We start from the raw sequence: 288,358 nt of genomic DNA on the forward strand, positions 1-288,358 counted from the left end.
CCCAAGTAGCTGGGACCACTGGAGTGTGCCACCACGCTCCACTAATTTTTTCATTTTTTGTAGAAACAAGGTCCCACTATATTGCCCAGTCTGGTCTCGAACTCCTGGGCTCAAGGGATCCCCCTGCCTCAGCCTCCTAAAGTGCAAGGATTACAGGCATGGGCCACTGCACCTGGCCTGAAACTGCTTTTTATTCCTCAGTGCCCACTTCCATGGGAAATAAGCCCGCCAGGTCAGCCTGTCCCCATGGGAGTGACTGCCTGCTACCCCCACAGGCTTGTCTGGCCCTCACGAGCCTCTCCCAGAGACACCACCCACAGTTCTCTTCTTAAATGATACAAGATTTCCATCCAAGGATTTCAGAGCATTTCACACATCAATAATTAGAAGTATTTTCATAGAGGACCATACACTTTTAAAATGGATTTCAAAGAACAAAAACCAATCAACTATCACCCAGGTAATAGAAAATGGGAAATGGTTTCTACCTGACTTCCAAAATGCTCTGCATTTTTAAGCTGGGTGCAGAGGCTTACACCTATAATCCCAACACTTCGGGAGGCTGAGACAAGAGGATCACTTGAGCCCAGGAGTTCAAAACCAGTCTGGGCAATATAGGGAGACATTGTTTCTACAAAAAATAAAAATGTTAGCCAGGCAGGCGTGGTGACATGCGCCTGTAGTCTCAGCTACTCAGGAGGCTGAGGTGGGAAGATTGTTTGAACCTGGGAGGTCCATGCTGCAGTGAGCTATGATTGTGCCACTGCACTCCAGCCTAGGCGACAACAAGATCTGTCTCAAACAACAACAGCATCAAAAAACACAGAACTTTTAAAACAAGTACATTCACTTCTACAAGCTATGTAGATTATTACTCTCAAGCTATTAAAAAACTGAGCCAAAATAATTATGGGCTACTCTCGACCACTTGTAGGAATGGATAGAGAGGTCTGGTCACATGCCTGGATATTAGAGCTTGAGCTCTGAAGATGATAATCCAGACTATATCTCAAAGCATCAGTCTGCACTTTGTATGGAGCAAGAAAAAGCCTTGTGGAAGCGGCCTCCCACCCAGCCGAGCCCTCGGCGTGGACAAGCTCTGCTTTTTATGAGCAGTGGGTGCAGCCTCCCGGCTCCCTCCTCCTGTCAAAAGACAGTCACAGCTGGGGTAAGCAGGTCGGGCCCACTTGGGAGGCCCCAAGGAATATGCTGCAGGGGTCGGGCCTGAGCCACCCCCTCGGGTTGGTCTCTGACAACTAGAGAGCAGCTGAGAGGTGGGTAAAAGCTCACTCACTTACCCTGACCTCAGTGTCCTCATCTTAAAATGGGCTTCCTGAATCTTTCCCAAGCTTAGTGGCAATGAAATAAGATAATGTATGCAAACGTTCTCCACATAGTAAAGCACTAAGTAACATATGACTGTCATCTGTTTTCCACTAGACAGATCCCAACCTGGAAGAGTGACGGATGGTATTTCAGATACAAGTGACTCAAGCAAAACTTGATAAACTAGGGGCTGGAAAAAAATGCACATTTACACAAAGCCTGGAGTAACTGCAGCACAGGCAGGTGAGTCTAGCCACATATGCCGGGAGAGGAATGGCTGGGGGCAAATATAGCAGCACAAAAGGATAAGGTGGTGACAGCTATGCGACTCTGCAATTAAAGGTCAACAGAGTAACAAAGAAGGCCATTGACTCATCTGGTCAGGGTCTCTACACTTCCCATACATCTCACCAAATGCTTTTCCCATATTACCTCATTTGCACCTCACAGCAGTGCTCTGAAGTCCTAGGCTGTCAGAGAGTGTTATTCCTGCTGAGGGCAACAGGAAGGCGCTGCTCAGAAGGGTAACAGATCCTGCTCAGAGGCCAACAGCAGCTGGTCCTACCACACGGAGGATGTGGACTGCACTTCTAGAATTCTCTAGTGCATTTGATTCCTGAAGCCAATAACAAGCACAGTAGGAACACCCCAACTGCCCCAGTGTTCACAGGGTCCGGGGCAACCCCAACTTGGTGAGACACTGTTCCATTTCTGCACATGGCTAATGATTCATTTTCCCAGGCAATATTTACTGACTGCTACCAACTGTTAGGGGCTGGGGCCGTAGCTGTGAACAAAACAAAACATCAGGCTTCACATTGAAGGAGGCCTACTCTCAACAGATCCCTGTAGGTGGTACCTGCTGCAGGTAATTTAAATGGAGGAAAATAAGACGTCATGAGGGAAACGGGAAATTGCAATGTAACTAACGTAGGGTGGTCAGGGAGGGCCTCTGCTAAGAGATCTGGAAGATACAGGGCAGCAAACCACACAAGTCTCTATGGGAAGCATCCCAGTGAGAGGGAAAGGCCAGGATGCCAAAGAGTCAGGGCGAGAAAGGGGGAGAGGGGGCCAAGGAGGATGTGGCTGGGACAGATGGCGCAGGCCACGCGGGCCGCTCTGAGGAGTCATGGTTTTAAGATGGAATTCTAGCATCTGCCCTCCAGCATTTGTTCTGCCCTCTGGTGGACCCAAAGTCAGTCTATTTTCCACTTGAGAAAGCTTCGAATAGCTAAGAACAACAGGTCCAGGTTCAGACTTTATCCTCCTGCTCCACAGCCCCACATTCCTTCACACATTCAGCATTAAGCAACTACTGCATACCGCCCTATTAGATATAGGCTGCCTTCAACTTCCCTAAGAAAACGCACGCTCTAACAGTCAAGCAGCAATAACTGTGCTGGGAGACTCCTCCTCAAGGCAGGAACAATATTCCAGTCCACAGTGTCCTCCTAGAAGTCAGATGGCCCCCTGTCCTCAGTGCAGCCCCTGACATGGCTGAGCCATGGAACCACTGTTCTGGACACCACGTTATTGCTCAAGTGACTTAGCTTTTTAACAGCCCTATCACTTTTGCTCATTTCAAAATGAAAAGGCAACCAATGTGATTTTTGTAATTATAGAATATATAAATACATTTTCACTTAAATAATACAGGAGTATACGAAGTCAAAAGTGAAAGTCTCATTTCACTCCCCTGCTTGGAAGTTTCAGTATTAACATCTGGATTACATCCTTCCAATCTTCCCCTGTGCAATTGAATATACTAATACTTATAGACACACAACACATACATGACCATGTTGGTTTGCATTTCTTACATCATTTTTTCTATGATTGTTTCCCATTTAGTAATATGTCTTAGAAATCCTTCTAGGTCTGGCCGGGTGTGGTGGCTCATGCCTGTAATCCCAGCATTTTGAGAGGCCGAGGCAGGTGGATCACTTGAGGTTAGGGGTTCGAGACCAGCCTGGCCAACATGGTGAAACCCCATCTCTACTAAAAAAAAATACAAAAGTTAGCTGGGCATGGTGGCGCATGCCTGTGGTCCCAGCTACTTGGGAGACTGAGGCAGGAGAATCTCTTGAATCCAGGAGGTGGAGGTTGCAGTGAGCCAAGACTGCACCATTGCACTCCAGCCTGAGCAACAGAGGGAGACTCCATCTCAAAAAAACAAAACAAACAAGAAAACCCACAAACAAAAACAAAAAGGAAATCCTTTCATGTCAGCATGTATAGGAATTTGTTCTTTTAACAATGTACAATGTCCCATCGAATGTTACTGAACCATCTCCCTGTTAAGAGACAGTAGCATTGTCTCCCATTTTTCACAAAGCCTACCCTTCCCCCCATTTTTCTTTCTATTTTTTTTTTGAGACGGAGTCTCACTCTGTGGCCCAGGTGCCGCCCCCCTCCATTCTTCTAACCTAAATTCAGGGCTTTGCATTTTCCCTGTTACATTTCATCTTGCTGGTTTGGGCTCATCCTTCTGGTCCATCCAGATCTTTTTGAACCCTGTCTTCAGTTTATTAGCAATTCGTTCCAACTTTATGTCATCTGTCAGTTTAATGAGCGTGCTTGCTCTATGGTCACTTAAGCCAATAAAAATATTGAATAAGGAATGCCACCAACAATTTCCTGCTAGCTTAACATCAGTTCACTTACCAACATGATTCAAGTTTGGAGTTTTATTGATAAATGTACTTAGCCACATCTCATTCACAAGTTTCCATCTCACAGTAGGGATATTATGGAAGGTTGTCAAGTGTTTTTGCAAAAATACCTAAGGGTATCCATTATTTGATTAGCCATTTCAAAAACACATTTACAGAGATCTTCATTTGGGCAGAGCATGATTCCAGGCCTCTGAAGAACCAAAGATGATTTTGAAAGGAGGTCACAGTGCAGACAGCAGGTGTGTATATAAGGTGGTTACTTTACAAAACAGGGCATGGCAAGCTGGACATGACAGACACAGCAAAGTCTCTGAACAGAGTTCGGGCCATGACATTGTTTCTTTTGGGGGTCTTCAGGAACAATTTCATGAAAGCTAAATCATGAAAGATAACAGGCTTTTGCAAGGAAAAAAAAAAACGAGACTAGTGATTACTTTGGCGTTTTCAGTTTCTTTGAGAAGCGAAATAATTTATCAAGGACTCTTTTTGCCACTTGATGTTCTAATTGGTTGATAGGTCTCTCAGAAGCCCTTTGTGCAAACTAGAACCTGCAGGGATGTGCAAAGCCTCTCTCTGCTGCCATCTGCTGTCTTACAAGCGGTAACTGCAAGAGGTTGAATCCTCCAATGCCCTGGGGATTCCCATTGCAGGGCAGGGGCACCAGCCTGTGTTAATAACCACCCGAGCAGCCACATGTACCCTTCCACAAAAGTGTCACTGTTTCCATTGCTCTGAGTTTGTATTCCCAATTTGTGGTCTTTGTTAGGGCACTCATAAAAAATTAAAAACAAAAATTCACACAAACGTACACTACTTTCATTCATAAACAACATAATAACCAAACTGAGAACAATATGAGCAAACATCTATAATCTCGTGGTTGTAGTTAGTAGCTTTTTACAGGTCTTTATTTAGGTTTTTCTCAGGTTTCTCTAACTATTCTGTCCCTTGGATTTTGAATTTTACTCTCCAGGACTCTAAATGCTATGACGTCGGATTATTTCTTGACACTCATCCACGAGGAGAAAATCTCTTACTTAGAAAAATGTTTAAATCAACATCTAATATAAACATGGAAGCTCTCTAAAGATTCAGCATCATTTTATTTTACTTCTTTTATATTCTTACGAAGGGAAATCACCTAACATATTTCACTCAAAATTTTCAGGATTTTTACTAATTGTGACATCTACTTTTCAAAAATAAGAAGTAGGTTTGGGAAATTTTGAATCACAATAAATCAGGAAAGCATGATTTTTTTTCGCATTTGCCCTGCCTTTTCCAAAGGAGAGAGATCTCAATGTGAACAGATATTTGTACATCCATGTTCATTGCAGCTCTATTCACAACAGCCAAGAGGTGGAAGGAGCCCAAGTGCCCACCAGTGAATGGATAGAGAAGCAAAATGTAGTCTATCCATGCAATGGAATGTTATTCAGCCTTAAAAAGGAAGGAATTTCTGACACATGCTACAACATGGATGAAACTTGAGGACATCATGCTAAGTTAAATAAGCCAGACACAAAAGGACAAATATGTGTAATTCCACTTACTCACAGCAGTCCAATTCATAGAGGCAGAGAATGCAGTGGTTGCCAGGGGCTGGGAGGAGAGGAGACTGGGAGTTGTTTAACGAGTACAGCGCTTCTATTTGGGAAGTTGGCAACGTTCTGGAGACGCGTGGTGGTAATGGTCGCACAGCAGTGTGAATGTACTTAATGCCACTGAACTTACACCTAAAAATAGTTAAGATGGTAAATTTTATGTTATATATGTGTGCAAATGTGCATTTACTACAATTTTTAATGAAAAAAAGTGAAAAAAGATCTTCTTTTAACACAAGAGACAATGGGTGGGCTGTATTGAAAGACACTGATTGCGATCAAGCATGTTAAGATGTGTTCTGAACTCAGACACACATCAAACCCTGTTAATGTCTCTATCCTATTTTATTAGCACTATAATGCACTGAAATAAACTCCTAAGCCCATGCACATTAACCATAAACATTAAACTAAGAGGACAGGTCTGAGCACACAGCTGGGCCTTGCCCTTCCTTGTGAAAAACAATCACATTCAAGTCTGGTCAAGTTATTTAGGGAAGAAGGACCAGAAAATTATTCTGCCTCAAATTCAAATGGCGTGCTAGAACTGCCCTTTCCTAATCTCAAAAAAATTTATAGTACTCTCTGTAGCTCATACTAGGTAGAATATTATGCATTAAAATTATTCTCCAGAAAAATTAGCTGGGTGTGGTGGAACCCACCTGTAGTCCTAGCTACTCAGGAGGCTGAGATGGGAGGATCACCTGAGCCGGGGGAGGTTAAGGCTGCAGTGACTGGACTCCAGTGTGGGAGACAGAGTGAGACTCTGTCTCAAGAAAAGAAAAGTATTCTCAGGAATGGTGATAAAAGGAAGAGGCACCCATGTCAAGCTTTGAAAACCTCATATTTCTCTAAATCTAAATCTCTGTGTGGTTAAGCACCTTGGCAACTTACTTCCCAAAGCTGATATGAATTATAATTCATTTAGTAATCTAGTCTAGCAGTTTTCAAATACGGATTCCAAACAGAAGCAGAAGTTTTAATAATACTCATCATCTATATCCAGAAGCACATAAGAACTTGGAAGAATTTGTTCTCCCCAGCCAGCAAACTTCTAGTTGTATAAATGGTAGGAAAAATTCAAAGTCACAAAGAGAGAATATTTTCATAGGATTTTCATCCTCCAGAGCCTTTGACAACCTTTGGGTTCCCAAAAACATACTCCAATGCTCTAGGAAGCAGCAAGCAAAATCAGTCCTTATGGGAAACAGGAAATCAGTCCTTATGGGAAACACTTTGTTGCTATTATTGTTTTAATGATTTCTTCTTGGCTTACTCTGTTCATTCTGAATGGGAAAATAGCTATGTTTATGGGCCTGGGAGAGTGAAGATGTGGTCACAAAGGAGAAAGAAAGGCTAGAAATTACAAATGTACAGCACTTTGACTCTATGTGTTAGTTATGTGTGTTCAGAATTTTGTAAAATGACTTAATTTTGTTCATCCAGAGAATAGCACAGGAAAGGCCAGAGGTTTATGAGAAAACTCAGGTGAATTCAAGGATGGCCTAACTGAAAGAGCACCACATAATTCCAGACTCACAAACTCAGTCCAGCGAGGCTCCAGGGGAGTTATAAAGTCCTCTGGAACTCGGTTCTTGGCTCTCAGACCTTGCAGGAGAGGACAGCAAAGGAAGGTAAGATAGCTCACATTGACGAGAGTGAGCGAAGGGCGCACTCTTGAAGGGGAGAGAAGTCTCACTTAGTGAGGGTGGAGCAAGGAAGGCCCCTAAGCAGAAAGAGAGAGGACAGAGTTTGCTTGCTGGACAATGGGAAGCCCTGGAGTGTTTCGCAGCTGGAAATCCACACAGTCAGAGCTGCGCTCCAGGAACATAACCCTGAGGCAGTACAGTAGCATGTGGCCAAATAAATTTGGTGGCAGAAATGGAAAAATACATATTAAATATCTTAACAATAATCATGGGCTTTGTAGCTGCCAATGTCCCCAGGATCCCCTGCCACCAGCCATGGTCAATTCTGCCATGTTTTATGACATTGCTGAGCCCTTAAGCCACATCTCTTTTGAGCTAGTTGCAGACAAAGTTCCAAAGATAGCAGGAAGCATTCATGCTGTGAGGTCTGGAGAGAACGGATTTGGCTATAAGGGCTCCTGCTTTCACAGAATTATTCCAGGGCTTATGGGCCAGGGTGGTGACTTCACACGCCATCATGACACTGGTGGCAAGTCCATCTATGGGCAGAAATTTGATGATGAGAACTTCATCCTGAAGCATTCAGGTCCTGGCATCTTGTGCATGGCAAATGCTGGACCCGACACAAATGGTTCCCAGGTTTTCATCTGCACTGCCAAAACTGAGTGGTGGGCCAGCAGTCTTTGCAAGGTGCAAGGAGGCATGAATATCATGGAAGCCATGGAGCGCTTTGGGTCCAGGAAGAGCAAGACCAGCAAGATCTCCATTGCCAAATGTGGACAACTCCAATAAATTTGACTTGTGTTTCTCTTAATCACCAGAGCATTCCTTCTGTAGCTCAGGAGAGCACACTTCCACCCATTTGTTCATAATATCCTATAATTTTCATGCTCTTGCTGAAGTTTTTGGAGCTTCATTTTTTTATTCTCCTTCACTTCTAGCCAGATTGAAGAGTTAAGTTTATGATTATGAAATAAAAACTAAATAACAAAAAAATCATGACTTGTCAATAGATAAGTTATAAAGGGTGAGAGAGAGAGAGGAAAGACTCCTAGGTGACTACATTTTTATATCTGTGCAGTGGGAAATAAAAACAAGTAAGTCCCCAGACCGGGCACCATGGCTCATGCCTGTAATCTCAGTACTTTGGGAGGCTGAGGTGGGAGAATCACTCGAGCCTAGGAATTTGAGACCAGCCTGGGCAATATAGCGAAACTCCAGCTCTACAAAAATGGGTCCAGAAATCAGTCAGACATGATGTCTCATGCCTGTAGTCCCAGCTACTCAGGAGGCTGAGGTGGGAGGATCACCTGAGCCCAGGGAGATTGAGATTGAGGATGCAGTGAGCCATGATTGCGCCACTGCACTCCAGCCTGGGTGGCAGAGTGAAACCCTCTAAAAAAAAAAAAAAAAAAAGCCCCAGGGCAACGCATCTGTGTCATGAGGGGAGAGGATAGGCTGATTTAAAACTTGTTGAGTAGGAGGCAAGAAGCGCTTGCAAGGTGGGAAAATGAAGCAGGCTAGAAAGGCTTGTCTAAAACTCATGCCAAACACAGGCTAGAAATATTCGTGTGGGCTATGTCCTTGCATCCCTGATGGCTGAGGTCACCAGAGGAGGCAAAGTACTCCAGGGAAGGAGCAGGGGGACAGCCGGCATGGAAGACCTTCCAGGGTGCCAGGGCCGAGGAGTAGGGAGGGCCTCGAAGGCGCAGAGGAGGATTCGCCCATGAGGTGTCAGGGGATGGTCACAGATGTAGACCTGGGCAGAACTGCATGCCTGCGTGCCAGTGGAAGATGCAGCGAGCACTGGCAGGGAGCAGGGACGATCCAGGCGAGGGAGGTCTCGGATAAGGGGGCCTCATTAAGCCAGCTACAGTGGACGACAGCGGCTCCATCCTGCAGGGAAGCTCGCAGGGAGGCCTTATGTGCTAGGGTGCTCACTCATGTGCCCATCCTAGCTGAGGCGCAGGGCGCGGCCGTGTCGTCAGGCCCGGCCTGGCAGGGCCGACCAGGCTCAAAGGCGCAGCCCCACGGAAGGGCAGGCGCTGCTGGGCAGCGTGGCCTGGGCACGGTCACGGGGCCTTGGGGTGTTTCGGACAGAGCTCAGCAGCTGCTGCCGCACAAGGGATGAAATCAAAAGTTCTGCTGAGGAGGAGGCACAGCCGCCCTGTTAGGACCTGGGACCACCAGGGAGGTGCCGTAGAATCCGGGCGCGAGTGAGGGAGGCGGCGCGGTGGCCGCGGGGCGAAAAGAAACGGGGCGCACCAGAAGAGAGGGAGGACTGGGGAGGCGCGGCGCGCGGGCGGCAGGCGGCGGTCCGTCCTCACCGCCCGGCTGTGCTCGGGGCCAGGGTCCCGTCTGCGCCCCTGCGGGAGGCGGCGCGGCGCCCACTGTTCTCTGGGCCCAGCCAGGGCTCTCGCTCTCCCACGGCTCTTCCCGCCAGGGACTTTGCCGCCGGCACCGCCCTTCACGGCTCCACGATGTGTCCCTGCTTCCGGCACGTGCCCGCGCGAGGGGGCCACATTGGGGCGTGTCTCCAAAGAGGGGGTCTCCGAGGGGAGGGCGGCAACCAGGTGGCAAGAAAGACGGAGGCTCCCCAGACCTCCCGTCTCAGCCAGGCTTCCCCATGGGGCGCGTGCCCGCCCGCTCAGCGTCTTTCCTGAGCCCTGAGCAGCAGTTTCTCAAAGGACTGGAAACATGACAAGACCTTCCCAGATCCCTCTCAGGTGCTTGAACCAGACAAAAGCCAGGTAACTGAACAATGGTCCGGCCTTGTGGCCTGAAAACAGCTGCTCTGAGAGCAGTAGCTGTCTACCCCAGAGCGCATGCAGCGTGGAGTGATTGTTTTGGGCCAGGGTCTCTCGCTCAGTCTCCGTCAGAGTTCAGATCGCTTGACGACATCTTCAGTTTTTACTTTGCCACCAAAAGAATGGTGGTTGTTGTACCTACACACAGCTCTGTGTGGCCAAACACCATATTATTCACTGTCACATTAGGCCTGGACCTACTTCGTGCAACCTCAGCTTATCCAGTAGACAGGGCCAGCGGAGAGGGACCTGGGGGCCAGGATGAAGGCAGGCCTTTGCAACAACACACGATGCTTCTCGGGGTCCTTCCTGAAGACAGTGATGACCCCAGCAGCTGGAAAACGGGAAGCTCCTCTTCTCAGCTTCATTTGTTCCGTGAGTGAGGCCCTCGGACTGGGGCGGATGGGGCTGGCTTTTCCTGAACATCCAAGGAGCAAACTAGGTGAGGCAGTTTCGAACCAGCATTCCCTTTCCAGAATGTCACCTGTGTGGGCCCTCTCTCCTCCTCCTCCTCCAGACACTCTCCTCTTCCGTGGCTAGGAAGCCTCCCTGTGTACCAGGTCTCAGGTAGGCTGAAGCAATTCACAGTCTCTTGAGCTGACTTCACGTGGGAGAAACTATTCACAGCAGAATGAGAGTCACTTGAACAGTAGCTTACTTCAGTTTCTTTCACAACGATTAGGATTCTTAAGATAAAAGATCCCAAAACACGTTTTGTCTTTAAAACAAACAAACACCATAGAAAACCCTTGTGCCTATTTCTGCAGACGAGAGCCCCACCTCCAGAGGATGGGAGGCAGCCCCAGAGAACTCGCTAACAAGTGTTGATTTTGGCTCTGAGCCCTTTTTCAAATTGATAGTGTGATGTAATCAGAGGGTGTGTTTAAAGTCTGGAGCGGATAAAAGGAGACATAGATATCCTGGCACATTATCATTAACTGTTGCTGCCCAGATTGGAAAGTGGAAAGATAGACCCCTTCAGGAAGACTGTACAGCTCATTGGCAAGCAGTGATTCAAGAAACGTATCATAGCCATCCATCATAATATCTAAGATCTGTAAGCTGTTTTATAGCTTTCACCTGATACCTGCACCTCTATAGTTAATTCTGACAGCCACCCTTGGAGTTTGAAGGTGTTCTTTCAGGTTCACAGATAAAGAAACTGAGTTCAAAGAGATTAACTGACTTCCCCCAAGGTAATAAACCTAGATTAATAACCAACATTTGCATAAGTTTTTAAGTATTCAGATGAATTTTAGAAGATCCCAAGAAGAGAAAGCATTTGGTGGAGTCACTGGCATATGGTAGGCTTCTGTAGATTTCGTTGTCCTTTGGCTTTGCAAATGTTTTCATCTGCCGAACACCATTAAAACAGAGGGCCCCTACCCAGGGCGAACAAAGTACACTTCAGAGGACCAGACAGCTTGTTCACAGTCAGAGAGCTAACAGAGAGCCAATCGGGTCAGGATTTGAAAGACCTTAGCTTTGTGTGACCTTCAATTTTATCATTCAGTTTGAATATGTGCCCCAGAAAACCTTTATGTAATTCCCTAATATTTCAATAACTAGCATGCAACATACGAGAAGCACATTTTCTGTTTTTAGAATGGTGTCTGGCTGATGACTTTCACAACAGCTCACATGAGAGGGAAGTGTTTTAGCACTCAGACTGAAGAAGAATCCAAAAATCCCACCATTGCAGGGTCAACAGTGCAGGTGTTTGAATTCTGAAAGATGTAAGCCAAGGCAAATAGAAGGAAATGATCTTCCACTAATCCCTGCATTTACTTCCTCCTCTCTGGAGGGGACGGCCACGCACACAGAGCCCTGTGCTCTGAGTTCTCATGAAAGGGACACAGCTGGGCTCACTCAGCGTCACCTCGCCCCTGGGGTGTGTCCTGGTTTCAGATCTCGGGCTGGAGTGATTCACGTGTGGCAGGGAGGCCGTCATTAATGAAAATGCGAGGGTGTCGCAGGAGTGTTGATGACTCAGCAGGCCTTTCTACTTCTCTGAGTCAGTGCCCATTGCACCCAAGCCTGGGGCAGAACAGGTTTTCTTAAAAGAGCATGGGGGCCTCATCTTCAACAACCAATTAGGAAGCAGAAAAGCCGTCAGTGAGGAACGAATAATGACATGTTGGAGCTAAGATGATGGTGCTCAAGCCCGAGAGGCCCAGCCACCTTCCAGATGCCAGGCCCGCATAGACAAGGTGCGTCTCTCCAGCTGAGGCCAGGGGGCAGCGGGGGCACCAAGTACAGGGGTGGACCAGACTGCCGGGGCCAGGCCACATGGAGCTTGAAGCCAGAAACAGCCCAGGCCATGAGGCCACGAGGAATTCCCTGGAGTAGGAGGAAAGCATGCCACCGTGCAGGTGCGAGGGTGGGGGATGGCGCTCCATTCCACCTTCGCCCAAGCAGTCAGAGAGTGAAATCCAGGAGTCATCAAACCTAAGTTTTGGAAAGAGGTGTCCTGTTCCCTTCCCATTCCACTTAAGCAAACAACACCTCCCAAGAACTTTCCAAGCCCCTCTTAATAGCTGGAGCACAAAAGCAAATATGGCAATTTTTACTGCTGGCAAAAGTGTACATTCAGATAAAAAAGAGACAGAAAAACAACCATCGTGCAATGTAAGGTGTGCCCCGGGGTGGGGCGGGGGGAGGTGTCCCACCCCTGCTTTCATATTTCTATGAGGATGCCCTGGCCGAATTCCACCTCAGTGTGCCCTCTCTTTCTCTCTCTCTCTCACTCCATCATTTCCTCCTCTCTAGAGGAGGAGAGACATAACTCTTCCATGAGTCTGGGGGATGGAATTGGCCCTTTGAGGCCCGATGCCCTCGGCCCTCCTCTCCAGTGTGGCACTGCCTGAAGGCCTGGGGGTGGTGGGGTGTCCTGGTTCACCCTTGGCTGCAGCCGAAGCTGCAGGTTATGCAGCTTGGGGCAGGTTATGCCACCAAGAAAGAGGCTAACAGCTGTGAGCAGGTAGTTCATTCTATCTAGTTTAGAAAGGGGTATCAAGTCACTTTATCCTGGCTTTTGAAGCTGACATTTTTATTTTTATCTGTCTGTCCTATTTCTTGTTTCATTCTGAACTGTGGAGGGGAGCTCAGGGGGTGCCCCCAACCAAACCCCAACATAAACTCCATGAACACACAGGACATCTCGGTGCCCATCAGTGCCAGGTGTCTGTTGAATCTGCATCTGCAGAATCAAGAAAGGAGTGGTTTCCTCTGCCTCAGGTGGCGGGGGAAAGCTCCTTGGTGGAGAGGACGTTTGAAGGAAGCCTTGAGGGACACTGGGTGAGGACGAGTAGAATTCGCTGAGCAAGCAGCAGGGCAGGCCGAGGGTGCCAGCCGGGAGCAAGGGTGCAAGTGAGTGCTGAGACTCCCAGCAGCCATGGGGGAGGAAGCCCAGAAGCAACGGAAGTTTCCCAGCCCACAACCCATGCACGTGTGCCCTGAAACGAAGAGAGAATTAACTCATCTTCCCAGAAAGCGCTAGGACCATACAGTACTCCACAGCAACTATACCATTTTACATTTCCACTAACAGTACACAAAGGCTCCAGTTTCTCCACAACCTCATCAGCACTTGTTATTTTTGGTTTATTTGATAGTAGCCATCTTGATGGGTGTGAGGTGGGCTGTCATAGCGGTTTTGATTTGCATTTCCCTAAGGATTAGTGATATTGGGCATCTCTTCATGTGCCTATGAGTCATTTGTCTGTCTTTGGAGAAATGTCTACTGAAGTCTTTTGCCCACTTTTGAATCAGCTTGTTTTCTGTTGATACTGTTATTGTTCAGTTTTAGGAGTTCTCTATATATTCCAGATATTAATTCCTTATCAGATATGTGATTTGCAAATATTTTCTCCCATTCCGTGGATTGCTTTCTCACTCTCTTTAGTGTCCTTTGAAGCATAAAAGTTTTTGATTTTCATAAAATCCATTTGTCTATTTTTTCTTTTATTGCCTGTGGCTTTGGTGCCATAACCAAGAAATCATTGCCAAATCCAATGTTGTGAAGTTTTGCCCTTTGTTTTCTTCTACAAGTTGAATTACTTTGGGTCTAACATTGAGGTTTTTTACTCATTTTGAGTTTATTTTTGTATATGGAGGAAGATTAGGGTCCAACTTGATTGTTTTGCATGTGGATATCCAGCTTTCCCCACTATTTGCTGAAAAACTGTCCTTTCCTCATTGAATGGTCTTGGCACCCTTGTGGAAGATGACCATATATGTAACTGTTTATTTCTGGCCTCTGTGTTGTATTCCATTGGTCTATATGTCTGTCTCTATGCCAGTACTAAACTGTGTTGATTACTATCACTTTGTAGTATGTTTCGAAATCAGGAAGAGTGAGTCTTTAATTTCGTTCCTCCTTTTCAACGGTGTTTTGGCTATTTGGAGTCTCTTGAGATTCCACTTGAATTATAAAATGGATTTTTCACCCATTATCTTTTGCTCTTGGCCTTAGCTAGTGTTATGTCCCTTGTTTGGGCCTTCCTTTTCCACCTCAAGTCATTCAAAATGCAGCTCAATTCCCACCTCCAATGTTTCCCTGACTATCCCCACCATGTTGATCTCCCTCCCCTGCGCCCCTGTTCACCTATCTCCTGCACCACCCATTGGAGACAGCATCCCACCAACTCTTCTCCCCTGTCCTTCACTTCGAGCCTCAGCTGAAATGTCACTCATCCTAAAGCAAGGCTTTCTGTTGGGCTTTCTTGTAACACCTTTTCTTTAAAGAACTCACCATGATTAGTAATTAACTTACTTATAAGTTAATTCTTACACACACAGATTCTAAGACACACAATTCTTTCTCATTCTAACACCTCTGAAATAGAGAGCCGTGCTTTACAATTGGCGATATCCGACAACCACAGTCAGGCTTTTACTTCAGTGGTACATACATGGTGATATGTCTTATGATCAACAGTACTTTAGATTCAGTGAAACACAGTACATGTTTTCTTGTGCATTTACCCGTTTAATGCTCATCTTGTTGATTGTAAGTTGAGAGAGGATAGACCCCCACCTCAGCTCACCATCACACCCCAGCGCCTTTGGCATTGTTGATGTGCTCATCGGCCATTTGATGGGTTGATGAATTATAAGTTCATCAATCATATTAATGAACTTATCAACATCAACTCATATTGATGGATTATAAGCTACTAAACACATCACGCTTTCCCAGGAGCCCTGTAATTCCTAGAACAGTGCTACCTGCACTTAGGTGCTTACCCAGTGCATATTTAAGCTAGATAACATCTAGCACTCGGCTGCTCTGTGCTCTCTGGTAGAAATAAAAGGATTAATGATGCCTCATTCTTTTAGAGGAAGAAAGCAAAGTAAGTACTGTCAGGAGAACCCAGTGGTTCCTGCTTTCTTTTCCTTGGCAAACAATAGGCCTGGCCTTTGTAAACTGAAATCTACACACTTCAAATATTTTATTTTGCCTTTGTGGCATCACACAGTGCCTTGGGGACATCACACAGGGGCCATACTAGAAAGTGATGTCAACTTTTTTTCAAGAGGGTTGGTGATCTTATCTGTTAAGAAAATGACACATTTCTACATTCTTAATAGCTGCTAACCACTTATAAACACACTGTCCCTACATATCAAATAAAACAAATCTTGGATAAGCAGGAAATTAAATTTGTCCTCTTGTGAGGGGACATTGAGTTCCTGGTCTGGGCTTGGCAAGGATGAAAACATGGAGGAGGCTCTTGGGCCAGATGAGCACAAGTTCTTCAGCACCTGCCCTGTGCTGACAAAGGGGCCCGCAGGGAGGCAAAAAGAAGCAAGAAGAGGCTTCATAGGAACCAGGCTATTTCATTTCTGTTTGTTTATTCTCTCCCAAACTCAAAAGAGGAGGCCTGTTTTGCAGTTGATTCTTGCACCATTTGAGAAATTCACTCGTTATGTAAATAAATGTTTCTATTCGTAGTAAGTAGCTTTTGCAAAGAAGAGGAAATAATGACATTAGTAGTGAAAGATTTTTTCCCTAATCTCTTGAGGATCAATACCTGTGTAAATTACAATGTAAATGTCACAGCAGTGGCAAATTGATATACAAGTTTCTAAGTAATAATAATGGATGCCATTTTTGAGCACCAACTATGCACCAGCACTGGTTTAGGCTACTTCATACACTGGGTCATGTTGATTCATCTTCGTAACAATCCTACGTAATCTCCATGTTGTAGCTCATGAAACGGGGGTCAGTGTGGGCAAGCCACTTGCCCCAAGGCAGAGAGCTAATAAGGGCAGACCAGTGATGGAAACTCAGACTTTCTCTCAATTGTCCTGAAGAAATAGGTGTATTCTACTTATCTGGCAAGGTTGCTGGTGGCAGGGAGTCTGCCGGCAGGAACTGGCTGGTCCTCCACCATCTCTGCTTATTCCTCCCATCACAAGGGGTAAGGTTGGGGAGGAAGGAAGAGTGAAAAGGACCCTGTGGTGGTGGGGGCTGGTTACTGATGGAGAAGAATCATCAGCGATGGGGACTGAGGGGAGGGAAAGAATAAATGATACCCAGTTACTTGATAAATGACAGAGGTACGTTCTGAGAATTGTGTCATTAGCCAATTTTGTCATTGTGGGAATATCATAGAGTGTACCCACACAAACCAATGGAATAGCCTACTGCACACCTAACCTGTGTGGGCTAGCCTATTGCTCTGAGGCCACAAACCTGTACAGCATGTGACTGTACTGATTACTGAAGGCAACTGTAACATAATGGTAAGAATTTGCATATTTAAACATACCAAAGGTATGGTAAAAATATGGCATTATAATCTTATGGTACCACCGTTGGATATGCAGTTCATCATTGACAGAAATGTCTTTATGAATGTATTAGGCAAAAGTGAAATTAAAAGGAAAGGATAGGAAAGACAAGTAAGAAGAAAATGTAGCCAGTAGAAGCCAAGAAAGAAAACAGCAAAGGAGGAATCAAAAAGGTAATCCATGGCTGGGCATGGTGCCTCATGCCTGTAATCCCAGCACTTTGGGAGGCCGAGGCAGGAAAAGGTAATCCATGGCTGGGCATGGTGCCTCACGCCTGTAATTCCAGCACTTTGGGAGGCCAAGGCAGGAGGATCACTTGAGGCCAGGAATTCAAGACCAGCCTGGCCAACATGCCCATTTCTACGAAAAATTTAAAAATTAGCCAGGTGTGGTGATGCACGCCTGTGGTCACAGCTACTTGAGAGGCTGGGGCAGGAGGATCACTTGAGCCTGGGAGGTTGAGACTGCAATGAGCTGTGTTGGCACCATTGCACTCCAGCCTGCGTGGAAAAAAAAAAAAAGTAATCCATGAACAAATCCTGTTCAACCAACACCAAAAGCAGCAGAGCCTCCCAGGCTCAGTTCCTGGGTTCTGTGGCACCATCTCTCAGTCCGTCCTCCCTGTAGGACACAGGTATTTTAAGGAGCTGGAGAAGGGAGCCCAGGGCACATCTAGTCCTCCTCAGTCTTCCTCAGTCCCAGCCTCCCAAGAGTTCGCAGGGCTAGTCGCCTCACAGTGTCTCCCACCAGCTGACTCCAAGACGCACCCTTCCCTGCTGCACTTTACATGGATGGCTCGCTTAACAAATTTCCAGCATCCACCAGGTCCTCCAATAGGTTTTATCTAACACTTCTAACATCCAGCCTTAATTTAATCTGAACTCTTCTTCCCTTCCAGGAAGTTACTTCCCATCACCTCATAGATGCACTTCCTGGCCACCTTCTCAGAGACACACTCCACAGACATCCCACCCACCACCTTTGGAAACCACCAAATCCTGAAGCCACTTCTTGACAACTCTAGTTGGGTATACGTAATGGGTTTAAGCAAAAGCTGTTCTCCAGGAACCTTTGCCCATAGGTCATAGTTGTCCTTTTGGTGGACATACAAAGCCAGCCTAAACTTTTTGACACACACAAATACATATACATACATACATACACATATGACTGTGTTTACACACACACACACACACACACACACACACACACAGCTGGTTAAAAGCAAGGGCTTGGGGCCGCAGATTCTTATTAACATCCTGACCCTGCCCCATTCTAGCTGTGTGGCCTTGGGCAAGTTAATTAACCTTCCTGAGCCTCCGTTTCTTCATATGACCCTCACTGGGCTGCTGTGAGGATTAAGTGAGCTAATATATGTAAGTGTCTTGGCCCAGTACCGGGCATGTAACCAGTACTCATTAAATGGACAGGGGTCTTCTCTGGTCCTTTCTCTTAGGGAAATATTCCCACTCCCCTCAACCCCTCTTTATAGTTTGTGGTTTTTCAGTCCTCTCTGTATCCTTTTAAATGGGTGATGTTCCATTGTTTAAATAGGTTGGATTTTTCGCTGGACTCTGTCCAAAACTAAACATACTCCTGGAAACGTGGCTGGCACAGCGACAGTGGAGAGCCGCCTCCTCACTGTGGACACAACCGCCAGCAGTCGATCCGCTTCCCTCAACACAGTCATGTCCACATGGGGACCTGGGCTGCTGGATTCCTAATCAGTGACACTGAGCTTTTATATAACATCAAAGAGGGATTTGTGCTTATACTTTTTTTTTCCTAGTTAATCTTTTTTTTAATTATTATTATACTTTAGGTTTTAGGGTACGTGTGCACAATGTGCAGGTTTGTTACATATGTATCCATGTGCCATGTTGATTTCCTGCACCCATTAACTCGTCATTTAGCATTAGGTATATCTCCTAATGCTGTCCCTCCCCCCCTCCCCCCACCCCACAACAGTCCCCGGAGTGTGATGTTCCCCTTCCTGTGTCCATGAGTTCTCATTGTTCAATTCCCACCTATGAGTGAGAACATGCGGTGTTTGGTTTTTTGTCCTTGCGATAGTTTACTGAGAATGATGTTTTCCAGTTTCATCCATGTCCCTACAAAGGACACGAACTCATCATTTTTTATGGCTGCATAGTATTCCATGGTGTATATGTGCCACATTTTCTTAATCCAGTCTATTGTTGTTGGACATTTGGGTTGGTTCTTTGCTATTGTGAATAGTGCCGCAATAAACATACGTGTGCATGTGTCTTTATAGCAGCATGATTTATAGTCCTTTGGGTATATACCCAGTAATAGGATGGCTGGGTCAAATGGTATTTCTAGTTCTAGATCCCTGAGGAATCGCCACACTGACTTCCACAATGGTTGAACTAGTTTACAGTCCCACCAACATGATTATCTCCATAGATGCAGAAAAGGCCTTTGACAAAATTCAACAACCCTTCATGCTAAAAACTCTCAATAAATTAGGTATTGTTGGGACGTATCTCAAAATAATAAGAGCTATCTACGACAAACCCACAGCCAATATCATACTGAATGGGCAAAAACTGGAAGCATTCCCTCTGAAAACTGGCACAAGACAGGGATGCCCTCTCTCACCGCTCCTATTCAACATAGTGCTGGAAGTTCTGGCCAGAGCAATCAGGCAGGAGAAGGAAATAAAGGGTATTCAATTAGGAAAAGAGGAAGTCAAATTGTCCCTGTTTGCAGATGACATGATTGTATATCTAGAAAACCCCATTGTCTCAGCCCAAAATCTCCTTAAGCTGATTAGCAACTTCAGCAAAGTCTCAGGATACAAAATCAATGTACAAAAATCACAAGCATTCTTGTACACCAATCACAGACAAACAGAGAGCCAAATCATGAGTGAACTCCCATTCACAATTGCTTCAAAGAGAATAAAATACCTAGGAATCCAACTTACGAGGGATGTGAAGGACCTCTTCAAGGAGAACTACAAACCACTGCTCAATGAAATAAAAGAGGATACAAACAAATGGAAGAACATTCCATGCTCATGGGTTGGAAGAATCAATATCGTGAAAATGGCCATACTGCCCAAGGTAATTTATAGATTCAATGCCATCCCCATCAAGCTACCAATGACTTTCTTCACAGAATTGGAAAAAACTACTTTAAAGTTCATATGGAACCAAAAAAGAGCCCGCATCGCCAAGTCAATCCTAAGCCAAAAGAACAAAGCTGGAGGCATCACGCTACCTGACTTCAAACTATACTACAAGGCTACAGTAACCAAAACAGCATGGTACTGGTACCACAACAGAGACATAGATCAATGGAACAGAACAGAGCCCTCAGAAATGATGCTGCATATCTACAACTATCTGATCTTTGACAAACCTGACAAAAACAAGCAATGGGGAAAGGATTCCCTATTTAATAAATGGTGCTGGGAAAACTGGCTAGCCATATGTAGAAAGCTGAAACTGGATCCCTTCCTTACACCTTATACAAAAATTAATTCAAGATGGATTAAAGGCTTATACTTCTTAAAAGGCATGTTTCTGTGGTTTGACTGTCCTCCTAGCCTGACAGAGTCTGAGCCTCCTCAGGCAGCCTCAGGGGTTGGGATAGAGTGGAGGATTCAGGCAAGAATGCCAACCCTGGCTCCAGGCCTGGGACCCACTGGCCTGGGGAAAGGAGTGGCTGCCCCGTCTTGAGACAGCCGAAAACTGTGTCCCCAGGACCGTTGGTTTCATAAAAGCAAGTATCTAGGGAGGCCAAATTTACAGGGGATCACAGAACACTTGGGTACGGGCTTGCTGTGGGTGTCACCAGGGAAGTGGGGGACGGCAGGAGGGATGTAGCCCAGTACGCAGATGAAGACAGGTGATCATCCGCTGGGCCACACATGGCAGGGATATGGGCAGAGTGGGCTTGGCTGGCCCCAGGCTCCAAAGCTGCCCAGCCCCCGCTGAAGGTGAGGGCTCAGCTGGTGGGAATGTCACCTTCCAGGTGATTGGCTGGCTCCAAAGGCCTTTGCCTGATCTCCAGGAGTTTGGAAGGGAGAGGCCACATTCCAAATCCAGCTTGAAAAGTGCTCTGTGTCACCCTCAGCACTGAGGGAGCCACAAGAGGCACAGGGTCGGGGGCAGCCCTGACCTGGTGGCCACACCCGCCAGGTCCCAAGAGACAGCCCATCTCACACACATTCGAAAACACATGCCAGGGAGCACACGGCTAAACAAATCGCACTGAATGCCAGGAAGGACAGAGGGGCTGGAATGCAAAACACCTCCTGAAAAATAAATCTCTGCTGGGGGACATTTCGAAGTTTTGCCTTAATCGTGCAGGTCGCCCTCCTGTTCTTCTCACTTTACGACTTCAGCCTGAGACACATTGACCACCTTCCACCAAAGCAGACCATGCTCTTGAATAAGTCATATATCCTTTCTCTACTTGGTTTCTTTAATTTTTTTTCTTTTCTTTTTGTAAGACAGGGTCTCACTCTGCCACCTAGGCTAGAGTGCAGTGGCAGGATCATAGCTCACTGCAGCCTCAAAATCCTAGGCTCAAAGCAATCCTCCCACCTTAGCCTCCCCAGCAGCTGGGGCTATGGAGCATGTTACTGCATTCAGCTAACTTTTTTTATGTTTTGTAGAGACAGGGTCTTGCTTTGTTGCCCAGGCTTGTCTCAAACTCCTGGCCTCAAGCAATCCTCCTGCCTCCACCTCTCAAAGCGCTGGGATTACAGGCATGCACCACCACACTCTACCTGTTTTCTTAATTTTTAAAATGACAGTAATGATATTAACACCACCCTGGAAGATTACTGCCCCAGAAGAAATGATAAAGCACCACCTTTTCCCTCCCAATTTTCATGAAAATAAACTCCTTCAGCTTCTGAATACCATCAAATTTAAATTCCATCGTTTGAGATCCTCAGGCAAGGCAAATTCTCAGACCCTGTGAGGCTCACCAGGGGGCAAGCAGCTCTTCTTGTACCTAGGGGTGGTGACGAGTGGGTCATCTTGCCCAGTCAGGCTGGGCACAGGCATGGTGGTCCTCCAGGACTGTGGCCCATTCCCTCAGAACCACAGGCTGATGACTTCACATCACTGATGTTAGCCCTTTCTAGATGTTACCACGACTTTTACTGATTTATGGATGACTAAGTTTTTTTCCTAGTCAACCTCAGAAGTCTCACAGTGCTACACAGAAAGAACTAGGTTGATACCTGCAAGGTCAGAGCCCAAACTCCCATAAGCTATTTAACAGCTGTGACAGATGTCTGCAAACCATTTCACCTCCCCATCTCTCAATGTATTCCTCTGTGAAATGGGAAATGATCCCTGCCCTTCCTTCCTCACACGTTTGTTTCGAGGCTCAAATAAGATCAAGCACTTTGAAAATGTTAAAACACCAAGCAGTGGTGAAGGGTTATATTATTATTATCAGAAACAAGTCTGTTCTCAGCCAAGGCTGTCTTTATTTCTGAAGTACATGAAATATCAGGACGAGGCTTGTTCTACCTGATGATAACTGTCAATAACTGGGCAGACAAGGACTCTGACACTCTTGCTTGTCTATGGTTTATCAGTGGTTCTCCTACCTGCTTTAGGAATCACACTGACCCTCTTCCACACAAGGAGATCTAATTTTCTAATTCAGCTCCTGCCTAAGTGCTTTTTTTTTTTTTTCTGAGAAGGTCTCGCTCTGGCTGGAGTACAGTGGCACGATCTCGGCTCACCGCAACCTCCACCTCCCAGGCTTAAGTGATCGTCTCACCTCAGCCTCCTGAGTAGCTGGGACTACAGGCATGCACCGCCATGCCTGGCTAATTTTTGTATTTTTTGTAGACACGGGGTTTTTCCATGTTGCCCAGGCTGGTCTTGAACTCCTGAGCTCAAGCAGTCTCCCAAATTGCTGGGATTACAGGCGTGAGCCACCACGCCCAGTCCCAAGTGCTCTTTCTCGCCCTCCACCCTGCTGTCCTCAATCGCGTCGATGCACACTTCCTGAGCCCCGACCCCATGGCTACTCTTTCTCCATAGCACCCTGCTCCTCCTGCCTTCTCTGGGCAGTTTTTCCAGTTTGGTTTTCCCAGCCCTTCTGACTAGCCAAGCAAGGATTTATGGATACTTGGAAAACATACATCAAAAGAAAGGAAGAACAGCATCAAAGGGACTTTCCAGCAGATTAATCTGAAATGTCTGGATACAACACACAACTTTCACCAAAGAGGATTTAGTTAATATGCTCTAAATGCTCCTGTCAGTTGGATATAATCATTTGTGCAAGAATAATGCAATTCTTAAAGTATTCATGAAATTGTATGCTGCCATAACAAGATTAATCAAGTCTGATTTATTTACCTTACAGTCATTATGTTTTCAAAGCAAACTCCCACGGGAGATGGAATCTCAAATTATTGGATTTAACTCTCTGCAAGAAAGAGAAAAGATTCTTTACAATGCATACCACATTGCTAAATAAATGTTCTCATCCTAGCATTCTGGTTTGAAATTTTTTGCAACTTAAAATTTCTATGAAAATCCTATCTCAGTGTAATCCTCTCTTCAGCCTAGTAGTTCTAGAAAGTCTGTACTTCTGACTACTTGCACTGATATCTCTGCCACCCTCCATTCTGACTACCCAATTTTCTGGAATTAAATAAATTATCCGACGAGAGTTGGATACAGGTTGTATTAACTGCACAGCCCAGAAAATTTCCACAGGGGACATTTCCAAGACCTGCAGAGCCCATATGAGACATGAAAATCTCATTTTTCCACATGCGAGATAAGAAATAAACAGTGCTTGTTTATATTTTTCTCCCAACTGCAATCACTTCATAGAAATTATCCCATGGATTTTATTTTATTTTATTTATTTATTTTTATTCTATTTTATTTTATTTTTGAGACAGGGCCTTGCTCGGTCACTCAGGCTGGAGTGCAGTGGCATGGCTCACTGCAGCCTCGACCTCCCAGGCTCAAGCAATCCTTCTACTTCAGCCTCCTGAGTAGCTGGGACTACAGGCACGAGCCACCTTGCCAAGTTAATTTTTTAATATTTTTGTGGAGACTGGATGGGGGGTTGGGGTACGGGAGCATCTCACTGTATTGCCTAGGCTGGTCTCGAACTCCTGGGCTCAAGCAATCCTCTTGCCTTGGCCTCTAAAAGTGCTGGAATTACAGGCATGATCCACCACACCTGCTGTTTATTTGTTAATTAATACTTTGTAATTCAGAAACAACAGATTGTAAAATCCTCCTGTGGACAAAAATTGGCACAGAGCTGGGCGCAATGAATTCTCTGAGTAGAGAAAGTGGAACTTTCCCATCCTTCAACACCCAGCCCAAGGCCTTGTATGAGGAGAAGTTCAATAAATAAAAGTTGGATTGTTGGAATTCTTTTTTTTTTTTTTTCGAGATAGAGTTTTGCTCTTGTTGCCCAGGCTGGAGTGCAGTAGCACGATCTCAGCTCACCGCAACCTCCACCTCCCAGGTTCAAGCAATTCTCCTGCCTCTGCCTCCAGAATAGCTGGGATTACAGGTGCGCACCACCACGCCCGGCTAATTTTTTGTATTTTTAGTAGAAACAGGGTTTCATCATGTTGGCCAAGCTGGTCTCGAACTCCTGACCTCGGGTGATCCACCTGCCTCGGCCTCCTAAAGTGCTGGGATTACAGGCATAAGCCACCACACCCAGCTGGATTCATTTTTTTAAGTGCTATTAGAGCTATTTATAGCCCACAGAGTAACTGAAATACTATACATTGTCAATCAGCATAGTAAGTAAGGAATAGTACGGTCTATACAAGTAATTTTGTTTTGTTTTGTTTTTGTTTTTGTTTTTGTTTTGAGATGGAGTCTTGCTTTGTCACCCAGGCTGGAGTACAGTGGTGCAGTCTCAGCTCACTGCAACCTCCGCTTCCCCAGTTCAAGTGATTCTCCTGCCTCAGCCTCCTGAGTAGCTGGGATTACAGGCAGGTGCTGCCACACACGGCTAATTTTTGTAGTTTTAGTAGCAACGGGGTTTCACCACGTTGGCTAGGCTGGTTTCAAGCTCCCGACCTCGAGTGATCTGCCCGCCTCGGCCTCCCAAAATGCTGGGATTACAGATGTGAGCCACCGTGCCTGGCTTATACGAGTAATTGTAAACGAAAAGGAAAAAATGGAGCTACAGTTTTTTCATGCATCTTAAACTTTGGTGCCTAAAAGCACCATTAAATTCTGCTTTCACATGAACACACACAAGATGACCACGTTTGCTCTGGGCTGCTGCGTATAGGAAGGACATACACATTCAACAAATATTTGTTGAACTTCCATTCTGTACACAAAGCACAAAGAAAGATTCGTTCACAGTCCGTGTGGGTACTGGAAAGCAGTTCCAGCCCTGCCTGCCAGGGGGCACCCCAGGCAAGCACATCTCAGTGGCTGCTAGAAAGTCAGTGAATTGAGGCTGAGTCTCTCCACACCCAAGTGTTAGGCGTTCTAGGCTCAGAGAGAGACAATGACAATGCGGGCAATTCTCTCTTCACTGTGTCCCTTTCTTTGCTAGAAATGTTATTAGAATATGGAAATGTGACATTCAGCACTAATCAGTTTGACATATGAATATATCTATACACATATTTCTCCCTGAAATTGGCCTAAATACTCTTTCTTGGAACCAAATGAGAAGCAAACAACCTTTCCAACTAAACATCAAACCATAAGATGAACATCTTAGTTGTCTACCTAGAAATTGTACAGTATGACAAGTGTAAAGAAACTGCTAGCTTCTTAGTTTTGCTGGTCTTTACACAATACCATTTTTAAAATTGTTTTATGGTAGTAAAATATACATAACCTTTAATTTACCATTTAACCTTTCTTAATGTGTACAGTTCTGTGGCATTAGGTACATTCACATTGTTATGCAACCATTACCATCATCTGCTTCCAAAACTATTTCTATTTTCCCAAACTAAAACTCCGTAACTATGAAACTCTATCTTCCCATTTCCCACTGCCCCAGCTGCTGGTAACCACACTTCTACTTTGTTTCTATGATTTTGACTGCTGTAGGTACCTCATGTAAATGGAATCATGCAGTATTTGTGACTTTTGTGACTGGCTTATTTCATTTAGCATAATGTACTCAAGGTTCATCCACGTTGTAGCATGTGATGGAGCTCTCCTCCCTTTTTAAGGCTGAATAATATTCCACTGTAGGTATGCAAAACATTTTGCTTATCCATTCTGCCATTGATGGACACCTTTTGGCTATAGTAAATAATGCTTGTATGAACACAGGTGTAAAATATTTGTTTGAATTACATAATATAATTTAAAATCTATATTTTAATAAAAATTTTAAAATTATTACAATATTATATTTCCATTTTTATCCTCAGAATACCAATAATAGCATTTGGCAAACAGACTACAAATATTAACAATTTCTAGTGCTTTTGTGATCAACAACAACAAAAAAAACAGAAACTATTCTTGTGCTTCTCAGAGAAAATGTTTTAAATGAGAAAAATATTCAAGTATTTTAAGACCTTCAAAGGTAGCATTTTTCAATTAAAAATTAAAAACTAAGTCTCCGTAACTACTACCTACTCCATACATACACCGCAAAGTTCCCAAAGGGAGAAGATATTTTAGATGCGCCTTTAGGAGCTTAGTTTTTCCTCCTTGGGATAACTTCAAATTCAGATCTCAGCAGAACAAATGCATTTTTCAGGGCAAGCCGACTGCTAATCCGAGTAGATCTAAACGCTAATGAAGGCAACCGACGGAAGCTGCTCCATGAAGACATGAAAACTATCAGACTTCATTTTGCCACATTCCTGGAATAAACTTATTACTCATAAAGGTGATTTTGAAGCCATTTCAGCTTGTAGAATGATCACCGAAATGCAGTCCACCGATATTTGTTAATATCCCAGGCTGGTCAAGCCCCAGTCCAGACCTTGGGGGACGGGGAGGGGACCCGCGGCCTTTCTAGACTGTGCCCAGACAACAGACAAGGACGCGATGCCGCCCTCGCTCCGCGGCCTTCCGCGGTAGGTGTCCCTCTCAAGCGTGGTAAAACCACCCCGAAGGGAACAGAAAACGTTAAAATCTTCGCTGGGCGCCAGCAGGCAGGTTAGGCCTCGACCTGGCATCTCGTCTCCAGGACCAGACGGAGCGAGTGACCCGCGGGGACACCTTCTCGGTCACCTCGAGTGCAATAAAACAAGTTCTTTTTAAAAAATAAGCATCCGTTTGCCTGCCGGCTAAATTAAGTGTGTCTGACAAGAAGCAGGATGGCGGCCGCTATTTATAACCTCCCGCCCCGCCCGGGCGCCGCTCCTCGACAGCACCCCACGCTGTGCCCGGCGGCGCTTCCGCGGGGACTCCCTGCTCGGTGGTCCCCGCCCCGCCCCGCGTCAGCCGTCCGGAACCCGCGTCCCCAGGCGGCTGCAGGCGGGCGAGACCTAGGTGCCCGACGCCCACGCGCCTCCGGCTGTGGGAGCGCCCGGAGAGCAGCTACCTCGCTGGGCCTGCGAAGCCCAGGACAGGCGCGAGCGGGGCGCGGGCTGGCGCATCTGCATGCGGTGGGCGCCCCCCAAGCGGGTCGGGCCCGCCCCAAGAGCCTTCGGCTTTCCTCTCACGTCCCGCGCGGGCGTGCCCCGGAGTGTGTGGGCGACAGGGAAGAGCCCCCGCGTCCACATCCCGAGGGCCCGCGCAGGTGCGGGATGCGGATGCAGGCGCTAGGCATGGGTGTGCGCGCGTGCTAGGATGTGGAATGCGGACGCGGGGGAGTGCTGTGGCTGCGCGGACAGGGTAGGGATGCGGGGGCGGTAGGTGTGCGCGCTGGGAAGCGCGCGGGGCGGGGCTGTTCGGAGGCGGCGGGGGCGTGGCGCGGCGTCCTGGGCTGCAGCGTGGGGGCGCCGGGCGCAGCGGACACTGGGGCTGCAGGGATGGCGTCCAGGGCGGGGAGGTCGGGCCCTGGCGCGGGGCGCACGCGTGAAGCGGCACCGCACGTGTGAAAGGAATTCTTTTCAGAGCGGCCGGGAGCCCTGCTCGGGAGGAACGCACCCGGGTCGCCGCCGCGGCAGAGCGGGGTAAGGCGGGCCGGGCGCCCCGGAGGCCAGGCGCAGGGGCCGAGGGCAGCGCGGGGCGGGGACGGGCGGGTTGGCGGTGCAGCGGAGCTCCCGGGCGAGCCCAGCGGGCTGGGAAGCCGAGCCCCGGCACTTGTGCGGCTCCCAGCCCCCTAGGATTCTTTCAAGATTCTTCAAAAAGTTTTGGGGAGCTCGGGAAATTTGTGAGAAACTTTTGGAATAATTGATCCTCCTCCTTTGTTCCTGGAGGTCTGGAGAGCAGCGCCTGGTTTGGCTTCCCTTGATGGACAGTCCAAGGCCGAGTTTAAGTTGTTTTCCTGGGGTTGTTTTCCCCCTCGGGTGGAGGAAGCCGGGTTGTCCCGGACCGTCAGGCTGTAGGGCTCCTAGCGATACTGAAATGCTTGAAAACTCTAAGCAGCTGTCACCGCGCCAGCTAACGGCGCGCACCCAGCCGTCCGCGGGCATTCAGCATCGCCGTGCTCCCAAAGTCCTGTTGGGATTGTTTAGAAACAAGGTTAGCTCGCCTACATTCTTTTCAGAAACTTTTTAAAACTTTTTATTTTTAAGAAACACTGTAGCTATTAATGCCACGACCAAATTTCTCGACCTGTATGTTTGTTATGATGTGTTCAAGTATAAAGAATTTGCAGAGGAGTGGAAAAGCACCGTCCGAGCCCCTTCCCGTAGGAGACTTGAGAAAACCAACGGCAGTGACGCGGCTGCATTTGCTTTGTTGCCGACTCCTCACTAGTGAGCAAAATTCATCCTATCATGTAGAGTTCTTGGTTCGTGAATATGTGACTGCAACTTTAGAACTCCAGTTTTTATTTTATCAAGATGTGTCCAAAACATGCCATTTAAAAACGATTCTATACAAACAGCTGACAAGCGAATTATGGCTCTCATCACCCAGGAATTCAAAACCATGGTGATTTATGATGTGTGCATCACTTCACTGGCGGTCCATCCATGTGCAAGACAAACATTAAAAGATTAAAGAGGAAAAAAGAGGGATTTATTTTCCAAATATCAGTGTGTTCAAGGTAAACATCAGCTAGTTTGGCACAGATTCCACCTGCTCAGCAGTTTGGTTCATACTGAGATAAGCATCTCATAAGGGCAATGCATGTGTTGCTGTAGTGGAAAGTAATTCACGAAACGGTACTATAACAAATCAGACAATACTGTTTCTTAACCAGGAACCGTTAACTGGCTGAAAGCCGTCTTAAAAAAATGGCGGGTAACGAAATTTTTTGCCAATAAGGAAAATATTTTTGACCCAGTTTTCTTGAATGTTGCTTACATTTTAACTTATTATATTCATTTCTCTTGGCTAAAATAACGTGTACACACTACATTTGAATGAAAAGTTATATACGTTTATCGCAGCCTTTTTTTTTTTTTTTTTTTTTTTTGAGATGGAGTCTCGCTCTGTCACCCAGGCTGGAGTGCAGTGGTGCGATCTGGGCTCACTGCAACTTCCCGAGTAGCTGGGACTGCAGGCGCCTACCACCATGCCTTCTTCCTCCCTCCGCTGGATGGTAGCTATTCCCAGTACTATGTAGTACTTATATTTTGATCTGTTTTTTGCCACTCTGCCTCTCTCATAGATTGCAAATGAATCTCCTGAGATTGAGGACAGAATCTTAATTGTTTTGCTGTCTTCAGTGTGTGGCACAGTGCCACACACAATAGGTAATAATGTTTTATAATAATGTTTACTGAATTGAGGAGGGAAAAAATCCAATACATGTGACAACAGCATATATGTCTCTAAAAAACAGTATGTTTTTGCAATTTCTGTATAATGCTTAAAGGTAATAAAAGAATAATAAAGTTTCATCTTAATTTTCATTCCTACAGTGGTGGAAAATTCGTCATGATAACTAGGTTGGTACTCTACTGCTTGCTTTTTTTCTTTTTCTTTTTCTTTCTTTTTTTTTTTTTTTTTTTTGAGATAGAGTTTCGCCGTTGTCCAGGCTGGAGTGCAATGGCACAATGGCACAGTCTTGGCTCATTGCAACTTCCGCCTTCCAGTTGAAGCGATTCTCCTTCCTCAGCCTCACTTGTAGCTGGGATTACAGGCATGTGCCACTACGCCTGGCTAATTTTTGTATTTTTAGTAGAGACACAGTTTCACCATGTTGGACAGGCTGGTCTCAAACTCCTGACCTCAGGTGATCCACCCGCCTCGGCCTCCCAAAGTGCTGGAATTACAGGCGTGAGCCACTGAGCCCGGCCTACTGCTTGCTTTTTTAAAACTCCTTTACATCTCCAAAAGTAATGGTTGATGTGAATAGTTTCCTCACTCTTATGTGTTTTATTTAATTTGAAGAATTGGTTTGCTTTAAATTTACTGTTAACAAACTAATGATACTAGATATAAAAATTATTTAGCTTTTTACATTTAGACCACCTGATTATCTCCATGGATTATTGCTTATTTATTCCTGAAACTCCATTTCCTGTTGATTTTAAAATGAATCTTTTATTCTAGAACATAGAAGCAGTTTCTGGTTATATATCAGTAGAAGTAGATTTGAGTAAGAAAAGTGAAATCATACTAATACTATAGAAATTATTTCTCCAAAAAAATAGAAAATATATTGACAGATGTAATTTTTATCAGTAATATCAGTGGAATAATAAAATACCATAATTATCAGGTTGTGGGATTTTGTTCACTAAGCAAGAGTAAAAGTATCTGAATTTACTTTAAAAAGATAATTCTGGCTGGGTGTGGTGGCTCATGCCTATAATCCCAGCACTTTTTGGGAGGCTGAGGCAGGAGGATCTCTTGAGCCCAGGAGTTTGAGACCAGCCCAGGCAATATAGTGAGATACAGTCACTCCAAAATATTTTTTATAAAATTAGCCGAGTGTGGTGGTACAAACCTATAGTCCCAGCTACTCAGGAGGCTGAGGCAGGAGGATCATTTGAGCCCAAGAGATTGAGGCTGCAGTAAGCCATAAGTGTGACAGAAAAAAAAAAAGATAATTCAAATTTGTGATGAAGTAATTGGGCTGTCCTTAGCATATCAGTAATATTTAACCATTTTTATAAAAGATAAAAATGCCCCCCTTGAGACAGTCTGGAGTGGAAGAAAAAAGTGAAAGCTTAAAATGTACTTCAGCCCACGTTTCTAAACATATGTATTCCAGTATGTTAGAATATAATAAAATGCAAAAGGCATGTAATGCATAGTGTCATAAGCTGAACAGTCTGCCCGCTGCATCGCCCATGAAGTGGTGTGGGAGGGGAAGGGAAGTTGGGCCAGGAGTTGGAGGTTGGGCACTTCTGTGCTGGTGTCAGCACTGTGGGCTGTGCAACTTTAGGCAAGTCTCAGGACCCTCTCTGAGCCGCCATTTCCCAGTTTGTAAAATAAGGAGCATAAACTAGACCGCTTCTAAGGTTAATCCCATGCCAAAATGCTAAGATTCCGTATTTCTTCTGTGGATAATGAGTAAGGTTCCTGAAGGATGTCATTTGGATTTATACGAGGAAATTGCCTTTTAACTGACCGCACTGTGTTTATGAGGTCAGTGTTTGGTCTTCTGTTCAGATGTCATGACTTGTGTTTTAGACATGACAAAAGCCTGTTCCGATCGCTGCTATGCTGAAGCACCCCTGTAACTTTCTCAATTACTTACCCTTGCCCCAAGCCACCCCTCAGAAAGTGGGGTACTGGGGAGTTCAATTTAACCTTAAGGAAGTCACTTTTTTTCATTATTCAATTTTTAAAACTTTGAGGACTAAAACATTGAAGGAAATACATTAACACATCACTAAAATGTCTAAATAAATGTTTGGATAAGTAAATAATTTCAGTGGGATTCTTAAATGGTTCACAGAAGTTATTAAAACTTACAATGCCCTGGCCGGGCGCAGTGGCTCACGCCTGTAATCCCAGCACTTTGGGAGGCCGAGACGGGCGGATCATGAGGTCAGGAGATCGAGACCATCTTGGCTAACACGGTGAAACCCCGTTTCTACTAAAAATACAAAAAATTAGCCGGGCGTGTTGGCGGGTGCCTGTAGTCCCAGCTACTCGGGAGGCTGAGGCAGGAGAATGGCGTGAACCCGGGAGGCGGAGCTTGCAGTGAGCTGAGATCGCACCACGGCACTCCAACCTGGGGGACACAGCGAGACTCCGTCTCAAAAAAAAAAAAAAACTTACAATGCCCTTTAATAATTGGCAGAAGAAACCAGAGGGCTCCACTGGGAGATGGAGCTGGGAGGTCTCTGGAGGGTTGAAAGGAGCACCAGTGGGGCGTGAACAGTCTTGGCAGGCAGTTGTTTCTAATTACGCTGCAACTCTCTGCATTTTCCTGTCAATTGAATTGAAACTAAACCAGCTGTTAATTTTCTAGCTTAATGTTAGAACTCCTTGTGGAAATGGTGCTTTGGTGCTGATTTCTAGAGGGAATATTTATTTTATTCAAGTATTTCAAGAAGAAAGACTGTAGATAGTATATTTTAAATTTTGCCATTCTCGAGTATAAAATATTGAAGACAATTTTTTTAATTAACACAGCTGTTTTAATTACTTCCAGTTTAAAATTAGCTCTCACTATGGCCAGGTTTGGTGGCTTATGCCTATGATCTCAACACTTTGGGAGGCCAGGGTGCACAGATCACCTGAGGTCAGGAGTTCAAGACCAGCCTGGCCAACATGGTGAAACCAGAAATATTTTTGTATTTTCTACCAAAAATACAAAAACTGGGTAGGTGTGGTGACACACTCCTGTAATCCCAGCTACTTGGGAGGATGAGGCCCGAGAATTGCTTGAACCTAGGAGGCAGAGGTTGTAGTGAGCCAAGGTCATGCCACTGCACTCCAGCCAGGGAGTGCAGTGAGACTCTGTCATAAAATAAAATAAAATGCCCTCACTAAGATTTTAAGTTATAATAGGTAAAAAAAGATTAGTTCCTCCCTTTGACTAGAGATGAAAACTGTTCACCATATTTACTTTAGCCAAATAAAGATTTAAGAGCATATGACTTTTCAGGTATGCATAAAAGATTGAAATCCCCACATGAAAGATAAAATAAGAGAAATAATAATACATAGATGGCAGACACTGTTGTACATGCTTTCCATACACTCTTATTTCATAAGTACATTTAAAATATAAAAATGTATAATCCTAGCAATGACTTAGAACTATTAAAGAAGTTGAAAAATTAAATTTATAATATTCCTAAATCAGTTGGCTCTGGATGAGAGTAATGTTTCCTGCTACAGCATTAGATTATTGAAACATTAAGAATAGAACCCATGTATCTCTGCATGTAAATTAGAGATGGAAACCCCTGGAACTATACAATAACCACATAACTTTGAGATAAAGGATACTCTTAAATTGTGAATGTATTTTATAGTAATGCCAACAAATACTAAAATCTTTATTATCTATTGAAAAGATCTATAGGACTCCTATAGATTTATTCTATATATTATGAATATGGCATACAAAATAGGACAAGGGAGAAAATAAAATAACCTGTCATTTTTAAAAGCATATCAAAGTTGGTTCATTAACAAAAGATAAACTAGCAAGACTAATATTTTTAAATCCCCAAATAAACAATATTTGGAACCAAACAAAGGAATTTGACTACAAACACCATAGAGTTTCAAAATCATAAGAAAATGCCATGAATAATTTTATGCCAACAAATTTGAAACATAAAGTGGAAAATTTTCTAAAAAATGTAAGTGACCAAATTTGACTTAGTAAACAGTAAACCTACATATGTTAGTAACAGTTAATGAAATTAAATTTGTAATTAAGTCTTCCCTTCTACCCCCCTAAAAAAAAAGACATTAGTCCCAAACTCTTCTATAGGAGATTCTTATATGAGCTTATTCAGATTATTTTAAAATTTTCAGGTTAAAATAACTTTCATACCAAAATCTGATGATAGGACAGAAAAGCTGAAACCAGTCTTAAATATGAACATATAAGAATCCAAAATAAAGTAGTAGCAAATTGAATGTGCTAGGATATTAAAAATAAAATCATTGATAGGCATGGTGGCTCACACTTGTAATCCCAGCACTTTGGGAGTCTGAGGCAGGAGGATGGCTTGAGGCCAGGAGTTTGAGACCAGCCCTGGCAATATAATGAGACCCCATCTTCACAAAATAAAAATGAAAATAAAAATTAGTCGGTCATGGTGGTGCTTGCCGGTAGTCTCAGCTACCTGGGAAACTGAGGCAGGAGGATTGCTTGAGCCCAGTAGTTCAAAGTTACAGTGAGCTGTAATCATGCCACTGTATTCCATCCTGAGTAGACAGAGCAAGGCCTTGTCTCAAAAAAGTAAGGTAATTAAATCATAACAAAGAGGACTTACCCTCTTTAGTGATTAACATCTAAAAACTCACAATAGATGGAGGAAAAAAGTGTTGCATTACATCCAGTAGTCATTCATAGTTTAAAAAATAAAAACAGAACAAACCTTTTAGCAAAGAAAGACTGGAAGGAAATGTCTTTAGTCTGATAAAAATTAAAACATCGTGCTCAATGATAAAACTTTAAAAGCATTTGTATTAAAGTCAGAAACAAGAAAAGATGTTACCACACCATATTATGCTAGAAGTCCTGGCCAGCAAAGGGAAAACAAGAAAAAGAAACAACAGGAATTAGAATTAGGAAAGGAAGAGACAAATTTATCTTTAAGAGTAGATTATTCCTATGTCCACACAGAAAATCCAAAATAATCTATTAGAACTAGAAAAGCCTTTGTAGAAGGTTGCTGGATACAATATCAATATACAAAAAGAATGTTCCTAAGTACTAATAACAATCAACCAGAAAATTTTAAAAACTCTTCAGAACAACTGTAAAGAAGTATTGAGGGATAAATCTAACAGATGTGTAAGACCTTCAGGGACAGCATCCTAAGGCTCAGGGCATTAAAGAAGTGTCACAGCAGTGGAGCCATTGCACTTGCTAGTGGGAAACGAGTGTACAGAAGGAAATCTGATTCATCTCTAAACTTAATGCATTTCCAATCCAAACCCTATCTTGGATTTTTGTCGGTCTTGGAAAACTATACCTAAGTTTCCTGTGTTAGAAGTAAAAAGCCAAAAATTGTCGAAAGACACATTTGGAGAACAAGGTTGGGGGACTTGTCCTACCAGATACCAAGTGCTGTATATCTAGAACTGTTGCCATTGGGTGTCCTGCTGGTGTGGTTAACAGGGGTAGCCTTCTGTCATTTTCTTCCGGAGATGAAAACTAATATCATGTTCTCTCAGTGTGAAACTTCAGAGATTCAGGATTTCCCTCTTTCATGCTGGTCTGTGTGATTGAACTGTGGCACTAAATTATAAGTGACACTAAACCAGCTTTTAAAGGCCTGCTTTTCTTTTTTATTTATTTATTTATTTATTATTATTATACTTTAAGTTCTAGGGTACATGTGCACAATGTGCAGGTTTGTTACATATATATACATGTGCCACGTTGGTGTGCTGCACCTGTTAACTTGTCATAGGTATATCTCCTAATGCTATCCCTTCCCCCTCCCGCCACCCCACAACAGGCCCCAGTGTGTGATGTTCCCCACCCTGTGTCCAAGTGTTCTCATTGTTCCATTCTCACCTATGAGTGAGAACATGCGGTGTTTGGTTTTCTGTCCTTGCAATAGTTTGCTCAGAATGATGGTTTCTAGCTTCATCCATGTCCCTACAAGGGACATGAACTCATCCCTTTTTATGGCTGCATAGTATTCCATGGTGTATATGTGCCACATTTTCTTAATCCAGTCTATCATTGATAGACATTTGGGTTGGTTCCAAGTCTTTGCTATTGTGAATAGTGCCGCAATAAACATACGTGTGCTTGTGTCTTTATAGCAGCATGATTTATAATCTAAAGACCTGCTTTTCATCTTGCTTGAACAGTGCTAAATGTTGAAGTCAGCCATATAGAGTACAAGAAAAGGCCTTTTGTTCCTTTTGTTATTTTGACAAGTTTGTTTTGAATTCTATCTTTTTTAAAAAGTCAGATCAGAGCTATGAAAAGGGTGGGACAATGTACCAAACACCATAGGCGAGGTCTTGTGGCATCTGGAAATTATAGTCTTTAGGTGCAAAAGTTTGAAATAGGCAAGGAATGAAAGAGGCTAATGGAAGACAGTCTTTCCAGCGGCTGAAAAGATGACTAGCTAGATAAGCCCATTTTCATCGTATAATATTTGTAACTAGTTCAGCCCACCATGCCCTCTTAGAAATGTGCTTAAACCAGGGATGCAAAAATGAGCATCTGAACCACCATTGCCCTGTACCAAACCCTCACAGACATTACTAGTTAAACATAGAACTCTTTCTGGGTAAGCCTACTTGTGACCCTCAAAATCCTACTCATCAGTGTTCCAGGCAATCACAAACACTTAATACAAAATTAGTTTAGCTAGCTTTACTCCATATTATATTACCTCTAATTTGTAAACCAAGTAACAGTGTTGTAAATTGTCAGTATAGACTAGGCATGGTAGCTCTCATCTGTACCAGCACTTTGGGAGACCAAGGCAGGCAGATCACCTGAGGTCAGGAGTTCCAGCCCAGCTTGGTCAACAGACAAAACCCTGTCTCTACTAAAAATACAAAAATTAGCCGGGTGTGATGGTGGGTGCCTGTAGTCCCAGCTACTCATGAGGCTGAGGCACAAGAATCGCCTGAACCCACAAGACAGGTTGCAGTGAGCCAAGATTGTACCACTGCACTCCAGCCTGGGCAACAGAGCGAGACCCTGGCACAAAAAAAAAAAAAAATTTTTTTAATTGTCAGTATGATGTTATGAGAGGGAATCAAGTATGGTACAAATTATACCTTTTGACTGTGACTGTATTCCAGAGTCTTAACTAAAACTTGCGCTTGGTGGTGATCAGCTCCTCTGCAGGTGCCCCTCCCGTCTGTGCTCACCCTCTGGATGCTGTTAGACTCCTGGGCTTTATTGTCACCCCCGTTTCCTCCTCCCTGGCCCTTCAGTGATCTAAATCCAGGGCCACTTGGTGACACCTCCCAGATGTGCACCTCCAGCCTCCACACTCACACATCTCAGGCATTTTAAACTTAACATGTCCGAGACAATTCATGATCGCCATGTTCTTCCCCAAACCTGGACCTCCTCTGGTCTCCCCATCTTGGTAAAAGGCAGTTCCATTCCTCCAGTTCCGAGCACCAGCGGTGCCCTCCCCACACCAGCCCAGGGGCATGCGGGCCTTTTCTCACACCTCGACTGCTCACATCATTTTTCTGGATTGTGTCCAGCCTCCTTCTTGGATGCCGTGTATTTGCCCCTGCCCCCATAGACTGTCCTAGGGTGGCCCTGTGAGCATGGCTACTCTTCTGTTCCATCCCTCCAGTACTTTCCCAGCGCACTGAAGGGAGAGCCCGGGTTCTCTTCCCATCTGCTGTGGCCTGTCTGCCTCCCCTGCCTCAGCTTGCCGAGCTCAAGTAATCCCATCCTCTCTGTCCCTTGAGCCCATGAGGGATGCCCCTAACTGAGAGCCCCTTCTGGCCTGGATCACTCTGCCCTCATACCTGAGGCCCCCATGTCCTGGAGCCCCAGTCTGCTCTGGCCTGTGCACCCCCACTGATGCTCCTCCGCAGCTTTCCGCTTCTCCAGGGCATCAGGGGGTCTGACACATGGAACTTCTCTCATGTTGCGTGACTTCCCACCAGCATGGGGGCTGCACTGGGACAGGAGCCCCTGTGTTTTGTTCCATGCCATCCTGGGGCTGGAGATGTCCCTTTGGGGAGCAGGCCTCAGCAGCCCTTGTTGACCGCCTGCATCTCCTGTACCTGCAGAGGAATGGGTTGTGGGGTTGGGGGGCAGGAGCTGATCTCTTCCACATCCTCTCCAGTCCTTGCTATCAAGCTTCCTTATCTCCTGGAGGGCTGAGTCCTGCTCTTGCCTGAGGAGGTGACCTCCTCATTGACCCCACTGACAAGAGTCTTGTCAGCACTCTGGAGACCTTCTGCCCACGCCTGCCCTCACTGACTGCCTCCTGGCCTGAAGGAGCCACCTTGCTCCCGCCCCACCCTCCCTCCAACACCCTCCTCCCTCTCTGATGTCCACCACCCACACCGCCCCATCTGGGGTACCTCTGCTGGGCCCTGGGCCCCACTTTTGTTGCCCATGCTCTCTCCTTCCCTGATGTTCTTGATGTACTGAGAACAGATGGAAGCCGATGGCACCCCCCATCTGCACTGCATTGACCCCTCCCCCAGGACAGGACACTTGAGGACCACAGTGGTCTCCTGCCTTCCTGTGAGGTGGACAGGCCTTTCCCCACTCCATCCTTTGGGCCCTCTGAAGGGCACTGACGCAGAGTCACCCCTGCCTCAGAGGCCCCAGCTGAGCACCGCGGGCCCTGGCTCTCCAGCCTCACCCATCGGAGGCAAGTGGCTGTCACAGCTGTGCCAGGCTCTGCGGGGCCTCAGGGGGCCTTTGCGCTCCAGCCCTGCCTGGGATCGCATCGAGGGTCCCACATTGTCTTGAGAGGTGGGAGGTCACTGCCTGTATTCCCGAGGTCAGAATTTTCTAAATGAACTTTCTCAGAAGACTAAGGGAAAACAGAACAGAGTTAAAAGGATAAAACAACTTCAAAGCACACCTTCCAAAAACCTAACACAATCTAAGCCTGTGGCCTTCTCTGGGGATGCTCGTCAGGCACAGACCGAGGGCGCCTTCCCCCACACTGTCCGGGATGTGGTCCTCCCGGCCCAGTCTTAGTCCCCACGCTGCCAGACCACCTTCACATACACACACACACACACACACACACACACCCCCAGGAGCAGTGGTCTCCTGCCTGCCTCTTATCTCTGTTCTTTGCTCCGTGGTCCTGCCTGAGAGGGAAAGCTGCAGTGCAGACCCTCTTCCTGACCCCTCCAGCCCCATGCCGCCAGCTGCCTCCTGATTGTCTTCGTTCCTGTCTCCACCACTGCTTTCACAGCCACCCCCTCGCCTTTCTTCCAGCTCAGGTCAGCACTTGCCCCAACTTCCTCCTCTTTAAACGGTGCCATCATTTTCCCAGTCACCAGGCTTAGCCTCTGGTTCATAGCTTTTTTATTCCCTGACTCTAGTCAGACGCTGCGTTCTGCTTTATTTTTGTCTTCAGAATGTGTCTCTTTGCTGTCCCTTCTTTTTTCCATTCGCCTGCCTGTCACCCAGCCCAGACCTTGGACACTCACTCCGAGATTACCACGCTCTTCCTGAGGCCCTGCCTCATTCGTGAAGAGCACTTCCAGCCTGTCGCTCCCTCTCAACATTGTTGAGGGGCTCTCACTCTTTCATCCATCTGTCCCGCAAGTGTGTATCGAATGTCTGCTATGTGCAGAGTATGGCCACAGCCTGGCTCTGCTGTGCAGAAGCCGCCTTTTAAAATCACTGCTTCCAACCCACAATCCCTGTTCCCACCTTCATGGAAACATTGCTCTCTTCTGGAAATGCATTCCCTTCTCCCACCTCTTATCCAAAACTGCAGCTCCTAATCCGAGCTGAGATCCCACTTTTCCGGGACTGCCCATTTTATTATGATACGAATATTCCTTTTCTCTGAAATCCCCTTGCATGTATATATTATGTAGCTCCCTAATGTGCTGAATTTTTCCATCTCCACAAATAGATTTTTAACATAGAAACTATTCCTTAAACTATTTCTTTCTCTTTTTTTTAAGAGACAAGGTCTTGCTCTGTTACTCAGACTGGAACGCAGTGGCACAATCACGGCTCACTACAGCCTCAACTTCCCTGGCTCAATTGATCCTCGCACCACAGCCCCCCACATAGCTGGGACTATAGACATGCACCACCACACTCAGCTAATTTTTTGTACAGAGGAAGTATCACTATGTTGCCCAGGCTGCCCCTGAACTCCTGGGCTCAAGAGATCCTCCTGCTTGGCCTCCCAAAGTGCAGAGATTACAGGTGTGAGCTACTGCACCGAGATCATTCCTTAAACTTCTTGTGTGGCCAACAAAACCTGTGGCCCAGAATTGAGAGCAAGACTGTCACTGAGGAAATAGCCATTGATTTATCTGAGGGAAAACGCAATGGATCTTGAAGGCCAAGGGGAAAACAATTTACCGTTGAAAGGAAAATGTGGCCGGGCGCGGTGGCTCACGCTTGTAATCCCAGCACTTTGGGAGGCCGAGGCGGGAGGATCACGAGGTCAGGAGATCGAGACCACGGTGAAACCCCGTCTCTACTAAAAATACAAAAATTTAGCCGGGCGTGGTGGCGGGCGCCTGTAGTCCCAGCTACTCGGAGAGGCTGAGGCAGGAGAATGGCGTGAACCCAGGAGGCGGAGCTTGCAGTGAGCCAAGATTGCGCCACTGCACTCCAGCCTGGGCGACAGAGCGAGACTCCGTCTCAAAAAAAAAAAAAAAAGGAAGGAAAATGTAACTTTTCAAAGACTATGGAAGCAGCGTCATAAATTTTGAAACATAAGACCTGTTTGTTATTCAGATGGTTAAGAATCAAGGTTTTCACTGAGACAGAACCAAAAAGATTAAGGGCCATCTCATGAGAGATCATAAACACCCTGCCACCCAGTGCTGTGTAACCCACCCCCACAGTTTTCAGGTCAGTTCTCTAAAAAGGGCTCAACAACGTGGGCTGTGGTATTCTGTCATTAGGTCGCATGCACCTTGCAAGGTTAAGCGATCACACCGGGGGGGCCTCCCCGTGGGTGTTGAGCGAAAGCCCGTCTTTTCCTCTGCCCAGCCGTGCTCAGGACACATGGTTCAGCAGCGCCTTGCCTGACCTCAGCCTCCTTCAATCCTGGCATACCTTCTCTCATCCTCTGTCTGTACTTAGCACAGAAGAGTCTTTCTGTGACACATGTGCAAGTCTCTGCTGATTTCACTATCTAGTGATATTAGGAATATGATTACAAAGTGATACCAGGCTGGGTGCGGTGGCTCACACCTGTAATCCCAGCACTGTGGGAGGCCAAGGTGGGCGGATCACTTGAGGCCAGGAGTTCCAGACCAGCCTGGGCAACATCGCAAGACCTCGTCTCTACAAAAAAATTAAAATTAGCCCCGCATGGTGGTGCACGCCTGTAGTCCCAGCTACTTGGTAGGCTGAGGTGGGAGAATCACCTGAGCTCTGGGAATTTGAGGCTGCAGTGAGCTATGATCCGTGCCACTGCACCTTAGCCTGGGTGACAGAGTGAGACTCTGTCTCAAAAAAAGAAAAAAAACATAGTATTGGTAAAATGCCTCCAGAGCATCTGCATGTCATCCAGAGCCAACTAAAGTCTGACGGTGAAGGGAGGTGGATACTACATCTGCTGGGGAGGCTTCCACGCAGGTCTGATTAGGATCCAGTTGTCAGTCTCCCAGAAAGATTGTCTGTCTTCTGGTTAAATTTTCATTTATTCATGCATGTGTTTTACAAAACAAAACCCAAACTGTGAAGTGTAGTCGTGAGGCTCAGGTGAGTGATGGGGACACAGACAGCCTTGCCCTTGCTCACTTAGAGTCTGTTGGAGAAACTGCTTTCTCCAAACACTGCGCTTGATATGGGAGATTGCCAGGCAGGAAGATGGAATCCACTCTAAACTCTCGGTGATCCCATAGTCATTATCCTCTGACATTGGGCTAAGCGTGCAAAGTGTATTGTATCTGTTTGTGTGCTTACTACAGACACGATTAAAGCAATGAACGGAGTAGAAACCACAATGAAACAACAATGAAAAAGGAGTCAGCTGATTTTTTCAAAAGCTACAACTGCGAAAAATGAAAGCTATGGTCATTTATCTTTTATGATGAGCAATGTGATATGTTGTCATAGAAAATGCAGAGAACTGTGAAAAGAAAAATCACCCCATTCTCAGAAGCACCACTGTTAACATTTCAGTATCATTCTTCCTTTTCCTGTGTCCATGTAAGAGAGTGTATAAAATAGCTGGTATCAGACTGTTGTGTTGTCCTAAGTTCTTGTCATTTATCATAGCATCAGTAATTTTTCATGTCATTAATGTTCTCAAAAATTACATTTAATGGCTACTTTATATTTTAGTAGTTATAAATGAACCATAGCTTTTCATTTTTACCAGGCTTTATTTCATAAAGCATTTAAGATAGTGTATCAGTTAGGGATTCTTTTTCACCCGCAAGCAACAGGAAACCTAATTGGAACAAATAAGATTCTCCCCTCACATAAGAAATCTGGAGGTGGCTGATGGGGCTGATTCGGCAGTTCCACAGTTCACAGCAGGTGCCCTACGACTCTTAACCAATCCTCCATGCTTATTGATTCATGCTTGCCAGGGGGCTGCCCAGCTCCAGCATCACATCTGTACTGTACGTGGAAAAGAAAGGGAAAGGACAGCACAAGTACCACCTGCCCTTTTCTTAGAAAACCAGAGCTTTCCCAGACATTCCCCAGCAGACATCTGACACCTCACTGGACAGAACTGCCTTTTTTATTCACCTCCAGCCACAAGGGAGGATGAAGAAGCAAACATTTCCCTTCCCAGTAACATTAGAGTCAGGCAAGAGAGAGAAGGATAGGAGTAGGAGCTGGGTTGGCCAGAGCACGGTGTCAGCCATGGCCAGCCAGCACTGCTCAGGGAACTGTTCATCCTCTATCAGACATTTGTTTCCAGTCATTCCTTATGGGTAACATCACAATATGCCATGCACACACATTTATCCAAGTCTCTGATTATTTCCTTAGTAGGATGTCCTGGAAGTAGAATTAGAGGTCAAAGGTATTGTTAGGTTCATGTCTCTCATTCTTTTCCAGAAAGATCCACACAGATCCCTGGTGTGCTACCACACGCAGTGCCTGAATGCAGGATGCTCCTGTTCGGGACACACTGTGTCATCCTGTCTCTGGGACACAGCCTTGGCCCCTGATGAGGCACAAGCAAGGGTCTGGCTAGTGGCTGGTCATCATTCTTGTAGGTTGCACTCAGAGGTCACAAGGCCCTTCCAAGGGCATATATTCCAGTGTTTTGCAGCCCCTGGGCCTAAAGGATCTGGAGCAGGCTGAGCCGCTGTGGTCAGCTTCCCCATCCTATCGTCTGGTTTACCATTTGAATAAGTAGTTACTTGTCCCCGTGTTTCTCAACAGGTGCACGATAGGCATTTGGGGTGGGACAGTTCTTTCCCATGAGGTCACCCCAAACACGGCAGAACATTTTGCCTCCACTGGCCCCACAGGGAAACGCCAGCAGCATTGTCCAGTCTGTGACGGGCAGCAGACCCCTCCCTCATGGTGCTCTGTGCCATCAGCCCTGTGTGGGGAGCCAGCCAGGCCCCTGTCCCAGCACCTTGTGTAGACTGCTTTTTAGCAAGAACTGCTGGAGCAAGTATGAGGCTGCTGGAAGGGGTATGAGCTACCCACAGCGGCCTCTCCTCGGCAGCCTCTGGAAAGCACATTACCCCGCTACTCTGCCTGTAGACAGGGAACAGGAAAGGATGCCCGTGCCAGCCTCGCCCTCAGAGCCAGGCCTAGGGGAAGGGCACAGGGGGCAGGTGTTCTCTAGAGCCCAGAGGCTGCTCTTGCCCAGGAAAGCTTGGCAGGTGGGGCTGTGGGAGGATGGAGGGAGCCTGCTGGAGCGGGGTGGGGAGGGGGATGTTGGGAAGAGGTGACAGCCATTAAACTAGGGCATGGCAAAGGGGAGAGAGAACCCAGGGCACCGGTGTAGGCCTGAGGTGGCCACCCCTGAGGGGACTGTGTAGGCAAGGGGCAGGTCAGCAGGCAGTGGCTGGACGGGGCGGGGCTTTAGGTTGGAGAAACAGCATGTACAGAGGCCTAAAGGTGGAGTTTCAGGCTTCAGCGTGTCTGGGCGCAGGTGCTGATGGGTCTTGCATGCTGTCTTGGTTTTGTCCTGTGCAGTGTCTGCCCAGACGCCTGGGCAGGTAGGGGCATAGATGCCATTGGGGGTCTGGTCCCAGCCCAGAGGGACACTTGGAGGAGAAGCAGGAAGTGACCTCAAACGGTTCCCAGACATCCTTCCTGGGGGTGACTGGGTGGTTTCAAGTGCGGTAATTAAGTTTATAAAGTAAAACATCCTACCTCCTTAGAACCCAAGAAAAGATGCCAGCCACAATGGGAGATGAGAGGCTGGGAGGATGCGTGAGTAGTCAGCTTTCTCTAAGAGCTCCAGGGGCCCAAGCAAAACGTTGAGAGTTTGTTCTAAGGGAGAGTTAACATTCGTCTGTTTTTTTAGATTGTTAATGAGTAGAGTTTTCTTTTGTTGATTTGCCTTTGAACCAATTCATAAAAATTAATATTTTAAAAAAAAATTTTTTTGAGATGGACTGTTGCTCTGTCATCCAGGCTGGAGTACAGTGGCATGATCTCAGCCCACTGCAGCCTCTGCCTTCCAGGTTCAAGCGATTCTCTGCCCTCAGCCTCCCAAGTAGCTGGGACTACAGGCACGCTCCACCATGCCTGGCTAATTTATGTATTATTAGTAGAGATGAGGTTTCACCATGTGGGCCAGGCTATTCTCAAACTCCTGACCTCAAGTGATCCTTCTGCCTTAGCCTCCCAAAGTGTTTGGATTACAGGCGTGAGCCACCGCGCCCAGCCTGAAATATTTTAAAATTGAAAATGACAAGTGTTTTCTTTGGTTCCACTGGAGACTGTGTCCTCACAGCTGAGACTGCTTTCCTCACTGCAAAGCATGGAGCTGTCTTTCTGTTTCCGTTCCCAGCATCCAGCCTGTTGGGGCAGCAGCGACACGGGATGCCATCTCATCTTCATCCTGTGTCTGTGGGCACTGCTGCTTTCTTGGCAGGCTGGCCGTCTCACCTCCCTCCATCCCTGTGTATGACCGTGGTCCCTGTTGTACACAGACTGAGAGAGGAAGCTACCTGCCTGGGGATGTTTACCTAACACTTGCTGAGTTGGGCCTGGGGGTGGGCCTGCAGCTGGTACCACCCCCTCCTTGGGCTGCCTTCTTTGGAGTCACACTTCTGGGGCAGGTGGGGCTGGTGAGCCCTGCCCAACACCCATGGGCACTCTGACCCAGAGGATCCATGCCATCTCCCACACTGGTTGGGCTCCACTCACTTGCACCCTGACTGAGTCTGGGCGTGCTGTTTCTACCCCCAGACATCTGGGTGTGCTGTTTCTACCCACAGACATCTGGGTACCCACGGGTGCTGTTGGGTGACGGCCACTGAAGGCCCAGCTCTGCTGAGCTGGCCCCTGGTTCTGACAGGATCCTCAAGCTTGGTTCATCCCAAGTGCTTCCTCTGCCCCCATCCAGCACCCCTCCAGCTCTGCCTAGAATCCAGTGTGGGCACTCGGTCAGGTGAGGTGATTTCAGGTGGTCGTCAGTGGATGCTGAATCATGTGTGAGAAGATCATTCCCTTATCAATTCTGTTTCTACCCTAATAGTGGCCTTGGAGAAGGGCTTGGTTTGATACTAGTCTGTTTAACACCTCTCCAATACTCCTCATCTTCCTCTTTGCAACAAAGAGAGTTTACACCCAGAGCTTTTGGCAAGCAATATCCCATAGAATGTATCAGCTTCATTGTCATCAAGGAATTTATTCCTTTTTAAAAAAGGGGAGTAAAGCTTTATTTCCTTACTTCCAAAATAAAGCTGACTGAGTTGGAATATATTTACTCTTAAAGCTACCATCCATTGAAGGTGTTAGTGCCAATTTTCCATTGACAGTAGTAATGTAAACTTTCCTAGTTTAGATAAATTTAAGCATAAAGAGTTGATGTGAAGACAGAAAAAGCAAATAGTAGAAGAGGTATCAGATTAACGTGGCAGAAGTTCTGAAGGTGGCATGGGCATGGGGATGGCAGCAATTTGGGAAGAGGTTGTTCCAATCCCACCTGAACAGAAAGGTCATGATTCAGAATTGGCCGAAGTGGCCGCAAAGTCCCAGAGATCCTGTAGGGTCAGCCTCAGGGAGAGGACTTGGGCAGTCTGGAGGCCAGCGGAGGCCATTTTCTCTTCTGGCTCTGGCTTCCTCCTCTCTGAAATGAAGAGTTTAACCCGTGGTTCCTCATGGACGCTTGCACTTGTGTAGTGCCTGCTCGCCCAGGTCCTGGGGAGCTGCGATGCCTGCCCTGTGGAGAAGCTGCCCATCAGCCCCATCCCAGTACCATCCAGGCCGCTGCCGCTGCCCATGGGTGCGGACCCGGCACTCAGCCGTTGCAGCCCGGTGTTCATGAGCATTTTCCTCTTACAGGTTAGGAATCTGAAGCAATGGGCGACTGGAGCTTTCTGGGAAGACTCTTAGAAAATGCACAGGAGCACTCCACGGTCATCGGCAAGGTTTGGCTGACCGTGCTGTTCATCTTCCGCATCTTGGTGCTGGGGGCCGCGGCGGAGGACGTGTGGGGCGATGAGCAGTCAGACTTCACCTGCAACACCCAGCAGCCGGGCTGCGAGAACGTCTGCTACGACAGGGCCTTCCCCATCTCCCACATCCGCTTCTGGGCGCTGCAGATCATCTTCGTGTCCACGCCCACCCTCATCTACCTGGGCCACGTGCTGCACATCGTGCGCATGGAAGAGAAGAAGAAAGAGAGGGAGGAGGAGGAGGAGCAGCTGAAGAGAGACAGCCCCAGCCCCAGGGAGCCGCCGCAGGACAATCCCTCGTCGCGGGAGGACCGCGGCAGGGTGCGCATGGCCGGGGCGCTGCTGCGGACCTACGTCTTCAACATCATCTTCAAGACGTTGTTCGAGGTGGGCTTCATCGCCGGCCAGTACTTTCTGTACGGCTTCGAGCTGAAGCCGCTCTACCGCTGCGACCGCTGGCCCTGCCCCAACACGGTGGACTGCTTCATCTCCAGGCCCACGGAGAAGACCATCTTCATCATCTTCATGCTGGCGGTGGCCTGCGCGTCCCTGCTGCTCAACGTGCTGGAGATCTACCACCTGGGCTGGAAGAAGCTCAAGCAGGGCGTGACCAGCCGCCTCGGCCCGGACGCCTCCGAGGCCCCGGTGGGGACGGCCGATCCCCCCTCTCTGTCCCCCAGCTCCCGGCCCCCCGCCGTTGCCATCGGGTTCCCGCCCTACTATACGCACGCCGCTGCGACCCTGGGACAGGCCCGTGCCGTGGGCTACCCCGGGGCGCCGCCGCCAGCGGCGGACTTCAAAATGCTAGCCCTGACCGAGGCGCGCGGAAAGGGCCAGTCCGCCAAGCTCTACAACGGCCACCACCACCTGCTGATGACTGAGCAGAACTGGGTCAACCAGGCGGCGGAGCAGCAGCCCCCGGCGCTCAAGGCCTACCCGGCAGCGTCCACGCCCGCAGCCCCCAGCCCCGTCGGCAGCAGCTCCCCGCCACTCGCGCACGAGGCCGAGGCAGGCGCGGCGCCCCTGCTGCTGGATGGGAGCGGCAGCAGTCTGGAGGGGAGCGCCCTGGCAGGGACCCCCGAGGAGGAGGAGCAGGCCGTGACCACCGCGGCCCAGATGCACCAGCCGCCCTTGCTCCTCGGAGACCCAGGTCGGGCCAGCAGGGCCAGCAGCGGGCGGGCCAGACCGGAGGACTTGGCCATCTAGTGCCCGGGTGCTTGCCTCCAGACAGCTGCGTAGTGATCTTCTTCTTAGAAACCAAAACCAAAGTGCACTTCCCACCAGCAGATAGAACCTGAAAGTGTGCGACTGGAGTCCCAGGAGGTGGACGATGGAGGAGAGATCAGGTTTCCGTGTTCAATGCTTGCTATTCTTAGCACTGTGAGTTACAGCGGGGATAACTCCCACTTTCTGAGTTTGGGGGTGGCGGGGACAAGGGTTGTGGGCCTCTAAGATCTTCACAGCAGCCCAGAAGTCTGGTCGCTGAGGGCTGTCTCTGGGGGTAACTGTTCTGTAGTGGTAAAGCAACAGGTATCCTGCAGTCCCTTCAGCTCCGGGGCAATTGGATTTGCTATTCTTAAGCTCTCCAGAGCCTCTGGGCAGCCCAGAGGGTCATAGAGGCACTTAGCTCTATCTCTGTTTGATACTTTTAACTTAGAGTTGGATTTCATTTGGGATATTTGCCAAACTGCACTAAAAAAAGATTTACAGCAAGTCTATGTAGTGTCATTTGAGTTTCCAAAATTGCATGTGAAGCACAGGATATCAAGCTTTAGGCTTCATGACAAGTGACAAAGAGCAGTTACCCTCCAGAGGCAGGCTCAGTGGGCAAGGGCCCCAGAGGTTGCTGGCAGAAGGCAGGTGGAGTTGCAGCCACACCTGAGGCCATTTTTAAACAGTTGAGGAAATTGACATAAAAGTGTGTCGGGTATGCCGTAGGTATTTATTTTCTAAATGATTATTTTGTGCTTTGAATGGTACAGCTATGCCTATTTTCTCCCACTTTCTTTCAGGAAAAATGAAAGAAAAATAGTGTTTTTCTTTCTTTAAATACTGTTAGAATGATTACTGACCAAGACAGTGCTAATTTGTCCTAATGCATGCTAGTAAAGATTTTAAACTTTCTTTTAAAAGAAATTCTTTAATTTCATGAGTCACCTAATTATAATGAGAATGTATTATATAAAACAAAAGCAGGGGAAAGTTTTAAGTACATTCAAATGGAAGTTCTGAAGATTTTGAATGGGAAGTGAAAAGTGAACTACTATTGCCCGGAAAATTATTTATACAGATGAATCTGTGACAATCTACACTTTAAAAAAGTACAGAATAAAACACTTCAAGCTTCCTAATCATTCTTTGTGGGCAGCCTGTTTGCTTTCTCCAGTGTAAATAATATGTGTCTGGGGATCCCTGCCTGGGGGCGGGCGCATGCTCATGCAGGCTGTATGCCCCATTCTCCCTCCACACCAGAGCTGTGCTGACAGGGAAGGCTATTTATGTGTGTGGGCATGGCTGGAAGATGGCAGAATTTTCTGTCCTGCACACACAGCTGTGGTATCTTGGTCACCATTTGTTTATAAAATGAATGATGGTCATGTTGAGCCTGTTTCTACTCACACTTTTCACCTCCAACTTCTACTGAGTATCATTAGCCCTTGTTCAGCAAGACCAATGTAATACATTTCTTTTTATAAATTAACTTCTCGATGATGCATTTGGGACCACACTCCAAACATACTTTCTGTTTTCTATCATAAAGGGTGCTCCACTAACAATCTGATGAAAGGAATGCAATTTCCAACTCTCAGATTCTTGCATGCAACTAGTTTTTCATGTCAGTCAAACACAAAGAATTTGTTAGTACATTCTGCTTGCTGTAGGATGCACTGGACAGGCTCCTAGGCTTGAAAAATGCTAACTTTTCCATACAGCTCCTCAGAGACTTTCTCAACCAGATTGAGAAAGACAGCAATTAGCCCTTTGGAAAACTGTGAGTGACTTTCTCACTTCTGTCCAGGCTGGTGCATAACTACAGCCATTCTAGATGCATAACTTCTCTCCAAAGTTAACTCATTACATGCAGTGTATGCCATAGGCCTAGGGCAGCAGGACTTAGTTCTCGTGAGTGATAAGGGCTGCTAGAAGATCCTAGTGTGAGAAGCATTCTGATAAAAAGCTTTGGCCATTTTAGAAAATGCAATAGCAATCATCCAAGAGCACAAGTACAGCTCAAGTACAAGTGGATGTGAATACTTGGTTCTTTAAGTTCTACCATAATAAATGTTCATAACGGTAACAAGCTTCTTGTTTACCCACAATTTGATTTTGAGTGGGGTTGGAGATGAGTATGAGAACTCAAATTGTATTTAGTTTTTACATTTTAAAATTGAATTTAGTCACAATCTGTTTATGGAAATGCCAGTATTGTACCACTGACCATGGTCTAGTGGACCCATTTAGAGTGGACAGGAGTGTAGAATTAGATTCACCTACTTGAAAATCACTAATCTATAAAGAAGTGAGGTTTTGCAGTAGAACAGTGCCTGTGGTGTTTTTTCAGGTTAGCATACTGATTTCAGTTCATGTAAGAAATGAAAGCATGTCTTACATCCTTTTGCTCTTTGAGATATCCGTGATTCTAAAGGCTGGGTCCTTCTCTCTCGGGCAGTGTGGAATTGTTCTCTACTCAACTAGTCCTTTAAGACATGGAAACATGCAATAAAAATAGAAATTGCCTCTCTCTGTGGGCAAGATTCCAGACCTTTTTTTTTCTAGCCTGGAGATTTCACTGAAACTATTTTACTCTTGATTTATTAGAAAGTTTTAAAAAAATCTCTAAGCCTATTTTAAAACTTAAATGCTACACCTATAGCATTTGAGTGTTATATTTACATACATGGTTTTTAAGCTGCTGTATACAATTACTTCTTATATCCCTGTTTTTATAAAATGTTAAACATCACTATAGTTACAGTACCAAAAAACATTTTTTAAATTCTAAAACTATTTCTTATATTATCACTCACTTTGTCCTTTTTAAACTTTTAATGGCTATTCTTGTATTTTTTAAATAAAATCGACACCAATAAATCCTTAAATTTACAAAAGAAAAATAGCAAGCCAGCATCTCTCTCATTTATCCTGGATTTCTTTGGCTCTGGACAAGTAAGTGGATAGATCATAGAATTCCTACACAAGAATACCTAGAATAATAACTATGAATATAATTTAAACATCACTTTACAGAAAATTAACCCAATAGGGTTTAGGTCTCCTTTCACCTTAGGCTTTTTAAAAAGTATTATTAACACTGTCTTTAATTATTTTGTATTACTGAATAAACTCCTTTTTTCTGAATTTTTTGAACTTCTGATATTTGTAACACTAATTCGTGAATCTCCACCAAAGTAAATACTTATAGAGAGTATTGCGTGATTTAAGAGAGTAAATGTGTTTTCCAAAGATGAATAGAGTCCTGCCACCATCACCACCCACCCCTACAAATTGAGGATATCCTAAATAACCTTTAATATAACATATGGACATTGGACATTTAAGGTCAGGGAAGGCACTTTTCTTCCTAATTTTATATTACAGTGCAAATCTTGGGTTGACTCACTCTAAGGTTTCTGACTGCCCAAAAGATTTTTTCCCCTTTACATTACAGAACATCAAAACAAGGCAAACAAGTTAGGGATTTGAATAACAGAGCAACAAACTGTTTCCAGAAAGTACCATATTTGAAGCTGTTTGGTGTGTAAATGTTCATTTAGCTCATATATTTACAAAACTCTTACTAAAACTTAATTTTTATGCCATAACAGTGTCTTTCCTGGATTACATTGTAACTGGAAGTAAACATTTTCTAAAATAATAAAAGTGGCCTTAAGTTTAAACCACTAGTTCTGCAGTTGGTTGTTTTCATTGGCAGAGTCCCTAAGCAGGTATTCAAAATCACACTTTTTGTTATCTTAGATATAATAAGGAGGAAGACCTTTTTTCCTAACAGAAGCAATTTGAGAAGTCACTGCAGGGGCCGTCCCCTCTCTCACAGGCTTTCCCCAGAGTAAAAACACACATTCTCGCCGGGCGCGGTGGCTCAAGCCTGTAATCCCAGCACTTTGGGAGGCCGAGGCGGGCGGATCACGAGGTCAGGAGATCGAGACCATCCTGGCTAACACAGTGAAACCCCGTCTCTACTAAAAATACAAAAAATTAGCCGGGTGTGTTGGCGGGCGCCTGTAGTCCCAGCTACTCGGGAGGCTGAGGCAGGAGAATGGCGTGAACCCGGGAGGCGGAGCTTGCAGTGAGCCGAGATCGCGCCACTGCACTCCAGCCTGGGGCACAGAGCAAGACTCCGTCTCAAAAAAAAAAAAAAAAAAACACACATTCTCCCAGGTTCAAGCATTGCTGATGCCTGCAGTGAGTTCTTCTGAAGAAATAATGTAAAAGTTCACCTTCTTCCTGTCTCATTAAGTCCCGCCTTGAGCAGCGTTCTCTTAAGCTTCATGGGGCTTCAGGAGACAGAGAGATCTTTGCTTTAGGAGGTTGGAGTTTGTGGTTCTTGGGAAGCTCTCCCGCATGGAATTCTATGTAAGGGGCCCGCTGTATCTACCTCTGTGACACTGCTGGCAACACTGGAATGCGTCTGATTTTCAGTGCGTGATAAGGAACGCATTTCCCAACTGCAGCGTTCCTGCTTTATGAACCCAGGTGTGAGATGATTTCCAGGGACACAGTATAACACAAAGCAGCCGACCTGGGGCCTTGGAAAGCTCTCAAAGCTCCACACCCAAAAATCAAAACTCAGCTCCTCCAAACACAAATTGGTGGGAGTTTCCCATATTGCAAACAAGTGCAAACACCTGTGGTGATGGACAGTTTGGGGAAGACAGTCGCGGCCTGTGGAGGGAAATGTTAAACAGTCCCAGGCCGCAGCCTGTGGGTCCCTTGCTCACTGCGGGCCAAGGCGGCCCGGACCCTGGGGACAGTGCGCGGGTGGCACTGACGAGAGGAGAGGGGCCGTGGTAAGAAGGCACGAGTGCAGCCTGGGCAACACAAGGAGATCTCGTCTCTTAAAAAAAAAAAAAAAAAAAAAAAAAAAAAAAAAAAAAAAAAAAACCAGGCCGGGCGCGGTGGCCCTCGCCTTTAATCCCAGCTACTTGGGAGGCTGAGTGGGAGGGTCGCTTGAGCCTGGGAGTTCCAGGCTGCAGTGAGCCACGATGGCGCCACTGCACTCCAGCCTGGACGACAGAGCAAGACCCTGTCTTAAAAAAAAAAAAAAAAAAAAAAAAAAAAAAAAAAAAAAAAAAGCGTGGACACACGGATCAGGACCGTTTCCCTCGGGCGAGGGTGGCGAGGAAACGGCGCAGACCTGAGCCTGAGCCTGGGTTGGCTGGGCCGCTGCGCAGGGCGCTGGCACACCTGGGAACAAGTGCGCTCCGCAAAGCGCAGCGGGAGGCCCCGGAGGGACGCCAGGGAACCACAGCGCCTGCTGCTGGCGCCACAAAACCCAGGCTGGCTGAGCGTAGAAAGAGATGCTTTCTGTGGGCTTTATCGTCTGCACGGTCCTATCCATCAGAAGGGAGTCTCCTCACCAGGAACCCGTAACGATCCTGTACGGTGGACAGTTCCACGCCCGAGTCCAGGTGAGCTGCTTTGGTAATGGACAAGGGGCTGAATCCTGCACCTCTCTTCTCCCACAGCGTGACTTTGGGAAAGTTATCTAACGTCTTTGACTTTATAGATGAATTTTCTTGTCTGAAAAATTGAAATAAAGTTGCAAGGAGTAAATAAGAATGAACTTAAAATGCTTTGCCTAGTCCTTAACCCATAGTGATGCTTAATAAACGCAAGCCTCAGGGTAAATAAAAATAATCCGCTGGCTGACCAAAATTTTCATCTGCCTACCCATTTTTATGGTTTACCTTTATTTCAAAACAAAACAGTTTTAGGCCAATTGGCTCACGCCTATAATCTCAACACTTTGGGAGGCTGAGGAAGGAGCGTTGCTTGAGGCCTGGCGTTTGAGGCCAGTCTGGACGATATAGTGAGACACCCCTCTCTACAAATAATAATAATAATAAAAAAATTAAAATTAGACGGGCAGGCCAGGCGCAGTGGCTTATGCCTGTAATCCCAGCACTTTGGGATGCCGAGGCAGGTGGGTCACCTGAGGTCAAGAGTTCAAGACCAGCCTGGCCAACATGGTGAAACCCCGTTTCTACTAAAAATACAAAAATTAGCTGGGTGTGGTGGCGCACGCCTGTAATCCCAGCTACTCTGGAGGCTGAGGCGGGAGAATTGCTTGAACCCGGGAGGCAGAGGTTGCAGTGAGCCAAGATCACACCACTGCACTCAGCCTGGGCGACAAGAGTGAAACTCTGTCTCAAAAAAAATAAGTAAGGGCCGGGCGCAGTGGCTCATGCCTGTAATCCCAGCAATTTGGGAGGCTGAGGTGGGTGGATCACCTGAGGTCAAGAGTTCCAGACCAGCCTGACCAACATGATGAAATCCCGTCTTTACTAAAAATACAAAAAATTAGCCAGACGTGGTGGTAGGCGCCTGTAATCCCAGCTACTTGAGAGACTGAAGCAGGAGAATTGCTTGAACCAAGGAGGCAGAGGTTGCAGTGAGCCAAGATCATGCCACTGCACTCCAGCCTGGGCAACAAGAACGAAACTCTGTCTCAAAAAGATAAAAAATTTAAAAATAAATAAATAAATAAAAATTAGTTGGGCATAATGGCACTCACATGTGGTCCCAGCTGCTTGGAAAGCTGAGGCAGGAGCACTGCTTGAGCCCAGGAATTCAAGGCTGTAGTGAGCTGTGATTGTGCCACTGCACTCCAGCCTGGGCAACAGAAAAAAAAAAAAAATTATATATACAATAGAATATTATACAGCTTTAAAAAGGAAGGAAATTCTGACACATGCTACAACATGGATGAAATTTGAGGACTTTATGCTGAGTGAAATAAGCCAGACACCAAAGAGCAAACACAATACAATTCCACCTGTACGAGATACCTAGAGTGGTCACACTCATAAAGAAAGAAACTAGAATGGAGGCCACTAGGGGCTGTGGGGAGGGGAAGGGAGAGTTGCTTCCTGGGGACAGTTTCAGTTTGGGAAGATGGAAAACTTCTGGAAAAGGATGGTGGTGATGGTTGCACAACAGTGTGAATGTGTTCAATGACCCAGAACTGTACACCTAAAAATGGTTAAAATGGCAAATTTCGTGTTATGTGTACTTTACCACAATTACAATTTTAAAATATATAGATTCAAGAGGCCCATAAGAATCCCATTTCAAATTGAACTAAAATATATACGGAAAATGGCGCAATGCCTGTGCATACAGCTTGGCGGATCTGAATGTACCTAGAGCAAGAGACAGAAAATGGCTTCCTCTCCAAAGCTGCCCTCTTTGTCCCATTTATGTCACAACCGCCCACCCTTTCTCTTGTCATTATTCATGCTAAAATTCCTCAGGGAAAAGAAGCAGGCCTTTGGGATGGGAGTTATGGGGGTGGAGGGGTTCGAAGGGCCGGTGTGGGAGGGGAGGCGCAGAAGAAAGCAAGTGGCCTGGGTACAGTGACCCTCGGCTGTCCTCATCCTGGCGCTTGGTCCTGTGTCAGTTCGACAAGCCCTGAACTCACCACAGAACACTGTTATTGGCCCTGATGTGAATCTTTCTTTGAACCATTTTATGAGTTTCCATTATATTTCTAGTGAGAAAAACAAAAGGTTTATAGTTTTTTTAAAAAAAAAAAATCTAGGCCGGGTGCAGTGGCTCATGCCTATAATTCCAGCACTTTGGGAGGCTGAGGTAGGCAGATCGCTTGAGCTCAGGAGTTCAAGACCAGCCTGGGCAACATGGCGAAACCCCATCTCTACAAAAAATACAAAAATTAGCTGGGTGTGATGGGGCATGCCTGTAGTCCCAGCTGCTTGGTGGCTGAGCGGGAGGATTGACTTGAGCCTGGAGGTCGAGACTGCAGGGAGCCATCTTCATGTCATTGCACTCCAGCCTGGGTGACAGAGTGATACCTTGTCTCAAAATTTAAAAGAAGGCCAGGCACAGTGGCTCACACCTGTAATCCCAACAGTTTGGGAGGCCGAGGCGGGTGGATCACAAGCTCAGAGATCAAAACCATCCTGGCCAAAATGGTGAAACCCTGTCTCTACTAAAAATACAAAATTTAGCTGGGCGTGGTGGCACGTGCCTGTAGTCCCAGCTACTCTGGAGGCTGAGGCAGGAGAATTGCTTGAACCTGGGAGAGGGAGGCTGCAGTGAGCTGAGATCATGCCATTGCACTCCAGCCTGTGTGACAGAGCCAAACTCCATCTCAAAAATAAATAAATAAATAAATACATACATACATACATACATACAAAAATCTCTCCCAAAGGCAGTTTCTATGGATTTTTCAAAATAAATTGCTTTCGTCTTGGGAAGCAGTTTCATCACAAAAAGCCATGCAGGTCCCTGGGCTTGGAGGGCTGGCTGCCCCACTGGGGTCCACCCTAGAAGGCCCCACACTCAGCTGGGTGTCCACTTCCGGAAGTTAATGTGTTTGCTAGGAAAAAGAAAAAACAATAATGCTTTCTTTCATTTCCCCAAAGAAAGTGTGTGCCCACTTTTCCTAGTTTCTAGGCCAACAGACAACACATCTGTGGGTGCTAGAGGTGGCACCAGGGCAGAACCTAGGGCACCTGTTTGTCACTCTCAGTCACTGCCACCTAATGGAACTAAAAGTCATGTCACAGTGTTGCCTGAAGGGAGGATGGTAATGAATGTGTTCACTGCATTCTCAGGTGTTAAGACCTATCCAATCATAAAAATCACCATTAAACACCATAAAATTACAAAAAAAGCATAGTGTCATGAATATTAAGGGAGTCCCACACTTTGGAACCAGTAAGGTGTTGACCCAGGTCTGTCACATACTAGTTGAGTGACTTCTAGACAGTTTCCCTCTTTGGGCCTCAGTTTCCCCTTGGTGAAATGGAGATGACACCCCAGTCACTCTAAGGAGTAAGAATCCTTAATGATGTCAGAATCAAATTGATACTATTCCAAGATCAGGCCAAGGGGGAGGGGGCCCCAGACTCCCCTCAGCTCCCTTCACGTTGGGGATGTCAGTGACTAATAGTTTGTCCCCACACACTCCCAGTGGACCAGGCTCATGAAGGGGACCAGATCTGTGAAAGAAAACCAGCAGCATCACCCATAGTTACTGAAGGGCTATTCACAACAGCAAAAAGGTGGAAGCGACCCAATGTCCATCCACAGATGGGTGGAGAAACGACATGTGATCTGTCCATACAATAAATAGAGTCAGCCTTAAAAAGGAAGGAAATTCTGACACATATATACCTAATGCTAAATGATGAGTCAATGGGTGCAGCACACCAACATGGCACATGGATAATATGTAACAAACGTGCACATTGTGCACATATACCCTAAAACTTAAAGTATAATAATAATAAAATAAATTTAAAAAAAAGAAATTCTGACACGTGCCACATCAATGAGCCTTGAAGACATGTTACAAGTGAAATAAGCCAGGCACAAAAGGACAGAGACTATATGATTCCCATTCATGAAGTATCTGGAGGGGTCAAATTCATAGAACAGAAAGCAGAATGGTAGTTGCCAGGGGCTGGGTGGAGGGGCAAGGTGGGGGAGTGTTTAATGGGGCAGAGTTTCAGGCTGGGGAGATGGAAGAGTTCTGAAGATGGATGGTGATGATGGCTGCTCAACAGTGTGAATGCACTTAATGTTGGCAAATTTTATGTTATATGTTTTGATTCTGTTTACCACAATCAAAAATTTTTTAAATAAAAATAGAAATTGTTAAAAAAAAAAAAAAAAGGAAATGAGCTATAGTTTCTTTGCACCTCAGAGCCAGTGGGAATGAGGCTGCCATGCTACTATGTTTGTGCTACCTTGGAGGCACTTAGGACATAATAACTCTTATTTTTCTGTCAGCTTGGCTGGTTATTTTGCTGTATGTACTAATTTTCCAATTCAGGGAGAAATTGTTTCTCTGTTGTGTGGACTGAAGACGCTCGTTTTTCAGGCTGGCTACACATTGGGTCCACTCACTATTGTCTCATCACTGCAGCTCACCTCCATGGCAGCCCTGCCAGGATTCCCTCTCTGTGGATTCTGTAGAACACCGCATGGGGGCAGCAAGAAATTGTACCCAATGCTTGGAATGAGCTCTGGATTAGAGGCTTGCTGAGGGCAGCTTTTGTAGCCACATGAGGTACGCTGCAGGAGGTGGCTAGTCAGGCTTGAGCATAGCAGGAGAGGGCTCCCCCCACCCCACCAGGAATGTCAGGCGACCATCAGGTGATGGTCAGACAGTTGTCACACTCTCTCTAAAATAATAACTGGTCACAGCCAGTGCCAGGGAAAGGCAGTCTCCCAATAAACAGAAACACCGGAAACTGGTGATCACAGCTTCCCAGTAAGCTCTCAGGAGTTGGGTGAGTAGCAACTTCTGTAAGGTTTTACATCAGAGAAGGAATTTTTCCAAGCCTTGTCAGCAAGGCCGTCCCCAACACACTCCCCACCCCCTTCCTCTAGAGAAAGTACGGATCACTTTCTCACAACCTGTTCTGTTGATCGTCTGCTTCCGCCCTCTAGCTTTGTGGCTTTTGTGTTTGCCTGGGTCGAACTCTAGGCTCAATGCCTGGCACGCAGTAGGTTCTCGATAAATATGTGCTGAATGAATGAATGAATGCCTACCTCGTTAAACACTGTGGGAGTCAGACAGTCACATCCAGGCCACCAAATCACACACTTGCAACCTCTACTAGGTTCTAATAGGGCTGATAATTCACTCAATAGACACAGGTGCCAATGAGCTGAACTTTCTCCAGAAAAGTTGGTACTTGTTCATCTACCTTTGTGCAGCATTCATGGGTGCGATGCATACAGAAGTGGACCTGACACTTCCTGCTTCCCACAGAACTGCAGATTATGTTGTCCAGTAATGGGCTGGGGGAGAGGACCTGCAGCCTCAAAGGGCTTCACTGGGCTTTAAATACCAAATAAGGAAATAGAGACTTTTACAGAATATAGGAGGTGCCCTTCCTTATTATTTTCCTTGAAAGTTCAAAGCAAATTAAACAGGGGAGGGGAGAATAATCCTCAAAAGTTAGTCATTCTCAAGCATGAGCTCAGCAAGCCATGAAAAAGCTCTTAATCCTGGCTACAGCCTGAGTAGACAGGTGCATTCCTGGTGCCTGGAGGAGGCTGGCAGAGGGGTGAGAGTGGAGAGGGAGCTGAGGAGCAGCCCCCAGGTCCCCCAGCCCCAGCCTCAATGGGCCTGGCCTCCCCCACTTCCCCAATGGCGCCTGTGGACTGAGGGTGCTGAGGAACTATATACATGCACAGCAGGTCACTTGTGGCAGAATTGAACAGAGTAGTCTTAAAAGCAGCCCTGAGCTACAAATTTTCACTTTCAGCATCTTCGAAAACCATACAGAAAGTGCAATAATCAGAAAGCACATCCCACCTGCATTTTAGCATTTACCTCGTGTGTGTGAGTGCCTGTATGTATATGTAAGTGTGTGTATCTGTGTATGTGTCCGTATGTGTGTTTGTGTGTGTATGAGTGTAAGCATGTGTCTCTGTGTATGTATATGTGTATGAGTGTGTTGGAATGTTTTTGTATGTGTCGATGTGTGTGTGTCTATGTATCTCTATGAGTGTATGTCAGTGTATCTGAGTGTGTCTGTATGTGTATGTGAGTGGGTGTATCTGTGTTAGTGTATGTCAGTGTGTATGACTGTTAATGTGTGTATGAGTGTAAATGTGTGTGTGAGTGTGTCTATGTGTGTATCTGTGTGTGTTTGTATCTGTGTGTGTCTATATGTGTATGTGAGTGGGTATGTGATATGGTTTGGCTGTGTCCCCACCCAAATCTCGTCTTTAATTGTAGCTCTCATAATTCCCACGTGTTGTGGGAGGGACCTGGTGAGAGATAATTGAATCTTGGGGGTGGTTTGCCCCACACTGTTCTCCTGGTAGTGAATAAGTCTCACGAGATCTGATGGTTTTATCAGGGGTTTCCCCTTTCGCTTGGCTCTCATTTTCCCTCTTTGCCTGCTGCCATGTAAGATGTGCCTTTTGCCTTCTGCCATGTAAGATGTGCCTTTTGCCTTCTGCCATGATTGTGAGGCCTCCCCAGCCACGTGGAACTGTGAGTCCATTAAACCTTTTTCTTTATAAGTTACCCAGTCTCAGGTATGTATCAGCAGCATGAAAATAGACTAATACAGTGTCTCTGGGTGTATGTTAGTGTATCTGTATGACTATGAGTATACATGTGTCTGTATGTGGGTGTGGGTGTATGAGTGTAAATCTGTGTCTGAGTGTGTGTGAATGGGTTTGTCTGTGAGTGTGTTAGTATATCTGAGTATGAGGGTGAATGTATTTGAGTGTGTCTGTGTGTGTCTATGTGTCTGTGAATGTGTATGTGTGTGTATCTCTATGTCTGTACATGTGAATGTATGTCTGTGTATGTTGATTGTGTCTGTATCTGAGTGTATGTGTGTGTGAGTGTATCTGTGAATGTATGTGAGCATGTGTAGTGAGTGGGTGTCTGTGAGGATGTTAGTGTATCTGTGTGTGTGTGAGTGTAGCTGCGTGTAAGTGTATGAGTGTATGTGAGAGGTATGAGTGTTAGTATGTGATATAGGTGTTTAAATGTGTGAGTGTGGGGGGGTGTCTTGAGTGTGTGTGTGTGTACATATATGTGTGTATGTGTGTGAGTGTGTGTGTGAGTGTATGTGTGTACACACTGTTCCTTCTCATTGTACTCTCAGATTTGCTCTTTAAATATTTGGGGCTCAAGCCAGACAAAACATGAGGAAGATACAAAACCACAGAATGGCAGTGTGGTCTGGAAATGAAGAACGTTTGTTTGTTTGTTTGTTTGTTTGTTTGTTTGTTGAGACGGAGTCTCGCTCTTGTCGCCCAGACTGGAGTGCAATGGCGCCATCTCGGCTCACTGCAAGCTCCTCCTCCCAGGTTCAAGCGATTCTCCTGCCTCAGCCTCCGGAGTAGCTGGGATTACAGGCGCCCGCCACCACGCCTGGCTAATTTTTGTATTTTTAGTAGAGACGGAGTTTCACCATGTTGGTCAGTCTGGTCTCGAACTCCTGACCTCGTGACCCGCCAGCCTCGGCCTCCCAAAGTGCTGGGATTACAGGTGTGAGCCACCGCCCCCGGCCGGAAGAACATTTTTCTTAAGAAAAATGAAAACTTAGTATCACCCATGGGAGCCCGAGTCTCAAGGCTTCTCTAACCACACGCACTGCAGGGGTAGGTCCCAGAGCCGCCTCCGTCCTCACCACCGCGATGGTGGCGGCTGCACAGGTATGGAGGTTTTTCAAAATTCACTAAAGTGCATCATTAAAATAAATTTATATTGTTATATGTAAATTTTGTGCCAATAAAGTTGAGTTCAAAGGAAACATATATATTTGCGTGTGCATATATGTAAATATATATCGATGAATACAAACCCTAAACTTTACACAAAATCGTCGACTCTTCCGTTCCATATATTTCTCTCTCTTTGATTCTCAGCAAGGTTTTTATGGCCGAGCCGGTCTGCGGGCGGGAGGAACCCCGCAGGATGGGGAACCAGGCTGCTGCCAGGTGGCCGCCGCCGGGTAAAGGACCACAGCTGGAGGGGGTGGGGTGGTCCCTTGGCTGCTTTAACAAAATCCTACAGATGCGGTGGTTTGTTTACACGCCGCACAGTACAGCTGCATTCCCACACAGTTCTGGGCGTCCGGAATCGGCGCCACCTGGCTGCACTCAGGTGCGGGCAGGTCCCGGGCGCTGCGGTCCTCCAGCCTCTGCCCCCACGGTCACTTTCCTTCGCCTCCTCTCCCTCTCCTACAAGGACGCTTTGATGACATTTAGGGTCCGCCCGGATCATCCAGGATAATCTCCCTAACTCTGGACCCTTAGCCTGGCCACATCTGCAGAGCCCCGTGGGCGACAGAAAGTGATGTTTGCAAGGGCAGGGATCAGGGCCCGGGCACAGCAGCCCGCCACTGGGGGGTGGGTATTCTGGGCTGGATGGCACCGTCACCCCCCGCCTTGAAAGTCTCGTCCTCCCCCACGCTTGGACCCGTGGCGCTGAGCAGACACGCGGGCACTCCTGGAATCGACGGGAAGCGCCCCACGGACGGGCCTGCGGCGGGAGATCCCCGGCGCCACCTCAGGACGGAGTCCCACCCACCCTGTCTACACAGAGATTCAGGTAAGAGCCTGCACTCGAGTCCGAAGTCAGGCCGCGTGAGAAGCCACGGAGGCCTCAGGGGCCCATTGCGGTGAGGTCAGCGCCGGCCCCACAACCCGACCGTGGAACCCGGGCGCCCCCTCCGCCTGGGCCCTGGCCGGCCCCGCTGGCCCGCGGGGAGGAGACGGCCTCCTTGTGCCTGAGCGATTCGAATGCCGGAGCTACTCTATACAAGGCCTGGCCACCCCGGACACGCCAAGGGAGCTGGCGGCGGTCAGGCTGAAGGAGAGGGGCCGTCACCGCCCCGCGGGAGGCCGCGGTCGCACACTGGCGGGCAGGGGACATGGGACACCCAGCTGCCGGGCAGCAAAGAGGGGCGAACTCGAGAGTGGGAAAGTAGGCGACGCTGACTTAGCGGCTGCCGAGGAGAACGGCCCAGCGGAGGGCGCCACGCCACGGCCGGCCGGGAAGCTCCTGTTCCGGGGCTGCTCCGTCGCCTGCCGGATGCGGACGCGCACGCTGGGCACCTCCCCTCGCCCACCAGACCTCACCTCACAGCTGACCTCACCCTCAGGGCCCCAGCATTGACCCTGAGGGACGCGCGGGCTGGGCCAGCTGCCCACTCGGGGAACGCCCCCGAGGGACACGCCCGCCTTCGCTCTCGCAGGGCAAGGTTGCTCAGCAACTTCCCCAGCCCCATGGACACCCGGGGCGGCATCCTGATGTTTCAGTTGGGAGGATCCAGAGAGAATCAAGACCTGGTCCAGGTCCTGCACGTGGCTCACGCCTATAATCCCAGCACTTTGGGAGGCCGAAGTGTTAGGATCACTTGAGTGCAAAAGTTCAAGATCAGCCTGGGAAACATAGTGAGACCCCGCCTTTAAAACAAGTTTAAAAAAAAATTAGCCGAGCATGGTGATGCAACGCCTGTGGGTAGTCCCAACTACTAGTGAGGGTGAGGAGGGTGGGGGGTGTGGAGGCTGCAGTGAGCCGTGATGGCGCCACTGCACTCCAGTCTGTGCAACAACAGAAGGAGACCCTGTCCAAAAAAAAAAAAAAAAAAAAAAGCTTTGTCTTAAAGGAAAACACTTAGCCTAAAGACTTGCTTGAGGTCACACCAGGATGCAGAAAGCATAAGCAGTGGCTCCGGGAAGGACTGTGGGTTAATAAGCACAGTTGGTAAGTGGCAGACCCCCAGCTGAAGCCCAGGTCCTCCAATGCAAGCCCACAGCTCCTCCACTAAGCTGTGACTAACACCAGAGCCAAGGGGGCTGCAGGGGTACAGAAGCAATGCTTGCCATCAAGAAAGGAGGTTTGGGGGTGGTGAGAGGTAGAGGAGGGAGGTGAGAGGAGAGGAGGGAGGGAGTGGGGTCAGAAAGGCCAGTCGGCACCCCTTCCTCCTCACAGAGCAGGCAGAGCTCTCAGCCTGGGCATGGTGGGGCCCACTGTGGTGAGATCCTGCTGAAAATACCCTGCGCTTTGAAAACAGCCGCATCCAGAAATCCAGGATCACTGGGTGGGGATTGCAGTCCAAAGAGATGATGCTGAGCAAGGATGCTACCCACGTTTGTGTGAGCTGAGCACTTCCTAAAGCTAGAGGCTCCGTTTCATAGTAGCCTACTGGTTCTCTAACTTTAGCTTACCCAAGAGTCACTTGGAGGCCTTGTTAAAAATAGATTCCTGGGGCCAGGCACAGTGGCTCACGCCTGTAACCCCAGCACTTTGGGAGGCCGAGGCGGATGGATCATGTGAGGTCAGGGGTTTGAGACCAGACTGGCCAACATTGTGAAACCCCATCTCTACTAAAAATACAAAAAAAAAAAAAAATAGCTGGGTGTGGTGGTGGGCGCCTGTAGTCCCAACTACTTGGGAGGCTGAGGCAGGAGAATCACTTGAACCTGGGAGGCAGAGGTTGCAGTGAGCCGAGACTGTGCCACTGCATTCCACGCTGGGTGACAGAGCGAGACTCCATCTCAAAAAAAAAAAAAAAAAAAAATGATTTCTGGGCCCCAGAGCTTCTGCTTCAGCAGGTTAAGGTTAGAGCTCAGGAATTTGCTTTTCTAGCAAGCTCCCAGGTGATACCAATGCTGCTGGTCCAAGGACCACAATCCACAAGAACCACTGTCACTCCAGAGATGCAGAGTCAACAACCTGCATAACTATACACAGTGGCACTAAACATCACAAAAGCACCTTTAATAAAAATGGCTTGCAGGCCTGCTTGTGGGAGAATAAACCAGACTGAATAAATTACAGCCAGGCCTGGCGCGGCGGTTCACACCTGTAATCCCAGCACTTTGGGAGGCCAAGGCAGGCGAATCACGAGGTCAGGAGTTCAAGACCAGCCTGGCTAACATGGTGAAACCCCATCTCTACTAAAAATACAAAAAAAAAAAAAAAAAATAGCTGGGCATAGTGGTGGAGGCCTGTAATCCTAGCTACATGGGAGGCTGAGGCAGGAGAATCACTTGAACCTGGGAGGCGGAGGTTGCAGTGAGCCGAGCTCGTGCCACTGCACTCCAGCCTGGGCAGCAGAGGGAGACTCCATCTCAAACAAACAAACAAACAAACAAAAATGACAGCCAATAATGTCCATTATTTACAAGGCAAAGACAGGCACGAATATACCTGCAACCTAGATAATTCCCAAAGTTACTTAACTGCTTCCTTTTTAAGTGGTTGGTCACCTGACATTTTTGGCAAGATGACCACAGAAATGAAGTGTGCCCTTCTTAGTGCATCACACCAAGGGGTGCGTGATACCATAGTGACTTAGTTAAGCACATCTTGGCTGTTTGGTTACGGGGCATCTTCCCAGTTTCTCTACTATAAAGCTAACAACTTGGGGAGATACTCTGAGACTATGCAAAGCCTGTCTCCTCACAATTTCCCCCTAGACTTTAGCATCCATCAGTTGCTCTTGCCCACAGCATTTTTCCTGGGGGCTTTGCCCACGGCTGCTTTTCTGTTGTTCTCTTTCATTCTGTGTCTGCTCACTGGACCACTCCTTCTCAGCTGCCTTTGTCTCCATGTGGGCTCACCATGGGCTTGTAGACAACAAAATCCCAGGACTTTTACTGATAAAATATCTAACATTTGTAAATGCACAGTTTACAAAGTGCTCTCACTTACACTATCTCTTTTGATTTCCTCACATGAACAGCTGCCCAGAAAAGCATCTGCATTCTGGGACCCCTGCAATGGGCTTTTTTCATCCAGCCTCAGTGGAACATCCAACACTGTCCTCGCTATATTATCTTGTTGATTGGATGCCAGCCCAATTAGTTGAGTCATTTACTGTATTAACTTATTGTCACTGGAAAATGAAGTAAATGGACTTTCTCCATCATTATTCAAGTCATTGGTAAAAATATTGAACAGGACAGAGCTAAAAACCTGTAAATTTTTATTTTCAATAACACTTTACTATTAATTGGACTACCCAAAGAGATAAAGAAAACGAGTAGTAAGGAGTTAATGAATTATCTTACATGTATTGTTTCTTAGAAATTCTGAAGTCTATATTTAGCCAGATCACATGGTCTGTGACTGATAATAAATTCCTAACAACGGCAGAATTGTTTGTCTTCAGTTACTTTCTCTGGCAACTGTACTAGCTACCATGTGATAAATGAAACAAAAATCTCCTTGAAAATATGCATTTATCACTATCCTTCATATAGAAAATAAGTTACAGGCATGAGCCACCTCACCTGACCAATGACCTTTTCTTTTAATACCGAGTCCCATTCTGTTGCCCAGGCTGGAGTGCAGTGGCATAATCTTGGGTCATTGCAACCTCCACCTCCTGGGTTCAGGCGATTCTTGTGCCTCAGCTTCCCGAGCAGCTGGGACTACAGGTGTGCACCACCATGTCCGGCTCATTTTTGTATTTTTAGTAGAGATAGGGTTTCACCATGTTGGCCAGGCTGGTCTCGACCTCCTGACCTCAGGTGATCCGCCCGAGTTTGACAGCAAAAGCTGTTCTGGAACAGACCAGAGGCACTAGAACTGCTTCCTTCCCTGTAACCTACAATGAAGTGAGAACAGGCTGCCCCCGATTTCTCCCTGCACGGGTAAACCTCTGTTTGTCAAATGGAATGCTGGCACAAATGTGAACATTTTAGTTAGATAATAAAGTAGGTACCCAAGTTCTTATAATCTATGGAAAAATAGCAAAACATAATTATCTTTCTACTTAATCACGTATTTGTCATGTGATATCTTGGCATCCGTCTCTGCTGGCAGAACAGGCAATCACTTCAATCATTTTAAGTTGGTGAGGTCAAAAGGGCCTTGAAAGAAGCTCTGAATGTAAATCTGAACTTATTTCATACATTAAACTTAATCCTCTATGCTCTTAAAACTAAAAAAAAAAAGAAGAAAATAAGTGCATTATCTTACAACATCAGAGCAATTGTAGCCTACTGTGTGCGTGGTGAACAGTAGGTGTTCAATAAATGTGTGTTGAAGTAACAAATGAATGGATGAATGACCAAATGAGTGAATGACTGTAAAACATAGAAGGTAAGAGGTTTAAAAGCACAGGTTTGTTTTTATTTTTATTTTTATTTTATTTATTTATTTTTTTTGAGACGGAGTCCCACACTGTTGCCCAGGCTGGAGTGCAGTGGCGCAATCTCAGCTCACTGCAATCTCTGCCTCCCAGGTTCAAGCAATTCTCCTGCCTCAGCCTCCCGAGTAGCTCGGATTACAGGTGCTCACCACCACACCTGGCTAATTTTTTGTATTTTAGTGGAGACAGGGTTTCACCATTTTGGCCAGGCTGGTCTCAAACTCTTGACCTCGGGTGATCCACCTGCCTCAGCCTCCCAAAGTGCTATGATTACAGGCATGAGCCACTGCCCCCAGCCGACCCCACAGTTTTAAGCTGCAGCTCCTCCCCACCTTGTCCTCCTCTTCCCAGCGCCCTTTCCCCTACAGCACGTGGCATCATCTAGCACACTACAGATCTGGTTCATTTTGATTCCTGTCTTTAAATAGACCTTATGTATAAGACAAGGGCAGGAATCTTGAGCTGTTTTGTTCACTGTTCTCTCCCTGACACCATGGAGTGGCACATGCCCAGCACATAATAGTCACTCAATAAGCATGCATTGAATAAATGAATGAATGAATCATACATTTTCACATGTATAAAATATTTTTGAGATCCTTAGATTGGAAACACTAAAAATTATCATGTCTAGTCCTGGGGCTAGCCAACATACATTAAATGTCTGTTTGGAAATAAGGGCTTTGCCTACACAAGACTTTACATTCCATTTAGTTTTTCTATTTTCTTCCTCTTGAACATCATTATTTCTTCTGACGAAACATCTCAGACTGTACCAAATGGCTTTTCCTTGAAGTAAAGTTAAATGGGTAAATAAATAACAAAATCAACACAACAGCAATCACAGAGAAAAGAATAAGTACAGGCTGGGTGCAGTGGCTCGTAATCCCAGCACTTTGGGAGGCTGAGGCAGGTGGATCACTTAAGGTCAGGAGTTCGAGACCAGCCTGGCCAACATGGTAAATCCCTGTCTCTACAAAAAAATACAAAAAAAAACCAAAAAAAATTAGCCGGGCATGGTGGCGGGTGCCTGTAACCCCAGGTACTCAGGAGGCTGAGGCTGAGGCAGGGGAATTGCTTGAACCCAGGAGGCAGAAGTTGCAGTGAGCCAAGATCATGCCACTGCTCTCCAGCCTGGGCAACGGAGTAAGTATCTGTCTCAAAAAAAAAAAAAGGCTTAAACTTATAACTATGAGCCTCCTTTTGATTTTCCAGTGTGGCCCTATGTAAAACCCCTGAAAATACAAAGATTAAATTGTGTGCCTTCCTAATGTTCTCTTTAAAAACCCTCCTTTCTGGGGATGCCCTGGATACACAGTTTCAGGTTGTGAGAACTTCCCGTGAATCTGGGCTGAATAACACTACTGAGAATAGGATAAGAGGGAAAATGTCCTACAATGTCCCTCTTCCAACACAGAATGTATTGAAAATAAATTTGGGTGTCTCCATTCTCCTCCACCCCAAGTGTGTTCGGCAAATGCTCCCTTCCAGTCTGGAAAGCATTTCATGAGTTAAGAGTCACAGAGGAGCTGGAAGGAGCCTTGGAGATGGCCTCATCTAGTGATCTTATTTTGTGGAACAGGGACAGCAGAGGCCTGGAAAGAGCACATCTCATTTTATCTATTCGTAACTCAACAAACACTTACTAAGACTCTATGTGCTAGGCACTCTTCTGGCACTGCAGATACAGGAGTGAACAAAGCAAAGTCCCTGGGGAAAGGACAGTCTTTTCAACAAATAGTGTTAGGAAACTGGATATCCACACACAAAAGAATGTGGATGCCTCACACTATATGCAAAAATTAACTCAAAATGGATCAGGCCAGGTGCGGTGGCTCCCGCCTGTAATTCCAGCACTTTGGAAGGCCGTGGGTGGATCATTTGAAGTCAAGAGTTCAAGACCAGCCTGGCCAACATGGTGAAACCCTGGCTCTACTAAAAATACAAAAATTAGCTGGGCGTGGTGGCAGGTTCCTGGGAGGCTGAGGCAGAGGAATCTGTTGAACCTGGGAGGCAGAGATTGCAGTGAGCCGAGATGGCACCACTGCACTCTAACCTGGGCAACAGCGGGAGACTCTGTCTCAAAAAAAAAAAAAAAAAAAGATTAAAGACCTAAAGGTAGAAGCTAAAACTATAAAACTCTTAGAATAAAACAAGGGGAAAGCTTCATGACACTGGATTTAGCACCAGTGGTTTCCTGGCTACAACACCAAAAGCACAAACAACAACAAAAATAGACAAATTCATCAAAAGTAAAAACTGTTGTGTATCGAAGGACATTATCAACAGAGGGCAGCCCACAGAATGAGAGAAAATATTTATAAATCATATATCTGATAAGGGTTTAATATTCAGACTATATACGCAACTCAACAACAACAACAAACCCTCAACTACAAAAAACAAAAAACTCCTAAACTCAACGACAAAAAAAGACCCAATTTTTGTTTTTTGGGTTTTTTTTTGAGACTGAGTTTCACTCTTGTCATTGGCGCTGGAGTGCAGTGGCATAGTCTCGGCTCACTGCAACCTCTGCCTCCCAGGTTCAAGCAATTCTTGAGCCTCAGCCTCCAGAGTAGCTGGGATTACAGGCACGCGCCACCATGCCCAGCTAATTTTTGTATTTTTAGTAGAGACGGAGTTTCACCATGTTGGTCAGGATGGTTTTGATCTCTTGACCTTGTGATTCGCCCACCCCAGCCTCCCAAAGTGCTGGGATTACAGGCGTCTGCCACCACGCCCTGCTAATTTTTGTAATTTTAGTAGAGACAGGGTTTCACCATGTTGGCCAGGCTGGACTTGAACTCCTGATCTCAGGTGATCTGCCCACCTCGGCCTCCTAAGGTGCTGGGATTACAGGCAGGAGCCACCACACACAACCCAAACAACCCAATTTTAAAATGGGCAAAGGACGTGAATAAACAGTTCTCCAAAGAGTACATACAAATGGGTAATAAGCACAAAAGATGCTGAATGTCAGTAATCACTGGGGAAAGGGCAAATCAAAACCACAATAAGATACCACCTTGAGCCCATTAGGATGATAGGGTACAGTTAGAGAAATATATTTGGTCTTTGTCCCTGGTTCCTAGCACAGAGCCCCTAAAGCCCTTAGAATTTCCTGAGTGATAGTAGTGTCTTCTGTTATTCATAATGAAGCCGCTATTGATCACATCTGAGTTTATGCTACTGAGGTGACTTAGGGTGAACCCTTAGATAGCTTCAGGATGGGGTTGGTCACCGGAAAGACCAGGTAAGTAGAAGGTTGGATCCTTCAGCCTCACCCCTAGACCTGTGAGAAGGGGAGGGGACTAGAAATCAAGCTCTAAAAAAGCTCTTGAACAAGCAGGTTGGAAGAGTTTCCAAGTTGTGGGAATGTGGTGCACCTGCAGCCCCCACCTCATACCTTGCCCTGCGTGTCTCTTCCCTCCGGCTGTTCTATGTACTTGAGCTCAGTTAATGAACACAAATTCCCTACAGTACTGGTCTCTGACACCAAAGAACGACATTTCGACAAATTGAGTTTTAAAGATTTAATTGACTCTTATTAGCAATGTATGAAACAGGCAGCCTCCAGACCACAAAACAGAAGGCACTCGGCTGGGTGTTGCAGAACAATCGGCTTTGGTAAGGCAGCTCAAGCAGGAATGAGGAAACCGTGTGGTGACAAAAGTGCATTGGTTATCATTGGATGACTTTCTGAGGCGGAGAATAGGGTCTGGAGGCAGGGAACCTAAGGCTGATTCACGCTGACTTCCTAGAACTAAATCAAAAGGAAAACCCCAACTTTTCACACCTAAGTAACAAAAAAAACGAAGGCAGCCGGGCATGGTGGCTCACGCCTGTAATCCCAGCACTTTGGGAGGTAGAGGTGGGCGGATCACCTGAGGTCAGGAGTTCCAGCCCAGCCTGGCCAAGGTGGTGAAACCCCGTCTCCACTAAAAATACAAAAATTAGTCTGGCGTGTTGGCGGGCGCCTGTAACCCCAGCTACTCGGGAGACTGAGGCAGGAGAATCGCTTGAACCCGGGAGGCGGAGGTTGCAGTGAGCCGAGATCGTGCCATTGCACTGTAGCCTGAGCGACAAGAATGAAACTCCGTCTCAAAAAAGAAAAAACAAACAAAAAAACCGGAGGCTACTCCCTTTGCCAGCCCCCACCCTTTTCTGCCTGGCAGATGGAAAATTGAAAGTGTCTCTGAGGGCAGCCAATCAGACGTTTACATAGGATTGTAACTTTGTAACTTCACTTCAGCCTCTGATTGGTCACTTCCCACAACCAATCAGCTTGATTGTGGGCCAAGTCTTCCTTTGCACAGAAGTGTAACTTTGTAACTTCACTTTGCAATCAGAGGCTTGCATCGGGTGTAACCTTTGTAACTTCACCTCAGCCTCTGGTTGCAGGTCACTACTTCATTTACATAAGAGTGTACACCAGGTAACCAATGGGAAACCTCTAGAGGGTATTTAAACCCCAGAAAATTCTTTAACAAGAGCCCCTATGCTCCAGCTGCTCCCACTCTGTGGAGCGTACTTTCATTTTCGATAAATCCCTCCTTTTGTTGCTTCCTTCTTCCCTTGCTTTGTTTGTGCGTTTTGTTCAATTCTTTTCTCAAAACGCCAACAACCTGGACCCCTCCACATTTCCTTGTATGAGTTTAAGCGGAGGAAACCTCTCTATTATGCAGGCTCAAGTGGACTGGCCCCCTTTTGACTGGTTGCTGGTAGTCTCCTATTTTTTCAGGAAAACTGGCCCTGTTGGGGGATTTTCCTGTTTTGTTTAAGTTTCAGTTTGATTACGTGGCACTTAACACAAGTGATTCCATTTTGGTCTGCCCTATTGGGGCCTATTTCAGGAGCTCAGCCCAATTCAATGGCCTCCCACAAATCTTATTTAACACTTACCACCACTGTGCATATGTGGAAGGTAAAACTCAGAGACGTTAAGTAAGTGTGTGTGTCACAGAGCTAGTAAAAGGCAGAGCTGGGATCAGACACATTGATTCATTCACTCAAAAACCTTTTTTTATCGAGCGCATACTATGTATCAGCCTCTGGGTACTGAGCATGGGAGCAGAATCAGACACCCCGAACTGACAGGGCTCACAGACAAGAGGGGGAGACAGTTCTCAATCATAGAAATCACTTGTTCTCACAAACGGTGACACGTGCTATGAAGAAAAAGGCCTGAGAACTAGGAGGGCATCTAGAGGCGCCCTTTCTGGTCTGGGCGTCCTACAGGCAGCTGGAGGAAGACGTCTGAGCTGACATCAGATGCATGGGTAGCAGTCTACCAGGCCAGGGGGGTGAGTGCCTTCCAGTGGACAGAACAGCTGTCCGGTTCCCGAAAGTTTCTTTTTCTTTTTCTTTCTGTGTGTGTGTGTGTGTGTGTGTGTGTGTGTGTGTGTGTGTGTGTGTGTTTGGGGGCCGGGGCAGGGTCTCGCTCTGTTGCCCAGGCTGGAGTGCAGTGAAACAATCGACTTCACTGCGGCCTCGACCTTCTGGCACAAGCAATCCTCCTGTTTCGGCCTCCAGAGTAGCTGGGGCCACAGGAGCGCCACCGCGCCCCGCCTGAAGGTTTCTTCTCTCCACACTGGTAAAATCCTGAGCTGTGTTTGAGCCTCTCACAGGAGGAAGGTAACGTGACCTCCTCCAGCTCACTCACGTGACCCTCGGTCCTCCTTGCGAAGTAAGAAGCCGAGGGAGTGACGCGCAGCCCCATTCCTCCACCCTTCTTCTTTTTTTTTTTTTTTTTTTTTTTTTTTTTTTTGAGACGGAGTCTCGCTCTCTCACCCAGGCTGGAGTGCAGTGGCGCGATCTCGGCTCACTGCAAGCTCCGCCTCCCGGGTTCACGCCATTCTCCTGCCTCAGCCTCTCCGAGTAGCTGGGACTACAGGCGCCCGCCACCACGCCCGGCTAATTTTTTGTATTTTTAATAGAGACGGGGTTTCACCGTGGTCTCGATCTCCTGACCTCGTGATCCACCCGCCTCGGCCTCCCAAAGTGCTGGGATTACAAGCGTGAGCCACCGCGTCCTCCACCCTTCTTGCGCCGGGTGTCCCCCACAGAAAAAAATGCGCCGGCCCCAGAGCTGCCGCCGACTGTTAAGGAAGGCCCTTTGCACCCAAGAATGGAAGCGGTGTGGGTGGGGTGAGGGCCCCAAAAAGGGTGGTGAAGACCCTGGCAGGGAGAACACTCCACGTTCTCTGCCAGCTCCTTCCCTGCTGGTCCCGGGAGCCCCAGCCTCCCTTCCACAGGGGCGGAGGAGGACACGGGGCGGGGGCTACAACGTGGGGGTGGGGCGGACGTGGGAGGAGACACATGGGGGAGGGGCAGCACGTGAAAGGAGGCGACACCGGGAGGAGGGGCACCCCGCGGGGAAGGGGTGGGGAGGAGAGGGAAGGGAAGGGGCACCCCGCAGAGGAGGGGAGGGAAGGGGGCATCCCGCAGGGGAGGGGTGGGGGAGGGGCACCCCCCGAGCAGATCTGCCCTGGCTGGCGCATCCCGGGGTCCTCAGACTGCAGGAGCTGGGAGACCGAGACCAGCTCAGCTGCTCTTCCTCATTTCTGTGCCAAAAGGGAAAAGAAGTGCCGCGTTGGTTTGGCTGAGAAACGCCTCCTGGAAGAAGGGGCCTGACCCTGGAGCTGCCATGTTGGCACTTTTCTTCCAACCGCAGCCCGCCAAGCACAAACGCGAAGTCCTGGAAGCGCAGCTTGAAAAGAGAGGCGGCCCTCCAGGCTCCCTCCCTGGCGCTCCGGGCTCCACGCAGCCCTCGGCGGACTCGGAGCAGAAGGATGGGGACCCCGCCGAGGATCCAGGCCACCTGGGCAGGCCGCGTGCTCAGGACACAGCCTGGGCTGTCCCATCGAAGGTGACAGCTCGCCCACCTCCCTGTGGCCTCGGGCGGGCCACGCTGTCATCCGTTGGAGGCTCCCCGCCAGGGGCCTGGCCTGAGTGCTAGGATGATAGGTGTGGTGAGGCTGCCACCTCTGAGTTAGGTGAGATAGCCCAGAATATCTGCTTTAGAACGGAAAGGCCGCCCCATTTATGTCACTGATGCTCGGCTGGTCAATAAAGCAGGACATAGAAGTTGTAGGAAAATTGATACTCCTCACCCCCGATTCAATAGAGCTATTTTCACTGGTAGTTCAAAAGAAAATGTGGCCAGGCACGGTGGCTCACGCCTGTAATCCCAGCACTTTGGGAGGCCGAGGCGGGTGGATCTCTTGAGGTCAGGAGTTCGAGACCAGCCTCGCCAACAAGGTGAAACCCCATCTCTAATAAAAATACAAAAAGTAGCCGGGCGTGATGGCGGGCGCCTGTAATCCCAGCTACTCAGGAGGCTGAGGCAGGAGAATCGCTTGAACCCGGGAAGAGGAGGTTGCAGTGAGGCGAGATGGTGCCACTGCACTCCAGCCTGGGTGACAGAGTGCAAGTCTGTCTCAAAAAAAAAAAAAAAGAAAAAGAAGAAGAAGAAGACGACTATGTGGGCATATTTTAAAACCACCACAGCTAGTAATAGTCATAACAAAGAATTATATCATTTATTCATTTATCTACAAGACTATCATATTTTAAATGCTGCTTCTCCTGATGTTAGAAAGTGTCTTTTTTTTTTTTTTTTTACCATATTTGCCAATAACATAAGTCTATTGGAGAAATTTTTACTGTAGTGTATTTATTTTTTTGAGAAGGTCTTGCTCTGTTACCCAGGCTGGAGTGAGTGAAGCAGTCACAGCTCACTGCAGCCTCAGCCTCCCAGGCTCAAACCATTCTCCCATCTCAGCCTCCCCCACATCAGCCTCCCTACTAACTGGGACTACAGGCAAGCACCACTGTGCTTGACAATTTGTTTTATTATTTTATTTTATTTTATTTTATAATTTTTTGTAGAGACAAGGTCTCACTGTGTTGCCCAGGCTGGTCTTGAACTCCTGGGCTTAAGCAATCCTCTGCTTCAGCCTCCCAAAGTGCTGAGATTACAGATGTGAGCATACATCATATTTATTAAAATTAAATACAGTCTATTTAATAATTTCTTTTTATGAAGTTAAAAACAATAGTCCTCAAAAGAGTTTCTCAAAAACTCATTTAATTAAAGCCTTAATTAAGCTTTATGCAAAACAGATTATATCCACCGATGGTTACAAACATCAAAATTATTCAAAAGTCCCCCCAAACACTTCATCCTGGAATTTTAACTAATGCCTGAAATTAACTAATGCAGGAAACTTTAACTTAAGAACTTTCCTGATTCCTTAAACCAAATGTAGAGTTACTCTATGGGGCTTCAAGCCCCTACCTTCTTTATCTGGTCCTTTACAGTCTAAACCCTTTGGACATCACTAACTTAAAGGTTACTTTGATTTCAACTATCTTCTTTATACTCATCTCTATTTTCTGATTTTTCTAAAGTGAGTTTATGTTGTTTTCATAATTTTTATAACAGTTATTTTCATTTTTAAAATTCAACGCTAAGAAATTTTTCAGGTCACATTTAAAAAATAGAAAAATGGGAGTTTTTAATGGTTTTATTAGACTTGTGTGTATGGATTACATGTCAATAAAAAGTGTACTCAAAAAACAAACCAGTTGTCATTGCGTACACCTGTAGTTCCAGCTACTTGGGGAGGCTGAGGAGGGAGGATCACTACAGCCCAGGAGGTTGAGGCTGCAATGAGCTATGATCATGCCAGTGCACTTCAGCCTGTGTAACAGAGCGAGATCCTGTCTCTAAAAAGGAAGAAGAAAAAGTACCCCACAAAAGTCTCAAACTGAAGGCTCATGGGCCAAATCCAGCCTCAGGGGACTTTCTCGGGCCTTGTTGACTTAGTTACCAAAATACAGGACAGTCCTCTGACACCACCAGGGGCTCCACTCTCCGCCTGAACTTTGGTGGCCCTACCCACCCCAGGAGCCCTGGCAGGGAGCAAAAAGAGGTGCCCGCTCTGTCCCCTCTTCTGACAGTCCCTGCACTGTCCCTGTGGTCTCTAGATGACTGGTGAGTAATCGCTTCATTGAGCTCTGCTTCAGTTATTCAAAGGAGGAGTGTTGTCCTTGCTGCTAGGTCCCCAAGAAACACAGATTTCACAGGGTTGATGTGAAAAGCCAGACAGGTAGGGACAACATGGTTATAGATCCTAAAGAAAGACTAGAATGAAGTGACAATGATTATTTCTGGAATTACAGATGAATCTTATTTATTTTACCTTCCTTTTTTTTTTTGAGAGACAAGGTCTCTCTCTGTCATCCAGGCTGGAGTGCAGTGGCCTCATCATAGTTCACTACAGCATTGACTTCCTCCCACCTCAGCCTCCAGAGTAGCTGGGACTATTTTTTTTTGGTAGAGATGGGATCTCACTATGTTGCCCAGGCTGCCGTTGACCTCCTGACCTCAAGCTGTCCTCCTGCCTTGGCCTCCCAAAGTGCTGGGATTACAGACATGAGCCACAATTCTTAGTCCTTTATTTTACTTTCTATGGTCTCTATAATGCACTATTTTTTATAACCATACTTGATATAAAGGGGCAGATGCTATTAATAGTATACATATTTATAATTAAAAATGAGGCCGGGCACAGTGGTTCATGCCTGTAATCCCAGCACTTTGGGAGGCCAAGGCAGGCAGATCACCTGAGATCAAGAGTTCAAGACCAGCCTGGCCAACATGGCAAAATCCCTTCTCTACTAAAAATACAAAAATTAGCCAGGTGTGGTGGTGAGCACCTGTAATCCCAGCTACCCAGGAGGCTGAGGCAGGAGAATCGCTGGAACCCGGGAGGCAGAGGCTGCAGTGAGCCAAGATCATGCCACTGCACTCCAGCCTGGGCAATAGAGCAAGATTCTGTCTCAAAAAAAGATAAAAAAATTAAAAAATAAGGCCAGGAGTAGCCCCAGAGGGAGTGTCTTGTGAGACAAGGATGCAATGCTAGTGTAGGGACATTGTCACAGTAACCTAAATAGGACTGTAACCCCAGCACCATCCAGTAATGATTTTTCTGTTTTCAGAAGTAGGTAGTTAACAGACCATCAATGCTGCCTGTTAAGCAAGTCAGCTACAGTGCTGTGGGCCCATTGGAGAAAAGATGCTTTGCATATCCGTAAACTTCTAACACTGCAATTCTCCTGCTTACAATTTGCTTTCTTTAGGAAGCCTGTTTTCCTGAATGTATATATATGTATGTGTGTGTATATGTATGTGTGTATATGTATATATTCATATACATATATATATATGAGATAATTTTCTTCTCTGTTTTTTTTTTTTTTTTGGAGATGGAGTCTTGCTGTGTTGCCCAGGCTGGAGTGCAGTGGCACCATCTCAGCCCACTACAACCTCCGCCTCCCGGGTTCAAGTTGTTCTCCTACCCCAGCCTCCCGAGTAGCTGGGACTACAGGCTCCTGCCACCACCACACCCAGCTAATTTTGTTTTTTGTATTTTTGGTATAGATGTGGTTTTGCCATGTTGGGCAGGCTGGTCTTGAACTCCTGACCTCAGGTGATCTACCCACCTTGGCCTCCCAAAGGGCTGGGATTACAGGCATGAGTCACAGTGCCTGATCCTGTTTTCTTCTCTATCTGTTGTCATGGGCAGTCTTCATGGGACCACTGTCTCCCTCCCACCCACTCCCTTCCACCTCCCACAGAAGGGTTGAATTTGAACCTGTGAAGCATGTGCATCAGGCCTCTCACTTGCCTGGGCTCCTTCCAAGGCCTTCCAAGGGGTTGGTTGGGTGTTTCTGGAAAATTTGCAAGAGCGAGATACCTCACAGCCCTTGGCCCAACTTGAGTCCCCCCAGCTCAGGCCCAGTGCATCCCCCTTTCTGTAGATGGAGGACCAGAGGGAAGTCTCTGCATTCATTTCTGAATCAATATTTACATTCGTACCTAACTTGATATTTGTACTTGTGTATTTTTTCCCTTCAAGAGCTTCAGGCCTCACAAAAGCAGGCTCTACCCCACGCCCCCAACCGGTGCCACTGCCGCCTCTGTAGGTTGCTCTGATCTGGCCTTGGGTCTGGGCAGAGCAGAGCTCCTCTGGGTCTGCTGCGTGGCAGAGGAGCCTCCGCACCAGGACTCAGTCTAGAGCTGCTTGGACTCTGAGAACACACAGTTGGCAGAGGTGGAAAGCAGTGAGTGGAACCCAGTGGTTGCTTGGCGATGCTCCTGACAGGGAGTAAGGGAAAATGAAAGGCAGAGGTCCTGAAAACTGTCCCTCCCTTTGCCATCTCTGTGAGTTGTCTGTGCTGTTGTAACAAGTCACTGCCAAAGCAGTGGCGTCAAACAACACGGGCCAATTCTCCTACAGTTCTAGAGGTTAGACGTCCAAAATGAGTATCGCTGGGCTAATGGCAGAGTCAGTGGGGCTGGCTCCCTCCCAAGGCTCTAGGTGAGGCTCATTTCCTTCCCAGTGAGGGCTGGTTGAGTCTTTCTCATTTGGCATCATGCGACCTGCATTCCTGCCTCCCTCGTCCGCTTTTAAGAACACTTACGATCACGCTGGGCCCACATGGATAATCTTCCCATCTTAAAGTCAGCTGGTCGGAGAACTTAATTCCATATGCAATTTAATCCCCAGTTTGCCAAGTAACCTAACATAGCCACAGGTTCTGGGGGTTAGGTTGTAGACATTTTTGGGGGGACATTATTCTGCCTACCCCAGCATCCAAAGAACCAAAGCAAAGGCCCAGAAAAGCACAAGGGAGACCGCCTTAATTTCTACGGCCCCCAAACTACACCGGCTCTTCCCAGAAAGCTGGCTCCCTGCTTCGCTTTGCTCCACTGCTGTTTGGCCCTCCTCTCTGTTCTGGATCCCTGGGCGGCAGATGTAGGAAGCCCTATTATGAGTAATACAGATGTTGGACCCTTTCTCGTGCTCTGATCTGCTTTCTAGGCTGATTTAGAATATAGATGTACATCCCATCGTCCCCCTCACCAGCCGCGCAGGTCTTCCCAGAACAGTGGAACAGCGTTGTCTCCAGGGTGGGCCCAGGGGCTGTGCAGGTGGAGGCCTGGCTGCCCCTGTGTCCTCTCTCCCTGCCTCTGTCTCTCCCTCTTCCTTCCCTTCTCCTGTTCCTAGCTTTCTGTCAACTCTTCTGCTCTCATCATCAGAGTTGAGATGCAGTGCGGTAGAGTCCAGGAACATGGGCTTCGGACCTGAAAGCCCCACATTTGAATTTGAGCTCTTGGACGTGATCTAACGTCTCCAGGTTTTGTTTTGTCCTCATAAAAGGCACAGGGATAACAACCCCACCTGCTGGGGTGTCACGGGAACCAAATGCCCCAACACCTGCGAAGGTGGGGACAGAGCCGCCTCATATTTAAGGGCCCCTTCCATCCTGGCTCTCCGCTTCCTCAGTGTGTGGCCTCGGACGTGACATTGAAAAGTTCTGTGTTTTCCTTCCTTCAGCTGTCAACTAGAGGTTCATACTTCATGATGGTGTGGTGAGATCGGTACTCAGAAAACATGCAAAATGGTGATACAAATTATATAAAATACAAATACAAATTATAAAAAATACAAATGATACAAATCAAAAATGCACAGACAAGATATAGTTTCAGGTTTAGCCAGACACGGTGGCTCACACCTGTAATCCCAGCACTTTGGGAGGCTAAGGCAGACGGATCACTTGAGGTCAGGAGTTCGAGACCAGCCTGGCCAACATGGTGAAACCCTCTCTATACTAAAAATACAAAAATTAGTCAGGAGTAGTGGCAGGTGCCTGTAATCCCGGCTACTCGGGAGGCTGAGGCAGGAGAATTGCTTGAACCTGGGAGGCAGAGGCTGCAGTGAGCTGAGATCGAGCCACTGCACTCCAGTCTGGATGACAGAGTGAGACTCCATCTCAAAAAAAAAAAAAAAAAAAAAAAAAAAAAAAAGTTTCAGGTTTAAAAGGATCATCCAAAGTTAATTTTTTTTTTTTTTTTTTTTTTTTTTTTTGAGACTGAATTTTGCTCTTGTTGCCCAGGCTGGAGTACAATGGCGTGATCTCAGCTCACCACAACCTCCGCCTCCCTGGTTCAAGCAATTCTCCTGCCTCAGCCTCCCAAGTAACTGGGATTACAGGCATGCGCCATCACACCCAGCTGGTTTCTCCATGTTGGTCAGGCTGGTCTCAAACTCCTGACCTCAGGTGATCTGCCTGTCTCAGCTTCCCAAAGTCCTGGGATGACAGGCGTGAGCCACCGCGCCCGGCCCAAAGTCAATTATTTTTATAACTATATACTTAGCTATAAACTTCCAAAATAAATAACTTTTATTTACTGAAATATATCAGGCACTTTACATGAATCATCTCATTTAATCCTCACAGCTACCATACCAAATAAATACTATCATTGTCATTTAACAAAAGAAGCTGCAAATCTAACCAAATGTAAAAATATTCATCATAGCACAAACACTTACATGGGAGCTTGCTGTGTTGAGTCCTTACAACAGCCCTATGAGGTAGGTTCTATTGTTATTTCCACTTTATAGATAGAAACAGTGGCACAGAGAAGTTAAGTCACTTGCCCAAGGTCATAGAGCCAGGGCCCCAGAGAGGCCATCTGGCTTCAGAGTTGGTTCTCTGAACACTCATAGGGTCTGTCTGAGCCACAGGGTCCCTCAGAGCTCTTCAGGAAAGTGCACCATCATTAGGTGCGGGTCCTGCACTTCAGCAGGGCACTGCCTCTGTTGTCCATAAGGCTGCAACATAAAATCCTCAACAAGAAAACACATTTCTATTTCAGATGAATTTTAAGTACAGCCTATTTGACACAATTTAAATTATTGATTCTGTGGATCAACCATTTATCTGGTAATGAGTTCTTAAATCTGGGAAGTGATTTTAATGTTACTGAAAGCATAGTTAAGAAACTATTCCACGACTGCAAAAGTAAGATCACTATTGAACGTTGGCCGCCAAGACTGTATCTTTCATGACTGCCTTTATTAGATGGAAATGAGGCTGGTTTGGGTAAGACACAAAACAGCTAATAAGAATACTAAGATTTTGGAATGTATCCAATTGGCAAATCCAGCTAAGGTTGAAAACAGTTCTTCCTTATTCGTTTGTATTAAAGACCTCGTGAAATTGAAGTTTGTTTCTAAGCACCCTCTGTCTTGAGACAGAGCATTCCCTACCAGAGCACTGCTTGGAGGCTTCAGCTGCTTTTCTTGGTGTGCACTTGTACAAACCTGGATGGTGGCCTCCGGAGTTTTTGTTAAATGTGCAAACCAAGCTCGACTCAGACATCCAAGTAATTGCACATGAGTAGATATGATGTCCACCGGTAGAAGACCAAGAGCCAAGAATTTCCCAAATTCTTGGCTAGGTGCGGTGGCTCGTGCCTGTAATCCCAGCACTTTGGGAGGCTGAGGCGGGCAGATCACCTGAGGCTGGAAGTTCGAGACCAGCCCGACCAACACGGAGAAACCCTGTGTCTACTAAAAATACAAAATTAGCCGGGTGTCGTGGCGCATGCCTGTAATCCCAGCTACTCGGGAGGCTGAGGAAGGAGAATCGCTTGAACCTGGCAGGCAGAGGTTGTGGTAAGCGGAGATCACGCCATCGCACTCCAGCCTGGGTAACAAAGAGCGAAACTCTGTCTCAAAAAACAAATCAACAACAACAACAACAACAAACAACAAAAACCAAGAATTTCCCAAATTCTAACACCAGTGCCTCTTCTGACTTGCCATGTTATTTTCAGAGTCAGCCACTTCACATGGCAGGATCTCATTTCCATAAATGGTGGGGATTGGGAGGACGGGGAATGTTGGCTTTACTGCCTACAGGTGTAAAGGGGACCCAGCGAAGACCTCCATGCCCATCTGTGCTCCAGGTAGGCTGGGACTGAATCTGCCTGGACCATGGCTTACCATGCAGTAGGCACTTAATGGTGATCAAATGCATGCACGAATGAATGAATGAAACATTGGATTCTGGCTGAAACTTCATCTGACACAGATCGGAGCATCAAAGAAAAGTTTAGTCCTTTGCCAGGGCTGGAGAATTCTGGTTTTTTTTAAATTATTTTTTATTTATTTGTTTATTTATGAGCCAGGGTCTCACTCTGTCATCCAGGCTGGAGTGCAGTGGTGCTACCATGGCTCACTGCAACCTTCCAGGCTGAACAGATCCTCCCACCTCAGCCTCCCGAGTAGCTGAGACCACAGGTGCGTGCCACCATGCCCGGCTAATTTTTCATATTTTTGGTAGAGATGAGGTTTGCCATGTTGCCCCAGCTTGTCTCAAACTCCTGAGCTCGAGCAATCCACCCACCTTGGCCTCCCAAAGTGCTGGGATTACAGGTGTGAGCCACCGTACCCGGCCTTTTTTTTTTTTTTTAAGAGACAAGGTCTCTCTCTGTCACCCAGGCTGGATTGCAGCAGCATGATCACTGAAGCCTTGACCTCCTGGGCAAAAACAATCCTCCTGCCTGGACCTCTCAAGTAGTTGGGACTACAGGCGTGTGTCCTGAATTCCTGGTTTTAAGTGATCCTCCCACCTTGGCCTCCCAAGTTTTGGGATTACTTGGTGTGAGCCACTGTGCTTGGCTTCATTTTTTTCTTTTTCTTTTCTTCTCTTTCTTTTTTTTTTCTTTTCCCACATTTGTATGCCAAATGTGTATGTAGTCATTACCACAATCAAATCAAGAACATTTCTGTCACCCCTGAAGTTTCCCTGTGCTCCTTGTCAATTCTCCTTCACTGTCAGGCCCAGGCAATCACTGACCTGCTTTTGGGCACTATCACCTTTTGGGAACCTCATGTAAGTGGGACTATACTGTATGGACTCCTCTGTGGCTGCCTTTTTCACTCAACTCATGTTTCCAAGATTTATCTCTGCCGCTGCAGGCTGCAGTCCTGTGTCTCTTTTCATTGCTGGGAGTCCCATTGTGTGCACATTCACCTGCTCAAGAGCTTTTGGGTAGTACATTACTCAGGGCTCTCCAGAGAACAGGATCAATAGGATGCAGCTGGGTAGGTGGATAGATGGAGATTTATTCTAAGGAACTGGCTCATGTGATTACGGAGGCTGGAGACCCAGGAGAGCCAATGTTGTCATTCTAGTCCGAAGGCTGGTAGGCTTCAGACCCAGGAAGACCTGATATTTCAGCTGGAATCTGAAATCAGGAATGAAACCATTGTCCCTGCTTGAAGGCAGTCAGGCTGGAGGAATTTCCTATTGCTGGCAGGAAGGCCAGGCCAGCCTTGGATCTCTTCAGGCCTTCAGCTGACTGGCGGGGTGGGGTCACGTCAGGGAGGCAGTCTGTTTCACGCACCTGATCTCAGATCCAAATGTTCATCTCATCCAGAGACACCCTCACACACACCCAGGATCAGGTTCCAACAAATGTCTGGGCACCCCTTGGCCCAGTTGAGTTGACACATAACATTGGTCATCACAATTTGGACCAGCGTGAGCATTTTTACAAGACTCCGTGGAGACGCGTGTTGTCAGGTCTAAGAGTGCAGTGATTGAGCTGTATGGTGAGTGCATATGTAACTTTTTAAGTAAACTGTAAACTGTTTGCCAGACGGGGTTGTACCGTTTTACACTCCCATCAGCAGAATAGGAGAGTTTCAGGTAGAACTGCCTAATTCTTGGCCAACAAATAAATGTGGAAGATAAATATTTTTATTGAAAATAAAATCCGAGCTTCACACAGTGGCTCTCACCTGTAATCCCAACATTTTGGGAGGCTGAAGTAGACAGATGCCTTGAGCCCAGGAGTTCCAGACCAGCCTGGGAAACATAGCAAGACCCCGTCTATACAAAAAATAAAAAATTAGCCGAGTGTGTGGTACACATCTGTGGTCCCAGCTACTCAGGAGGCTGAGGCAGGAGGATCACTTGAGTCCAGGAGTCCAAGGCTGCAGTGAGCCATGATCACACTATGGCACTCCAGACTGGGTGACAAAACAAGACCCTGCTTCTTTAAAAAAAAAAAAAAGGCTGGGCACGGTGGCTCACGCCTGTAATCCCAGCACTTTGGGAGGCTGAGGTGGGTGGATCACGAGGTCAGGAGTTCAAGACCAGCCTGGCCAAGATGGTGAAACCCTGTCTCTACTAAAAATACAAAAATTAGCTGGGTGTGGTGGTGGGTGCTTGTAATCCCAGCCACTTGGGAGGCTGAGGCAGAGAACTGCTTGTACTCGGGAGGCGGAGGTTGCAGTGAGCCGAGATTGCGCCACTGCAGATCTGTCCAGCCTGGACAACAGAGCGACACTCCATCTCAAAAAAAAAAAAGGGAAGAAAAGAAGACCCCTGGCCGGGCGCGGTGGCTCACGCTTGTAATCCCAGCACTTTGGGAGGCCGAGGCAGGCAGATCACGAGGTCAGGAGATCGAGACCACGGTGAAACCCCGTCTCTACTAAAAATACAAAAAAAATTAGCTGGGCGTGGTGGCAGGCGCCTGTAGTCTCAGCTACTCGGAGAGGCTGAGGCAGGAGAATGGTGTGAACCCGGGAGGTGGAGCTTGCAGTGAGCCGAGATTGCGCCACTGCACTCCAGCCTGGGCAACAGAGCGAGACTCCATCTCAAAAAAAAAAAAGAAAAGAAGACCCCAGCTGGGTAGGCCTCACTGTGAAAGCAACATTGGAGGAAAGGCTTGAAGGAGGTGAGGTATATGTGAGGGAAGAGTGAGGCCTGCATGGCCCAGGAGACATCAGGAGGTGACCCAGCATGCACACGTGAGCGAGGGACAGTGGGGGCTACCAAGGCTGGAGAGGGGAGGTGGTGGGGCGGCCCTGCTCACAGGTCACTCTGTAAAACTTTGTGTTTGCTTTAAGTGAAATGAAGAAGCTCCCAGGGATTTGGGCAGAGAAGTGGTATCATCTGATTTATGAAAGGGCCACTCTTGCTGCTGTGCTGAGGGCAGACTATGAGAGGGCAGGGAAGGAGCATGGAGGCTGCTTAGGAGGCTGGCACAGCAATCTAGGCTGGGCATGGTGGTGGCCCAGCATGGAGGTGGCAGTTGAGGTGGTGTGAAGGGGTCAAAAGCTGGATATAAATGGAAGATGGGCCTGTAGGATATCCTGTCATGGTCACTGTGCAACATGGAGAAAAAGAAAGGAGTTGAGGATGAATTTGAGCTTCAGTTTTCAGGGCCCTGTGAGGCACAGTGGTCAAGGGTAAAGTCCAGGGTTTACCCAAAGAGTCTACTAGGCAAAAGCTGACATCCCAGAAGACCGTGTACTCAGCTTAAAAATTAGAGAAAAAAGAAAAGAATTAGTAATCACTCCCTTCTAAGACTGCAGGAAACTTTGCCTGTTTAATCTATGGTATTCAGTGGAAAGGGGTCATCCTGCCCCAGATAACTTATAACCATAAGCTAGTTCCCATGCATATTTTTAGCCTGAGCTCACACAACTAGTTGGACAAAATCCCTTCAAGGTGACAGCTGGGTTTAAGGTGTCTCCAACCTGGGAGAAGCACCTGCCAATCCTCCTGGGAGGAATCATCTTTGTCCTGTGTCTCAAAGAAGCCCCACAAGATCTTCCAGTGAGCAGCTATTGAAGGAGTAATGGTCTTTTTCCCTTTCTGCAGCAAGAAAAAAGTCATTTTAAAAATGTTCCCTTACACAGCTTACAGGTAAAAACTCATTACATGCACAAAGCAATGAGGCCCTATGAGAGAGAATAAACAGAAACAAGAGTCAGTAGAAATAGACCTACAAAGACTTAAGATTTTAGAATTATCAGACACAGAATGTAAACATTTAAAGAACAAAAAAAAACAAGATTAGAAATATGTGAGGTAAATAAGAAATAATGACCAAATAGAAGTTCTAGAAATTAAAAAATAGTAATAATAATTGAAATTTAAAACTCGATGGATGGATTTAACACATAGCTGAAGAAAGAATTGGTGAACTAAAAAATATAGCTAAAGAGGCCGGGTGTGGTGGCTCATGGCTGTAATCCCAGCACTTTGGGAGGCTGAGGCAGATGGATCACCTGAGGTCAGGAGTTCAAGAACCAACCTGGCCAACCTGGTGAAACCCTGTTTCTACTAAAAATACAAAAATTAGCCAGGCATGGTGTCAGGTACCTGTAATCCCAGCTACTGGGGAGGCTGGGGCAGGAGAATCACTTGAACCCAGGAGGCAAATGTTGCAGTGAGCCGAGATTGCACCACTACATACCAGCCTGAGTGATAGAGAGAGACTCCATCTCAAAAAATAAATAAATAAATAATATAATACACACACACACACACACACACACACACGAAGAAATTATCCAGAATGCAGCATGGAGAGTCAAAGAAATGGCAGGTATGAAAAAGAGATTCAGAGACATGAAGAATGGCGAGAGAAGGTCTCACATGTGTCTAATCAACATATTAGAAGTAAAGGAGACAGAGAGGGAGCAAAGGCAATATCTGAAAAGATAATAGCTGAGAATTTGGCAGAATTGACAAAAGATCCTATCCATAGATTCAGAAGTCCAAGAAATCTGAAGTCAGGGAAAAAAAAAAACACTACCAAGTCAAGACACATAGTAAAAGTACAAACACTGAAACATGAAGATGAGTTCTACGGATTTGCATCTGACTGCACACACCTCTGCTAGCATTGTGATTTCTTTTATTTGAGGTATTTTCTAAGTGTATGCTTATATGAAATTTGGATCATGCTGTGTATTTATACTGATTTTTAAAACTTAATATATTAGGAAAATTATCCACATTATGTTTTCTTGAAAATCATAGTTTTAAAGGCTTCATGACGTTCCACCTTATATACGTATGACATTTTGTTTAAGCAGAACTCAGTTGTTGAACACCGTTGGACATTTAAGTGATTTCCACTTTGGGGCTATGTTAAATAATGCTTGTTGTACATAACTGTTCTCCACATCTCTGGTTATTTCTTTAGGGTGGACTCCTAGGAGCGGGATGGCTGAGTGAAGGATATAAACTCTCTTAAGGGTTTTGATGCATATTGCCAAACCACTTTCCAAAAAGCCCGTGATGATTCCTCCCCAATCAGCAGCTCACAGGTGCACTTTCCCCACGCAGGAGGACTTCTCACCTAACTTTACTCAGGTAAATTCATGATAGATTGGTGGACTCACGCCCCAAATGTTAATTGACTTTCATTTGTGCATCTCTCCAAAATCAAATGGCCTTGATATTCATATGCTAATAAAAAGGAAACCACTTCACATCTCACTTCGGAACAAAAGTAATGAAAATCCCTTAGGAACATACACGTGAAAACTTGAAAACTCTTTCAGCTATTTTTAAGCTTTGCTTCCTTGTTTTCCAAAATGACTATGCTTCATTTACTTGAACACATTTTAAAATGCAGTTGTCATCCATTCCATGTCTCCCAAAGCTGGACAGTTTGTTTTATGATAAATGGTGGCCTTAGCTCATATCACGTGATTAGAGGGAACTCAGCACATGTCCCAGCCTCTAATCACAGCTCTAATCTCGTTTTCACATTTTGCTCTGGTTATCCTACTTGACCCTGCTGACTGAGGCACTTTCATTGTGCTGGTTAAAAGGACAGGGATTGAGCAGAAACAAGAGTGAGGTCTGAGAATTGTTTTTATACCATGTGCCCATCCAGCTCTACAGCCAAATGAATAAAAAAGATCTGGAGTATAGCCAAAGCCACTTGACAGAAAACTCTGACTTCCAAAAAGTATTCTTGGTGCTTTTTAAAAACACTGTCAGGTTGAGAGAAAAAGGCCTGTTTGTTCATAGTAAAGGCACAGCTAGCTAGCGAGCCAGCGTATGATCCAGGGCTCTGCAAACCCTTTCTGTAAAGGGCTGGATAGTCAATATTTTGGATATTGTGAGACAAATAGTCTCTGATGCTACTGCTAAATTCGACACAAAAGCAGCCACAGTTATTAAGTGGACCCGTGGGTGTGGCTGTGTACCAGTACTTTTTTTTTTTTTGAGACAGAGTCTCGCTCTGTGGCCCAGGCTGGAGTGCAGTGGCGTGATCTCAGCTCACTGAAACCTCTGCCTCCTGGGTTCAAGCGATTCTCGTGCCTCAGCCTCCTGAGTAGCTGGGATTACAGGTGTTCACCACCACACCCAGCTAATTTTTGTATTTTTAGTAGAGACACGGTTTCACCATGTTAACCAGGCTGGGCTGGAACTCCTGACCTCAGGTGATCTGCCCACCTCAGCCTCCCAAAGTGCTGGGATTACAGGTGTGAGCCACCACACCCGGTCACCAGTACTTCTTTACCCAAAAAGGGCAGTGGCGGGATGGCCTGCAGGCATTAGTTTTGGCAATCCCTGTTAAATAATCTAAGTTACCTCTAAGTCTCCTTCCAACTCTGGGATTCTTTCAATCTGTTACCTTTGGGGTGTGTGGCATTTTTGATTTCAGTTGCTCGATGTTGGCTGATGCTAGGGATGGCAGTGGATAGGGAAGGAGATTCTGCTAACACCCAGAGGCAAACAGGGCGAGTGCAGTGGCCAGCCCCAGCTGGAGGAGGCGGGACTCAGGGTTCTGTCCTTTTCTCTTTTGGCTTAGGCGTTAACATCTGAGCTTTTTCTTACTCAATTCCTGTTAACCGCGGGAGAGTCTTCCAGTTCTATAGACGCATGGAATCTGCGTTGTGTGGTGAGGAGCCGCAGCTGATGGACCCACCCTGCCTGGAAGAACAGCACCGTGGGGGAAGAGCAAAGGGCTGGGTGCCAGTGACCCCTCCACAGACTATTTTGGAAGAAATATGGGTCCAAATGAACTGCCCTGTGACAACTGAAGTGCCAGCTTCTAGGACAGCCTCAAAAGGGAAATCGAGGTCTCACCGCTCTTCTCCCTTTCACCAGCAAAGTTCTCAAAAGGGGGCACCGTTTCTTCCTCGAGCTCCTGGTCTGTGTTTTGAACTCAGTGTCAAGGTTGGCCCCAATGCATCTGACACAGACACCCCCTCATTGCCCCCCGACCTCACGGCACTGCATTTACTGACCTCCAGGCCATGGCAGTGCCTTCTTTGTCTCTTCCTCTTTTGCTTCTCCTTCAGTGTGGGCACTCCCAGAAGTTCTGTCCTTTGTAGTTTCCCCTTTAGGCATCGTCCTTCAGAGATCCTGTCCACCTCTGGATCTGCGTCTCTTTGTGATCAACTCCAGCCTCTTCCCTCCTTCCCATGAGCTCTGCACTGCACCTGGGTCCACCTGGACCCCAGACACGGTGAGCAGCTGGACTGAAGACAGGCCACACCCTGGGCCTGCTCCTGACCATGCTCCTTCCATTTGTGGGATATTTCATCACCCCAAACTCAAAACCCCAGAATAACCGGGGCACTTCTCCCTTGTCTGCCATCCCAGATCCCTTTGTTCTTCCATCCTAGCACCTCCCCCGGTGGCCCTTCCTTTCAGTTTCTGCCACCGGCTCCCTAAGCTGTCCCCTGCACTCTCTGGGCAGGCTGGGCCCCATTCAGCCCATCTTGAACACAACTGCTCAGACTCATGCTTTAAAGCCCCCTCTTAAAGTCACTCACCTAATTGAAAGCCACCTGTGAGTTCCTGTTTAAGCAAATTTGCGAGGCCCTCCGTGAAGGGCTTTGAGCAGCAGGCCTGCCCCATTGCCCAGCCACCCCTTACTCTGCAGCTAGCCTGTGGGGGGCTGCTCACCGTTCTTCCCACATGCCCAGCGGTTCCCTTCCTTGGTGACTTCACTTCTTTCATCCCTGACAATAAAATGACTTCTCTTTCTCTATCTGTTCCCCAACTCCAATTTAAAGTCCCTCCACAATATTTTCCCAGGTCAACGTGGCTGAACTCGGTTCTTTGTCCTCTGTACCCTGTGGAACTTAGTCTGTGTCCCTCCTGCCACGTCGCCTGATGCTGTATGTGGGAGCCGTCTTCCTGGGGGACAGTGAGCTCCCTGGGCAGGCACTGAGTGTCCCTATGCACACCTCACCCGCTGTAGGTATCCAAGTAACATTTGATCCAGTGAATAAGTATGAATGAACGAAGGATATTGTTAAGTATGAATGAACGAAGGATATTGTTGTTAAGTATGAATGAACGAAGGATATTTTTTTCCCCGTTTCTGGAGAAAAAAATCCACAAAAGCCTGTTTGTCTTGGTGTTGGTTTTTTGTACCTTTTAACCCATTCCACAGATTAGCAACAACATGTATTTCATTGGTGGTTCTTAATAAACATTAAATTAGGCCAGGTGCAGTGGCTCACGCCTGTATTCCCAGCATTTTGGGAGGCAGAGGAGAGAGGATCACTTGAGCCCAGGAGTTCAAGACCAGCATGGGCAACATAGTGAGACCCCTGTCTCTAAAAAATATTTTTAAAAATTTGCTGGGCATGGTGGCACATGCTTGTAGTCCCAGTTACTCAGGACATTGGGGCCTGAAGATCGCTTAAGCCCAGGAGTTGGAGGCCACAGCAGTGAGTTATGATCAAGCCACTGTACTCCAGCCTGTATGAGTAAGACCGTCTCAGTCAACCAATATCAAATTAATCTTGGTGACTTTAACAAAAGGAGGGAAATAGAATGGCAGTCCCTTCCTTTAGGCTTTAAAAATGTTTTAAAGCGCATGATAGTAAAGTGTAGAAATATTTCATATAATATTTCATATAATCAAAACTCCTCAGAGGAAGTATGTAAAACACTTCCGATATACCAGAGGAAAGGTGGAAGATAAAAATGCTTTTGTTTACATACAAATAATATGGATATATAGAGGACTAGATGGGGGAAATACTGATATGCTTATGGGGTCAAATTTCAGATATATTTGCTGTATTAAAATGTTTCCTCTTTATGGTTACCATTTTCTATTCTTTACTGGTTTTACAAAATAATATGACTCCAGGCCAGGCACAGTGGCTCACGTCTGTAATCCCAGCACTTTAGGAGGCCGAAGTGGGCAGATCATTTGAGGTCAGGAGTTTGAGACCAGCCTGGCCAACATGGTGAAACGCTGTTTGTACTAAAAATACAAAAATTAGCCAGGTGTGGTGGCGAGTGCCTGTAATCCCAGCTACTTGGGAGGCTGAGGCACAAGAATCACTTTAACCCAGGGGCGGAGGCCGCTGTGAGCCGAGATTGCACCACTGCACTCCAACCTGTGCAATAAAGTGCAAATAATGATAATAAGACTCCAAACATTAAATAACCTAAAGCAGGATCTTTTACTGATAAGAATCTGAATTTTCCAGAAAGCCGTGATTTAGAAATCCAAACTCCAAAAAGTAATTAAGCAGTTTCTGCTATCTCTGACACAAAACTCTTTAACATCTTTTTTGCCTCGTGTCTCTAACTTCCTGCATTTCACTAGAATGTGTTCCCATCTGCCTTTCCTGATGCAGCGCCAGTCTGTGGCTGCAGCTCTTTTTGGGTGTTAACTGAACGCTTGCCCACGTGATGTTCTCATTAGATTCAACAGGACGGAGAAGCTTCTGGTGCGCACCATCAGACTTGGGGAGAGAAGGGGAAAGCAGAATGAGAATTTAAACAACAATCTCTCATTTCAGAAGGTTTCCCTTTTCCCAGAAAAGTCTTTGAGTAAAACTCACCTAGATGTTGAGTGCTTCTAGAATGTACCACAGAGCTGGGCTTTCAGTGATAAAATCAACCCCTTCTCTCTTGGTGAGTGCTCCTCCATGTCACTAGCCAGCAACGTTCCTCAAACAGGAGAATCTGTCAGACACTGCCAAAGAGAAAAATCCTCTCCCTCCTTCACACGCTGAGGATTAAAGGAGTTGTAACTGATGCTGACAAGTATACACAGGCATTCCGTGTGGGGACCTGAGGCTGCTAGACTTCCGCACCCACTTAAGCCAAAACGCTGCCTTCTTACCAAAAGGAGCAAGTTCAGGTAGATCCAGATGGGCTCAGGAGACAACAAATACTACTTCTGGTATAGAATTTTTTCCCTTCAAGTACAGGATCAATACCATGATCGCAGAGTACATTTGGTGTAAAGGGAGTGCAGCCCCCTTGCTCTCTGGCTCTCTGGAGGCGCTCCCGTGCCCTTCTGCCTCCCGTTGCCGGATGACCCATCTCCAGATGCCGACCCCTTGATATTGGATTTCCCACCCTCCAGAAGTGTGAGCAATACATTTATTTTCTTTATAAGCTAGCCAGTCTGTGGTATTCCATTAGAGCAGCAAAAAACAGAGTGAAACACTGCCCAACCCCCAGTACATTCCCACAAGCACCCATTTGGACACTTTGTCCTCTTGGGTTAAAAGTCTTTGCTGATAAGATCTGTCACCCCAGTGAGACTGAGTGCCTTGAAAATGTCCCGAGACACTGAGTGCTTCCTCCAGCCTCCAGTTTGGGAAAGATCCTCATAGAAAGCATTTAATGCAGTCCCTATTAATCCGAATCACACAGCACAGCATAGAAATGCAATTTGGAGAGCAACTAATCTGCAGTAACGACAGATATGGAAGCAGGAATATGGGGCAGGTGTTCAAAAGACGGTGGGCAGGCTCAGCTTCACCCTGGTTCCTGTGGCTGTACGACAAACTGTCACTCACCTTTGAAGACCTCATCTCCGCGCTCTGTAGTGCTGGCCCCAAGCTCCTCTCTACCAAGCTGAGAGGTGCTCTCCTTGTCCTGTTGTGTCCTCTGCCCACTGTGTGCTCACCTTGGATGCCATGAGATCGCAGGCCCTTTCTTTCTTCCTGTCTGTCTCTCCCATTAAATTGTGGCAGATACTTTAAGGAAATATTATTTGTCTCTGTTTACCCTGTGCCTCACAGGGCTGACGTGTAGTAGGTCCTCAAATCCTCCCTGAATGAAATCTGACACCTCCTTTCAGCAAGTCAATGAATGTCATATTGAAAACTGCTCTTTGATGCTCAAGTATTTTTCTCTGGTATAGATAATGCTTGAAATAACGGAGGCAAGGTAGTGGCCATTTACTACATAAGACAAAGTTAGAGAGGAATAAATTAAATTAAATAATAAATAAAATGAAATTCCCAAAATACCTTTTTCAAGCTAATGCTTAGTTTACAGATGATAATACTGCAAGTATCAGGCATGAATTAATGCTCTTTGTAGCAGAACCTGTTCTTTGTAGCAGACCTGTATTTTAATGTTCTTTGTAGCAGACCTGTATTTCAAATGTACCGATTTTATTAAATTCAACTTTTCTTATTGTGGTAAAACAAACATAAAATTCAACATTTTAACCATTTTTAAGTGTACAGCTTAGTGATATTAAGTATATTCACATTATTGTGCAACTATCACCACTATCCATCTGCAGATTTTCTGCAGAAATTCTACACCCATTCAACAGTCATTCCGCATCTTCCCCTCTCCAGCCCCAGCAACCACCACTGTGGTTTCTGCCTCTGTGAATTTACCTACCCTAGTACCTCTTTTTTTTTTTCTTTTTTTGAGACAGAGTCTCGCTCCGTCACCCAGGCTGGAGTGCAGTGGCAGGATCTCAGCTCACTGCAACCTCTGCCTCCCGGGTTTGAGCAATTCTCCTGCCTTAGCCTTCTGAGTTGCTAGGACTACACGCGCCCACCACCATGCCTGCCTAATTTTTGTATTTTTAGTAGAGATGAGGTTTCACCCTGTTGGTCAGGCTGGTCTCGAACTCCTGACCTCAAGTGCTCCTCCCGCCTCAGCCTCCCAAAGTGCTGGGCTTACAGGTGTAAGCCACCATGCCCCACCCCTAGTACCTCTTATAAGTGAAATCATACAATATTTATCCTTTTGTGACTGGCTCATTTCACTTAGCATAATGTTTTCAAGGTTCATCCATGTTATAGCATGTGACAGGATTTCCCTCCTTTTTAAGGTTGAAAAATATTCCATTGTATGGATAGGCCACATTTTGCTCATCCATTCATCTCTTGATGGACATTTGAGCTGTTTCCATATTTTAGCTCTTATGAATAAACTAAATTAAAAGATGAAGTAATACATTAAACAATTTAAAAGTAAAGAAGTCATCCCCCCATTGGCTGTTTTGCTTTCTGCAGCCTCAAAATATTAAATGGAAAATTCCGGAGATAAACAATTATCTAAGGTAAGAGTGCACAGCCGCCTTTTTAGTGGCGTGATGAAGTCCTGTGCCGTCCCGAGCCATCCCACCCTTTGATGCAAGTCATCCCTTTGACCAGTGTCTCCACACTGTACTTGCTGCCCACCTGTCAGTCACTTAGTAGCCATCTAGATTATCAGACCAAAACATAGTATATATAGGGTTTGGTGCTATCCGTGGTTTCTGACGTCCACTGGGGGTCTTGAACCATATCCTCCGAGGAGAAGGGGGGCTGCTACAGCACTGAGAGACATATAATAACAACCAGCAGTGCCTTGCCCTCTCCAGATTCCTCTCCTGCTGCTCTCCAAAGGCAGCACCTTTCCTATCACTGAGCTCTTTCTCCTGGTCACTACAGCCATATTTCTAAACATACTTCAGTGCATTTTTTTGTTTTAGTTTTTAAATTTTCATGTAATCTACTGACTTATCACTAAGAAGAGCTGGCTCTTCTACATACATACCCCCTCACATATCCATCCATACCTATGTCCCCTTTCCCATCATCCCAAGGCCACCACAGCATACATCTTGATAGAATAATGTTTCAGTGTTTATAGTACTATGTATATCAGTCGGGATTGTCTGGAGACAGAATCCACACCAGTAATACTAACAGGGAAAATTTAACATAAAGAATTATTAACTAGTAAGCAAGGAATGAACTTCTGAGAGGCATAAAGTGAACACTAGAGAATGCAGGAATAGCAGGTGTAGATCTGCAGGATCTACACCTGCTATTGCATCCTATGCAGGAATAGCATCCTGCTGCCGCTAGGATGGAGGGAGGGCACCAAGGCAGGACCAAGGCTGAGGCTGCAGCCTATGGGGTGGTGGTAGAGTCAATGAGGTGCTGAGGCTGGGCCGATGGGCAGAAGTCACCACTGATCTGCCAATGAAACTCACAGGAAAACTGCCCCTTGGGGTTCTGCTGGCAGCCTCTCCACAAAAACAAGAAAAACATGGCCTGAACCCCAAGAAAACCCTTCCCTCTTGCAATGTCTTCCCGTGCCCTTTACTAACAAGGCTTGCCACTGTGACGGCTGGCAAAGGGGAAATGCTTACCGGGTCCAGCTCCAGTAGCACAAAGAATGGCAGAAGGATGGATTTAGAGCCAAGAGGCAATAAAGTGACAACTGGGGCACGATGATATGTCACACAGTTGCCTGAAAGCTTGTCACCATCCTTCAGCGCCTCTCATCTGGGCTGCAGCTCCTGTTTCCTGGATCCCCTCTCCTCATTCATAATCTCATTTCGGCGGAACACAGCCACTTCTTGACAACGACATCTAAAGAGGTAAACTTTCTAAGAACTTGCTTATCTGAAAATGCCCTTCCTCCACCTGATAGCTTGGCTAGACATAGAATTCCAGGTTGGAAATAATTTTTCTTCAGAATTTTAAAGGCTTTACAGCACTGTTTTTTTTAACTTCCAGCGCTGCTGTTAAAAAGTCAAATCATTTTCTGATTCCAGATATTTTGTATGTAATCTGCTTTTCGGATTTTTTTCTCCCTCTGTGGAACCTTTTAGAATCTTTGCTTCACATCCCATTTTTTGAAATTTCACGATGATGTGTCTTGGTCTGAGACTTTTTAAATTAATTACCCTGGGCACCCTGTGCCCTTTCATCGTTTTCCCATTCTAGAAACTTTTCCCATATTATCTCCTTGCCATTTTCTTCCCCTGCACTTTCTCCATTCTCTCTCTCTCTCTCTGGAACTTGTAGTTGTTTGATGGTGGACCTTCTGGGTTAAATCTATAGGATTTTTAAAAAATCTTTTCCCTTTCATACTTTGCCCTTCTTTATCTTTTTGCTCCACTTTATGTGAGATTTTCTTAAATTTGTTATCCAATCTTTTGACTGAATATTTTATTTCTGCTATCATATTTTGAATTTTCCCAAGTCTTTCTTAATATTCCTTTTTCATAGCCTCTGATTCTTACTTCCTGGATATGTTTATCTTTCTTTTTTAATCGAATTAAAGTTTTCCTTTGCTTCCTACGTCGTAGCACTTTTTTCCCATTTCCTTCTTGTTTTGATTCTTTTTCATGTTGAAAGCTTTCTTCAAATGTCTAGTCCATGCTTATTTAAAGTGCAAACCCCTGAAAGGGAGCTCTGTGGACCTGAGGAGGGTTTTCTGACAGCTGGCATTCACTGTAAGGTCATTGTGCAGAATCGTGATGTCAGCAGCTGTGGGTATCACTGTCATTTGTCCTGGGCTGGTTTATCCCCCCAGAGAGGAATCGTCAGATCTTCTGCAAGCCTGGCCTCAAGCATCCTGGGTGCCAAGCAGTAGGGCTCTCACTTTCAGCTGTAGACTGGCATGCAACCCGCCGGCCTCAGTCTTGCCTGGCCTCTCTGAGTCCCAGGTTTCTCCACCGCACTTTTTCCAGAGACTAAACCTCAACTCCTAGGTGTGGGGAATGGCTGCTAAGGCTGGGGGGAGGATCTCGGAAAGGACTACATGGTTTTTCTGGCAGACTTTTAAATAATCGCCTATATCTGATTTTCAGAGTGTCTGATGCTTCCAATTCCTAAGACTTTTTGGCGTTCTGGGACATAAATTGCTAGCTTTTGGTTAGCTTTCCTTTTTACCGACACATATTTTAACTTTCTAGGCAGTGTAGCGATTAGGCACACAGACTTGGAGCCCAGACTGCCTGTTGGAACCCTCGTTTCATTTACTAGCTGATGAGTGTGGGCAAGTTATTTGAACTCTTTGTGCCTCAGTATCTCCATATGTAAAACGGGGATAATAATACACTATTCTGTAATAGCTTATGGCAGGGGTCAGCACACCACAGCCATCAGTGCAAATCTGGCCCATGGCCTGTTTATGTATGGCCTATGAGCTAAGAATGGTTTTCACATTTTAAACGGTTGTAAAGAATCCAAAAAAACTCATAAAAGAACATGCAACAAAATGTTAGTAAGAGGTGAAGTCAGCTGGGCTTCTGGGTCGGGTGGGGACTTGGAGAACTTTCGCGTCTAGCTAAAGGATTGTAAATGTACCAATCAGTGATCTGTGTCTAGCTAAAGGATTGTAAATGCACCAATCAGCACTCTGTAAAATGGCCCAATCAGCACTCTGTAAAATGGACCAATCAGCAGGACATGGGCAGGGCCAAATAAGGGACTAAAAGCTGGCCACTCCCCCTCCCCTCCCCACCCCACACCGCCCCTGCCACCACCAGCAGCCGCAACCCCTCGGGTCCATTTCCATGGTGTGGAATCTTAGTTTTTTTCCTCTTCACAATAAATCTTACTGCTGCTTACCCTTTGGGTCCGCACTACCTTTATGAGCTGTAACACGCCCCACCAGGGTCTGGGGCCTCACTCCTGAAGTCAGTGAGACTGCAAACTCAGCGGAAAGAAGAAACTCCGGACACATCTGAACATTTGAAGGAATAAACTCTGGATGTGCCACCTTTAAGAGCTGTAACACTAACCGCGAGGTCTGCGGCTTCATTCTTGAAGTCAGCGAGACCAAGAACCCACCAGAAGGAATTCGGGACACATTAGGAGTTTCACAAAGCCTCAAATAGTTACTCTCTGGCCCTTAATAGAAAGGTGTTCTGCCCTTTGGCTTACAGGGTAGTTGTATTAACTGAGTTAATATAGCTAAAGCACTAGAACAAAATAAGGTCATTATTCATCTATTCCCCAAGTTGGAGATATATAGTCAATACATGTAGTAGAGTTTTCAGTGTATTGGTGGCTTTTAAAGCCGCTGAGACTACATAAGAACCCCAAAGATTTAAGTTAGATAAGAGGCTCAAGAACTTAGCTCTGGACATCCTGACTTTAAAAGGTTAGGGGCTAAGGTGCTAAGGATGGTGTTAGCAAAGAATACTGAGAAGAGCCATATGAGGTAGGAGAAAAACCAGGAGACCATGGAATACAGGAAACTAAGTTTAAAAGTATGTTTCAAAAAGGAAGTCATGTGCTGCAGTTTAAATATGATGATTAAGAATTACCTATGGGGCGGGGCATGGTGGTTCACTCCTGTAATCCCAGCACTTTGGGAGGCTGAGGTGGGAGGATTGCTGGAGTCCGGGAGTTCAAGACCAGCCTGGGAAACATGGTGAAACCCCATTTCTACAAAAAATACAGAAATTAGCCAGGCATGGTGGAGTGCACCTGTTAGCCCTAGCTACTCAGAAGGCTGAGGCAGGAGGATCGCTTGAATCTCGGAGGTCCAGGCTGCAGTGAGCTATGATCACACTACTGCACTCCAGCCTCGGTAAGTGACACAGCAAAACACTGCCTCAAAAAACAAAAAAAAAGAATTACCCACTGGATTTAACATAGAGGTCATGAGTGGCATTGGTAAGAGTAGTCAGTGGGATTTGGGACAAAAACCTTCTTGATATCTGAGAGAAAACAGAGAGGAATTACCATAAGGCTAGACAACTTTTGAGGAATTCTGCTCTAAAGGAAAGCAAAGAAATGAAGTGGAGGGAAGTAGAGTTTAAAAAGGGTTGTTTTAAAGATGAGATCAACAGCAGCTTTTGTGCTAAAGCGAACAATCAGTATGCTTGCAGGTGGGTAGAAGTGATGGTGGGATCAATGGAAGTCTCTTTTGATTGCTTTAAAATTGTACTTAGGCTGGGCACGGTGGCTCACGCCTGTAATCCCAGCACTTTGGGAAGCCGAGGAAGGCAGATCAGTTGAGGTCAAGAGGTCAAGACCAGCCTGGCCAACATGGTGAAACCCTGTCTCTACTAAAAATACAAAAATTAGCCAGGCGTGGTGGCACGTGCCTGTCATCCCAGCTACTCAGGACACTGAGGCATGAGAATTGCTTGAACCCAGGAGGCGGAGGTTGCAGTGAGCTGAGATTGCGCCACTGCACCCCAACCGGGGCGACAGAGCAAGACTCAGTCTCAAAAATAAATAAATAAAATTGCATTTAAAAGAAATTGTAGTAGAAAGCAAGGTTAGCAACTTAAGAAAGAATTGGCAGGCCGGGCGCGGTGGCTCACGCTTGTAATCCCAGCACTTTGGGAGGCCGAGGCGGGTGGATCACGAGGTCAGGAGATCGAGACCACAGTGAAACCCCGTCTCTACTAAAAATAGAAAAAAAAAAATTAGCCGGGCATGGTGGTGGGCGCCTGTAGTCCCAGCTACTCGGAGAGGCTGAGGCAGGAGAATGGCGTGAACCCGGGAGGCGGAGCTTGCAGTGAGCCGAGATTGCGCCACTGCACTGCAGCCTGGGCGACAGAGCGAGACTCCGTCTCAAAAAAAAAGAATTGGCAAGCTTCAGGCTGCAGACCAAGTCTTACGTACGATCCATTTCTGCAAGGCACACTAGCTAAGGATGGTTTATGCATTTTTTAATGGAGACATCTTAAAAAATATTTTGTGGCATGTAACATTCAAATATTTCCATGAATAAGGCTGTATTAAAACACAGACACACTTTTCACTTATGTATGGCCTTTGGTGGCTATTTTGCTACAAGGGCAAGGCTGAGGAGCTGTGACAGAGCAGCCTGTGGCACTCTCAGCTCTGTGCTGCTGCTTAGCACACTGCAGTGAGGGCTTCACATCAGTGTTTCCAGTGCCATGCACATTGCCACACCAACATCTTATTTTCACAGTGCAAACTCACCATGTCAAAGCAATTAAAGTGTTCTCTGGGTGTCCCACTGTTAATGCACAGTGGAGCTGGATTCTGCTGTTGAATTAGCTGGCTGTGTGTTTCTTATGACACGATAGCGATGCTAAAGAACAGTGGCCATCAACATGACCAGACTCAGCCCTCCTCACAGTATGTCCAACTCACAGGAGAGCAGCGGTCAGAAAAATTAGAAAATTTAAAAAAGAACCTCTCATTCCAGCACAATTTCCTCAAAAAATAAAAAATTCAAATGAGGCTGCGACCAAAGTAAGTTTCCAGCGGCTCATTTGTTAGCTAAACAAGGAAAGCAGCTTCCCAATGGTAATTAAATTGCATTTGATTGCGGCAGCCAAAGAAATGTATCCAGAGAAAATAAGCTTGTTTAAGAGTACTGGCCTTTTGGCAAAAAGACTTGCTTGAAGACTTGAAGAGTCATTTAAGATTTTGAAAACAAGGTAGATGTTTTCAAGTGTGTTTCTTTGCTCTTGATGATTTTTTTACCGACACTGCTTAGGTGTCTTTTCAATGTGTCTCATTCCAAGTTTAACGTGACTGAAGAATTGTTAGCATCTATGAGTAGATCTGTAGGTAAAGTGGAGAAAACCTGAAAATAGAATTGGCTGAGTGCAACTAATGGTGGCAAAATTATGAAGCAGAAAGTCTTAGTTGAAATGTAAATGTTTAAAGCCTAAGGTTGTTCATGGTATTATTTATCAGCAGTGCTTTGCAGTAAATACGTGAATTGATCACGTGTTACTGAACCAGTAGTGTCAAGGACGAACTTCATTCACTTTCATGGATTTAACCGTCGTCAATTCCGTGAACATCTGTCAGACAGCACAGCTGAATATCCTGACTTGCCCTACCACACAGGAGGTCAACGGATTAGCAGCAATCAAGTTTTATTGTGATGTTTTGAGCTCAGGGCAAAGACTGCAATTGTTCTGAATGAGATAAACCACACTCAACCACTACTATTCAACACTGAATAGCTTTGGAAGTTATTTTGTTGCAAGCTTGATAACGTTTCTTGATGAATTCACCCTAAAATTACAAGGCAAAACAGTGCTTAAATGCAAAACATACTGCAGTAAGGTTATTTCAGTTAATAATGACAACTAATGTTGCTTGAATCACAAGTTAACATCAAGCTGCTTATGCAGTTCTCATGCTGTCAAAAGTTACAAGCAATGGCATTCCCATCCCCACACATTGAGAGCAGACACATTGCCAGTCTCAAACTAGAGTTCCAGCAGTGTTTTTCAGAGCTCAATACAAGTGTGAAGGAAATTTCTGTACTACAAAATCCATTTAATTGTGAAACTGAGGAGATCACATCTAACCTTTAACTGAAAGTGATTAATCTGCAACACAGTAATATGCCGAAAGGTAAATATCAAGAGAACAATCTAGTAGAATTGTACAAATGCTTTCCAAGTGATGAATATGTTTGACTAAAATCATACGCACATGGACTGATATCGGTATTTGGCAGTATCTACCTGCTTGAAAAGACTTTTTTTTTTTTTTTTTTTTTTTTGATACGGAGTCTCGCTCTGACCTCGTGATCCGCCCGCCTCGGCCTCCCAAAATGCAGGGATTACAGGCGTGAGCCACCGCGCCTGGCCTGAAAAGACATTTTCAAAGATGAAATACATTAAAACCTAACAGATGAACATTTGCAATCAATTTTGATCACAGCCAACTACTTTCTTTGAACTCCAATTAAGTGAAACTGTCCCCTAAAAAGCATTCTATCCCTCTCATTAGTAGACTCCATTAAGAAAAATTGCACTCAATTATTTCAAATTTTGTCAGTTAAAAAATAATATGGACATGCCTCTCTTTTAAGTACTTACAGAATATCCTCAATGCTGCCTCTTGGTGTGCAAGGCCTAAAATACTGACTCTCTGGGCCTTTACAGAAGAAGCTGACCAACCCGAGTGTAAAGAATGGAAAAGTGTTCATGTGTGGCCGGAAAGGCATGGGATAGCAATCCAGCTGCCAAGTGGATTCCTCTCAGCACTCAGCTGCCGACGTGCAGTTGGGGCAAGCAGGGCAAGTGTACAGAGCACGGCTGGGACTGGCTCTGCTAAGTTCCTTTCCATGTATCCATCTGCTATCTTCCACAATTTTGCTGCAGGCTCACCTATTATTTTTGTCTCGGCATATGCTTACTAAACATTTGCTCTACCAGTTGAGAAGAGGTTCGTGGATGATTGGGGTAGCCTGGAAGGACTACCTATTTCAGTCTGTCACAGAAATGAATGGCCAAGTAGTTTAGGAGCACACGTGGGCTTTTAGACACAAAGACCTAACGTGGATCACAGCTCTGCCACTTCCTAGTTGTGTGACCTTAGGCATTCGCTCATCTTTAAACTGGGGATAATAATGCCAACAATACATCATGGGTTGGCACACAGAAATGCACTCCAAGAACTATTGCTTTTATTCTCACAGCAACTCTAAGAAAAAAAAAATCTTGCCTCAAACTTAGGGCAAACAAGTAGAGAAACAGATGTTTGAAATACTACACCACACCACCTTTGACTAGCCACTTACCTATTACAGCAAAATGAAAAGCAAATGTCCCCACAGTTCACAACTTTCTGGAGTTCAGTGTAGATAAACGTTGACATCTGAAAACAAAATGGGAGGTGCAGACTAACACCAAATCCTCCTGTATGTAGTGTGGAGTTGCTCTTAGTTAAGTCTCCTAGGGGAAGGCTTTCACACTTTGAAAACCATGAAAGTGTTTTACATTTGCCACCCAATGCACACAAGTATAAAGTGCATGAAGAAAATGCCTTTATTATGTTCTATTCCATGCAATTCTATTTAATTTTTAAAAATATAGGTGGGCCACTTTTTAGACTGTAGGTCTTTGGGTTTTCAGCCAAGGTGTTTAAAATGCAACTCTCTGGGAGACTTGCACCCAGACTTACTAAACCCATCTCCAGTGGGCAGACCAGAAACCTCCAGTTTAACAAAATTCACAAGTGATTTTTAAGTGTTACTATTTTGAGCAGTACTACAAACCAAGTCCTACATCTTCATCGCCTTGGCTCTCACAAATGGAAGGTTACAGGAACTCAAGCGATAAGACACACGCCCACACACAAACGCAAGGGAAGTGCTCAAAGGCACACCAAAAAACAGGTATTTCTTCCTTGATCGCAGGTCCTTATTTCCAATGGTTCCTTTATTTTCAAAATTCTTAAAAGTACTTGTAATCATTGATTCATTCAACAAACATTTATTAACACCTAATAGGTGCTAGGAACATCTCTAGGTGCTTGGGATCCAACAGGGAAAAATTCCCTACATTACATTCCAGCCAATTACGTTCTGCTCTTACAGCAAGGTGACTGGTTAAAAATGGAATGAACAAACACTGATTGATAACCTCTAAAGATCGGGAGCCTTCCGTCAGGTTCACTGCTATTTTTCAATTTGCTAATCTCTGCACCCTAAAAGCTGGTACCTCTCCTTTTCCAGAATGGGAATAGACTGGTGTAATGGTGAAGTCTGGAACCGCAGTCAGGAGACGGAGCTGTGTCACAAAAAGTAGCTTCTTGGTAAATTACTTGATCCGGGTATTTTACTTCAAAATACAAGTGTGATCATGCTCAATAAGGCCTAAGTGCCCATCTTATTCTGACATTCCAGCCCATTCCCATTTCTCCCAAACTACGCGAAGTCCTTGAGAGGAAGGGCTGGGTCTTAATTCTGTGTTCCCAGCACCTGGAATAATTAGTGTGTGGAAGAATAATCTGAGTATTTGTTGAATGAATAAATGACTGGCTCCATGACATGACTGCAGCACTTCGTAAACGTTTATTTACGTAGAATACTTGTAATGCTACAAGTATTGAGGCAAGATGAAAAGTAAAAGAAAGCAATTGTTAAGTGTTTCAAAATTCTGTAATGGCTCTACAATTGCCATTTGTATTTATGCCTGTTCTAACAATTTCATGCATTTTTCTTAATACACGAATTCTAAAGAAGAAAGCCTTCAGTTACCTCTACCAAAGCTAAGCAATTTAAAAAGGGGGAAAAATGACTACGTATTTCATTAGAAGGAAAATTCTAGACCTGACACCAGTTTCCTTATAGAGGTCAGCAATCCCTCATCACCAATTCTGGGATCCAAAAAATTTCTAAAAACCTAGTTTTTCCATAAGTTTGTGAGAAAACTTGACCTAAACTATGTAAGGCAGACAGCTTACTGCCTTACATAGTTAATTCCAGTTACTATGAACGTCTCATTCATAACCACAGAAATACTAACGTTTGATTATGGGGTGTTGCCCCAGGCCCCATTGAGGGTGTTATGTAATCTACATTATATATGTTATCTCTGAAAAGGAGAAAATTCTGAATTCTAAAACCCTAAGGGTTTCAGATAAAGGATTATAGTATTTTTATAAACAAAGAAATAAAAGCAATGGAAGCCTCATGCTGTATACTATTTGTATACTATTGCCATCTGCTGATGTCGATATAGAACTACAAATATGTAATCACAATGGGAAGATTTCATCTTGCTTATAAGGTTAAGAGCAGCACACTCATAACTTGGAAAATAGTTGAGATTTTATTTTCAAAAGTAATTATTATTAAAAAAAAAACCCTTAGTGAAGTTTAAAAAAACCTCTACAATGTTTGCAAGACATTTGTGTGCTCCATCCATCCTACATAACCTAGAAGTTGGATTACTCATCTTGATTCAATGTATTTGAACACCTTTTAGATTTATCTTTAGTGCATGGTGAGGGTGCTCTAGCTACCCCTTTTGGGTGCTATTTTTAACTCCTCTTGTATTAAGTTGGGCTGAAAGCCACAGATAAGGACTGATGCCATCAACACCGTACCATCAAAATATTCAGAAATTGCTCTACTGACCATTTCCAACAGAGCTAAAAGCAACGTCCAGGTTACAGAATCTCATGTTTTATATACCATATAATCACAGGTGGTAGTAATCCTCTGTATGAAACCTATTCTAGACCATAATGGCCTTTTGGGGTACTTCTGTGTGTCCACAATCATCTCTTTCTATCCTACCATAAATATTCTAAGTTCCCTAGGAGTTGAATGTACTATATGTCTTGTTTACCCCCCACAGATGTAAGTTTTTGAACACTAATGTCTTGTTTTACTTTCTCTTCCTCCCTACCATGGTTAGCAGCAGCCTTTTAGCACAGAGGAAACATATAACAAATATTAAGTGTTGTGATAATGAATTTTACTGTGCTGCATTTACTTCTGAGGAGTTATCTGAATTGGGCTTTTAAAATTAGGCCTAGCATGTTCTCAGTGTTAAGGCTATTTTAGAGATCTTTCTCCTCTCCAGGAAAAATGTGTCTTTAAATAAATCACAAGGATTCAGTGTAAGCCATCCAGAAAGAATAAAAGACCTAAGATCCCCAAAAGAGCTACAATTGTTCTTTTCATTGCACAACAGAAAATATGCTGTTAAGATTGATACCTCTTAACAACTAATGGTCTGTGGCCCTCTCTTTGGTTCTATTCTTAGTATTTACTGGTTAAATCTTACATTCTCTTTCTTTACCAAAAGGCCTAAATTCATGAACTTGTTTTAACTCAGTAATTAATTAGGACATCACTTGCCCAGATTTTAGGGACCCTCTCTTTTCCACTTCATTACAAGGCAGGGGATCACAGTCACTTATTTGAGGTGTCCCTCTGACATCTAACTTCCGAGTAAAGAAAAAAAGTACAAATTGGGACAGCACTTTAGGTTGTTTCTATTCTGAGATCCAAACTGATACAGATAACCTGTTCTGGACATCAACTTCTAAATTGATATAATCCTCAGGACACAGTAGAATGGAAGAAATGAAATTCAAAATATTCTATAAAAATGAGTAAGGGGCTTATTAAGGGGGAAATCCAAAAGTATGTAATTTAAAGAAATTTATTCTTTAAAAATATTTTCATGTACACTTTCATGACTATTTTGAGGGGAACAATGAGATTATCCTACAGTCAATATTAGCTTAAAAACATAAGTGACATGTATAACAATACATTTTGGAAATAACTGGCATAATAAAAATGCAAATGTTTGTAGTGATTTAAGGCTGCAAGATATTTAAGATCTCAGATTAAATGAACCCACATTAGAGTAATGCAAACCAAAACTTGCAATTTTATGATTTCTTCATACTATAACCCTTAATACTATGCATAAAGAAGTTACCCCATTCCCAAGTCATAACTAGAAAGGACAAAGGGAAAGTCTGTCAGAAAAAACAGTGATAAATTTGAATGCATAGTACAATATGCATCCTCCTCCTACTTTAATGTTTAACATACTGACAACAACCCCATTTAATAAAAGAAAACCATGAGTTACTATTTAAGCAAAAATTATTTTTATGGAAAAAAAAAGTTGAGCTTCTTGCCTAGAAAAATCCTTTAATATCTATGTTACCTAATACAGTAAAGCCTTTTAAAATGTGTTAATGAAGATTCAATTTGCATGGGAAATCCACTTTCTTCAATGTGGATAAATATTTTTCACTGGATCATTTTAAATGGCAAAAGCTTCAGAAAACAGAACAGAAAAATATAGCATCTTCAATAAACATTTCAAGACAATAAAGTTGTATTTACAGGATGCTATCTATAGTCAGAGATCACCTAGAAGCAAAAGGAAATTGCTATCATTTCATTGTCCTTTTCTCAGCAGTCAACTATGACCACATAAACTAAGATCCAAGAATCAATGAAATGTGTTCTAGGTGAAGTGAGTTTCACAGAACAAACAATTCTCATAAAATAAGTTTTTCTTTTTCTTTTCCCCCTGAGAATCAAGTTAATCTATCGTTGGATTGCAATCAAGACAAAGACAAGAGCTCTAAATCCTCAATCATGTCAAGATCAAAATTATGTAGACATTTCCACTTAGAAAAGCTAAAAATGTACAAATGAAGAAACTGTAAATAGCAAGACAAGGTGCTTGATAGTAGTACTATGGCAGAAATTTATGGTATTTGGTAACATATACAATAAGTGACACCTGGGAAAAACTTTATTGCTCTTGATGGAATATAGCACCACTTTGAAGACTAAAAGATGGTTAGAATTAACCACCTTTTAATCAACAACAGGCATTAATAGGAAAAGTGCTTAAAGAAGTAGTTCTGGAAAAAGGTAAGTTAGAGGAAATTTTTGTATTATATATTTTAAATGTTACCCACTTGTCTTTGTTAAACAGACAATCAGCAATCTATTTTAGTAATGTAATATCAGATTTGCTACTATCAGTCTGATTATCACTCAACAATATAAAATCAAGGGACTGAAAAGTCATTCAAACTTACAAAACAAGTTAGAACATTATAAAGTAATTTTTATGCCAAAACATTCAGATAATTATTGCTTAGATATACAATAATGACACCTGTGAAATTTTCCAAATCAGAATTGAGAAAATTTCTTTTGTGTGCTGTAACATTTATCCTATGGGAGAGAGGAGTGTCTAAGGATGTGTAGCAATTGCTAGTCACTAAGAAAAATAGCTCAATTTTCCCCTGAACAATTTCTAAACACTAATGCTACCATGGTCATTCAGGAATCAGAAGAAAACATGATCACACACATGCTAGAAAACAGCCAAATGATTTCAAGATAATTTGCAGCTAGCACTTTGTTCAGTCTTTAGAAAGTAGATTTTGTTTCCTTATTCTAAAAGAAAAGGTCTGAATGGATAAATTGCTATGCAGAAGCACAAAGTTTTTTTTTAATGCAATCTTCTATAAGAAGTAATTTAAAAAGCCAAACAATCTAACATCAAATGGGATTTCCTCTGAGATTGACTTTCTCTATTAGTTTCTTTCTTTGTTCCTCAATCATTTGCAATATCAGAATTACTACACTGGTAATCTTCATAATAAAATGTGATCCTATCTTAATTAACATAGCTTGACTTTCTGTAACTATTTCAGGAGTGGAATTTCTAAAAACAATTTTATCCAATGTAAACAGGCACAAGAATTCTGATAAAATTGCTAAGTTTTAGAGTACTACACAGGTAACATTGCAGCATGATCTGTATCCTTAAGAGGGAAAAAAAGAAATAAAAATCAAACCTCTATAAATGAAGAGGATTTCAGATACTTATGGCTGGCATAAAAGAAAACAGAATTTTATACTTTCACCAGACATTTTTACAAAGGAAATGTCTTGATGATCTTGTTTTCAACTTACAATCATTTTTATATATATATATATATATATACACACACACACATACATACATATATATACATATATATATTTGTTTTTTTATTGATTGGGTGATGCAGAAAGCCACAAATGAGAAAAGGACACTAAGGTTTTAATAAGGGGAACAAAAAACTGTTTTCACCAGTATAGATTCACATTACAGTACACCAATATTGACAGCATTCTCTTGTCTATTTTTGGTACAGAAGATGGTATCCCTCTACATAACCTTGTAAGGCTTCAGTAACTAAAATGTGAAACAAAACAAAAACCCCAAAACAAAACAAAAACCCCAGCCTATTAGTTTACAGTTTATTTTAAAAATTCCAAAAGACACTGCAAGTTCTAAACTTTTAGTAGTGCTACCCATACACAACCATCTGGTTAAGAACCCAGTAAAAGAGCCCCCTTCCAGGGAAGCTTTGCAACAGTAGAGTTGTGCAATATGGATGTTTCTTACTACAAGAAAAAAATTATACATGGCACATTCTCATTCATATTCTGTAATGTAAAAAGTTACAAACATACCTAATCAAATAAATAATAATAAAAAAAGAATTTGAATGTATTTGTTAAGTATCCTAAAACCACTACATAGAATAATGGCAACTTTCACTCACAGATTATTTACATGGTAATACCCAGCGTGGGTACACTGCTACAAAACTCAAAACAGAAGGAGTAAACTTGAAATGTTTTCCATAATAAAGATCTAGCAGCATGACTATCTAATGCTGTTTTATCCCGATTGCTTCTGCAACGTTCCTTTTTAGTCTGTGTCTTCATCCAGTTCATAATTGTCTTTATCATAAATATCTTTTACTAGAAGAACCCGTACAAGCATATTTTCCAAGGTGTTTCGGTCCAGTGAAGTAGACGTATACCAGACAGGGCTATCTGTAGAACTAGAGCATTCTGGTTGCAAATAAAAAACATCCATCCTCTGATTAAGATTCTGTGGACTTTGGAGGCGGGAAGAAAGAGAGAAAAAGTCAATTTCACAAAATACACACAAAATTTCCACAACTTTCTTTTCTTTTTTTCAAGAATAATTCAGACCCCATTAATCACGTTATATGACCAGACCCTATGCCCCACTGTCTCCATTATTCTGTCATTAAAATATTCTCAAAGTTATTTTCTGCGACAGAGATTATTTCCCACAATTTTAACTCTACTTCACTAAATCCAAGACACTATCAATAGACACATCACTCATTATTTTATTGCTACCATTAAGCAAGTAAAACACTGCCAATTATTATTTCAAGATGCAACAATTTAAACTGTGCATCCCAGTTTCAGAAATAGTGAAATGTGAAAATGTCTTAGAATTGATGAAATATGTATGGCAGCACATAAAATTAAAAAATTCTTACAGCATTACATAATAGAAACTTAATTTTTAAAATACCAACAAGATAATAGTGAGATAGGAATTTCCACCTAACAAATAGTTACTAACAACTGAAGACCCTGACACTATTGCAGCCAAATAGGACTACCCTAAACCATGGTGAGAAATACAGGCTGAGCATCCCTAATTCAAAAATCCAAAATCTGAAACTCTTTGCCAAAACGACACCAAAAGTGGAAAGTTCCACACCTGACCTCATGTGAGGAGTTCGCAGCCAAAACACAGGCACACAACACACAGGTTATTCAGCATCCCCAAGGGGAAAATAAAATCACCTTCAGGCTATGCATAAATAAAATTATCTTCAGGCTACATGTATAAGGTGTATATGAAATATAAATGAATTTCATGTTTAGAGTTGGGTCCCAGCCCTAAGACATCTTATAATGTATATGCAAATATTCCAAAATCCGAAAAAATCTGAAATCTAAAACACTTCTGGTCAGAAGCATTTTGGATAAGGGGTATTCAACTTGTACTACTATCATCCTAAATATGATACTATTGTTTTTAAAAGTTCTTGAGGGCCATCCTGGGGACCTGTGATTTATAAATTTGTTTAAACAGGGAAGTACATTTTGAATTCATGCTGACCTTCTGAGAATTAGAGAGTGCTTACTTAAAACAACAGTTTTAAAACAAATAATCTATGGTCTCTAAACGTTTTATTGGCTTAAACTTTTTTAAATGCCTGTTGGTCTGAGATTGGGGGAAAAAAAATTCCAGAACATGATTCCATTTTTCATACCTGCTTGACTGTTTTCTCTTTTTTTTTTTTTTTTTGAGACGGAGTCTCGCTCTGTCGCCCAGGCTGGAGTGCAGTGGCGCAGTCTCGACTCACTGCAAGCTCCGCCTCCCAGGTTCACGCCATTCTCCTGCCTCAGCCTCTCCGAGTAGCTGGGACTACAGGCGCCCGCCACCACGCCCGGCTAATTTTTTGTATTTTTAGTAGAGACGGGGTTTCACCATGGTCTCGATCTCCTGACCTCGTGATCCGCCCGCCTCGGCCTCCCAAAGTGCTGGGATTACAAGCGTGAGCCACCACGCCCGGCCGACTGTTTTCTCTTAAATGTAAATACTTCACTTACATTTCCACCTATCTATACTACCTTTGAGCATACCTTTACACCGGGCATTGGCAAACTACAGCCAGCCACCTGCTTATGTGAAGTTTTATTATAACACAGCCACATGCCATGAGTTTATACATAGTATATGGCTGCTTTCTACTTAGAAGAGAACTGACTAGTTACAATAGTGATTCTATAGCCCAAAAAGCCTAAAATATTTACCATCTGACCGTTTAAGAAAAAGTTTGTGTTCCTTGCTTTGCTGTCATTGGAATTGCTGTAATTTAAAAGACAGTGACAGGCGCAATGGCTCATGCCTGTAATACCAGCACTTTGGGAGGCTGAGGCACGAGGATCGCTTGAAGTCAGGCGTTTAAGACCAGCCTGGGCAACACAGTGAGACCCTGTCTCTACAAAAAATACAAAAATTAGCCAGCTATGGAGGCACACGCCTGCAGTCCCAGATACTCAGGAGGCAGAGGTGGGAGGATCACTTAAGCCCAGGAGTCTGAGGTTGCAGTGAGCCACGATCATGTGCCACTGTACTCCAGCCTGGGTGAGAGAGCAAGACCCCATCTCCAAAAGAAAATGACAGCAGTAGAAATTTCATTAGTAGAGAGTGATTTCTTAACATATGCTTAAACTCTAAGTATGATGTATAAGCTGGGTATTTCAAAATAAAACACTATAACTGAATGAACTTGGGTATAACTGAAGAGAGAAGAAATCTGAGAAAGAATCCATTTAAAAAAGTCACTTCTTAGTAATGTTAAATTTAAACCAGCCAACTTCTACCACCATTTTTAAAAGTTAAGTATCATTAACACTCACCTTTTAGACAAGTAGCATTCAAACATTTTCACAGGACATCTGGAAGGATTGGCTGTGTTTTCAATTTGTTCAAATACTGGCTCATCATCTTCATGTTTTCTTTTTCCAGTAGTAATTTTATCTTAAAAAATAAAAGTGAAATAAACCTCCTAAACTAATCTTGAAGAAAGATATAAACATCACTCCTAGTGTCTGTTATACCAAAGAATAGGACCAGGTGCCCCTTGGAGTTTTAAGTTATGGCTCCTGGTAATGTACAATTTTTCAAACAAAAGGAACTGAGACATCTTAAGAAGACATAGGTTGTCTTATTTTATAAAACTGACAGTCCTTAGGTTCTTAACAAGTGACCCAGGCGGTCTTTTGTTTGGATATCCCTACCATAGACAATCTCAAAATAGAAATCTGGGCCAGGTGTGGTGGCTCGCGCCTGTAATCCCAGCACTTTGGGAGGCCGAGGTGGGCAGATCACCTGAGATCGAGAGTTCAAGACCAGCCTCACCAACATGGAGAAACCCTGTCTCTACTAAAAATACAAAGTTAGCCAGGCGCGGTGGCACCTGCCTGTAATCCCAGCCACTCAGGAGGCTGAAGGAGGAAAATTGCTTGAACCCAGGAGGTGGAGGTTGTGGTGAGCTGAGACTGCACCACTGCACTCCAGCCTGGGCAACAAGAACGAAACTCTGTCGTCTCAAAAAAAATTTAAAAATAAAAATAAAATTAGAAATCTGTTACACTACCTTCATTATCTGTTCCACATAAGGAAGACACTTGGTATCGAAGACACGCTTTGTTTTCCATCGTTAAAGGATTTTTTTTCCAATGCCTAAACACAGTGCCAAAGGAAAGTCTTAAGTGTTGTTCCACTGTTTTCAGGCCAAAATACTTAGTGTTAAAGTAGAACAGTGTATTCAGAAGAGCTACTGGAGAGTGTGATCCTAGTTGTTTTATCCTCCAGAGATAGTCTTCTTCAACTCGAGAGAATATTGACCCTTAAATAGAGAGAACTATTTTAAAAGAATTATAATAAATAAAAGTTTTCATTTACCATCTAGAAGTAGACACAGTTAATTTAAGGACAAATCTATACCAATTCTCCTTTCATATTAGATCAACTAGAATAATTTTAGAATTACCTATGCAGCTCTTTAACAATACAGAGGCTACTATGGAACTATTGTCTATGGAATAAGGGACTGGATGTTTGCTTCTGTTCTTCAGTAGGACAAGCAAACAGTGGTCAGAAAACAATGTAAATCCTTTTAAAACTAAAATTCAGGAATTTAAATTCCTGAAAAAAACTGGTGACTCCACATACATACACATTTTCTTCACATATTGAAAACAGTGGTTTAAGAGAAATTTACATCAGAAGCTCCACTGGAAGGCTTAAGACATGAACATCCAGTCTCATACTCCAGAGAAAGTAGATTAAATTTCTTACAAAGTTCTTCATAAACACTAGTTATTGACCACATTTGTTTCTAATTCAACAAGAGATGAAAGGCAGATGAGCTCAAGAGTAAGTGCTCACGAAATGTTATCTAATTTAAGTGACTTAATTATAATATTTTCAAACATCCTCTGTAAAAATAACAATCCTAATATCAAGGGAGCAACACCTTTATTTAAAATAGCATTACCATCTGGAAGTATGCTTGGTTGCCAGCTTCGCAGTATTTTATTCAATTCTTGCTCAAATGTTTGGTATCCAGGATCAATAAATATGTTGTCTTTTCGATTACTTCCACACAAGTACTAAAAAAAAAAAAAAAAGCCCCACAAACTTTCTTGAAAGAAAATCAGCTAATTACAGTAAACATATTACACTCCGTATTTCTTAAGAAAAAAAAAAGCTTTATGTCTTTGAAATGCATACTAAAACATGACTGATTTTATGTATGCACCTAGAAATTATAAAGAATCATAAATTATCAACAAATCTGTTGCTTGAAACACTCAAAGCTGAAATACACAACACAGAATCAAGAATGTAAAAACTGGATGACAATCTTCAGTCTGTCTTACAAAAAAAAAAAAAAACCAGAATATTTGACTCTAGTGTTTATTACATAGCGCAAGAAAAATGTAAATCTTAAAAGTTTTTTTCTTTTTAGTTTTTTTTTTCTTATAAAGTAAGAGTAATTAAGGTAATGACTAAAGAAAAACACTGAGTGGTAAGGATGCGATAAAATGTTATCTGTAGCTATTGAAAGCTCTCTTCTAGCACTCTGACTTTGTCAGGCTAATGCTTTTTTCTTATTGTCTCTATATTCCTAATTCTCCACCTGTAAAACAGTGCAAATTTATGAATCTTGTAACTTACTGTCACAAACCTAGAAAAATCTTAACAGTGCGGGTAATTACAGAATCATTTAAAGTATAAACATTAGTGGGACTTAAAGAGAAAATAACATAAAATTATATGATAACAGCACAAGAATGGAAGGCAAGAATTGGGAGTACACTGTTCTAAGGCTCTTAAACTACATGTGAAGTAATATTATTTGAATGTAGACATGTTAATTAAAGATGCGGATTGTAAACCTAAGGTAACAAGTAAAACTTGTTACCTTAAGGTTACAAATAATAAACCAATAGTGGAAATAAAGTAGAATCACAAAACATATTAATTAAAAGGAAGGCAGAAAAAGATGAAAAAACAAAGAACAGAAAGAATACAAAACAACCAGAAGGATAATAGATTTTAATTCAATGACAGCAGTGATCATGTTACATGTAAAAGGTCTAAGCCAAGGTTAGCAAACTAGAGTCCTGGAGCCATATCTGGCCCATGCCTATTTTCATAAAGTGTTCTTGGAATACAGACATACTGGTTCATTTGCATACTGTACAGCAGCTTTCATGTTGTGACGGCATAGTTGAATGTCTGCACGACAGACAAGCATGACCTGTAACCATGTACCATTTGGTCCTTTATTTAAATGAAAAGTCTGTTGGTCCCTGGTCTAAACAGCAATTAAAAGACAGATACTGGGGTGGAAGCGGTGGCTCACGCCTGTCATCTCAGCACTTTGGGAGGCCAAGGCAAGCAGACAGCTTGAGCTCAGGAGTTCAAGACCAGCCTGGGCAAGATGGTGAAACCCCATCTCTACAAAAAATACAAAAATTAGACAGGCGTGGTGGCATGTGCCTGTAGCTCCAGCTACTTCACGGGCTGAGGCAGGAGAATCACTTGAGCCTGGGAGGTCAAAGCTGCAGTGAGACATGAGATCACACCACTGCACTCTAGCCTGGGACAGAGCGAGACCCAGTCTCAAGGAAAAAAAAAAAAAGAGAGAGACAGATATTGTTGGATTCAATTTTTTTAAAGGCAAGGTTCAACAATATGCTGTCTACAAAAAGCCTATTTTAAATAAAAGAACAGATAAGTGAAAAGTAAAAGAAAGAAAAAATGTACACCATGTATACACTAATCAAAACAAGAATGCCGGCTGGGCGCGGTGGCTCACGCTTGTAATCCCAGCACTTAGGGAGGCCGAGGCGGGCGGATCACGAGGTCAGGAGATCGAGACCATGGTGAAACCCCGTCTCTACTAAAAAAAAATACAAAAAAATTAGCCGGGCGTGGTGGCGGGCGCCTGTAGTCCCAGCTACTCGGAGAGGCTGAGGCAGGAGAATGGCATGAACCCGGGAGGCGGAGCTTGCAGTGAGCCGAGACTGCGCCACTGCACTCCAGCCTGGGTGACAGAGCAAGACTCCGTCCCAAAAAAAAAAAAAAAAAAAACAAGAATGCCGTCATCTGAGTTGATCCAATGTTATTCAAACTAGTCAAAGGAATATTAGTCAGCAAAATTCTAAAATAGTAGCACAAAAACTCCTAATTAATGTCTTTCAAATACAATGATAGACCAACTGATAAAAGCCTGGAAAGTCAAGAAAGTGACAATGCTAGGTTTCTCCCCTGCTTTTGGGTTAGTCAAAGAGTCGATGTTCTAAAAATAGCATTTCCTAAACTACCTGGAGATCCTCATTGTTATGAATGAGAACAGCAGTGATTGCTTAAAATATAACATCATGATTCCAGCTATTTAACGGGACTATAAACTTTTGTATCGTTCCTGGATTTCTAAATATATAAACTTAGTTGGGTATTACATAAAACAATCACTAAAGTAAAATCCCTAAGTTTAGAATAGCAATTTATATTTTTTGCTTTTATCATAAAGCAACATGTGTAATAAAAAATGAGGGAAATGATTCTGAAATAATTATTTTCATCTGTAAATCTAGTACAAAGAGAAAATTTCTATGTAACATTCAGAACCTTAGCAATAATAAACCAAAAACTAAGTTCCCAACTCAGCTTTACTAAAAGCAGTTCCTAAATGAAGTGCCAACACTTAATCCTCCTGAAAAGGTTTCTCCAGGCAATCCAGGATAAATGATCTGCTGCTCTTGTTACAGAATTAATTACAATATGTTTTATTACTCATTGTGGTAGTATGGGAAGCAATGCCACATTATTGTTGCTGTTATTTTCCATCATAGGCAGTCACAACTTACAAACATCTAATCTATACATATATGGTTGCCTTAGCACCAAAGCCCTTGCAACCAGTGAGAATCTACAGAAGAAATTCTGTGTGTGGTTTCAGGAACAGAGGCAAAGGAGAAGCTGCAAAGAAGAGCAGCAACTTCAGTAACTAATCCTAGAGAAAACTCCGTGATAGAATAGGCCTGTCTGAAGAGTAGATTTCTTAATTTAAAAAAATCATCACAGAAAGTCTTCAATTATGGGATTTGAATTCATAAGTTTTTTTTTTTTTTTTTTTTTTTTTTTGAGACAGAGTCTTGCTCTGTCGCCAGGCTGGAATGCAGTGGCGCAATCCCGGCTCATGCAACCTCCGCCTCCAGGGTTCAAGCAATTCTCCTGCCTCAGCCTCCCAAGTAGCTGAGATTACAGGCACGTGCCACCATGCCCGGCTAATTTTTGTATTTTTAGTAGAGACGGGGTTTCACTATGTTGGCCAGGATGGTCTCCATCTCTTGACCTTGTGATTTGCCCACCTCAGCCTCCCAAAGTGCTGGGATTACAGGCGTGAGACACTGCGCCCGGCCAATAAAAGTATCTTTCTTTTTTTAAAATATAAATTCCTTTTTTAAGAGTTACTGGTCTCTCATTTTACTTAGATTTCTTTGGGACTATACATGACAGAACTAGAGTTCCCTAAATAATTTTGGAACATCTGTAAAGAGCAATATTGAATGATAAAAATGTAACATGTTATACATTTAACTTTATTCTAGTAGCCATATTTTAAAAGTTAAAAAGAAACAAGTATAATATTTTACTTAACCCAATATATCCAAAACATGTAATCCCAACATATAATATAAAAATATTTAACATTTTAAAAATACCAATTCTTTGAAATCTTGTATATATTTTACACTCAGAACACTTCTCATTTCAGACTAGCCACATTTCAAAGGCCCTGTTTCTCATGGATAAAAAATGCCTTGTAGGGCAAAGCAGCACTTGATAGATATCTATTTAAACAGAAATTATGGTACTAGTACCTGAGAAGCAAAATGAAAATCTCATAAAACACAGCTAACAGAGAGTTGAAAAGCATGTATTTTAGATATGTTCAGACTATTGGCATGTTTGTTCAGACATGTATTGTCACTAATATGACAAACATATGGTCAAATGTTTCGGAGAGCTAGCTAAAGCAAGAAACACTATGTGCAACAATATACCTAACAATTTATAAAATTAAATAAATATTGGGAATAAAAGACATTCATAATTTGAGGGCTACTAGATTCTACTTCTAAGTCTCTCAAATCAGTTGTTTTGTTAAATGTTATATGAATAAAGCTTCATTAATAATAATATAAAATAACCCACCATTAATTTAAGCTATCAATCAGTAGTTCTGCACAATAATTTGTGTTTCAATGAAAATATTCCAGCTTTCAGATGCCTATGCCCAAGAAAAAAAAATTTCAAGTATCATCTTTAAAAATACTTAAAACTGGCCAGGCATGGTGGCTCACGTCTGTAATCCCAGCACTTTGGGAGGCTGAGGCGGGCGGATCACAAGGTCAGGAGATCGAGACAATCCTGGCTAAAATGGTGAAACCCCGTCTCTACTAAAAATACAAAAAATTAGCCGGGCACAGTGGCGGGTGCCTGTAGACCCAGCTACTTGGGAGGCTGAGGCAGGAGAATGGCGTGAACCCGGGAGGCGGAGCTTGCAGTGAGCTGAGATTGCGCCACTGCACTCCACCTGGGCGACAGAGCGAGACTCCATCTCAAAAAAAAAAACAAAAAAACTTAAAACCTTTTCATGTTTCTCCCTGGATAAAGATGAAATCTAAACATTTTATCAAGGAATAGGGGCCTTTGTGGTATGACTCTTACTTACCGCAGCCCCCAACCTCAATACCCCAAAGCTTTCTCCACTTCACATTATACATTCCAGCCAGGCTAAATAGTTCCTGGTAAACTGTGCCCTTGTACTGCCATTGTCCTTCTCTCACCCTTTTGCTGAATAAATTTCTATATGTACTTCAAAACTCAATTTAAAATTTAAAACTCAATGTCATCTAAATTCCTATACTTTTTCATTGTATATACTTAGGTAGAATTAATTAGTCCCAATTCTGTGTTACCAAGTCTGTATACACCATCAGCATAACATTATTTAAATATTATTTGTCTGTGTATTTCAACTCTTTGAGTGGAACATATTGTAATGGCTTTTAATTCAAACTGCTCACCAGATTCAAAATTTATGAGCTGTGTAACTTGGGCAAGTAACTCTAATTCCTCATAAAAAAAATGCTGATAATTACAGTAAAGTTGTTGAGAGGACTGAATGACACATCAAGCATGTAGTATAGTGCGTGGAAAGCAGTAAACAGTCAGTAAATGTAAGTTGTCAACATGCTTATCTCAATCTCCAAAGCCTACTCCAATGTCCAGCGTCCAGCATCCAGCATACAACAGCACTTAATGTTTGCTAAATTAACCAATGAAAGAAGGATTCAAATAGCCTGATCAACCTCATCACTGCTATTAAAAAATAAAGAGGCCAGGCGTGGTGGCTCACGCCTGTAAGCCTTGCAATTTGGGAGGCCAAGGCGGATGGATCACGAGGTCAAGAGAACGAGACCAACCTGGCCAACATGGTGAAACCCCGTCTCTACTAAAAGTACAAAAATTAGCTGGGCATGGTGGCCTGTAGTCCCAGGTACTCGGAGGCTGAGGCAGGAAAATCACTTGAATCTGGGAGGCAGAGGTGCGATGTGCCAAGATCGCACCACTGCACTCCAGCTTGGGCGACAGAGCGAAACTCCATCTCAAAAAAAAAAAATAAAATAAAAAATAAATCTTAAGGTCCTCTGAATAAAGATTAAATAAGCTTAGAAATCCTCTATGTATTTTAATAGAATTTAATTATTTGAAAACTACCCATTTACACAGAAATTAAATTAACAAGCCACACTGTGAGTTTACTATATTTAATTTAGTAATTAAAGTTCTTTCTTCTTAAAAAACACATCCCTCCATATAGAAGACTTAACATGTAGAAAATAAAAAATAAAAATTCTGGAGAAAAATTTGGAAAAATGATGAAGATTTACTGTCTGTAATAAACAAGAAACTCACAAACTAAAAAAGATAAACAATGAGGCAATTCACAGAAAAGCAAATGGTCAACAAACACAAAAAGATCCTCAAACTTCTTGGGAAAGAAATCTGTTAGTATCTTTAAAAATAAAAAATATACTTTTTCTTAAGATCCAATAATACCCTTTCTGGAATCATATCTCAGAAACAAATGCATCAGCTCTTTAGGATAATTGTAGAAGATTTGTGTGGGGCAGGAGGGGAGCAGAGGAGGAAGGAAAGTGTACACTGTCTGTAACAGCAAAATTTCATAAAACGGAGAATGCTCATCATTGTGGAAATTACTAAATTAATTGTGATATAGCACACAACGAGATATATACATAGTTAGGCCTGCTCCTGCTTAGAGGGACTGCCACAATTTACTGGAAAGTAGACGAAGAGAAAGTAAGATGTAGAAGTATATAATATGGTCTAGTGTTCCTAGCTGACAAAACTCTCTTTCATCACATTCATAAAAAACAGAAATATATACATCTAGCTAACAGTGATAAGGTGGGGAGATTAAAGAAAAAAAAGTGGCTGGCATGGTGGCTCATGCCTGTAATCCCAGAACTTTGGGAGGCCGAGGTGGGTGGATCACCTGATATCAGGCGTTTGAGACCAGCCTGGCCAACATGGCGAAACCTCGTCTCTACAGGGGGGGAACAGAAAAAAACAACTAGCCAGGAATGGTGGCTCATTCTTGTTATCCCAGCTATTTGGGAGGAGGCTGAGGCAGAATTGCTTAAACCCAGGAAGCGGAGATTGCATTAAGCCGAGATGGTGCCACTGCACTCCAGCCTGGGCAATAGAGACTCTGTCAAAAAAAAAAAAAAAAAAAAAAAGGTGTCTATAGTTCTAGTCATAATAAATTTAGTATGACGGATATGTGTTCACATATGTAAAACAGTGCATGAAAGAATGATCATGAAATGTTAATGATGGTTATCGTAGGATTTCCTATCATTTTCCTTCTTCCTCAAACATTTTCATATTATGTGAACATTTAACAATAACCACCGCTCCTTATACAACATCAGTGGAGGAAAGTCAGTTACTTTGAGAAAGAGTAAGAAAAACAAACAAACAAAACAAGATAAGGCCGTACTCCCCTTTCATACAGTACCAGTTATTTATAATTATGTTTAATTTTTCAATGTACAAAACAGAAGTGACTATTTACTTCAGTATACATTCGTAAGACTTAGTCCTTACAACAAAAGATACTGTTTCTTCTATAGACATACGGAAGAAAATTATACTTCCTGTCAACTGTATCTTTGTCAGATGTGAGCAAAACTAATGAATCCAACAGACAGAAAAATATGCACACTCTTCCAAAAATAGCTTCTATTTCTGCACACATCTTGAACTAACATTAAACAGCACTGATTTCTGGAAAGTTTACTTTAGTTATCTTATCTTTATACTGAGTTTCAGGATTACTTTTAAAGCTGCTTATAAATACCAGTCTTTGAAAACAAGTCTGTGAAAATGTATCTAATAATAAAAATAGATATTCCACAATTTTTAAAAATTGTGGTAAACTGTAGAACAAAAAAATTACCATCTTTAAATGTTAACATTTTTAAATGTGCAGTTTAGTAGTAAAACAACTTTTTGAGAAAACATTCATCAATACATAAGGAACCTATTTTAAAAAGGAAGGAAGGCCAGGCGCAGTGGCTCACGCCTGTAATTCCAGCACTTTGGGAGGCCGAGGCAGGCGGATCACGAGGTCAGGAGATCGAGACTGTCCCGGCTAACACGGTGAAACCCCGTCTCTACTAAGAATACAAAAAATTAGCCAGGTGCGGTTGCAGGCGCCTGTAGTCCCAGCTACTCGGGAGGCTGAGGCAGGAGAATGGCCTGAACCCGTGAGGCACAGCTTACAGTGAGCTGAGATCGCGCCACTGCACTCCAGCCTGGGCGACAGAGCGAGACTCTGTCTCAAAAAAAAAGGAAGGAGGGAAGCTGGGCACAGTGGCTCATGCCTGTTAATTCCAGCACTTTGGGAGGCTGAGGAAGGTGGATTGCGTGGGCCCAGGAGTTCGAGACCAGACTGGGCAACATGGCGAAACCCCATCTCTACAAAAAATAGTGAAGTTAGTTAGCCAGGTATGGTGGTACATGCCCACATTCCCAGCCACTTAAAGGGCTGAGGCAGGAGGATCACTTGAACCTGGGAGGTTGAGGGTATACTAAGCGAAGTTCATGCCACTGGACTCCAGCCTGGGCGACAGAGTGAGACCCTGTCTCTCTCTCTGTCTCTCTCTCTTACACACAACACACACACACACACACACACACACACACACACACACACACAGAGGAAATTCTAACATATGCTACACAACACAGATGAACCTTGAGTATATTATGCTAAATGAAATAAGCCAGACTAAAAAGGACACATACTGTATAATTCCACTTATGAGGTGCCTATGGTAGTCAAAATCATAGAGACAGAAAGTAGAATAGTGGCTCACAGGGCTCAGTAAAGAAGGAAATGGAGAGTTATTATTTAATGAGTACAGAGTTTCAGTTCTGCAAGATGAAAAGAGTTCTAGAGATAGATGGTGATGCTGGTTGCACAACAATGTGAATGTACTTAATGCCACTGGACCGCACCCTTAAAAATGCTTAAAACCGTAAATTTTATGTTATGTATATTTTACTACAACAAAAACTGAGAGAAAAAAACCTATTTAAGACATAATCACTTCATAATCATTTATTATATAATCCACTTAGCTCTCAAAACTTCTAATAGTATTGAAGTCCTAATTATTTAAATAACCCATTCAATAAAAGGCAATCCAGAGACTCAACTTCCTGTGATACCCCTTTCTTTAAGTCAAGGAAAATTAAAACACAACATATAAAAATTTGTGATGTAAGTAAACTAGTTTTAGAGAAAATTTTAGTTTTAAATGCTTTCCTGAAAAAGAAGAAATGCTAAAATCAATTATCTAAGCTTACATCTTAAGAAGCTGGATAAAAAGAGAGCAAATTAAGAAAGGAAATAATACAACTCAGACTCAATACAAGAGAAAAATTAAAATGATACACCTTTAGCTACATGAGTGTCTAGGCCAACTACAGAGACCTAGCTAGCTCCATGGGCCCAATCCCACAAACCTATAAGCTAAGAATTGTTTTTTATTCTTTTATAAATGGTTACAATTTAAAGCAGTTATATATAAGTAGCTATATTACAGTCTAAATTTTTACCTCTTGGTCTGCAAAGCCTAAATTATTTACTATCTTGCCCTTTATGAAAAAGTTGGCTGATTCCTGAGCTGGACTGTTCAAGATACAAAAAGAGGCTGGGCATGGTGGCTCACACCTGTAATCCCAGCACTTTGGAAAACTAGGGCAGGCGGATCACTTGAGGTCTGGAATTCAAGACCAGCCTGGCCAACGTGGTGAAGTCCTGTCTCTACTAAAAATACAAAAATTAGCCAGATGTGGTGGCAGGCACCTGTAATCCCAGCTACTTGGGAGGCTGAGGCAGGGATTCACTCGAATCTGGGAGGCAGAGGTTGCAGTGAGCCAAAATCGCACCACTGCACACTGGCCTGTGTGACAAAGTGAGACTTTGTCTCAAAAAAAAAAAAAAAAAAAAAAAAACAACAACAACAACTAAGAAACAAAAAGAAGGCACAAATTACCAGTACTAGGAATGAAAGGATAATAAGAAAATATTACCAAACTTAGGCTAACAAATTTGATGACTTTGATGAAATGCATCGTTTCTTGAAAGACAAAATTGCTAAAAGTGGTGCAAGAATAGGAAATCTGAACAGTTGATATCAACTAAAAGAACTGATTAAGTGATTAAAAACCACACCCATCCACACCCTGCCACCCCCACCACAAAAAGTAATCCTAAGCCTATATGGCTTCACTGGTGAATTCTATTGCATATTTAAGAATACCAATTCTCACAAATTCTTTCAGAAAATAGGAGGGAGGAATATTTCCCAACTCTTTTTTTTAAATTATTATTTTTTATTTATTTTTAAGATGGAGTTTTGTTCTTGTTGCCCAGGCTGGAGTGCAATGGCGTGATTTCGGCTCACTCCAACCTCCGCCTCCCAGGTTCAAGCGATTCTCCAGCCTCAACCTCCCAAGTAGCTGGGATTACAGGCGCTCACCACTACACCCAGCTAATTTTTGTATTTTTAGTAGAGACAGCATTTCACCATGTCGGCCAGGCTGGTCTAGAACTCCTGAACCTCAGGTGATCCACCTGCCTTGGCCTCCCAAAGCGTTGGGATTACAGGCGTGAACCCCCGTGCCCAGCCCCAACTCATTTTATGAAGTCACTACTACCCTCAAAGCAAAGCCAGGTAAAGACAAGAGAACTTTCAAGTTTATTTCCAGCTCCACCAGAAGCAATTTGAAAATGGTGTCTTCCTCTCTGAACCGGCCAGAAAAGGGGCTGGAAACAGTGAATTTCATAACCAGAAGCGGAAGCTGGAGAGACCAAGATGCATCGGAATTCCTAACTGTTCCTGATGGTTGGAAGGAAACAGCTCTTTCCAAAGAGGGCAATCCCAGAGGACTCTTGAAGGAAAGCAATTATGTAACTTTGTTCCCAAAATATAGAGAGGCTTACTAGAAAGAGTGCTGGCCATTGGTGCAGAAAGCCTTGAACGAACATCAATGTTAACGCAACCCTGCATTGGATCCAGGGCAGCATGACTGTTTGAACTGAGGCAGAAGAATGGGGTCTGCAGGCAGAGAAATTAAAGTCATTCATGGTGAATCAAGGGAAAACACCTGAGGACAGGAACCTAAGGCCAATTAACGCCAACTTCCTAAAGCTGAACCAGAAAGGAAAACCCCATCTCCCCATGCCCATATAGCAAAGGCTACTCTCCCTACAATCCTCTCCCTTCCGCCAGGTCTCAGGTGGAAAGAGAGAGTGTCCTGGACTGGCCATGGGCCAAGCAGGGACCATCCCTTCATCTGCACAGGGGGCCAATTCACCTCAGCCTTTTATTAGTATTAGACCAAATCCTTCATCCAGATAAGGGGTAACCAATAAGGACCTCAAAAGGAGTACTTAAAACCCAGAAGACTTTGTAACTCAGCCCTAGAGCCACTTGCTCAGGCCCATTCCCACCCTGTTCAGTGCTTTCTTACTTTAATAAATTCCTGCTTTCGCTGCTTCGTTCCTTTGTTGTTTGTGCATTTTGTCCAATCCTTTGTTCAAAATGCCAAGAACCTGGACAATTAACACTCAAGGCTTTCCTTCCGTTAACAGTAGTACAAAGAAGACTTGTACTAAAAAATACAAAAAATTAGCTGGACGTGATGGTGGGCACCTGTAATGCCAGCCTCCTCAGGAGAATCGCTTGAACCCGGAGGCAGAGGTTGCAGTGAGCCAAGATAGTGCCACTGCACTCCAGCCTGGATGCCAGAGCAAGACTCTCAAAAAAAAAACAGAAGACTTTTGATTCATATATCATCATTGGGACCAGAGATCTAAAACTGTTAGCAAGGAGTGTTTCATTTGAACAGGCAGTGCGAATTCTTCTGGATGATGTTGCATGTAACATCATTAAAATAGGTTATTTAGTAAGAAATAAAGAGATTTGTAAAAAGACAATGGCTTATTGGTCTCAAAGGATCTACACTGAAGAACTCTTATTGAACTTGCTCCATTATGATGCAGGGAAACAGTTTCAGCCACTGGACCTTTTAGTGGCTTAAAAAAGAGGTTTGAGACTGGCTGGGCGCGGTGGCTCATGCCTGTAATCCCAGCACTTAGGAAGGCTGAGATGGGTGGATCATGAGGTCGGGAGATCGAGACCATCCTGGCCAACATGGTGAAACCTCGTCTCTACTAAAATACAAAAAATTAGCCAGGCGTGGTGGCGTGCACCTGTAGTCCCAGCTACTTGGGACTGAGGCAGAGGAATTGCTTGAACCCAGGAGGCGGAGGCTGCGGTGAGCCAAGATCGCGCCACTGGACTCCAGCCTGGTGACAGAGCGAGACTCCATCTCAAAAAAATAAGAAAAAGGTTTGAAAAGTAGTCCTATATACTATGAAGAATATGCATCCTATTTATAATATTAAAACCTTAATGATTAGAAGAGTTGGCAAATGATTCCGAATTTCAATCACAAAGATGGGAGAGATCTTTGCCACAATTCAAACATACAAATATGAATAAATGCAAGGAACCAAAGAAAAAAAAATGTTAAGAAAGAATATACACCATTCCCACCACCACAGCCAGAAAGTCAGATTGATAACGAACTGGCTAGTGGTGAATACTTTTCGAAGACAAATCAGAAGCAGTAGCAGCAAATGGACGCAATAAAGGCTAAACAATCAGAAGCCCTCTGTAAGAGACGAGCAAAGCAGCAAAACTTTAATTCCATCTAAAGAAAAACCAGATGTGAAACCTAAGGAAGCTTCTGCTGAAACTAAAATTCATGTGGCTAGCATCAAACAAAAAGTTAAGTAAGCAAAGAATAAGCAAGTGGGAGCTCTTACAGCTGAAGAAATTATGCTTAAGATGGAAGCAGATGAAAAGAAAAACAAAGTAACATAGAAGAAAAAAAAAGTAACATACCAAAAACCCCTTGACTAGATCTTATGAAGCTATCTCCTTTTGTAAAGGATTTTGACATACCAGTGCATTAGTTGCCTGATTTGTGAGAAATAATACTCTGATCACTCTTTTTCTGAGTTTTTGTTGTTGTTCATAGAACAATGTTCTTTATAAATATAAATTATTGTTAAAAAAAGAAAACTTTGAACTACTTATCCTCATGAACATCTGCAAAAATCATCAACAATATATCTGCACATCTAATCTGGCAATATATGAAAAGGATAACATTATCAATTGGAGTCTATCCCAAGAATGCTAGGCTGGTTTAATGCCTGAAAATTAATTTATATTCATACCATTATTAATAGAAGAAAAATCCGTATCTTAATAGATGCAGAAAAAGGAGTTAACAAAATTCAATAAGCATTTATAATTAAAAAAAAAAAACTCTCAGCAACAAAATAAAAAGTTAAAAAAATCCTTGGTCAACTAAGAATGGAAGAAAAGTTCCTCAACTTGGTAACATGAAGCTATCAAAAAAAAAAAAAAAACCCTAAAGGGTGCATCATACTTAATGGTCAAAGACAAAATACTTTCCTCTAAGATCAGGAACTAGGCAAGAGTTTCTGCTATCACTAATTCCACTCAACACTGTACTAGGACTAGGGTTTGGGTAGCAGGAGAGAAAAATGGGGGAAGGTTTCAAGCAATGTAGTAAAGCAAAGCAAAGAAAGATCAGAAAGAGGTACAACTGTCCTCATTCATGGGTGACATGATTGTGTATATAGAAAATTCTAAGATATATTTAAAAAATAACAAAACAAGACTAGAACTAATAGTGAACTGATGAATATATAAAAATCAATTATATTTTGCAAGTAATGCCAAGGGAAATAGCTAAAAGAGCAAAAAGCATGTCCTTAGGGAGAGGAACTAGGTAGACTAGAGATCAGTGGGGCAGAGAACCCCTTATTTTGTTGTTTTTATTGATTTTAAAAGTTTTATTATATAAATACGTTTTTAAGCCTTGTTTCTACCAGAAATGAAATTTCTAAATGAAATTCCATACATAACCCCAAAACACAGCCCCAAAAAGTAGGAATGAATTAAAACAAGAGGAGCCTAGAACTCAAACTCTCTCTTCCTGCTGAGTTGATATGGCACAACGCTAGTGCTCTCTACAGCACTTTAAAAAATAGCTGATCTAGATTAACAGAATTATTTCTAAAATATAAATGTTCTCCTTAAATAAATTGTTCTGAAACTAGAGGACTAAGACAATTTCATCTACACCTGGTACCGTATAAATGCTACTCCTACTCTCCCCCTCCCTCCTAGGTATAATAAAAGAAGAGGAGGGAAAATACACACATGGGTCTTCAACCCCTCAGCCAGAACCACTGGAGTCACATGTTTTGGAATTCATAATTGTTTGGATTTTACAGGGGAAACGGGGCATGTACATAATTATAATACATTAATATGCCTAGAGTGGTGTGGGTAAACACTCTGTACTTGTTTAGAAACATTAACAATTCTATAGTAAATTCTACGGTTATGAGAACTCATGGACACAGGGAGGGGAACATCACACTCCGGGGACTGTTGTGGGGTGGGGGGAGGGGGGAGGGACAGCATTAGGAGATACACCTAATGCTAAATGACGAGTTAATAGGTACAGAAAAACAACATGGCACATGGATACATATGTAATAAACCTGCACATTGTGCACATGTACCCTAAAAAAAAAAAAAAAAATTCTACGGTTAATGTTCTATGGATGAATATTAACACCAAGAGTAATAAAGACAACAATAGCTTCACAATCCTTTAACTTAGGTTTTACTGTTGACTGTGTTTTCATGAAAAAAAATTCTGGTTTTCAGAGGTTTGTGGAATGGTGGACCTATATTATCATCTAAGCATGAGACTCAAAGTACATGTAAACCTATAAAACGAGAATAAGAAAAAAGTAAACCTATTCACATATCTTTTAGGTTGCTACTGCAAGGTATATGATGGTCCTTGAATATAGTGATTTACAGCCATACACTATATACTCGCACCACCACTTACAGAATCTTAAGCAAATTTCTATCCTAAAGTAAATAAAACACAAATTAAGACAATTGTAGTTTTCTTCAGTGATTTATTTCATTATCTAACACCTGTTAGCAGAATAAAATGAACTTTTAGGCCTACAAACAAAACTCTGAAGAGATCTCCCCTGTCATCTACCATATTTCAAAATACATAGGATGTGAAGTTGGAGATTCTTTCTGACTTCTGGGCACAAATCTGTGGAATCTGTTCAGAACTAGAGGTCATTATTTAAAGTTGATCTCCATGTTTACTGTAGAAAACAAATTCATAGACATGTGGATGGAGTTTATCTTTACCCCTAAAGAATGATCTCTTTTTATGAAATAGCCAAAGAATTAATGAGTAGTTATACCATTTAACAAGTTAGAAACACATCAGAAGCATACAGTGAAACAGACCTATTTACAGAGTTATGACATTTTTGTTTACATGTAGATCAGCATGGATCTATAGCCAGATGTGGCTACATATCATGCCTTATAATGTGAATTCATTTATCTGCAATGGGTAAGGAAAGAATGTCATCCTGATTATCATTTATATATAAATGGTGGCAAATATACAACTTTGTAAATGTGTTTCTTGGTAAGTCAATAAAGGTTCCATAATGCTACAGGAACAAGAACTACCACAACTTTTCTTATTAATGTTATACTTGAAAGCAGCCATCAAATTACTAACCTCCTGTATTCCAAGGCAAAGGTAATAGATGCTGTCAGGTGCATAATTCTCTCCATTTGGCCGTCGGATCTCATTGACAAAATGAGCTAACCCATAGTTAAGCTCGGCTGTGGTGTGAGAGAGTAGATCCTCTTTTAACTTTACTGATTTAGCTAAAAATACATAAAATAAAAAATAATTGTTATTATTTAATCTCTTATTAAGGTTAGGAAACTTTCTGATGTTATTCTTTGTAAGAGCTCTGAAGTAAAATAAAATGCATTCTTACAGGTATTTTAAGTTACATTTATGTTTTTTAAATTTAAAGGTATTCAATAACAGAAATCGTGATTTTAAATAGGACTTAGGAGAAACAAAATTAAAACACTTACAAGATTTTAACTCATCTAATACCAGAAGATCTTCATCAAGTTGCCTAGTTTTGACCCAGTGTTTCCATGCATTTACGCCATAGGTATATTTGAAAGGAAAGCTGCATTCTGAATTGTCAGAACTATCATCATGAGACTGGTATCCTGATACAGCCTTTCTCTTGGCTCCCTATTAGTAAAAAACACCATAATATCATCTTTTTTAAAGCCTACATTATTTCATTACTTTATACAAGCCATCTCTCAACAAAGGCAAATTACAATTGACCCTTGAGCAACATGGGTTTGAACTGCAGGGGTCCACTTGGACACGTTTTCCTGTGTGCCTGCCTCTCCTACCTCCTTCTACCTCTTCCAATCGTGCCACCTGAGACATCATGACCAACCTCTCCTCTTCCTCCTCAGCCTACTCCACTTGAAGACAACGAGGATGATCTATTTCCACCTAATGAATCGTAAATATATTTTCTCTCCCATATGATTCTCTTGATAACATTTCCTCTAACTTTATTATAAAAATACAGTATGTAGCATATAAGATACATGTTAATCAACTTGTCAGCAAGGCCTCCAGTCAACAGTAGGCTACTAGTAGTTAGCTTTTTAGGAAGTCAAAAGTAATACATGAATTTTTGACTGTGCAGGGGGGCTCAGTGAAGAGTAGGCTACTAGTACTTAACTTTTTAGGGAGTCAAAAGATATACACAAATTTGTGACTATGCAGGGGGGATCAGAGCCCAACCACTGCATTGTACAAGGGTCATCTGTAATTACAAATATAGTTATTTGTTTAATCTGTCATAAAAATATAGTTATTTGTTTAATCTGTCATGAAATTAGAAAAGAAAAAATGAAATACAGGTATTTGCTTTGAACTGACTGGTATTCCTGAATCTGAAAACAGTCAGTTAATATTTCAGGTAATGTGATGTTTCTACATAAATCACTTTGTGCAACAAAATCATATTAAATTCTGTGGTGAGAGTCACCAATGGTGAGAAAATAAATATAAGATAATTAATAAACTAATAATCTAAATATTACTGTAACAGAGAAACTGAAGAACTTTTCAACAACTCCATCTTATAAAAGAATGACACTTAACTACTTTTCATTTTTTATTTTACTTTATTGTTTTATTTTTGTTTTTTTAAGACAGGGCCTTGCTCTGTCACCCATGCTAGAGTTTTGTAATCACGGTATCTCCCCTGCCAGGTAAGTAATTATCCATGCTGGAGTTCTGTTTTGAGGAGAGGTCTTGCTCTGTTGCCCGAGCTGGAGTGCAGTGGCACGATCATAGCTCACTGCAGCCTCGAGCCTCCTCCCGGGTAGCTGGGACTGCAGGCATGTGCCACCATGCCTGGCTAGTTTTTATTTTTTAGTTTTTGTAGAGGTCTCACTATGTTGCCCAGGCTGGTCTCAAACTCTTGGGCTCCACCAATCTTCCCGCCTCAGCCTTCCAAAGTGCTGGGATTACAGGTGCCACTGTGCCTGGCCCCCTTTTCACTTTCCTGATGGCATTGTTTGCAATGCAAAAGTTTTTAGTTTTGATGTAGTCCAGTTTATTTATTTATTTTTCCTCTTCTTCCCTGTGCTTTTGGTATCTTACCTAAGAAACTGCCTAACATAAGGCCATTAAGATTTAGGCCTATGTTTTTTTTCTAAGAGTTTTATATTTTTAGCTGTTACATTTAGGTCTATGGCTCATTTTGAGTTAACTGTTGTGTTTGGTGTCAAGCAGAAGTCCACCTTCATTCTACTGCAAGTATTCTCTCCCTTTTCAGGTTTTTTTTCCTTTCTTTTGGGGACAATTTGTGAAAGCTATCTTTCTTACGGTATTTTTAAAACCTGCTTTATGTTGGAAGTCAGAAACACAGAAAGTTGACAGAATATTATAACAATTACACTTGTTAATGCATGTAGATTTGGTCTACCTGAATGATCAAACTGTCCAGCATGTCTTTCTATGTATGTTGGTATGCCTAAAAGAGACCAGAAATAATAAACTGTGTACTTCAACCCCGGTGATAATCTCATCAGAAATAATGGTGGAAAAAACAGCTCCCTAGAAAACAGTCTAAATTTTTGTCAAAGAATTGAACTTACTACTTTAGCAACTGTTTTCTATTTTGACCTTGTATCAAGACAGTTTAGTTGAGGTATCAACTAAATCTGAGATATTTTTATTACTTAGAAATAGGTTAGCTCTTAAATTATTTTCCAACCTAGAAAACAAAATATGTTCCCATATCCTCAGGCACACTAAAAGAACACTGTATCTTTGTTTGCCTATAGAGAAATATTGTTATATAGGCTATTAAGTGAATGTACCTTTTTTTTAGATCGAGGTCTGGGCTGTTCCTCATATTCTTCGCCAAAAACAGGTGGTAATAAAAATTCATTTTCCATATCAAGCTCCTCAGCAGCTGACAACCAAATCAGAACTTTTATTTTAAATGAAATAGCACAGGGTTATGTTACATAAACACAGCCAACAAAGAACAAACCACAGGATGTAAACCAGCATTCGTACATGGGGACAATCTGGGCTGGGCTGGGGAGTAAATGATTCATTGTACCTATCAAGGTTTGTGAATTCTGACAAACCCTGTTCAAACTCCTAAAAACATATATAAAATGAATATCAACACAGAATTTTCATGAAAATGTATGATACCAGAAAAATTATTATAGTCTGAAATCCAATTACAAGATCTAAATGGTCTTGGTACAAATCTGATTCAATCTATTAAATGTTTTTTCCAAAAACTAATTTTTACATTCTACTCAGTGTGCTCATTAGCCATCCATGGATTAAGAAAATAATGAAAAATGGACACACTTATTTTACAAAAGACCTGAAAATAATTTTTCCTTTGAAGGTGAACTTAATTTTCAAAGGATCTTAAAAAAAAGCTAACTATATATACATATATATAAAATACATAAAAACTATATATAATATATAAACATATATATTATATAAAATTATATATACAATTATGTTTATATATATATTTTATATATATATATATATATATTTTTTTTTTTTTTGAGACAGAGTTTTGCTCTTGTTGCCTAGGTTGAAGTGCAATGGTGCAGTCTTGGCTCACTGCAACCTCCACCTCCCGGGTTCAAGCAATTCTGCCTCAGCCTCCCAAGTAGCTGGGATTACAGGCGCCCGCCACCACGCCCAGCTAATTTTTGTATTTTCAGTAGAGACGGGGTTTCACCACGTTCGCCAGGCTGGTCTCAAACTCCTGACCTCAGGTGATCCACCCACCTCGGCCTCCCAAAGTGCTAGGATTACAGGCATAAGCCACCGCACCCAGACGCTAACAATATTTTTAAATTAAAAAGGACACAAACACTTCTTTAAACTTTCTATAATGAATTATTTCTAGAGGGTTTTTTTTTTTTTTTTTTTTTTTTTAAGACAGGGTCTCGCTCTGCCGCCCAAGCTGGCGTGCAGTAGCACAATCTCGGCTCACTGCAACCTCTACCTCCTGGGCTCAAGCAATCCTCCTGCCTCAGCCACCTGAGTAGCTGGGATTACAGGCATGCACCACCACACCTGGCTAATTTTTATATTTTTAGTAGAGACGGCATGTTTCACTACATTGCCCAGGCTGGTCTTCAACTCCTGGGCTCAAGTGATCTCATTCCAGAAATAACTGTTAAGGTGGGTTTTTAAAAAAAACAACAACAACAAAATATGAAGTTAACTGTTAAGGTGAGTTTAAAAAATAACAACAAGAACAAAAAATATAAACACTGCTAACAGGCAATGACACAAACATCAAATGGTAAATGATCATAACCACAGTTGACTCCATAACTAAATTCCATAGTCATAAAGGTTTTGAGTACCTCTGGGAAAATCTATTTCAATATCCAAATCTGGTTCATATGGTACATCAGGCATGCTGGACTGTGTCTCTGGGTCAGAGTTCTTCAAAAGATCTGAGCCAATTATATCTGTTTCAATAATTACACCTGAAATCAATCCATATTATCATTAGGAATCAAAACAGAAAACCCCAGTGGTATCTGCATTTAATCTGGCAAAAGCAAGTCTTTTAATTTTAAATGCAATATAAAAAAATATGTATAATGTCACAAAAGAAAAGGGCATATTATAACTATCTCAAAATGTAAACCACTATAAACCTCATAATTATAATTAGTCACAAGCACATGAAAACTTTTAATCCTATAAATTTTACAGGAAGACTCCCTTCAAAAGCTAATAGGTATGCTTTGATAGTAAAACAACTTCAACAAGTAAAGTATTTCTAAAAGCAACTTTTTGTCAAAAATAAACTAATGAGGGTAGAAGACTGTAGTTTCCAATACTCTTTGAATTTTGACCTAGGTTTCTCAAATCGTTCAATATATGCTTATTAACAACTGCCTTTTAATAGTTCGATCAGTTGTTTTCAAGTGTTTTCGTGTTGTAATCATGGTAAGAAATGCCTTTTATCCAGCACATACTGCAAGGTGATGGTGGGGAACAGAAAGACATCTGTATACACACTGGTTTCACAAAATAGTACTTACCCTTTTCTATGAGGGATTCACATTGTCATTTTTTTTACCCTGTTCCACTTAGTTTTTTCTTTTCTTAAACAAAAACACTGGTTGCAACCCACTAAATTAATTTCACAACTCCTTATCACAGTGCTTCAAAAACACTGTTTCATTATTAAATCCAGAGAAAATTATAGTATTTTGATTGTCCTCTAGGGTAAGGGTAAGAATTAGCTCAAGGTTGAAATAGGACTCTGGGTATCAAGAGAGGGTTAAGGGTGGAAAATAAATATTCTAAGTGACTTAGAACCATCCACAACACACTCATCATGTTATACCATGCAGCACAAGCACTGCCCTAACAGAGGTTAAGAGAAACTCTGGTTTAGATAACGCAAATTATTTTATTAGTATAAGCAATAAAAGAAAACTAGGGGCTGGGTGTGGTAGCTCACACCTGTAATACCAGCACTTTGGGAGGCAGGCGGATCACCTGAGGTCAGGAGTTCGAGATCAGCCTGGCCAACATGGTGAAGCCCTGTCTCTACTAAAAACACAAAAATTGGCTGGGGTGGTGGCACGTGCCTGTAATTCCAGCTACTCAGGGGGCTGAGGCAGAAGCATAGCTTGAACCCAGGAGGCAGAGATCTCAGTGAGCCGGGATCATGCTACTGCACTCCACTCCACCCTGGGCAACAGAGCAAGAGTCCATCTCAAAACAAACTAGGGATAACTATTACAAAATAAGAGTTTTGATCATTATTAGAGTCTACTACAAGTTATTATAGTTTTGCATCTGCGCTACTCCATTAACAAGAATAATTTTGAGTTGATTTTACAAGTCAAATCCTGCTTAAAACAGAGACCAAAGACCAAACTCCTGCTTCGGATACCTGTCTGAGGGCACCTGGCTAAATATAGTGTAGATCTCTTAATATAAAATAATTTTTGTTACAATACTTTCCTCACCCCCACATAAGTTGAAACAAAATGATATGCCCTGGAAAGTACTGTAACAATACTTATAAATAACCAATGGTAACACTTATTTGCAAGGTATAATTTAGTGTAGCTCACTGTTGATGTTGGTAGTCTCTGTTTTCCCCTCGTCTTCACTCATCATATCCGTCATTGTAAGCAACTCTGTATCAAGGGGATCTGAAGAAACCTTGCTTTTTAGCTCCTCAATTGCTGCAGGAATCTTCTCACTGCTGTCCAATGGAGCAGGCAGAAAAACAGGAACTGGCACCTAATTAACCAAATCATTTCGAGTTAGGTTTACTAAACATTAAAAGGTATTTTTCCAAATTAAAAACTACTCTGACACATGATCTACTTTGTAATATCACACTGGATAAAAGCTTTGAAAAGAACACATACAAAACTAAGATGTTAACTGTGACAAGAAAGCCTAGAATACAAGCATCTACTTTTTGGAATTCAAATTAAAGAAAAAGAATTTTTGAAGTATTTCTGTCCCCCAGGGGACTATAATAGCCAAGCCCAGACACAGTGTTCTTCTAAGTACTGCAAGTGATTTGGGATAAAATAATATTTTATATGAAATTCTATGTTTCAGTTCTAAACCTTATGGTTTCACAAATATTTCTTTTTCTTTTTCTTTTTTTTTTTTTTTTGAGATGGAATTTCGCTCTTGTTGCCCAGGCTGGAGTGCAATGGTGCTATCTCAGTTCACTGCAATCTCCGCCTCCCGGGTTCAAGCGATTCTCCTGCCTCAGCCTCCTCAGTAGCTGGGATTACAGGCATGTGCCACCACGCCTGACTAATTTTGTATTTTTAGTAGAGACGGGGTTTCACCATGTTGGCCAGGCTGGTCTTGAACTCCTGACCTCAGGTGATCTGCCCATGTCGGCCTCCCACAGTGCTGGGATTACAGGCGTGAGCCACCGCACACGGCCCACAAACATTCCTTTTGAAAATGAACCCAAATATAAAACAATATGCATAGAGCAGGTGCACACATCTGTGAAATGTCACTCTTGAGGATGAACATATACATACTATACACAAAGTGATCAATCGTGACAACAGAGATTCAACCAAGTTCACTGTTGAATACAGGTAAAGATGGTTTTATTAGCCTCATTAAACTAATAACTGTAACTAGAGTTATCCTCAGTATTCTAGGGGATTGGTTCCAGGACCACCTGTGGATGGACACCAAAGTCTATGCATACTCAAGTCCCACGCCCCTACAGTCAGCCTTCTACACAGATTTCACATCCTCAAATAATTTTTTTTTAATTTTTTTTGAGACAAGGACTTGCTCTGTAGCCCAGGCTGCAGTGCAGTGGTGCAATCATGGCTCATTGCAGCCTCCATCTCCCAAGCTCAAGCAATCTTCCTACCTCAGCCTCCCAAGTAGCTGGGACTACAGGTATATGCCGCTGTGCCTGGCTAATTTTTATATTTTTAGTAGAGACAGGGTGTCACCATGTTGCCCAGGCTGGTCTTGAACTCCTGGGCTGAAGATACGCCTACCTTAGCCTCCCAAAGTGCTGAGATTACAGGCAGAATACTGTATTTTCAGTTTGTGTTTGGTCACGGTTGTGGAACCTGCCAATATAGAGGGCCGCCCATATTTATTGAAAAAAAAAAAAAAAAAATCCATGTATGTGGATGCATGGAGTTCAAACTCTTGTTGTTCAAGGGTCAACTGTACACTGTTTTCCCAACTGTGCCTGCTAAATCTCAAAATGAGAAGGAACTTAAAATGTGACTTACAGGAACAGGAACTGTAGTAGGAACAGGAATATTCTGACTGTACATGTGCATAGGAACTGGGATATACACAGGCACAGGGATAGGCACTGGAACATATTCTGTCTTCCAAGTATCATCTAAAAACACAAAACATATTTAAGGAGCAATGTTAACTAACACTTATATACAGGTGCTCAATGTTAAAATAATTTGATAAAGAAAAATTTAACCACCTCAGTACCTTTTTTTTTTTTTTTTTTTAAATTCCCAGTTTTTACAAGTTAGGTAACTTAAAAAGAACAGGACAAAAAAGAAAGCAGCAGCTGTTCTAACTTACAGAAAATACAAATAGAATTTAGGGATTTTTTTTTTTTTTTTAAGAAAGAAAACATCCTTTAAAAACACTATGTAGTTCCAGATACCCTACCATACTCTCCTCAACAACCTCCCCAAAGGCTTATTTAACCAAATAATTAGAATACACAGATAACACTGTAAATTTGATAAAAAATACATATTTGAGTAATTTCATCTCATTCTGACAGGAAGGAAACAGAACTGTTACCATTACAAACCACATGCAAAGAGATGATTTTCTCAGAGGAAGCATTTTAATTTTAGTAGTCCTATCCCCAAGGAAATTTTCGAGATAGTATTTTTTCACTTTTGACATAATTTGTATTCTATGCCTTTATCAGAGATTGATCATAATGATTTAAAAAGAGATGCTGTATTCTCCAGGTAATATCTAAAATTAGGTAAGCAAAATCAACAGAAAATGACAAATTGACCAAATGAATCTATCCTGGAGGTGTTGTTCAAGAAAAGCATGTATTTCATTAGGTGAGATGAAGGTATGGGGAAGTATGTAAGTCACATTGTCCTAAGTTACCTGTCTGACAAGATTTGGTCTGCATGTGAGGTTTACAGTAAGTAGCTTTTGTCATTGTTAAAGGTTTGCAAAGAACTGCTTTGTTCTTCATCTCTTTGTTAGGTGTTGGAGAAGGGGGTGGTGCTGAACCCTATGGAGAAGCAAAGAGAAACATTTTTATTTTTACGTCTAATTTTCAATACTTCCTGGTGTCAATGAAGGATTTTCAGTCCTAAGAAGGGAACACACAAAAGCAGAAGAGGATAACCAAATTATGCTATTATCACTACGTTCACCATACTCTTAACCCATAAGGATCAATATGAATCTATCCTAACTACTAGCGAAGTGGTAACAATTATTCATTCTATAGATTTATATCACCTTCAAAGGATACCATCAGAATGATTTTAGAAAAATATAAAAAGACAATGCAACTTTTAAGTACAAAATCAAGGTTGCAAACCTGAACTACGAAAATACTTGGGCACTTTTAAATTTATTTCAGAAAAAGAAGATCTAACAGTTATTATGGCTCTCTGATACTCTAGCTCCCTCTGCTGGATAAATGGCTTTAAATATGATTATAAATTTGAAAAGAAAAATGAAAACAATTACCAAAGATATCCTCAAACTTTAAGTTGTATATTTCCTGTGGCCCAGCAATGGCAATTTCTGAAACCTATTCTACAGATGCAGTCTCTCAGATATTTCACACTAAGTTCACTGTAGCATTATTTGCATTGCAAACAAAACTCCACATAAATAAAATCTGAAATAAGTGGAAGATAGGAGCATAACGGAGTAAAAATAAGGTACTCTCCACATTATCTATTGATACGGAGAAAATGTAGGTACATAATTCGGAATAGTTGTGTTCTACACAGTTGCCCCAAACAATGACTACTGAACCGCTGCTGCAATGGGACATACAAGATGAGGTTCCTGTGAGCCTCTGGTTGCAATGTTTTCAGCAACTGATCAATACATAATTTTGTTAAAGATACTTCATACAGTATTTTTTTATGACAATATTTCATTAGAGAATATTTGTGTAATACACTACTGTACTGAGATCAACTCAAACGCAGTAGATATAATACAGCATACGCATACTGTACAGCACTCACACAGCACATGCACACTGTACAGTACTCCACACATATTGTACAGTAATCACATAAACAACACTGTAAGCACATACTGTTTACTGTACCTTTATGCAAATAAAATCCTAAAAAATATTAAACAAAAATTAAGCAAAGTTTTACAAAAGCTGGCCGGGTGCATTGGCTCACATGTGTAATCCCAGAACTTTGGGAGGCCGGGACAGGCGGATCACCTAAGGTCAGGAGTTTGAGACCAGCCTGGCCAACATGGTGAAACTCCATCTCTACTAAAAATGCAAAAAATAAATAAATAAGTAAATAAAAATAAAAATAAATAAATAAATAAATAATTAGCCGGACAATGTGGCGCCCACCTCTAGTCCCAGCTACTCTAGAGGCTGAGGCAGGAGAATCACTTGACCCTGGGAGGCAGAGGTTGCAATGAGCCAAGATCATGCCACTGCACTCTAGCCTGGATGACAGAGTTAGACTCTGTCTCACGCACAAAGCAAAAACAAAACAAACATTAATAAAATTTCACTGTGGATGGAGCTGCAGAATGTGTGATGAGGCACTGCACTGTGTGGTCTGACCTCTCAACCTTGATGTGCCCCACGAAAACCGAGGTTGTAGAACTGGCTCTTGTGCCTTGTTGACAGTGTCAGTGATTTTCTTACCCAAACTGGCTCCAAAAATTGTGTCAGCCTTGGCAGCTTAGCTTTTAACCTCAGATCCTTTAAGCATCTCAAGGCATGTTCTCAGTAGCGCTTAAAATTGAGACTGTGCTCAAGCATAGGGCCACATTTTTCTGTTTTATTGACAATTTTTCCCAAGACAAAATTCCATTCTGATACCACCTTCCTTCATGTTGCCAAAGCCTTGTATGCTCATTTGCTGTGTGATGCACATTATGTTTTTAACATTGTTCTTTATAATTTCTTTAACACCTTTTCAGTCTGATCAAACATCTTCCCAACAGTTATCAATGGCCTGCTTTATACTGTCCCCAGGTTGTGTCGCCATAATCAAGAAGATGCATATTGTGACTGCTTCCAGGAGTCTATCCATGGTGGTTTCCTTGTCGGCATCGAGAGCCTCACAAGCCTTGTTACAAAGCTCCCTCATGTGATGCACCGTGAAAGCCTTTAAAATGCCCTGTCTGGGGGGCTGGAGAAGAAACATAGTATTTGGGGGCACGAAAAGAACTCCCACATTGGGATGGGCACTTCCAAGTTCTTCATAGCAATGAACTGGGGCATTATCCAGTAATAAAACTTTGAAGGCTAAGTTTTCACCCTGAAGATAGTGTTCAACTTCTAGGATGAAGCAATGAAACCAATCCCAGAATATTTTGGGCATCATCCATGCTTTTTTGTCCTACCTCCAATGGAAATGATACACGCTTCAGGTTTTTCCCTGCAAGTGCTCAAGAATTTTGAGCTCTGTGTATCATTAAGAGTTTGCATTTAAAGGTGCCCTTGGCATTGGTATACAATAACAAGCTTGCACACTCTTTGGATGAATTAAGGCCAAGGGCATTTCAAAGGTTCATATGCCAATGACTTTGTAAAAATAAGCCGGTCCCATTAGTGTTGAAAACTAGCTCTTCCATATAACCTTTTCCCTGTATAACACTTCGTAGGTATTCTTCCATAGTATCTTGATCTGCAAAACTCACCTCAACTTCAAGTTTAACATTTTTCATACCACATTGCCTTAAAATGTGTAAGCCAGCTAGCTCTCACATAGCCAAGAAGGGTTTAACATTTCCCTAACCCCGATTAACCTGTTGTGAGCTGAAAGCTGTTCAGTATGCTTTAAAAACAAAAAACAAAAAACTGGTCATAATCTCATGAATCCGTAAGTTTAGTCATTATTCTATCTTTTCCTTAGCTGTATCACAAACTAGAGATGTTACTATAGCACTCGGGTAGACTGGCAAATTTCCTCTTCCTTTTTCTAAATGTATGATAATGTTGATTCATTAATACTGAACTTGTAACTTCATGCCTAAATGAAACTTTTCTAACAGTATTTTCTCCATAAGGTACATCAGAGCTTTCTTGCTCTTAGTGACACTAGACAGCACTTCAACACCACACTTGCTGGCCCTTCTAAACAACAAAAATCATCAACAAAAAACACAAAAATGCAAACAACAAAAACAAAACACCCTGACACTAATTTTAGACTAAGAAAAGGACACTTGTTTACAGTATGAGAGCTGAAACAAAAAGGCACAGCATTGCTTTGTTCTACTTCAACTGGGAACATGCACATTGGGTAACTCAAATTTTTCACCACTCTGCACATCTGCAAAAGCCTGTGAAAGCATCTTAAGTATTTATTAATGGGTTACAAATAAATTTTGGTGGGTAGGCAAATTTGAAATTCATGAATGAGGACTGACTGCACAATTATCTCTCAGTATATGTGGAGGATTGGTTCTAGGACCACCACCATCCACCAATGCCCCTACCCCTAACTCCTCATACCAGAATCTGCATACACAACTCCCACAGTCAGCCTTTATAGAACTCACCCATATGAAAAGTATGCCCTCAAACTCACATCCTGCAAATCCTTTATTTTCCATCCAAGTTTGGTTGGAAAAAAAAAAAAAAAAAAAAACCCATGTGGAAGTAGACAAATGCAGTTCAAATCCAGGTTGTTCAAGGGTCAACTATACTTAAAGCTACTGCTGTGTGACGTCAGGCAAGTCACTCAATCTCTTATGCCTCAATTTCCACCACTGTATAATGGAAACAATAATTTAGCAAACAGTATCTGTTACATACCAGGCATTAGGAAAGTTTGGTCTTAACTGGAATCCCAGAAGAGAGGATCTAAAGTCATAGATGTCCTGGGATTGCTCAGTGTTGCACTTCTTGCCATTCTACAAATACTAATTTGTCAATTAACTATGCCACTTGGTGAAAATCTACACTTCAACCAAACTTGTTTTTTAGAACGTTTTTTACTTTTTTAGTCAATAGGCAGGATCCACAGTTATTTGTGTATGCTGAAGTAGGACCCAAAAGAATAAAAATTATAATGACAAAAGCCACCATCTGTTGAGTATTTGCTAGATGCCAGGGACTATGAAAAGCACCAAATCTTATTGCATACTCCTAACACCACAAAAGGTAGGACTTTTTATCACTCCCATTTTACATAGGAGGAAACTGAGGCTCAGAAGTGATATAACCTGGCAAGAGGCACTGAGCTAGAAGTTCTGAAATCAGGATTCAAGTAAGACTCATCTTATGTCAAAGTTTATGTTCTTTACTATACATATTGCCTCTATGAAGTCTGGAACAAAACAGCTACACCACGTTTAGTATTCATCATGAGGTAGGTACTATATTCCTCTTGATTTTACAAATAAAGAAACTCACACAAAGAACAGTGAAGTAACTTGCCCAAAATTATACAGCTAAGCTCCTATCCTTTGAAGTTTACGGGTGGAGAATTAGAAGATTCCAAAAGCTCACGAAGAAAAGATGGGAGAGGACTTTATATGACAAAAGGCAACAGCTGCAATGGCAGCCTTACTTATCCTTCCCTATTAATAATGCTCCCTCTATCCCTCTGTCATATAGTTTGGTTCAAGTGCTGTAGGAGGAGAAAAATATTTAATATCGTGCTAATAGAAAGGGTTTCTGGTCAAAAGCACACACCTTTGAAACAAGGTTGATGAGTTGCCTTATAAATATAAAATAGGGAGTAGTCATCTTTCATACCCTCAGCATGGATAAAAGTGTCTGGTATTAAAATCAGATAATTCAAGTGAATACTTTACGTACTTCCAAATTATCTGATTTTAAAATGTTATTTCCATAAGGGGGGGTATGGAAAAAGTATTCTTTTCTAGGATTCTGTCCAACTATTAAAATCAAAAACAAACACTGAATAGAATAAATGTAAAAATACCTATATTCATCTATATCAGTGATTCTCATGTCTGGTTACATATTAGAATCCTGAAGAACTTTTTTTTTTTTTTTTTTTAATGGAGATGGAGTTTCACTCTTATTACCCAGGCTAGAGTGCAGTGGCGCAATCTTGGCTCACTGCAACCTCTGCCTCCTGGGTTCAAGTGATTCTCCTGCCTCAGCCTCCTGAGTAGCTGGGATTACAGGTGCCCACCACCACGCCCGGCTAATTTTTTGTATTTTTAGTAGAGATGGAGATTCATCATGTTGGCCAGGCTGGTCTCGAACTTCTGACCTCAGGTGATCCACCCGCCTTGTTGCAGGGATTACAGGTGTGAGCCATCGTGCCCAGCCAGAACTTTTTTAAAATACAGAATTTTTGGGTTGGAGCCCAGGTACTGGAAGGTTTTGAAAATTTGCCAGGTGATTCTAATGAGTAGTCAGAGCTAGGAACCACTAATCTGTTCTTTTGTAACACAACAAGAACTAGACCAGAGACTTTATTGCCAATAAATGACTCCTAAAGAGCTTCCCTCGGATAAGGATGCCAGAAATACCAGGATCCACCACTGGTGACTGCTGTAAGATGCAGCATGCCAAGGCCAGGCAGTGGCAAAAGCACTGCCTCTTATCTTTGGTAGTCATTAGTAACATCAATGGCCACTTTCAACCTATAAAACTCTTAAAATGTTAACAAAAGTAGAAGTTGATGTATTACACCAAAACAAAAATAAATTGGAGGAAAAAAAATCCAGGACACATTGTGTATTTCCCAAATTTTTTAACTCAAAAAATTCTAGCCACCAACATATATCTTCAGATCTCTACTTGAAAAATAAATGCATAAAGCCATTAATAATCTGCCTCAGCCTATTCCTTCAGCCTCATTTTCCATTATTCCACCAAAGATCCCCTTCAAGCTTGGCTCTAGTAAGTAGTTCTGCCAAATACACATGTGCTTAGCACTTTATTATTCTCCTACTTCTCATGCCTATCTGGCAATCTTCTACTCAACTGTTTACAGTCAGCTTGTTTGTATCTTTCAGAACAAATACAGACATTTCAAACATACTATTGCCATTGTCTTAATTTCAAACATACTATTGCCATTGTCTTAAAGATGCATGTATTATGGAAACATCTGTCAACTCAAATATCACTTATGTCTATCACCCCATTGTGAGTAGCAGCTATAATTAATTCTCCTTTATATTCTTTAGCATGCATGACAGTCTCTGGTATTAATACAATTCAGCTGAATACTCCACCGTCTCAGTAAAGCAAAAAAAAAAACAAAAAAAATTACTATTATGATCACATTAAATTGGCCTAATTATTTTTTATCCCATATTATAAAAATCACAATTTAGCACTCCATTTCACCAATACTTACTGTCATTTTGGTTCGAGACGTCTGACAACTCTGATCTAAAAAACACAAAAAATTTAAAATAAGAAAGACAAATACTCTTCACAATTTTCTAAATCCCTATTTCTCATTAAATTTCACAAACTTAAAATGTGACTAAAGAAAATATTTTAGACTATTTTAAGGAAAGAATTTCAAATTTGTGTTAAGTATAGAAATATACAGGTAAATAAATGAAATTAATCCTTTTCTCCTTTTGTCCCCTCTGAAAGTATACACTGCTTTCGGGGAAATACTATTATATATTCTTAAATTTATATCTTAAATGATATATATTTTTTAAAAAAATTACAGCTTCTAAAGGGTTTTTGTTCTTCCTCCCAACCGACTCCCTAGCAATATGATTTGCTAAAAATAATTTTCATTTAAAATTGCAGATGACACATGATAGGGAGATGTCTATTCTTTTTAAAATTTGTGTTATAGCGCTGTTTAGCTTCTCCTCACTATCAACTACGCCTTGTTTTCTCAATTAGCATTAAATTTCAAAAAGACAATAAAACAAAAAGCAATACGTTTATAAAAACAACACACAAGGGTACTTCGACCCAGAGAATCTACGGAATTTAAGTTGCTGTTAAAGCTATCTCCAAAATCAACTATTCATTATCAGTGCTTTGGATTCAAAACTACATAAAGACTGATCTACAGGGATTTCAAGTTATCACCTAAATTATTACATACCATAATGTAAGTTTTCAGGTCCTTTCTGAGTTGTCATGTTGGGCTCATTTTGTTGACAGTAGAAACGCAGTAAGCAATGTTGATCACAGAAATGTTTCATTTCCCCACGCCACTGAACTCGCTCTTTAAGAGTTCCTTGAGATTTACAACAATCACACCTTGCAGCCTTAATTTAAAAAGGAAGGTTTCAGACATTGCAAATTATTTTTGAAGATTTCCAGAAGTTTATCAGTGATTATTGCCAAATGTGATAAAACCGTGACTGATAAAGAAAAAATAGAACTATAATATAAATCATTTGTAAACAGTAAAATCTACAATAAGTAAAAGTGGAAAAAAAAAGAAGCAATTTCTCAATTGACAAAGTCCCATCCTATACTTACCAGAAGTCAAAGACCAGCATCACAAAGGTAGGATAACTAAATATATATTTAGTTATATATATATATTTAGATAGTAGACCAAATCAATGTATTTTAATGTTTTAAAATAATTTTGAGGGCCATATAATATACTGATAGAATCGTCTCCTACAATCATTACACTGAACATTTACGAGTAATGAACGGATTTCCCAGGTTAGTTGTACAAGACAAAGGTAATTTTGAAGCAAGCTCTTACGATGGGAAATTTATGGATGTTAACTTGAAATATTTCAGTTTCTCAACAGTTTAATATAAATTTGAAAAACTTTAATAAATACATTCATTTAATTTTAACAAGAACTTTGAGTTATGTTTTAAAACACTCAATGTTTATAAATGTTCTGAAAACCAGTAATATCTATAAGACAAGCAATTTGACCTACATCTAGGAAAACAATCGGCCCAATGGGTCCACAACTTAACTTGCAATACCAAAAAAACTATACAAGAAAAACAAATTAAAATTCATGGAATGTACTTTATTTTGGTGAATCAATAATCTTGAGACAGATTTTAGTTTTTTAGAGATCCTAATTTCCCTAGATTTTGCCCATTTTCACTATTTCTTAACGTCTTGACCAATGAGTGTAATGAAAATGTAAATGATATATCTTCAAATACAGAAAAACGATATAATTTCAAATACAGCTCTTTTCATAATTTTTAAGTTTCTGTTCTAGAAATGAACTACTATTATTTTTTTCAATTACCCTTTGGCTTAACAGCTTAGAAATTCTGATAAAGTAATAACTGTTAAGTATTTTGCAGTTCATAGTAATTGTGGCTATGGCTTTTCCTTTATTACTCTAATCTAGAGTTTTACGCTGTGGATTTTGAAATTTCTCACATTATATTTCAAGAGGAATTCTACAAATGCCATGTCAAAATTCCTGGTCAGGAATATTAACAAATGACTGTGTTGACAAACAGGTCTTACATAACAAACATACCCCAAGGTTAGAACACAGGCTCTTTTTTTTTCTCCAGGTCAGGTATTTCTCCTGCTGAATAAATGTTAAATGAAGATTTATAGTATAAATTATGACTACTAAGTGATGCAATATCACAACTCTTGTCCAAAAACTTGTGAATCCAAATTTTATACTGCTGATGGTATTATGTGATTATCTCAGTAACAATAGCACTTAATATCAACCAAGATCACATTTTCACTCAAGAATAAAAAAGTCCCTTTGTTAAATTCTCACCAGCGAGACTGTTCTTCGAAATAACCATAGAATTGTTCCAGGGTTTCTTTTCTTTCTTTCAGTTTCTTTTTCCCTTTTTATAATTTATGCTCAAAGAAAAGACAAAGCATAAAGGAAGGAAATGGAAGCTTAATACTTTATTCACTGATTCTGAACAGTGCAGGAACCAAAAGTAGAGTTACAGCCTGACTACCTTGTTCACTGAGAACCTGAAATAAAAGCCAAACCCATTGTATCTACTCTCTATAAATCTTCACAACAGCCCTGCAAAATGGGTACTGCAAACTAAGGTCTAAAAAGATTAAATGACTTGACTAAGGTCAAATACTAAAAATGCAGAGATAGGATTCAAAAGGCAGACAACCAAGTCAAAACCTAGGCTTTATCCTGTACAGTAAGCAATAAAGACAAAATGAGTTACTATAAATGAGTAGAGAATAAATATCCTAACACAATACAAATAAAATCCTACAAGAAGATTCTCAATTTAACATTTAAAACAGAAATCTGTATTAATTCAAATCATTATATGTACTATGCTGACTCTTAGTAGTAGTATTTCCATTTATACAATAATTTGGAAGGTAAAGGGCATAAAATCAAACACATTCCACTTCGAGAATTTGAACAATGGAATCACTTCATCGTTCTACAATTAGACACTTGGTTTTTATAGAATCAATATTTGAAGCTCCCTTCTTTTTCTAAAGGTTAAAAACAAATTTAGATAATTTCCCTCTACCCAAAGAAAAAAGGGGCAAGATTAATACCAATTTACAAATGTAAACAAAATAGGCATGTATTTTTTCAGCCTGAAAAAAACAGTAAGTGAGAACTCAATACTAGTAATTCCAAGTTTAATGCCATAATCAAAATTTTGGAGGTTGTGAACGTTTATTTCTTTTACATCCACTCATGCAAACTCCTAGTAAAATGTTTGGAATTCAGCTAAAATAAATATGATGGTCAATTTAAAAAGATCATTAATGACCATCATTCCTTACCAACACCAACACAACTCCACTCTAAGCTGTACTCCCTAGCCATTTGCAAAAAAGAACTATTAAGACATCATAAAAAATGAAATAAATGGGACATAAGTCTCTGGTTTTAAAAATACTGCATCATCTATTTTGTGGTTTTCTTGTCATTGTGAAATCAAGGATAGCAAACTAAGGGGGAGGGAAAAAAAAAAGTCACAGGTTCAAACAAATCTAAGTAACAGCCAGGTACTAAACTCTGATTCAAAAACCTTAATCCAACCTATCAGCTAAACAGAAATTTCGTTTGCAATAACTGGCAAAAGGTCATTCAGCCTATCCTGACCCAGTCCCTTTCATGTCTTGGATAGTTTCAACTTTTCATTTTTGGTTGATATCTTTTTAAACTTTCCTATCCATTTGTTCCCTATTTCACCAAACAAACCTAATTTTCCAGGGGAGAACCATGAATATGAAAAAGATAGGGGTATTTTACAGACATTTTAAACAGAAATCCTTTATGACTTCTCAATACAGCTTTCTGAGCTCAATGGAGTGAATTGCTACAAATTTTTTTTTAAAAAAGAATGCAGTGATAAAAGGTGATTGGGTACTATGCAAAGCATAGGAATTCTCCGGTGACCAAAAATATATATTTAAGGCAATATTCGAATATTAAATATTCTTTTCCTAAAAATAATTTCAAAAAAAATTTTAAAAAATGGATATAGCTGTTTATAAAGAAAAATTATACAAGTCTAATATTATTAATTTAAAGCCCATAAATCATACTGTTAAGACTATTAGAGGGCATTTGTATTAAGAATTTAATATTGCCACCATTCGCTACTTGTTTGGAAAACAAATCAAAGCCTGTGTTAAAAAACTGTGCAATCGCAAGTAATACAGTTTAAGAAAAGCTTAGGTCTTAATAGACATACTCTTGGGAAACAGTGGACCTTTTGAAATATTATCTTTACCAATTTATCAAACACCTTCTAGCTATTATTGCATTACAATACTAAATTCTTTTTCTTAAAAACTTTTAAACTTACACAGATCAAAAGAACTATCTGGTTTTTCATTATGCCTGGAAACATTTACTTGAGGAAAAGTAAAATCTACTTCTTTCTAAAAAGGTATCTGGGAGAAGAAAAATACGTTAGTTTTATTTTCAGCATTTTTTGGTTGCATGATGTCACAGATTTCTTATTCCAATTTAGAAGAGACAGAATTTAATAAATCTCTATTTTAAATCTAGAAGCAAACCATGATATAGACCAGAAAACACAGCTCATTCAGTGTCTTGTCAAGTAAAACAATTTTTAAAGCATAAAACTAAATTTAAATAAATAAAAATGTAGAAGTTATTTATACTATAGGTAGTTGTCTCTCAATCTAAAGCGCAAAGATAAGAGAAGGTAAAAATACAATGTGTGTGTACTACCATTTAAGAAATGTTCATGGCTAAACACGAAATAATAGCCAGATTGGCTAGCTGTTGATTTTTAAGTTTCTGTGATGAAGCACTTTTTTTTCCTTTGCCTTGAAGCTTATTTTTCTGATAAGCCAGAATGATTTGTAAGGGTCATAGGTTTTAATGTACTAATATATAAACTTGTGAGTATTTAAATTAAAAAAGATAAACCATAAAAGGGGGGGTCCCATAATTAGTTTATCACATTTTCAAGACGATATCATGGCAACAGTGAATAGAAGGGATGCATGGGGGTTATAAGAAAATACAGTCTGACTCAAGTAGAAGGCACAGAGAATAAAGTTACTATTTGATTACAATAATGGCTGCAGGCAGAAAAACCAAAGTTGAATGAAGAGAGACAACTCTTCACACTTCAAAGATTGTGTTGCATATTGATTGTATAGAAAAATCAGCATTGTTACTTGCTTTATAAATTTCTACCATGTAACAAAAATATTCTTACCTTTACTCCTCAGATTAGTATAATATATAATAAGCTATTATGTATATTATACAAAGATCTGTTTAAAATAAGGCAGGAATATATAATGTATTTAAGGTACAGAATACTGACATTAAACATAACTAGATGATTGTAACCTGGTATTTGACTAAAGTATTTCTTGTATATTCTGAAATGCACTGCTTCATTAAATCCTCATCACTAAATTCTGCATAAATGAAAACAGAAATAACTATCTATTAAAATAAGTAGCAACGTGGAACACATGACAACATCTACAATAACATGATCTTTTGCCAAAGAACATACCTTTGCTTCCCAAAAAAAGGGGAAACAAATCCCAAACTTCTCTCTCTCTCTCTCTCTCTCTCTCTCTCTCTCTCTATATATATATATATATATATTTTTTTTTTTTTTTTTTTTAATTTAGAGACAAAGTCTTACTGTGTCTCCCAGGCCAGAGTGCAGTGGTGTGATCAGAGCTCACTGTCACCTCAAAAACCTGAACTCAAGTGATCCTTCCACTTCAGCCTCCCAAGGAGCCAGGACTATGGGCATGCACCACCATGCCTGGTTAATTTTTTTTATTTTTACTTTTTGTAGAGATGGGGTCTCGCTATATTGCCCAGGTTGGACTAGAACTCCCAACTTCAAACAACCCTCTCACCTCAGCCTCCCAAAGGGCTGAGATTAAAGATGTGAGCCACCGCTCTCAGTAATTTTTTTTTTTCTTTTTGAGACAGAGTCTTGGTCTGTCACCCAGGCTTAAGTGCAGTGGTATAATCATAGCTCACCACAGCCTCGAACTCCTGGGCTCAAGCAATTCTCTTGCCTCAGCCTGCTGAGTATCTGGGACTATAGGGGCATGAAATCACACCTGGCTAATTTTTAATTTTTTTTTTGCAGAGATGGGCTCTATGTTCCCCAGGCTGGTCTTGAACTTCTTGCCTCAAGTGATTCTCCCACCTCATACTCCCAAAGTGCTGGGATTACAAGAATAAGCCACTGCGCCCAGCCCCAGTAATATTTTTTAAAGCTAGGAGATCATTCATTCAAAGAAATAAGCCGAACAAAGAAATACATTCAGTATGTGCTGTGAACAACAACAACAAAATCCTCCAAGAAAGATTATTATACAATATTAAAATTTTATATTCATAATTTTACAATTAGGCAGATATTTGTACAGTAAAATGACAGGGAAGTCATCATCACATGGTAACAATTTCTGTCTCAAACAATAAGATAAACAATGAAAATAGATATAAAAATAAAATGGGATTTCCAAATTTGTACTTACTAAATGCCTTTATTGTTTTGAGATTATCCAAAAGAAAATTTTAAAAATAAAACCTCCTAAACAATGAGTATAAAAGTGCACTTGTATGTGCTAAACTAACATCAAGCATTGCAAGGCAATGAAGTAACATTTTCTGAGTGATTTCTCAAAAACACTAATATCTATAAACAAAATATTTGTTTAGACTAAAAGAAACACGTTTTAGAGTGTACGTTTGTCCTCTGTGTATTTCTAAAATTTGAGCCTTAATTTTTAAAGTTTACATCATATAGAAGCAACAGTAAAGTAATGAAGTAACTTTTTTTAGTACATCAAAACTCTTAGTCTCAATTACTTCACAGCTCTTAACAACTTGGGAATTACTTTACAGCTCTTAACTTGGAAAGCATCTTCCTTTTTTTATTTACAATATGCTAGTTAACATGGTGAATTGCAGATATTAAAGAACTGCACCAGAACTCCTGCAATTCTCCTAGTAGTATCATTTTAATACCAATACCTTGATAAAGTAAACTAAATACTGTTCTCCATATTCAACTATTTCATTTGTTTCTTTAGAGGCCTTAACAAATTTGAAGTCATGATAATGTCTGTCTTCACATGCTTTTTTTTTTTTGACACAGAGTCTTGCTCCGTCTCCCGGGCTGGAGTGGTGGCGCCATCTCACCTCACTGCAACCTCTGCCTCCCGGGTTCAAGTGATTTTCCTGCCTCAGCCTCCCGAGTAGCTGAGATTACAGGCATGCACCACCATGCATGGCTAATTTTTGTATTTTTAGTAGAGACGGAGTTTTACCATGCTGGCCAGGCTGGTCTTGAACTCCTGACCTCAAGTGATCTGCCCGCCTTGGTCTCCCAAAGTGCTGGGATTACAGGAGTGCGCCACCGCGCCTGGCCTGTCTTCACATGCTTTACAACTGTACCCACAATGAAGTTTCAGCATTGAGATGGTTTTCCATATTATCAACATAGGAATTAATGCTCTTTTCTTATAATCTTTCTGACTACCCACAAGTCCAAATTTACACTCATTTTCTTATCGAGGAAGAAATTAATGCAATATGTGAAAACAGACTAACTTTATAAAAGTAGATGTTGGGGCAAGATGGCTACTAGACGCAGCCAGGTAGAAGAGGTGCCCCGGAGGGACTGAGAGTACTGGTGCACTCCTAAGAGATCTTCAGAGGGAAAGCACCAAGAGTAGCGGAGGGAAGACAGAGAGAAGCTTGGCTGAAGGAGAAGGAATCTGGGAACCCTGCATGAGGCTACCACACACTGGGACTTGTTCTTGACCCCCAATATGCTGAGGGCACAAGTTAGCTGAACTGGCAGTGAGCAACCTGCTCTGGGCACAGGCCTCTGGAATCTCAGCAGGAGGAAACCCTTCAACCAGCAGGGACACTTGAGTTGGCAGGGAAAGCTGCTTAAAGAAGTTGTAGGGGCAGCAAGCCAGCTGATGTGGAACCCAAAGGGTTTGGTGCAGGGACCTCTGTAGTGGAGCACAGCCAAGGATGACCATCCACCTAGAATCAACTTGCTCCCATAGGAGACTTTAACCCTAGGGCAACCGTCAGATCTGAACTCTGCAGGGAGGTCTTGCCCATAAGAGGCCAGTCTGACCTGAGCAGCCCTTGATCTGTTGGCCTCTTGCAGGGTCCCAGTGTGAAAGTACCTGCTTTCAGGTCAGCCTCGAGAGTCCTAGGAGTCCCCATCATAGCTTCTACCCTGGCAGACGGAACCTGACCACTGGAGACCCCCAGTGGGGTGGCCCCCACAGACATGCAGCAGTGCCATCCATTCCCTCCCCACACTGCAGCTTCCCCTGGGGCCCACGGATACTTCCCACATCCCTTTGCCATGTGCAGGCAGGTTTTGCTTGCCTCACCCAGCCAGCACCCAAAGTGTATATGTGCACCCTGCCCTGCCACTCATGCAGCAGGAGTGCACTTCACCCCAACCTTGCCCCCACCAACAACACTGCAGTTGGAGCCTTAGCAGTCAGCCCCACCCCCACCACAACCTGGCCCTTTCACCAACACTGCCCAGAGCAGAACTAGGCACACAGAACAGCGGACACTCCACCTCCCTGAGGGACCAAGAGCCCTCTGAGAATGCACAAAGACCTGCACCTGCCAGCGCCCTGCCACCACCACCACCACCACCACCAGTGCAACCACAGGCACAGTAGCTGACAGGGGCTCCCCATTCCACCCCCTAGCCACATTGCATCCACCACTGTGGCAAGTGCAGGCTGGGAGGCAGGCACCCCAGCACCAACTAGCATCCTACCACAGCCAACTAGTCTGCACCCCCATCACGCTGCACTGCTGCTGGCACATGCCAATGAGGATGGATCCTGCTGTCACCGCACTACCAAATGCTTTGACTGACACCATCCATCGAGTGTAGTGATCGGCGGCCCCAAACACGTCAGTCTCCCCAGTGCAGTGGATACTTACGCTCCAGGAGACAGAATAAAGTTGAGACTGATATAAGTACCCCAGAGTTAAAGCACACAGTCCAGGAGTTAGGAACTCAGCACCGGTCCCTTAAAATCTTCCAGAACACAGTCACTTGGCTGAATCCACCTTATTCCACAATTAAACCCTCAAGGTCATCAAATATAGGATAAAAGAAAAAAAAATTGGCTGGGCACAGTGGCTCACGTCTATAATTCCAGCACTTTGGGAGGCAGAGGCAGAGGCAGGCGGATCACTTAAGGTCAGGAGTTCGAGACCAGCTTGGCCAACATGGTGAAACCCCATCTCTACCAGAAATACAAAAATGAGCTGGGGGTTGTGGCATGTGCCTGTAATCCCAACTACTCGGGAAGCTGAGGCAGGACAATCACTTGAACCTGGGAGGCGGAGGCTGCAGTAAGCCAAGATCATGCCACGGCACTCCAGCCTGGGCAACATAGCAAGACCCTATCTCAAAAAAAAAAAAAAAAAAAAAAAAAGCAAAGGTCAGCAACTTCAAAGATTGAAGGAATATAAGCCCACAAAGATGAAAAAGAACTAGCACAAGAACCCTGACAACTCAAAAAGCCAGAGTGCCTTCTTTCCTCCAAATGACTGTACTACCTCTCCAGTAAGGGTTCTGAATCAGGCAGAGACGGCTGAAATAACAGAAATAGAATTCAGAATATGTTTAGGAATGAAGATCACTGAGAAGCAGGAGCACACTGAAACCCAATCCAAGGAACAATGTAAGCAGGAGCTTACAGACAAAATACCCAGGATAGAAAAGAATGTAACTGACCTGATAGAGCTGAAAAACACACTACCAAAATTTCATAAGGCAATCACGAGTATTAATAGCAAAATAGACCAAGCGGAAAAAAGACTCTCAGAGCTTGTAGACTGGCCTTGTGAAATAAGACAGACAAGAATACAGAGAAAAAGAATAAAAAGGAATGAGCAAAACCTCCAGGAAATATGGGATTACGTAAAGAGACCAAATCTACAACTAAGTTGGTGTCCCTGAACGAGATGGGGAGAGTATAAGCAACTTGGAAAACATATTTCTGGATATCATCCATGAGAACTTCCCAACCTAGCTAGACAGGCCAACATTCAAATTCAGGAAATGTAGAGAACCCCAGTATGAAACTTCATAAAAAGATCATTCTCAAGGCACATAATCATCAGATACTCCAAGGCTGAAACGAAAGAAAAAATGTTAAAAGGCAGCTAGAGAGAAAGGTCAGGTCACCTACAAAGGGAAACTCATCGGACTAAAAGCAGACCTCTCAGCAGAAACCCTACAAGCCAGAAGAGATTGGGGGCCAATATTCAACATTTTTTTTTTTTTAATTTAACACCAGTGCCACCTGCCAATCAGCATTCCATATCCCACCAAACTAAGCTTCATAAGCAAAGGAGAAATAAGATCCTTTTCAGACAAGCAAAATCTGAAGGTATTTGTTACCACCAGACCTGCCTTATAAGAGCTCTTGAAGGAAGCACTAAATGTGGAAAGGAAGGACCATTAACAACCACTACAGAAACACACTCAAGTATACAGACAAGTGACACTATAAAGCAACTACACAAACAAGTCTGCAAAATAACCAGCTAACATCATGATGACAGGATCAAACCCACACATATCAATACTAACCTTAAATGTAAACAGGCTAAATGCCCCAATTAAAAGGTACACAGTGGCTTGGATAAGGAAACAAGACCCAGTGTCTCACATGCAATGACACACATAGGCTCAAAATAAAGGGATGGAGAAAAATCTACCAAGCAAATGGAAAACAGAGAAAAGCAGGGGCAAGTTGCCTCAGACTAAACAGACTTTAAACCAACAAAGATCAAAAAAGACAAAGGTCATTACATAATGGTAAAGGGTTCAATTCAACCATCAGACCTAACTATCCTAAATATAAATGCACCCAACACAGGAGCACCCAGATTCATAAAGGTAGTTCTTAGAGATGTACAAAGAGACTTAGACTCCCAGACAATGCTCCAATGACAGTATCAGACAGATCATCGAGGCAGAAAATTAATGAAGATATTCAGGACCTGAACTCAGCATAGAATTAAATGGACACCCCAAAACAACAGAATATACATTCTTCTCACTGTCACACGGCACATACTCTTAAAATTGATCACATAATCACATATAAAACATTCCTCAGTAAATGCAAAAGGACTGAAATCATAACCAAAAGTCTCTTGGATCACAGTACAATCAAATTAGAAGTCAAGACTAAGAAATCCATTCAAAACCATACAATTACATGGAAATTGAATAACCTGTTCCTGAACAACTTTTGGGTAAATAATGAGATTAAGGCAGAAACCAGTTAATTCTTTGAAACCAATAAGAACAAAGATACAACGTACCAGAATTTCTGGTACACAGCTAAGGCAGTGTTGAGAGGGAAATTTATAGCACTAAATGCCCACATCAAAAAGTTACAAAGATCTCAATTTAACAACCTAACATCACAACCAGAACAACTAGAGAACCAAGAGAAAACCAATCCCAAAGCTAGCAGAAGACAAGAAATAACCAAAATTAGAGCTGAACTGAAGGAGATTGAGACATGAAAAACCATTCAATAGATCAATAAATCCAGGAGTGTTTTTTTTGGGGGGGCGAGGGAGGGATTAATAGACAGACTGCTAGCTAGACTAATAAAGAAAAGAGAGAAGACCCAAATAAACACAATTAGAAACAATAAAGGGGATATTACCACTACCCCCACAGAAATACAAATAACCACCAGAGATTATAATGAACATCTCTGTGCACATAAACTAGAAAATCTAGAAGAAACGGACAAATTCCTGGACACATACACCCTCCCAAGACTGAGCCAGGAAAAAACTGAAGCCCTGAACAAACCAACAATGAGCTCCGAAATTGAATCAGTAATAAATACCCTACCAACCAAAAAAAGTCCAGGACCAGATGGATTCACAACACAATTCTACCAGATGTACAAAGAAGAGCTGGTATCATTCCTACTGAAACTATACCAAAAAACTGAGGAGGGGGGACTTCTCCCTAACTCATTCTATGAGGCCAGCATCATCCTGATACCAAAACCTGGCAGAGACACAACAAGAAAACTTCAAGCCAATATCCTTGATGAACATCAATGCCAAAATCCTCAACAAAATACTGCCAAACCAAATCCAGCAGCACATCAAAAAGGCTTATTCACCATGATCAAGTAGACTCTATCACTGGGATGCAAGTTTGGTTCAACATACGCAAATCAATAAATGTGATTCATCACATAAACAGAACTAAAGACAAAAACCACATGATTATCTCAATAGATGCAGTAAAGGCTTTCAATAAAATTCAACATCCCTTCATGTTAAAAACTCAGTAGGCTGGGGACGGTGGCTCATGCCTGTAATCCCAACACTTTGGGAGGCTGAGACAGGCAGATTACAAGGTCAGGGGATCGAGACCATCCTGGCTAACATGGTGAAATCCCATCTCTACTAAAAACACACAAAAAAATTAGCCAGGAGTGGTGGTACTCAGGAGGCTGAGGCAGGAGAATGACGTGAACCTGGGAGGCGGAGCTTGCAGTGGGCTGAGATGCTGCACTCCAGCATGGGCGACAGAGCGAGACGCCATGTCAAAAAAAAAAAAAACTCTCAATAAACCAGGTATTGAAGAAATATACCTCAAAATAATAAGAGTCATCTATGATAAACCCACAGCCAACATCATACTGCATGGGCAAAAGCTGGAAGAATGCATTCCCCTCGAAAACTGGCATAAGACAAGGATGCCCTCTCTCACCACTCCGGTTCAACACAGCATTGGAAGTCCTGGCCAGAGCAATCAGGAAAGAGAAAGAAATAAAGGGCATCCAAATAGGAAGAGAGGATGTCAAACTTTCCCTGTTCACAAATGACATGATCCTATAACTAGAAAACTCCATAGACTCAGCCCAAAAGTTCCTTCAGCTGATAAACAACTTCAGCAAAGGATACAAAATCAATGTACAAAAATGACTAGCTTTTCTATATGCCAACATCAGTCAAGCTGAGGACCAAATTAGAAACACAATCTCTTTGAAAATTGCCACAAAAAGAATAAAATACCTAGGAATACAGCCAATCAGGGAGGTGAAAAATCTCTACAAGAACTACAAAATACTGCTCAAAGAAATCAGAGATGACACAAACAAATGGAAAAACATTGCATGTTCATGGATAAAAAGAATCAGTATCATTAACATAGCCATACTGCCCAAAGCCATTTATAGATTCAATGCTATTCCCATTAAACTACCAATAACATTCTTCACAGAACAGAAAAAAAAATTTTTTTTTAATTCTATGGAACCAAAAAAGAGCCCAAATAGCCAAGGCCATCCTAAGCAAAATGCAAAAACAACAAAGCTGGAGGAATCATGCTACCTGACTTCAAACTATACTACAGGGATACAGTAACCAAAACAGCATGGTACCGGTACAAAAGCAGACACACAGACCAATGAAACAGAATAAAGAGCCCAGAAATGAGGCCGCACACCTACAACTATCTGATCTTCAACGAACCTGACAAAAACAAGCAATGAGAAAAGGATTCCCTATTCCATAAACGGTGCTGAGATAACTGGCTAACCATATGGAGAAGATTGAAACTGGACCCCTTCCTTACACCATATACAAAAATTAACTCAGGATGGATCAATAAATGTAAAACCCAAAACTATAAAAACCCCTGAAGCCAGCCTAGGCAATACCATTCTGGACATAGGAACCAGCAAAGATTAAGATGCCAAAAGCGACTGCAACAAAAGCAAAAACTGACAAATGGGGTTTAATTAAAGAGCTTCTGCACAGAAAAAGCATGCACACATATGTTCATTGCAGCACTATTCACAATAGCAAACACTTAAGAGTCATCCTAAATGCCTACCAATAGTAGAGTGGATAAAGAAAATGTGGTTCATATATACCATGGAATACTATGCAGCAATAAAAAAGAGATTATATACCCTGCAGGAAGATGGATAGGACTGGAGGCCATTATCCTTAGCAAACTATCACAGGAAAAGAAAAGCAAATACTGCATGTTTTCACTTATATGTGGGAGCTAAATGATGAGAACACAAACACATACAGGGGAACAACAGACACTGGGGCCTATGAAAGACTGGAGGGTAGGAGGAGGGAAAGAATCAAGAAAAATAACTAATGGGTACTAGGCTTAATACCTGGGTGATAAAATAATCAGTACAATATGACCCAAATTTACTTTTGGTAAATTTGGGTCCTGTTGGGTCATTTACCCATCATTTACCGTGACCCAAATTTACCTACATAAAAAAACTGCATATGTACCCCTGAACTTAAAAAAGTTGAATTTTTAAAGTGGATTTAGTATGACACATACACATACACACATTTATAGTTTCAAATTAAATGTTTCTGGTCTCTATTTAGTGTTCTTTTCAAAGTCCCCCAAAACTCACAATTAAAAAGGCAAAAAGCCAAAAAAGAGCAAGATGTTTTTAAAATATATCCCAAGTATCCAAAACAATTACCTGCTAACATTCAACACTGATAACATAGTCGAAAGTATTTCTATTTAGCTGGGCACGGTGGCTCACGCCTGTAATCTCAGCACTTTGGGGTTGAGGCGGGCAGATCACCTGAGATCAGGAGTTCGAGACCAACCTGGCCAACACGGTGAAACCCTGTCTCTACTAAAAGTATAAAAATTAGCTGGGCGTGGTGGCATGTGCCTGTAATCCCAGCTACTTGGGAGGCTGAGGCACAACAATCGCCTGAACCTGGGAGGTGGAGGCTGCAGTGAGCCAAGATGGTGCCACTGCACTCTAGCCTGGGCGACAGAGATTTCATCTCAAAAAAAAAAAAAAATTCTACTTAGTGAAATAAAGACACAACAAATTCTAGAAAAACAATCCATTTTGTTAAACTACAATGCTGAAAATATAGGTATATCCTAATCTTTTGGTAATGCTTAAGTTATTTAAAAAAAGAGATAAAAATGCTACTTCAAACAAGCAGAAATGACAATTTTAATGAATAGTATTATCAGGGCTAGGCCTTAAGTGTGTACATTTTTAAAATAAACGAGTTGCCAGATTTGTAATGGTAACAGCTACAACGTTTTTTAAGACTGGTTAAAGTAGCTGCTGTAATAAAGGAGTTACTCGCCTTGTAGTACCAATCCTGAAATTTTTTACAGCAGTCTTCACTGCAGAAATCTCTCACAACACCATCGAGTTCTTTAGTTGCTCCCTTCTTACAAAGCTGAGAACAATAGTTGCAAGTAACACATCTCAATCCTAAACGTCTTGCAAAATCCTGTTTGTATAATAATTTGCAGCCTGAAAAATATAAGGTTTATATATTAAAACAAAAAACACATGAAAACTAATTATTGAGCAGAGACAGATCTTAATTGGTCAAGGTTTTTCCTCTCCTGATCAAAACTATAAAATCTACTATAATCAATATCAACCTACAAAAATTAGAACAGAATATGAGATATTTTATTAGATAACATATTATCTAACATGTGGGTTAAAATAATGTTTCAAGACATTAAAATCTAGTAATGTCTCAGAATTATTTTATTTGTTCTATTTAAACAGAATCTTGCTTGGGCCTGGGAAATAGATAGAATTTTAAGTATCAAAGTAAGCATACCACAAATAGGCATTTTAGAAAAAAGAACAATGTAGACTACTGAGAGGCTCTGAGTAAACTTATAGAGATATTCAACTTAAGCAGGCATTTTAGCTAATTTTTCAAGCTTACCTCTCTTACATGGACCTTCAGGGAAATAAAACAGATTTATTGACTTGCCCAGAGAAAATACTTTTGTTATCTAGTCCTTTAATGAAATATTTTTTTCTACTACATAAACGCATTAAGTATTTTTACATATCTTATTTATTCCCTATAACACCTCTACGAGGATCAAGTAATACTCTATACTTATACTGTGCTATGTAAGTAGAATGACTTACATGTTATCTACTAAAATCCTATTCATCCTTTCATAAGGACCTCAAATTATACCCCTACCACAAATGCTGCCCACCATACCTAGTTTAAAATGACATTTCCTATCTGCAAACATGAAGTGCGATTGTTTTCTATATAATTTATCTAGCAATTATTTATGTACTATCCTATGACTTCTGTTACCTTGAACTATATTTTAAAATATTCTTTAAAATTTACCTTTATTAGCTTTATCTAACTAGAGTTTGATGGTAGTACTAGGTATTATGTGTTTTGTTATTTCTGACAGGTTCTAGCAGAGAACTGGGTGCAGTAAGAGAAAGCAAAAAAATATGTCATTTAACAGGAAAAAAAACACATTCTTTTTTAACATGGTATTACCCATCTGAATGTATAAATCCCTCCAACTGAAAATTATCTTCTTGAATGTCAATTACCTATTTGCTAATTGTCTATTTTAGTAAAGTCCATATAATCCAAATGGTAGACAATTAATGACATATATGAGCAATCAACATGTATGTTCAGATTTATGAATCAGTAAGAATGTCACTGCACAACTCAAATGTAAAAAGACTAATTCAGAATCAATCTTCTCAATGAAACATTATAAGATTTGTCATCTTTCATTATAGCTTTACTCTTAAATAACAGAGAAATATGGTTACTTTCCATTCCAGGTGAAATGTAAAAAATTAAATAGGAATGCCTTGTTTTATAAGCAAGCAGCACTCTCTTAGGGACATGACTTTACATTACATGTTAAGACTGTAAATGAACACACTAGTTGAATGAACTGATAAATCTTTTTATTTTGCTGTCATTCTCTACTGCTGACATTTAGGATTTTCCCACCTTTCTCTTACTCCAAACTAGCAGTCAGGAATCCATATAAAAAGTAGATCCAGAAAAAAATATTCCTCATTAAAAAATTATAGGTGAAGATAGCAGACAGGAAAGCTGGGAGTTCAGTGCCATGGACCAATAGAAATAGAATAGAAAGTGAAAGCCAGCTTAGAGCAAGAATGTCACATTTGAGAACAGGAATAACAAAACCCCAAAACCCACCGCTACAATCCTAGTTCCTATCTCTGGATAAGTAGATTTAGAATTTGAATTCATCTGTATAATCTGCTGCCTGGCACCAGAACAGCAAAAGTGTAGGTAAGAGGAAAGGGAATTCTTGAACATACTAAAACAGAACCCAGTGTTTCCCTGGTACCCCAAATTGAATACCTGAAAGTATTTTCCCATTTTAGTACTGCCATATGTGATTTTCTTTCTGGTATACATATTGAAAACCTTTGCAGGTTAGGTAGTAAGCCGGGCAGGGAAAATGGAGCTAATGGAAAACAATTTTAAACCACTTGGAAAACCAACTTTCAGACCACAACGTGTAGGTTTAGAAATAACACGGCATGAAAATGCTTTTATTTTATTCTAAAACTTTAATGAAATAAGAGGTTACCAAATTTTTAGGGATAAAACCATCTTGAAGCCCAGGTCTACAAACACATATAAAATAACAAAACAAGTCAGTAGAAACGTAAACTCAATTTTTTTTTTTGTTCAGTTACATTAAAATTGTGCAGCCACTCTGGATATATTATTTTGGCAAAAAACATTAAATATCAACAAATGTTATGAACAACACTGTATATACACTTGCCTTCACTACAGAAAGGTCTCTTAACGCCAGAGAAATTTACTGTTTCATGAAGAGTCTTCTCCTCTTGACAGTATTCGCAATATGTAACTATGCAATGCAATTTCTTATAGTCATCTGAACAAGTTTTGCTGCAGAACTGATGCACTTTGTTCTAAATGCACAATGGGAATCTTGGTAAGTATATGACAACCACCTCAAGAACAAGCTTAAGAAATAAACAAGCCACTTTTACAGAAGCAAAGTTCAATCATTTACCTATTTAATGTTAAGATCCTTGGGGATAAATTTCCTACAGGCCATGGATACCTAGTTTAACCAATTCACTGCCAAATTTAAACACAGCTCCACAAAATTCAGTGCCATTAGCTACCCTAAAATTACTCAATGAAAGTAAAAGTATCACTAAATAAGATGACAGACTGGTGTTGCTAACATAATTGGAGAAATGGGAAGAAAATGATGGAAAATACAGCGTACGTAAACTAAAGAAAGATAAAAATTATGGCACTAATAATATTTTCAGTCAAAAAGAAAAATTCTTTGTTGAGTATAAACAAGTAGGCTCCATCACATTCCTACCACACACCTTAATAGTAACAGATGTATCATGGATAAAGTATTCAATTTGGTGCCATCACACAGTGTGCTGCTGAACTTGAGACTGAGTTGTTTCCCTTGAATGGAATATGATTAGTAATAATTTGTTTCTCTTGGGCCCAAACCCACAATAGCCAGAGCTACTTTTCAAATATCCACCCAAGCAGGTATGAACAAGTTAAAACTTCCAGGGAGGCAGCTTTTCTCTCATTATTGAGCAGGCTACAGACTAAGTCTAAACCATTTACTTTACACTTAGCAAAGACATGTGAAAACCAGAATAAGGAAGGTGAGGGAGTCTGGGAATCAACTCAAGTAGTAAGGCAATCATTAGTGGAAAGTTGCCCCATTATGACTATGTAATTTATAGAAGGAGGAAGGCAACAAAGAAGCCACATGGAGTGAGGGGCAAGAGACCACTGAATTCTCAATCTCCCGGGGGGACACGCTCAACTCTCATTCAGTGTGGCAGTGTCTCTTAACTGTTTCTAACACTTAACCTCCATGTAAATAAAAGCAATACACCAAAACAACTGTCAAAGTGGAGTAGCATTGACATAAATGCAGTGAAAAGGACCTCATTTTGATCTAGTATCAAAATTCAGTGTATGCAGGATCTTCATTTTCTATATGACACTATTATTCTGTGTGCTTGCTAATGGATTTCTTTCTTCATTTCCTCATCACTCCTTTATTATCTCGTACTGGGCCTTCATTCTTACTGCTGTTACTTAAACGTTATCAGTTACTAAAAATCATCACTGGATGCCAACAACAGTCTCAAATAGGGATTGGTTTAAATGATCTGGAGACAGCACCAAAGCAAATAATAAACTAAAAAACGTTCCAGTCATTAAACTGTTAAAATGAAATTTCAGGTTTCCAAAGTATTTTAGAAATCATGTAACCCAGGCTGGGTGCGGTGGCTCACGCCTGTGATCCCAGCACTTTGGGAGGCCAAGGCAGGTGGATCGCCTGAGGCCGGGAGTCTGAGACCAGCCTGGCCAACATGGTGAAACCCCCTCTCTACTAAAAATACAAAAATTAGCCAGGCGTGGTGGCAGGCGCCTGTAATCCCAGCTACTTGGGAAACTGAGGCAGGAGACTCGCTTGAACCTGGGAGGTGGAGGTTGCAGTGAGCCAAGATCACGCCATTGTACTCCAGCCTGGGCAACAGAGCAAGACTCCATCTCAAAAAAAAAAAAAAAAAAAGAAAAAGAAAGGAATCATGTAATCCAGTTCTGGGTACCACCTTTCACTTAAGACTTAGATACTGAATGACTCACCAACAGCTGCTAATAAATGTTGGCTCAAGAACAGTGTTAATACTACATCTTCTAAATCTTGTATACCATTTTATCATATACCCCATGCACTACCTCCCACCCTGCCCCATCCCTAAAGGAGTGAAAAGAAACAACGGCCAAAGGCAAGCATTGCTCAAGAAAGCAATGGGCAGCCTGGGCAGTCTTGTCCATGTATCCATCTATTACTGCCCCCTTATGAAATAAAAGTCAATCATCAGAGTTATTGCTAATGGAGACATGTCAAAGCAAATTAGTAAACTAGTGAAAAAAGGGAAAAGAAAATAAACTTATAGTGGGATTCATAGGCCACTGTTCTTTTATTAAAACACAATTATGGCTGGGCATGGTGGCTCATGCCTGTAATCCCAGCACTTTGGGAGGCCCTAGCCAACATGGTGAAACCCCATCTCTACTAAAAAATACAAAAATTAGCTGGGCATGGTGGTGCCCACCTGTATTCCCAGCTACTTGGGACGCTGAGGCAGGAGAATCACCTCAACTGAGGAGACAGAGATTGCAGTGAGCCGAGATTGTGCCACTGCACTCCAGCCTGGGCAACAGAGCAAGACTCTGAGGAAAAAAAAAAAAAAAGAAAAAAAAATTGCAGAATTGTATCATTTTATAAATGACAATGTGGTATATGACTAATACATTCTAATATGTACAGGTACTGAGTGATAGAAAATATAGTTCTCAGATAATACAGGACAGGGAGAAACATGGGACAAAAAAAGGAAAGACAATTGCTCTAGGTACGTAGCTAAACAAAATGACATTCTGTACACTATTATGAACTTATACAATATATCAGGAATATGACTTCAGTAATTTTTCTTGGACCTAAAAAGAAATAGATCCTTTGTTGGTTTTCCACTCCCACATGAGAATAATCCAATCACAAAAAAAATCTGAAAAGCATATTCTTATCTACCAAGATATAGGTTTCCAGATGGAAATACAACACTTATTTTACTAGATTTTCTTTTTAGCACTAGATAACACACAATACAAAATACAACTTGCCTCCCATTCCAGGATTTCTGGTTTTGAACAAAAGGAATTTTTGCAGTAGTTGCATTTCAACTGAATATCACTTGGCGCTACAAACTGGCCATTTGGAGATGACTGCATACTTAGAGCCTAAAACAAAGAACAAAAGATACTAAGTCTGACATGTATGTTTGAATTTCTATTTCTGATTACTGTCATATATCTACGATGTCCAGAAAGTAATATGCATCTTGCTTAGATATCTTTTCAGCACATAAAACTCACTTCCAAATTTTGTCCTTAAAAATTATAGTATATGTTAGTTTTATAAAACTGAAATTAAATTTTTTACCCACAGAATTATTATTTACCTAAAATAAGAAAAGAAAAAAGAAAAAATCATACATTCAATCATCATCTGTTCACTTAAAGAAAATGTAAGGAAGTAACAGTAAGCAAATAATAGTGAGGTTAAGTTGCCCATGTTCTGAACTAACAGAAGTTTAAAAAAACAAAAACAAGAACAAAAACCTAGTTCTTATTGCTATCTCCAATAATCATCAAATATCTAATTTACTAATGTTTTGTGCCACTGCATCCCTACTATAATTTTCATTCCAAGTCTACCAGTGAAATAGGCCTATGTTGGTTGGCCAGGCGCAGTGGCTCACATCTGTAATTCTAGCACTTTGAGAGGTCAAGGCGGGCAGATCACCTGAGGTCAGTAGTTCGAGACCAGCCTGGTCAACATGGCAAAACCCCATCTCTACTAAAAATACAAAAATTAGGCTGGGCGTGGTGGCTCATGCCTGTAATCCCGGCACTTTGGGAGGCCAAGGTGGGAGGATCACAAGGTCAGGAGATCGAGACCATCCTGGCTAACATGGTAAAACCCCCGTCTCTACTAAAAATACAAAAAATTAGCTGGGGGTGGTGGCAGGTGCCTGTAGTCCCAGCTACTCAGGAGGTTGAGGCAGGAGAATGGCGTGAACCCAGGAGGCGGAGCTTGCAGTGAGCCGAGATCACGCCACTGCACTCCAGCCTGGGCGACAGAGCAAGACTCCGTCTCAGAAAAAAAAAAAAAAAAAAAAAAAATTAGCTGAGCATGGTGGCACATGCCTGTAATCCCAGCTACTCGGGAGGCTGAGGCAGGGGAAATCCCTTGAACCCAGGAGGCGGAGGTTGCAGTGAGCCGAGATCACACCACTGCACTCCAGCCTGGGTGACAGAGCAAGACTCCATCTCAAAAAAAAAAAAAAAAAAAAAAGGAAAAGAAATCAGCCTATGTTACATTTAAAAATTGATGACTTCTTCAAAGTTAGGAGAAAAAAGATTTACACACTGGTATTCATACCAGGAATTTTACTATTCCTTTTTTTAAAGTTAAAACAATTTACAGACTGGATGTCGTAGCTCACACCTGTAATCCCAGTACTCTGGGAGGCAGAGGCAGGAGGATTGCTGGAAGTCAGGAGTTCGAGATTAGCCTGGCCAATATGGCGAAAGTCCGTCTCTACTAAAAATACAAAAATTAGCTAGGCATGGTGGCAGGTGCCTATAATCCCAGCTACTTGGGAGGCTGAGGTAGAATCACTTGAACCCAGGAGGCAGAGGTTGCAGCGAGCCAAGATCATGCCACTGCACCCTAGCCTGGGCGACAGAGTGAGATTCTGTCTCCAAAAAACAAAAAAAAATTTACGGAATAAGACACAATATAAGCATACATGGACATTGACAGATTTTTTTCTAATTCCTAATCTGAATGGTGAGGACACTGGTTTTAATTATCATTCTTTTTAACCATATTACTCATACACTACATATAATCTTAATGCATGAAATGGTTAATAAAAATTAGCTATTCAATGTACAGTGGAAGGAGGAAAAAAACTACCATTTTTTAAACTTCTGCATACACTGTACAACACTAAGTTTGTGAAAAATAAAATATACAGATTTGAGACTATCAGATGAATAAATTTAAAAAATAAAAGCCAACATTACCCTTAGCGTTTCCAAAAAATTTGAGCCCCATTAAAGTTAACCAGTCTTTCAAAACAAATGGAATATGCTACAGTCTGAATGTTGGTGTTCCCCCACAAATTCATAGGGTGAAATCCTAAACCCCAAGGTGACAGTATTAGAAGAGGTAGAGGCTTTGAAAAGGTGATCAGACCATTAGAGCTCCACCCTCGTGATCTAATCAGTCAGTACTATTGTAACAGAAGCCTGAGGGAGCTCGTTTGCTACTTTCACCATGTGAGGACACAGCAAGAAGGTACTATCTATGAGGAACAGACCTTCAATGGACAACAAATTGCCAGTCTTACTAACCTCCAGACTATGTGAAACAAGCTTCTATTTATAAGCTACCAGTCTAAGGTATTCTGTAACAGTAGTCTCAATGGACTAAGAGGGAATACTATCCTATTATCTTACTTTTAAAAGGAAAAACATCTAATGAAGATATAAAGTTCAAAATATATGGTTTGCTTTATGATAAAAGGAAAAATGTTGCTTTTCCGTCAATTTTGTATTATTTATATGCAGAGTGATGAGGCTGCCTGTAGGCCTATCTGGATGTATTCCTCAAAATAAGAGCCTAAATTGAGTACAGTCGGTCCTACATATCCATGGATTTAACCAACAGAGGATCAAAAATTTAAAAAAAAAAAAAAAAAGATGATTGCATCTGTATGGACATGTACAGTCATTTTCTTCTTGTCATTATTCCCTAAACAATACAGTATAACAACTCTTTACATAGCATTTACATGGCATTAGATATTAAGGGTAATCTAGAGGTGATTTAAAGTACACGGGAAGACTTGCATTGTAGGTTGTATGCAAATACTATGCCATATTATATAAGGGATTTGGGCATCCCTGGAATTTTATATCTGCAGGAGGTCCTGGTACCACTTGCCCATGGATATCGAGGGGTAACTGTATTATCTTAAAATATACAATGTACATATACAGAGGATCTTATCAAATCATGGGTGATACAAGTTTCAATTAAATGCAAAGGGTAGTTACAACATTTTCAATTATCAGTTTAGTTTATCCAACAATATCAAAAAACAAAGTTCAAGATCTGACAAGTAGCATGCTATAGACACTGTCTTCCTCTCTTCTAATTAATAATTATTCCTTATTTCTAGTTTAAGAAAAGCCAACAAGTCAAAAGCAGTATCTACCACTGTAAAGATGTATCAATGGCCATGATCCCAACTTCTAAAATAACAAGTTAAGTCTTAAATGTGGTTTATCACCTAAGCTTAGTGAGAATATTACTATTAACAAAAACTGACATTCACTTGAATTCAAAAACACCTCAATTTAAATACTAATAAGTGATATAGTAACTATTATACTTAAGAAACTATATTTTCAGTTTAAATAAATTAACATAGAGCACAGTACCTGGAACAAAGCAGAACTGTTGGATGAATTAACTCATGAAGCATGGCTTTATGCACGGGTTTGAACCTTTGGGTAATACCCTGAAATTTTCACACACAACAGGTAAACCTAATCGTATCACCTAACTAATGCTTGAATTCCCTCTAAACTATTCCTTCCTAGTGGTCAACCAGTTTAAGTTTGAACGCTTCCCAGAATCTATCTTCTGAGACTATCCATACTCCAAATTTGAAGAACTATGTCAGAAAGTCTTTCTTTACATTTACCAAGATGAAAAATGTCTCCCTAAAACTGATCTTGTATTAAATTAAGGCCTAGTGCAAAAAATCTAATTCCCTCTTTACATGGTCCATTTCTAACATATGAAGAAAGCATGTATTCTTATCACTTCCAGGCTAAATACATCTAGGTCCTCCATTCATTTGTCACATAAGAGTTCCCCTTACGGTTCACATTTTATTCAAACCATCTAATAAGAAAAAACTACACATCAGCACTGAACTAAACTATATTAAAATTTCTTTTCCTTCAAAATCTGTATCAGAGTAATAATTATAATTTCAATTAGACTATCCAGGCTAAAATAGAAAACTGGTACAGCCATATACTCTGTGACTAGGATATCCACCTTCCAATTTGACCCTCAACAAGCTACATAAAAATTAAGATAAAATAAAGCATATTATATTACACTGATTATTTTCTATGTGTATTTTATTGGGGGCATGGGTTATGCAAAATAAACAACAAACCTGAAATTTAGCCACACAACTGGAATTGCAAAAGTTATACAGTTTTCCATCAGGCATTGTGGCTTGGTACTGAGGTAAGGAGTTTCGCTTACAAAAATGGCAAATAATTCCCAAACCTAGGAAAGAAAAGGTACATATCTGATTTGTTAATAAAGTAATAAAAAAGCTTTTTTTATCTTAACTGCTAAGATTATAGAAGTTTCTGTTAAAAAATAAACTATTATTATTTGCACCTTCAATACTGAAGATTATGTGCACCTTTAAAATATTGTCATAACGGACTCTCATATTATGCCACTAAAACATACATAGATACAGAGAAAAAACTCAGTTTTGGGTAATTTTTTAGATGGAGTAACAATTTTAGTTAAGAACATAGATATGAAGAGAACTAAAAAAGTAGTACAAAATAATCAAAATAATTAGAAGTTTTCAAAAAGATTAATATAAAATAAAAAGCTGTTAAAAACAAGCATAAAAACATTAAATAAGAGTATTTATGCAAAAAGTAATTACATTGTAAAGTTTTTTTAACTGTCCAAATATGTGAAACTTACTTTGTGATTTTGCATATTTTGTCTTGTGACTGTTCATACAAGCAGTTGAACAATATGGCTCCATATATCCATTAGGACCTATACACTGAGTCATATCAAAAAACCTGCACTGTGTTCGGCAACCAGTACAAGTTGTCAGTTTTCCGTATTTCTAAAATTTGAAACGTAAAAAGATAATTTTTAAGACTACAACTTAACTAGAAAAGAATTACCAATTTTTCATTACACTTTTTGTCTCTGCAAAACAATCCTGTTAATCTCTAAACAGGTTTAGAGCCATGAGTATTCATCTACATACAAACTATTAACTATGCAACAACTGTTAAGGTCCAAACAAAGCAATGATCATCAGCTAAGTCGCCTTCAAAAATAGAATGTTTTTCTCTCTATTATATTTAGTTTAACAAAATCCCTACATAGAGTTAAGTAAAACCTGAAAAATTCAGGAAAGGCACAGTGCTTTTTGTTTACAATGAGGACATACTTCTTTGTCATTTGACAAAATAAATTAAATGGAGCTATGAAATATAAGCCTTAATAATAAAAAGTATGGTGAAGAATGAATTTGAAGATTTTAAATCCTTTTCCCACTGAGCTGCTATTGTTCCAAGCACTTTTGGAACTTCTCTTAAAAATGATTTATCACCTATCTACTACATTTGAAATCTCATCAAACCACAATAAAATATAAAAAATTTTTTGAATTAAAAAAATTTAAACCACACTCAAAATGACTTCTGGCTATAAAATGAAGTAAATAATTCATCAATAGATACTAATAAAGTTAATCCTCCTGCCAAAAGTGAATACAGTAATGTGCCAAATAACGATGTTTCACTCAATGATTGTAATGCCATATTTCTACTGTACCTTTTCTATGTTTAGATATATGTAGATACACAAATACTTACCATTGTGTTACAACTGCCTGCAGTATTCATTACAGTAACATGTTGTGCAGGCTTGTAGCCTAGCAGCAATAGGCTATATGCCATTTAGGTTTGTTTGAGTACACTCTGTGATGTTCACAAAACAAACTTGTCTAACGATGCATTTTTCAGAATGTATTCTTGTCATTAAGCAATGCATGACTGTATGTGCCGCCAACAACAACAAAAGGAGATAAAGAATATGAGGGCAGGGTGTGGCTCACACCTGTAATCCCAGCACACTGGGAAGCCTAGGGAGGTGGATTGCTTGAGTCCAGGAGTTTGAGACCAGCCTAGGTTCAAGCAATCGCCTGGCTATTTTTTTCTGGTGGGGGTGTATTTTTTTTGTAGAGAACTGATTGAGCCCAGGAGTTCAAGAACAGCCTGGGCAACACAGCAAGACCCCATCTTCCACAAAAAGAAAAAAAAGGTAGAAATAAAAACGAAAGGCTAGCCTTCAAGTGCAACTTGTTTTGATCCTCTTTCTGAGTGGGTGCAGAACTCTGTCATAATCAAGTTAAATCAAATATCACAAATCATGTTGCAAAATAATTGCATCCTTTTTCCACCTGATGTTGCAATTAAATCCGTCTTCATACCCACGAGCATCTATACAATATGAAAATATAAGAAGGCTTCGAAATGTTCCACGGATAGCATAAATAATAGGTGTTCTAGATAACAATCAGGCCAAAAATAACAACTGAAATGAATACACTGCATGGAAAAATGTCACAAATACCACAGGGTTTCAGAAAATGAAAGTAATAAATGGAAGGTAAAAATAAACAAAAAAAATACAATCAACATCAAGAAAAAGGTCTTCCAGCTTGAAACGAATAGAAAAAGTATAAGAACACACAGCTGTTTATGTGCCAGGAATGCATATTCATTATCATCTTATTAAAACCACTTATGCTGCCTACTTCCTCATTTACTGAAATATCAACTAAAGGAAGCCCGAAATTTTGCTTTTCAAAGTGGAAATCAACTCATTCTATAATGATAGGTCCTCCTTCAAAAATATTTGTCAACTGCAAAAGAATGGTGACAAGGAAAAAATAAAAATGGCTGCAATCATATTATATCTTATTATGATGTGTAAGTATAATAGAGGAGAATGCTCTGTTTTTTTTTTTGTTTCCTCAGGTCTATTTGATGACTTAAATTTCTATACTGGAAAAGGGGCAAAAACAAAGCAAATCAATGAAACAGAATATAAAATGCTCAAAACTTGAAACTACAGTACAAATTAGTAATGCTATAAAATATTCGGGACAACTGCCACTATGTTGCAAGTTTGCAAGACAGAAAAACCAGCTCCCACTACGTGTCTGTAGAAGGCCTCCATGTATCAGCACCTATAAGAAATTCTTTTACTAATATAAATTAAGTTCCACCATCTAATCAAATCATGGATTTGATTTCTATTTGAAACATTCTTCAAACTGACCGAGTGAGTCTATCCCTTGGATTTGTGATCCCAACACTGATTTTATTGGCAGAATGATTAAATAATTGGTAACAGTTTTAAGATATCAAGTAAACATGGAGTTAGGCAACTGTTTCACACAGACAAATAATTTTATCTAAAGAGAATGAAGGCCGGGTGCAGTGGCTCACACCTGTAATCCCAGCACTTTGGGAGGCTGAGGTGGGCAGATCACGAGGTTGGGAGTTTGAGACTAGCCTGGCCAACATGGCAAAACCCCATCTCTCCTAAAAATACAAAAGTTAGCCAGGCATGATGGTGCATGCCTGTAGTCCCAGCTATTCGAGAGGCTGAGACAGAAGAATCACTTGAACCCGGGAGGCAGAGGCTGCAGTGAACCAAGATCGCGCCACTACACTCCAGCCTGGGCAACAGAGTGAGACTGTCTCCAAAAAAAATAAAATAAAATAAAATAAAAAGAAAAGAAAAAGAATATGAGAAAGTACTATCAGAATGACAGAATCACTGAGAATATTTCAATACTGCCACTTTCACAGCTAACGCTGCCTCAAAGAACCAATTAATGAAAGAACATTAGCCAAAAGAGAAATACAATTTTATGCCATGTTTACTCAGCTTCATATGAAAGCAATCAAAATAACCATATTTAAATTTCATACAAATTTATCTGCATCCTATAAACACACATTTAGTGATGTAAAGGAACAAAGCTTTGTGGAATAAATTCAGAATTAAAATATTCCCTTTTTGGGCATGGGGAAAAATAAGCCTACATATAACTTCAGTAAAAAAGAATGAGATAGAACCAAGTGAAACAAGATATGGATAAGGTAAAAGGTAGATATGGGTAAGTTTATGACAAATTAGCTCATTTTCAGTCTACTCATTTAAAAGATGTACCTTATATTTTAATTTTAACCAATTTCACATGAATATCAAAACTGTCACGATTTTACAACTTCTCCCAAATTTTCCTTCTACATGTAGGAAATATATTTCATTTGGTACATTTGGACCAATCAAGTAGACCACATGGGAAGGTAATCAAGAAAGAATGGCTTGAGGTACCTGTTGCTGCAAATCTAATTTAGGAAATGGGGCCCCAAGATACAGGCTGCATATTATCTACTTTCCTAGCCACATTCAAATACAATATGAACTTTAGTCCGTGACATCATACAGTAAAAAATTTACCTTTATATTTACTAACCTCTAACTGAAATTTAACATTCTCTTTCACTCTGATTGGAGGCAACAAACTTACTTCATTAGTTTAATAGGGCCTATGACTGTCAAAAATAAAAATTCCCAATTTTTATATCACTCTTAGTATCCCTTAATATATCAATTACATTCAACTTTACTTCAAAATTGTAGTTATTAACCACTGTATTTTATTCCCAAATACATTAAAATAAAGCAGCACATTTCAAAAATTTAAAAAATATTTTGTTAACTATATTTTGATATAATTGGTTGTCTTTGTAATCATAGGTATTTTATGCATTTAATAACATTCTGAGAATGAATCTGTCCTTATTACCAAAGGAGTCCAAAGCACTGAAATAGTGAAGAACCTTGATTAGAAGAAGTGGCAATAAAACTCAAACAATGACATAATATTGTAATATTTATTATACTAAATAAGATAATTTCAAGTAAAAATTACAATTCATTTATTCCATAAAACCTGGAAATCATCTCTTCATATTACAAGATTTGTCTGTGCAGAGAAAAAAGGGTTTAAAAATTTATATACCATCATGTTTTACTTTTCTCTATTACTGTATAATTTACAATTTTTCTTTTAACAGACATATTCTAACTTTGTGATTTAAGGATTTTTTTCTAATTGACAACAAATGCTAAAAATAGTGGGTGAAAAGTTTGCTTAACTTAAACAGATACAGAGGGAAAAATAGCAACTTTACCCTGGAGAAACCTGACAGACATCCCCTTAAACAAGTTAACACACAATAATGGAACACACAGACATCATGTGCTTCCTGATGTGCATGAAGACGGACACAACATCGCTTATGAGGTATTCATGCCAAAAATGCATTACCTCAATCTAATCTTGAGGAACTATTAAACAAACACAAATTGAGGGATGCTCTCCAAAGTGGTATTCAAAATGTCAAGTCATTAAAGACAAACAAAAACTAGGGAATTACTTAGATTAAAGCAGAGGTAACTTCCACTCCCAACTAACAGAAACTAGATTTAAACCTCCCACTCACCTTTAACAACTAGAAAATTAGACACACACAACAAAAAAACAATGGTTTTCAAACTCTACTCCAAAGGTAGCACAGAACTGTATACCTAACAAAAGGGAAACAAATCAAGTGAGTCCTGTGGCTACCAAAACTTGAGGCCTAGAAGTAGCTGGGGGAACGGGAGGTTAACAGAGCCTACTTACTAGTTTCACTGAGTTGAGGAAACACAAGACTTTCAAGGCAGCTAGAATTTGGGAAACAGAGTACTGAAGATGATGGAGCTGCACAAAAAAGCTCTGATCTTAAAAATACATCTATAGACATATTTTGGCGGAAAACTGATCTGTGCATTTGTGAGAAGAAAGCACCTGTGGCCAGAGAAAGAAACCCAGAACCACAAGAAAGCATTAGGCCAACAATTCCCAAAGAACACACACAGCCAGGAGTACTCTGTATTGCTACCTGTTCAAGAGTGGGATGACCTTGTAATATGGGGGAAGATTCAGATCTCTCCAGGTATCACCACGGTAGTATGAATAAATAGCCCCAGACTAAAGTTTGCTCTACCAAAGTCTTTTCAAAAACTTAAAAGCAAGCCTCAAAAGGATCCAAATAATTCGAGGTTAATTTGACAGCATGCCAGAACAAAGTCCAACAAAACATTTAAAATAATACAACAAAATCCAGCAACCAAAAATGTAAAATTCACAATATTCTGAATCAAATTTAAAAATGACAGGCATTTTGTTAAAAAAAAAAAAAAGCAGGAAAACATGACTCATTACCCAGAAGAAGAAGAAAAAAAAAATCAAACTATAGAAACAGATCTAGAAATGGCAGATATGAAAACAGTAAGGCTGGGCATGGTGGCTCACACGTCTAATCCCAGCACTTTGGGAGGCCAAGGCAGGCAGATCACGAGGTCAGGAGATTGAGACCATCCTGGCTAACACGGTGAAACCCTATCTCTACTAAAAATACAAAAAATTAGCCAGGCATGGTGGCAGGCACCTGTAGTCCCAGCTACTAGGGAGGCTGAGGCAGGAGAATGGCATAAACCCGGGAGGCAGAGCTTGCAGTGAGCAGAGAGAGCGGCACTGCACTCCAGCCTGGGCGACAGAGCAAGGATCCATCTCAAAAAAAAAAAAGAAAAGAAAAAAAAAAAAGAAAGTAGGCAAAGATGTTAAAAGAACTATTATAAATACACTAATATATTAAAATATTAGTGGAGGAAAACATGAACATAATTAGGCAGGAAATCGAAGATACAAAAGAGACCCAAATGGAACTTTTAGAGATGAAAAACATAGCATCTGAAAAAATATGCTGCATGGTATTCACAGGTGATTTTAAAAGATCAGCAACTTTGGAAAGATAGAAACTTTCCAAAATGGAGTACAGAAGGAAAAAAAGACTAGGGAAAAACAATACAAATACAAACAACATGCAAAACAAATACAAAACAATACAAAAACAATACAAAACAATACCAAAAAAAGAAAAAAAAACAAAAAGCCTCAGTGACTGTGAGAAAGTGGCAGGAATTATCTGGAATTGGGGTCTCAGAAGAAGAGAGTTGGGAAAAGGCCTAAAAAATATATTTAAAGAAATAATGGGCCAGGCGCGGTGGCTCACGCCTGTAATGCCAGGGCTTGGGAGGCCGAGGCAGGCGGATCACCTGAGGTCAGGAGTTCGGGACTAGCCTGACCGACATGGAGAAACCCTGTCTCTACTAAAAAAAATACAAAATTAGCCGGATGTGGTGGTGCATGACTGTAATCCCAGCTACTTGGGAGGCTGAGGCAGGAGAATCGCTTGAACCCAGGGGGCGGAGGATGTGGTGAGCTGAGATCGTGCCATTGCACTCCAGCCTGGGCAACAAGAGCGAAACCCTGTCTCAAAAAAAGAAAAGAAAAGAAAAGAAATAATGGCCTGTGATCCTGTATTGGATTCTAGACAAGAAATAATTGTTTTTCATTTGTTGTAAGGGACATTAATGGACAAAATTTGAATACGCTCTATTGACTAACCTGATAATAATAGCTTACTGATGTAAATTTCATTATCTTGATAACTGTACTACAGTTAAAAGTCTTCCTAATTTTAAACACTTATTACTCATTACTAATTCATTTATCTAGATTAACAGAAATACAGACTTAGAAATTTTTTTGAAAGAAAGGTTTTTTTTTTTTTTAACTTTTCAGGTAGGCACAAAAGAGAAGATTTTTATATTCCATTATTAAATGCCTACTGTGTACAAGGTATTGTGCACTAAAAAAATTATATCTGAAAATAATTTCCTAAGAACATAAATATCTAAAGACAAATGAGCGTATCACAAGAAAATACATGTAAAACTAGTGAAATTAGAAATCTATCTATGTCTTGGAGATAAAGAAAACATTCATCATTTGATACAATTTAAGTTTGGAAATTTTAATATATTTCAAATTGGACAAGATTTTTCAGATACATATTAATGACAGTAGTAGCAGTGCTCGAAAATGTTAAGGCCTTGAACTCCATTTACATTCCTGCTTACCTCAGGCTGCATTAAGAAAGAGTCCTGCATGTGATCTCGAACCTCCTTCAGGAAGCTTGGATGGCTACCTACCTAAAAAAAGATTTTAAAAGACTTTATAAACACACATAAAGAATAGCTGCTAGATTGAAAGGTAAATAAGCATTATGTAAAAGTTGCTTCTCAATTATATTTTGTGACTTACAAACTCATTCCAACTTTTAAAAATGTCTGCCTGTCCTGTCCCCACTACTGTTGCCCAACTTAAAGAATTATCAAATAATTTTATCTTAGAAAAAATGGTATAATGATAAAACAGTAATAATGGGCTAAGGAATTAAAGATAGACACTTAGATCTGACTCAGCTCTAATTTCTGAGTAAAATCACTTCTAATTTGGAGTGTTCTCTCTTTAAAACCTATTTAACACTTATAATGAAACTCAAAGCTTTCTAAGTTAAGTCATTTGGAGATTACACAGCTACAATTTCCACCATATGCAAAATGGATTAAGAAATTCTTTTTTTTTTTTTTTTTTTGAGATGGAGTTTTTGCTCTGTCACCCACGCTGAATTGCAGTGGCATGATTTCGGCCCACTGCAACCTCCGACTCCTGGGTTCAAGCGATTCTCCCACCTCAACCTCCTGAGTAGCTGGGATTACAGGCACCTGCCACCACGCCTGGCTAGTTTTTGTATTTTTAGTAGAGACAGAGTTTCACCATGTTGGCCAGGCTGGTCTCGAACTCCTGACCTCAAGTGATCCACCCACCTCGGCCTCCCAAAGTGCTGCAATTATAGTCGTGAGCCACCGTGTCTGGCATGTTTGAGAAATTCTTTTGAAAGCACATATAACAGCTTCCAGCATGTAATACGAATACATATCCTTACTCCTTGCACAAAAGTTTTAAAAGACATGCTTCCTGCTTTCCATGAAAGTCAAAATACTATGCTAGAAAAGGAAAACTACTGAAAGGCATGGGACAAGCGTTATACAGTCTCCATTGCCAGGATCTAGATTATTAACTAAGTGTATCAATACACTTCAGAAACTAATTGAGCAATGAGAGCACATATAAACAACAAAAGGCAGCTAAGTTAAATGTTACAGACAAAGGTCAAAGGGGGTGAGGGGAAAGTAAGGAAGGATTATGATACAATTTTAGTTCCCAGGCTGCAGAAAAAGAAGACATTCACTATAGCATCTCATGTAGTTGTCTCTAAACACATCCAATTGGGTCTCTTTATCAGTAAAACAGTAAGGTATGGACTCCCACCTATTTATTTAACTAATGAATTATGAACATATAGTATGTAAGTATAAAACATGCAAGTAATTTTAAAGAATAAACACTATTTTAAATAATTTTTATTTAATAATAGTACAAAGAACATTTTCTCTATCCACTGGAGTAAAATCATGTGGTGTCAGTAGAGGTTATGTGGGGAACAGTATAAGGAACTCCTACTCCTCTAGTCAGGGTGGTATCAGCTAATGTCCAGAAAGGAGTCAGAACTCCCATATCCACTCAGCAATAACAAGAAGCTGCTTCTCCTCCACAGGTGTAGAGAGGCCAAGGAGAGAGGCTGACCTTTTAACTCTACTTGGCAATAACACAGTACTCAAAATGTTCAAGTTTCAAATAAAAAAATCATTTATCATGCCAAACACCAGGAAAACTATAATTTAAATAGAAAAGGACAATCAACAGATGCCAACACCAAAATTACAGAGATATTGGAGATACCTGACAAAGATTTTAAAGCAGTCATCATAAAAGTGCTCCAATAACCAATACACATGCACTTAAAAAACAAATGAAAACACAGAAACTTCTAGAAAAGAAACAGAAGATATAAAGAAGAATAAAATGGAAAGTATCAGTGAACTGGAAGATAGAATAATAAGTACCCAACCCGAAAAACAGACTGGGTGAGGGGAAAAGTAAAACAGAGCCTTAGGGATCTGTAGGCTTGCAACAACAACAAAAAAAAAATGGAACATTCATGTCACTGGAGTCCCAAAGGGAAAGGAAAAAGAGGACAGAGTTAGAAAAGTCCTCCAAAAACACTACAGTTTGAAATGTCTCAAATTTGGCAAAAGACATAAATCTACCGACAGAAGGTTAGCAAACACTAGGAAGGATAAAACCCAAAGAAACACCAAGATACACCAAATTCAAATTTCTGAAAACCAAAGACAAAGAAAAAACCTTGAATCTGGCAAGAGAAATGACACACCTGTAGGGGAAATACAGTTGAAACTGCAGCCTAGAGAAACAGTAAGACAACAGCTCCTCTACTCCACAGACCCTAATCCCATTCACACAAGAAAAGGCCAATTAGCCTAGACTTCCACCCTGGCCCAGCTACAATGTGATGCCTCACCCCAGCACCCTAGCCATGGTAAAGTCAGAGAAGGCCAAGTAGGAAACTTGAACTTCCACCCCACTGGGGTGGTAATTAAACACCTTAACCACCTCTACCCTAACTGAGGTGGTCTGACCTAGAAGAAAGTCAGAGCTTTTACCAACAACTTGCAGCAAAGAGGCCAAGACTGACATCACAGAATCTGAGGAGCAGTAAAGGAAAGAATGAAGAAAAGTAAGCAAAAGCCTAAGGGGCCCATGGAATAAGATCAAATAGACCAACATGTACTTTATGAGAGTTTCAGAAGAAGAGAAAGGGGCGAAAGATTATCTGCAAAATTAATGGCTAAAAACTTCCCATATTCAACAGACACAAATCTACAAATCTAATAAACACAACAAATTACATGTAGGATAAACTCAGAGACACACAATAAGACACATTATAATCAAACCGTTAAAAGACAAAGAAAACACTGAAAGAAGCAAGACAGAAAGGGTTCAGCACAAGAAATTCTCAGTAAGATTAACCATCAATTTCACAAAACCACCATGGAGGCCAAAAGGCAGTGGAATAACATTTAAAATAATGGAGAAAAAAAAGCTTTCAAACAAGAATACTATGTCCAGCAAAACTATCATCCAAAACTGAAGGAAAAATACAGACACACAGATAAAAGGTGGAGGGAGTTTGTTGCCACTAAATCTACCCTACAAAACAAATGCTAAAAGGAGTCAAAGCTTTTTATTGAAATGGAAGGAGGACATTTGACCCAATCTTTAGTAAATATATGGGAGAATACAAAACAAGTATAATTGTATTTTTGGTTTATAAATCCACTTTTTATCTCCTACATGATTTTAAAGACAAATATGCACACAAAATTATAAATCTATATTACTGGGAATACAATGTTTAAAAATGTAATTTATAACAAAAAGAGGGAACAGATACATAGGAGCAGCATTTTTAAAAGTTAATTAACTTGTTATAAATTCACATTAGATTGAATTGTAGGATGTTATATGTAAAGCCTCCCCCACAGTAACCACAACGAATATATTTAAAAATAATACAAAGACAATGAGAAGGAAATCAAAACAGTGCACTACAATCAATTAAACATAAAAAGGCCATAATGCAGGAAATGAGATACCAAAAAAAGGTATAGAATATACCGAAAAAAATAGAAAAATGGCAGAAATAAATCCTTCCTTATTGGTAATTACGTTAAATGTACATGGATCAAATTATCCAATCAAAAGGCATAATTTTTTCCTATTCTGTCAATTTCTGCCTTTTGACCGGATAATTTGATCCATGTACATTTAATGTAATTACTGATAAGGATTTATTTATCCAAAGATACAAACAGGTCAAAAGTAAAAGGATGGAAAAAGATACTCCACGCAAATAAACAGTAACTAAGAGAGTTGGGGTTGCCATATTAATATAAGGCAAAAAGAGCCTTTATGTGAAAAACTGATACAAGAGACAGAAAAAGAATACATACTGAACAAAGGGTCTATTTACCAAGAAGATATAACAAATATAAACATACACATACCAAATATCAAAACCCCCAAAATACACTTAAAAAAATTAACAGAAGTAAAACGAGAAATAGACAATAACTGAGGTAGAAGCAGATAATTGTACAATAATAGTTGGAGACATCAGTACACCATTTACAATAGCGGACAGGCCATCTAGACAGAATTTCAACTAAGTAAAGACAGATCTTGAACAACAATATAAACCAACTAGAGTTATTAATAACAAACATATATTGAGTATTCTTGCCAACAACAGTAGAATAAACATTCTTCTCAAATGCACATGGAGCAATTTACAGAATGAACTATGTTAGGCCACAAAAAAGTCTCAATAAATTTTTGAAGATTGAAATCACACAGAGCGATGGAATAAAACTAGAAAGCAGTAATAGAAGGAACACTTAGAAAATTCACAAATATGGGGATATTAAACTACACACTCTTAAACATGGCTCAAAGAAGAAATCACAGGAAATTTTTAAATACTTAGAGATGAGTGAAAACAAAACTAAAAGAATACCAAAAGTTCTGAGATGCAACTTAAATAGTAATCAGAGAAAATTTTATTTATAATTGTAAATGCTTATGTTAAAAAAAAAAAAAAAAAAAAAAAAAAAAAAAAAAGGCCAGGCATGGTGGCTCAACCTATAATCCCAGCACTTTGGAAGGCTGAGGCGAGCAAATCACCTGAGGTCAGGAGTTCAAGCCCAGTCTAACACGGTGAAACCCCATCTCTACTAAAAATACAAAAATTAGCCAGGTGTGGTGGCACATGCCCGTAATCCCAGCTACTCAGGTGGCAGATGCAGGATAATCGCTTGAACCTGGCAGGTGGGGGTGCAGTGAGCTAAGATCATGCCCCTGCACTCCAGCCTGGGCAACAGAGTGAGACTCTGTCTCGGAAAAAAAAAAAAAAAAACACTCAAGTAAATAACCTAACTTCTCACCACCTTGAGGAAAACAACGAGATCACTAAACCCAAAGCTAGCAGAAGAAAGGAAATAATAAAGATTAGAGAAGGAAAAATAAAACAGAACAGAAAAAGTGAGAGAAACAAACCCAAAAGTTGGTCATTTTAAAATATCAAGAGAATAGACACAAAGAATAAAATATGGGAGACATTACTACCGGCATTCCTGAAATAAAAAGTAGTACAAGAAAATGCTATGAACAATAGTACATCAACAAATTACACAGCCTAGATGAAATACACGAATTCCTAAAAACACACAAACCACCAAAACTGACACAAGAAGACATAGAAAATGTGAACAGACCTGTAACAAGAGACTCAGTCATCAAAAACGTCCTGCCCGGGCGCAGTGGCTCACGCCTATAATCCCAACACTTTGGGAGGCTGAGGTGGGTGGATCATGAGGTCAGGAGATCGAGACCATTCTGGCCAACATGGTGAAACCCCATCTCTACTAAAAATTCAAAAATTAGCTGGGCGTGGTGGCAAGCGCCTGTAGTCCCAGTTACTCAGGAAGCTGAGGCAGGAGAATTGCTTGAACCTGGGAGGCGGGGGTTGCAGTGAGCCAAGATCACACCACTGCACTCCAGCCTGGGCGACAGAGCGAGACTCTGACTCGCAAACAAACAAAAAGTCCCAAAAAAGAGAAGGCCAAGATCAGATGACTTCACAGGTAAATTCTACCAAATATTTAAAGAATTAACACCAATTCTCATGCTTCCAAAAATCAGAAGATACAAGATGTCTCACCCACCCCATTCTATGAGGCCAGCATTACCCTCATTCCAAAGACAGATGAAGACATCAAAAGAAAGAAAATCAGAGACCAGTATCCCACAAGAATATAGATGCAAAGATCCTCAACAAAGTACTACTAAACTGAATTCAATATATTAAAAGGATTATGCACCATAATCAAGTAGGGATTTATCCCAATAAAAGTGTGGTTCAACATAAAGAAATCAATCCATGTAACATTATCACATAAATAAGAGCAAAGATAAAGACCACATGATCATCTCAAAGGATGTAGAAAAAGCATTTGAAAAATTCAACACCTTTTTATGATTTTAAAAAACTGAATAAAAAAAGTAATACAAAGAAACTACTTCAACATACTAAAAGCCATACATATGAACAACCCATTCTAACATCAGACTCAATGGTAAAAGAATTATTTTCTTCTAAGATCAGCAACAAGGACGCCCACTTTCACCACGTCTATTTGACACAGTATTGAAAGTTATAGCCACAACCATTAGTTAAGAAATAGAATGCATCCAAACTGGAAAAAAGTAAAACTATCTCTATTCACAGATGACATGAAACTCATAAAGAGAAAAATACCAAGAAACTCATAAAGCTAGTAAAGCTAACATTCAGTAAAGTTGCACAGCACATGATCAATGTACAAAAATCAGATGTGTTTCTGTACACTAGTAATGTACAATCTGAAAAGGAAATTAACAAAGCAAATCCACTGGAAATAGCATTAAAAGAATAAATAGGAATAAATGCAGCAAAGGAGGTGAAGACTTGTACACTAAAAACCACAAGACTGCTGAAAGAAATTAAAGAAGACATAAATAAATGGTATGTCTTCATAAATAAATGCCATTTTCACAGACAGAATAACTTACTATTGCTAAGATGTCAATACTACCCAAAGCAATCTACAGATTCAATGCAATTTATATAAAAATTCCAACAAACTCTTCTGCAGAAATAGAAAAGCCAATCTTCAAATTCATATAAAATTAGAATGGATCCAGAATATTCCAACAATCTTGACAAAAAACAAAGTTGGAAAACTCACATTTCCTGATTTCAAAGCTTACTACAAAGATACAGTAATCAAAATAGTGTGGCACATACATAAGATCACACATGTGGATCAGTGGAACATAGAAATGATCTCTGGGCAATTAGTATTTGACAAGTGTGATAAGTCCATTCCATAGAGAAAGAATAATCCCTTCAACAGGTGGTGGTGGGAAAACTGGAATTCCAGTACAAAAGAATGAAGTTGGACCCCTGCCTCACATAATAAACAAAAAGTAAATTAAAATGGATCAAATACCTAATTAAGAGCTAAACTCATAAAACTCTTAGAAGAAACTAGAGAAAAACCATGACCTGGGATTTGGCAACAGATTCTTAAATGACACCAAAAGTACGACCAAAAGAAAACAATGGGTAAATCAAAATTTAAAACTTCCAGCTGGGCATGGTGGCTCACACCTGTAATCCCAGCACTTTGAGAGGCTGAGAAGGACAGATCACTTGAAGTCAGGAGTTTGAGATCAGCCTGGCCAAGCTGGTGAAACCCCGACTCTACTAAAAAAATACAAAAATTAGTTGGACATGGTGGCCTATGCCTATAGACCTAGCTACTTGGGAGGCTGACGCAGAAAAATTGCTTGGACCCAGGAGGCAGAGGCTGCAGTGAGCTGAGATCACACTACCGCACTCCAGCCTGGGCTACAGACCGAGATCCATCTCAAAAAAAGACCGGGCACGGAGGCTCACGCCTGTAATTTCAGTACTTTGGGAGGCCAAGGCAGGAGGATCACTGAAGGTCAGGAATTCGAGACCAGCCTGGCCAACATGGTGAAACCCCATCTCTACTAAAAACACAAATATTAGGCCAGGCGCTGTGGCTCATGCCTGTAATCCTAGCACTTTGGGAGGTCAAGGCAGGTGGCTCACTTGACATCAGGAGTTTGAAACCAGCTTGGCCATCAAGGTGAAACCCCGTTTCTACTAAAAATACAAAAAATTAGCTGGGCATGGTGGCATGCGCCTGTAATCCCAGCTACTCGGGAGGCTGAGGCATGATAATTGCTTGAACACGGGAGGTGGAGGTTGCAGTGAGCAGAGACTGTGCCACCGCACTCCAGCCTGAGCAACAGAGCAAGACTCCATCTCAAGAAAGAAAAAAATACAAAAATTAGGCATGGTGGCACACACCTGTAATCCCAGCTGCCCGGGAGGCTGAGGCAGGAGAATCACTCAAACCCAGGAGGCAGAGGTTGCAGTGAGCCAAGATCGTGCCATTGCACTCCAGCCTGGGTGACAGAGCAAGACTCCTTCACCCCAAAAAAATAAAAATAAAAAAATAAAAACTTCTGCACATCAAAGGACATTATTGAGAAAGTAAAACAAAAACCTACATAATGGAAGACAGTATTTGCCAAACATATACAGAATGAGCAACCCAAATACAAAAAATCTGAAATGCCCTAAAACCCAAAACTTTTCAATTACCAACATGACGCTCAAAGGAAATGCTCATTGAAGCATTTTGTATTTTGGATTTTTCAGATTTGGATTGTTTGAATGTAAGTATAATGTAAATATTCTAAAATTTGAAAAACCTAAAATCTGAAACACTTTGGGTCCCAAGCATTTCAGATAAGGGATACTCAAACTGTACATGATATAAAGAACTCCTTCAACTCAAGAACAAAAGTACAAAGGGATACAAAAGTATAGCTATATAGGAGGAGTAAGTTCTATTGTTCCATAGCACTATAGAATGAATACAGTTAACAATTATTATTGGATAGATTCAAAAGGCTAAAAGAGAGAATTTTGAATGTTCCCAACATAAAAAAATAATTTTGGGGTGATGGCTATCTTAATTACCCTGATTTGAACATTCCACATTTTATACATGTATAAAAACATCACTCTGTACCCCCTACCTATATACAAGTATTACATATCAACTAAAAATAAAAGAGGGCCGGGAGCAGTGGCTCACGCCTGTCATCCCAGCACTTGGGGAGGCCGAGGCGGGCAGATCACGAGGTCAGGAGTTTGAGACCAGCCTCACCAACATGGTGAAACCCCATCTCTACTAAAAATACAAAAATTAGCCAGGTGTGGTGGCACGCACCTGTAATCTCAGCTACTCAGGACGCTGAGGCAGGAGAATCGCTTGAACCCAGGAGGCAGAGGTTACAGTGAGCCAAGATCTCGCTGCTGCACTCCAGCCTGGGCAACACACGGAGACTCCATCTCAAAAACAAACAAACAAACAAACAAACAAAAAAAAAAACAAGAAAAAAGAACTAAACTACAAAACCCAATTCAAAAACAGAGACAGGCCTTGAATAGATACTTCTCCAAAGATGATACACAAATGGCCAACAAGCAAATGAAAAAATTGCTCATTGGCCAGGTGCGGTGGCTCACACCTGTAATCCTAGCACTTTGGGAGGCCAAGGCAGGCAGATGGCTTGAGCTTAGGAGTTCAAGACCAGGCCTGAACAACATGGTGAATGAAACCCTATGTCTCCAAAAAATACAAAAAATTCGCCAGGTGTAGTGGCCCGTGCCTGTGGTCCCAGCTACTCAGGAGGCTGAGACAGAAGGATCCCTTGAGCCCAGGAAGCAGAGGTTGCAGTGAGCCAAGATTGTGCACCTGCACTCCAACCTGGGTAATAGAGCAAGACTCTGTCTCAAAAATAAAAAAAAAAAACAACAAAAGAAAAATTGTTCATTGTCACTAGTCATTAGGGAAATGCAAATCAAAATCACAAGATACCACCGCACACACACTAAGATATCTACAAGAAAAATCAAAAGCTTAAAACATGGAAAATAACAAGTGTAGGCAAAGATGTAGAGAAAACAGAAGCCTTGTACATTGCTGTTGAGAACATAAAATGGTACGGTTGTGTAAAATAGTTTGACAATTCTTCAAAAGGTAAAACAGAGAATTACCCTATGACTGAGCAAATCCACACTCATTCAAAAGAATGGAAAACCAGGATACTTATATCAAATTTATACACCAATATTCACTGCAGCATTATTCACAATAGTCAAAGGTGGCAACAACGCAACATCTATCATAGGGACAACAAATCAATAAACAGAATGTGGCATATACATATAATGAATATTATTCAGCCATAAAAAGTAATGATGTTCTGATCATGGCTATACTATGGATGAAACTGAAAGCATTATGTTTCAGCTTTCAGGTAAAATAACCCAGATGCAAAAAGATAAATATTATATAATTTCACTTACATGAATATCTAGAATATACGAATTCATAGAGACAGAAAGTACTAAGTTACCAAGGACTGGGATAGAAAAAAATGGGAGTTACTGGCTAATGTCAGTTTTTGTACGGCATGATGCAAAAGTTTCAGAAATAGAGTCAACAGTGGCACAACATTGTAAATGTAACTAATGCCACTCACTTATATACTTAAAAATACTTAAAACTGCAAATTTTATGTTACATATACTCTACCACAATGTTTAAAAGACTTATGAGTTACTTTCCTTCCTTTTTATGCTCTGGAATTGTTTAAATAGCACTGAGATTTTCTTGTTTAAATTTGATAGAATTCCCCTATGAAAACATCAGAGCCTGGTCCTTGTTGGGGGTAGTACTTTAATAATTATGTCTAGTTCATCTATAGAAATTTGTCCACTTAATTTTGTCTGCACTGAAGTCCAGTTGGTGAAACTATATTTTCACAGGAAATTACTCAATCTAGGTTCAACATTTTTATATAGGGCTATATAAATTAGTTCTTATGACTGATTTTTGTCAAGTTCTTTTGATGTTCCTATCTACCTTGTCATTCCTTATTTTACGTATTTCTGTTTTTAAACCTCTTTTCCTGATTAACAATTGGGTATTTTTTCCCTGGTTTTTGAAGACCTGATTTTTCAATGAGGCAACATTCTGAACAATGTTAATACTGTTTTAAAATTCCTAATTAGTTTATCCTTTTATCTTTATTTCCTTTCTTCTGTTTCAGTTTATTTTTCTTTTTCCAGGTTTTTCAGTGGACTATTTAATTCATTTATTTTCATTTTTACTGCTTTAAGTATATGAGGAAATGAATTTTCCTCTGGACATGTTTATAAAGCAAATGTAACACTGATACCTTAAAGAATGCACACAAAAAAGGACATTACTGACCAATCTTACTTACAAATATCAATGCAAAAGTACCAAATAAAGTATTAGCCATCAGAATGTATGCACATTTTTGAAAAAATAATTATCTGGCATAGTTTATTCTAGGAATACAAGGATGGCTCAATAGATTAGGAAATCTACTAATATGGCAGTGCCACCTCTTATCCTTGAGAGATATATTCTGAGGCTCCTAGTGGATGCCTAAAACTTTTGATACTATGTCTTTTCCCATAGACACATACCTACGATAAAGTTTAATTTCTAATTAGCCACAGCAACAGATTAACAACAATTGGCAGGGAATGGTGGCTTACGCCTGTAATCCCAGCACTTTGGAAGGCTGAGGTGGGCAAATCACTTGAGGTCAGGAGTTTGAGACCAGCATGGACAACATGGTGAAACCCAATCACTACTAAAAATACAAAAATTAGTTGGGCATGGTGGCATGTGCCTGTAATCCCAGCCGCTCAGGAGGCTGAAGCAAGGAGAATCATTTGAACCCAGGAAAAGGAGATTGCAGTGAGCTGAGATTGCACCACTGCACTCCAGCTTGGGTAACAGAGCAAGACCCTGTCTCAGAACAAAACAAAAAACAACAACAATTACAGTTAGTTATAATTAATCTCTCTCAAATTATCTTACTGTAGTCTACTCACCTATAATTAATTACTTTCTGAAATTATCTTATTGTAGTCTACTCACCTATTTGGAAACTGCAGCTGACTGTGAGTAATTGAAACCACAAAAAACAAAACTTTGCGTGAGAAAGGACTACTATATAACTCACACCTTAATAAATCTAAGGCCAGGCGTGGTAGCTCATGCCTGTAATCCCAGCACTTTGGGAGGCTGAAGCTCCCAGATCACTTGAGCTCAGGAGTGTGAGACCAGCCTGGCCAACATGGTGAATCCCCATCTCTAGTAAAAATACAAAAATCAGCTCAGCGTGGTGGTGCACGCCTGTAATCCCAGCTACTCAGGAGGCTGAGGCAGGAGAATCACTTGAACCCAGGAAGCGGAAGTTGCAGTGAGCCAAAATTACGCCAATGCACTCCAGCCTGGGCAACAGAGTGGGACTTGCCTTTTAAAAAAAAAAAAAAAAACTAAAGAGGGAGAAAGTTCATATAACCTTCTCCACAGACAGCAAAAAGATCTTTAAAGCAATAATAATTTCTGATAAAACATTTAACAAATAAATTTATGAAGACTGAAATCACACAGAGTATCTTTCCAATGAGCAATGGAATAAAACTAGAAATCAAAAAGTCCTTAAAATAACATTAACTTGGACGGGTGCAGTGGCTCACGCCTGTAATCCCAGCACTTTGGGAGGCCGAGGCAGGTGGATCACCTGGGGTCAGGAGTTCGAGACCAGCCTGGCTAACATGGTGAAACCCCGTTTCTACTAAAAATACAAAAAATTAGCCAGGCATGGTGGCGCATGCCTGTAATCCAAGCTACTTGGGAGGCTGAGGCAGGACAATCGCTTGAACCTGGGAGGCGGAGGCTGCAGTGAGCTGAGATCACGCCAATGCACTCCAGCTTAGGAAACAAGAGCGAAACTCCGTCTCAAAAAAAAAAAATTATAACAACATTAACCTTAAAATTTAAATATAAACAATATGACCACTTCAAAGCTGAGCTTTAAAAGTTTGAAAAATAATATTTGCAGCCCCTCTCCAACTCCCAAAAAGGAAATAAATTGAAAAGAGGTATCATTCTGATAGCATTTACCATTATACATAAAATATTAAATTTACTGCCAATAATCTACATACACAGATGTTCCCTAAGAATGGAGTTACATCCTGATAAACCCATTATAAGTTGAAAATACCTAAGTCAAAGGTGCATTTTAAGACATTTCCAACTTACAACGGGTTTACCCAGACTTAACTCCATCACGGAAATGACCTACCTCAAATGAATAAATACAGATGGTCCCTGACTTACGATGGTTCAACTTTAATGGTACAAAGCAATATGCATTCAGTATGCTCCATGATATGAAAACAATAATTGAATTAAATGAAATTCTAAGATAAATCCAGTTAATAAACACTGTTAGAGTAAAATTATTACAACACTTTCAAGCACATTCTAAAGAATGCCCAATTTTGATTAGAACATGAATTACCTGTTTGTATTCACTGACACAACTTTGACAGCAAAATCTTTTCTGTTGACCATCGATCACCAGAACATTATTTCCAGCACCTTTACTGGGCAAGTACTCTCCACACTGTTCACAGCAATTCATTATTAAACCATTGGCCATTCTATATCTATTAAAGCAGTGGTCACTGCACAGCTTATGAGTCATATTTTTAAAGCTGACTTCATGGCGAATCTAAAAGAAAAATAAACAAAATCTCACAAAACAGATCAATCTGACAAGCAGCTAAATATTAATGCATTCTGAACAGAAATAAAGATGTCCCAATAAGGCTTGTTTGGAGAAAAGGAAAAAATGATGCTTTTTTTTTTTTTTTTTTTTTTTTTTTTTTTTAAAGACAGGGTCTCACTCATCACCCAGGCTAAAGTACAGTGGCACCATCAAAGCTGACTGCAGCCTAAATCTCCTGGGCTCAAGCAATCCTCCTACCTCAGCCTCCGGAGTAGCTGAGACTACAGACACACACAACCATGCCTAACTAACATTTTTTCTTTTAGGTAGAGATAAGGTCCCACTATGCTTCCCAGGCTGATTTCAAACTCCTGGCCTCAAGTGATCCTCCCACCTTGGCTTCCCAAAGTGCTAGGATTATATAGGTGTGAGCTACTGAGCCTGGCCTCATTTTCATAATTATTTAAATTGTTTTTATACACACAGGAACACATGTATGGCACTGAAAAAAGAAAAAATGCATCAGTGACATCACTACAAACTTCTCCAGAGGTATCAGAAGATGACAGAAAACCAAGTTTGGGTAGTGGTGATATTAAACTTCATAGACTAAAAATCTTTAGACCAATTTTTAAAAACTATAAATAAAGTACATTTCTTTAGAAAAATGAGGAGGGGAGAACCATTATAAATCATTCAAATGACATATATAAACAGATTACTTTTTATTTAACACAATATTAATAATGTGAGGTTATCAAAAAATATTCCAATTGTTCTACTTCTCAGCAAAATTATTTGTAGTATTTCTTGTGTAGTCTGCCCGCTTGTTTAAATAAATATATTACTAGACAAAAATCGACCTCAACACTATGGTTTTGTCTGTGAGTGCTCCCAACCTCAGGGAAAAAAAAGGCAATTAACACAATGATTTTTCCGAAATCATCCTCTGCAAGAATCAGATTATATAAAAGGATATTTATAAGATAAGATCCTATGGGAGAATCAGCTTACATAATAGGATATTTATAAGATAGTCTTTATATATATTCATTTTTAAGGAACTGATAAAAGATTATCTAATAGTTCTTAAATGAAGTTTAAAATATTCCTATTTGTTAGAATTAAATGATAAGGTAAAAAAATACAAACCTCAGTTAGTTTACCACAGATTGTACATCTTGATTTATTTAGAGCTCCTTTAGTAGGATTCTGTTTGTCTTCATAGAGAGATAAACAAGATGTACTACAGAATTCCTGGAAGGACTCACTTGAATCCACTTGAGCAACAATGGTTCCTTTCATTGTAGTTATATCTCTGAAAAATAAGTGGTACATATTAAAATTCCATTTTAAAAGAAATCAAATATAAGAGTTGTAAGTGACATTTTTCATTTCTATAGACTAAGTCCTGCAAATCAAACATCATTCTTGGATCTAATAAATCATTTTTATTTATTAGACATTCTTAATAAAATGTTTGGAAATAAAGACTTTTGAGAAGCAAAAATATTTTATACTATTAAATCTTTGCCACTACTCAATTTATCTTTAAATTCACTAAAAAGGATTTCAAATATTGGGAAAACTAAAAAAAGAAAAGCTGTTATTATTTATATGGAATTAATGTTAAGGATTAATTTACTGAGGTATAACCTGTTCAATTCCCTCCCCTGGATAAGTAGAAAGTAAGAGGTACCTGGGTCATAGGAATATGGTATATGTTCTAGAGGGATAACTGAACTTAAACATACCCACACACCCCATCCCCAAATAACCTCACCCACTATTAACACGGCTCTCCAACAGTAAGTAGAAATGTTAGAAAATGTCAATACTGCTGAGCACAGTGGCTCACGCCTGTAATCCCAGCACTTTGGGGGGCCGAGGCAGGCAGATCACGAGGTCAGGAGATCGAGACCATCCTGGTTAACACAGTGAAACCCCGTCTCTACTAAAAATACAAAAAATTAGCCGGGCGTGGTGGCGAGCACCTGTAGCCCCAGCTACTCAGGAGGCTGAGGCAGGAGAACGGCGTGAACCTGGGAGGCGGAGCTTGCAGTGAGCAGAGATCAGCGCCACGGCACTCCAGCCAGGGCGACAGGGCAAGAATCCGTCTCAAAACAAAACAAAACAAATTGACAATACTGATGACCTTTGAAGTTTTTCTTTTATTCTGATTTTCAAGATCCTACACTGTAGTATTTAAGTTTACTACTGCAAAGCAATCTGTGTAACAATTGTTTCAGTATTTGAATTTATTAAACATGTACAGAACACTAAGCTCTTTGTAAAATTCAAGATCTAAATATAGCTTCACAGAACTGAGCTGCTCCAAGATACGGTACAGAAAGGCCACCAGGCTTTACCTTGCATATAACACACCATATTCCAGCTATTTTTAACCAGTGAAGCTAGATAAAAAAAAAAAACAGAAGAGGGCTGGGCATGGTGGCTCACGCCTATAACCCCAGCACTTTGGGAGGCTGAGATGGGCAGATTACCTGAGGTCAGGAGTTCAAGACCAGTCTGGACAACATGGTGAAACCTCATCTGTACTAAAAATACAAAAATTAGCTGGGCATGGTGGCAAAAGCCTGTAATCCTAACTACTTGGGAGGCTGAGGCAGGATAATTGCTTATACCCAGGAGGTGGAGAACCCAGAAGGTAGAGGCTGCAGTGAGCTGAGATCGCACCATTGCACGCCAGCCTGGGCTACAGAGTGAGACTCTGCCTAAAAAAAAAAAAAGAAAAAGAAAAAGAAAAAAAAAAAGAAAAAGAAAAAAACAGCAGAAGAGAGGATCCTGTCTTTCTAAGGCTGGCTAAAAATTGGTACCTGAGTCTTGAAATACTATTTCTAATGACTTAATGTTCAAAACAAACACACATAAAATCCAAAGACTTGCCAATTTTATAATCTTGATCTGAAGATAGTGTAAAATTTAACCAATTTTAATACAGAATCACGCATTAACTGCTTAGCATTTTTGACAATAAGAACTAATTTCTTCTCATTAATCATGTAAATAAGTATGTATTGCTACAAAATCAAGGAGTCCAATGGGGATTACAGACAAAATTAATTATAAGGACCTATCTAAATCAACTCCAATGCCTATCCAAACAGGAAGCCTTTTATCCATATGCCACCTGGACTTGATAGGGAAGTTTCCAAAGGTATTACAAATCTGTTTCACTTTTCTTAAAATTTTACAACACCAAAATTCGACTATATGGAATTATGTTGAAAGGTAAACCTTACTTTTTACACATAACACAGAGTTTCTTTGGAGCAGGCTTGTGGGAGAAGGAAGAAAGGCAGGTGGTAGAACAAAAGAGGTGAGCTGATCCTTTTCGTTGATAAGCTGTCTGGCCCTTCTGTAAAGGTTTTTTGCAGTTTGCACAAGTGACTTTAACTGGTTTAGTAGGCTGCTGTTGGGCAGAAGGCTGGAAAATCTGTTTAGGAAGTGAGGCCACTGGTGATAAAGAGTCCACCCCTGGTTGTTTCTGATTACGGGGAAATGAAGCTGACTGGGAGATCCAAGAATCTTAAAAACAAAATGCACAAGAAAAGAGTAATGAAACAAGTGTTTGTTTATACATAATAAAATTTATCAGAGAAATATTAACTTCCCATTGCGTACAATTTTAAGATGTTAACGGAACAGCAACATAGCAGAGAGGCATATAGCACTAAGTTTTGGAGTAAGAATGTCACAGTAACAATGCACTATATTCTTTAAAATAGTTAACATTAGATTTTAAGTGTTCTCAGCACAAAAAAATGGTATGTCGGGTAACGCAGAGCTCAATCTAACCATTCCCACAATGTATATCTACTTCAAAGCAACATGTTGTACACAATAAATAAATACACAAGTTTTGTCAATTTTTTAAAAATTAATTAAAAGAAAAAAGAATGGTTCGCATTCCAGCTCCATCACTTACAAGATTGGGAAGCTACTTAACTCTTTAGAGCGCCTGAAATGGTATCAACCTCATGCTAATAGTAAACATTAAATGAGGTAAGACATATAATAAAGCATAATAACTGGCATATAGGAAGTATTTAAAAATGTCACTAGTTATTAAGCAGGAAGTATTCACGTATTTATAAAATATTACTTTAGGCAAGGAACACATACATCAACATTAAAGAATAATAAAATCCTAACTAGAATCTTTGACAAATGTAATGCAAGTCTAATAAGGTTTATAATTATTTCCAAGACGTATTTTTAAGAACAGCTTTTCCATATACATGTTTAGTTTCATGGCCTTTAAATGTAACACATAATCTCATAGAAAGAGTGTTAACACAGAAATGATGGAATTAAACCAATGTATACAGGCATATCTCAGAAATATTTCTGGTTCAGTTCCAGATCACTGCAATAAAGCTAATACTGCAATAAAGCAAGACACGGGAACTTTTTTGGTTTCACAAAAAATGTTATGCTTACACTATAACATTAATTAGTCTATTAATTGTACAATAGTATTATATCTTTTAAAAATCTACATATCTTAATTTAAAAATACTTTATTGCCAAAAAAAATACTAATCATGTGAGCTTTCATCAAGCTGTAATCTTTCTGCTGGTGGAGGGCCCTGCCTCAATGCTGATAGCTGCTGACTGATCACGATGGTGGCTGCCAGTTGGCTGTGGCAATTTCTTAAAATAAGACAATGATCTTTACCCCATCAATGAACTCTTCTGCTGTTTGACAGCAGTTTACCCACACTAGAGCTTCTTTCAAAATCAGAGTCAATCTTCTCAACCCCTGCAACTGCTTTATCAAATAAGTTTATGTAATACTCTAAATCCTTTGTTGTCATTTCAACAACATTCACAGTATCTTCACCAGGAATAGATGCATCTCAAGAAACCACTCTATTTGCTCAACCATAAAAAGCAACTCTTCATCTATGCAAGTTTTATCACGAGATTGCAGCAATTCAATCTCATCTTCAGGCTCTACTTTTGTTGTTGTTTTTTTTTCTTTTGAGACAGTCTCTCTCTGTAGCCCAGGCTGGAGTGCAGTGGTGCAGTCTTGGCCCACTCCCACTGCAACCTCCACCTCCTGGGATCAAGCAATTCTCATGCCTCAGTCTCCCAAGCAGCTGGGATTATAGGTGTGCACCACCACACCTAGCTAATTTTTATATTTTTAGTAAAGACAGGGTTTCACCATGTTGGCCAGGCTGGTCTTGAACTCCTGGCCTCAACCAATCCATTTGCCTCAGTCACCCAAAGTGCTGGGATTATAGGCATGAGCCTCCATGCCCGGCCTCATTCAGGTTCCACTACTAATTCTAGTTCTCATGCTATTTCCACCACATCTACAATTACTTCCTCCACTAAAGCCTTGAACCCTTCACCATCATTCATGAGAGTTGAAATCAACTTCTTCCAAACTCTGGTTAATAATGCTGTTTTGGCCTTCTCCCATGAATTACAAATGTTCATAAGGGCACTGAGAATGGCGAATCCTTTCCAGAAGGCTTTCAATTTACTTTGCCTAGATCCATCAGAGGAATCACTATCTATGGCAGTTATAGCCTTACAAAATGTATTTCTTAAACAGTAATACTTAAAAGTCAAAATTACTCCTTGATCCACAGGCTACGGAATGAATATTGTGGTAGCAGGTATGAAAATAACACTCATCTCCTTGTACATCTCCATCAGAGCTCTTGGATGACCAGGTGTACTGGGCAGTAATATTTTGAAAGGAATCATTTCTGCTGAGCAGAAGGTCTCAACACTAGTTTAAACTATTCAGTAAACCATGCTGTAAACACACATGTTGTCATCTGGGCTTTGTTGGTCCACTGATAAAGCACAGGCAGAGTACATTTATCATCATTCTTAAGGACCCTACGATTTTCAGAATGGTAAATGAGCACTGGCTTCAACTTACAGTCACTAACTATATTAACCCCTAACAAGAGAGCCATCAGCTGTTTTGTCTACACTGAAAATCCGCTGTTTCATGTTGCCACCTACATCAATTATCTTAGATCTTCTGGAAAACTTGCTACAACTTCTACGTCAGCACTTGCAGCTTCACCTTGCACGTTTATGTTATGGAGATGACTTATTTCCTTAAACCTCATGAACCAACCTTTACTAGCTTCAAACTTTTCTTCTGTTTCCTTCTCTCTCTCAGTTCTCATAAAACTGAAAAAGAGTTAGGGCCTAACTCTGGATTAAGCTTTGGCTTAAGGGAATGTCATAGTTGGTTTGATCTTCTAGCCAGACCACTTAAACTTTCTCCACATCAGCAATAAGGCTGCTTTGCGGCTGGGCACGGTGGCTCACACTTGTAATCCCAGCACTTTGGGGGTCTGAGGCAGGTGGATCGCTTGAGCAGTTTGAGATCAGCCTGGGCGACATAGTGAAACCCTGTCTCCACAAAAAATATTTTTTAAAAATTAACCAGGCATGGTGGCACATTCTTATGGTCCTAGCTACTCGGGAGGCTGAGATGGGAGGATCTCTTGAGCCTGTGAGGCAGAGGCTGCAGTGAGCCAAGTTCGAACCACTGCACTCCAGACTGGGTGAGAGAGTGAGACCCTGTCTCCAAAAAAAAAAAAAAAAAAGGGGGGGGGGGGGCTATTTCACTTTGTTATCATTCCTGTGTTCACTGACTGGAGCAGCAGTCTTAATTTCCTTCAAGAACTTTTCCTTTGCATTCACAATTTGGCTGTTTGGTTCAAGAGGCCTAGCTCTCAGCCTTTCTAGGCTTTTCAACATGCATTCCTCACTAAGCCTAATCAGGGCTAACTTTTGATTTAAAGCAAGAGATGTAAGGTTTTCTTTCACTTGAATACTTGCAACCATTATAGGGCTATTAATTGACCTAAATATTGCTGTGTCTCAAGGAATAGGCAGGTGCAAGGAGAGGGAGAGTTAGAACACACACAACATTTATCAATTAGGGTATGGTTTGTGGCATCCAAAACAATTACAATAGTAACATCAAAGATCACTGATCACACATCACTGTAACAGATATAATAATAATGAAAAGGTCTGAAATATTGTGAGAATTACCAAAATGTGAAACAGAGACACGAACTGACCACATGATGTTGGAAGAGTGATGCCAAAAGACTTACTCGGCTCAATGTTGCCACAAACCTTCAATTTGTGTAAAATGCAATTATCTGTGAAGTGCAATAAACAAAGCACTACAAAATGAGGTATGCCTGTTCTGACCAATCCAACGTCAAATTCCTCTACCACTGCAAAGGTTCAGCACAGCACAGTACTGAGGTGTGGTAACCATTAATGCTAGAGGACATCTTTTCTCTTTCATGCTAAGCTTCTTTGGTGCTTAGTAAGAAGTCTCCAGTTTGCTGCACTAGTTGCTGTTCTGCAGGCCTCTCATGGCACCACCAATACCATAACCTATCTTCATTTTGAAACTTTTCAGGTTATCACTTCTAATTTCTACTACTCTGGTCTCTCATAAATTTTTTTTTCCTTTCTAGTTTCTCCTGTATTTTGAACTTCCATACATAAAAGCTGCCCTTGCACAGGAAAAAAATTATTTTCCTTGCAGTACAAAATATAACCAGAGCTTGGGAAAACTTCTTTACTACCAAAACTTTAAAAAGGATGATTTTTTGGTTCCGACCCAGTCCATCAACCTAATGGTTTCGAGGGGCTATTCAGATTTTACCTGACTGTATTAATACCCCTTAGTTTGAAAAACAAAAACAAAAACACACCAAACTTATTAGAATAAAGAGTGCATTCTGGAATTCTGTTATTTAACTATCATCACAGTAACTGACCAGTTTCAATAAATGGGTAAAAATCTAATCAACGAGAAAGAAAGTCACTAGAAGAACTGGTAATTCCATCTTATGAAAGGAAAAAAGGCCTCCAATCAAAAATTATGCTTGAACATATCTAAAAGAAACAGCTCTTGCCCACACAAATACTGGCTCCTCGGGGTGTTCTATTTTGTACACTCATCACTTGAATACATAGTTAAAGAAGCCTATCAAAACTTTAGGGCATCTACTGCCTTGACACTGAAAAGAATGGTGCTTCTCTATTTTCAATTTACATTTGCCCTAGTTTTACATTTTTATTTCCTCCAACATCAAAAAAATTTTTAGGAATAGATAAGGCCTAATCATTTTGTCTAAACCTTCAATTTCATACAAGGGATTTCATGAAAGGATAGCTGGTGAATTTTCCCAATTAACAATTAGTCCAAGAACCAATATAAATAGCCAAGATTTTATAGCTCTTCATCCATTATTCTCTATTACAAATAAAATCAGCATATAAACGCAAGACCCAATTCATATGTCTCTTTGTGTACAGTTTTTCTGATGACGAGTTTACAGAGTTTGAGTAAACAGGAACACAATTCTTATGATACGGTCTCTTTGATCCAGCAATATTCCTAAAGAATTAAGTATCCCAAGATGTATACACAAGAATATTCTTAAAAATAATTATCTAAGTAGGAAAAACTGGAACCAAGCTAAAGACAAAATAGACAAATTTCACACTCATATATTGACATGAACAAAATTTCAAGATCTACTGCTAGGTATTAAAAGGAGTGGCAGGAATGGTTGCAAAACTGTACCTATGCTATGATCTCAGGTTAGAATTATATGTACCATTAATTAATTGATTCTCAGTGGTAAGACTTAACATTATTTTCTTTATGTTTTTACATATAAGAAAGAAAAGATAGCTATTTTAAAACTAATTTGAGCACTATTTAAGCGGCAAGTTTACAATGAAAGACTAACATACAGTTCATGACAGTATAAATTGCTAAGAGCTTTCTAAAAAGCATTATGACAATATATTTCTGTAAGTTAAAAATGCTCATACAAACTCACACATACACCCACACACACATACCCACACTTCTACCTACCTATAAGGACTTTTAGAAGTAACAAGAAATTTCAAAACTGAGTAAAAAAGAGCATATTTATTTTAACACTACTATATACCAGGTATGTATTTTTAAACCAAAAATCGTTAGGGGCATGGGAGTAATCATATCATTTAGCCCAGTAACTTCACTTGTAGGAATATACTCTAAGGAAATAATCAGGAATGTGAACAAATATTTCATCATAAACCTACAACAGCAAAATATGGGAAACAATGTAAAAGCCAAATATGGGAATGTTACATCAATACCCATTGTGCAGCCATTAAAACTTATATAAATAGTTAATGGTATGAGAAAATGCAGTGGAGGAAAAAACAGACAACAAAACTACACAGATCTGCATTTCCACTAGGTTAACAAAATACAAAAAAAAGACTAAAAGACAACCACCCAAAGCATTGATAGTGGTCATCTTTACTCAGGAGGACTATGATTGGGTCTCACTGTGTTGCACAGGCTGGAGTGTGCTGGCTATTAACAGGCACCAGCACTACAGTCTCCAATTCCCGGCCTCAAGGGATCCTCATATCTCAACAGCTCCACACCCCACACCATCATGCTCAGCTCTCTATTTTTCTTAGACAATGTCTCACTCTGCTGCCTGGGCTAGAATGTAATGGCACAATCATAGCTCACTGCAGCCCTGATCTCCCAGACTTAAAATGACCTTCCAGCTTCAGCCTCCCAAGTAGCTGAGGCTACAGGTGTGCACCACCATGCCTGGCTAGTTTTTTTTTTGTTTTTGTTTTGTTTTGTTTTTTGAGACAGAATCTCACTCTGTCACCCAGGCTGGAGTGCAGTGGTGCAATCTCTGCTCACTGCAACCTCCGCCTCCCAGGTTCAACAAATTATCGTGCCTCAGCCTCCCGAGCAGCTGGCATGCACCACCATGCCCGACTAATTTTTGTATTTTAGTCAAGAAGGGGTTTCACGATGTTGGCCAGGCTGGTCTCAAACTCCTGACCTCAGATGATCAGTCCACCTTGGCCTCTCAAAATGCTGGGATTACAGGCTTGAGCCACCGCAACCAGCCCTGGCTAGTTTTTTTGATCCTTAGTAGAGACAAGGTCTTGCTCTGTTGCCCAGAGGCTGGTCTGAAACTCCTGACCTCAAGTGATCCTCCTGCCTTGGTCTCCCAAAGTGCTGGGATGACAGGCATGAGCCACCATGCTTGGCACCAGCTCTTGTTTTTAATTATAGATTTTCTAAGCAGTCTTCAATCATCAGACATTACTCGACAAATAAGAAAAATAACTAGCAATTCATAGAGCATTCTACACTGCCTAGATTTTAGTTACTTCACATTATTCTCCACAATCCCTAGGATAATGAGCCTAAAATGATGACAGAATGGGTCAGAGAGAGGTATGTGAGAGAGAAAAGCAGATAGACACACACACACATAGAGGAATTGGAGGAGAGGTTAAAGAGAGAGAGACATCCACAGACATGTCATGAAAAAGCCACAGAGTTCGTTTTGTTTTTGAGACAGGGTCTCACTTTGTCACCCAGGCTGGAATACAGTGGTGCAATCTCGGCTCATTGCAACCTCTGCCTATGGGGCTCAAGGAATCCTCCCATCTCAGCCTCCCAAGTAGCTGGGACCACAGGTGTGCACCACCACGTCTAGCTAACTTCTCATATTTTCAGTATTTTGTATTTTTTCACCATATTGTCCAGGCTGGCACAGAATTCTTATCACTTCCATATTTTAACGTTTTCACAGAACAAGGCTGCTCACAGAAAACAATTTCAAATAGTCAAGACATCTATCAACCTTAAAAAAAAAAAAAAAATGGTGGGGGGCTGGGTGCAGTGGCTCACACCTGTAATCCCAGAACTTTGAGAGGCCAAGGCAGATGGATCACTTGAGGCCAGGAGTTCGAGACCAACCTGGCCAATATGGTGAAACCCCGTCTCTACTAAAAATACAAAAATTAGCGGGCATGGTGGCACACATTTGTAATTCCAGCTACTAGGGAGGCAGAGGTTGCAGTCAGCTCAGATTGCACCACTGCACTCCAGCCTGGGCGACACAGCAGGACTCTGTCAATAAATAAATAAATAAGAAAAAAAAGTATTGCTTATTTATGCCCTTGAAAAATAAAAATAATTTTAAAAAATTTTTAAGTAGCAAAATGCTAACTAAAAGCTAAAGATACGTGGTCAAAAATAAACGCAGCATTATCGAGTTGTATACATTAAATATACACAGCCTTTTGCATGTCAATCATAACTTTAAAGTAGTTTTAGAAAAGAAAAAAAGGATGATGTTTGGCTTTCTTCAAATGTGAGAAAAATAAAAGAAAACCTTAGCCAACTCTTAATAAAAAATAAAATGGCTGGGCATGGTGGCTCATACCTAGAATCCCAGTACTTTAGGAGGCCAAGGCAGAAGGAATGTTTGAGCCCAGGGCAACACAGTGAGACTCCATCACTACAAATAATTTTTTTTTTTTTTTAACTAGCCAGGCAAGGTGGCTCACGCCTGTGGTCCCAGCTACTCTGGAGGCTGTGGTCCCAGCTACTCTGGAGGAAGGATCACCTGCGCTCAAGAGGTCGAGGTTGCAGTGAGCTGAGACTGTGCCACTGTACTCCACTCTGGGCGACAGAGAGACACCCTGTCCCAAAAAATTAACTAATTAATTAAATTACATAAGCACAGGGAAAGCAGAAATAAATTTAAATGCGGCCAGGTGCAGTGGCTCACACCTGTAATCCCAGCACTCTGGGAGGCTGAGGTGGGCAGATCACCTGAGGTCAGGAGTTTGAGACCAGCCTGGCCTGGCCAACATGGTAAAACCCCATACAAAATACAAAAATTAGCCATGCGTGGTGGTGGACGCCTATAATCCCAGCTGCTTGGAAGGCTGAGGGAGGAGAATCGCTTGAACACAGGAGGCGGAAATTGCAGTGAGCCAAGATCGCGCCACTGCACTCCAGCCTGGGTGACACAGCAAGACTCCATCTCAAAAAAAAATCTAAATGCAATTACTGTACAATATTACACTGTTCTTTAAGTGTGCTATTATATTAATCTTTTGGTTCTCTAATTTATATACTAAAACACTAGTAAAAATTCTATTAGCAAAAAGTAATACATGACAAACAAGATATTAAATTATCACACTTCATTCTTTTGTTTGTTTTGCTTTTTAAATTTACAGATGGCGTCTCACTATGTTGCCTAGACTGGTCTCGAACTCCCGGGCTCAGGCAATCCACCCACCTTGGCCTCCCAAAGTGCTGGGATTACAGGTGTGAGCCACCGTGCCCTGCCAAATTATCAGACTTTGGTGATGAATGTGAAGAGTATTTTTTTCTTAAATCCTTTAAATATAAAATTACTTTATGATTAGCTTTCTATTAATCCACAGAAAAATACTATACATGGTTTTACAATTCTTATTAAAATTCCAAACTTAAGATAAAATTCAATATAATTAACATATTTCACATGATGAAATTAAACAAGGTAATACCAGTTACTACAATAAACACAGCAGCAGTCAAAAGTTTAAATTCATTTACATGAAGTAGAGTATCTCTTACTGCTTACCAGGATTATGATGAGTTGCAGATTCTCCATTCTGAAAAACGTCTCCTGCCACATTCATTCTACCAGGATTAAAAGGTCCTACTCCAGTCTTGGTCTGTGAAGTTAAAGATGGGGTGTATGTTTGTATATTAACACCAAAATTACTTGACTGCAGTCCGTTAGAGACATCTCCCAAGTTGGTATTCTGCAGTGATGTTACATGTGTAATCATTAAGTTCATATCTCGCCCGTCAGTATTTTCTAATTGGCCATCATTCACAGAGCTTACACCTGTTTCTAAAGTTGTAACATTAGCAATCTGAATTTCAGAGTCTGGTTCTGTGGTGATACCACTATTACCCATTCCTGCATTTACCTTACTTCTTGAAAAACTGGAAGTGGAGAAATCCACATCATTGGTTCTGTTTTTAGTCTCAGGAGGTCTTCGTTCAATAAAATTGGAGGAATTTTTCTCTTGCCCTTGATTTGTTTCCATGTCCTCTTCATCATCAATGACAATTGTCTCACTTACACTTCCCTTCTGAGATGCCAACTCTTTTGAGGAAGGAGTAATTTTGGAATCATTTCCTTGTAATTCTTCATTTTTTGATGATGTAAATGTTATGGTTCTTTGATCAGTTACCACTGGTACAGAAGGTGTGGGAGGTTGTACAGGTTCGATAAAAACAACATCATCATCATCTTCCACTGACGAGTTCTGAAACTTATTAGATCTAGACACTAAAGGATTAGCTGGACCACTAAATGAGTTTCCTACATTCGTGAGACTAGTTGCCATGGCCGTACTCCCTAATAAAACAGGAGTCTGATCAGTCAATTCTAATCCTCCCACTGAACTTGTGTCCATGCCAAAGAACCTGTTAGGAAGATAGAAAAAAGAATTAAAATGTCAGTATGACTTTTTATGTTACTCTAACTGAAACCATTGATTTAAAGGGTACTTTTATTTTATTTTTATTCTAAATGAAGTGATTCTTGTCTAACATTCAGGAAAATATGTGATATCCATTCATTAATCATTTCATATAGTTTACATGTTAACTTTTGCAGGATAACAAGGCAGGCAATTATCCAATTTTTATTGGATAATTAATCATATGCAATATATTCATGGTAATCACATGCAATATATTCCTACCACCACCACCACCTCCTTTCAGGGGTAGACTATTTACTCCATAAACCTTAACACTAAAAGTATGGATAAATCCTCCCACACATCTGAACAGGAAAAAAAAAAAAATCAAAATCTGACAAAAAATAATTACTTCATTATACATTTATCCCATTTATTCACTGTATCATATAAAGTCACATGCTATAATCCTTTCCCTTACCTCATCTTTTTTGGGGGGTGGGGAAGGACAGGGTCTCGTTCTGTCACCCAGGCTGGAGTGCAGTGTTGTGATCATGGCTCGCTACAGCCTCGACCTCCCAGGTTAAGGCGATCCTCCCACCTCCAAGTACTTGGGACTACAGGTCATCGCCACCACACCTGGCTAATTTTATTTTTATTTTTGGTAGAGACGAGGTCTCACTATGTTGCCCTAGCTGGTCTCAAAATTCCTAGGCTCAAGAGATCCCCTGAACTCGGCCTCAGCCTCCCAAAGAGCTGGGATTACAGGCATGGGCCATTGTGCCTGGCCATCTCATCTTTTTTTAACCCACTTTTCTCATATTCTCTGGCTCCCATTAATTGTACAATTAAATCTTTCTGAAAATTTTAATCTTTCTTGACCCTATCCGGAAAGCATAAATCCTTTTTTTTGCCAGGCACTATTCTGTGTGCTTTATATACCAGTAGCAGGCTGAATAAAGGTCACCAAAGATATCAGGTCCCAATTCCTGGAACCTATAAATGTTACCTTACATGGAAAAAGGGACTTTGCAGATATGATTAACATTAAGGATTTTCAAGTGAGATTATATGGGATTACCTGGGTGGGTCACAAATGCACTCACAAGTACCCTTATAAAAGACATGCAGAGGGAGACAACAAGTAAAAGAGAAGGCAATGTGACCATTGGGAGGCTGAGGTGCGCAGATCACTTGAGCCCAGGAGTTTGAGACCAGCCTGGGCAACATGACAAAACCCCATCTCTACAAAAAATACAAACATTAGCCGGGCATGGTGGCACATGCCTGTAGTCCCAGCTACTCAGGAGGCTGAAGAAGAGAATCATCTGAGGCCAGGAGTTTGAGACTGAAGCCAGCCATGATTGTGCCCCTGCGCTCCAGCCTGAGCTACAGAGTGAGACCCTGTCTCAAAATGAAAAAAAAAAAAGAAAGAAAAAAGAAAAGAAAAGAAATTCTGGCTTACAGATGCTAACTCTCTTGCCCAAGTCACATAGCTAGGTTGAATACCCAGGTCTCTAAAATTCAAGACTTCAAAATTCATCATTCTGCTATATTCGACTAATATTTTCTAAACACCTCCTATATGGCAGGTTGTGCTGAAGCCAAAGAAAATAGCAGAGTTAAGAAAATAACCTCAGGCCAGACACAATGGCTCATACCTGTAATCCTAGCATTTTGGGGCTGAGGTGGGAGGACTGCTTGAGCCCAGGAGTTCGAGACCAGCCTGAGCAACATAACAAGACCTCAAATCTACTAAAATACTAAAATTTAAAAGTCAGCCAGTCATGGTGGCGCACATCTGTAGTCCTGGCTACTTAGGAGGCTGAGGCAGGAAGATCACTTAAGCCCAGGAGTTCGAGGTTGCAGTGAGCTATGATTGTGCCACTATATTCCAGCCTGGGCAACAGAGCAAACCCTGTCTCAAAAGAAAACACACACACACACACACACACACACACACACACACACACACAGAGAAAATTTCTAGAACAAAGTTACTGAGCAAATGGAGATGAGACAGATCATAGGCTCAGGTGGTAATATCACTAATTCTGAACAAGAACCACTTTGATCTCACAGATCAAACTTGGGGGGCAAAATGCAAGGGGAACCAACTAGAAGAGGTAAAACTGAAGCGCAAGTACAGACTATAGATAAAATTGTAGATAGGATGAATAGGAAATTTAAGTGGCTTATATACAGTGGTTTGGCCTAATTTTCATAGTGTATTATCTGAAAAGATGAGGAGATACTGGCTATATAGTTCTTAAAGACTGGTTTAAAAACACTGCATTTAAAGAGCCTCTGAAAGGATAAAAAAGAGACTAATATGTATTGCTTTGATTTACAGATGACAGTGGTAGAGGCATTTTTCACTGTACATCTTGTAGCATTTTCTTAATTTTAGGCCACGTGATTTATCAATTTTTTTAAACTAAATTTAAAAATTTTTAAACAGAATAACAGAAGGTGACGAGATAACTAGTTTGGTGATCAGAGAACATCTCTTTAAGCAAGTGACATTTACACTGAAATACGAAATGATAAGATTCAGCTGTGAGAAAACTGGGGACAGGATATTCCAGGCAAAGAAAACAGCTTCTGCAAAGCCTAGAGGTAATGAAGTTGGCCAATCCAAGCAGCAGAATAAAGCCAATGTGGCAGATCAAAGTAGGAAGCAAAGAGGAGGATAAAATGGGATAAATAGGCAGAGAATAACACATCAAGGCCAACTAGCTAATTCATTAATTACATTTAACAGATTTACAGAGCACCTAGTATGCACAAGATACTTTCTAGGCACATGGGAAAAATCAGTAATCAAAACAGACAAACAGCCCTGCCTAAGCTTAGAAAGCATTAATTCTAACTAAAGGTGAAAGTTTGGATTTTACTGGAACAGGAAACATTGCCATGTTTTCAGCAAAAAGGTGATACAATCTCAGGTTTTAAATACATCACTGTGGCTGCTATGTGGGAACAAGAGGGAAAAACTGGAAGCAAAGAAACAAACTAGATGGCCATTGAAACGGTCCAAGTGAGAGATGACAGTGGCTGAAAAAAGGGTGGTGATGGGAGATGAGAAAAAGTAAACAGATTAGGGTATTTTAAAAGTAAGATCTCTTACTGACATGAAAAAAAATCTACAAGGTATACTGATGACTTTAAAAAGTTACAGAACACTCATGGAGATAGAGTAGAAGGATGCTTAGCAAAGGCTGAGAAGCGTAGTAGAGAGGTGGGGGTTAATGGGCACAAAAAAATAGAATAAGACCTATTATTTGATAGCACAACAGGGTGACTATAGTCAATAATAATCTAATTGTACGTTTTAAAATAAGAGTATAACTGGATTATTTGCAATACAAAGGATAAACAGTTGAAGGGATACTCCATTCTCCATGATGTGATTATCACATAATGCATGCCTGTATCAAAACATCTCATGCAGCCGGGCAGAGGCTGAGGCAGGCAGATCACTTGAGGTCTGGAGTTAGGGACCAGTCTGGCCAACATGGTAAAACCCCATCTCTACTAAAAATACAAAAATTAGCTGGGCATGGTAGCATGCACCTGTAATTCCAGCTACTTAGGAGGCTGAGGCATGAAAATTGCTTGAACCTGAGAGGTGGAGGTTGCAGGGAGCAGAGACTGCACCACTGCACTCCAGCCTGGGTGATGGGGTGAGACTCTGTCTCAAAGAACAAAAAAACAATCTCATGTAACTCATAAATATACCTACAATGTACCCACAAAAACACCTACAAAGTACCCACAAAAATTAAAAATTAAAAAGTTATAGTACACAAAGAAAATTACTACTGTGATGTTACGCATATCCCAAAAACCTATATATACGATATTTTCCCTGAAGTATATATATTTGTACATAAATTCATGGGGAGAAAAAAAAAAACTCTTGAGAGGATCACATCACACTGATAGAAGTAGTTTGCTAGAAAGGGCAGAAGTTTAGGCAGGGGAGGGTGAGTGGTCAACCAGATGCACTTTGGATTCTGCTTTAATCTAGAGTTTCATGCAGCTAAGCACCTGACTGAATAAAGGAAGGAAAAGGAGTCAGTAGCGGAAGATGATATACAGTTGGCAAAATTCCAGTCAAAGATGCAATCTCTAGATACAAAAAGAGACGCAGAATAAGCACTTTTCACAGACTTCAAATATGTGTATACTAACTTTTTAATGAAACATTAAAGTAATTTGTCTTTTCTTTTTTTTTTTTTCTTTTTTTGAGATGGAGTCTCTGTCACCCAGGCTGGAATGCAGTGGCACGATCAATCTTGGTTCACCGCAACCTCCACCTCCTGGGTTCAAGCGCTTCTCCTGGCTCAGCCTCCTGAGTAGCTGGGACCACAGGCACGTGCCACCACACCCAGCTAATTTTTTGCATTTTTTAGTAGAGACAGGGTTTCACCATGTTGGCCAGGATGGTCTCGATCTCTTGACCTCGTGATCCACCCGCCTTGGCCTCCCAAAGTGCTGGAATTACAGGCGTGAGCCACCATGCCCGGCCGTAACTTGTCTTTTCACTGAATCTCTAAGACCTAACACAATGCTTGAGCAAAGAGTAGACAATTGTCCCAAATGTTTGTGGAAAGATCAGAAACCAAAGCCAATTATGTTCACTTTAACTATCAAAGTTATTTTTAAGTAACAGCATTATTTAATTATCCAAGTATACACTCTAGCCCTTTAGTTTATATATGCTGTATTATTCTCTGACCATTAAGTGTCCTCATTAAACCAAGTTCTAGTGTTCCACCACTCAACAAAGTAAGAAAATGAAATATTTTCAAAAACATACAATATTTTACAGAATACCAAGGTCTTATTTTATTCTCACGTAACTGTGACAACCCCTTTGAGTTAAAAAAAACAGAACTTTTTTCTATAATAAAACAGCAGCTCGCACATTAATTAAAACTGCCCAAGGTCCCAAGACAGTAAAGGAGTCAAACACTATACACAGAGCTCAATTTCAAAACCAGTCTCTATTCCTCTCAGAGAAAGAGCTGTGTGTCTATCTGCTGTCAGATGAAAGACATGCTGAGATTGGAAAATGGCAAAAGATACATTTATAACTGCTTTAAAGAAAATGGGCTGAGTGCAGTGGCTCACGCCTGTAATCCCAACACTTTGGGAAGCTGAGGCGAGAGGGTTGTTTCAGCTCTGGAGTTCAAGACCAGCCTGGGCAACATGGTGAAACCCTGTCTCTACTAAAATACAAAAATTAGGCTGGGCACGGTGGCTCACGCCTGTAACCCTAGCACTTTGGGAGGCTGAGGCGGGCAGATTATCTGAGATCAGGAGTTCGAGACCAGCCTGGTCAACATGACAAAACCCCATCTTTCCTACACACATATATATACACACACACAAAATTTAGCAGGGGGCCCAGGTGCGGTGGCTCACACCTGTAATCCCAGCACTTTGGGAGGCCCAGGTGGGCAGATCACGAGGTCAGGAGTTTGAGACCAGCCTGGCCAAAATAGTGAAACCCCATCTCTACCAAAAATACAAAAAATTAGCCAGGCATGGTGACAGGCGCCTTTAATCCCAGCTACTCGGGAGGCTGAGGCAGGAGAATCACTTGAACCTAGGAGATGGGAGTCTGCAGTGAGCTGAGATTACGCCACTGCACTCCAGCCTGGGCGATGGTGAGAAACTCTGTCTCAAGAAAAAAAAAATAAGAGCTGCATTGTTTATTTACATTATTAATATTTAATTTCATTTTGCTTAATAGCTGTGAATATTTAAATCCTGACCTCTACCATTTTCTTGCTGTGGTTTTAAACAGCTTACTTAACTGTTGAGGATTTTTTTTTTTTTTTTTTTTGAGACAGAGCCTTGCTCTGTTGCCCAGGCTGCAGGCTGGAGTGCAGTGGCACGATCACAGCTCACTGCAACCTCCGCCTCCCAGGTTCAAGCAATTTTCCTGCCTCAGCCTCCTGAGTAGCTGGGATTACAGGCATGAGCCACTATGCCTGGCCAATTTTTTTGTATTTTTAGTAGAGACAGGGTTTCACCATGTTGGCCAGACTGGTCTCGAACTCCTGACCTCAAGTGATCTGCCTGCCTCGGCTTCCCAAAGTGCTGGGATTACAGGTGTGAGCCACCGTGCCCCGCGGAGGATTTTTTTTTTAATCTGTACAATTGATATAATGATTCTACTTTAAGGGGTTGCTATAGTGTTTGACATGAATATTTGGTCCATAATAACCATTAAAAGAATGTTAGCTATTACTGATGGTACCTGTATTAAAAAAATTTTAATTTAATTAGTTATGAAAATTTTGAATGAAAATGTTATTCAGTATATTTCAATTTTTAAAACTTTCTACAATAGAAATGTTAAAAAAATTTTTTTCTAATTTATTTAAAAGTAACTAAAGGACTAATCTGAAACTTTCTCCTTAGTATATCTTATTTTTGCTATAAACAAGTTTTCCTTATGAAGGAACTGTCTTAGAGTAATGATGTTTATATTTTAATTTCTGAAATACTGTCTTAGGATATGAAGTAGTAATTTATAGGTCTTTAGGTAAGTTAAATAATCACCCCTCTTTTTTTTTTTTTTTTTTTTTTTTGAGACAGAGTCTCACTCTTTCACCCAGGCTGGAGTGAGTGCAGTGGCGCGATCTCGGCTCACTGCAGGCTCCGCCCCCTGGGGTTCACGCCATTCTCCTGCCTTAGCCTCCCACGTAGCTGGGACTACAGGCGCCGGCCACCTCGCCCAGTTAATTTTTTGTATTTTTAGTGGAGACGGGGTTTCACCGTGTTAGCCAGGATGGTCTCGATCTCCTGACCTCGTGATCCGCCCACCTCAGCCTCCCAAAGTGCTGGGATTACAGGCGTGAGCCACCGCGCCCGGCCAAGATGGCGATCTTTCTATGTTGTCCATGCTGGACTCCCGGGCTCAAGTGATTCTCCTGCCTGTGTAGCTAGGACTATAGGTGTGTGCTGGGTTAAGCTTTTAAACAGAATTATCTTTTTTTTTTTTTTTTTTTTTTTTTGAGAAAGAGTCTGGCTCTATTGCCTAGGCTGGAGTGCAGCAGTGCGATCTAGGCTCACTGCAACACTGCAACCTCCAACTCCTGGACTCAAGGGATCCTGCTGTCTCAGACTCCTGAGTAACTGGGACCACAAGCACATGCCACACGCCAGGCTAATTTTTTTGTATTTTTTTGCAGAGACAGGGTTTCACCATGTTGCCCTGGCCTGGTCTCGAAGTCCCAAGCTGAAGCAACCTGCCTGTCTCAACCTCCTGAGTAGCTGGGATTTATAGGCAGATGCCATCACACCCAGCTTGCTTGCTTATTTATTTATTTATTTATTTTATTTTATTTTATTTTTTGAGACAGAGTCTCACTCTGTTGCCCAGGCTGTAGTGCAGTGGTGCAATCTCGGTTCACTGCAACCTCTGCCTCCCGGGTTCAAGTAATTCTTGTGCCTCAGCCTCCCGAGTAGCTGGGACTACAGGCACGTGTCACCACGCCAGGCTAAATTTTTCTTTTTTTTTTTCCTTTTTGAGACCAAGTCTCGCCCTGTCGCCCAGGCTGGAGTGCCGTGGCGTGATCTCGGCTCACTGCAACCTCTGTCTCCTGGATTCAAGCAATTCTCTGCCTCAGCCTCCTGAGTAACTGGGATTACAGGCGCCACTGTGCCCGGCCACAGCTCTTATTTTTTTTAAAAAAAAAAACACAACCATTCGATAAAATAACCAAATCAATATTCAAAATACACAAGCTTCAAAAGAAACAGCAAGCCCAAAGTACCAACCTACAATGGGATTTAAAAAACAATGCATGGGGCCAGGCATGGTAGCTCACACCTGTAATCCCAGTACTTTAGGAGACAGAGGCACGCAGATCACTTGTATCTAGGAGTTAGAGACCAGCCCTGGTGACTGAGTGAAATCCTGACTCCACAAAAAATACAAAAATTAGCTGGGCATGGTGGTGCACATCTGTAGTCCCAGCTACTTCAGGGGCTGAGGTGGGAGGATCGCTTGAGCCAGGGAAGCAGAGGTTGCTGTAAGCAGAGATCATGCCACTACACTCCAGCCTGGGCAACAAAGTGAAACACTGTCTCAACAACAACAAAAAAAAACACAGTGAAGCTGAACTTGTGGTTAACATTCACTTGTCATAAGGGAAGTACCTGATCAACATAATGATTTTCACAGAAATGAGATAACAGCTCAGCCCAAATCTACAGATGTTACAAAATGTGTAGGCTTTTAATATATAAGTTATTTGGCTCCTTTGTTTTGGCATACTTAAAACAGAAGAAAACCACTTCTGGGGCAGAAAAGCTAGAACTGATTTCACGGTTCCCTCTGGTGGCTGCTATGTGTCATCGGTCTCCTTAGAAGAAAACAGTGTAGCCTAAAATAGGTCTTTCTTTACCACAGTTAGATCCCTGCAGCAATCTACTTCTCAAAACAGAATAACCATTCAACTATGACAGCTATTTTAAAATCATAGACTGTAAATAATATTGGTCACTTCTACATATCATAGAAATAATGTTTCAACCAGAAAACATCTACTTAGTCCTTTAAAGAAAGACAATCCAATTAGAAGTTGACCACTTCTCCATTATCAAAGTAAAATCTACTCCACGTAGCCGCCACTATCCTACCTCCAGTCAATTCTAACTAGCTATTTAAGACTTAGCAAATAACTTATCTGAGTTTCCATTTTACCACAGTAAATGGTATAAAAATGGTTCACATGGCTTTTCTAATTCGAAGACATAACTGGATGTGAAAACCACTTAGCACACTCCTACTTACCTAACTCCTAAACAATTACCAGACAACTGGTGCTTGTACCTCAGAATTTCAGTAAGTTTCCAATTAATTTTTAAGCTGCCTTGTGATACTGCACATTATAAATCATAAATGCTTTCAGTTCTATTTGGTCTTTATTTTGATTCAGTGAGAATTAACACAACAGTTGATGTTGTCATGAAAAAACAATGAAAAGGTGATAGTTAAAATACAAATGTTCACATACTTGTATCAAGAAAATATTAGTACTTGCTGAAAAAGGCTGATGAATCTTCAAAAAACAAAATCACAAAGAAAGCACTTCAAAGTGCTTCAACAAAAGTATTCATCATCTTCTCCCTTACAAGCCTATCTAAACACTTTCTAAGTATTGGTAAAGAATTACAAAGAAAGCTAAGGTGAACTCTTTTTTACAGCAAAGAGTAGTATAAGTCAGTATGTATTCATGGCACTTATAATAGTTCTGAGTTAATATGACAGATTTAAAATGTTAAGAACAAAAATTCCTGGCCGGGCACAGTGGCTCACGCCTGTAATCCCAGCACTTTAGGAGGCCATGGCAGGCAGATCTCTTGAGCCTGCAGTTGGAGACCAGCCTGGGCAACACGGAGAAACCCCAACTCTACAAAAAATAGGAAAATTAGATGGGCATAGTGATGCACACCTGTGGTCCCAGCTACTTATGGGACTGAGGCGGGAGGATCACTTGAGCCCAGGAGGTCAAGGCTGCAGTGAACCAAGATTGCACCACTACACACTAGCCTGGGCAAGACAGCGAGACTCTATCTCAAAAAAGAAAGAAAAAAAAAAGAATAAAAATTCCTAATAAAATAGGAAGAAGGAATTATAGAAAGAAAGAATTATTAAAAGCATTATCATTAAAGTCAAGAATAAGACAAGATCATTCTTCTACTATTACCATATAGCACTGTTCTAGAAGTTAACAGCCAATGTGATTATACAAAAAAGAAATGAAGAAATAAAAAAATGTGAGGCCAGGCACGGTGGCTCATGCCTGTAATCCCAGCACTTTGGGAGGCTGAGGTAGGCAGATCATCTGAGGTCAGGAATTTGAGACCAGCCTGGCCAACAAGGCAAAACCCCATCTCTACTAAAAATACAAAAATCAGCCGGGCCATGGTGGCGCACGCCTGTAATTACAGCTACTCCGGAGGCTGAGGCAGGAGAATTGCTTGAACGTGGGAGGCAAAGGTTGCAGTGAGCCAAGATTGTGCCACTACACTCCATCCTGGGCGATGGAATGAGACTCCATCTCAAAAAAAAAAAAAAAAGTGAAAGTGGGGAAAATATTATATACAAATTATACAATTCTTTATCCCAAAGACCCGAAAGATTTACCTGAAAAACTATTATAGACAGTGAGTTTACATAGTAAAATAATTGTATCTACATAACAAATTAATACGTAGCAATCAGACAACTGAATGGCCATAAAATTTTGCTCCCATCCAAAGGTCAACTAAACCTACGATAAGGGTTTTTTTTTTGTTTTTTTTTTAAAAAAAAAGGACAAACCTACGAGGAAGGGGAGATAGGAGAGAATTCAAGTGCACTACAATTTTGGAAGAGGGAAGGCAGATAAGCATGGATTAGTTGTATCTGACTTAGCAGGCCTGAAAAAGGTAAACACTGAACCCACAGGAAGCAAAGTTTAGAAATGAACAAATTCCAAATGAAACTGCAGTTAACATTCACTTGTCAAGGTAGGAAGTATCTTCATCAACATAACAATTTTCAGAGGAATGAGGCAACAGTTCAAAATAGAATACTCAACAGATTCAGGACCACTGAAAGTAATGGCAAAAACTGCAATTACTTTTGCACCAACCTAATAGCAGCATCTCTTCTCCAAAGGAGATGATGTACTTAGGGCAGCTAATGTTTGGGAGGCCGAGGCAGGTAGATCACTTTAGGTCAGGAGTTCGAGACCAGCCTGGCCAACATGGTGAAACCCCATCTCTACCAAAAATACAAGAATTAGCCAGGCATGGTGGCGCGCGCCTGTAATCTCAGCTACTCAGGAGGCTGAGGCATAAGAATCACCTGAACCTGGGAGGCGGAGGTGGCAGTGAGCCGAGATCAGGCCACTGCACTCCAGTCTAAGTGACAGAGTGAGACTCTGTCTCCCAAAAAAAAAAAAAAAAGCTAATAGACAACTCAGGGAAAACTACTGAAAAGCAATTAGAAACCTACATTTCCTTTCCCATCCAAATAAATCCACAAGTTTAATCTGTGGAGAAAGTACAAGATTGACTTTGGACAGGAAGATATAAGGCACAGTTCAGGGGCAAGCCCTTTATTTCAGTTGAATCTGAGGTATAAAATAAACTGATACATACTCAGTACTGGTGCTGAGACCTAACCTCCACCTAAAACTGCAGGTCACACATCTCCCCATTCAGGAAATTGGAAGGCTCTTTCTGAAAACATGACTTCATAAAAAGATACCCAAAAATGGAGATTTCCCAACAAACATCCACCCAGATCATCCCTTAATGAAGTGTGACATCAACAGTGTACTGTGACCCTCAATGGCTTAGAGTGTCCACGCAGCTTTTAGACATGAATTCTTAACCACGAACAGACAACCAAGGACTACCTGACAGCTGAGTAAAGATATGAAAGATATCTTCATGATGAAAACAAATGGGATGAAAAACTCAAGTTGGTAGAAACGGTAACCATCTAAGGGGAAAAAACTTATAAGAAAATAATATATTCAGATAAGAAAAGATATCCACAAAAATGAACAGAATGCAAGGAAAAAATTCGTATTTATAGGAGGAAAAAGGTACTTCTCCATGTTAAAAATATGAGTGCAGAAACTTAAAATCCAATAGATGAAAATACCATTTCCCACCTACTGAAACCAGGGCTCCTTGGAGAAATGGTATATTGCAGGTCAGAGGCAGGAAATGTATAAGATTAGTCCAAAACACTTGCTTATAGTAGATAGCAAGAAAGCTACTGAAGACTAATGGAGTTAAAAGGACTCCAGAGCCAACATGAATAGGCTCCAACTGGCCAAAGAGAGGACAATTTGAAAATGAATAAAAATCACTGCAATTAATTAAAACACATCAAATATGTGGTTTTGGTTTTTTGTTTGTTTGTTTTTTGTTTTGTTTTTGTTTCTGTTTTTTAGAGGCAGGGTCTCACTGGCAACCCAGGCTGGAATGCAATGGCATCATCATAGCTCACTGCAGCCTTGAACTTCTGGACTCAAATGATTCTCCCACCTCAGCCTCCTGAGAAGCTAGAGCTACAGGCATGTGCCGCCATGCCTAGCTAATTGCTTTATTTCTTGTAGAGATGAGGTCTCCCTATGTTGTTCAGGCTAGTAGTGAACTCCTGGCCCTAAGTGATCTTCCCACCTCAGCCTCTCAAAGCACTGGGATTACAGGCATGAGCCACCATGCCCGGCCTCAAATATGCTTAAATCCGTGAATTCATCACAGTACTAATACTAACAAAAACAAACCTAATTCCAAAGCAAGATTCAATAATATAAAGATATCAATTTTCCCTAAATTATCTGCAAACTTACTTTGATCCCAATAAATATACTAACAGAATTTTTAATTAGATAAACTGATTCTCAAATTTATATGGAAAAATAAGCAAGAACAGGAAAAATCTTTTTTTTTGTTTTTTGTTTTTTGAGACGGCATCTCGCTCTGTCACCCAGGCTGGAGTGCAGTGGCACAATCTCGGCTCACTGCAAACTTCACCTCCTGGGTTCAAGTGATTCTTATCCCTCAGCCTCCCAAGTAGCTAGGATTACAGGCGCCTGCCACCATGCCCAACTGTTTGTATTTTTAGTAGAGATGGGGTTTCACCATGTTGGCCAGGCTGGTCTCCAACTCCTGACCTCAAGTGATCTGCCTGCCTTGGCGTCCCAAAGTGCTGGGATTATAAGCGTGAGCCATGACACCCAGCCAAGAACAGGAAAATTCTAAAAAGAGATGAGTAACAGAAGAAACTAGCATATTATGAAGCTACAATAAATGAAACAGTGAGGTAGGGAATAAGAAAAAGAGAGACCAAACAGACAAAAAAAAAGTCTGAAATAGACCCAATATATCAAGGAATTTAGTATACAATGAAATTTCAATAGGTTATATAAATTTTTTGGAAAAGTAGTATAAAACAACTGGGAAGCAACTGAGAAATATTACTTTGAATTCTTGTCTCACACTGAAAGAAACTCCAATACAAAAATAAAAATTTGGGGACCCACCTACCCCTCATCATACATAAACGTTAATACAAGATAAAGTCTTAAATTTAAAAATTATTTAATAAAAAATTTAATGTAAAAATAAATTACAAGAATACCGAACATTTATTTTTATAATTTTAAAGTTACAAGATCCTTGTAAATCTGACACAAAAAAACAGATGAAATAACAAATTTTTTAAAAAAGAAAAAATACAGATGAAGACAGAGACTTTAGGCGAAATGGTGTGGCAAGAAGTTCTAGGTATGAGTACTTCCACCCAAGCAACCACTGAGTGGGAAAAAATGATTGGAACCAACTACTTTGGATCTCCAGAACCTGATTGTACACCTAAAACAAATACAGGAGCAATGGAGGGAGAGGCTGGTAATCATTCATAAGTGAATAGTACAAACCAGCCACTATCCCTCATTCCTCATCCCAACTCAGCTTTGGGAATAGCATATTATGTTCTTGGCACAGCTGGCTGTACACAGGGCTGACAGGAACTTTTACCAAAATTTGGGATTGTGTGTTTGGGCTGGTCTGGAGCAGACACTTCCTTGGTTTCAGCCTTCTGGGCAGGAGTAGCTTTCCCTGTAGCATCTATCACAGATTTACTGAGACATGACCCTTTTCTCTTTTCTATGCAGACATTTAAGGAAATTTTTGTCAGGTCACTACCTCACCACAGAGATAATGGAACAGAAACTCCAGTGCCTACAAACAAGAAACATAAACTGGGCAAAAAAAAAAAAAACAAGGGCAGAAAAAGTCATGTGAACAGCTCTATCCCTCAACAAGTAAAAAATCTGCGATCTGTAAAGACTGGGAGAATCAGAGTTCCAAAGTTAACAAAACATTTGAAGAAACAATGGCTGAAAACTGCCCTAATATGATTATGATAAATATACATATCCAAGAAGCTCAACGAACTCCAAAAGCAGGATAAACTCAAAGATATCCATGTCAAGACACATTGTGGACCTCAAAGAGAGCAGAAATTTTGAAAGCAGCATGAGAGAAGAGACTCATCTGGTTCAAGGGATCCTCATTAGATTATTTAGATTATCATTATCAGCATATTTTTCATCAGAAACTATAGAAGTCAGAAGTCAGTGGGATGATATATTTAAAGTGCTAACAGAAAGAGAGGGAAAAAAAAATCTGTCAGCCAAGAATTCTATATGCAGCAAAAAATCCCTCCAAAAATAAGGAGAAACTAAGATATTTCCAAATAAGCAAAAGCAGAAAAGAAGTTCATTTCCTGCAGACCTGCCTGACATGAAATGCTGAAGAGAGTTCTTCCAGCAAAAATGATAGAACACTGAACAGTAACCCAACATGGTAAGAAGAAATAAAGAATATGAGTGAAGGTAACTAAAGAGGTAACAGAAAAGTCAGCAGTAATGTACTTTAGGTTTATAATTAATTTTTTTATATGATATAAAAGGCCATAAAACAGTAATTTTAGGCCGGGAGCGGTGGCTCACACCTGTAATTCCAGCACTTTGGGAGGCCAAGGCAGGCAGATTCACCTGAGGTCGGGAGTTTGAGACCAGCCTGACCAACATGGAGAAACCCCGTCTCTACTAAAAATACAAAATTGGCCAGCCATGGTGGCACATGCCTGTAATCCCAGCTATTTGGCAGGCTGAGGCAGGAGAATCACTTGAACCCAGGAGGCAGAGGTTGTGGTGAGCCAAGATTGCACCATTGCACTCCAGCCTGGGCAACAAGAGTGAAACTTCATTTCAAAAAAAAAAAAAAAAAACCAAAAAACAGTAATTTTAAATTTATATTAATGAGCACACAGTAAATACAGATGTAATCTATGACAATATTACAAACGAAGAGCACAGAGAAGTACAGCAGTAGAGTGTATACTTCTGAAGCCAAATTATTTGCAATACGTTATTATAAATTTAATCTTCTGCTTGGTGGTTCTATCCATTTTTGGAAGGGTATAATGGCTATTTTAATCCCCAAGGTAACCATTTAAAAACTACTTTTAGGCTGGGCACAGTGGCTCACGCCTGTAATCCCAGAACTTTGGGAGGCCAAGGCGGGAGGATCACTAGGTCAGGAGTTTGAGACCATCCTGCTTAACTCAGTGAAACCCCATCTCTAGTAAAAATACAAAAAAATTAGCCAGGCATGGTGGCAGGCACCTGTAGTCACAGCTACTCAGGAGGCTGAGGCAGGAGAATGGCGTGAACCCGGGAGGCAGAGCTTGCAGTGAGCCGAGATCGCGCCACTGCACTCCAGCCTGGGCAACAGAGTGAGACCCCGTCTCAAAAAAAAAAAAAAAACAACTTTTAAAATATATAGAAAAGAAGGAAATCAAATGGTACACTAGAGAAAAATTAAACATAAAAAGCAGTAATAGAAAAAATGGAAAGGGTTGGCCGGGCACGGTGGCTCATGCCTGTAATCCCAGCACTTTGGGAGGCTGAGGTGGGTGGACCACAAGGTCAGGAGATTGAGACCATACTGGCTAACACAGTGAAACCCCGTCTCTACTAAAAATACAAAAAAATTAGCCAGGCACGGTGGCGGGAGCCTGTACTCACAGCTACTCGGGAGGCTGAGGCAGGAGAATGGCGTGAACCCGGGAGGCGGAGCTTGCGGTGAGCCGAGATTGCGCCACTGCACTCCAGCCTGGGCGACAAAGCAAGACTCTGTCTCCAAAAAAAAAAAAAAGAAAAGAAATGGAAAGGAAAAAACATAAGACATGCAGAAAACAGCAAAATGGCAGAGGTAAATCCTTATGAAGACTTACCTTAGATATAAATGGATTAAATTATAATAAAAGATACACTGGCAGACTGAATTTTTAAAAACATGATCCATCTATATGCTGTCTACAAAAGATTCACTTTAGGGCTGGGCACCATGGCTCACGCCTGTAATCCCAACACTTTGGGAGCCCAAAGCAGGAGGATCACCTGAGCCCAGGAGTTTGAGACCAACCTGGGCAACAAAGTGAGATCCCATCTCAATTTAAAGAAAAAGAAAAAGATTCACTTCAGATACAAAGATATAGAATAGCTGAGTACTATTTTCTGTTAGCATAGAAAACCTAATATATGCAAATATTAACCAAATGAGAATTGGAGTGGCTATACTAATCAGAAATTAAATCAAAAAAGGTTGTAAGAGACAAAGGACATTATATATTGATGAAAGGTTCATTCTAGCAAGAAGATACAGCAGTTCTAAACATACAGATACCTAACAACTAAAGCCCCAAAATATATTAAAGCAAAAATTACCAGAATTAAAACGAGAGATAGACACAAAACTCTATGATAATAGCTGGAGACTTCATTATACCCTTCCAAAAATGGATAGAACCACCAAACAGAAGATCAGTAAGGAAATGGAAGGGGCTTAAACAACACTATAAACTACTTAGACCTAAAAGACATATACATACAATAGACCTCTAAAAGGAAGCAAATTCTGACACACGCTATAACATAGAACCATGAGGACATCATGCTACCTGAAAACAGCCAGTCATAAAAAGACAAATACTGCAAATTCCACTTATGTGAAGTATCTAAAGTAGTCAAATTCATAAACAGAAAGTAAAATGCTGGTTACCAGGGGCTGGAGGAAGAGATAATTGGGGAACTGTTGTTTAATAGGTAGAGTTTTGGTTTTATAAAATAAAAAAGGTCTGGAGAGCTCCTGTGTGACAATGTGAATATACTGACCAATATTGAGCTGAACACTTAAAAGTGGTAAAAATAGTAAATTTTATGGTTTTTTTTTACAATTTAAAATAAAAAATAAAGTACCATTTCACACGCATTAGGATTGCTATTTTTTTCTTTCTTTTTTTTTTTTTTTTTTTGAGGTGCAGTCTCGCTGTTGCCAGGCTGGGGTGCAGTGGCATCATCCTGGCTCACTGCAACCTCTGCCTCCCAGGTTCAAGTGATTCTCTCCTGCCTCAGCCTCCCAAGTAGCTGGGACTACAGGCGTGCGCCACCACACCCAGTTAATTTTTGTATTTTTACAAAAAATTTTTACCACGTTGGGCAGGATGGTCTCTATTTCTTGACCTCGTCATCTGCCTACCTCGGCCTCCCAAAGTGCTGGGATTACAGGCGTGAGCTACCGCACCTGGCCTAGGATTGCTATTTTTCTAAAAAAGGAGGTCAGGCGTGGTGGCGCTCACACCTGTAATCCCAATGCTTTGGAAGGCCAAGGTAAAAGAATCAATTGAGCCCAGGAGTTCAAGACCAGGCTGGGCAACATAGCAAGACCCCAGCTCTACATACATACATACACAAATTTTAAAAATGGAGGAAAAAGTTTTTTAAAAAAAGAAAAGTGCTGATAAAGACCTTCAGAAATTGGAACCCTTCTGTATTGCTGGTAAAAACGTAAAATGGTACCACACCATGGAAAACAGTTTAATGGTTCCCCAAAGTCACATGTGGATATTAATCTATGACCCATCAATTTCATTGTGAGATATAAACCCAAAATAACTGAAAGCAATGACTCAAATAGATACTTGTACAACAATGATCACAGAAGCATTTTCACAACGGCCAAAAGGTGAAAACAATCTAAGTGTCCAACAAAGAGTGAATGGATAAATAAAATGTTGGTAAACATATACAGGGGAATATTATACAGCTTTAACAATGAATAAAATTCTGATACATACTACAACATAAATGAACTTTGAAAACATTATGCTAAGTGAAGTAGGCCAGACACAAAAGGACAAATATTGTAATTCCATTCATGAGGTAGTTCAATACAAAAGGTAAAACAGAAGTTACCAGGGGCCTGAGGGAGGGGAGACAAGGAATGCTAATGAATATGGTTTCTATTTGGGATGATGAAAACATTCTGGCAATGGATAATGTTGATTTTTACAAGACACTGTGAATGTACTTAATGTCACAAAATTGTGTACCCTTAAAAATGGTAAAAAATGGTCAATTTTATGTTACTATATTTTTTTTTTTTAGAAAAGACAACACCATATGGGGGAAAAAATACCAAAAACAATGATATCCTATGAAAAGAAAATTTTTGTCATATCGTAATAAAATGAAGGCAAAGAGCTCCTACAATCAATGAGATAAACCAACAATCAAATAGAATAAATGACAAAAAATAAACACAGTTCACCACACAAAAAAATCACTCTTAAATATATATCTACAAAAATTCTACTTAAATTCTGAAAGGCCACCAATTTTCTCTTATATTAACAAAGGCCCACCAAGTCTTAACAATATCCCATGTAGCAAGACTCCCATTCTGTTAATTGGTACAGTCTCTATAGAGGGCAACTAAAAAAATATTTCTTTGACCAACCAATTCCACTTTTAGGCATCCGTCCAACAGATATATTATCTCATATTTTAAAGAAGAGGCCAGGCACAGTGGCTCACGCCTGTAATCCCAGCACTTCGGGAGGCTGAGGAGGGTGGATCACAAGGTCAGGAGTTAGAGACCAGCCTGGCCAACATGGTGAAACCCCATCTCTACTAAAAATACAAAAATTAGCCGGGTATGGTGGCGGGCACCTGTAATCCCAGCTACTCAGGAGGCTGAGGCAGGAGAATTGCTTGAACCCAGAAGAGACTGCAGAGCGCCAAGATCACACCACTGCACTCCAGCCTAGGCAACAGAGCAAGACTCCGTCTCAAAAAAAAAAAAGTAGAAGGATATTCATGGTAAAATCAAAAGATTTAAACAATCCAAATGTCTCAACACACAATGGATAAAATTAATGATGACAAAGACATACAACAAAATACTATGCAGCACTTCGAAACAATGAAGCAACTGTAAATGGACTTACATGCTAATAAAGATCAACCACACATACAAATTAAGTGTAAACAGCAAGGTATAAAACAATGCATAAACGCACCACACACAGTATCTCTGGATAAACGCCCAAGAAAATGACAACAGTGGTTTGCCTCTAGGGAAGAGAATTGTGTAGATGAATCAGAGGGAAGAAGAGTGAGTTTTCCTTCTCACTGTTTACCCTCTTCTACCTTTTAAAGTTGGTATCATATGCAAATATACTGGGATTTGATTAGGGTTTCACTGAATTTAAGAGATTAATCTGGAGACAAACTAAACATTTTTACATTATGGAAGTCTTCCCATTCAGACACTGGCACATCTTTCCATTTAAAGTTTTCTTATATGCCCTATGGTAAGGGTATCCAACCTTTTGGCTTTCCTGGAAAGAACTGTCTTGGGCCACACATAAAATAAACGAATAACTGATGAGCTAACAATAACAACAAAAATCCAAAAAAAAATCTCACAATGTTTTAAGAAGGTTTACAAATTTGTGTTGAGCCACACTCAAAGACCCCCTAGGCAGCACGGGACCTGCGGGCTGCGGGTTGGACAACCTTGCCCTATGGTATTGTGTTGGTTTTTTTTTTTTTTTTTTCTGCCTCAGCCTCTCTAGTAGCTGGGACTACAGGCGTGCACCACCACGCCCAGCTAATTTTTGTATTTTTAGTAGAAACGGGGTTTCACCATGTTGGCCAGGCTGGTCTTGAACTCTTGACCTCAGGAGATCCAGCTGCTTCGGCCTCCCAAAGTGCTGGGATTACAGGCAGGAGCCACCACGCCCGGCCCCCCTATGGTATTGTTTTATAGTTTCCTTCATTAAAGTCTTGCATACTTCTTGTTATAGTTATTCCCATTTCTTACAAGAATAAAATGGATTTCTCCATTACATGAAAAAATTTATACAGCAAAAAAAGATACCATAAATATATATACTTGTAGCTGGGCGCAGTGGCTAACGCCTATAATCTCAGCACCTTGGGAGGCTGAGGTGGGCGGATCACCTGAGGCCAGGAGCTTGAGACTAGCCTGGCCAACACAGTGAAACCCCATCTCTACTAAAAATACAAAACTTAGCCAAGCCTGGTGGCGGGCACCTGTAATCCCAGCTACTCGGGAGGCTGAGGCAGGAGAATCGCTTGAACCCGAGAGGTAGAGGTTGCAGTGAGCCGAGATCGCACCACTGCACTCCAGCCTAGGTGACAAGAGCGAGACTCCATCTCAAAAAAAAAAAAAAAAAATCGGTATAGATATATATAATTTGTAACAGCTATAACAAAGAATCGATACTTATACTTCAGAGGGAAGACATTAAATTTAGCTATTTGATAATATACAGTGTTGGGAAGAATGTGGAGGAAGTGGTGGAAATGCAGTTGGTATAGTGGAATAATGGAGGGCAATTTGGCAGTTATCTATTAAAATATATAATATGCATATATACTCTGACTCAGGAATTCTTATTCTCAGAATCTTCCCTAGAGAAAACACTCTTAAATCCGAAGAAAATCCAAGTATATTCCTTGCAGGATTATCTATAATAGCAAAAAATTGGAAATAGACTGTCCATCAAAAGAATGTCTAAGCTGTATTATATCCATGCCATTAAATACTTCATGACAGTTAAAAAGGAGATCTTTCTGTAGTAACTCTTAAAGACAGCTAAGACATACCACTAAGTGAAAAAAAAAAAGTTGCGAAAAGATATTTATACTATACATGTTTTTAAAAGGCATACACAATATTACTAGATAATTCTTAAGGGTAAATGTAATACACACTAAAGTGATATTCTTAACCTTTGGAGAATGGAGACAGGGACCAGAAAATCAAAGACAGATAACGTAAATTATGTATTCACATTGCTTACAATTTAGCCACCAATCTGTTGAACATATCTTTATTAGATACCTAAAACAAAGCTAGTCTGGCTTTAGAAAATGATAGGAACCATTTAATTCATGTACTCAGCTATAAAAAAATCCATTCAAGGGTTATGACAGAGTATAAACAAAAATCCCTTTGATCTAATAAATACACGAATAAATCAATTATTTCATTCAGGAATCTCTAGGGTGTAGAATTTCTAGAGGTAAGAAATAATTTCTTCTCTCCCATAGGACCAAAATTCAACTACAAGGTACTTTCTAGTAATTTTAACTTTCTTTGGGGATCTCATCCATTCCCATGATTTAAAATAATACCCTAATACCCCTAAACTCCTTAATTTATCTCAATCAAGATGTTTCAAAACTCCAAACTGCCTACTCTCTACATGTAGTTTTTTTTTTTTTAACTTACTCTATCCCCTTTTATCTGTACCTCTTCCAGTTTTTGCCATTTCACGATGTTTTGTGTCTAGTGACTCAGTAACAGAAATCTGGAGGTCATTCTTAATTTTTTCTCCTTTCTTCCCCTACAGTCTGCAATCATCAAGTGCTTATCCTACTTCCAAAATCAATCTCGAAATTGTCCACTTTTACCCATCTCTACTACTATCCTTCCTGCCTGAGAAGTCCATCATTTTTCTGCTGGAATACTGACATTACTTACTGTATTCCCCAGAGTATCTAAAGAACTTCTTAAAAATGAATCAGCCGGGCATGGTGACTCACGCCTGTAATCCCAACATCTTGTGAGGCTGAGGTGGGCGGATCACCTGAGATCAGGAGTTCGAGACCAGCCTGACCAACATGGAGAAACCCCATCGCTACTAAAAATACAAAATTAACCTGGTGTGGGGGCACATGCCTGTAATCCCAGCTACTTGGGAGGCTGAGATAGGAGATTCGCTTGAACCCTGGAGGCAGAGGTGGTGGTGAGCCGAGATCACACCACTGCACTCCAGCCTGGGCAACAAGAGTGAAACTCCATCTCAAAAAAATAAATAAATATATATATATATATAAATAAAAACTAAAAATGAAATCAGACCACAACAGTCACTTCTTATGTGGCTTTTCAGTATACTTAGGAGAAAAGCCTACAATTCTTCCCCTTACCTGTATGTAATATTTCCGTCTGATTTGATCCCTACCTATAATCTAGGTTCACTTTCAGCCCTACTCTTCCCCACCTTGCTCATTAAGCTTCAGCTAAACTAAACTAAGCCTTCTTTCAGGCTGTGGAAGAGTTCAAGCTCCTCATCTCAGGATTTTCCTCTGCCTGAAAGACTCCTTTTCACGCTTCCGTCTATTCTCTGCTTAAATGTCACTCTCTCAAAGAAAAATCCTCCTGCGTCAAACACTCCACTGATCCATCACTGGTCTCAATTAGGTGTCTCCTGCTACAATCTCAGATCATACTCATTTCCTCAGCTGCATTTATCCAATTTGCAGTTATGTTTGTTGATCTGCAATCTGTAACCCCCAGAAGACTGCAAGGTCCATGAGGGCAAAGATCTATGCTCTTATTGCCTTACTGTATCCTTGAACTTAATAAAAGCCTGGCCAATAAATATTTACTGAAGGAATATTTTTCCTTAACAAATAACCTTTCTGGGATTTGAGGATGCCTTTTTTTTTTTTTTGGTTTGAGGTTTCTACACTCCTCCCTGACCCACACTGAATTCTGGCTCTCTCTCTTCTTGTGTGCATAGGACAATCACTTCACCCCCAAGCCCATTTCCCTGCTATAAAATGGAAAATTAGAATAACTTCCTCAAAAGATGAAACAAGCTAAAATATAATTATCTCTATCCTTTGTCTTTGGTCGTAATTTTTTTTACTTCTATATTCATCTGCGTAATTACAGTTAGTAACATGACCTGATTTTAGTCCCTAATGAAAGGTTATCATACCTTATCCCTATCATCCCCTTTACCAAAGAAGCTAAATAAACCCATACTTCCTTCTCCAAACATAGTTTAAAAACTACAACAGCAAAAATAAACTTCAACTACACACGTTAATTTGGAAACAAATCATCAAACATTCATTTATTCTGATGACCACTTGTTGGTATTCCAAATCTATGATCTAGTGTAATGAATGTTTTTGATAACAAATTTTCCATAACGTTTAAACAGATGGAGTAGAGGGCTTTTAAAAAAACATTACCTTCTTTACGTGACTTCAAATGTTCCATGATTAAGACCTCATCTAACCTAAAGAAACAACAATACTTGCATCAATAAGCAAATGAGACCACAGATCCAATAAGGTAGACTTCAGGTACTAAGAATCTATTTCTCTCATACAGACTATTACTAAGTAAAAATCTCTTGCCTCTGTTTTGTAAGACTCAAAACTCTTTTTTAACCAGCATTTTTTTCTTGATATGTTCAAATGTTTCAGATTGCTTTAAAAAAGAAAAAAAAAAAAAGTCAAAGGAATACAGAGCACAGAGTATCAGAATTTCCTTATTAGACAAATTTCAGAAAATAAAAAATCTTATCACTAACAATTCAATAGCCTTTTATTTTTTAAATTGTCTAGTAAATAAAGTGAGCCTGAAGCAAAGAAGGCAACCCTCAATAAATCTTAACTAAAGAAGGCAGTCCTCAATAAGTCTTATTTTGCTGATATCTTTTATTCAATCCCTTCCCTTCATATCTTGAGTTATACTTTTGCCTCTGAATTTCATCAGACATCTAACACAATAACTACCAATTATGAAAAACATGCTTGACAGCACTCTCATCACAAGTTCCTTGAAAAGACCTTATACTATATTATGACCCCATTTTACAGTTGAGTAAATTACTCTGTACAATCAAGTAAATCTCTGGCACACAGCTGTAGATGGCACACGCAAAGTTTGTACCTAAAAAGTCCACATACCTTTCATTATACCACATTATCTTCCCATCAGCTAGAACTAAGACTAGTGAACTGGCCTAATAAACTGATCACTAGAATTCAAACAATCAGCTAAAGACTTCTGCAACGTAAGGATAGGGAACGGAAAACAAGGATGTCAGACAGCGATGAATATGTCCATTGTTGATAGTAACGGTATATATGCAAATTAGTGTGATGACCAGGTGGAAAAATCATAAGAATACATTTTAAAGTTTAAACACTGGTCTCAAGGGGAATGGAATTATGCGGGAACTCTCATTTTCTATGTCACATATATTTTTTACTGCATAAAGATATTAAGGGAATTTGCATTTCTCTGATGGCCAGTGATGATGAGCATTTTTTCATGTGTTTTTTGGCTGCATAAATGTCTTCTTTTGAGAAGTGTCTGTTCATGTCCTTCACCCACTTTTTGATGGGGTTGTTTTTTTCTTGTAAATTTGTTTGAGTTCATTGTAGATTCTGGATATTAGCCCTTTGTCAGATGAGTAGGTTGCAAAAATTTTCTCCCATTCTGTAGGTAGCCTGTTCACTCTGATGGTAGTTTCTTTTGCTGTGCAGAAGCTCTTTAGTTTAATTAGATCCCATTTGTCAATTTTGGCTTTTGTTGCCATTGCTTTTTGTGTTTTAGACATGAAGTCCTTGCCCATGCCTATGTCCTGAATGGTACTGCCTAGGCTTTCTTCTAGGGTTTTTATGGTTTTAGGTCTAACATGTAAGTCTTTAATCCATCTTGAATTAATTTTTGTATAAGGTGTAAGGAAGGGATCCAGTTTCAGCTTTCTATATATGGCTAGCCAGTTTTCCCAGCACCATTTATTAAATAGGGAATCCTTTCCCCATTGCTTGTTTTTGTCAGGTTTGTCAAAGATCAGATAGTTGTAGATATGTGGCATTATTTCTGAGGGCTCTGTTCTGTTCCATTGATCTATGTCTCTGTTGTGGTACCAGTACCATGCTGTTTTGGTTACTGTAGCCTTGTAGTATAGTTTGAAGTCAGGTAGCGTGATGCCTCCAGCTTTGTTCTTTTGGCTTAGGATTGACTTGGCGATGCGGGTTCTTTTTTGGTTCCATGAGATACCATCTCACACCAGTTAGAATGGCCATCATTAAAAAGTCAGGAAACAACAGGTGCTGGAGACGATGTGGAGAAATAGGAACACTTTTACACTGTTGGTGGGACTGTAAACTAGTTCAACCATTGTGGAAGTCAGTGTGGCGATTCCTCAGGGATCTAGAACTAGAAATACCATTTGACCCAGCCATCCCATTACTGGGTATATACCCAAAGGACTATAAATCATGCTGCTATAAAGACACATGCACACGTATGTTTATCGCAGCACTATTCACAATAGCAAAGACTTGGAACCAACCCAAATGTCCCACAACAATAGACTAGATTAAGAAAATGTGGCACATATACACCATGGAATACTATGCAGCCATAAAAAATGATGAGTTCACGTCCTTTGTAGGGACATGGATGAAACTGGAAAACATCATTCTCAGTAAACTATCGCAAGGACAAAAAACCAAACACCGCATGTTCTCACTCATAGGTGGGAATTGAACAATGAGAACTCATGGACACAGGAAGGGGAACATCACACTCCGGGGAGTGTTGTGGGTTGGGGCGAGGGGGGAGGGACAGCATTAGGAGATATACCTAATGCTAAATGATGAGTTAATGGGTGCAGCACACCAACATGGCACATGGATACATATGTAACAAACCTGCACATTGTGCACATGTACCCTAAAACCTAAAGTATAATAAAAAAATTTTAAAAAAAGATATTAAGGGAATGTTTTATTTTTATAACCAAAATATTCTCTAAGAAGTGTCCTTCGTGATATGTGTATAATTATTCATTTCTGTTTATTACCTATTACACTTTGTTTATATTTACTCATTTATATGACTACCTCCCTGAACTGAACAGTGAGAACTTACATGAAAAACACACATAACACACTTCCTACTTGATTTTTTCTTTTTAAAATGGCTTTTAAGTCCAGGCTTAATTTTTATTTTGTTCCACATGCCAACAGAAATTTCTCAAGTTTTTGCAAAATGAGCAATGTCATCAGACTGAGCTTTACGAAAATTTAATCTGGCTACAATGGAGTCAATAACAGGAAGAAATTGCCTTGTAAATAATTCCGTTTTCTAACAGACTAAGGTGAAAGTTAAAAAGCAAAATAAGAGAGAGCTAAAGATGACAGTAAAGGACACTTAAAGGTCTCAACATTAGAAAGTCTAGTGAGGGGAGGCCTGGTGTGGTGGCTCACGCCTGTAATCCCAGCACTTTGGGAGGCTGAGGTGGGCAGATCACCTGAGGTCAGGAGTTCGAGACCAGCCTAGCTAACATGGTTAAACTCCATTTCTACTAAAAATACAAAAAAATTAGCCAGGCGCGGTGGCGCACACCTGTAATCCCAGTGCACCTGTAATCCCAGCTACTCAGGAGGCTGAGGCAGGAGAATCGCTTGAACCCGGGAGGCAGAGGTTGTAGTGGACCGAGGTCACACCATTGCGCTCCAGCTTGAGCAAGAAGAGCAAAACTCTGGCTCAAAAAAAGGAAAGTCTAGCGAGGGGAAGTGAAGGAGGTCGTCATAACTATGAGACCACATTAAGCCCCAGAAGTAAAAATTTTAAATGTTACAGAATTAAGACCGAAAGAAGCAGTTAAAAGATTTGGCAATTAAGTCACTAGTGACCTCAAAAGAGCAGATTTGTTATAGTGTTGACAGTGCAGATCAGACAGCGGATTTCTCTCTAAAAGTATAGGGAAAAGAAGAAATCGTTAGAAAAAGATGCAGAGATTCTGGAGGATAAAGCATTTTTATCTCGATGAAGGATAAAGCACTGCAGACTAATGAAAAAGCCAGAAGAGGGAAGTCGGTGAAGAGAAACATAGAAATTCTTCTAGTCATTACCAGATGAGCACACAGTAAGTTTACCATACCAGGTGGTGGCAGCAAATTCATTACGTTTGGTCCATATAAACAGACAGTTTAAGAATTGTAGCTGCTATTAACTGAGCACGTACTATAGGCCAGCTGCATACCCTGTATTATTTTTAGTCCTCATCTCAACAATCTCAGGAAACCAGGCATTACCATACTCATTTGTTAACTGACTGAACTACAGCTCAGAGGTTACATGACTTGCCTGATATCGCAAACTGGTAAATACTGGAGCAAAATTGTTTTTAATAGTTATATTAAAGCATAATGTACATGTAGTAAAATTTACTTATTTTAAGTGAAAGGTTTGATAAATGTATTAAATGTATATACTTACGCAACAATCACCACAATCTAGTTTTATATAACACTCTATCACCCCAAAACTCCCTTCATGAGCAGGACAGATTTAAGCCTGAATCTGTATGACTCCAACTCATGTCATGCTACAATGAGAAAGATGGCTTTTTTTGGCAGAAAATTTGCAAAATTAAGTCATTATCCTTCCAATCTTCCTTAGTACTCACTAGTTCCCTTTCCATGTGAGGCCCTTATATATCTCTAGAACCATACTCACATATCATGATCTCACCAAATTCACAAGTTTACTGTACTTTGGAAACATACCCCCTAAAAGCACAGTATAATCAGACTTTTATATAGGATGCTATTACAGATACTGTGGTCTTTTTTTAAAAAAAGCAAAAGGAGTTAGGAAAAGGAAAGACAAATGAACAGGTAAGTCCAGGAGGAAGACTGAATGAAAACAGAAGAGTAAGGTCCTTAAAAGGAAAATGTGATATACAAATAAAGAGAACATGAAATAACAGAGAGTCTGTGCTATGGAAGAGAGACTAACTGGAACAGAAGCTTCTCTTCCATAAGCAATGTAAAACCGTACAGAGGCATAGGATGGAATGACTTCCTAGGCAGGAGTTAACATTTATTTGGCTAAGAAACAGGACTATACAATATTAAGACAGACAAAAATCAAAATAAAGTGAGACAATATTCATAGTAAAGTTATAAAGCTAAAACCTGTTAAATTTTATAATAATGATTTTCCTGTAACTAATTAAAACAAGTGCAAATTTTTCATTAGGTAAAAAAACAAGCAGGCTGGGCGCGGTGGCTCACAACCATAATCCCAGCACTTTGGGAGGCCCAGGCAGGTGGATCACCTGAGTTCAGGAGTTCAAAACCAGCTGGCCAACACGGTGAAACCCTGTCTCTACTAAAAATACAAAAATTAGCCAGGTGTGGTGATGCACACTTGTAATCCCAGCTACGCAGGAGGCTGAGGCAGGAGAATTGCTTGAAGTTGAACCCAGAAGGCAGAGGCTGCAGTGAGCTGAGATCATGCCGTTGCACTCTCGTCTAGGCAACACAGCAAGACTCCAGAGGCTGCAGTGAGCTGAGATCATGCCGTTGCACTCTGGTCTAGGCAACACAGCAAGACTCCGTCTCACTCAAAAAAAAAAAAAAAAAAGAATTCAGATACCCTATCAGGGCCAGAAATAATTAATATGATTAAAATAAGATATGATAAGCCTGGAACAAAAAAAAGTACAAATCTAAACAGGAGGATAAAATAAAATTTTCATTTAACTTATATTTTCACTTCCACCCAAACCTTTCCTTATTTCTATAGAACTAGAAACACAATTCACTAAGTCTACATGAAATGCTCTTCCAAGCAGAGCCAAAGAAACTGCTAGCCCATAATTAACAGAACACATCTTTTATGACTATCTAATATATAACAGGTGTTGTAACATCCAATTTGTTGAATCAGTCCCCTGTTTATTACCCTGAACATTCTGTCTAGTCCAACTTGATATTCCAAGAAATACTATTCTTCCTAGGAAAAAGACATACCTCTTTGAAATGAATGATTATAAAACTGTTCCAGTATTAGAAGAAAAGTCATTTTTTAATGTTAAGTAACAAAACCCAAAAATTTAGTTGTCAATTCTTACACTAGTAAGTCCAGAGATGGTATCCAGGTGACTATGGCAGAGAGTAATATACACATGTATGGCTATAAAGTAAAAAGAATTTGTCTCACTGTATTATAGCCACATTTTACAAACATTATTCTGTCTGCAACTTCTAACTGTGCATCCCAATGTTACTTAAAATAGCTATGTATTTTTCTTATCCAATCTAAACGCATGGTTAGAGAGAAATAAGTTTAATGCAAGAGTTTTAACAGATCTTTCCCAACATTTTTATATGAAGTTGCAACAATTAATTATATTCCTAGTAAATTCATCCTGAAAGATTACAATTTAACATTAACTTGTAATATGAAAAAACATTTTTATGGATAAATTTTTTAAAACTCTTTAGACTAATTTATAAATTCACAAAAACTAATCTGACCTGGAAATTCACTAGGAACACTTAGAGAGAAAAAAAAAAATCTGGAACCCTCTGAAAAAGAGAGAAAAACCTAATCCTTGGCAGCCTATTGACATTAAAGAGAAGGGTCTAAATTAAGAATAAACAAAAACAAGATAACTTATACTAATAAAACATAAATGTGCAAAAGTTTTTAAAAACCCAACCTACTGGCTGGGCATGGTGGCTCACGCCTGTAATCCCAACACTTTGGGAGGCCAAGGTGGGAAGATCGCTTGAGTCCAGCAGTTTGAGACCAGTCTGGACAACAACGCGGGTCCCTGTCTCTACAAAAAACCGACTTATTAAACCTGCATTACCTATTTATGTGAATAATCAGTTTATTTTATTTTTTTTGAGACGGTCTCTCACTCTGTTGCCCAGGCTGGAGTGCAGTGGCAGGATCTTGGCTCACTGCAACCTCCACCTCCCAGTTTCAAGTGATTCTCATACCTCAGCCTCCTGAGTAGCTGGCATTACAGGTGCCCACCACCATGCCTGACTAATCTTTGTATTTTTAGTAGAGACAGGGTTTCAACACATTGGCCAGGCTGGTCTCGAACTCTTGACCTCAGGTGATCCACCCACCTCAGCCTCCCAAAGCTAAGATTACAGGCATGAGCCACTGAGCCCGGCCAACCAGTTTACTCTTACGTCATTTCTTGAAATAGCAAACATGAATACTTATAGAACATTAATCAAATCAGTACAACTAAAACTCAACAGCTATACCCTTCTTTCAAATTAAACAGCATTAATTTTTCTTAAAATTTATTACTTCTAATTTTCAATGGACTGTTATAAAGTTAAAAATAAAACAGTACTAAGAACAAATCCCAAAGTCATACTAATCAAGTGATTTTGCTAACCTCTCTGCACATCATTTTTTAAACTCTTTAAGAGTTTAAAAATGTTTATGAAAATTCCTTCTGCAGCTCCACAGAAGTGCTTCAAGTATTGTGTAAAGCTTGATCTAAAAAAAATTAATATATCTTAAAATATGCACAAAAACAACAGATATGTTCAAATGTGTTATAATCCAAATTTTAACACATTTTAAAATGACCAATTCATCTTGTTGCCAAGCATTTGGTGATGACCATAAAGATCCTTTTCATATGTCTATTTCAGTAAGAGACATCTAAGACTACGAAGCGACTTATTTAAAAAAACAGGCTGCAAATATAAAAATGTGCAACTCCAACTACATAAAAAAAAAATTCTTGCTGGTATACAACCAAAATAAAATATGAAAATAAGCTGCAACGGTTACTCAGATTGCTGCACTCAAATTCATGGATTTATCCAACAGCAATTTTTCTCATTGACAACTTTGTAAGTCTTATATATTGGAGACCTGCATTAGAACTCTTTGATCTGGATACTTGAAAGTCCTGTTCACTTCTATGCTTTGACAGGAATATAAGAAAATTAACCAACTGAAGTGTTTTTAAAGGAGGAAAAGGCAGGGAGTCAAAGCAATTTATTTCTTCCCTAAATTGAAATGCCCTACATAAAATACTATTTGCGAATCCAATGAGAGAAAACACTTGAGTTTGGGTTCTCCTTGCATTCGCTAAAAAAATCACATGCAGGCCAGCACGGTGCTCATGCCTGTAATCCCAGCACTTTGGAAGATTGAGGCGGGCGGATCACCGGAGCTCAGGAGTTCGAGACCAGTCTGGCCAACATGGTGAAACCTCGTCTCTACTAAAAATCCCCATCTCTACTAAAAATACAAAACTAGCCAGGTGTAGTGGCACGTGCTGTAGTCCCAGCTACTTGGGAAGCTGAGGCAGGAGAATGCTTGAACCCTGGAGGCCTCCTCGGAGGTTGCAGTGAGCAGACATTGCGCCACTGCACTCCAGCCTGGATGACAAAGAGAGAATCCGTCTCAAAAAAAAACCAAAAAACAAAAAACGAAAAAAAAAGGCTGGGCAAGGTGGCTTACGCCTGTAATCCCAGCACTTTGGGAGGCTGAGGCAGGCGAATAACTTGAGGCCAGGAGTTCGAGATCAGCCTGACCAACATGGTGAAATCCTGTTTCTACTAAAAATACAAAATTGGCCAGGGGCAGTGGTGCACGCCTGTAATCCCAGCTACTTGGGAGGCTGTAATCCCAGCTATTTGGGAGGCTGAGGCAGGAGAATCACTTGAACCCAGAAGGCAGAGGCTGCAGTGAGCCAAGATCGCATCACTGCACTCCAGCCTGGGCAACAAGAATTAAACTCCATCTCAAAAAAAAAAAAAAAAAAAAAAAAAAAATAATATATATATATATATATATCACATGCAATTTGAATAGCCCAGTCTTCTCATAATAAACGACATTTATTATGATATATATTAATAATAGTCAAATGGGATGGAGACATATTAATGCTAGAGAGACAGAAAATACAACATTTCTAATTATACCACGCCTTTTGACACCAGAGTTTCAGCATTTCATACCTATTCTTCCCATCACATTAATACCAGAGCATCTGATTGAAGGCAAAGATTCACTTTGTCTCAAATGTATTAATATTAAATTTGTACACCTCTGTACCTCAAACAAGGGAAAAATACAATAAAACTGGAAAAATAAAAACTGTTGTTCAAAGATAATATAAGCTCTGTATCCACACAGAAGTTAAAAATGTTCATATGTCAGCGTATATGTCATACTTGAGTGATTCAGGGTTGTCTCACCACATGAGATACAAAAGCCCAGCCCATGGAAGAGTAGGGACCACTTTACATCTTCCTCCCAACAGTTTAAAAGGATAGGTGGGAGGGAATAGTTTATTATAAAGGATGCACTAAAGAAATATGCCATAAATATGCAAAGTATTTTTAACTGTCAAAATACTTTGTAAATAGATCTAAAAGCACTTACATATGTTCCTACTGTGTAATAAAAGTACTTATTTAGTCAAGGCCAATTAAAAATCATCAGGTTATCTTCATCTTACTGTCTAGCACATAACAGCATCACTAGTTGCTGTTTTTAAGTAAAGAAATGTTCAACTCTAAGCTAAATCGTTAAGCAAAACAAGAACCATTCTGGTATTATGTAAAAGCAGCACTGCTTTCCGTTAGTATACATATGTTGACATTACAGAAAAGTATTGATTTTACATTTTTTATGTTCCTCATCTCCAAATATCTACTAAACACAACAAACTATCAAGCTTCCCCATCAACGTAACTAAGAACAAAGAAAAAAAATCCTAGAAAGATAAATCTTTTGTGAAAATATGTGGCGATAAGCATCATCCATCTATTTGAAAGATCTAATCTTTGACTCATTATATTTGAATGATCTGATACCTGAGATGAACTTCAAACTCATTAGAGAAGTTATATTCATTCAAGTTAGCAATATTTAGAAAAACAATTACAGACTGTAAATTGTACAGACACATTGAAAAAGAGACTATGTTAATTCTGATCCAAACAGCCCGTTAGTTTTGAAACAAGGCAGTATAAAAATCTAATTGATAACTGTGGTTATCAATATCACTGGGTTTTCATGATAATTACTTAACACATGTTAAAAATTAGTGTGGGCACGTATTGATAATTTTAGAATGTGAATGATGGGTACATGGAGGTTCAGTACACTATTCTTATTAGTAAAATTTTAAGTTTCCATAATAAATTAAAAAAAAAAAAAACCTTAGAATTGGGCTAGCATACAATAAGTGCTCAATACATGCCATTCGTATTACCCTGTGGGCTACTTGCTAAGATTAAAGGAAAGTGTCCCGGACTGTGCCTAGAATTATGTATATTTAATACAAGTTACTATTCTCACATCATCCTTCACAATGCATATTCAGCAAATGCTTATCAATTAACTATTTTTTGAACCATGTGGACTGAATACTTAAGCGTAAATAACTCATCTCTGACAAGTTACAATATCAACTGTCAATGGGCTCCAGAGAGATAATGTGCCCAGAGTGCTGACTTCAGACTACTTGGTGAACAAGATAGTACTAGAGGAGTTGACTCCATCCCTTTCGTAAGCAAATACATGAAAAAGATCTAGCAACTCATGAGCCATAAGTGTCAAAATTTGTGTTTCCAATAGACATAAACAAAAACATAAATGATTTTTTCTATGTTTCCAATTCCTTCAATCAATTAGCCATTGTTTAAGGCAGAAAAAATGTTAAGGTTGCATGCACAGCATTCAACAAGAAATAACTTTAATTCCCATTTTGGAACTCTAGAGGGCACCAGAAATATGCCCTCCTTCGCACCACCCCTCCTCCCGGGTAACGTGAGCAGCTGCAGAAGCCCGTCGTCTGGTTGCTGAGGTTGGTATTGCAGCAGCAGGAGCGATGTCTGCAGCGGTGGAAACAGCAGCGCCCACTCCCAGCTGCCTCACCAGCCATTACCCAGGCTTCGCCCTGGGGGCAGCTGCCACCCAAGGGAAAGCTCCTCCCCCTCAAAACAACGGGGAGGGCCAGGTCCCATAGCTGAACCCCTACAACCTGACAATGTCCTCTATTAGCAACAAATTAGGGGCAAAGGACTCACAATGGGGGTGTTTTCCTCCTCACTTTCTGCCAAGGATGCACCAGACAGGGCTGAAGGCGATTCTTGGTCCTGGGATAGGAGGAAAAAAGAAAAATGTATCAAAAACACACAACCTGGTGGGAGAACCCAACCCTTTCTGCCAGGAGGAGGCAGAGAAGGGAATAAGAGGTCAAGGAGGTTCGGTCCTTCTATTATTACCCCCACCATGCGCACAACAGCCCCCTCCTGCGTAAGTGGGGCAAAACAGCGCAAAATATATATCTGGGGCCAAAACCCATGTGAAAGGCAAAATCTGGAAGGGAGGGGGCCTAAGGACACCGAGGCTGCTCCCGGGAAGGGAGGGGGGAAGGGAAAACGTTGCCTCGACGCCAGCAAGGGATTTGTATTCCCTCCTAAATTTGCCCACCCAGCGTCATCCCCGTCACTCCAAGTACCAATTCAGAGGTAAGGGGCGGCTCACGTCACCGCTGGGCCGACATCGACCACATTTGCCCCAAGCAGTTGCCCTGGGCCCGAGGTTTGCCCCCCCCTGCAGTCGGCGACCGGCAGCGCTGCCTCCCCGTCCGCCATTAGAGACCCAGCCAAACAATACGTGCGGAGCAAGAGCCGCGCAGCGCAGCGCCGAGGAAAAGAAGAGCGAAGGAGGGGACCCGGCGGGGCAGAGGCAGCAGCCCTCACCCCTAAAAACTTGGGGACCTCGGCTCCGGTGGACAGGGTGGGAACGCGGCCCCGAGAGCGGAGACCCGGCCGGGGCGCCCCTCCCCCGCCCCCCGCAGGAGAGAAAGGAAAATGCCCCGCGACCTCCCCGGGCGGCCGGCACCCCCGCCCCGCCGTCCCGCCGCCCCGCCGGTCCCGCGACCCCCACCGCTGGCGGCCGCCTCACCCAGCCCTCCCGGCCTCGCCCGCACTCTCCCAGCCCCTCGGGCCGCACGCAAAGGCGCCTGTGACATGAGTGCAGCCCCGAGCTGCCCCCGAGGCCCCGACGCGGCAGCGGCGACGGCGGCCGCGCCGCGGGGTATTAATCCCGGGTCGGTGGGAGGCTCCGGAGGCTGCCCTCACCCATCTCCGCCTCCCAAGTCGCCTCCGCCTCCGCCTCCTCCTCCGGAGGCTGCGCTGCTCCCAGCCACCCCCACTCTCGGCGGCCCTGGACTGGAAAGACAGCGGGGATAAGCCTCACCCGGTTCTGGCTGCGGCTCCGCGGAACGAACCTCCCCTCCCCCGGCCCACCCCCCTTCGGCGACACGCACAACTCCGCTCGGTCCAGTCCCGGCTTTAGCGCTGGTGAGGAGGAGGAGGCGGAGGAGGCGGCGGCGCGGCAGAGCCCGGGGGAGGCCCCGCCCTCCGCGCGCTCACTGGCTGACAGGGAAGGCGGTGCGGAGCGCCTCGGGCACGCCCATTGGCTCCGACGGCCGTCCTTCAGGGCCCCCCCTCGGTGGGGTGGTCCGAAGGGCTGTCCGTCAGGCGCGGGCCACTCCCCCAGCCCTGCCGTTCCACTCCCGCCTCCGCCGGCCCTCGACTCCCGGCCGGGTCCCCTCCCCGCCGGTCCCCCGCCCCCACCCACCGGGTCTGCCAGGGTCAGGAGCCCGAGATTCGCTGCCCGCCGCACCGACCCCGCTTCGGTTCCTCGGGGCCCGGGGCTCTCCGGGACCTACACAGCCCGGGAGACACCGGCGGGGCCGCCTGCCCTCGCCCGAGCCCGGGCGCCCAGGCCGCGGCAGCGGTTCCCAACGCCTCTGCCCGAGGAGAGCCGCGGCCTCGATGCCCCAACGCCCTCCCTGTCCAGTTCCTTGAAGGCCCCTGCGAGGGGCGAGGCCGGGGAGGCGCTGGAGCGGGGCCGAATGGGCTTTCGGGGCCGCGGGTGAACTGGTGTCCTGACCGCGCTGGGGGCAGTGGAGGCCCTTCCACCCTCGCTGCGCCCCGTGGGGAATAGTCCCCCACCTCCCGCCATGGCTGCAGCAGGAGGAGACGACGTCCTCCATTTTGTCGGAACGACTGTGGGAACTTGGGACCCCCTAAAAACCAAACCCCGTGGGGCCGGGAAACTTGTCCTCGGGAAGCCCCGACTGGGCTCTGCCATTCGGCCAAGGGAACAGCCCCGGCTGCTGGCGTCTGCGTCCGCGGGGCCGTAGGGGACGGGCACGACGGTGGAGAGACCCAGACGCCGCTCCCCGCCTCCATCAACCAAGATGGAGGGAGCTGCGGGCTCCCCTAGAGCTGGGCTCCCACCGGTTGGAGGGGCTGAGGCCCGCCCTGGGGCGTCCCTGGGCGCCGTCGTCCTGTGCTCCGCAGCCCGGGGCGCTGGCCCTGCCCAGGCCTCTCTACCGCCTGCCACCGTCTCCTGGTCCTCAATGGTTGATGGAGGCTCCATGGAGGCTCCCTCCACAGCCCGCTCCATCGCGGGGCGCACTCGCTGCGGCCCCCGGGGGGAGCGGAGTCAGGGACAGACGGCGACGGGCGCCCGAGGAGGGCGGGCCTCACAGGCCACCTCCACGAGGGGTCTTCTCTTTTGTTCCTCGTCTACACCTACGTCTTCGGCGGACGTCATGGTGCTGAACCATTTCCAAGACTCACGTAAAGATGGAAGCGATGTCGCTTTCGTCTCGCCCTGGCGGTTCTTAGTGGGATTACAACTGAGGATGTTGGTTATTTTCCCACCCAAATGGATGGGCGACTTCTCAATTTCACAATTATCTGACACCATTGCCTATTAATAAACAGATATATGATAATACAGTTTCAAGTTCAACACAATATTGATGAACATGAAGTTTTTAGTGAAGTTAATCACCGATGAAAGACTGATGTGTAAACTAATAGACGCAACTTACAGAGGATAATCTAGTAGAAGTTGAATTCATTCACTCATTAAAAAATAAATCAAGTAGGCTTTCCACCTTGTACTAAATACCTTGAATACACTGTTCTCTTTTATTGAAAAAAGTTAATAAGATGTAATTGAACCAGTTTTTCAAAAAGTATCACTAACTTTTAGGAAACTTTATAACTAAAATTTTTTAGTTTTAAATACACTAAAATAGCCTAAGATTTTACATTACACAGTACTGTTTTAGACTGAAAAACTATCATCACAACAGAAACATCACAACAAAAACAGCCACTATCATCAGAACAAACATCCTCTACTACCAAATTGTAATAATTTGGTGAAAACTTACACCATCCGTTTTCTGCTGCCAGGTCCTATTGCAGTAGCTTCAGCTCATTGAATTTACATTTAGAAGAGTAGACTAATACTTCCAAATAAGCTCTGTGATAAACTTAAATGATAGATTGGGTTGCCAGTACTGTTCAGTTGGAGCTCTATACTGCTACTAATTCCCTAGTGTTATTGCTGTTTTATATAACTAATGAGCAACTGTGCTAATTATAGTATTTATTATTTACTTTTTAAATTCATTCAGGTACATTTGTCCATGTAACTCTTCATTGGTTTGCTGGTCTGATATCAGGGAGAATTTTCGTTGAGAATTTAGAACTGGGAAAAAAGTATTTGTCATAATGTTAAAAAGCAGACTTAATTTTACATAAAAGTAATTTTAAAAATAAATGTTTGAATGTTCATAACAGCATTATTCATAATTTCCAACATCCCTGAAATGTCCATGAATGATGAATGGATAAACAAAGTGTGGTACATCCATACAATGGAATATTATTCAGACCTAAAGAGGAGTGAAGTTCTGATATACACTACAACATGGACAAACCTTAAAGACATTATGCTAAGTGAATAAACAAGACACAAAAGACCACTGAATATTTTATTCCATTTATGAGAAATGTCTATAATAGGCAAATATGTAGAGACAGAAAGTAGATTACTGGTTGCCCAGAACTGGAGAAGTGGGGAGTAGAAAATGGTAGCTAAAAGTTATGAGGTTTTTTAATGGAGTGACTCAAGTGTTCTAAAACTGACTGAAATGATTGCACAACTGTGAATGTGCTAAAAACCTCTGAACAGCATACCTTAAATGAGTGAATTGCATGATATGTAAATTATATCTCAATAAATCCGCAACTAAAACTGTGTGTGTGTGTGTGTGTGTGTGTATTAATCTATTCTGTACCTGTCAAAAAGCATACCAGACATCCAAGAGGCAGCTGCAAGACATGAGCAAAAGACTTGCATTTCAAATATCTGGCCACTCAAAACCTCAGAAAGTTACCTTCTCTCTGAGTCCATTTCCTTATTTGTAAAATAAAGTAATAAAGAGTTGTTGTGCCTGGGCATGGTGGCACCCGCCTGTAGTCCCAGCTACTCAGGAGCCTGAGGCAGGAGAATCGCTTGAACCCAGGAGGCAGAGGTTGCAGTGAGCCGAGAACGCACCACTGCACTCCAGCCTGGGCAGCAGAGCAAGACTCCATCTCAAAAAAAAAAGAGTTGTTGTAAGGACCAAGTAACTTCTGTGAAAGTGATATAAAAGTGTTAGGTTTAATTGCATTTTGAAGACCAAGAGCTCACCGTTAATTGAGATGTAGTATAACTGACTCTGAGCACAGCTTAAAGATCCAGACTGCCCCCATCTGAATTCTGGCGTTACTCACAACTAGCAACTAGCTAGATGCTTTTAGTCCTGTGTAAGCTTCTCTAAGCCTCTGATCGATCGGTTCATCATGTGTAAATGGCATGTAGATAATAATTCCTCTTCCACAGAGTTTTTTAGGGGGTGAAACGAGCATACATGTATAAAACTTGCACCTCACTTAATACAGACCTCAGTAAATTTTAGTTGTTTTTATCATTCATACTTGACTCAATGAAATATTAGAAAAAAATTATAATATTCTACCATATTGATATCTCTACCACCAATACTATGCTACTGCATAATCCAAATAATAATAATAATAATTGCAGTAACTAAATCAAGTAGTCTTGGGGCCGGGCACAGTGGCTCATGTCTGTAATCCCAGCACTTTGGGAGGCCGAGGCAGGTGGATCACTTGAGATCAGGAGTTTGAGACCACCCTGGCCAACATGGTAAAACCCCAACTCTACCAAAAAATACAAAAATTAGCCGGGCAGGGTGGTGCATGCTTGTAGTCCCAGCTACTCAGGAGGCTAAGGTGGGAGAATTGCTTGAACCTAGGAGGCAGAGGTTGTATTGAGCTAAGATTGTGTCACTGCACTCCAGCCTGGGCAAAAGAGTGAGACCCTGTCTCAAAAAGAAAAAAAAAACAACGATATTTTAACAATGGAAACACTGAAGAAAATTTTCTACGAGAGAAGGAACAAAGACTGAAACAAGTTTAATATTACTTATTAATATATAAACATAGTACTCCTGGGTAGGCTGCTTCTCATAGGATTCAAAAATAAGAATTTTAAATAAAAATTGTTAGTTTTAAGTTGACATTTATAATTTGCTTATACTGAATGATGTTTGGTATTATAGCAACCAAAAATCCATAATTTTACTTTATCGTTGTGGAGAAAGGGTGAAGTTCCTTGGCCCTAGGATTCTTGGCTCCAGAATCCATGCTATTAACCACCTCATTATACGGCCTCTCTAGATAGCTTTCTCTTCATTCTTAAATTTTAACTCTTAAACACGTCATCTTAAAAAATTTTAAACAGGCCAGGCGCGGTGGCTCACGTCTGTAATCCCAGCACTTTGGGAGTCTGACGCGGGCGGATCACGAGGTCAGGAGATCGAGACCACGGTGAAACCCCGTCTCTACTAAAAATACAAAAAATTAGCTGGGCATGGTGGCGGGCGCCTGTAGTCCCAGCTACTCAGGAGGCTGAGGCAGGAGAATGGCGTGAACCCGGAAGGCGGAGCTTGCAGTGAGCCGAGATCGCGCCACTGCACTCCAGACTGGGCGACAGAGCGAGACTCCATCTCAAAAAAAAAAAATTTAAACATAGCACTAAATAATGCATTTTAGATCAGTGGCTTATAAACTTTTTTTGACCATGACAACCACTGGGCTATGCATTGTACATCAGCACCCAGTACAAACGCCTACTAGATACATGACTTTATAACTGAAACACAGGATTCATGGAATAATTATATTTCACTGTCTTAGATGCATTTTAATATTATCCATTCTAGTATATTTAAATCTAGTCTATACAGTTTTAGTCCTTCTTTTTAAATAAATAAATAATAGTTGCAACACGCCAAGTTCATTTCATGGCTTACAAACTGTGGTTTGGAAAATATTACTCTGGAGAAAGCAAGTCATGGATAAATTTATGTTCTAAATCAGTTGGAAAAACACAAGATGATATCAGAAACTGAGAGTAATCTCAAATGAACCATAGATTGAATTTTTTTTTTTTTTTTTTTTGAGACAGAGTCTTGCTCTGTCCCCAGGCTGGAGTGCAGTGGTGCAATCTCAGCTCACTGCAACCTCTGCCTCCTGGGTTCAGGCAATTCTTCTGCCTCAGCCTCCTGAGTAGCTGGGACTACAGGCACGCGCCACCACGCCCAGCTAATTTTTGTGTTTTTAGCAGAGACAGGGTTTCACCATGTTGGCCAGAATGGTCTCGATCTCTTCACCTCGTGATCCACCTGCCTCGGCCCCCCAAAGTGCTTGGATTACAGGCGTCAGCCACCGTGCCCAGCCTATAGATTGAAATTTTAAAAATAGAGATTTAAGTTGCCATTCTTTCTAAATATATGAAATACTTATTCTTTCCTATCAACATGTTTTGCACTTTATGAAAGAGTAATGAAGCTTATTAACAATGCCTGGAAAAGTATGCAGAGATGAAGTTAATGCTAATTCCACTACTTGTTAGCTTTGTGACTGTCTTAGTTCATTTAGTACTTCTATAACAGAATACCTAAGACTGGGCAATTTATCAATAACAGAAATTTACTGACTCACCATTCTGGAGGCAGGGAAGCCCAATATCAAGGTGCTGGCATCTGTCATGGGCCTTCTTGCTATGTCATAACATCAAGGAAAGCATCACATGTCTGAAAGGCTGAGAGAGGATGAGAGTAAGAGCAAGAAGGGACAAGCCCAGTCCTGCAATAAGGAAACCTACTTCCCTGATGATAGCATTAATCCATTCATGAGGGCTCACATCTCTTAAAGGTCTCACTTCTTGATATCATCACAATAGCAATTACATTTCAACATGAGCTGTGGAGGGGACAAATATTCAAACCATAGTAGTGACTCTTCACTTTTTGAGCCTCAGTTTCTTCAGTGAACAGAGGGAATTGTACATCCTAGGCCCTTAAAGGAAAATCCCTTCTTCTCTCCTTATAATCTTGTCATCCTTTGGGATTCCAATGCCTCCAACCAACCCCATATCATTTTTCCAGTTTATTGTAAATATTCCTTTCCTCTGAGTTCCTGTGGCTTTATTATTGAGTAATAAAAAGTCTTTGCAACTATAGTCTTAACAAAGATTGCCCTTCACTCTTCCTTACCAGTTCACACTGGAATAAGGGTCCCATCATGTTTCTCTTTTTAAATCAAATGTATTTATTTTAATTGGCAAAAAATTGAATATATTTAGTGTATACAACATGATGTTTTGAAATATATATACATTGTGCAGTGACTAAATAATATGGGCATAACCTCACATACTTATTATTTTTTGTGGTAGAAACACTTAACGTCTACTCTCTGCTATTTTCAAGAATACAATATACTGTTATTGATTTTAAACACAGTGTTGCACAATATGGTGTACAGTCTCTTGAACTTCCTCCTATGTAGCTAAAACTTCTATCTTTTGACCCATATCCTCTAAATTCCACCAAACTCTCATGCCACCACCCCGGCCCCTAGTAATCACCATTCTATGCTCTGCTTCTACGAGTTCAACTTTTTTAAGATTCCATATGTGAGATTATGTGGTATTTGTCTTTCTGTGCCTGGCTTACTTCACTTAACATAATGTCCTTCAGGTTCATCCATGTTGTCACAAACAACAGGATTTCCTTCCTTTTAAGGCTGAATAGTATTCCATTGTGCATATATGCCACATTTTCTTTATCCATTCATCTGTTGATGGACACTTACATATATTCCATATCCTGGCTATTGTGAATAATACTGCAATGAACGTGAGAGTGTAGGCACCACCTGAAGGAACTAATTTCATTTCCTTTGGGTATGTACTCACTAGCAGGATTACTGGATCAAATGGTAGTCAATTTTTTTTATTTTTTGAGAAACCATCATACTGTTTTCCATCATCGCTGTATTAATTTACATTCCTAGCAACAGTGTGCAAGGGTTCCCTTTCTTCCACATCATTAACAGCATGTGTATTCTTTTGTCTGTCTTATTTTATTTTATTTTTGAGATACAGTCTAGTTCTGTCACCCAGGCTGGTGTGCAGTGGCCCCATCTCAGCTCACTGCAACACCCACCTCCCAGGTTCAAGCAATCCTCCCGCCTCAATCTCTTGAGTAGCTGGAATTACAGGTGCACACCACGACCCCCAGTTAATTTTTTTTTTTTTTGAAGTAGAGATGGGGTTTCACCGTGTTGGCCAGGCTGGTCTTGAGCTCCTGACTTCAACTAATCCACCTGCCTCAGCCTCCCAAAGCGCTGGGATTACAGAAGTGAGCCACTGCGCCTGGCCCCTTTGCCTATTTTTAAATCGGGTTGCTTTCTTCCTATTGAGTTATTTGAGTTCTTATTGTGGATAGTAACCTCTTATCAGACATATGGTTTGTAAATATAGTCTCTCATTTCATAGGTTGCCTCTTCACTCTGTTGATTGTTTCCTTTACTATACAGAAGCTTTTTAATGTATTCATTTGTCTGCTTTTGCTGTTGGCACCTGTGCTTTCTTGTTATTCGTTTATCTCCCAGGCATCATAGCCCACCAAGTTCCATCTAAGCTTTAGAGCATGGGTGTCCAATCTTTTGGCTACCCTGGCCCACATTGGAAGAATTATTGTCTTGGGCCACACATAAAATACACTAATGATAGCTGTTGAGCCAAAATAAATAAATTTAAAAATCACACACAAAAAAATCTTACATTTTAAGAAAGTTTACAAAATTTGTGTTGGACCACATGCATTCAAAGCCGTCCTGGGCTACATGCCGCCTGCTGGCCACTGGTTGGACAAGCTTGCTTTAGAGGTAGTCACTGCAAAACAGAAGCAAATTTTAAAGGGGAAGATTAGATTATTTCCGAGATCCTTTCCAGCAATAAATTCTATGATTTTATAAAATAATAAGCTGAAAGGGCTCCTTATATTGTCAACCGTTATTTAGTGAATTTCTGTACTGAGTAGTGTTAAAACCAAAACTTCAGACAAATTAAATTTAACAGTTTAATTGAGCAAAGAATGATTTGCTAATTGGGCAGGACCCGGAACCAGAAGAGGTTCAGAACGACTTTGCAGCTGCTACATGGTCAGAGAGGATTATGGGTAGAAAAAGGAAAGTGACTTAAAGAAAACAGAAATGAGGCCCAGAAACATCCTGATTGGTTAGAGCTTGGCGTTTGCCTTATTTGAACATGGTTTGAAGAGCTGGACGCCTGTGATTGGCCAAAACTCCATCACTGGTACAAAAATAGGTTACATTCTGTTTACATATCCAGTTGGGTTGCAGTTCACCCTGTAAGGGGAAACTTTTAGGCCAAACTTAAAATATGTAAGCAGGTGGTTTTAGGCTAAACTTAATTTACCAGTAGCTATTCACTAAAATATTAAAATCTAAAATTAAGCAGGTCTGAAAGTTTTGAATCATTACATTCTCAAGTTTTTAATACTTTTTCCTACTTCCAAAGGTAATAAATACACAATGATTTTAATTTTTTTTAATTTTTAAAAATCATTTATTTATTTATTTCAGCCTCCTAAGTAGCTGGGACCACAGGCAAGTGCCACCATACCCAGCTGAATTTTGTTATTGCTTATTTTGTAGAGAAGGGGTCTCACTATGTTAACAGTCCAAGCTGGTCTCCAACTCCTAGGTTTAAGTAATCCTCCCACCTAAATCTCCCAAAGTGTTGGAATTATGGGTGTGAGCTGCCACGTCTTTTCTTTCTTCCTTTTTCTTCCTTTCTTTCTCGTCTTTCTTTCCTTCCTTTCTTCCTTCTTTTTTTCTCCCTCGCTCCTTCCTTCCTTTCCTTTTCTTTTCTCCTTTTTTTTTTTTTGACAAAGTCTCGCTCTGTCACCCAGCCTCGAGTGCAGTGGCGTGATCTCGACTCACTGAAATCTCGGTCTCCCAGGTTCAAGCGAGTCTTCTGCCTCAGCCTGCCAAGTAGCTGGGACCACAGGCGCCCGCCACCACGCCCAGCCAATTTTTGTACTTTTAGTAGAAACGGTGTTTCACCATATTGGCCAGGCTGGTCTCGAACTCCTGATCTCATGATCTGCCCGTCTTGGCCTCCCAAAGTGCTGGGATTACAGGAGTGAGCCACCTCGCCCAGTCTATTTTTTGTTTCTTTTGACAGGGTCTTACTCTGTCGCCTAGGCTGGAGTCAGTGGAATGATCATGGCTCACTGCAGCCTCCACCTCCTGGGCTGAAGCGATCCTCCTATCTCAGCTTCCCGACTGCTAGGACTACAGGCACCTGCCACTACATCCAGCTAGTTTTTGTTTTTGTTTTTTGTTTTTGAGACAGAGTCTCGCTCAGTAGCCCAGGCTGAAGTGCAATGGCGTGATCTCGACTCACTGCAACCTCTACCTCCCGGGTCCCAGTTCAAGCAATGCTCCTGCCTCAGCCTCCCGACTAGCTACGATTACAGGCACACTCCACCATGCCCAGCTAATTTTTGTATTTAGTAGAGATGGGGTTTCACCATGTTGACCAGGCTGGTCTCAAACTCCTGACCTCAGGTGATCCATTCGCCTCGGCCTCCCAAAGTGCTGGGATTATAGGCGTGAGCCACCATGCCCAGCCTTAATTTTTGTGTTTTTTTGTAAAGATAAGGTTTTGCCATGTTGCCAGGCTGGTCTTGAACTCAGCTCAAGCAATCCTTCTGCCTTGGCCTCCCAAAGAGCTGGGATTATGAACTTGCCCTGCCCTCAGTGATTAAACACACACACACACACACACACACACACACACACACACACACACCACAACTTGGAAAACCTGAAAAGTACAAAGGGGGGAAAAATGACCAATAACACTTCCATGTAAGGATAATTGTTAACATTATTAATTGACTTTATTTTTTAAAGCAGTTTTAGGTTCACAGAAAGTTTGAGCAGAAAATACAGAGAGTTCCCACACACTCCATTCCACACCTGCATAGCCTTCCCCTCTAGCAACTCCCCCACCAGAGTGGTACGTTTTGTTACAACTTACGAACCTATATGAACACATTATTATTACTCAAAGTCCATAGTTTATATTAGAGTTTACCCTTGGTTTTACATCTTGGTGTTGTTCATCCCTTCCTATCTCTCTCCCTGCCCTATAACCCCTAGTAACCATTGATCTTTCTGCTGTCTCCATGATTTTGCCATTACCAGAATGTCTTACAGTTAGCCTCATACAGTATCCAGACTTTTCAGATCAGCTTATTTCCCTTAGCAATATGCATTTAAGTTTCCTCCGTGTCTTTTCATGGCTTGGTAGTTCATTTCTTTTTAAGCGCTGAATAATATTGTGTTGCCTGGATGTACCACAATTCATTTATCCATTTACCTACTAAAGGATATCTTGGTTGCATTCAAGTTTTGACAATTATGAATAATGCTTCTATAAATACCCACGTGCAAGGGTTTTGTGTGGACACAACTTTTCAACTCGTTTGGGCAAATGCCAAGGAGAGCGGTAAACTGGATCATATGGTAGGAGTGTGTTTAGTTTTGTAAGAAACTGTCAACTGTCTTCTCGAGTGGAATTTTACATTTCCGCCAGTAATGGATGAGAGTTCCCGTTGTCCCACATCTTTGTTAGCATTTGGTATTGTCAGTATTTGGGATCTTTACCTTCTGATAGGTACATAGTGGTATCTCATTCTTGTTTTCATTATAAACATGTTGATGTAACAATTTTTTTTTTTTTTACTTACAGGGTGTTTTAAAAACATTTCTGTCATCCCACAAGAATTATGTCTTGCTAATTTTTTTTATTACATGGCATAGAGTGAAGAAAAGATTCTGTAAAGAACTGGTGATATCTAGAAAAATGAAATTGTCATTGAGAATAGAGCGGTCATCTTCATTTTGCTGTGGTAGGATAGGTAAACGGATTTTTAAAAGAGATACCTAATGGCTGGGCGCAGTGGCTCACACCTGTAATTCCAGCACTCTGGGAAGCTGAGGCAGATGGATCACCTGAGGTTAGGAATTCAAGACTAGCCTAGCCAACACGGCGAAACCCCGTCTCTACTAAAAATACAAAAATTAGCTGGGCGTGGTGGCGTGTGCCTGTAATCCCAGCTACTCGGGAGGCTGAGGCAGGAGAATCGCTCGAACCCAGGAGGTGGAGGTTGCAGTGAGCCAAGATCATGCATTGCACTCCAGCCTGGGCAACAAGAACAAGACTCTGTCTCAAGGAAAAAAAAAAAGAAGAAGAAGAAGAAGAAGAGATACATACCCTGGGGAGTAATATGTGGCTACATAAAGAATTGTACTTTGGCTTCCTTCTATTCCTAAAACATTGGGCCAGGCATGGTGGCTTATGCCTGTAATCCCAGCACTTTGGGAGGCTGAGGCGGGCGGATCATGAGGTCAGGAGATCGAGACCATCCTGGCTAACACAGTGAAACCCCGTCTCTACTAAAAATACAAAAAATTAGCCAGGCATGGTGGCGGGCGCCTGTAGTCCCAGCTACTCGGGAGGCTGAGGTAGGAGAATGGTGTGAACCCAGGAGGCAGAGCTTGCAGTGAGCCGAGATCGCGCCACTGCACTCCAGCCTGGGCGACAGAGTGAGACTCTGTCTCAAAAAAAAAAAGAAAAAAAATGATAACAAATCAAAGCTAAGGATCCAACCATGGAAAAGTGACATTCTTGAGAGAGGCAGCACACTGGTAACAGGTAGGGAGATGAAGACATTAGACACACTTTTTAATTACTTGATGGGATATAAAATGCTTTTAAGACACCACATCTATAATTGTTTAATTGTAAGAAACTAATTTTGGATCTAATAATCATTCTTTAAATGTACACTTTGTGGTGGTAACAAAAATTAGTCATTATTATAAACATACTATGGAACTTTTACTAAGATCCTTGTTGTTCATTCATTCCACAAATATTAACTGGGAGTCTAAGTTAGGCCAGACTAACAGGGTAAGTGCTAGGGATACAACAGTGAATCATACAGTTGTAATTCCTACCCTCGTGGGATGTATAGTCTCTACTAGACCAGGCAGCCAATAAACAGAAAGTAAACAAAATGAATAAAGTAAGTGCAATCGAGTGCTAGATGGAATCAGAGTTCTGCTATCCAGAATAACGATGAGACCATCGCTAACGATTATAGAACACTTTTCTGAAGAAGTAACATTTAAACCACTGTTTACCTTTAGAAGAACCAGAGAAGTAATGCTCTGAACAGCAGGAAAAGCAAGAATTAAACTTCTCCTAGGAAATGGAAGATGATCAGTTGGGTGGGGAAGAATCATGGGAAAGGAGAGTCAAGGGCAGGCAGGGTGGCTCCTGGAAGGCCTTGGAGGCCACACTAAGGAGACAGGATGTTACTGTAGTGCATGGAAAAGCCATAAATAGAGGATTTCAGTGGGAAAATGACACAATGTAATGTTAAACCTTAAGCATATAACCCTGGCCACTTTTTGGGGAATTGTCGTAGGGTAGCAAGGGTAGAATTTTGGAAGCTGTTGAGTTGTCTGAGCAAGAATTGACATTGGTAGCCTCAAATAGGGTGGTGGCAATGCAGGTAAAAGAAGAGAGTTGATGATAGTTGATGATAGGAAGATGTGGGGTACAGAGAGGCATTTCTGAAATTTGGGAACTAATTTAAAATTCAGACACAGAAAAAATTTTTCTTTTTTCTTTTTTTTTTTTTTTTTGAGAAGGAGTTTCTCTCTTGTTGCCCAGGTTGGAGTGCAATGGCGCGATCTTGACTCACCACAACCTCTGCCTCCCGAGTTCAAGCAATTCTCCTGCCTCAGCCTCCCAAGTAGCTGAGATTACAGGTATGCGTCGCCATGCATGGCTAATTTTTTTGTATTTTTTTAGTAGAGACAGAGTTTCTCCATGTTGGTCAGGCTGGTGAAAAAACTTTTCTAATTATTAAATAATATTAAATTATTAGCAAATCTGATCAATTTTGTACAAACAAAAGATGAGAAGCTTCACAAAAGGTAGAAGCTAATCTTCAAGAATGATAGCTAAAAGGAGTTATACTAAGTAGACCAATAAATTAATACTACTTTGAGTTGACTGAATTTTTTAAAGAAATTAGTCTAAAATTACAGGGCACAGTGGTTCCCACCTGTAATCCCAGCACTTTGGGAGGCTGAGGCAGGCGGATCACTTGAGGCCAGTAGTTCAAGACCAGCCTGGGCAACATGGTGAAACCCTATCTCTAATAAAAATACGAAAATTAGCCAGGAGTGTTAATGCACACCTGTAGTTTCAGCTACTTGGGAGGCTAAGGCACGAGAATTGCTTGAACCCGGGAGGCAGAGGTTGTAGTGAGCCGAGATTGTGACACTGCACTCCAGCCTGGGTGACAGTGAGATTCTGTCCCCCTGCCCAAACCCCCAAAAATGAAATTAGTCTAAAATGTATAAGTAAAACATTACTGAGTATTCTACTTATTATTGCTTTTTACTTCTTTTTCAACAAACTTGGAAAAATAGTTGAATATAAATAAATAACGACTGATTTGTAACTAACTTCGAATTTAGTTCTGTTTTTTAATTATGTCACTATAATACTATGGTAGTTCTTTATAATAGTCTCAGAGGTGTTGGGTTTTGGTTTTGCTTTTCTTTTTTTCATTTTGACCTTGTTTTGTGCTTTTAATTTGTTTTCTTCAAAATAAAAAATAGGGGCCGGGCACCATGGTTCACGCCTGTAATCCCAGCACTTTGGGAGGCTGAGGTGGGAGGATCACCTGAGGTCAGGAGTTTGAGACCAGCCTGGCCAATATGGCAAAACCCCATCTCTACTACAAGTACAAAAATTAGCCAGGTGTGGTAGTGGGTGCCTGTAATCCCAGCTACTTGGGAGGCTGAGGCAGGGAGAATTGCTTGATTCTGGGAGGCAGAGGTTGAAATGAGCTGAGATCACGCCACTGCCCTCCAGCCTGGGCAACAGAGTGAGACTCCATCTCTACATAAATAAATAAATAAATAGGACATGGAAGGAGAGGTGATTGAAGAAGAAATTCACAGTGAAAAGTAAGACTTCCCCTACCCGCTCAAGTAGCCTCCAGCCTTCCAATCTGCCTCTCCAGAGACAACCACTGTTACCAGTTCCTTCTAACATTTTCCAGAAACATCTCTCATGTAAAAGTATGTATTCTTTTTCTACAACTTTTTTTTATTCAACATTGTATCTTAAAGCTGAGTTCACATCAACATGCATAGATACAGCCCATTATTTTTCAGGACTGCATAATATTCAATTGAACTATAATTTATTTAAACTGTATTACTCGTTAACAGAGTCAGATTACAGTGACCCTCAGTCATTTCATTATCCTGTCCTTAATATCTAATTCTCATAATAGGAGGTTATTTTCACATTAACTGCTACTTTTAAAAATTGAAGTCCCCAAAAATATATTTTTAGAATTATTTTATCCTGAGCAAGGGGTAATGTTTTGATTGCTAAGTAACTGTCTCTGTGGCAATTGTTCTTGTTTCTTTCCTAATATTGTTTTAAATACCTACAGAGTCCTTCTAGATATGCACAGCAAAAGAGAAGTAGCTAAAAGAGGTCTGTGTCTACCAAGGCTGCCTACTAGGCCCCCATTGCCTGAAGAATCAATTCTAGAATTCTTTCTACAGCCCCGCATATTTTACAATGACTCTCACCAATGCAGCACCATCTCCCTTCTCGTTCCCCTCAAACATCCTGCACACTAGACACATTGGATAATTTACTCTACCCCAACAATTCTGCATGCTTTTAACAGACTGCCTTTGTGCGATTTCCTCAAACTAGTAAAAACCTGGCTTCCACTCAGTCTGGTGAACTACTTCATCTTTAAGGCAGAAAATTTCACACTTGGGCACATATACCAACTGCGTACTGGGCAAGAGCAGTTTTAGAATAATCCATTTCCAGATCCTCAAATTCAGTTGTACACGTACCTAAAATAGATCTGCCCCATTCCCATCCACCCTTCTCTCACTGAAAAACAAAAAGCAGGTATCTCACCCCAGAATTGCATTAAGGTGAGGTGCCTCCTGGTGAAAAAGACTTCAAAATGCCCAATGAGAGGACAATTTGAAGCACTGGTATAAATTTGAATGTAAATAAATGACTCTGATGACTGGATGACAGATTATTTTTGAACATCCGGTGGTTTTCAATTCTTTATTTTCAACAAAATTGAATGAAGAGCTAATTGGGATGTCGGCTAATCTTATAAAACACACATGCCTGGTGTTGTGAGTTTAATTGTGTCCCACCCCCAAAAATACACATTGAAGTCCTATTTCCCAGTACTTTGGAATGTGATCTTATTTGGAAATGGAGTCTTTATAGAGATAATCAAATTAAAATGTTGTCATTGGGAAGAGCCCTAATCCAATATGACTGATCTCTTTAAGAAAAGGAGAAATTTGGACACAGAGGCAAGACACATACAGAGGGAAGAAAACCTGAGAAACTTGGGGAGAAGACGGCCATATGACTGGAATGCTGCATCTACAAGCCAAGGAACTCCAAGGATTGCCAGCAAAAAACAAAAGCTGGAAGAGCAGGAAGCTGTTCACCTCTAGAGCTGTCGGAGAGTATGGCCCAGCTAACACCTTGATTTCAGACTTCTAGCCTCCAGACCAGTAAAATAATAAATCTGTGCTGTTTTAAGCCACCCAGTTTGCAGTATAATGTGATGGCAGCCCTACGAACCTAATTTCTATATAGCTTTTAGCATGTAATTCCCCAAGAATTCAAAATAATTGAGAGATGGCATTACACAAAACTTCGATTTTTGTCTATTTATTTGTTAACCAGTTTTCTCATCACGTACATCCATAAAACTGAAAAGGGGGGTAATAAAACCTGTCCCATTTCAGAAAAAAATTTTTTTCATTAAAAAATTATGAGCTATTTCAAAAATTACTTTTTATTGATTGATGATTTTTTTGCCATTTTTTATTAATTTTTTTTGCACACAAAACAATAAACATTTTCTAAAAATACATACAAACAAAAAGATGCGTATCAAACATATTAGGAAGGTTGCACATGGGAAGACAGGGAATAGAAATGGGGGGTGGGAATTAAAGAAAATAAATGAGAGAGGGACTTTGTATGGATCAATGATAATAACTCAATCCTCTATTTGACAAAGAAGAAGGAGAAGGAAGAGGAAGAAAAAGAAAGTGGGATGAAGGATCAGAAAAGGAGGAAAATAGAAAAAATTAGAGTATGACTCCAGGGTAGACCTGTTTTGTTGTAACTGGGTTGGTTGGTTGGTCTGTCTGTTGTATTTTTCATATGTTTCGCCATGTTGGCCAGGCTGGTGTCGAACTCCTAGCCTCAAGTGATCAACCTGCCCCGGCCTCCCAGAGTGCTGGGACCACAGGCGTGAGCCACCACGTCCAGCCCCCACATTGCATCTGGCCTCCGTGGTAGACCTCCCGATTGATTTTTTTTTGAGACAAGATCTCTCCCTGTAGCTCAGGCTGGGATGCAGTGGCAGGATTATGGCCCACTGCAGCTTCAACCTCCCGGGCTCAGGCAATCCTCCCATCTCAGCCTCCCAAGTAGCTGGGACTATGAGCATATGCCACCATGCCTGGCTAATTTTTTTTTTTTTTTTTTGTAGAGACAGTATCTCCCTATGTTGCCCAGGCTGATCTCAAACTCCTGGACTCAAGAAATCCTCCCACCTCCCTAAAAATATGTTATTGATTTGGCACTTACCATCATTCCTTTAAAAAGTACACAGATGATAAATTCTTTAGTAGTAGGACATTTTATGTGGTTCCTTTTTCTCATTCACATTTGTATTTCCATTCCACTTCCCCCACAGAATTGTATCCTAGTGTAATATATATTTATTATTACAAAGTTTAGTGATCATCCTACTATATTACTCTGCAGTAAAAATATGTAATAAATCAAAATTCAAAATTTATAAGTTTCTAGATCATAAAGCTGTGTCGAAAATTTCTTACACATGAAGCTATTATTTATATTAAATATTTGATTGAATTAACATAATGCATTATATACTCGGTTTGGTAATTATGAAAAGTAGAATTATATAGAAATACCTCACTTGATGATATAGAAAGTAATTTTTGGCCAGGTGCAGGGGCTAATGCCTGTAATTCAGCACTTTGGGAGGCTAAAGCAGGAGGATCGCTTGAGCTCAGGAGATTGAGACCAGCCTGGGCAACTGGCAAGATCCCATCTCTACAAAAAATAAATAAATTAGCCAGGTGTGGTGGCACACACCTGGAGTCCCAGCCACTCAGAAGGCTGAGGTGGGAGGATCAGCTTAGCCCAGGTCAAGGCTGTAGTGAGCACTTATGGTGCCACCACATGGCAGCTTGATTGACAGAGTGAGATCCTGTCCCCGCCCCCACTCTCAGCCCTCTGCCAAAAAAAAAAAAAAAAAAAAGGAGAAAGCCATTTGCCTGGAGTTGTTTCTGTACCCAGAACCCTTATACAAGCAAATCAAAACATAACTTAGAGGCATTCCTTGTATCTGATTAATTTTGAATTGAGCTTTAACTAATCACAGAAAGCCAACTAACCAATTGGTTATAAAATTAGGGACCTCAAACTATACCCAAATAAGGAAAACACCTAGCTGTAGTCAATCAAGTAATGTCTTTACTGTGCTTCCATCTTCAGCCTATAAAAGCTCCCTGCTCACACTATTAGGATAGAGGTCTCTGAACCTCTTCCAGTTTTGGGTGTTGCCCAATTAATGAATCCTTTAATGCTCAAATAAACTCTGTTAACTTTATTTTGCCTAAAGTTTTTCTTTTCTTTCTTCCTTTTTTTTTTTTTTTTTTTTTTTTTTGTTTTCTGCTCTGTCCCCCAGGCTGGAGTGCAGCGGCACAATCTCCACTCATTGCAACCTCTGCCTCCTGGGTTCAAGCGATTCTCTACTTCACCCTCCCAAGTAGCTGGGACCACAGGCACAAACCACAACACTCAGCTAATTTTTGTATTTTTTATAGAGACAGGGTTTCACCATGTTAACTAGGCTGGTCTTGAACTCCTGGCCTCAAGTGATCCACCTGCCTCTGCCTCCTGAAGTGCTGGATTACAGGAGTGAGCCACCACGCCCTGCCAAGTTTTTGTTTTAAATACTACAGCATGTTAAATATTGTAATATAGGCTTAAATAATACAAGTTTAGTTGTTTATAACTCTATCTCTCTAGTCTCTTGGAGGGCAGGAAAAATGTGTTATTTACCTTTGCATTCCCATGCCTGGCATAACTATAGGTGTACAGCATATATTTACTAATTTATTTCTGTTACATAGTTTACAGAATTTTTCTTATGTACCTCCTGTCCTAGAGTTTACAGTAGGAATAGGTTATAGCATTTCCTTAGAAAAATATACATTTTCATCCCATAGTGCACTGAGAAAATGCCTGGTTCTACCTAGAGAAATTGAACTGTAGTCAAGGAAATGGCTGAACGCCATTTGAAATACAGTCTAGTGGGTTTAGTTTGATCTCTCCTACAGAAACCCTGGGAAAGGAAACAAAAGATTTTAAAGAGTTGAGACTAGTTTACTTAAGAAACAAACTTTTTCATTGTTGTTGTTTTCAGGAAAAAACCTGAAGTCTAATACAGCAATCTCTGAAAGTAGAGAATGGAAAAGAAGTTGTGTGGCAGTTACCAATTTGTAGTGTAGTAAATATCACATAATAAACAACAAATTTGGGGAAAGTGTAGTGATTTTGTTTAAATAGAATCTGAATTAACTGTAAACTATGGGAAAGAGTTTGCATTGAATGCTTCCAAATTCCAAACAGATTAAGAACCCTTTTGTCCTCCATCCCTGGGTGGAAGAAAAGAACTGCTTAATGTATTCCCTAGCCCCATATTTTGGCTCACCATTAAGTACGAACTCTATTTCATTTCTTTATTCTACCACTTTCTTTTCATGCTTCCTTTACTTTCTTTCTTTCTTTTAAAATTAGGTATTAGACATCAATGGGAGCCTTCTTCATAACTTTTCCAATTCCAAACTATTAATGAAATATCATTCTATATTTGATTCCATACTTAGATATGTTTTCATAAACGCTTACATTTTAAAAACATAAAATTGAATAGTATTGTGTTATTCTCACATTTTGATTTCTCAGTTAACAATATGTTATCGACATTGTTCCAGATCAGTACAACTAGAACCACCTAATTCCTTTTCACTGTTGTGGAGTAGTCCACAGAGTGATATATCATGCTGCCTTGAGTCCTTTATTCGCAAGATAGATATAAACAATAGTACCTACCACACAGTACTGTAATGAGAATAAACTGTGTTAAAATGTGTAAAGTGCTTACTATAGTTCTGGTACATTGGAAGCACTATATAAGAGCTTGGGGAAATAATATATCCTCATTTCATTCTTTTTCATGGCTAACAGTAAATGTTCCACAATAAATATATGTCCTAACTTGTAATTATTTGTATATGTATTAATGTTTAAAGTATTTTCAATTCTTTGCTGTCACAAATTGAGCTACATAAGTGTCCTAAAACAAAAATTAAAGTGTGTTACACTTATTAAATAGCCAAAAAAGGAAAAGTTGTTAGCAACTAATGCAGATGAAACACAAAATAAGTGTTACTTTCATATATTGACAGTTGAAGTATAAATTAGTAGAATTATCTATTAAAATATAAAAGTAAATCATATACTATGGCCTATTATTCTAACATTAGAACTCTAATATACAGAAACATATATATAACATAATATTATACTATTTTTTAAAATTTAGATAAGTATTAGATTTTATGAACTGTCAAAAGACAAAATTATGGCTGGGCGTGGTGGCTCACACCTGTAATCCCAGCACTTTGGGAGGCTGAGGCGGTGGATCACTTGAGGTCAGGAGTTCAAGACCAGCCTGGGCAACATGGTGAAATCCTGTCTCTACTAAAAATACAAAAATTAGCTGGGCGTGGTGACAGGCACCTGTAATCCCAGTTACTCGGGAGCCTAAGGCACGAGAATCACTTGAACCCAGGAGGCGGAGGTTGCAGTGAGCCAATATCACGCCATTGCACTCCACCCTGGGTGACAGAGCAAGACTCCATCTCAAAAAAAAAAACAAAAAACAAAATTACAACAAAGTTATACATCTAATTGGCTTTTTTGAGATCTAATTGGCTTTTATTCATGATTCATGAATTGAGGCAGCTTCCTTTGTACAAAAGAGAATGAGAGTTCCCACTGGGCAATGGCAAAACAGTGGGATTTGTAAGGTAGGAACAAGGAAGCACAATATGAAAAAATTGATTGATTAACATCAGGTTACTCCAGGTTATCTTTTTATAAGGATTAAAGCAAAGGGAACTCCCGTATTAAGCTGACTCAGGCTAGAATCTCCTGTTTTCAGACAAAAAAAAAAAAGGGTCTGTTTTGGGATCTCTCTGCTTCCTTAACATTTCAGTTTGTTCATGTGTCATTTAGCGTGAGTGACTCTGTTTTGCTTGGTCTGGTCTATCTATCAGAGCCTAGTACAGGAGCTCAATCCAAAATAATGGCCCCCTCCATAATTTTATTTAACACTACTAAGTTAAAAAATTATGAGAAAATTTTTCAAAGTCAATCCAAATATTTATTTATTTATTTATTGAAATGGAGTCTTGCTCTGTCGCCCAGGCTGGAGTGCAGTGGTGCAATCTCGGCTCACTGCAACGTCCGCCTCCCAGGTTCAAGTGATTCTCCCGCCTCACCCTCCTGCGTTAGGTTCGCACCACCACGCCCCGCTAATTTTTTGTATTTTTAGTAGAGACAGGGTTTCACCATGTTGGCCAGGCTGGTTTCAAACTCCTGACCTCAGGTGATCCGCCCACCTCAGCCTCCCAAAGTGCTGGGATTATAGGTGTGAGCCAACACACCGGCCATCTTTATTTCTTTAAAAGCGGAATATAGGAGAATCACTTGAACTCAGGAGGTGGAGGTTGCAGTGAGCTGAGATCACACCACTGCACTCAAGCTTGAGCGACAAAGCGAGACTGAGACTCTGTCTCAAAAAAAAAAAAAAAAAAAAAAAAAGGCCGGGTGCGGTGGCTCAAGCCTGTAATCCCAGCACTTTGGGAGGCTGAGGCGGGTGGATCACGAGGTCAGGAGATCGAGACCGTTCTGGCTAACACGGTGAAACCCTGCCTCTACTAAAAATACAAAAAAATTAGCCGGGCGTGGTGGCGGGCGCCTGTAGTCCCTCCCAGCTACTCAGGAGGCTGAGGCAGGAGAATGAGGAGAATGGCGTGAACCCGGGAGATGGAGCTTGCAGTGAGCAGAGATTGCACCACTGCACTCCAGCCTGGGCGACAGAGCAAGACTCCGTCTCAAAAAAAAAAAAAAAAAAAAAAAACACTAGGCTGGTAGGCCGCGCACAGTGGCTCATGCCTGTAATCCCAATACTTTGGGAGGCCGAGGCGGGCGGATCATGAGGTCAGGCATTCAAGACCAGCCTGACCAACATAGTGAAACCCCTTCTCTACTTAAAAAGAATACAAAAATTAGCTGGGCATGGTGGCGCTGGCGTGCTCCTGTAATTCCAGCTACTACTTGGCTTGAGCCAAGAAGGCGGAGGTTGTAGTGGGCCAAGATGGTGCCATTGCACTCCAGCCTGGGCGACAAAAATGAAACTATCTTAAGAAAGAAAAAAAAAGTAGAATACTAACAGGTCATTTAATGTCATATATTTTTTAAAAAATTTTTAAGAGGTTGATTTTTAAAATTTAATTATATTTAATGTTACTGAAGCTGCGTACTAATTTAAAATATAGCAACTTATTAAAACACTTGAAAAATCATTTAAATTAGAAAATCTTAACAATGTTAATAACATTCCCCAAATGAAAATCAAGTTCTCGGCCGGGCGTGGTGGCTCACGCCTGTAATCCCAGCACTTTGGGAGGCCGAGGCGGGCGGATCATGAGGTCAGGAGATCGAGACCATCCTGGCTAACACAGTGAAACCCCGTCTCTACTAAAAATACAAAAAATTAGCCAGGAGAGGTGGCGAGCGCCTGTAGTCCCAGCTACGCGGGAGGCTGAGGCAGGAGAATGGCGTGAACCCCGGGGGGCGGAGCCTGCAGTGAGCCGAGATCGCGCCACTGCACTCCAGCCTGGACGACAGAGCGAGACTCTGTCTCAGAAAAAAAAAAAGAAAAAAAAGAAGAAAATCGAATTCTAAGTCCGTTCACTTGTAATCTAGTATAGTGTGAAAACTAAAATCCAGAATTAGTCTATTTTCTAATAGGACATTCATCAACTCATTTGGTATATTTTAGTAAATCTATGAAATTGTAGAAATTAGTAGTTAATAGGAAAGAAACTGAAGGAAAACCTCTCCTAATTGGCTACTACTTGGTTTTTTTAAGTGTTGTTCTCTTGTATTTATTTATTTATTTATTTATTTTTGAGACAGAGTTTCACTCTTTGCCCAAGCTGGAGTGCAGTGGTGTGAGCTCAGCTCACTGCAACCTCCGCCTCCTGGGTTCAAGTGATTCTCCTGCCTCAGCCTCTCGAGTAGCTGGGATTACAGGTGCCTGCCACCAGGCCCAGCTAATTTTTGTATTTTTAGTAGCGACAGGGTTTCGCCATGTTGTCTCAAACTCCTGACCTCAAGTGATCTGCCTGCCTCGGTCTCCTATAGTGCTGGGATTACGGGCAAGAGCACGCCCGGCCTGTTCTCTTCTTTTGAAAAAATTATGTACCTCTTCCTAATCTCTCAAAACAAGCTTCCTCATCTTTAAAAATATGTTTACAAATAATGCCATCCATGGCTAAGTGACCAGACAGGAGTAAAATAGTTTATGCAGCAAAGCCTCAAAATGTGGTCTCTAAGGGCCATACTATGAGATTATTTTATGGGAAAAATCACCATATAACACAGACCTTTAATTCTGGAAAAGTCTGAAATGAACCCTCCTCATGACAAAGTTTACTCTTTAGAAGATAGTATTGTAGAAGAGGTTCACATATTATACCATTTACATGCTGAACTTTGAAAATTAATTAAAAGGCCTAGGAGAGACTAAGATTTTCAAAAACTTTATTGTTGCTAGTTAGATATTCCGTGATTCCAGCTAACAAGTGCAAGTCATGGTTAGAATTTTAAAGACTGTTTTGAAATGCTCCTATGATTACTAGCATAACGTTTTCTGATTACTAGCATAGAAGCTGAAAAGGCTTACAGAGAGGTTAAAACTCTTGCAGTTCACACAGCTCATTGGTTTTTGCTTATCCATTCTAAGAGAGTCATTCTTTACTTCCAGAAAAAGAAACCCTAGAACAGATCATTGAGACTTGTGGCTTATTTGATAACCCTTCCCAGGATGTTACTCTGTATCCTATAAGGGGAAAAGGCAGGAGAACTGCTTGAACCTAGGAGGCGGAGGTAGCAATGAGTCCAGATCTTGCCACTGCATCCCACCCTGGGTGAGAGTGGAATCCCATCTCAAAAGAAAAAAAAAAGGAAAATGCAAATTAATCCACACTGAGATTCTACCTCAGACCCATTAGGATGGCTACTATCCAAAAACAAACAAACAAACAAACAAAAAAGACAAGTGATATCAAGTATGTGGAAAAATTGGAACGCTTTGCACTATTGATGTGATTGTAAAATGGTGCAACCACTTGGAAAGTAGAATGGTGCTTCCTCAACAAATTAAAAATGAAATACTAGCTGTGTGCGGTGGCTCACGCCTGTAATCCCAACACTTTGGGAGGCTGAGGCAGGCGGATCACTTGAGGTCAGGAGTTCAAGACCAGCCTGGCCAATATAGTGAGACCCCTGTCTCTATTAAAAATACAAAAAAATCATCTGGGTGTGGTGGCATGCACAAGTAGTCCCAGCCACTCAGGAGGCTGGGGCAGGAGAATCTCTTGAACCCGGGAGGCAGATATTGCAGTGAGCCAAAATAGCACCAGTGCACTCCAGCCTGGGCTACAGAGTGGAACTCTGTCTCAAAAATAAATAAATAAGTAAAATAATATCAGGCATACAAGTTTCAAAATGTTACCAAACATAAAATCACATTGAAAATGCTCTTTGGACCAGGCATGGTGGCTCGCACCTGTAATCCCAGCACTTCAGGAGGCCGAGGTGGGCAGATCACTTGAGATCAGGAGTTCGAGACCAGCCTGGCCAACATGGTGAAACCTCGTCTTTACTAAAAATGCAAAAATTAGCCAGGCGTGGTGTTAAGCCCCTGTAATCCCAGCTACTCAGGAGGCTGAGGCAGGAGAATCACTTGAACCTGGGAGGCGGAGATTGCAGTGAGCCAAGATGGTGCCACTGGACTCCAGCGTGGGCAACAGAGAGAGACTCCGTCTCAAAAAAAAAAAAAAGAAAGAAAAAAAAGAAAGAAAATGCTCTTTGAAGGAGTATTCAAATAAAAAGAGAGATAAATCTTGTAAGAATTCTAAGAGTCATTTGACACCTTAGTAAACATTATTGGGTAAAAGAAGAGCTAGCACCAAAAGAAGGAAAAAGAGAAAATATATCCATAAAACTCCAAACTAAAATTATAATGATAAAAATTTTAAAGGATGGAGCTAAGTCTAGAGATAAACAGACATGCTAAAAAGCTTATATTATTATGAGGAATATAGATATCAAATTGACGAATTTAAGAAATTGAAAATTATTTAAAGCCAGGCTTGGTGGCTCACGCCTGAAATCCCAGCACTTTGGGAGGCTGAGGCAGGCAAATCACAAGGTCAGGAGTTCAAGACTAGCCTGGCCAATATGGGTAACCCCGTCTCTACTAAAAATACAAAAATTAGCCAGGCACGGTGGCAGACGCCTGTAGTCCCAGCTACTCAGGAGGCTGAGGCAGGAGAATCGCTTGAACCTGGGAGGCGGAGGTTGCAGTGAGCCGAGATCACGCCACTGCACTCCAGCCTGGGCAAGAGATCGAGACTACGTCTCAGAAAAAAAATTATTTAAAACAAAATGTGAGTATGAATTCTAAAGACAACTAACATAAAAAATAAATAAAATGTATGACATTTAAATCCTTCTAATACAAGTCCTATAGAAAGCAGGAAAAGTGAGGTAGGGAAGAAACTTCAATAAATATAAAAAAATAAAATGTGGTGATACAGAAAAAAGTCCTAATATGAAAGTAATTACAATAATTGTAAATGGGTTAAATGCACTGATAAAGATTTTCAGTATAGTGGATACTATGATATGCTGACCAGAACATAAGCACTGACTCTCCCAGATGCTAGGAATTTGGAGACCAAAAGCTCTCCAGAAACTTACTCTGTCGGAAGAGAGTCAGTTTCTCCAATGTCACAACTCCTTACTCCTTCCATAATGTGTGGCCCACATCTAGCAACTGTCATTGACGGACAATGAAGGCCCAGTGCCCACATCCCAATTAATGACGACCCTGAAGGGCCAGGACAGCTCCAGAATTCTACATAGGATCATCTGAGGTCTCTGTTTATTGCTTGGTGATGCAATATTTCCTTCTGATCACTCTTGCTTCCTTTGCATCTTAACAGGTGATCCCCAAAATACGAATTAATAAATTTTCTGCATGCCAATCTGTATCTCAGGCAACAATCGAGCAAATACGAACAAAAATCAATCAGGCTAGAAATCTTATTATCTGATTAAAAAACTTAAACTAAAATAAAAAATTATAAGAGGTGTAAGGATGTGATATAACAATAGAATAATAAACACAAGACATACAGTTAATATACAGATATATGTACCTAATAATATAGACTTGAAATAAGTTACAACAGCAACAATACTGATAGTACTATAAGGAGAAATAACCGAAAAATCGTATTTAAAAATTTCTGGACCTTATTCCCAGAAGCTGATAGATCAAAGAAAACAGGCTGGGCACTTTGGTTCTCACCTTAATCCCAGCACTTTTGGAGGCCAATGTGGGAGGATCACTTGAGCCCAGGAGTTCAAGACCAGCATGGGCAACATAGTGAGACCCCATCTCTAAAATAAATGAAAAATAAATTAGCTGACAGCGGTGGTGCATGCCTGTAGTCCCAATTATTTGGGAATCTGAGTCAGGAGAATCACTTGAGCCCAGGTGTTCAAGGCTGCAGTGAACTATGATTGCACCACTGCACTCCAGCCTGGGTGACAGAATGAGACCTGTCTCTAAAAATAAAAATTTAAATTTAAAAAGAAAAAAGAAGCTGAGTGTCTTAGTCAGCTCAGACTGCCATGGAAAAAAAAAACCACCATGACTGGGTGGTTTAAACAACAAAAATATTTTCTTACAGTTCCAGAGGATGTAAAGTCAAGATACGGTGCCAGCATGGTCAGTTTTTGGTGAGAACTCTTTTCCTGACTTGTAGACAGCCACCTTCTTGCTGGATCTTCACAGGTTCACACGGGAGGGACTAAGAGTGAGCAAGCTCTCTGGTGTCTATTCTTTTTTTTTTTTGGAGACCAATTCTCGCTCTGTCACCCAGGCTGGAGTGCAATGCTATGATCTTGGCTCACTGCAACCTCCACCTCCCAGGCTGAAGCAATTCTCCTGCCTCAGCCTCCCAAGTAGCTGGGACTACAGGCGCCCGCCACTGTGCCCGGCTAATTTTTTGTATTTTTAGTAGAGACGGGGTTTCACCGTGTTAGCCAGGAGGTTTCTGATTCAAAAAAAAAAAAAAAAAAAAAAAAAAAAAAAAAAAAAAAAAAAAAAAAAAAAAAAAAAAAAAAAAAAAAAAAAAAAAAAAAAAAAAAAAAAAAAAAAAAAAAAAAAAAAAAAAAAAAGGATGGTCTCGACTCCTGACCTCGTGATCCGCCCGCCTCGGCCTCCCAAAGTGCTGGGATTGGCAGGCGTGAGCCACCGCGCCGGCCAAATTAAAAAAAAAAAAAAAAAAAAAAAAAAAAAAAAAAAAAAAAAAAAAAAAAAAAAAAAAAAAAAAAAAAAAAAAAAAAAAAAAAAAAAAAAAAAAAAAAAAAAAAAAAAAAAAAAAAAAAAAAAAAAAAAAAAAAAAAAAAAAAAAAAAAAAAAAAAAAAAAAAAAAAAAAAAAAAAAAAAAAAAAAAAAAAAAAAAAAAAAAGGCTAATAAATTATTTTTTTTTTTTTTTTTTTTTTAATAAAAGGGTCTGGGTGAGGTGGCTCACACCTGTAATCCCAGCACTTTGGAAAACCGAGGTGGGCAGATCACCTGAGATCAGGAGTACGAGACCAGCCTGGCCAATATGGAAAACCCCATCTCTACTAAAAATACATAAATTAGCAGGGCATGGTGGCGGTCATCTGTAATCCCAGCTATTCTCGGGAAGCTGAGGCAGGAGAATCACTTGAACCTGGGAGGCAGAGGCTGCAGTGAGCCAAGATCGTGCCACTGCACTCAAGCCTGGGCCACAGAGTGAGACTCCATCTCAAAACAAACAAACAAACAAACAAATAAATAAATAAGAGGGGCAAACATTTACAAATTAATAATATTAGAACAGGGCACAACCACAAGTACTTCAGAAATTATAAAGATAATTTAAAAACTAATAGGTTTAAAATTATTTATTTGCTTATTTTTTGAGATGGTGGATGGAGTCTTGCTCTGTGGCCCAGGCTGGAGTGCAGTGGCGTGATCTCAGCTCACTGAAACCTTCGCCTCCCGGGTTCAAGCGATTCTCATGCCTCAGCGTCCTGAGTAGCCGGGATTACAGGTGTTCACCACCACACCCAGCTAATTCTTGTATTTTTAGTAGAAATGGGGTTTCACCATGTTGGCCAGGCTGGCCTTGAACTCCTGACCTCAGCCTCCCAAAGTGCTGGTATTACAGGCATGAGCCACTGTGCCTGACAAATAAAATACTGTTTATTTATTTTGTAGAGATGAGGACGTGCCATGTTGCCCAGGTTGGTCTCAAACTCTTGGGCTCAGGCAATCCTCCTGCCTAGCCTCCCAAAGTGCTATGATTACAGGCATGAACTACCATCCCAGACTTCAAAAGCTTTATGCCAGTGTATTATTAAAAAAAACACATAGATTATAAAATTAATTTGAGGCCAGGAAGACTGAGTAGATCTGTAACTATTCAAGAAATTGAAATAGGTAAAATATTCCCATAGAAAATATTACAGGTTCATATGGTTTACAAGTAAATTAACCTAATCTTAAACACAGTCTTCCAGAGGATAGGAGAGAAATAAATATGCTCCAAACCATCATTCTGTGAGGCAAGTAACCAGTGATAGTAAAATTAGAAAATAGAAGTCTGAGATGGAAAATTAAAAGACCAAAGTCGCCCATGAGCATGATAAATCCAAACAATTTTTAAAAGACATTGTACCATGACAAATTTTGGTTTGTGCAGAAATCCTAGAACGGCTCAAGACTGGAAAAATCTCTAAATATTAATCACCACATTAAAGATAAAAGGAGAAGGCCAGGCGCGGTGGCTCACGCCTGTAATCCCAGCACTTTGGGAGGCCGAGGCGGGCGGATCAAGACGTCAGGAGATCGAGACCATCCTGGCTAACATGGTGAAACCCCATCTCTACTAAAAATACAAAAAATTAGCCGGGCGTGGTGGCGGGCACCTGTAGTCCTAGCTACTCGGGAGGCTGAGGCAGGAGAATGGCGTGAGCCCAGGAGGCGGAGTTTGCAGTGAGCCGAGATTGCGCCACTGCACTCCAACCTGGACGACAGAGTGAGACTCCATCTCAAAAAAAAAGGAGAAAAGGAGAAAAAAAATACATAATGTCATCTGAACAATAAAAATAAAAGACATTAAAAATTGGAAAGAAACAAAGCTATCATTATTTACAGATATATGATTACCTACCTAGAATACCTAGAAGAATCTAAAGACACATTAGTATAAATAACAAAAATATTTCACAAAGTGGCTGACTATAACATCAGTATAAAACATCAGTCGCATTTTTATATACTAGCAATAGTTGGATATAATTTTTAAAGATATTTACAGTCTCAACCAAAGCTATAAATTGCCTAGATTAAATGTAACAAAAGGCTGGGCCTGCTGGCTCACACCTGTAATCCCAGCACTTTGGGAGGCCGAGGTGAGTGGAACGCCTGAGGTCAGGAGTTCGATACCAACCTGGCCAACATGGTGAAACCCCATCTCTATTAAGACGGGTTTTTTTTTGTTTTGTTTTTTTGAGACAGAGTCTCACTCTGTCACCCATGCTGGAATGCAGTGGCTTCATCATGGCTCACTGCAACCTCTGCCTCCCGGGTTCAAGCCATTCTCCTGCCTCAGCCTCCCAAGTAGCTAGGATTATAGGCGTGTGCCACCATGCCCAGCTAATTTTTTTTTTTTTTTTTTTTTTTTTTTTTTTTTTTTGAGACAGAGTCTCGCTCTGTCACCCAGGCTGGAGTGCAGTGACGCAATCTCAGCTCACTGCAAGCTCCGACTCCCAGGTTCACGCCATTCTCCTGCCTCAGCCTCTCCGAGTAGCTGGGACTACAGGCGCCCGCCACCACGCCTGGCTAATTTTTTTTTGTATTTTTAGTAGAGACGGGGTTTCACCATGGTCTTGATCTCCTGACCTCGTGATCCACCCGCCTCGGCCTCCCAAAGTGCTGGGATTACAAGCGTGAGCCACCGCGCCCGGCCACTAATTTTTATATTTTTAGTAGAGACAGGGTTTTGCCATGTTGGCCAGGCTGGTCTCAAACTTGGGACCCCAGGTGATCCACCCATCTCAACCTCTCAAAGTGCTGGGATTACAGGCATGAGCCCCCGCACCCGGCCTGCTATGGTTGTTCAAACAAAACACAAAGAATGATAATGATAGAAAAATATTGATAACATCAACTCTATAACTTTATTTTTTAATCGCACTTAGCGAAAAGACTCAATAAAAAAAACACAAATCACAATCTGATGGAAGATATTTTTGACACACTTACCTGACACAGGAATGCACTTTAAATATTCCTACAAATCAATAAGAAAAAGGCAGGTCAGGTGCATTAGCTCACGCCTGTAATCCTAGCACTTTGGGAGACTGAGGGAGGCTCACTTGAGCCAGGAGTTGGAGGACAGCCTGGGCAAGATGGTGGACCTCACCTCTACAAAGAAATAAAAGGGAAATTAGCTGGGCATGGTAGTGAATACCTGTAGTCCCAGCTACACGAGAGGCTGAGGTGGGAGGATGGCTTGAGCCTGGAAAGTCGAGGCTGCAGAGAGCCGTGATCTTGCCACTGCTGCACTCCAGCCTGGCCAACAAAGCAAGACCCTGTCTCTAAAACATGAATAAATAAATAAGAAAAGGCACACACCCCAACTGACAAAGGGGCAAAAATATGAACAGAGTTCATGAAGATGGCCAATAAACATATTAAATATATTTAAAAGATGCTCAATTTTACTACTAGTCAGGAAAATGTGAATTCAGACTATAGTGAAATATTATGTTAAACCCATCAGGATAAGAAATTTAAGTTATTCAACAATATAAAATGTTAGGAGAAGATTTGGAGCAGAGAGACTATCTATACATGGCTCCCTGAAGTATAAATGAGTCCCACCACATCGGAAATTATTTGGCATTCTCTCAAAGCTAAGTGTCCACATATCTATAGCCAAGCAATCTCATTCCTAAGTACAAACTTGAGAAACACATGCATTTATGACCACAAGGAAAGACTACAAGAATATTCAGGGCAGCCACATCCTTAACAGCAAATAACTGGAAATGACCCAACATCCATCAACAAAAGAGCTGATAAATAATTGTGGTATATTCACACAACAGACTGGAAAATGAACACAGCAGGGATCATGGAACCATTATATTTAGTGAAAATAGGAAGTCTCAGAAGACCACATAGAGTATCATAACTTTTTTAGAATTCAATAGCTAATAAAAGTAAGCAATCAATTACGTGTGTGTGTTGTCTCTGTGATTAAAGTATATTTGTTAAGATATCAAGATAATGGCTACCTCTAGTGGGCAAATTGGGATATGGGACAAGGAAAGTAAATACAGGTAAATGCATATTATCGGCAATGGTCTAGATCTTGATTTGAGAGGGTGGATCACAAGGATTAGTTATGTTATAATTTTTTTTAATAACAAATACATGTTATCAAGAAAAAGAGAGAAACTAAAGAAATACATGAAAAAATATAACTACAAATATACTAGAAGTCTTAGGAAAGGGAATATCACTTATACCAATGGATTTGAAATTTTAGACAACAGGAACTGTCTAGAGAATAGAAGTTATCAAAACTAGTTCAAGAAGAAATAGAAAATTTTAGTACTATAATAAAGAAATAGAATAAGTAGTCCTGGCTGGGCGTGGTGGCTCACGCCTGTAATCCAAGCACTTTGGGAGGCTGAAGCAGGCAAATTGCTTGAGCTCAGGAGTTTGAGACCAGACTGGCCAATATGGTGAAACTCTGTCTCTACAAAAAATACAAAAATTAGACAGGTGTAGTGATGTGGGCCTGTGGTGCCAGATATTTGGGAGGCTGAGATGGGAGGATCACTTGAGCACAGGAGGCAGAGATTGCAGTGAGCAGGGATTGTGCCACTGAACTCCAGCCTGTGTGAAAGAGTGGGACCCTGTCTTGAAAACTAAAAATAAAAATAGAGACTTGGTGCAGTGGCTCACGCCTGTAATCCCAGCGCTTTGGGAGGCCGAGGTGGGCGGATCACTTGAGGAAAGGAGTTCAAGACCAGCCTCTTCTCTACTAAAGAAATCTCTTTTCTACTAAAAATGCAAAAAATTAGTTGGGCTTCGTGGCCCATGCCCGTAATAACAGCTACTCACGAGGCTGAGGCAGGAGAATCACTTGAACCCGGAAGGTGGGGGCTGCAGTGAGCCGAGATCACACCATTGAACTCCAGCCTGGGTGACAGAACGAGACTCTTACTAAAAACAATAAAAAAGAAAAAAAATAAGTAGTCCCAACTCCACCCACCCACCCCCCCAAAAAACAATACATCCTTTATTGTTTGAAGCCCTTTTAAAAAATGATAACCTTTGGCCTGGCGCAGTGGCTCATGCCTGTAATCACAGCACTTTGGGAAGCCAAGGTAGGTGGAACACCTGAGGTCAGGAGTTCGAGACCAGCCTGGCCAACATAGTGAAACCTTGTCTCTACTAAAAATACAAAAAATAAGGTGAGCGTGTGGTGCGTGCCTGTGATCCCAGTTACTCAGGAGGCTGAGGCAGGAGAATCACTTGAACCCAGGAGGCAGAGGTTGCAGTAAGCCGAGATCACGCCACTGCACTCCAGCCTGGGCGACAGAGTGAGATTCCGTCTCAAAAAAAGAAACAAAAAAAAATTTGTAACTGCTGCTCATCAGCGTGTGTGTGTAGAAAGCAACTTCAATTTATGCTCCCAGGTTGCAGTCCTCAAGCTTGGCCCAAATAAACTCTCTGCTTATATTAATTTTGCCTCAGCTTCTTTCTTTTTTTTTTTTTTTTTTTTTTTTGAGACGGAGTCTCGCTCTGTCGCCCAGGCTGGAGTTCAGTGGCGCGATCTCGGCTCACTGCAAGCTCCGCCTCCCGGGTTCACGCCATTCTCCTGCCTCAGCCTCTCCGAGTAGCTGGGACTACAGGCGCCCGCCACCACGCCCGGCTAATTTTTTATATTTTTAGTAGAGACGGGGTTTCACCGTGGTCTCGATCTCCTGACCTCGTGATTCCCCCGCCTCGGCCTCCCAAAGTGCTGGGATTACAAGCGTGAGCCACCACGCCCGGCCCTCAGCTTCTTTCTTGTAGGTCAACAAGATTAACTATTTCACACCACACACAAAATTTGGTCAAGTTGTGTTAAAGACCTAAATTTGAAAAGAAAAACATTAAAGTTATTTGAAGAACCATAGTGAGATATTGAAGAATATATTTATAATTTTGAGGTGGGAACAATTTTTTTAAAAAATAAGCATATATATATATTTTTAATCAATAGCAAATATCACAGGTTAACGACAAAATTTAAAAAGCATATTAAGAATATTCATAAGCAAGACAAGACTCACCAATAATGTTTCTAATCAATATTGTACTGGAATGGCTAGCCAATGAAAAACCAAAGCAAAACAAAACAAAAAGAAAAACAAGTTTGGGTGTGGTGGTTCACGCCTATAATCCTAGCATTTTAGGAGGCCCAAGCAGGCAGATCACTTGAGATCAGGAGTTCAAGACCAGCCTGGCTAACATGGTGAAACCCCGTCTCTACCAAAAATACAAAAATTAGCCGGGTGTGGTGGCTCATGTCTGTAACCCCAGCTACTCCAGTGGCCAAGGCAGGAGAATCACTTGAACCTGGGAGGTGGAGGTTGCAGTGATCAGATATTATGCCACTGAACTCCAGCCTGGGCAATAGAGCAAGACTCCATCTCAAAACAAAATAAAATAAAATAAATAAATAAATATCTAACCTAAGAACACATCTCAGATGGTTCACAGTATTTTTACTAAAGGAAGGGAAAGGCTGAGTGTGGTGGCTCACGCCTGTAATCCCAGCACTTTGGGAGGCCGAAGCGGGCAGAACACGAGGTCAAGAGATCGAGACCATCCTGGCCAACAAGGAGAAACTCCGTATCTACTGAAAAAAAAAAAAAAAAAAATACAAAAATTAGCTGGGCATGGTGGCATGCACCTGTAATCCCAGGTACTCGGGAGGTTGAGGCAGGAGAATTGCTTGAATCCAGGAGGCAGAGGCTGCAGTGAGTCAAGGTCGTGTCATTGCACTCCAGTCTGGAGACAGAGCGAGACACAGTCTCAAAAATACATACATACATACATACATACATACATACATACATGAAGGGACTTGTATATACTAGTTTCTCATTGAACTCCCCTTCTCAGCCCCCTCCTCTTTCCCCAGGCATGTGGTCTTTTTCCTTTCTCTTTGCTCCCCTCCCGACTCTCCTTCCCTCCCCTCAGTGTTCTTCTCCTCCTCTTTCCCCTTACTCACCTCCTCCTTCACAGTCTCCCCTCCTCATCCTCTCCTTCCCATCTCTCTTTTTCCCCTCCCCTTCTCTCGTCTTCTCCCTTCCTCCCTTTTACCCTCACTCTGAATTGAGTGATACAAAACTCTGCCTGCTTACACCTGCCTTCCCTTGAAGAAATAGCACCAATCTTTCCACAGAGCAAGAGATGACAAACTAATGCTCACAAGCCAAATCGGGTCTGAGACTTTTTTCTGTACTGCCTTAGAGCTAAAAATGGTTTTTACATTTTTAGCGAGGCTGTTTAAAAAAAAAATTTTTTTTTGACAGACACCATATGTGGCCTGCAAGCCTGCAATATTTACTATCTGGCCCTTTACAGAAAAAGTTTGTCCATCTCTGTCCTAGAGGATTCATACTTGAAAAGGTTAATTTAGGGATCATAAATACATGATGCCGACATCGATACATAACTTTAAAAATATACGTTGGCCAGCTTCACTGGCTCACAATGGTAATCTCAGCACATTGGGAGACCAAGGCTAGAGGATTGCTTGAGCCCAGGAGTTCGAGACCAGACTGGACAACATAGCAGGATCCAGTCCCTACAAAGAATTAAATAATTTGGCCAGGCGCAGTGGTTCTCACCTGTACTCTCAGCACTTTGGGAGGCTGAGGCAGGCAGATCATGAGGTCAGGAGTTCAAAACCAGACTGGCCGACATGGTGAAACTCCGTCTCTACTAAAAATACAAAAATTGGCCAGGTGTAGTGCATGCCTGTAATCCCAGCTACTCAGGAGGCTGAGGCAGGAGAACTGCTTGAACCTGGGAGGTGAAGGTTGCAGTGAGCTGAGATCGCACCATTGCACTTCAGCCTGGGCAACAAGAGCAAAACTCTGTTTCAAAAAAAAAAAAAGGCCGGGTGCAGTGGCTCACGCCTGTAATCCCAGCACTTCGGGAGGCTGAGGCGGGCGGATCACCAGGTCAGGAGATCAAGACCATCCTGGCTAAGGGTGAAACCCCGTCTCTACTAAAAATACAAAAAATTAGCCGGGCGTGGTGGCGGGCGCCTGTAGTCCCAGCCACTCGGGAGGTTGAGGCAAGAGAATGGCGTGAACCCGGGAGGCGGAGCTTGCAGTGAGCAGAAATTGCGCCACTGCACTGCAGCCTGGGCTACTGAGCGGGACTCCACCTCAAAAAAAAAAAAAAAAAAAGAAAATGAGTAAAAGATATAAGGAGACATTTCACCAAAGAAAATACGTGGATGGCAATAAGCACATGAAAAGTGTTCAACATCACTAGCCATCAGAGAAATGCAGACTAAAACCACAATGAGATATCAACACACATGCATTAGAACCACTAAAAAAGAAATGGTAAAAATACCCTATGATGGTGAGAAGGCAGAGAAAATAGATCTCTCATTTATTGCTGGTGGGAATGTAAAAGGGTACAGCTACTCTGGAAAATAGTTTGGCAGCTTCTTAAAAAACTAAATATACACTTACCATACAACTTAACAATGGCACCCCAGGCATTTATCCCAGAGAAATGAAAACTTATGTCTACACAAAACACTGTACAAGTGGTCCATTGTAATATCTTTATTTGTAAAAGCCAAAAGCTGGAAACAATAAAAATTTTCTTCAATAGGGTTAAACTGGTGCATCCAGAAATGAAACTCAGCAATAGAAAGGAACAAACTCTTCATATGCACAACTTGGATGGATCGCAAAGGCATATGCTAAGTGAAAAAAAAAAGCCAATCTCAAAAGGTTACAGACTGTATTATTCCATTTATATAGAATTCTCAAAATGACAAAATTATAGACGTGGAAAACAGATTTGCCAGGAATTAGGGAAAGGGGGTAGAGAGGAGTGAGTGTGACTATAAAGAGGGAACACATGGGACATCTTTGAGGTGACAGAACAATTCAATGTTTCAGTTGCTGCACTGGTTACATTAATCTGCAGATATGACAAAATAACACAGAACTAAGCAGGCACAATGTACTGATACTAATTTTCTGGTCAGCAGTAAACTTGAAAAAAATGCTTCCTTTAGTTCTATAACTATTTGAAAATAAGAGGTTTTTGGCCAGGTGTGGTGGCTCACGCCTCTAATCCCTGCACTTTGGGAGGCCGAGGTGGGTGTATCACCCAAGGTCAGGAGTTCGAGACCAGCCTGACCTATATGACAAAACCTGTCTCTACTAAAAATACAAAAAATTAGCTGGGCGCGGTGGCAGGCGCCTGTAATCCCACCTACTCAGGAGGCTGAGGCAGGAAAATCGCTTGAACCCAGGTGGCAGAGGTTGCAGTGAGCCAAGATCACGCCACTGCACTCCAGCGTGTACAACAAGAGCAAAAACTCCGTCTCAAAAAAAAAAAAAAAAAAAGAAAGAAAAAGAAAAAAAAGGATTTTTTTTTTTTTTTTTGGTTGTTTGTTTTTTGAGACAGAGTCTTGCTCTGTCGCCCAGGCTGGAGTGCAGTGGCGGGATCTCGGCTCACTGGAGCCTCCACCTCCCAGGCTCAAGCAATTCTCCTGCCTCAGCTTCCCAAGTATCTGGGACTATAGGCGCCTGCCACCGCGCCCAGCTAATTTTTGTATTTTTAGTAGAGACAGGGTTTCACCATGTTGGCCAGGCTGGTCTCGAACTCCTGACCTCAGGTAATCCACCCACCTTGGCCTCCCAAAGTGCTGGGATTACAGGCGTGAGCCACTACATGTGGACAATAAAAAGGTTTTAAAATGTATTAATGAAAATATAAATTTCCAGGGTGTGGAGATATTATCACCTTTATATTTAGAATGTTCTTTTTCTTTTTCTTTTGTTTTTTGAGACAGGGTCTCCCTCTGTCGCCCAGGCTGGAGTGCAGTGGCACGATCTTGACTCACTGCAACTTCCATCTCCGAGACTCAAGTGATCCTCTCACCTCAGCCTCCTGAGTAGCTGGGACTAGAGGCAAGCCACCATGCCCAGCTAATCTTTGTATTTTTTGTGGAGATGGGGTTTCACTATATTGGCCAGGCTGATCTCAAACTCCTAGACTCAAGCTATCCACCTGTCTCGGCCTCTAAAAGTGCTAGGACAGGCATGAGCCACGACGTCTGGCCTAGAATGTTATTTTTCATACTATATTCATGAATAGTGACTTAGGAGAGCACAGTGGAGACAACTATCTGGTCCATATATATTAACTTAAATACCACATTAATCCTGCTGAAAGATATAACATTGGAAAGTTGACGTAATAAGCAATCACTTTGTGATAACTAACTTGTTCTTTTTTTTTTTTTATTTGAGATTTTTTTTTTTTTTTTTTTTTTTTTTGGAGAGTCTCGCTCTGTCGCCGGCTGGAGTGCAGTGGCAATTCGGTCACTGCAAGCTCGCTCCGGTTCATGCATTTCTGCTCACTTCGAGTATGGACTAAGGCACCCGCCCGGCTTTTTTTGTATTTTGTGGCAGGTTTCACGTGGCTCGATCCTGACCTCGTGATCCGCTGCCTCGGCTCCAAGTGCTGGGATTACAGCGTGGCCAGGCGGCGGAGTTTGCTCTTGTTGCTCAGGCTGGAGTGCAGTGGTGCAATCTCGGCTCACTGCAACCTTTGCCTCCTGGGTTCCAGTGATTCTCCTGCCTCAGCCTCCCAAGTAGCTGGGATTACAGGCGCCCATCACCACACCCAGCTAATTTTTTGTATTTTTGGTAGAGATGTGGCTTCATGATATCAGCCAGGCTGGTCTCAAACCCCTGACCTGAGGTGATCCACCCACTTCTGCCTCTCAAAGTGCGGGGATTACAGGCGTGAGCCACTGCACCCGGTCGTGATAACTAACTTCTATGACACCTGTCATTAATTCTAGCCTTCGAGCAGGGCGTGGTGGCTCACGCCTGTAATCCCAGCACTTTGGGAGGCCGAGGCGGGTGGATCACAAGGTCAGAAGATCGAGATCATCCTGGCTAACACAGTGAAACCCCGTCTCTATTAAAAATACAAAAAATTAGCCGGGCGTTGTGGCGGGCGCCTGTAGTCCCAGCTGCTAGGGAGACTGAAGCAAGAGAATGGCGTGAACCCGGGAGGCAGAGTTTGCAGCGAGCGGAGATCGCACCGCTAGACTCCAGCCTGGGTGACAGAGCAAGACTCCGTCTCAAAAAATAAATAAATAAATAAATAAAACTCTAGCCTTCAAATTGCAAAATGCATGTTTGTAAAGCATTCAAGCAAATAATATGAAGGTAATTTTAAAAGTGTTATTTTTATATATTTTTAAATTATACTTTAAGTTCTAGGGTACATGTGCACAACATGCAGGTTTGTTACATAGGTATACATGTGCCATGTTGGTTTGCTGCACCCATCAACTTGTCATTTACATTAGGTGTTTCTCCTAATGCTATCCCTCCCCCAGCCCCCCACCCCCGACAAGCCCCAGTGTGTAGTGTTCCCTGCCCTGTGTCCAAGTGGTCTCATTGTTTAATTCCCACCTATGAGTGAGACTATGCAGTGTTTTGTTTTCTGTCCTTGTGATAGTTTGCTGAGAATGATGGTTTCCAGCTTCATCCATGTCCCTGCAAAGGACATGAACTCATCATTTTCTATGGTTGCATAGTATTCCATTGCATATATGTGCCACATTTTCTTAATCCAGTCTATCATTGATGGGCATTTGGGTTGGTTCCAAGTCTTTGCTATTGTGAATAGTGCCACAATAAACATACGTGTGCATGTGTCTTTATAGTAGCATGATTTATAATCCTTTAGGCATATACCCAGTAATGGAATCACTGGGTCAAATGGTATTTCTAGTTCTAGATCCTTGAGGAATCGCCACACTGTCTTCCACAATGGTTGAACTAATTTACACTCCCACCAACAGTGTAAAAGTGTTCCTATTTCTCCACATCCTCTCCAGCATCTGTTTCCTGACTTTTTAATAATCACCATTCTAACTGGCGTAAAAGCGTTATTTCGGCCGGGTGCAGTGGCTCACACCTGTAATCCTAGCTCTTTGGGAGGCTGAGGTGGGCGGATCATGAGGTCAGGAGATAGAGACCATCCTGGCTAACACGGTGAAACCTCGTCTCTGCTAAAAAATAGAAAAAATTAGCCGGACATGGTGGTAGGCCCCTGTAGTCCCAGCTACCGGGAAGGCTGAGGCAGGAGAATGGCGTGAACCCGGAAGGCAGAGCTTGCAGTGAGCCAAGATCGTGCCACTGTACTCCAGCCTGGGCAACAGAGTGAGACTCTACCTCAAAAAAAAAAAAGTGTCATTTCATAATATAATATGACAACAATAAAATACTATTAGAAAGTAGAACTGGAGCAGGCCGGGTGCAGTGGCTCATGCCTGTAATCCTAGCACTTTGGGAGGCCGAGGCGGGTGGATCACTTGAGGTCAGGAGTTTGAAACCAGCCTGGCCAACATGGCAAAACTCTGTCTCTACTAAAAATACAAAAATTAGCTGGGCATGGTGGTGGGCACCTATAATCCCAGCTACTAGCGAGGTTGAGGCGGGAGAATTGCTTGAACCTGGGGGGCAGAAGTTGCAGTGAGCTGACATTATGCCATTTGACTGCAGCCTTGGAGAAAGAGCAAAACTCCATCTCAAAAAAAAAAAAGAAAGTAGAACAGGAGCAAAAAAGCAAGAATACCAACATCATTAAAGCTGAAAGAAAGAAAGAAAGAAAGAAAGAAAGAAAGAAAGAAAGAAAGAAAGAAAGAAAAAAGAAAGAAAGAAAGAAGAAAGAAAGAAAGAAAGAAAGAAAGAAAGAAAGAAAGCAAGCAAGCAAGCAAGCCAGGCATGCAGGCATGGTGGCTCATGCCTGTCATTCTAACACTTTGGGAGGCTGAGGTGCAAAGATCACTTGAGACCAGGTGTTCAAGACCAACCTGGCCAACATAGTAAGATCCATCTCTTTTAAAATTTTTTTAAAAGCCTGGGCATGGTGGCTCACGCCTGTAATCCCAGCACTTTGGGAGGCTGAGGCAGGTGGATCACCTGAGGTGGGGAGTTCGACATCAGCCTGACCAACATGGAGAAACCCCGTCTCTACTAAAAATACAAAATTATCCAGGCATGGTGGCGCATGCCTGTAGTCTCAGCTACTCAGAAGCTGAAGAAGGAGAATCACTTGAACCCAGGAAGCTAAAGTTTTGGTAGTAGATCACAAGGGGTAATAGGGAGTGGTGCCATTCCCATTTCCACCCTTTGATACTTGGACCCAAAAATCCTGGCTATGGGAGAAATAGCACCCTATATTTGGACACTGATTCAGAGTATACACAGCCTCTTGGGGAACCTTGCCCCAGCTGGAAAGTATCGCCACTTAGATGACACTGTAACTGAGTCTGCAAAAGGCCGTTCCACAGTTCTATGAAGCCACCTGCTTCAGGATGGTAGAGAACACCATAAGACCAGTGAATTCCATGATTAGGGGCCCATCGCCACTCTTCATCTGCTGTAAATTGAGTTCCTTGATCAGAAGCAATGCCTTATGGAATACCATGGTGGTGGATAAGACCCCATGTAAATGCACAGATGGTAGTTTTGGCAGAAGCATTGCTTGCAAGGGAGACCAATTTGTACCCAGAGTAAGTGTCTATTCCAGTAAGAACAAAGCAATGCTGCTTCCATGATGAAAGGAATCCATTCAGGTAGTTGGCTGATCACCCTGGGGAATGGTGCCATATCAGGGACTCAGTGTTGGTCTCTGCTGCTGGCAGACTGGGCACTCAGTGGTGGCCTTAGCCAAGTCAGCCTTGGAGAGTGGAAGTTCATGTTGCTGAGCTCATGCCTAAACTCCATCCCTGCCGCCATGACCACTAAGTTCATGAGCCCAAATGGACAACAATAGCAGTAGCTTGGTAAAGAAGCAAACTGGTGTCCACCGAATGAGTAATCTTATCCACTTGATTATTAAAATATTCCTCTGCTGGGAGGTCACTCTTTAGTGAGCATTCACATGAGACACAAATATCTTCACGTTTTTTGCCCATTCAGAGATCTATTCACATGCTTCTTCCCCAGACTTCCTTGTCACCAATTTTCCAATCATGTTCCTTCCAAGTCCCTTACCATCCAGCCAAACCACTGGCCACGGCCCAGGAATTGGTACATATTTACACATCTGGCCACTTCTCCTTTTAACAAAATGAATAACCTATTTCTTGTCCCAAGTTCTGCCTACTGGGAATTCTGCCCACTGGAAGTTCTTTAGTGCTGTCCTTCAGGGCTGTCCTAGAAAGGGCTGCAGTACTGCAACTGTTCACTTCCAGGCAGTGTCTGCATATCATGGACCTGAGTCTTCCCTTCCTCTATCAACATAGATGCAGGCAGGGAAAGAGAAGGCGATGTACCAGGAATGGGTATCATGGGCATTCAGGTGAATGCTTCATGTAAGTTACTTGGTTTTTTTGTTTGTTTGTTTTTTTGTTTTTTGTTGTGGTTGCTTTTGTTTTTGTTTTTGAGACAGAGTCTTATTCTGTTGGCCAGGCCCAGGCTGGCATGCAGTGGCGAGATCTTGGCTCACTGCAGCCTCCGCCTCCTAGGTTCAAGTGATTCTCATGCCTCAGCCTCCTGAGTAGCTGGGATTACAGGCATCCACCACCATGCCTGGCTAGGTTTTGTATTTTTAGTAGAGACAGGGTCTCCCCATGTTGACCAGGATTGTCTTGAACTTCTGGCCTCTAGTGATCCGCCCACCTTGGCCTCCCAAAGTGCTGGGATTACACGTGTGAGCCACTGTGCCTGGCCAATGTACGTTACTTGTGTTTCAGGGCCTGCTCAGGCCTAATCTACTAAGCACCATTTCCATTTGATGATGGAATGCTGCTGTACACACCCAACTTTATGGCTTGGTGGGTCAGAGAACACCTAATTTATAATGGATAGCTCAAGTCAAATGATAACTTGGTGGCCCGTGGTTAAGGATTCAGTCTCAAGAAAGGCCCAGTAGCAGGCCAACTCTTTTTTTTCTCAAAAAGAGAGTAGTTATCTGCTGAGCATGACAGAGCTTTCCTTCAAAATCCTATGAGCTTGCTCGGCGATTCACCTATAGGGGCCTGCCAAAGGCTCCTAATAACATCTCTGTCTGCCCTGACACTTCAGGCAGCATTGGATCTGCTAGGTCATACAGCCCAGTGGCAGCTTTGACCTGTTACAGACCCACCTCTTGCTGTAGGTCCCATTCAACACTAGCAACCTTTTGGTTCACTTGACTAATGGTCTGGAGTAGTACACCCAAATGCAAAAGATGTTGCCTCCAAAATCCAAACAGATCCACTAGGTGTTATGCCTCTATTTTGGTTATAGTGGGGGGCAGGTGTAACACTTATCCTTCACCTTAGAAGAGATATCTCCACATACCCCACACAACTAGAAATTACACTGAGATAGAAGCCCCCTGAGTTTTTATCATATTTATTTCCCATTCTCTAATATGTAAATGGCTTACCAGTAACTCTAAAGTAGTCTCAACTTCTTGCTCTCTAGTTCCAGTCAACATGGTACCATCAATGTAATGGACCAATGTAATATCCTGTTGTAAGAGAAAGATGATCAAGATCCCTGTGATGGGCCAGGTTCAGTGGCTCATGCCTGTAATCCCAGCACTTTGGGAGGTCAAGGTGGGTGGATCACTTAAGCCCAGGAGTTCAATACCATCCTGGACAACTTAGTGAGACTCCATGTCTACAAAAAATACAAAAAAGTAGCTGGATGTGGTGGTGAACACCTGTAGTCCCAGCTACTCTTGAGGCTGAGGTGGGAGGATCACCTGAGCCCAGGATGTCGAGGCTGCAGTGAGCTGTGATTGGGCCACTGCACTCCAGCGTGGGTGACAGAGTGAGACCGTGTCTCAAAAAACAAACAAACAAAAAAGCAAAAAAAACCCCCCCCAAAAAAAGATCCCTGTGAAAATTATAACATAGGACTGGAGGGTTGATGCATCTCTGAAGTAGGACAGTGAGAGTGTATTACTGGCCTTGCCAGCTAGAAGCAAATTACTTCTGGTGGACCTTATGGACAGTGTGGAGAAAAAAGCATTTGTCAACTCAATAGCTGCATACCAGGTACCAGGAGATGTGTTAATTTGCTCAAGCAATGAAACCACATCTGGTACAACAGTTGCAATTGGAGTCATCACTTGGTTAAGCTTATGACAACCCACGGTCATTCTCCAAGATTCTCTGTCTTCTGGCACAGGGGCCAAATAGATGAGTTGAATGGAGGTGTGGTGGGAATCACCACCCCTGCATCTTTCAAGGTCTCAACAGTGATATTAATCCCTGCAGTCACTCCAGGAATGTGCTATTGCTTTTGCTTTATGATTTTTCTAGATTGAGGCGGGTCTAGTAGCTTCTACTTGGCCTTTCCCACAGAATAGCCCTAACTCCACAGGTCAGGGAACAAATGTGGGCCTTCTGCCAGTATGCTGAGTATGTCTATTGCAAATATGCATGCTGGAACTAGGGGAAGAACCATCAAATGGGTTTGGGCACAACCTATGCCCATTGTGAGATGATGGACTTCAGCTAAAACTCTATTGACCAAATGCCCGCAATTTGACTGGCAGGCCACAGTGACCTTTTGGGTCTTCTGAAATTTGACAGTCAGTGTCCAGTAAACCCAAAAAGGCTGATTATTTCCTTTTCCCCAATACATAGTCACCCTGATAAAAAGCTAGAAGTCCCTTTGGGAAAGGCTAAAAGAAAGCATAACAATTGTATAAATGTTTGGCAGTGTACCAAGTTTCTTCCTCAAGGTGACCCAACCTTTCTTTTATTCCTAGGGTTCTAGGTTTGTAAATTGTGTCATGACTGAGAACTGGGGCCGAGCACGGTGGCTCACACCTGTAATCCCAGCACTTTGGGAGGCTGAGGCCAGTGGATCACTTGAGGTCAGGAGTTCCAGACCAACCTGGCCAACATGGTGAAATCTCATCTTTACTAAAAATACAAAAAAATTAGCCAGGCATGGTGGTGCATGCCTATATTTTCAGCTACTTGGGAGGCTGAGGCACAAGAATTGCTTGAACCTGGGAGGTGGAGTTTGCAGTGAGCTGAGATCCCACCACTGCACTCCAGCCAAAATTAGCTGGGCAACAGAGTGAGACTCTGTCTCAAAGAAAAAAAAAAACAAAACACTGGGAACTGACTAAAGGGCTACGATTCTCTGTTTTTATGATTCAGGTTAGGCGTCTGTTCATCTGACTTAGAGCTTTTCTGCACCTACAGACCAAGGCAAAATTTGGTAACCGTCCTATCTATGTCACTCCTGGAACAGTCATTAACTTGCCGACACCACAGGTCTCCCAAAGTTAGACTACTTGGATTGCCACTTTGACTCTGCTGTCCGTTACAGTAACCACATCCACCTTGCACCTGCCACCCTGGGGTTCACCTATTCTCATTGTATTTAGGTTTCCCAATTTAGTGGCGGTAATTTCCCACTATAATTTCTGGCCTAAAGAGAAGAGTGATCGCAGGGTTGGGGCTCCCCTCAGATATTTGTTTTCTCAGAGTCATGATGAAAGGTGTGTCCTAGGCTGGGCACGGTGGTTCACGCCCGGGAGGAGGAAGTTCCAGTGAGCCAAGATCGCACCACTGCACTCAGCCTGAGTGACAGCGAGACTGTCTCAAAAAAAAAAGAGAGAAAGAAAGAAAGGTGTGTCCACAGGGCCCTCCCAGGATCCCAGGATGGATGAGTAAGTCTTGAATGACAAATCCACTCTAAAATTCCAGTCTTTCTAAGCTTTTGAATCCTTTCCATTCATAAACCGAGATAGGTCTGGCATTTCAAGTTCATTTACTGTGGACCACTTTATGGTCCACGTGTCAGCCAACCTACTAACTAACTGTTAGAACCCTTTCTAATTCCCAAAGCTGCATCACAAAATGCAGAATCTCTGCTTAATGGGTTCATAACAATAAATTTGGCCTAATACTTTTTTTTTTTTTAAGACACAGTTTCGCTCTGTCACCCAGGCTGGATTGCACTGGCGCAATCTCGGCTCACTGCAAGCTCCGCCTCCCGAGTTCACACCATTCTCCTGCCTCAGCCTCCCAAGTAGCTGGGACTACAGGCACCCACCACTACGCTCAGCTAATTTTTTGTATTTTTTTTTTTTTTACTAGAGACGGGGTTTCACCGTGTTGGCCAGGACGGTCTCGATTTCCTGACCTCGTGATCTGCCCGCCTCAGCCTTCCAAAGTGCTGGGATTACAGGCGTGAGCCACCGCGCCCAGCCTTGGCCTAATACAACTTTATGTTTTCTTCCATTCTTCTCTCAGGCCCTTCATATTCATTCTTACACATGTTCCCCAGCTTTTTGTCTGTATCAATTAGAAACACAAGAAGTTATTATGAAGTGTAGTGCACCTCCTCCTGGGTTGCACCTTAGAGGTCTGTGGAAACTGGAAACAGCAAGTTCTGAAAAAGGCAGAGAAATAGCTGAGCGCAGCGGCTCACGTCTGTAATCCCAGCACTTTGGGAGGCCAAGGCAGGCGGATCACCTGAGGTCAGGAGTTCCAGACCAGCCTGGGAAAAGTGGTGAAACCTTGTCTCTACTAAAATTACAAAAATTAGCCAGGTGTGGTGGCACGTGCCTGTAATCCCGGCTACTCAGGAGGCTGAGGCAGGAGAATCGCTTGAACCTGGGAGGTGGAGGTTGCAGTGAACCAAGATTGCTCCATTGCACTCCAGCCTGCACAACAAGAGTGAAACTCTGTCTCAAAAAAAAAAAAAAGAAAGAAAAAAGAAAACGAAAAAGGCAGAGAAAGAAGAAAAAATGAGGAGGGGTAGGCAACCAGTAAACATCCAGAAAGAAAGTTACTGGTTTTCTTTATTTGTAATACCTACAATTAAACAAAATCATGAGAAAGTCATCACTGAATTCCAGTGGCAGGTCTTTTCCAATGATTGGAAAGATTTTTAAGTAATTAACATAGATTGAGCATCTCCTAATGCATATATTTTCATGCACATAAAACAAGGATAGAGTAACTTTTCAGACAGAAACAATGTTAGGAAAAAAATTGTATAAACATAAAATCCAGAAACGACAACATTGATCACTGAAGTTTTCCATATTAAAAACAAACGTTAAAATCCATCATCATTACCAGTAAACATTGACTGAGTCTTTACATCAGATACTACTGTCTGGGATAATACTAAAGTATACTTTATGAATTGAGACCCTGTGCCTTTATAGTTCTCACAATATGTTCTGGAATCCTTGAGAATCCCCTTCTATTGGGGGATCCTCAAGGTCAAAGCTTTTTGTAATAACAGTAAGACTTTATTTGCCTTTTCACTGACATTCTGTCTGGGTAGTCAGTGCCACAGTTACTCAGAGGCTACACGACATGTGATATCACAAACTATTTAATGTAGAAATAGCCATGAAATGTAGCTTTCTTATATTGAGCCAGACCTAAAGAGACTTGCAAAAATGTAAATTAATGCCACTCTTATCACTAATTGTTTTTGTTTGGGGAAATATAGCACTTAGTGAAATAATAAATCCAGGCAATAAACACTTAGTGAAATAATAAAAGGCAATGATCAGCAACTATTAGGTAATACTAAGCCATTAGGTGGAAAGCAGATGGGGAACTTTACAATGGATGAAGCAGGCTGACTATACCTAAATGGAGTGATCAATCTTAATTTCACAGCCAGAGCAACAACTGAACATGATGTGCCTCTTGTACAAAATACCACCATCCAAGTAATCTTTATTTGTTTTAGAGACAGGGTATCTTTATGTTTCCCAGGCTGGTCTCAAACTCCTGAGTTCCTATTGTTTCAGCCTCCCTAGTAGGTGGGACTCCACTGCACCTGGCTCACCGCGAAACCATCAAATAATGTTTTTTGTTTGTTTGTTTGTTTGAGACAGAATCTCACTTTGTCACCCAGGCTGGAGTGCAGTGGTCCAATCTCGGCTCACTGCAACCTCCGCTTCCTGGGTTCAAGAGATTCTCCTGCCTCAGTCTCTTGAGTAGCTGGGAATACAGGCATGCACCACCACACCTGGCTAATTTTTGTATTTTTTGCAGAGACAGGGTTTTGCCATGTTGCCCAGGCTACTCTCAAACTCCTGAGCTCAAGTGATCCACCTGCCTCGGCCTCACATAGTGCCGGGATTACCGGCGTGAGCCACCATGGCTGGCTGCAAAATTCTTAAGAGAAAGTATACTGCAAAATGTCCTGTTTTCTTTAACAAATCAAGTGTGAAGAAAGTAGAGGGAGGAGTTTACCCATGAAACAAGCAAATGCAATGTGTAAACTTCTCAGCCCTATTAGACTTAATGTTCTCGTTTCATATACACTTTTAAAAATAGACTTCACTTTTTTTTTTTTTTTTGAGACAGAGTCTCATTCCGTTGCCCAGGCTGGAGTGCAGTGGCGCAATCTCGGCTCATTGCAACCTCCGATTCCCAGGTTGAAGCAATTCTCCTGCCTCAGCCTCCCGAGTAACTGGGATTACAGGCACCCACCACCACACCTGGCTAATTTTTTTGTATTTTTAGTAGAGACAGGGTTTCACCATGTTGGCCAGGCTGGTTTCGAACTCCTGACCTCAAGTGATCTGCCTACCTTGGCCTCCCAAAGTGCTAGGATTACAGGCCCAGCCTAGACTTTACTTTTTAGAGCAGTTTTTGGTTCACAGTAAATTTGAGTGGAAAGTACAGATAGTTCCCGTATACTCCCTGCCCTGACACAACCTTCTCTGGTATCAACATCACGCATCAAAGCAGCACATTTGTTATAACTGATGAACCCATACTGCCACATCATCTCATACAAACATTTTGACACTTCCTTTATTGTCTGGATAAAAGATTCATAGAATATACGATTGATCCAGAATCATAGTTTTAAAAATCAGGCAATATAATTCCATGACTAGAATAAAAAGACAAAATCAAAATAAAGCAATTTATAAGTTTTTAAATGCAACTCAATATGTAAGTAATCAAGGAATACTACTTCGGGAGATAATAGATAGATGTTTGTACCCACTTAAAATGAATAAGTGGGTATCTAAAATTAGTAAGAAGAAGCCATTATGAACAAGAGGTAAAAGAAACAAAATTGCAGTCCAGGTGTGGTGGCTCATGCCTGTAATCCCAGCATTTTGGGATGCCAAGGTAGCCAGATTGTTTAAGGCCAGGAGTTTGAGACCAGCCTGGGCAACATAATGAGACCCCATCCCTTAAAAACACACATACAAAATTGCAGAGAAACAGATAAAAACTAGAGTTAGGGCTGTTCACAGTGGCTCAAGCCTGTAATCCCAAAACTAGGAGGGGAAGGTGGGAGGATTGCTTGAAGCCTGCAAGTTCAAGACCAGCCTTGGCAACATAGCGAGACCCCATCTCTACAAAAAAAATTAAAAATTAGCTAGGCATGGTGGAGTGTGCCTGTAGTCCCAGCTACTTGGATGGCTGAAGCAGAAGGGTTGCTTAAGCCCAGGAGGCCAAGGCTGCAGTGAGCTGTGATCATGCCACTGCACCACAGTCTCGGCAACACAGTTGAGTGGCATGATTTCTTAGACAGATCTTAATCCCTGTCTAAGAAAAAGAAAATATATATATATGTGTGTGATATATAGAAAACAAATAGCAAAATGGTAGATGTTAGTCCTTCATTATCAGTAATTATTTCAAATGTAAATAGTTTAAATTCTCCAATTAAAAGACAGCTAGCGAACTGCATATATACATATATATATACACACATATTTTTTTTTTTGAGACAGAGTTTCGCACTTGTTGCCCAGACTGGAGTGCAATGCTGCGATTTCTGTTTCCTGCAACCTCCACCTCCCAGGTTCAAGTGATTCTCCTGCCTCAGCCTCCCAAATAGCTGGTATTACAGGCATGTGCCACCACGCCCGGCTAATTTTTTGTATTTAGTAGAGACAGGGTTTCACCATGTTAGTCAGGCTGGTCTGGAACTCCTGACCTCAGGTGATCCGCCCGCCTCAGCCTTCCAAAGTGCTGGGATTACAGGTGTCACCACCACTCCCGGCCCATTTATTTTATATTAAAAAATAGAGATGGGGTCTTGCCATGTTGCCCAGGCTGGTCTCAAACTCCTGGGAGGTAATCTTCCCACTGTGGCCTCCCAAAGTGCTGGGATTACAGGCATGAGCCACCATGCCCAGCCCAAGTTTTATTCTTGCTCAGGTACACGAGGCCAAAGGATCTAGAGGCAATTGCAATAAAAAAGATAGTTTGTTACCCACAGTCCCAAAAGGACAGAGCACACAATGCCACACCACACAGAGGCCACACAGGGAGACAGCAAGGTAGGTCAGAAGGCAGAGGGAAGGAGGGGAAAACATGGGTGAGAACCTCCACTGTGGTTTCCAAGGGAAGAAACAGGCGAGGCAGGGTAAGCAGGTTTAGGGTTGGCTAGTGAGAATAATTTCAGCAGGCTCTCTGGGGCACAAGGGCTGTCTCTCCTGCTCTGGTATCTGGCCCTGGAGTGAGTAAGACAGGGGAAGAGCAGTGAGAAGCGTGACAGCCTGATAATTAAGGTGGTTGGAGTGTGGACTCTGGATTGGTTGGTTTCCACATAGAAGGCACACTTTCAGGTGAGTTCTTCACTATCTCTAGGCGTTGGCTAACCTGGAGATGGTTGTGCCTCCAGGATCAGGAAGGCCCCCGATGGCAAAGCATCAGAAATACAAAAAAATAGGCCAGGCGCAGTGGCTTACGTCTGTAATCCCAAATACTTTGGGAGGCCGAGTTGGGCGGATCACTTGAGGTCAGGAGTTCCAGACCAGCCTTGGCAACATGGTGAAACCCCATCTCTACTAAAAATACAAAAATTAACTGGAGCGTGGTGGTGCATGACTGTAGTCTCAGCTACTTGGGAGGCTGAGACAGGAGAATCACCTGAAACTGGGAGGCGAAGGTTGCAGTGAGCCGAGATCGTGCCACTGAACTCCAGCCTGGGAGACAGAGTGAGTCTCAGTCTCAGCAACAACAACAACAACAACAAAAGTTAGCAAGAACTCAAATGGATATTTGTTCATAACAGCATTATTATTCACTATGGTCAAAAGTAGGACCCAACACAAGTGTCCACTGACAGATGAATGGATAAACAAACTGTGGTGGATATTATTCTGCTTAAAAAGGAATTAAATTCTGTACATGATACAACATGGGTGAGACTTGAAAACATTATGTTTAGTGAAATAAGCCAGACACAAAAGGGCAAATATTTTATGATATCACTTTGCATAATTTGAGCTAATTTATGTAGCAGAGTGTATATAAAGAGATATCCAGGAAAAGAGAAATATCCAGACGTTTGTTTGCCAAAATGTTGACAATGCTCATATATGATTGGTTGAATGACAGGTAATTTTTACAAACGTTGCTATACCTTTGGCTTGCTCAATTTGTTAATAGAACAATATTATTATTATTTTTAAAAAATTTTTTTGAGATGGAGTTTCACTCTTGTTGCCCAGGCTGGAGTGCAATGACGCGATCTCAGCTCACAGCAACCACCGCCTCCTGCATTCAAGCAATTCTCCTTCCTCAGCCTCCCAAGTAGCTGGAATTACAGGTGCCTGCCACCACGCCCAGCTAACGTTTTGTATTTTTAGTAGAGACAGAGTTTCACCATGTTAGCCAGGCTGGTCGTGAACTCCTGACCTCATGTGATCCACCTGCCTCGGCCTCCCAAAGTGCTGGGATTACAGGCATGAGCCACCATGTCTGGCCAACAGTATTGTTTTTTGAAAGACCAGTGGCATACGTTTGATATTCACTTGGCAGTAATATCATAAAGATGATTCAAAAAAAATTTGTTGAACTACATAAATCCACCTCTGAGATAAATTCCATGATTCTATAAATTCCAATCTCTTATCCTCAGATATGAGTTTCAGGCCTCAATGTATGGATCAGCCTTTTTAATGGAAAGGCAAAGCGTTCAGGGATCTGTTAAACATATGTTCTTCTCTTGGGTCTTCTAGGTCTTCTCTAGGCTTCCAGAACCTAAGGAATGATTCTACCAGTAGGTAAGACTCACATACAAAGAGACAAAAAGTTCCTAGAGACCTGAAAGTTCAACACCATCCCCAAAAAAACCTCCCTAAACACTGTTCTTTTATTAATTTTATTACTTAATTTTCTTAATTTTTTTTTTTTGAGACAGGGTCTCACTCTCACCCAGGCTGAAGTGCAGTGGCATGATCATGGCTCACTGCAGCCTCGACTTTCTGGGCTCAAGTGATCCTCCCATCTCAGCCTCCCAAGTAGCTGGGACCACAGGTGCGAGCCACCATGCCTGGCTAACGTGGTTTCCCCCATGTTGCCCGGCTAGTCTTGAACTCTGAGCTCAAATGATCCACATTGGCCTTAGCCTCCCAAAGAGCTAGGATTATAGGCATGAGCCATCACACTTTGGCCTCTTTTTTGTTTTTAATTGGGGTAAAATATACATAACATAAAATTTACCATTGGAAACTTTTTCATTGCTCTTAAATTTTTTTTTTTTTTGTATTTTTAGTAGAGACGGTGTTTCACCATGTTGGCCAGGCTGGTCTCGAACTCCTAACTTCGTGATCCACCTGCCTCAGTCTCCCAAAGTTCTGAGATTACAGGCATGAGCCACTGCGCCCAGCCAAATTTTTTTTATTTTTATTTATTTATTTAGAGACAAGGTCTCATTCTGTCACCTAGGCTGGAGTGCAGTGTTGCAATCATGGCTCACTGCAGCCTTGACCTCCTGGGCTCAGACAATCCTCCCACCTCAGCCTCCTGAGCAATTGGGAACACAGGTGCATGCCACCATGCCCAGCTAATTTATTTATTTATTATTATTATTGAGACCGAGTTTCGCTCTTGTTGCCTAGACTAGAGTGCAATGACACCATCTCGGCTCACTGCAACCTCCACCTCCTGGGTTCAATCAATTCTCCTGCCTCGGCCTCCCAAGTAGCTGGAATTACAGGCATGCACCACCATGCCTGGCTAATTTTGTATTTTCAGTAGAGACGGGGTTTCACCATGTTGGTCAGGCTGGTCTCAAACTCCTGACCTCAAGTGATCCACCCACCTCAGCCTCCCAAAGTGTTGGGATTACAGGCATGAGCCACTGTGCCTGGCTTGGACTAATTTATTTTTATTTTTTGTAAAGATGATGTCTCCCTATTGTTGTCCAGGCTGGTCTCAAACTCATGGATTCAAGGGATCCTCACACCTCAGCCTCCCAAAGTGC

General features: G+C 41.6%; 2 protein-coding genes and 1 pseudogene across 6 annotated transcripts; 2 read left to right on the forward strand and 1 right to left on the reverse strand.

The window, feature by feature from the left end:
• The first annotated feature begins 7,569 nt into the window (after positions 1–7,569).
• LOC115835055 lies at positions 7,570–8,046 on the forward strand (annotated as a pseudogene).
• A 19,750-nt stretch (positions 8,047–27,796) lies between these two features.
• GJA3 (gap junction protein alpha 3) lies at positions 27,797–51,159 on the forward strand. The gene is made up of 2 exons (XM_030812515.1): positions 27,797–27,957; positions 46,149–51,159. The coding sequence occupies exon 2, from the start codon at positions 46,166–46,168 to the stop codon at positions 47,465–47,467; it is 1,302 nt and encodes a 433-aa protein (XP_030668375.1). The 5' UTR covers positions 27,797–27,957; positions 46,149–46,165; the 3' UTR covers positions 47,468–51,159.
• Positions 51,160–101,924: 50,765 nt separating this feature from the next.
• Positions 101,925–236,273, reverse strand: ZMYM2 (zinc finger MYM-type containing 2). 5 transcript variants are annotated; one of them, XM_030813280.1, is made up of 26 exons: positions 236,101–236,273; positions 234,924–234,992; positions 200,806–201,307; positions 200,451–200,544; positions 191,211–191,496; positions 189,100–189,265; positions 187,738–187,950; positions 174,771–174,842; positions 167,622–167,772; positions 167,065–167,180; positions 162,920–163,036; positions 159,993–160,143; positions 157,508–157,680; positions 142,975–143,140; positions 142,255–142,289; positions 135,839–135,968; positions 134,968–135,083; positions 133,300–133,471; positions 131,563–131,688; positions 130,024–130,118; positions 127,693–127,861; positions 127,322–127,473; positions 111,957–112,071; positions 111,054–111,305; positions 110,314–110,434; positions 104,663–107,957 (listed from the first exon to the last, which is right to left on the reverse strand). In XM_030813280.1, the coding sequence occupies exons 3-26, from the start codon at positions 201,295–201,297 to the stop codon at positions 107,765–107,767; spliced, it is 3,873 nt and encodes a 1,290-aa protein (XP_030669140.1). In that variant the 5' UTR covers positions 201,298–201,307; positions 234,924–234,992; positions 236,101–236,273; the 3' UTR covers positions 104,663–107,764. The 5 variants fall into 5 exon arrangements, with proteins under 5 accessions (XP_030669137.1, XP_030669140.1, XP_030669138.1 ...); XM_030813278.1 differs by having other exon boundaries at positions 200,451–201,307; XM_030813281.1 differs by having other exon boundaries at positions 200,451–201,307; positions 235,983–236,220.
• Between the last annotated feature and the right edge of the window lie 52,085 nt (positions 236,274–288,358).

This window comes from Nomascus leucogenys, chromosome 5 (genome assembly GCF_006542625.1).
Source record: "Nomascus leucogenys isolate Asia chromosome 5, Asia_NLE_v1, whole genome shotgun sequence".
In the NCBI taxonomy this organism is placed as follows: domain Eukaryota; kingdom Metazoa; phylum Chordata; class Mammalia; order Primates; family Hylobatidae; genus Nomascus; species Nomascus leucogenys.

Excerpts from the sequence above, each read along its gene's own strand:
- GJA3 (XM_030812515.1), top strand. The coding sequence starts at position 46,166 with ATGGGCGACTGGAGCTTTCTGGGAAGACTCTTAGAAAATGCACAGGAG.
- ZMYM2 (XM_030813277.1), bottom strand. The coding sequence starts at position 201,297 with ATGGACACAAGTTCAGTGGGAGGATTAGAATTGACTGATCAGACTCCT. Across the intron at positions 163,037-167,064 it reads GTTGTGTGGCTAAATTTCAG|GCTCTAAGTATGCAGTCATC; the intron begins GTTTGTTGTTTA and ends TCTTTGTTTTAG. Across the intron at positions 142,290-142,974 it reads ACCTGAAAACTTACATTATG|ATCAGAGTTGTCAGACGTCT; the intron begins GTATGTAATAAT and ends TGTGTTTTTTAG.